At 37.8% G+C, this 288,358-nt stretch overlaps 1 protein-coding gene and 2 long non-coding RNA genes across 3 annotated transcripts in view; 2 read left to right on the top strand and 1 right to left on the bottom strand.

Annotated features, from left to right (window-relative positions):
• Positions 1–209,906: 209,906 nt before the first annotated feature.
• Positions 209,907–211,035, top strand: LOC311069052 (uncharacterized protein). The gene is made up of 2 exons (XM_084091973.1): positions 209,907–210,256; positions 210,332–211,035. Exon 2 carries the CDS (start codon positions 210,361–210,363, stop codon positions 210,961–210,963), a length of 603 nt encoding a protein of 200 aa, XP_083948099.1. The 5' UTR covers positions 209,907–210,256; positions 210,332–210,360; the 3' UTR covers positions 210,964–211,035.
• A 68,678-nt stretch (positions 211,036–279,713) lies between these two features.
• LOC311069187 lies at positions 279,714–280,098 on the bottom strand. The gene is made up of 3 exons (XR_014603493.1): positions 280,035–280,098; positions 279,908–279,954; positions 279,714–279,768 (listed from the first exon to the last, which is right to left on the bottom strand). It is a non-coding gene; the product is annotated as an uncharacterized lncRNA (long non-coding RNA).
• Positions 280,099–287,204: 7,106 nt separating this feature from the next.
• LOC311068445 overlaps positions 287,205–288,358 on the top strand; it is a 1,623-nt gene continuing 469 nt past the window's right edge. Inside the window, exons 1-3 of the long non-coding RNA XR_014603379.1 lie at positions 287,205–287,653; positions 288,155–288,210; positions 288,339–288,358. The exon at positions 288,339–288,358 is cut by the window's right edge and continues 469 nt beyond it. This is a non-coding gene — a long non-coding RNA (uncharacterized lncRNA). The remainder of the gene's footprint in view (positions 287,654–288,154; positions 288,211–288,338) is intronic.

The raw sequence follows: 288,358 nt of genomic DNA, 5'->3' as shown, positions 1-288,358 counted from the left end.
AAGTCCAAGATCGAGGAATCTTTGGCCATAAATATATTCCTTGGTTTTTAAGGCTGATTTGACATCAGGAGGAGTCTGATGTCACTTAATATAGTTTGAAAAATGTTCAGGACACTTTGACCAGAAATAAGTTCAAAAGGTCAGATATGGACATCTATATGGCTTATGAAGCATCAGAAGGAGTCTATGAGTATGTATACAAAGTCCAAGATCGAGGAATCTTTGGCCATAAATATATTCCTTGGTTTTTAAGGCTGATTTGACATCAGAAGGAGTCTGATGTCACTTAATATAGTTTGAAAAATGTTCAGGACACTTTGACCAGAAATAAGTTCAAAAGGTTAGATATGGACATCTATATGGCTTATGAAGCATCATAAGGAGTCTAGGAGTATGTACAGAAAGCCCAAGATCGAGGACTCTTTGGCCAGAAATATGTTTCTTGGGTCCAATATGGACTTCTGTATGGCTGACGTAACATCACAAAGAGTCAACGAGTATTTATGGAAATTTCAAGTTTCAAGTACTCCTTGACCAGAAAAAAATTAATTGTGTCAAATATGGACTTTTGTCAGGATGATATAACATCCGAATATATCAATCTGAATGTAAAGTGTTATTCTTTTAGGACTCTTTGGCCAGAAATACGTTCAGTAGTTCAAAGGGGGACCTCTGAATAGCTGATTTATCATCAGAAAGAGTCTATAACTTTATATCGTTTAAAAACTTTTGAGGACCCTTTGAGCAGAAATAAGTTCAAAAGGTCAGATATGGATATCTACATGGCTTATGTAGCATTAGAATGAGTCTATGAGTATGTATAGAAAGTCCAAGATCGAGGACTCTTTGGCCAGAAATATGTTTCTTGGGTCAAATATGGACTTCTGAATGGCTGACGTAACATCAGAAAGAGCCAATGAGTATATATGAAAAGGTAGTCCTTTCAAGTACTCCTTGGCCAGAAAAAAATTCAGTGTGTCAAATATGGACTTTTGTCAGGATGATATAACATCCGAATATATCAATCTGAATGTAAAGTGTTATTCTTTTAGGACTCTTTGGCCAGAAATACGTTCAGTAGGTCAAAAGGGGACCTCTGAATAGTTGATTTATCATCAGAAAGAGTCTATAACTTTATATTGTTTAAAAACTTTTGAGGACCCTTTGACCAGAAATAAGTTCAAAAGGTCAGATATGGATATCTACATGGCTTATGTAGCATTAGAAGGAGTCTATGAGTATGTATACAAAGTCCATGATCGAGGACTCTTTGGCCATAAATATATTCCTTGGTTTTTAAGGCTGATTTGACATCAGGAGGAGTCTGATGTCACTTAATATAGTTTGAAAAATGTTCAGGACACTTTGACCAGAAATAAGTTCAAAAGGTCAGATATGGACATCTATATGGCTTATGAAGCATCAGGAGGAGTCTATGAGTATGTATACAAAGTCCAAGATCGAGGAATCTTTGGCCATAAATATATTCCTTGGTTTTAAAGGCTGATTTGACATCAGGAGGAGTCTGATGTCACTTAATATAGTTTGAAAAATGTTCAGGACACTTTGACCAGAAATAAGTTCAAAAGGTTAGATATGGACATCTATATGGCTTATGAAGCATCATAAGGAGTCTAGGAGTATGTACAGAAAGCCCAAGATCGAGGACTCTTTGGCCAGAAATATGTGTCTTGGGTCCAATTTGGACTACTGTATGGCTGACGTAACATCAGAAAGAGTCAACGAGTATTTATGGAAAGGTCAAGTTTCAAGTACTCCTTGGCTAGAAAAAAATTCAGTTTGTCAAATATGGACTTTTGTCAGGATGATATAACATCCGAATATATCAATCTGAATGTAAAGTGTTATTCTTTTAGGACTCTTTGGCCAGAAATACGTTCAGTAGGTCAAAAGGGGACCTCTGAATAACTGATTTATCATCAGAAAGAGTCTATAACTTTATATCGTTTAAAAACTTTTGAGGACCCTTTGACCAGAAATAAGTTCAAAAGGTCAGATATGGATATCTACATGGCTTATGTAGCATTAGACGGAGTCTATGAGTATGTATAGAAAGTCCAAGATCGAGGACTCTTTGGCCAGAAATATTTTTTTTGGGGTCAAATATGGACTTCTGAATGGCTGACGTAACATCAGAAAGAGTCAACGAGTATATATGAAAAGGTACTCCTTTCAAGTACTCCTTGGCCAGAAAAAAATTCAGTATGTCAAATATGGACTTTTGCCAGGATGCTATAACATCCAAATATATTAATCTGAATGTATAGTGTTATTCTTTTAGGACTCTTTGGCCAGAAATATATTCAGTAGGTCAAAAGGGGACCTCTGAATAGCTGATTTATCATCAGAAAGAGTCTATAACTTTATATCGTTTAAAAACTTTTGAGGACCCTTTGACCAGAAATAAGTTCAAAAGGTCACATATGGATATCTACATGGCTTATGTAGCATTAGAAGGAGTCTATGAGTATGTATACAAAGTCCAAGATCGAGGACTATATGGCCATAAATATATTCCCTGGGTCAAATAAGGCTGAATTGACATCAGAAGGAGTCGATAACTTTATATTGTTTGAAAAATGTTCAGGACACTTTGACCAGAAATAAGTTCAAAAGGTCAGATATGGATATCTACATGGCTTATGTAGCATTAGAAGGAGTCTATGAGTATGTATAGAAAGTCCAAGATCGAGGACTCTTTGGCCATAAATATATTCCTTGGGTCAAATAAGGCTAATTTGACATCAGAAGGAGTCTGATGTCACTTAATATAGTTTGAAAAATGTTCAGGACACTTTGAGCAGAAATAAGTTCAAAAGGTTAGATATGTACATTTATATGGCTTATGAAGCATCAGAAGGAGTCTATGAGTATGTATAGAAAGCCCAAGATCGAGGACTCTTTGGCCAGAAATATGTTTCTTGGGTCAAATATGGACTTCTGAATGGCTGACGTAACATCAGAAAGAGCCAACGAGTATATATGAAAAGGTACTCCTTTCAAGTACTCCTTGGCCAGAAAAAAATTCAGTATGTCAAATATGGACTTTTGTCAGGATGCTATAACATCCAAATATATTAATCTGAATGTATAGTGTTATTCTTTTAGGACTCTTTGGCCAGAAATATATTCAGTAGGTCAAAAGGGGTCCTCTGAATAGTTGATTTATCTTCAGAAATAGTCTATAACTTTATATCGTTTAAAAACTTTTGAGGACCCTTTGACCAGAAATAAGTTCAAAAGGTCAGATATGGATATCTACATGGCTTATGTAGCATTAGAAGGAGTCTATGAGTATGTATACAAAGTCCAAGATCAAGGACTATATGGCCATAAGTATATTCCTTGGGTCAAATAAGGCTGAATTGACATCAGAAGGAGTCGATAACTTTATATTGTTTGAAAAATGTTCAGGACACTTTGAGCAGAAATAAGTTCAAAAGGTCAGATATGGACATCTATATGGCTTATGAAGCATCAGAAGGAGTCTATGAGTATGTATAGAAAGCCCAAGATCGAGGACTCTTTGGCCAGAAATATGTTTTTTGGGTCCAATTTGGACTTCTGTATGGCTGACGTAACATCAGAAAGAGTCAACGAGTATTTATGGAAAGGTCAAGTTTCAAGTATACCTTGGCCAGAAAAAAATTCAATGTGTCAAATATGGACTTTTGTCAGGATGATATAACATCCGAATATATCAATCTGAATGTAAAGTGTTATTGTTTTAGGACTCTTTGGCCAGAAATGTGTTCAAAAGGTCAGATATGGATATCTACATGGCTTATGTAGCATTAGAAGGAGTCTATGAGTATGTATAGAAAGTCCAAGATCGAGGACTCTTTGGCCAGAAATATTTTTTTTGGGGTCAAATATGGACTTCTGAATGGCTGACGTAACATCAGAAAGAGTCAACGAGTATATATGAAAAGGTACTCCTTTCAAGTACTCCTTGGCCAGAAAAAAATTCAGTATGTCAAATATGGACTTTTGCCAGGATGCTATAACATCCAAATATATTAATCTGAATGTATAGTGTTATTCTTTTAGGACTCTTTGGCCAGAAATATATTCAGTAGGTCAAAAGGGGACGTCTGAATAGTTGATTTATCATCAGAAAGTGTCTATAACTTTATATTGTTTAAAAACTTTTGAGGACCCTTTGACCAGAAATAAGTTCAAAAGGTCAGATATAGATATCTACATGGCTTATGCAGCATTAGAAGGAGTCTATGAGTATGTATACAAAGTCCAAGATCGAGGACTATATGGCCATAAATATATTCCTTGGGTCAAATAAGGCTGAATTGACATCAGAAGGAGTCGATAACTTTATATTGTTTGAAAAATGTTCAGGACACTTTGAGCAGAAATAAGTTCAAAAGGTCAGATATGGACATCTATATGGCTTATGAAGCATCAGAAGGAGTCTATGAGTATGTATACAAAGTCCAAGATCGAGGAATCTTTGGCCATAAATATATTCCTTGGTTTTTAAGGCTGATTTGACATCAGGAGGAGTCTGATGTCACTTAATATAGTTTGAAAAATGTTCAGGACACTTTGACCAGAAATAAGTTCAAAAGGTCAGATATGGACATCTATATGGCTTATGAAGCATCAGAAGGAGTCTATGAGTATGTATACAAAGTCCAAGATCGAGGAATCTTTGGCCATAAATATATTCCTTGGTTTTTAAGGCTGATTTGACATCAGGAGGAGTCTGATGTCACTTAATATAGTTTGAAAAATGTTCAGGACACTTTGACCAGAAATAAGTTCAAAAGGTTAGATATGGACATCTATATGGCTTATGAAGCATCATAAGGAGTCTAGGAGTATGTACAGAAAGCCAAAGATCGAGGACTCTTTGGCCAGAAATATGTTACTTGGGTCCAATATGGACTTCTGTATGGCTGACGTAACATCAGAAAGAGTCAACGAGTATTTATGGAAAGGTCAAGTTTCAAGTACTTCTTGACCAGAAAAAAATTAATTGTGTCAAATATGGACTTTTGTCAGGATGATATAACATCCGAATATATCAATCTGAATGTAAAGTGTTATTCTTTTAGGACTCTTTGGCCAGAAATACGTTCAGTAGTTCAAAAGGGGACCTCTGAATAGCTGATTTATCATCAGAAAGAGTCTATAACTTTATATCGTTTAAAAACTTTTGAGGACCCTTTGAGCAGAAATAAGTTCAAAAGGTCAGATATGGATATCTACATGGCTTATGAAGCATCAGAAGGAGTCTATGAGTATGTATATAAAGCCCAAGATCGAGGACTCTTTGGCCAGAAATATGTTTCTTGGGTCCAATTTGGACTACTGTATGGCTGACGTAACATCACAAAGAGTCAACGAGTATTTATGGAAAGGTCAAGTTTCAAGTACTCCTTGGCAAGAAAAAAATTCAGTGTGTCAAATATGGACTTTTGTCAGGATGATATAACATCCGAATATATCAATCTGAATGTAAAGTGTTATTCTTTTAGGACTCTTTGGCCAGAAATACGTTCAGTAGGTCAAAAGGGGACCTCTGAATAGCTGATTTATCATCAGAAAGAGTCTATAACTTTATATTGTTTAAAAACTTTTGAGGACCCTTTGACCAGAAATAAGTCAGATATGGATATTAGGGATGTCCCGATCAGGTTTTTTTGCCCTCGAGTCCGAGTCCGAGTCATTTGATTTTGAGTATCTACCAATACCGAGTCCCGATCCGATACTTCGATAAAAAAGAATAAAGAAAAGCAAAAAAACAAACAAAAAACAGATCCAGGATGTTCCTTATTTTTTTATTTAATTCACCTTATTTTAACATTCAACAACTCTTACAAACACTGTAGAGCACTTCTGTGAGGTAGCTTAAACAATCATTTATGTAATAAATAACATAAATTCTTCACCTTTGCACTGCAGGGCTTGAATTTTCGGTGCGTGAATGCCGGGGTTGCGCATAATTTAAACCATTCCCGCAAGGTTAGCTTTTATAGTGCGAGAAATTCCCGCACAAATATATTTGCTTCATCTCAGAGCAATTGATTTAAAAAAAAATCACAGATGCGAGAAAAAATGTCAAACTGTCTTTTATTTTCGAATTTAATTCGAATTTAATTCCTCAATCAGCGCTGGACCGGCTTTCTCTGTCTTCCGCTGAGTCCTGGCCGTAGACAGATCATATGTTTCACGCTGTCAATGCAGTGGTCTGCGTTGCGCTGATCTTATTCACACTATCGAGTGTAGGTGCAGCATTCTATAATTTTGAGTCATAATGAGCTGTTTGTGAAGAAATTATCCGCTTCCAAATTATGCCATTTTAATCAAGAAACTGAAACATTAAAAAACATGTTGCTCTTTATGGTGTGCGAGTGATAGAGCGCGGCAGCAACGAACCAACTGATCAGCTTACAGCATAACAACATTGAATGCTCGGCCGAACAGCTGATCATAGCTGTACAGGGCGACTTATTATTTTTCATCTCCATAAATATATCTAGTAGTAAAGCTAATGCAAGGGCTAGAAATCGACTTTGCTGATACTTCCTTGTCATCATGGAGAGCGCAGTTCATGGTTGCATAGCAACGACAGACGCCACAGAGAGCACGAGCTTGAAGGAGACAGCGGTGCGCCCGCGCTTTCACTTGGTTAGTTTACACATCATAAGTCTTTGCAACAAAGTGATGTCATGCCGCACGCGTTGCTGTTTCTGTGTGGATTCTAACTCTGTGCCACCGCATAACTATAGATGTGTTAAAAAATAATGAGAATATATACATATATATCCGAGTCCTGATCGGGAGGTAACGTCCTATTCCGATCGAGTCTGAAACCACGTGATCGGGCCCGATTTCCTATCACGTGATCGGATCTGGACATCCCTAATGGATATCTACATGGCTTATGTAGCATTAGAAGCAGTCTATGAGTATGTATAGAAAGTCCAAGATCGAGGACTCATTGGCCAGAAATATGTTTCTTGGGTCCAATATGGACTTCTGTATGGCTGACGTAACATCAGAAAGAGTCAACGAGTATTTATGGAAAGGTCAAGTTTCAAGTACTCCTTGGCCAGAAAAAAATTCAGTGTGTCAAATATGGACTTTTGTCAGGATGATATAACATCCGAATATATCAATCTGAATGTAAAGTGTTATTCTTTTAGGACTCTTTGGCCAGAAATACGTTCAGTAGGTCAAAAGGGGACCTCTGAATAGCTGATTTATCATCAGAAAGAGTCTATATCTTTATATCGTTTAAAAACTTTTGAGGACCCTTTGACCAGAAATAAGTTCAAAAGGTCAGATATGGATATCTACATGGCTTATGTAGCATTAGAAGGAGTCTATGAGTATGTATAGAAAGTCCAAGATCGAGGACTATTTGGCCATAAATATATTCCTTGGGTCAAATAAGGCTGAATTGACATCAGAAGGAGTCTGATGTCACTTAATATAGTTTGAAAAATGTTCAGGACACTTTGAGCAGAAATAAGTTCAAAAGGTCAGATATGGACATCTATATGGCTTATGAAGCATCAGAAGGAGTCTATGAGTATGTATACAAAGTCCAAGATCGAGGACTCTTTGGCCAGAAATATGTTTCTTGGGTCAAATATGGACTTCTGAATGGCTGACGTAACATCAGAAAGAGCCAACGAGTATATATGAAAAGGTACTCCTTTCAAGTACTCCTTGGTCAGAAAAAAATTCAGTATGTCAAATATGGACTTTTGTCAAGACGCTATAACATCCAAATATATTAATCTGAATGTATAGTGTTATTCTTTTAGGACTCTTTGGCCAGAAATATGTTCAGTAGGTCAAAAGGGACCTCTGAATAGCTGATTTATCATCAGAAAGAGTCTATAACTTTATATCGTTTAAAAACCTTTGAGGACCCTTTGACCAGAAATAAGTTCAAAAGGTCAGATATGGATATCTACATGGCTTATGTAGCATTAGAAGGAGTCTATGAGTATGTATACAAAGTCCAAGATTGAGGACTATATGGCCATAAATATATTCTTATGCACTGAAGAATAAAACTAACTCCTTCCCATGTTCATTAAAGAGATAACATGTTGCATTGCATTGCACAAACGATCTAACGTTGTGCACTGAAGAATAACATTGGTTATGCACTTATTGCATTGCACACCAGAACTAACTCATTCCTATGTTCATTAAAGAGATAACGTGTGTTTGTTGCATTGCATCTAACGTTGTGCATTGAAAAATAACATTGGTTATGCACTTTTTGCATTGCATTGCACAAAACGGTCTAACGTTGTGCACTGAAGAATAACATTGGTTATGCACTTATTGCATTGCACACCAGAACTAACTCATTCCTATGTTCATTAAAGAGATAACGTGTGTTTGTTGCATTGCATCTAACGTTGTGCATTGAAAAATAACATTGGTTATGCACTTCTTGCATTGCATTGCACACCAGAACTAACTCCTTACCATTTTCATTAAAGATATAACATGTTGCATTGCATTGCATAAACGATCTAACGTTGTGCACTGAAGTATAACATTGGTTATGCACTTTTTGTATTGCATTGCAAACCATAACTAACTGCTTCCCATGTTCATTAAAGAGATAACATGTTGCATTTGCATTGCACAAACGAACTAACGTTGTGCATTGAAAAATGAAATATAGGCTATGCACTTCTTGCATTGAATTGCATTGCACACCAGAACTAACTCAATCTCATGTTTTATTATAGAGATAACATGTGTTGTTGCAATGCCGTTACACAAACGATCTAACGTTGTGCATTGAAATATAACATGCACTTCTTGCATTGAATTGCATTGCACACCAGATCTAACTCTTTCCCATGTTCATTAAAGAGATAACATGTCTTGTTGCAATGCATTATACAAACGATCTAACGTTGTGCATTGAAAAATAACATGCAGGTTATGCACTTCTTGCATTGCATTGCATTGCACACCAGAAATAACTCAATCCCATGTTAATTAAAGAGATAAGATGTTGCATTGCATTGCACAAACGATCTAACGCTGTGCATTGAAAAATAACATAGGTTATGCACTTCTTGCATTGCATTTTATTGCACACCAGAACTAACTCCTTCCCATGTTCATTAAAGAGATAACATGTTGCATTGCATTGCACAAACGATCAAACTTTGTGCACTGAAGAATAACACATAGGTTATGCACTTCTTGCATTGCATTGCATTGCACACCAGAAATAACTCAATCCCATGTTCATTAAAGAGATAACATGTTGCATTGCATTGCACCAACGATCTAACGTTGTGCATTGAAAAATAACATAGGTTATGCTCTTCTTGCATTGCATTGCATTGCACACCAGATCTAACTCCTTCCCATGTTCATTAAACAGATAACATGTTGCATTGCATTGCACAAACGATCTAACGTTGTGCACTGTAGAATAACATTGGTTATGCACTTTTTGCATTGCATTGCACACCAGAACTAACTCAATCTCATGTCCATTATAGAGAAAACATGTGTTGCTACAATGCATTGCACAAACGATCTAACGTTGTGCATTGAAATATAACATAGGTTATGCACTTTTTGCATTGCACTGAATTGCACACCGGAACTAACTGCTTCCCATGTTCGTTAAAGAGATAACATGTTGCATTGCATTGCACAAACGATCTAACGTTGTGCATTGAAAAATAATATATAGGCTATGAACTTTTTGCATTGCATTGCATACCAGAACTAACTCCTTCCTATGTTCATTAAAGAGATAACATGTTGCTATGCATTACACAAACGATCTAACGTTGTGCACTGAAGAAGAACATTGGTTATGCACTTTTTGCATTGCATTGCACACCAGAACTAAAACTCAGTCCCATGTTCATTACAGAGATAACATGTGTTTGTTGCATTGCACTGCACAAACGATCTAACGTTGTGCACTGAAGAATAACATTGGTTATGCACTTTTTGCATTGCATTGCACTGCACACCAGAACTAACTCCTTCCCATGTTCATTAAAGAGATAACATGTTGCATTGCATTGCACAAACGATCTAACGTTGTCCATTGAAAAATAACATATAGACTATGCACTTCTTGCATTGCACACCAGAACTAACTCCTTCCCATGTTCATTAAAGAGATAACATATGTTTGTTGCATTGCACTGCACAAACGATCTAACGTTGTGCATTGAAAAATAACATATAGGCTATGCACTTCTTGCATTGAATTGCATTGCACACCACAACCAACTCAATCCGATGTTCATTATACAGATTACATGTGTTATTGCTATGCATTACACAAACGATCTAACGTTGTGCATTGAAATATAACATAGGTTATGCACTTTTTGCATTGCATTGAATTGCGCACCAGAACTAACTCCTTTCCCATGATCATTAAAGAGATAACGTGTTATTGCTATGCATTACACAAACGATCTAACGTTGTGCATTGAAATGTAACATAGGTTATGCACTTTTTGCATTGCATTGAATTGCGCACCAGAACTAACTCATTTCCCATGATCATTAAAGAGATAACATGTTGCATTGCATTGCACAAACGATCTAACGTTGTGCAATGAAATATAACATAGGGTTATGCACTTTTTGCATTGCATTGCATTGCACACCAGAACAACTCCTTCCCATGTTCATTAAAGAGCTAACATGTTGCATTGCATTGCAAAAACGATCTAACGTTGTGCATTGAAATATAACATAGGTTATGCACTTCTTGCATTGAATTGCATTGCACACCAGAACTAACACAATCCCATATTCAATATAGAGATAACGTGTTGTTGCAATGCGTTACACAAATGATCTAACGTTGTGCATTGAAATATAATATAGGGTTATGCACTTTTTGCATTGCATTGCATTGCACACCAGAACTAACTCAATCCCATGTTCATTAAAGAGATAACGTTGCATTGCATTGCAAAAACGATCTAAAGTTGTGCATTGAAAAATAGGCTATGCACTTTTTGCATTGCATTGCATTGCACACCAGAACTAACTCAATCCCATGTTCATTATAGAGATAACATGTATTGTTGCAATGCATTACACAAACGATCTAACTTTGTGCATTGAAGATTAACACTGGTTATGCACTTTTTGCATTGCATTGCATTGCACACCAGAACTAACTCCTTCCCATGTTCATTAAAGAGATAACATATGTTTGTTGCATTGCACTGCACAAACGATCCTAACGTTGTGCAATGAAAAATAACATATAGGCTATGCACTTTTTGCATTGCATTGCATTGCACACCAGAACTAACTCAGTCCCATGTTCATTACAGAGATAACATGTGTTTGTTGCATTGCACTGCACAAACGATCTAACGTTGTGCACTAAAGAATAACATTGGTTATGCAATTTTTGCATTGCATTGAATTGCGCACCAGAACTAACTCCTTTCCCATGATCATTAAAGAGATAACATGTGTTATTGCTATGCATTAAACAAACAATCGAACGTTGTGCATTGAAATGTAACATAGGTTATGCACTTTTTGCATTGCATTGCATTGCACACCAGAACGAACTCCTTCCCATGTTCATTAAAGAGATAACATTGTTGCATTGCATTGCAAAAACGATCTAATGTTGTGCATTGAAATATAACATAGGTTATGCACTTCTTGCATTGAATTGCATTGCACACCAGAACTAACTCAATCCCATATTCAATATAGAGATAACGTGTTGTTGCAATGCATTAAACAAACGATCTAACGTTGTGCATTGAAATATAATATAGGGTTATGCACTTTTTGCATTGCACATCAGAACTAACTCCTTCCCATGTTCATTAAAGAGATAACATGTTGCATTGCATTGCAAAAACGATCTAACGTTGTGCATTGAAAAATAGGCTATGCACTTCTTGCATTGAATTGCATTGCACACCAGAACTAACTCAATCCCATGTTCATTATAGAGATAACATGTATTGTTGCAATGCATTTACACAAACGATCTAACTTTGTGCATTGAAGATTAACATTGGTTATACACTTTTTGCATTGCATTGCATTGCACACCAGAACTAACTCCTTCCCATGTTCATTAAAGAGATAACATATGTTTGTTGCATTGCATTGCACAAACGATCTAACGTTGTGCAATAAAATATAACATAGGGTTATGCACTTCTTGCATTGAATTGCATTGCGCACCAGAACTAACTCAATCCCATGTCCATTATAGAGATAACATGTGTTGTTGCAATGCATTGCACAAACGATCTAACGTTGTGCACTGAAGAAGAACATTGGTTATGCACTTTTTGCATTGCATTGCATTGCACACCAGAACTAAAACTCAGTCCCATGTTCATTACAGAGATAACATGTGTTTGTTGCATTGCACTGCACAAACGATCTAACGTTGTGCACTGAAGAATAACATTGGTTATGCACTTTTTGCATTGCATTGCACACCAGAACTAACTCCTTTCCCATGATCATTAAAGAGATAACATGTTGCATTGCATTGCACAAACGATCTAACGTTGTGCAATGAAAAATATCATATAGGCTATGCACTTCTTGCATTCAATTGCATTGCACACCAGAACTAACTCAATCCGATGTTCATTATACAGATAACGTGTGTTATTGCTATGCATTACACAAACGATCTAACGTTGTGCATTGAAATATAACATAGGTTATGCACTTTTTGCATTGCATTGAATTGCGCACCAGAACTAACTCCTTTCCCATGATCATTAAAGAGATAACATGTTGCATTGCATTGCAAAAACGATCTAACGTTGTGCATTGGAATATAACATAGGGTTATGCACTTTTTGCATTGAATTGCATTGCACACCAGAACTAACTCAATCCCATGTCCATTATAGAGATAACATGTGTTGTTGCAATGCACTGCACAAACGATCTAACGTTGTGCACTGAAGAATAACATTGGTTATGCACTTTTTGCATTGCATTGCATTGCACACCAGAACTAACTCCTTCCCATGTTCATTAAAGAGATAACATATGTTTGTTGCATTGCACTGCACAAACGATCTAACTTTGTGCATTGAAGATTAACACTGGTTATGCACTTTTTGCATTGCATTGCATTGCACACCAGAACTAACTTCTTCCCATGTTCATTAAAGAGCTAACATGTTGCATTGCATTGCAAAAACGATCTAACGTTGTGCATTGAAAAATAGGCTATGCACTTCTTGCATTGAATTGCATTGCGCACCAGAACTAACTCAATCCCATGTCCATTATAGAGATCAGTGTTTTTGCAATGCATTGCACAAACGATCTAACGTTGTGCACTGAAGAAGAACATTGGTTATGCACTTTTTGCATTGCATTGCACACCAGAACTAACTTCAGTCCCATGTTCATTACAGAGATAACATGTGTTTGTTGCATTGCACTGCACAAACGATCTAACGTTGTGCATTGAAAAATAACATATAGGCTATGCACTTCCTTGCATTGAATTGCATTGCACACCAGAACTAACTCCTTCCCATGTTCATTAAAGAGCTAACATGTTGCATTGCATTGCAAAAACGATCTAACGTTGTGCATTGAAATATAACATAGGCTATGCACTTCTTACAATGAATTGCACTGCACACCAGAACTAACTCAACGCAATGCATTGCACAAACGATCTAACGTTGTGCATTGAAATATAACATAGGTTATGCACTTTTTGCATTGCATTGCATTGCACACCAGAACTAACTCAATCCCATGTCCATTATAGAGATAACATGTTGTTGCAATGCATTGCACAAACGATCTAACGTTGTGCACTGAAGAATAACATTGGTTATGCACTTTTTGCATTGCATTGCATTGCACACCAGAACTAACTCCTTCCCATGTTCATTAAAGAGATAACATATGTTTGTTGCATTGCATTGCACAAACGATCTAACGTTGTGCATTGAAAAATAACATATAGGCTATGCACTTCCTTGCATTGAATTGCATTGCACACCAGAACTAACTCCTTCCCATGTTCATTAAAGAGCTAACATGTTGCATTGCATTGCAAAAACGATCTAACGTTGTGCATTGAAATATAACATAGGCTATGCACTTCTTACAATGAATTGCACTGCACACCAGAACTAACTCAAAGCAATGCATTGCACAAACGATCTAACGTTGTGCATTGAAATATAACATAGGTTATGCACTTTTTGCATTGCATTGCATTGCACACCCGAATTAACTCCTTCCCATGTTCATTAAAGAGATAACATATGTGTTGTTTCATTGCATTGCACAAACGACCTAACGTTGTGCATTGAAGAATAACATATAGGCTATGCACTTGCTATACTTGCAACTTTCTATACATTCTAGTAGAATCTTTCTGATACATCAGCCATACAAAAGTCAATTTTTGACCTACTGAACAAATTTCTGGACAGAGTCCTTGAACATTAACTTACTAAATATATAAGATACTTGTGATGTTATATCAGTTAGACAGTAGTCCATATTTGACTGATTGAACATATTTTTGGCAAAAGAGTCCTCAAAAGGTATTTTGTGTACCATTATAAACTTATAGACTTATCTGGTGTTAAATAAGCTATATAGAGGTGCATATTTGAGCTACTGAACATATTCTCGATCTTGAATTTTCCATACATACTCATATACTCCTTCTGATGCTTCATAAGCCTTTTAGAAGTCCATTTCTGACCTATTGAACTTTTTTTGGTCAAAGGATCCTTCTGATGTTACCTCACCCATAAAAAAGAAAATTTTTGACCTAATAAACATATTTCTGCCAAGGAGACCATGAAACTTAACTTAATATACGTACATACTGACTTCTCGTGATGTTAAATCCGGCAAGGAGTAGTCTATATTTGACCGATGTAACACATTTTTGGCCAATGAGTCCTCGAAATGTTTTTTACTATTATAAACTTATAGACTCCTGATGTTAAATCAGCCATACAGAAGTCCATATTTGACCTTCTGAACATATTACTGGCCAGAGACCTCTAACATTTACCTTACTATATATATTTCTCGTACTATACAGACTTCTCGTGATGTTATATCAGCAAGACTGTAGTCCATATTTGACCAATTGAACATATTTTTGTCCAAAGAATCCTTAAAATGTCCAATATAATTTTACTATATCCAATAGTAAAAAATAGTTTTTTATTATTATAAACTTCGACTCCTTCTGATGTCAAATCAGCCTTACAGAAGTCCATATTTGACTTCTAAGAGTCCTCAATCTTGGGCTTTCTATACATACTCATAGACTCCTTCTAATGCTACGTAAGCCATGTAGATATCCATATCTGACGTTTTGAACTTATTTCTGGTCAAAGTGTCCTTACAATTTTTCAAACTATATAAAGTTCTCCTTCTGATCATAAAGCTATACAGAGGTCCCCTTTTGACCTAGTGAACATTATACAGACTTCTCAAAATGGTATATCAGCCAGACTGTAGTCCATATTTGACCAATTGAGCATATATTTGGCCAAAGAATCCTCAAAATGTTTTTTACTATTATAAACTTGTCAACTCCTTCTGATGTCAAATCAACCTTACAGACGTCCATATTTGACCCAAGGAATATATTTATGGCCAAAGAGTCCTCGATCTTGGACTTTCTATACATACTCATAGACTCCTTCTAAATGCTACATAAGCCATATATATATCTAAATCTGACCTTTGGACTTATTTCTGGTCAAAGGGTCCTCAAAAGTTTTGAAACTATATAAAGTTATAGACTCTTTCTGATGATAAATCAGCTATTCAGAGGGTCCGCTTTTGACCTTCTGAACATATTTCTGGCCAAAGAGTCCTAAAAGATTATCACTATACATTCAGATTGATATCTTCGGATGTTATATCATCCTGACAAAAGTACAAATTTGACATACTGAATTTTGTTCTGGCCAAGGAGTACTCGAAACTTGACCTTTCCATATATACTCGTTGACTCTTTCTGATGTTAAAGTCAGCAATACAAAAGTCCATATTTGACCCAAGGAACATATTTCTGGCCTAAAAGTCCTCGATCTTGGGCTTTCTATTACATACTCATAGACTCTTTCTGATGCTTCATAAGCCATATAGATGTCCAATATCTGACCTTTGGAACTTATTTCTGGTCATAGGGTCCTCAAAAGATTTTAAACGATATAAAGTTATAGACTCTTTCTGATGTTACATCACCCATACAGAAGTTCATATTTGACCCAAGGAACATATTTCTGGCAAAAGAGTCCTCGATCTTGGGCTTTCTATACATACTCATAGACTCCTTGTGATGCTTCATAAGCCATATAGATGTCCATATCTGACGTTTTGAACTTATTTCTGGTCAAAGTGTTCTCACAATTTTTCAAACTATATAAAGTTATAGACTCCTTTCTGATCATAAAGCTATACAGAGGTCCCCTTTTGACCTAGTGAACATTATACAGACTTCTCAAAATGGTATATCAGCCAGACTGTAGTCCATATTTGATCAATTGAGCATATTTTTGGCCAAAGAATCCTCAAAATGTTTTTTACGATTATAAACTTATCGACTCCTTCTGATGTCAAATCAGCCTTACAGAAGTCCATATTTGACCCAAGGAATATATTTATGGCCAAATAGTCCTCGATCTTGGACTTTCTATACATACTCATAGACTCCTTCTAATGCTACATAAGCCATGTAGATATCCATATCTGACCTTTTGAACTTATTTCTGGTCAAAGGGTCCTCAAAAGTTTTTAAATGATATAAAGTTATAGACTCTTTCTGATGATAAATCAGCTATTCAGAGGTCCCCTTTTAACCTTCTGAACATATTTCTGGCCAAAGAGTCCTAAAAGATTAACACTATACATTCAGATTGATATCTTCGGATGTTATATCATCCTGACAAAAGTACAAATTTGACATACTGAATTTTTTTCTGGCCAAGGAGTACTTGAAACTTGTCATTTCCATAAATACTCGTTGACTCTTTGTGATGTTACGTTAGCCATACAGAAGTCCATATCTGACCCAAGAAACATATTTCTGGCCACTGAGTCATCGCTTTTGGGCTTTCTATACATACTCATAGCCTCCTTCTGATGTTTCATAAGCCATATAGATGTCCACATCTGACCTTTTGAACTTATTTCTGGTCAAAGGGTCCTCAAAAGATTTTAAACGATATAAAGTTATAGACTCTTTCTGATGATAAATCAGCTATTCAGACGTCCCCTTTTGACCTTCTGAACATATTTCTGGCCAAAGAGTCCTAAAAGATTAACACTATACATTCAGATTGATATCTTCGGATGTTATATCATCCTGACAAAAGTACAAATTTGACATACTGAATTTTTTTCTGGCCAAGGAGTACTCGAAACTTGACCTTTCCATATATACTCGTTGACTCTTTCTGATGTTAAAGTCAGCAATACAAAAGTCCATATTTGACCCAAGGAACATATTTCTGGCCTAAGAGTCCTCGATCTTGGGCTTTCTATACATACTCATAGACTCCTTCTAATGCTTCATAAGCCATATAGATGTCCATATCTGACCTATTGAACTTATTTCTGCTCAAAGTGTCCTGAACATTTTTCAAACAATATAAAGTCATCGACTCCTAATGTCAATTCATCCTTATTTGACCCAAGGAATATATTTATGGCCAAAGAGTCCTCGATCTTGGACTTTCTATACATATTCATAGACTCCTTCTTAATGCTACATAAGCCATGTAGATATCCATATCTGACCTTTTGAACTTATTTCTGGTCAAAGGGTCCTCAAAAGTTTTGAAACGATATAAAGTTATAGACTCTTTCTGATGATAAATCAGCTATTCAGAGGGTCCGCTTTTGACCTTCTGAACATATTTCTGGCAAAAGAGTCCTAAAAGATTAACACTATACATTCAGATTGATATCTTCGGATGTTATATCATCCTGACAAAAGTACAAATTTGACATACTGAATTTTTTTCTGGCCAAGGAGTACTTGAAACCTGTCATTTCCATAAATACTCGACTCTTTGTGATGTTACGTCACCCATACAGAAGTCCATATTTGACCCAAGAAACATATTTCTGGCCACTGAGTCATCGCTTTTGGGCTTTCTATACATACTCATAGACTCCTTCTGATGTTTCATAAGCCATATAGATGTCCACATCTGACCTTTTGAACTTTTTTCTGGTCAAAGGGTCCTCAAAAGATTTTAAACGATATAAAGTTATAGACTCTTTCTGATGATAAATCAGCTATTCAGAGGTCCCCTTTTGACCTTCTGAACATATTTCTGGCCAAAGAGTCCTAAAAGATTAACACTATACATTCAGATTGATATCTTCGGATGTTATATCATCCTGACAAAAGTACAAATTTGACATACTGAATTTTTTTCTGGCCAAGGAGTACTTGAAACTTGACCTTTCCATTAAATAGTCGTTGACTCTTTGTGATGTTACGTCAGTCATACAGAAGTCCATATTTGACCCAAGAAACATATTTCTGGCCACAGAGTCCTCGCTTTTGGGCTTTCTATACATACTCATAGCCTCCTTCTGATGTTTCATAAGCCATATAGATGTCCACATCTGACCTTTTGAACTTTTTTCTGGTCAAAGGGTCCTCAAAAGATTTTAAACGATATAAAGTTATAGACTCTTTCTGATGATAAATCAGCTATTCAGAGGTCCCCTTTTGACCTTCTGAACATATTTCTCGCCAAAGAGTCCTAAAAGATTAACACTATACATTCAGATTGATATCTTCGGATGTTATATCATCCTGACAAAAGTACAAATTTGACATACTGAATTTTTTTCTGGCCAAGGAGTACTCGAAACTTGACCTTTCCATATATACTCGTTGACTCTTTCTGATGTTAAAGTCAGCAATACAAAAGTCCATATTTGACCCAAGGAACATATTTCTGGCCTAAGAGTCCTCGATCTTGGGCTTTCTATACATACTCATAGACTCCTTCTGATGCTTTATAAGCCATATAGATGTCCATATCTGACCTATTGAACTTATTTCTGCTCAAAGTGTCCTGAACATTTTTCAAACAATATAAAGTTATCGACTCCTGATGTCAATTCATCCTTACTTGACCCAAGGAATATATTTATGGCCAAATAGTCCTCGATCTTGGACTTTCTATACATACTCATAGACTCCTTCTAATGCTACATAAGCCATGTAGATATCCATATCTGACCTTTTGAACTTATTTCTGGTCAAAGGGTCCTCAAAAGTTTTGAAACGATATAAAGTTATAGACTCTTTCTGATGATAAATCAGCTATTCAGAGGGTCCGCTTTTGACCTTCTGAACATATTTCTGGCAAAAGAGTCCTAAAAGATTAACACTATACATTCAGATTGATATCTTCGGATGTTATATCATCCTGACAAAAGTACAAATTTGACATACTGAATTTTTTTCTGGCCAAGGAGTACTTGAAACCTGTCATTTCCATAAATACTCGACTCTTTGTGATGTTACGTCACCCATACAGAAGTCCATATTTGACCCAAGAAACATATTTCTGGCCACTGAGTCATCGCTTTTGGGCTTTCTATACATACTCATAGACTCCTTCTGATGTTTCATAAGCCATATAGATGTCCACATCTGACCTTTTGAACTTTTTTCTAGTCAAAGGGTCCTCAAAAGATTTTAAACGATATAAAGTTATAGACTCTTTCTGATGATAAATCAGCTATTCAGAGGTCCCCTTTTGACCTTCTGAACATATTTCTGGCCAAAGAGTCCTAAAAGATTAACACTATACATTCAGATTGATATCTTCGGATGTTATATCATCCTGACAAAAGTACAAATTTGACATACTGAATTTTTTTCTGGCCAAGGAGTACTTGAAACTTGACCTTTCCATTAAATAGTCGTTGACTCTTTGTGATGTTACGTCAGTCATACAGAAGTCCATATTTGACCCAAGAAACATATTTCTGGCCACAGAGTCCTCGCTTTTGGGCTTTCTATACATACTCATAGCCTCCTTCTGATGTTTCATAAGCCATATAGATGTCCACATCTGACCTTTTGAACTTTTTTCTGGTCAAAGGGTCCTCAAAAGATTTTAAACGATATAAAGTTATAGACTCTTTCTGATGATAAATCAGCTATTCAGAGGTCCCCTTTTGACCTTCTGAACATATTTCTCGCCAAAGAGTCCTAAAAGATTAACACTATACATTCAGATTGATATCTTCGGATGTTATATCATCCTGACAAAAGTACAAATTTGACATACTGAATTTTTTTCTGGCCAAGGAGTACTCGAAACTTGACCTTTCCATATATACTCGTTGACTCTTTCTGATGTTAAAGTCAGCAATACAAAAGTCCATATTTGACCCAAGGAACATATTTCTGGCCTAAGAGTCCTCGATCTTGGGCTTTCTATACATACTCATAGACTCCTTCTAATGCTTCATAAGCCATATAGATGTCCATATCTGACCTATTGAACTTATTTCTGCTCAAAGTGTCCTGAACATTTTTCAAACAATATAAAGTCATCGACTCCTAATGTCAATTCATCCTTATTTGACCCAAGGAATATATTTATGGCCAAAGAGTCCTCGATCTTGGACTTTCTATACATATTCATAGACTCCTTCTTAATGCTACATAAGCCATGTAGATATCCATATCTGACCTTTTGAACTTATTTCTGGTCAAAGGGTCCTCAAAAGTTTTGAAACGATATAAAGTTATAGACTCTTTCTGATGATAAATCAGCTATTCAGAGGGTCCGCTTTTGACCTTCTGAACATATTTCTGGCAAAAGAGTCCTAAAAGATTAACACTATACATTCAGATTGATATCTTCGGATGTTATATCATCCTGACAAAAGTACAAATTTGACATACTGAATTTTTTTCTGGCCAAGGAGTACTTGAAACCTGTCATTTCCATAAATACTCGACTCTTTGTGATGTTACGTCACCCATACAGAAGTCCATATTTGACCCAAGAAACATATTTCTGGCCACTGAGTCATCGCTTTTGGGCTTTCTATACATACTCATAGACTCCTTCTGATGTTTCATAAGCCATATAGATGTCCACATCTGACCTTTTGAACTTTTTTCTGGTCAAAGGGTCCTCAAAAGATTTTAAACGATATAAAGTTATAGACTCTTTCTGATGATAAATCAGCTATTCAGAGGTCCCCTTTTGACCTTCTGAACATATTTCTGGCCAAAGAGTCCTAAAAGATTAACACTATACATTCAGATTGATATCTTCGGATGTTATATCATCCTGACAAAAGTACAAATTTGACATACTGAATTTTTTTCTGGCCAAGGAGTACTTGAAACTTGACCTTTCCATTAAATAGTCGTTGACTCTTTGTGATGTTACGTCAGTCATACAGAAGTCCATATTTGACCCAAGAAACATATTTCTGGCCACAGAGTCCTCGCTTTTGGGCTTTCTATACATACTCATAGCCTCCTTCTGATGTTTCATAAGCCATATAGATGTCCACATCTGACCTTTTGAACTTTTTTCTGGTCAAAGGGTCCTCAAAAGATTTTAAACGATATAAAGTTATAGACTCTTTCTGATGATAAATCAGCTATTCAGAGGTCCCCTTTTGACCTTCTGAACATATTTCTCGCCAAAGAGTCCTAAAAGATTAACACTATACATTCAGATTGATATCTTCGGATGTTATATCATCCTGACAAAAGTACAAATTTGACATACTGAATTTTTTTCTGGCCAAGGAGTACTCGAAACTTGACCTTTCCATATATACTCGTTGACTCTTTCTGATGTTAAAGTCAGCAATACAAAAGTCCATATTTGACCCAAGGAACATATTTCTGGCCTAAGAGTCCTCGATCTTGGGCTTTCTATACATACTCATAGACTCCTTCTGATGCTTTATAAGCCATATAGATGTCCATATCTGACCTATTGAACTTATTTCTGCTCAAAGTGTCCTGAACATTTTTCAAACAATATAAAGTTATCGACTCCTGATGTCAATTCATCCTTACTTGACCCAAGGAATATATTTATGGCCAAATAGTCCTCGATCTTGGACTTTCTATACATACTCATAGACTCCTTCTAATGCTACATAAGCCATGTAGATATCCATATCTGACCTTTTGAACTTATTTCTGGTCAAAGGGTCCTCAAAAGTTTTGAAACGATATAAAGTTATAGACTCTTTCTGATGATAAATCAGCTATTCAGAGGGTCCGCTTTTGACCTTCTGAACATATTTCTGGCAAAAGAGTCCTAAAAGATTAACACTATACATTCAGATTGATATCTTCGGATGTTATATCATCCTGACAAAAGTACAAATTTGACATACTGAATTTTTTTCTGGCCAAGGAGTACTTGAAACCTGTCATTTCCATAAATACTCGACTCTTTGTGATGTTACGTCACCCATACAGAAGTCCATATTTGACCCAAGAAACATATTTCTGGCCACTGAGTCATCGCTTTTGGGCTTTCTATACATACTCATAGACTCCTTCTGATGTTTCATAAGCCATATAGATGTCCACATCTGACCTTTTGAACTTTTTTCTGGTCAAAGGGTCCTCAAAAGATTTTAAACGATATAAAGTTATAGACTCTTTCTGATGATAAATCAGCTATTCAGAGGTCCCCTTTTGACCTTCTGAACATATTTCTGGCCAAAGAGTCCTAAAAGATTAACACTATACATTCAGATTGATATCTTCGGATGTTATATCATCCTGACAAAAGTACAAATTTGACATACTGAATTTTTTTCTGGCCAAGGAGTACTTGAAACTTGACCTTTCCATTAAATAGTCGTTGACTCTTTGTGATGTTACGTCAGTCATACAGAAGTCCATATTTGACCCAAGAAACATATTTCTGGCCACAGAGTCCTCGCTTTTGGGCTTTCTATACATACTCATAGCCTCCTTCTGATGTTTCATAAGCCATATAGATGTCCACATCTGACCTTTTGAACTTTTTTCTGGTCAAAGGGTCCTCAAAAGATTTTAAACGATATAAAGTTATAGACTCTTTCTGATGATAAATCAGCTATTCAGAGGTCCCCTTTTGACCTTCTGAACATATTTCTCGCCAAAGAGTCCTAAAAGATTAACACTATACATTCAGATTGATATCTTCGGATGTTATATCATCCTGACAAAAGTACAAATTTGACATACTGAATTTTTTTCTGGCCAAGGAGTACTCGAAACTTGACCTTTCCATATATACTCGTTGACTCTTTCTGATGTTAAAGTCAGCAATACAAAAGTCCATATTTGACCCAAGGAACATATTTCTGGCCTAAGAGTCCTCGATCTTGGGCTTTCTATACATACTCATAGACTCCTTCTGATGCTTTATAAGCCATATAGATGTCCATATCTGACCTATTGAACTTATTTCTGCTCAAAGTGTCCTGAACATTTTTCAAACAATATAAAGTTATCGACTCCTGATGTCAATTCATCCTTACTTGACCCAAGGAATATATTTATGGCCAAATAGTCCTCGATCTTGGACTTTCTATACATACTCATAGACTCCTTCTAATGCTACATAAGCCATGTAGATATCCATATCTGACCTTTTGAACTTATTTCTGGTCAAAGGGTCCTCAAAAGTTTTGAAACGATATAAAGTTATAGACTCTTTCTGATGATAAATCAGCTATTCAGAGGGTCCGCTTTTGACCTTCTGAACATATTTCTGGCAAAAGAGTCCTAAAAGATTAACACTATACATTCAGATTGATATCTTCGGATGTTATATCATCCTGACAAAAGTACAAATTTGACATACTGAATTTTTTTCTGGCCAAGGAGTACTTGAAACCTGTCATTTCCATAAATACTCGACTCTTTGTGATGTTACGTCACCCATACAGAAGTCCATATTTGACCCAAGAAACATATTTCTGGCCACTGAGTCATCGCTTTTGGGCTTTCTATACATACTCATAGACTCCTTCTGATGTTTCATAAGCCATATAGATGTCCACATCTGACCTTTTGAACTTTTTTCTGGTCAAAGGGTCCTCAAAAGATTTTAAACGATATAAAGTTATAGACTCTTTCTGATGATAAATCAGCTATTCAGAGGTCCCCTTTTGACCTTCTGAACATATTTCTGGCCAAAGAGTCCTAAAAGATTAACACTATACATTCAGATTGATATCTTCGGATGTTATATCATCCTGACAAAAGTACAAATTTGACATACTGAATTTTTTTCTGGCCAAGGAGTACTTGAAACTTGACCTTTCCATTAAATAGTCGTTGACTCTTTGTGATGTTACGTCAGTCATACAGAAGTCCATATTTGACCCAAGAAACATATTTCTGGCCACAGAGTCCTCGCTTTTGGGCTTTCTATACATACTCATAGCCTCCTTCTGATGTTTCATAAGCCATATAGATGTCCACATCTGACCTTTTGAACTTTTTTCTGGTCAAAGGGTCCTCAAAAGATTTTAAACGATATAAAGTTATAGACTCTTTCTGATGATAAATCAGCTATTCAGAGGTCCCCTTTTGACCTTCTGAACATATTTCTCGCCAAAGAGTCCTAAAAGATTAACACTATACATTCAGATTGATATCTTCGGATGTTATATCATCCTGACAAAAGTACAAATTTGACATACTGAATTTTTTTCTGGCCAAGGAGTACTCGAAACTTGACCTTTCCATATATACTCGTTGACTCTTTCTGATGTTAAAGTCAGCAATACAAAAGTCCATATTTGACCCAAGGAACATATTTCTGGCCTAAGAGTCCTCGATCTTGGGCTTTCTATACATACTCATAGACTCCTTCTGATGCTTTATAAGCCATATAGATGTCCATATCTGACCTATTGAACTTATTTCTGCTCAAAGTGTCCTGAACATTTTTCAAACAATATAAAGTTATCGACTCCTGATGTCAATTCATCCTTACTTGACCCAAGGAATATATTTATGGCCAAATAGTCCTCGATCTTGGACTTTCTATACATACTCATAGACTCCTTCTAATGCTACATAAGCCATGTAGATATCCATATCTGACCTTTTGAACTTATTTCTGGTCAAAGGGTCCTCAAAAGTTTTGAAACGATATAAAGTTATAGACTCTTTCTGATGATAAATCAGCTATTCAGAGGGTCCGCTTTTGACCTTCTGAACATATTTCTGGCAAAAGAGTCCTAAAAGATTAACACTATACATTCAGATTGATATCTTCGGATGTTATATCATCCTGACAAAAGTACAAATTTGACATACTGAATTTTTTTCTGGCCAAGGAGTACTTGAAACCTGTCATTTCCATAAATACTCGACTCTTTGTGATGTTACGTCACCCATACAGAAGTCCATATTTGACCCAAGAAACATATTTCTGGCCACTGAGTCATCGCTTTTGGGCTTTCTATACATACTCATAGACTCCTTCTGATGTTTCATAAGCCATATAGATGTCCACATCTGACCTTTTGAACTTTTTTCTGGTCAAAGGGTCCTCAAAAGATTTTAAACGATATAAAGTTATAGACTCTTTCTGATGATAAATCAGCTATTCAGAGGTCCCCTTTTGACCTTCTGAACATATTTCTGGCCAAAGAGTCCTAAAAGATTAACACTATACATTCAGATTGATATCTTCGGATGTTATATCATCCTGACAAAAGTACAAATTTGACATACTGAATTTTTTTCTGGCCAAGGAGTACTTGAAACTTGACCTTTCCATTAAATAGTCGTTGACTCTTTGTGATGTTACGTCAGTCATACAGAAGTCCATATTTGACCCAAGAAACATATTTCTGGCCACAGAGTCCTCGCTTTTGGGCTTTCTATACATACTCATAGCCTCCTTCTGATGTTTCATAAGCCATATAGATGTCCACATCTGACCTTTTGAACTTTTTTCTGGTCAAAGGGTCCTCAAAAGATTTTAAACGATATAAAGTTATAGACTCTTTCTGATGATAAATCAGCTATTCAGAGGTCCCCTTTTGACCTTCTGAACATATTTCTCGCCAAAGAGTCCTAAAAGATTAACACTATACATTCAGATTGATATCTTCGGATGTTATATCATCCTGACAAAAGTACAAATTTGACATACTGAATTTTTTTCTGGCCAAGGAGTACTCGAAACTTGACCTTTCCATATATACTCGTTGACTCTTTCTGATGTTAAAGTCAGCAATACAAAAGTCCATATTTGACCCAAGGAACATATTTCTGGCCTAAGAGTCCTCGATCTTGGGCTTTCTATACATACTCATAGACTCCTTCTGATGCTTTATAAGCCATATAGATGTCCATATCTGACCTATTGAACTTATTTCTGCTCAAAGTGTCCTGAACATTTTTCAAACAATATAAAGTTATCGACTCCTGATGTCAATTCATCCTTACTTGACCCAAGGAATATATTTATGGCCAAATAGTCCTCGATCTTGGACTTTCTATACATACTCATAGACTCCTTCTAATGCTACATAAGCCATGTAGATATCCATATCTGACCTTTTGAACTTATTTCTGGTCAAAGGGTCCTCAAAAGTTTTGAAACGATATAAAGTTATAGACTCTTTCTGATGATAAATCAGCTATTCAGAGGGTCCGCTTTTGACCTTCTGAACATATTTCTGGCAAAAGAGTCCTAAAAGATTAACACTATACATTCAGATTGATATCTTCGGATGTTATATCATCCTGACAAAAGTACAAATTTGACATACTGAATTTTTTTCTGGCCAAGGAGTACTTGAAACCTGTCATTTCCATAAATACTCGACTCTTTGTGATGTTACGTCACCCATACAGAAGTCCATATTTGACCCAAGAAACATATTTCTGGCCACTGAGTCATCGCTTTTGGGCTTTCTATACATACTCATAGACTCCTTCTGATGTTTCATAAGCCATATAGATGTCCACATCTGACCTTTTGAACTTTTTTCTAGTCAAAGGGTCCTCAAAAGATTTTAAACGATATAAAGTTATAGACTCTTTCTGATGATAAATCAGCTATTCAGAGGTCCCCTTTTGACCTTCTGAACATATTTCTGGCCAAAGAGTCCTAAAAGATTAACACTATACATTCAGATTGATATCTTCGGATGTTATATCATCCTGACAAAAGTACAAATTTGACATACTGAATTTTTTTCTGGCCAAGGAGTACTTGAAACTTGACCTTTCCATTAAATAGTCGTTGACTCTTTGTGATGTTACGTCAGTCATACAGAAGTCCATATTTGACCCAAGAAACATATTTCTGGCCACAGAGTCCTCGCTTTTGGGCTTTCTATACATACTCATAGCCTCCTTCTGATGTTTCATAAGCCATATAGATGTCCACATCTGACCTTTTGAACTTTTTTCTGGTCAAAGGGTCCTCAAAAGATTTTAAACGATATAAAGTTATAGACTCTTTCTGATGATAAATCAGCTATTCAGAGGTCCCCTTTTGACCTTCTGAACATATTTCTCGCCAAAGAGTCCTAAAAGATTAACACTATACATTAAGATTGATATCTTCGGATGTTATATCATCCTGACAAAAGTACAAATTTGACATACTGAATTTTTTTCTGGCCAAGGAGTACTCGAAACTTGACCTTTCCATATATACTCGTTGACTCTTTCTGATGTTAAAGTCAGCAATACAAAAGTCCATATTTGACCCAAGGAACATATTTCTGGCCTAAGAGTCCTCGATCTTGGGCTTTCTATACATACTCATAGACTCCTTCTGATGCTTTATAAGCCATATAGATGTCCATATCTGACCTATTGAACTTATTTCTGCTCAAAGTGTCCTGAACATTTTTCAAACAATATAAAGTTATCGACTCCTGATGTCAATTCATCCTTACTTGACCCAAGGAATATATTTATGGCCAAATAGTCCTCGATCTTGGACTTTCTATACATACTCATAGACTCCTTCTAATGCTACATAAGCCATGTAGATATCCATATCTGACCTTTTGAACTTATTTCTGGTCAAAGGGTCCTCAAAAGTTTTGAAACGATATAAAGTTATAGACTCTTTCTGATGATAAATCAGCTATTCAGAGGGTCCGCTTTTGACCTTCTGAACATATTTCTGGCAAAAGAGTCCTAAAAGATTAACACTATACATTCAGATTGATATCTTCGGATGTTATATCATCCTGACAAAAGTACAAATTTGACATACTGAATTTTTTTCTGGCCAAGGAGTACTTGAAACCTGTCATTTCCATAAATACTCGACTCTTTGTGATGTTACGTCACCCATACAGAAGTCCATATTTGACCCAAGAAACATATTTCTGGCCACTGAGTCATCGCTTTTGGGCTTTCTATACATACTCATAGACTCCTTCTGATGTTTCATAAGCCATATAGATGTCCACATCTGACCTTTTGAACTTTTTTCTAGTCAAAGGGTCCTCAAAAGATTTTAAACGATATAAAGTTATAGACTCTTTCTGATGATAAATCAGCTATTCAGAGGTCCCCTTTTGACCTTCTGAACATATTTCTGGCCAAAGAGTCCTAAAAGATTAACACTATACATTCAGATTGATATCTTCGGATGTTATATCATCCTGACAAAAGTACAAATTTGACATACTGAATTTTTTTCTGGCCAAGGAGTACTTGAAACTTGACCTTTCCATTAAATAGTCGTTGACTCTTTGTGATGTTACGTCAGTCATACAGAAGTCCATATTTGACCCAAGAAACATATTTCTGGCCACAGAGTCCTCGCTTTTGGGCTTTCTATACATACTCATAGCCTCCTTCTGATGTTTCATAAGCCATATAGATGTCCACATCTGACCTTTTGAACTTTTTTCTGGTCAAAGGGTCCTCAAAAGATTTTAAACGATATAAAGTTATAGACTCTTTCTGATGATAAATCAGCTATTCAGAGGTCCCCTTTTGACCTTCTGAACATATTTCTCGCCAAAGAGTCCTAAAAGATTAACACTATACATTAAGATTGATATCTTCGGATGTTATATCATCCTGACAAAAGTACAAATTTGACATACTGAATTTTTTTCTGGCCAAGGAGTACTCGAAACTTGACCTTTCCATATATACTCGTTGACTCTTTCTGATGTTAAAGTCAGCAATACAAAAGTCCATATTTGACCCAAGGAACATATTTCTGGCCTAAGAGTCCTCGATCTTGGGCTTTCTATACATACTCATAGACTCCTTCTGATGCTTTATAAGCCATATAGATGTCCATATCTGACCTATTGAACTTATTTCTGCTCAAAGTGTCCTGAACATTTTTCAAACAATATAAAGTTATCGACTCCTGATGTCAATTCATCCTTACTTGACCCAAGGAATATATTTATGGCCAAATAGTCCTCGATCTTGGACTTTCTATACATACTCATAGACTCCTTCTAATGCTACATAAGCCATGTAGATATCCATATCTGACCTTTTGAACTTATTTCTGGTCAAAGGGTCCTCAAAAGTTTTGAAACGATATAAAGTTATAGACTCTTTCTGATGATAAATCAGCTATTCAGAGGGTCCGCTTTTGACCTTCTGAACATATTTCTGGCAAAAGAGTCCTAAAAGATTAACACTATACATTCAGATTGATATCTTCGGATGTTATATCATCCTGACAAAAGTACAAATTTGACATACTGAATTTTTTTCTGGCCAAGGAGTACTTGAAACCTGTCATTTCCATAAATACTCGACTCTTTGTGATGTTACGTCACCCAAACAGAAGTCCATATTTGACCCAAGAAACATATTTCTGGCCACTGAGTCATCGCTTTTGGGCTTTCTATACATACTCATAGACTCCTTCTGATGTTTCATAAGCCATATAGATGTCCACATCTGACCTTTTGAACTTTTTTCTAGTCAAAGGGTCCTCAAAAGATTTTAAACGATATAAAGTTATAGACTCTTTCTGATGATAAATCAGCTATTCAGAGGTCCCCTTTTGACCTTCTGAACATATTTCTGGCCAAAGAGTCCTAAAAGATTAACACTATACATTCAGATTGATATCTTCGGATGTTATATCATCCTGACAAAAGTACAAATTTGACATACTGAATTTTTTTCTGGCCAAGGAGTACTTGAAACTTGACCTTTCCATTAAATAGTCGTTGACTCTTTGTGATGTTACGTCAGTCATACAGAAGTCCATATTTGACCCAAGAAACATATTTCTGGCCACAGAGTCCTCGCTTTTGGGCTTTCTATACATACTCATAGCCTCCTTCTGATGTTTCATAAGCCATATAGATGTCCACATCTGACCTTTTGAACTTTTTTCTGGTCAAAGGGTCCTCAAAAGATTTTAAACGATATAAAGTTATAGACTCTTTCTGATGATAAATCAGCTATTCAGAGGTCCCCTTTTGACCTTCTGAACATATTTCTCGCCAAAGAGTCCTAAAAGATTAACACTATACATTCAGATTGATATCTTCGGATGTTATATCATCCTGACAAAAGTACAAATTTGACATACTGAATTTTTTTCTGGCCAAGGAGTACTCGAAACTTTACCTTTCCATATATACTCGTTGACTCTTTCTGATGTTAAAGTCAGCAATACAAAAGTCCATATTTGACCCAAGGAACATATTTCTGGCCTAAGAGTCCTCGATCTTGGGCTTTCTATACATACTCATAGACTCCTTCTGATGCTTTATAAGCCATATAGATGTCCATATCTGACCTATTGAACTTATTTCTGCTCAAAGTGTCCTGAACATTTTTCAAACAATATAAAGTTATCGACTCCTGATGTCAATTCATCCTTACTTGACCCAAGGAATATATTTATGGCCAAATAGTCCTCGATCTTGGACTTTCTATACATACTCATAGACTCCTTCTAATGCTACATAAGCCATGTAGATATCCATATCTGACCTTTTGAACTTATTTCTGGTCAAAGGGTCCTCAAAAGTTTTGAAACGATATAAAGTTATAGACTCTTTCTGATGATAAATCAGCTATTCAGAGGGTCCGCTTTTGACCTTCTGAACATATTTCTGGCAAAAGAGTCCTAAAAGATTAACACTATACATTCAGATTGATATCTTCGGATGTTATATCATCCTGACAAAAGTACAAATTTGACATACTGAATTTTTTTCTGGCCAAGGAGTACTTGAAACCTGTCATTTCCATAAATACTCGACTCTTTGTGATGTTACGTCACCCATACAGAAGTCCATATTTGACCCAAGAAACATATTTCTGGCCACTGAGTCATCGCTTTTGGGCTTTCTATACATACTCATAGACTCCTTCTGATGTTTCATAAGCCATATAGATGTCCACATCTGACCTTTTGAACTTTTTTCTGGTCAAAGGGTCCTCAAAAGATTTTAAACGATATAAAGTTATAGACTCTTTCTGATGATAAATCAGCTATTCAGAGGTCCCCTTTTGACCTTCTGAACATATTTCTGGCCAAAGAGTCCTAAAAGATTAACACTATACATTCAGATTGATATCTTCGGATGTTATATCATCCTGACAAAAGTACAAATTTGACATACTGAATTTTTTTCTGGCCAAGGAGTACTTGAAACTTGACCTTTCCATTAAATAGTCGTTGACTCTTTGTGATGTTACGTCAGTCATACAGAAGTCCATATTTGACCCAAGAAACATATTTCTGGCCACAGAGTCCTCGCTTTTGGGCTTTCTATACATACTCATAGCCTCCTTCTGATGTTTCATAAGCCATATAGATGTCCACATCTGACCTTTTGAACTTTTTTCTGGTCAAAGGGTCCTCAAAAGATTTTAAACGATATAAAGTTATAGACTCTTTTTGATGATAAATCAGCTATTCAGAGGTCCCCTTTTGACCTTCTGAACATATTTCTCGCCAAAGAGTCCTAAAAGATTAACACTATACATTCAGATTGATATCTTCGGATGTTATATCATCCTGACAAAAGTACAAATTTGACATACTGAATTTTTTTCTGGCCAAGGAGTACTCGAAACTTGACCTTTCCATATATACTCGTTGACTCTTTCTGATGTTAAAGTCAGCAATACAAAAGTCCATATTTGACCCAAGGAACATATTTCTGGCCTAAGAGTCCTCGATCTTGGGCTTTCTATACATACTCATAGACTCCTTCTGATGCTTTATAAGCCATATAGATGTCCATATCTGACCTATTGAACTTATTTCTGCTCAAAGTGTCCTGAACATTTTTCAAACAATATAAAGTTATCGACTCCTGATGTCAATTCATCCTTACTTGACCCAAGGAATATATTTATGGCCAAATAGTCCTCGATCTTGGACTTTCTATACATACTCATAGACTCCTTCTAATGCTACATAAGCCATGTAGATATCCATATCTGACCTTTTGAACTTATTTCTGGTCAAAGGGTCCTCAAAAGTTTTTAAATGATATAAAGTTATAGACTCTTTCTAATGATAAATCAGCTATTCAGAGGGTCCGCTTTTGACCTTCTGAACATATTTCTGGCAAAAGAGTCCTAAAAGATTAACACTATACATTCAGATTGATATCTTCGGATGTTATATCATCCTGACAAAAGTACAAATTTGACATACTGAATTTTTTTCTGGCCAAGGAGTACTTGAAACCTGTCATTTCCATAAATACTCGACTCTTTGTGATGTTACGTCACCCATACAGAAGTCCATATCTGACCCAAGAAACATATTTCTGGCCACTGAGTCATCGCTTTTGGGCTTTCTATACATACTCATAGACTCCTTCTGATGTTTCATAAGCCATATAGATGTCCACATCTGACCTTTTGAACTTATTTCTGGTCAAAGGGTCCTCAAAAGATTTTAAACGATATAAAGTTATAGACTCTTTCTGATGATAAATCAGCTATTCAGACGTCCCCTTTTGACCTTCTGAACATATTTCTGGCCAAAGAGTCCTAAAAGATTAACACTATACATTCAGATTGATATCTTCGGATGTTATATCATCCTGACAAAAGTACAAATTTGACATACTGAATTTTTTTCTGGCCAAGGAGTACTCGAAACTTGACCTTTCCATATATACTCGTTGACTCTTTCTGATGTTAAAGTCAGCAATACAAAAGTCCATATTTGACCCAAGGAACATATTTCTGGCCTAAGAGTCCTCGATCTTGGGCTTTCTATACATACTCATAGACTCCTTCTAATGCTTCATAAGCCATATAGATGTCCACATCTGACCTTTTGAACTTATTTCTGGTCAAAGGGTCCTCAAAAGATTTTAAACGATATAAAGTTATAGACTCTTTCTGATGATAAATCAGCTATTCAGAGGTCCCCTTTTGACCTTCTGAACATATTTCTGGCCAAAGAGTCCTAAAAGATTAACACTATACATTCAGATTGATATCTTCGGATGTTATATCATCCTGACAAAAGTACAAATTTGACATACTGAATTTTTTTCTGGCCAAGGAGTACTTGAAACTTGACCTTTCCATTAAATAGTCGTTGACTCTTTGTGATGTTACGTCAGTCATACAGAAGTCCATATTTGACCCAAGAAACATATTTCTGGCCACAGAGTCCTCGCTTTTGGGCTTTCTATACATACTCATAGCCTCCTTCTGATGTTTCATAAGCCATATAGATGTCCACATCTGACCTTTTGAACTTTTTTCTGGTCAAAGGGTCCTCAAAAGATTTTAAACGATATAAAGTTATAGACTCTTTCTGATGATAAATCAGCTATTCAGAGGTCCCCTTTTGACCTTCTGAACATATTTCTCGCCAAAGAGTCCTAAAAGATTAACACTATACATTCAGATTGATATCTTCGGATGTTATATCATCCTGACAAAAGTACAAATTTGACATACTGAATTTTTTTCTGGCCAAGGAGTACTCGAAACTTGACCTTTCCATATATACTCGTTGACTCTTTCTGATGTTAAAGTCAGCAATACAAAAGTCCATATTTGACCCAAGGAACATATTTCTGGCCTAAGAGTCCTCGATCTTGGGCTTTCTATACATACTCATAGACTCCTTCTGATGCTTTATAAGCCATATAGATGTCCATATCTGACCTATTGAACTTATTTCTGCTCAAAGTGTCCTGAACATTTTTCAAACAATATAAAGTTATCGACTCCTGATGTCAATTCATCCTTACTTGACCCAAGGAATATATTTATGGCCAAATAGTCCTCGATCTTGGACTTTCTATACATACTCATAGACTCCTTCTAATGCTACATAAGCCATGTAGATATCCATATCTGACCTTTTGAACTTATTTCTGGTCAAAGGGTCCTCAAAAGTTTTGAAACGATATAAAGTTATAGACTCTTTCTGATGATAAATCAGCTATTCAGAGGGTCCGCTTTTGACCTTCTGAACATATTTCTGGCAAAAGAGTCCTAAAAGATTAACACTATACATTCAGATTGATATCTTCGGATGTTATATCATCCTGACAAAAGTACAAATTTGACATACTGAATTTTTTTCTGGCCAAGGAGTACTTGAAACCTGTCATTTCCATAAATACTCGACTCTTTGTGATGTTACGTCACCCATACAGAAGTCCATATTTGACCCAAGAAACATATTTCTGGCCACTGAGTCATCGCTTTTGGGCTTTCTATACATACTCATAGACTCCTTCTGATGTTTCATAAGCCATATAGATGTCCACATCTGACCTTTTGAACTTTTTTCTGGTCAAAGGGTCCTCAAAAGATTTTAAACGATATAAAGTTATAGACTCTTTCTGATGATAAATCAGCTATTCAGAGGTCCCCTTTTGACCTTCTGAACATATTTCTGGCCAAAGAGTCCTAAAAGATTAACACTATACATTCAGATTGATATCTTCGGATGTTATATCATCCTGACAAAAGTACAAATTTGACATACTGAATTTTTTTCTGGCCAAGGAGTACTTGAAACTTGACCTTTCCATTAAATAGTCGTTGACTCTTTGTGATGTTACGTCAGTCATACAGAAGTCCATATTTGACCCAAGAAACATATTTCTGGCCACAGAGTCCTCGCTTTTGGGCTTTCTATACATACTCATAGCCTCCTTCTGATGTTTCATAAGCCATATAGATGTCCACATCTGACCTTTTGAACTTTTTTCTGGTCAAAGGGTCCTCAAAAGATTTTAAACGATATAAAGTTATAGACTCTTTTTGATGATAAATCAGCTATTCAGAGGTCCCCTTTTGACCTTCTGAACATATTTCTCGCCAAAGAGTCCTAAAAGATTAACACTATACATTCAGATTGATATCTTCGGATGTTATATCATCCTGACAAAAGTACAAATTTGACATACTGAATTTTTTTCTGGCCAAGGAGTACTCGAAACTTGACCTTTCCATATATACTCGTTGACTCTTTCTGATGTTAAAGTCAGCAATACAAAAGTCCATATTTGACCCAAGGAACATATTTCTGGCCTAAGAGTCCTCGATCTTGGGCTTTCTATACATACTCATAGACTCCTTCTGATGCTTTATAAGCCATATAGATGTCCATATCTGACCTATTGAACTTATTTCTGCTCAAAGTGTCCTGAACATTTTTCAAACAATATAAAGTTATCGACTCCTGATGTCAATTCATCCTTACTTGACCCAAGGAATATATTTATGGCCAAATAGTCCTCGATCTTGGACTTTCTATACATACTCATAGACTCCTTCTAATGCTACATAAGCCATGTAGATATCCATATCTGACCTTTTGAACTTATTTCTGGTCAAAGGGTCCTCAAAAGTTTTTAAATGATATAAAGTTATAGACTCTTTCTGATGATAAATCAGCTATTCAGAGGGTCCGCTTTTGACCTTCTGAACATATTTCTGGCAAAAGAGTCCTAAAAGATTAACACTATACATTCAGATTGATATCTTCGGATGTTATATCATCCTGACAAAAGTACAAATTTGACATACTGAATTTTTTTCTGGCCAAGGAGTACTTGAAACCTGTCATTTCCATAAATACTCGACTCTTTGTGATGTTACGTCACCCATACAGAAGTCCATATCTGACCCAAGAAACATATTTCTGGCCACTGAGTCATCGCTTTTGGGCTTTCTATACATACTCATAGACTCCTTCTGATGTTTCATAAGCCATATAGATGTCCACATCTGACCTTTTGAACTTATTTCTGGTCAAAGGGTCCTCAAAAGATTTTAAACGATATAAAGTTATAGACTCTTTCTGATGATAAATCAGCTATTCAGACGTCCCCTTTTGACCTTCTGAACATATTTCTGGCCAAAGAGTCCTAAAAGATTAACACTATACATTCAGATTGATATCTTCGGATGTTATATCATCCTGACAAAAGTACAAATTTGACATACTGAATTTTTTTCTGGCCAAGGAGTACTCGAAACTTGACCTTTCCATATATACTCGTTGACTCTTTCTGATGTTAAAGTCAGCAATACAAAAGTCCATATTTGACCCAAGGAACATATTTCTGGCCTAAGAGTCCTCGATCTTGGGCTTTCTATACATACTCATAGACTCCTTCTAATGCTTCATAAGCCATATAGATGTCCACATCTGACCTTTTGAACTTATTTCTGGTCAAAGGGTCCTCAAAAGATTTTAAACGATATAAAGTTATAGACTCTTTCTGATGATAAATCAGCTATTCAGAGGTCCCCTTTTGACCTTCTGAACATATTTCTGGCCAAAGAGTCCTAAAAGATTAACACTATACATTCAGATTGATATCTTCGGATGTTATATCATCCTGACAAAAGTACAAATTTGACATACTGAATTTTTTTCTGGCCAAGGAGTACTTGAAACTTGACCTTTCCATTAAATAGTCGTTGACTCTTTGTGATGTTACGTCAGTCATACAGAAGTCCATATTTGACCCAAGAAACATATTTCTGGCCACAGAGTCCTCGCTTTTGGGCTTTCTATACATACTCATAGCCTCCTTCTGATGTTTCATAAGCCATATAGATGTCCACATCTGACCTTTTGAACTTTTTTCTGGTCAAAGGGTCCTCAAAAGATTTTAAACGATATAAAGTTATAGACTCTTTCTGATGATAAATCAGCTATTCAGAGGTCCCCTTTTGACCTTCTGAACATATTTCTCGCCAAAGAGTCCTAAAAGATTAACACTATACATTCAGATTGATATCTTCGGATGTTATATCATCCTGACAAAAGTACAAATTTGACATACTGAATTTTTTTCTGGCCAAGGAGTACTCGAAACTTGACCTTTCCATATATACTCGTTGACTCTTTCTGATGTTAAAGTCAGCAATACAAAAGTCCATATTTGACCCAAGGAACATATTTCTGGCCTAAGAGTCCTCGATCTTGGGCTTTCTATACATACTCATAGACTCCTTCTGATGCTTTATAAGCCATATAGATGTCCATATCTGACCTATTGAACTTATTTCTGCTCAAAGTGTCCTGAACATTTTTCAAACAATATAAAGTTATCGACTCCTGATGTCAATTCATCCTTACTTGACCCAAGGAATATATTTATGGCCAAATAGTCCTCGATCTTGGACTTTCTATACATACTCATAGACTCCTTCTAATGCTACATAAGCCATGTAGATATCCATATCTGACCTTTTGAACTTATTTCTGGTCAAAGGGTCCTCAAAAGTTTTGAAACGATATAAAGTTATAGACTCTTTCTGATGATAAATCAGCTATTCAGAGGGTCCGCTTTTGACCTTCTGAACATATTTCTGGCAAAAGAGTCCTAAAAGATTAACACTATACATTCAGATTGATATCTTCGGATGTTATATCATCCTGACAAAAGTACAAATTTGACATACTGAATTTTTTTCTGGCCAAGGAGTACTTGAAACCTGTCATTTCCATAAATACTCGACTCTTTGTGATGTTACGTCACCCATACAGAAGTCCATATTTGACCCAAGAAACATATTTCTGGCCACTGAGTCATCGCTTTTGGGCTTTCTATACATACTCATAGACTCCTTCTGATGTTTCATAAGCCATATAGATGTCCACATCTGACCTTTTGAACTTTTTTCTGGTCAAAGGGTCCTCAAAAGATTTTAAACGATATAAAGTTATAGACTCTTTCTGATGATAAATCAGCTATTCAGAGGTCCCCTTTTGACCTTCTGAACATATTTCTGGCCAAAGAGTCCTAAAAGATTAACACTATACATTCAGATTGATATCTTCGGATGTTATATCATCCTGACAAAAGTACAAATTTGACATACTGAATTTTTTTCTGGCCAAGGAGTACTTGAAACTTGACCTTTCCATTAAATAGTCGTTGACTCTTTGTGATGTTACGTCAGTCATACAGAAGTCCATATTTGACCCAAGAAACATATTTCTGGCCACAGAGTCCTCGCTTTTGGGCTTTCTATACATACTCATAGCCTCCTTCTGATGTTTCATAAGCCATATAGATGTCCACATCTGACCTTTTGAACTTTTTTCTGGTCAAAGGGTCCTCAAAAGATTTTAAACGATATAAAGTTATAGACTCTTTCTGATGATAAATCAGCTATTCAGAGGTCCCCTTTTGACCTTCTGAACATATTTCTCGCCAAAGAGTCCTAAAAGATTAACACTATACATTCAGATTGATATCTTCGGATGTTATATCATCCTGACAAAAGTACAAATTTGACATACTGAATTTTTTTCTGGCCAAGGAGTACTCGAAACTTGACCTTTCCATATATACTCGTTGACTCTTTCTGATGTTAAAGTCAGCAATACAAAAGTCCATATTTGACCCAAGGAACATATTTCTGGCCTAAGAGTCCTCGATCTTGGGCTTTCTATACATACTCATAGACTCCTTCTGATGCTTTATAAGCCATATAGATGTCCATATCTGACCTATTGAACTTATTTCTGCTCAAAGTGTCCTGAACATTTTTCAAACAATATAAAGTTATCGACTCCTGATGTCAATTCATCCTTACTTGACCCAAGGAATATATTTATGGCCAAATAGTCCTCGATCTTGGACTTTCTATACATACTCATAGACTCCTTCTAATGCTACATAAGCCATGTAGATATCCATATCTGACCTTTTGAACTTATTTCTGGTCAAAGGGTCCTCAAAAGTTTTTAAATGATATAAAGTTATAGACTCTTTCTGATGATAAATCAGCTATTCAGAGGGTCCGCTTTTGACCTTCTGAACATATTTCTGGCAAAAGAGTCCTAAAAGATTAACACTATACATTCAGATTGATATCTTCGGATGTTATATCATCCTGACAAAAGTACAAATTTGACATACTGAATTTTTTTCTGGCCAAGGAGTACTTGAAACTTGACCTTTCCATTAAATAGTCGTTGACTCTTTGTGATGTTACGTCAGTCATACAGAAGTCCATATTTGACCCAAGAAACATATTTCTGGCCACAGAGTCCTCGCTTTTGGGCTTTCTATACATACTCATAGCCTCCTTCTGATGTTTCATAAGCCATATAGATGTCCACATCTGACCTTTTGAACTTTTTTCTGGTCAAAGGGTCCTCAAAAGTTTTTAAACGATATAAAGTTATAGACTCTTTCTGATGATAAATCAGCTATTCAGAGGTCCCCTTTTGACCTTCTGAACATATTTCTGGCCAAAGAGTCCTAAAAGATTAACACTATACATTCAGATTGATATCTTCGGATGTTATATCATCCTGACAAAAGTACAAATTTGACATACTGAATTTTTTTCTGGCCAAGGAGTACTCGAAACTTGACCTTTCCATATATACTCGTTGACTCTTTGTGATGTTACGTCAGCCATACAGAAGTCCATATCTGACCCAAGAAACATATTTCTGGCCACTGAGTCATCGCTTTTGGGCTTTCTATACATACTCATAGACTCCTTCTGATGTTTCATAAGCCATATAGATGTCCACATCTGACCTTTTGAACTTATTTCTGGTCAAAGGGTCCTCAAAAGATTTTAAACGATATAAAGTTATAGACTCTTTCTGATGATAAATCAGCTATTCAGACGTCCCCTTTTGACCTTCTGAACATATTTCTGGCCAAAGAGTCCTAAAAGATTAACACTATACATTCAGATTGATATCTTCGGATGTTATATCATCCTGACAAAAGTACAAATTTGACATACTGAATTTTTTTCTGGCCAAGGAGTACTCGAAACTTGACCTTTCCATATATACTCGTTGACTCTTTCTGATGTTAAAGTCAGCAATACAAAAGTCCATATTTGACCCAAGGAACATATTTCTGGCCTAAGAGTCCTCGATCTTGGGCTTTCTATACATACTCATAGACTCCTTCTAATGCTTCATAAGCCATATAGATGTCCATATCTGACCCATTGAACTTATTTCTGCTCAAAGTGTCCTGAACATTTTTCAAACAATATAAAGTCATCGACTCCTGATGTCAATTCATCCTTATTTGACCCAAGGAAAATATTTATGGCCAAAGAGTCCTCGATCTTGGACTTTCTATACATATTCATAGACTCCTTCTAATGCTACATAAGCCATGTAGATATCCATATCTGACGTTTTGAACTTATTTCTGGTCAAAGGGTCCTCAAAAGTTTTGAAACGATATAAAGTTATAGACTCTTTCTGATGATAAATCAGCTATTCAGAGGGTCCGCTTTTGACCTTCTGAACATATTTCTGGCAAAAGAGTCCTAAAAGATTAACACTATACATTCAGATTGATATCTTCGGATGTTATATCATCCTGACAAAAGTACAAATTTGACATACTGAATTTTTTTCTGGCCAAGGAGTACTTGAAACCTGTCATTTCCATAAATACTCGACTCTTTGTGATGTTACGTCAGCCATACAGAAGTCCATATTTGACCCAAGAAACATATTTCTGGCCACTGAGTCATCGCTTTTGGGCTTTCTATACATACTCATAGACTCCTTCTGATGTTTCATAAGCCATATAGATGTCCACATCTGACCTTTTGAACTTTTTTCTGGTCAAAGGGTCCTCAAAAGATTTTAAACGATATAAAGTTATAGACTCTTTCTGATGATAAATCAGCTATTCAGAGGTCCCCTTTTGACCTTCTGAACATATTTCTGGCCAAAGAGTCCTAAAAGATTAACACTATACATTCAGATTGATATCTTCGGATGTTATATCATCCTGACAAAAGTCCATATTTGACATACTGAATTTTTTTCTGGCCAAGGAGTACTCGAAACTTGACCTTTCCATATATACTCGTTGACTCTTTCTGATGTTAAAGTCAGCAATACAAAAGTCCATATTTGACCCAAGGAACATATTTCTGGCCTAAGAGTCCTCGATCTTGGGCTTTCTATACATACTCATAGACTCCTTCTGATGCTTTATAAGCCATATAGATGTCCATATCTGACCTATTGAACTTATTTCTGCTCAAAGTGTCCTGAACATTTTTCAAACAATATAAAGTTATCGACTCCTGATGTCAATTCATCCTTATTTGACCCAAGGAATATATTTATGGCCAAATAGTCCTCGATCTTGGACTTTCTATACATACTCATAGACTCCTTCTAATGCTACATAAGCCATGTAGATATCCATATCTGACCTTTTGAACTTATTTCTGGTCAAAGGGTCCTCAAAAGTTTTTAAATGATATAAAGTTATAGACTCTTTCTGATGATAAATCAGCTATTCAGAGGTCCTCTTTTGACCTTCTGAACATATTTCTGGCCAAAGAGTCCTAAAAGAATAACACTATACATACAGATAATATTCGGATGTTATATCATCCTGACAAAAGTCCATATTTGACACACTGAATTTTTTTCTGGCCAAGGAGTACTTGAAACTTGACCTTTACATAAATACTTGTTGGCTCTTTCTGATTTGACCCAAGGAATATATTTATGGCCAAAGAGTCCTCGATCTTGGACTTACTATACATACTCATAGACTCCTTCTAATGCTACATAAGCCATGTAGATATTAATATCTGACCTTTTGTACTTATTTCTAGTAACTATACTGAACTTATAACTCACTGTACATATAGACTGACTTCTCGTAATCTTAAATCAGGCAGAAAGTAGTCCATATTTGACCGACTGAAAAAATATTTGACCAAAGAGTTCTCAAAAGTATTTTGTCTATCATAAACGTATAGACTTCTTCTGATGTTAAATCAGCCATAGAGAAGTCCATTTTTGACCTACCGAAAATATGACTGGCCAAAGAGTCCTTAAAGATTAACACTATACATTCAGATTGATATCTTCGGATGTTATATCATCCTGACAAAAGTCCATATTTGACAAACTGAATTTTTTTCTGGTCAAAGAGTCTAAACTTGACCTTTCTACATATACTCGTTGACTCTTTCTAATGTCACGTCAGCCATACAGAAGTCCATTATTGACCCAAGGAACATATTTCTGGCCAAAGAGTTCTCAATCTTGAACTTTCTATACATACTCATAGACTCTTTCTGGTTCTTAATAAGCTATATGCAGTCATATCTGTCCATATCTGGCGAATTGAAAATATTTTTGGCAAAAAAGGTCCTCACAAGTTAACTTACTAAATACTCATAGACATCTTCTGATGATACATCACTTTAACAGGTGTCCATATGTGACCCTCTGAATATATTTTTGGCCAAAGAATCATTGAACATTAACGCTCTATACATATTGACTCTTGAGTCAAAATTGGACCACTTTTGGTCTGATTTATCATCAGAAGGAGTCTATAATTTTACATAGTTTAAAAACTTTTGAGGACCCATTGACAAGAAATAAGTTCAATAGGTCAGATTTGGACTTTTATATGGCTTATGAAGCATCAGAAGGAATCTATAAATATGTATAAAAAGTTCAAGATTGAGGACTCTTTGGCCATTAATATGTTCAGTAGGTCAATTCTGGCTCTCTGGCTAATGAAACATCAGGAGTCAATGAGCATGAATAGAAAGTTCAAGATCAATTACTCTTCGGTCAGAAATATGTTCAATCTGAAATACTGTATGGCTGAAGAAACATCAGAAAGAGTCTGAGTGTGTTTAGAAAGTTCACGATTGAGGACTCTTCTGCCAGAAAAATGTTCAGTAGGTCATTTGGACAATTGTCTGGCTGATGAATCATCATAAGGAGTCAATAAGCATGTATAGAAAGTTCAAGATCGAGTACTCTTTTAACAGAAATATTTTCAGCGGGTCAATTATGGACTACTGTCTGGCTGATGAAACTCTAGAAAAAGTCAATGCGCATGTATAGAAAGTTCAAAGACACGTTGGCCAGAAATGTTCAACAGTCAGTATGGACAATTGTATGGCCGATGTATTATCTGAAAGAGTCTATAAGTATGAATAGAAAGTTCAAGATCAAAGACTCTTCAGTCAGAAATATGTTCAACATGTTAAATCTGAACTACTTTATGGCTGAAGAAACAAAATAAGGCATCACTGAGAATGTATAGAAAGTTCAAGATCGAGGACTCTTTTATATGTTCAGGAGGTCAATTATTGACTATTGTCTGCTTGATGAAACATCGGAAGGAGTCAATGAGCATGTATAGATAGTTCAAGTTCAGAGACTCGTTGGCCAGAAATGTGTTCAATAGTCAATATCTACAATTGTCTGGCCGATGTACTATCTGAAAGAGTCTATAAGTATGAATAGAAAGTACAAGATCGAGGACTCTTTGGTCAGAAATATGTTCATGATGTCAAATCAGAACTACTGCATGGCTGATGAAACACCAGAAAGAGTCTATATGAGTATGTTTAAAAAGTTCAAGATCGAGGATTCTTTTGCCAAAAATATGTTCAGTAGGTCAAATATGGACTGCTGTCTGGCTGATAAAACATCAGAAGTCAACAATTATGAATAGAAAGTTCAGGTTCATAGACTCTTCGGGCAGCAATATGTTCAGAAGGTCAGTTATGGACAATTGTCTGGCTGATGAATCATCATAAGGAGTCAATGAACATGTATAGAAAGTTCAAAATCGAGGACTTTTTTTACCAGAAATATTTTCAGTAGGTCAATTATGGACTACTCTCTGGCTGATGAAACACTAAAAGGAGTCAATGAGCATGTACAGAATGTTCAAGTTCATGGACTTGTTGGCCAGAATAACTTAGACTTGGACATGGACTTGTTGTTCAATAATTAATATGGACAATTGTCTGTCCGATGTACTGTCTGAAAGAGTTTATAATTATGAACAGAAAGTTCAAGATCAAGGACTCTTCGGTCAGAAATATGTTCACCATGTCAAATCTGGACTTCTGTATGGCTGAAGAAACATCAGAATAAGTAAATGATTATGTATAGAAAGTTCAGGTTCATGGACTCTTCAGGCAGAAAATTGTTCAGTAGGTCAATTGTGGACAATCATCTGGCTGATGAAACATCAGAAGGAGTCAATGAGAAAGAATAAGATCAAGGTCTCTTTGGCCAGAAATATGTTCTCTTGGTCAAATATGGACTACTGTATGGTGGATGTAAAATCAAAAACAGTCTAGAAGAAGGAACAGTAAGTTAAACTTTGATGATTCTTTTGCCAGATATAAGTTCAATAGGTCAAATATTGAATTATATGTGGTTTATGAACCATCAGAAGGAGTCTAGGAGTGAGAATATTCAAGATTGTTGAATAAGTTCAAGATTGAGGACTCTTTTCCAGAAATATGTTCCTTGGGTCATAAATGGACTACTTCATGGCTGACGTAACATCAGAAGGAGTCAACAATGGTGCCATAGCATATTTTACTGAGGAAGACTCAGCAAAACATAGAAGCTTAACTGCTGGGGTTGGATGTCACCGATGGTGGTGATGGGGGGGGCCAGGTGGATCGGTGAATCTGAGGGAGGTGTCTTTGTTGGGGGGGTCTGTTGGTTGTGCTCACTGGCAGTAGTAGAGTGGCCCCCAGGCCTAGAGAATAATGTCCTAAAATATGGTATTAGTATTATTATTATAAATACAGTACTGCCACTACTACTACCGTTACTATTATTATCATGAATATTAGTGTTACCACTACTACCACTACTATTTCTACTACTATTATTATTTTTGTTCTAATTATTATTATTAATAGTAGTATGAATACTACTTTTACTACAACACTATCACAATTCCTATGATTTTCTTAAATTGCCTTATATTAAATCTATATCACTAAAATTTCTTATTGCTTAAACTTACCAATGTACCTGCATACATCACTATATTGATATTTATATTTAGTTGTTTTCTTTTCTTTTCTTTTTTTTTGTGGGTGTTCTGTATGTTCCTCTCTCTTCTGTATGTGTATATGACATTGATCTTTTACCTTGTATAAGCTACAATGTTTTAACTTGCAATAAAAAAAAATAAATAAAAAAAAAGGAGTCGTCAACAAGTATGTATAGAAAGTTCAAGTTTGAGTACTCTTTGGCCCGAAATATGTTTAGTAGGTAAAAAAAGGGACCTCTGTATGGCTGATTTAACATCAGAATTAGTCTATAAGATTATATAGCTTAAGTATTATATATTATATAAGATTATATATATTTAAAACCTTTTAAGGACCCATTGACCAGAAATAAGTTTAACAGGTCAGATATAGACTTCTAAATGGCTTATGAAGCATCAGAAGGAGTCTAGAGTATGTATAGAAAGTTCAAGATCGAGTACTCTTTTTCCAGTAGTTGAAATATGGACTTCTATATGGCTGATTTAACATCAGAAGGAGTCTATAGTTTATAATAGTAAAAAACATTTCGAGGACTCTTTGGCCAAAAATGTGTTCAATCGGTCAAATATCGACTACTCCTTGCCTGATTTAACATCACGAGAAGTCAGAATGTACGTATAGTAAGTTAGGCTTCATGGTCTCTTGGCAGAAATATGTTTAGTAGGTCAAAACTTTACTATTTTATGGGTGATGTAACATCAGAAGGAGTCTATAAGTTTACTTAGTTTAAAAACCTTTGAGGATCATTTGACCAAAAATAAGTTCAATAGGTCAGAAATGGACTTCTAAATGGCTTATGAAGCATCAGAAGGAGTCTATGAGTATGTATAGAAAGCCCAAGATCAAGGACTCTTTGGCCAGAAATATGTTTCTTGGGTCAAATATGGACTTCTGTATGGCTGACGTAACATCAGAAAGAGTCAACAAGTATTTATGGAAAGGTCAAGTTTCAAGTACTCCTTGGCCAGAAAAAAATTCAGTGTGTCAAATATGGACTTTTGTCAGGATGATATAACATCCGAATATATCGATCTGCATGTATGGTGTTATTCGTTTAGGACTATTTGGCCAGAAATATATTCAGTAGGTCAAAAGGGGACCTCTGAATAGTTGATTTATCATCAGAAAGAGTCTATAACTTTATATCGTTTAAATTTTTTGAGGACCCTTTGACCAGAAATAAGTTCAAAAGGTCAGATATGGATATCTACATGGCTTATGTAGCATTAGAAGGAGTCTATGAGTATGTATACAAAGTCCAAGATTGAGGACTATATGGCCATAAATATATTCCTTGGGTCAAATAAGGCTGAATTGACATCAAAAGGAGTCGATAACTTTATATTGTTTGAAAAATGTTCAGGACACTTTGACCAGAAATAAGTGCAAATGGTCAGATATGGATATCTACGTGGCTTATGTAGCATTAGAAGGAGTCTAAGAGTATGTATAGAAAGTCCAAGATCGAGGACTCTTTGGCCATAAATATATTCCTTGGGTCAAATAAGGCTAATTTGACATCAGAAGGATTCTAATGTCACTTTAATATAGTTTGAAAAATGTTCAGGACACTTTGAGCAGAAGTTCAAAAGGTCAGATGTGGACATCTATATGGCTTATGAAGCATCAGAAGGAGTCTATGAGTATGTATAGAAAGCCCAAGATCGAGGACTCTTTGGCCAGAAATATGTTTCTTGGGTCCAATTTGGACTTCTGTATGGCTGACGTAACATCAGAAAGAGTCAACGAGTATTTATTGGAAAGGTCAAGTTTCAAGTATTCCTTGTCCAGAAAAAAATTCAATGTGTCAAAAATGGACTTTTGTCAGGATGATATAACATCCGAATATATCAATCTGAATGTAAAGTGTTATTCTTTTAGGACTCTTTGGACAGAAATATGTTCAGTAGGTCAAAAGGGGACCTCTGAATAGCTGATTTATCATCAGAAAGAGTCTATAACTTTATATCGTTTAAAAACTTTTGAGGACCCTTTGACCAGAAATAAGTTCAAAAGGTCACATATGGATATCTACATGGCTTATGTAGCATTAGAAGGAGTCTATGAGTATGTATACAAAGTCCAAGATCGAGGACTATATGGCCATAAATATATTCCTTGGGTCAAATAAGGCTGAATTGACATCAGAAGGAGTCGATAACTTTATATTGTTTGAAAAATGTTCAGGACACTTTGACCAGAAATAAGTTCAAAAGGTCAGATATGGATATCTACATGGCTTATGTAGCATTAGAAGGAGTCTATGAGTATGTATAGAAAGTCCAAGATCGAGGACTCTTTGGCCATAAATATATTCCTTGGGTCAAATAAGGCTAATTTGACATCAGAAGGAGTCTGATGTCACTTAATATAGTTTGAAAAATGTTCAGGACACTTTGAGCAGAAATAAGTTCAAAAGGTTAGATATGTACATTTATATGGCTTATGAAGCATCAGAAGGAGTCTATGAGTATGTATAGAAAGCCCAAGATCGAGGACTCTTTGGCCAGAAATATGTTTCTTGGGTCAAATATGGACTTCTGAATGGCTGACGTAACATCAGAAAGAGCCAACGAGTATATATGAAAAGGTACTCCTTTCAAGTACTCCTTGGCCAGAAAAAAATTCAGTATGTCAAATATGGACTTTTGTCAGGATGCTATAACATCCAAATATATTAATCTGAATGTATAGTGTTATTCTTTTAGGACTCTTTGGCCAGAAATATATTCAGTAGGTCAAAAGGGGTCCTCTGAATAGTTGATTTATCTTCAGAAAGAGTCTATAACTTTATATCGTTTAAAAACTTTTGAGGACCCTTTGACCAGAAATAAGTTCAAAAGGTCAGATATGGATATCTACATGGCTTATGTAGCATTAGAAGGAGTCTATGAGTATGTATACAAAGTCCAAGATCAAGGACTATATGGCCATAAGTATATTCCTTGGGTCAAATAAGGCTGAATTGACATCAGAAGGAGTCGATAACTTTATATTGTTTGAAAAATGTTCAGGACACTTTGAGCAGAAATAAGTTCAAAAGGTCAGATATGGACATCTATATGGCTTATGAAGCATCAGAAGGAGTCTATGAGTATGTATAGAAAGCCCAAGATCGAGGACTCTTTGGCCAGAAATATGTTTTTTGGGTCCAATTTGGACTTCTGTATGGCTGACGTAACATCAGAAAGAGTCAACGAGTATTTATGGAAAGGTCAAGTTTCAAGTACTCCTTGGCCAGAAAAAAATTCAATGTGTCAAATATGGACTTTTGTCAGGATGATATAACATCCGAATATATCAATCTGAATGTAAAGTGTTATTGTTTTAGGACTCTTTGGCCAGAAATATGTTCAAAAGGTCAGATATGGATATCTACATGGCTTATGTAGCATTAGAAGGAGTCTATGAGTATGTATAGAAAGTCCAAGATCGAGGACTCTTTGGCCAGAATTTTTTTTTTGGGGTCAAATATGGACTTCTGAATGGCTGACGTAACATCAGAAAGAGTCAACGAGTATATATGAAAAGGTACTCCTTTCAAGTACTCCTTGGCCAGAAAAAAATTCAGTATGTCAAATATGGACTTTTGTCAGGATGCTATAACATCCAAATATATTAATCTGAATGTATAGGTGTTATTCTTTTAGGACTCTTTGGCCAGAAAAATATTCAGTAGGTCAAAAGGGGACGTCTGAATAGTTGATTTATCATCAGAAAGAGTCTATAACTTTATATTGTTTAAAAACTTTTGAGGACCCTTTGACCAGAAATAAGTTCCAAAGGTCAGATAAGGATATCTACATGGCTTATGTAGCATTAGAAGGAGTCTATGAGTATGTATACAAAGTCCAAGATCGAGGACTATATGGCCATAAATATATTCCTTGGGTCAAATAAGGCTGAATTGACATCAGAAGGAGTCGATAACTTTATATTGTTTGAAAAATGTTCAGGACACTTTGACCAGAAATAAGTTCAAAAGGTCAGATATGGATATCTACATGGCTTATGTAGCATTAGAAGGAGTCTATGAGTATGTATAGAAAGTCCAAGATCGAGGACTCTTTGGCCATAAATATATTCCTTGGGTCAAATAAGGCTAATTTGACATCAGAAGGAGTCTGATGTCACTTAATATAGTTTGAAAAATGTTCAGGACACTTTGAGCAGAAATAAGTTCAAAAGGTTAGATATGTACATTTATATGGCTTATGAAGCATCAGAAGGAGTCTATGAGTATGTATAGAAAGCCCAAGATCGAGGACTCTTTGGCCAGAAATATGTTTCTTGGGTCAAATATGGACTTCTGAATGGCTGACGTAACATCAGAAAGAGCCAACGAGTATATATGAAAAGGTACTCCTTTCAAGTACTCCTTGGCCAGAAAAAAATTCAGTATGTCAAATATGGACTTTTGTCAGGATGCTATAACATCCAAATATATTAATCTGAATGTATAGTGTTATTCTTTTAGGACTCTTTGGCCAGAAATATATTCAGTAGGTCAAAAGGGGTCCTCTGAATAGTTGATTTATCTTCAGAAAGAGTCTATAACTTTATATCGTTTAAAAACTTTTGAGGACCCTTTGACCAGAAATAAGTTCAAAAGGTCAGATATGGATATCTACATGGCTTATGTAGCATTAGAAGGAGTCTATGAGTATGTATACAAAGTCCAAGATCAAGGACTATATGGCCATAAGTATATTCCTTGGGTCAAATAAGGCTGAATTGACATCAGAAGGAGTCGATAACTTTATATTGTTTGAAAAATGTTCAGGACACTTTGAGCAGAAATAAGTTCAAAAGGTCAGATATGGACATCTATATGGCTTATGAAGCATCAGAAGGAGTCTATGAGTATGTATAGAAAGCCCAAGATCGAGGACTCTTTGGCCAGAAATATGTTTTTTGGGTCCAATTTGGACTTCTGTATGGCTGACGTAACATCAGAAAGAGTCAACGAGTATTTATGGAAAGGTCAAGTTTCAAGTACTCCTTGGCCAGAAAAAAATTCAATGTGTCAAATATGGACTTTTGTCAGGATGATATAACATCCGAATATATCAATCTGAATGTAAAGTGTTATTGTTTTAGGACTCTTTGGCCAGAAATATGTTCAAAAGGTCAGATATGGATATCTACATGGCTTATGTAGCATTAGAAGGAGTCTATGAGTATGTATAGAAAGTCCAAGATCGAGGACTCTTTGGCCAGAATTTTTTTTTTGGGGTCAAATATGGACTTCTGAATGGCTGACGTAACATCAGAAAGAGTCAACGAGTATATATGAAAAGGTACTCCTTTCAAGTACTCCTTGGCCAGAAAAAAATTCAGTATGTCAAATATGGACTTTTGTCAGGATGCTATAACATCCAAATATATTAATCTGAATGTATAGGTGTTATTCTTTTAGGACTCTTTGGCCAGAAAAATATTCAGTAGGTCAAAAGGGGACGTCTGAATAGTTGATTTATCATCAGAAAGAGTCTATAACTTTATATTGTTTAAAAACTTTTGAGGACCCTTTGACCAGAAATAAGTTCCAAAGGTCAGATAAGGATATCTACATGGCTTATGTAGCATTAGAAGGAGTCTATGAGTATGTATACAAAGTCCAAGATCGAGGACTATATGGCCATAAATATATTCCTTGGGTCAAATAAGGCTGAATTGACATCAGAAGGAGTCGATAACTTTATATTGTTTGAAAAATGTTCAGGACACTTTGAGCAGAAATAAGTTCAAAAGGTCAGATATGGACATCTATATGGCTTATGAAGCATCAGAAGGAGTCTATGAGTATTTATACAAAGTCCAAGATCGAGGAATCTTTGGCCATAAATATATTCCTTGGTTTTTAAGGCTGATTTGACATCAGGAGGAGTCTGATGTCACTTAATATAGTTTGAAAAATGTTCAGGACACTTTGACCAGAAATAAGTTCAAAAGGTCAGATATGGACATCTATATGGCTTATGAAGCATCAGAAGGAGTCTATGAGTATGTATACAAAGTCCAAGATCGAGGAATCTTTGGCCATAAATATATTCCTTGGTTTTTAAGGCTGATTTGACATCAGAAGGAGTCTGATGTCACTTAATATAGTTTGAAAAATGTTCAGGACACTTTGACCAGAAATAAGTTCAAAAGGTTAGATATGGACATCTATATGGCTTATGAAGCATCATAAGGAGTCTAGGAGTATGTACAGAAAGCCCAAGATCGAGGACTCTTTGGCCAGAAATATGTTTCTTGGGTCCAATATGGACTTCTGTATGGCTGACGTAACATCACAAAGAGTCAACGAGTATTTATGGAAATTTCAAGTTTCAAGTACTCCTTGACCAGAAAAAAATTAATTGTGTCAAATATGGACTTTTGTCAGGATGATATAACATCCGAATATATCAATCTGAATGTAAAGTGTTATTCTTTTAGGACTCTTTGGCCAGAAATACGTTCAGTAGTTCAAAAGGGGACCTCTGAATAGCTGATTTATCATCAGAAAGAGTCTATAACTTTATATCGTTTAAAAACTTTTGAGGACCCTTTGAGCAGAAATAAGTTCAAAAGGTCAGATATGGATATCTACATGGCTTATGTAGCATTAGAATGAGTCTATGAGTATGTATAGAAAGTCCAAGATCGAGGACTCTTTGGCCAGAAATATGTTTCTTGGGTCAAATATGGACTTCTGAATGGCTGACGTAACATCAGAAAGAGCCAATGAGTATATATGAAAAGGTAGTCCTTTCAAGTACTCCTTGGCCAGAAAAAAATTCAGTGTGTCAAATATGGACTTTTGTCAGGATGATATAACATCCGAATATATCAATCTGAATGTAAAGTGTTATTCTTTTAGGACTCTTTGGCCAGAAATACGTTCAGTAGGTCAAAAGGGGACCTCTGAATAGTTGATTTATCATCAGAAAGAGTCTATAACTTTATATTGTTTAAAAACTTTTGAGGACCCTTTGACCAGAAATAAGTTCAAAAGGTCAGATATGGATATCTACATGGCTTATGTAGCATTAGAAGGAGTCTATGAGTATGTATACAAAGTCCATGATCGAGGACTCTTTGGCCATAAATATATTCCTTGGTTTTTAAGGCTGATTTGACATCAGGAGGAGTCTGATGTCACTTAATATAGTTTGAAAAATGTTCAGGACACTTTGACCAGAAATAAGTTCAAAAGGTCAGATATGGACATCTATATGGCTTATGAAGCATCAGGAGGAGTCTATGAGTATGTATACAAAGTCCAAGATCGAGGAATCTTTGGCCATAAATATATTCCTTGGTTTTAAAGGCTGATTTGACATCAGGAGGAGTCTGATGTCACTTAATATAGTTTGAAAAATGTTCAGGACACTTTGACCAGAAATAAGTTCAAAAGGTTAGATATGGACATCTATATGGCTTATGAAGCATCATAAGGAGTCTAGGAGTATGTACAGAAAGCCCAAGATCGAGGACTCTTTGGCCAGAAATATGTGTCTTGGGTCCAATTTGGACTACTGTATGGCTGACGTAACATCAGAAAGAGTCAACGAGTATTTATGGAAAGGTCAAGTTTCAAGTACTCCTTGGCTAGAAAAAAATTCAGTTTGTCAAATATGGACTTTTGTCAGGATGATATAACATCCGAATATATCAATCTGAATGTAAAGTGTTATTCTTTTAGGACTCTTTGGCCAGAAATACGTTCAGTAGGTCAAAAGGGGACCTCTGAATAACTGATTTATCATCAGAAAGAGTCTATAACTTTATATCGTTTAAAAACTTTTGAGGACCCTTTGACCAGAAATAAGTTCAAAAGGTCAGATATGGATATCTACATGGCTTATGTAGCATTAGACGGAGTCTATGAGTATGTATAGAAAGTCCAAGATCGAGGACTCTTTGGCCAGAAATATTTTTTTTGGGGTCAAATATGGACTTCTGAATGGCTGACGTAACATCAGAAAGAGTCAACGAGTATATATGAAAAGGTACTCCTTTCAAGTACTCCTTGGCCAGAAAAAAATTCAGTATGTCAAATATGGACTTTTGCCAGGATGCTATAACATCCAAATATATTAATCTGAATGTATAGTGTTATTCTTTTAGGACTCTTTGGCCAGAAATATATTCAGTAGGTCAAAAGGGGACCTCTGAATAGCTGATTTATCATCAGAAAGAGTCTATAACTTTATATCGTTTAAAAACTTTTGAGGACCCTTTGACCAGAAATAAGTTCAAAAGGTCACATATGGATATCTACATGGCTTATGTAGCATTAGAAGGAGTCTATGAGTATGTATACAAAGTCCAAGATCGAGGACTATATGGCCATAAATATATTCCCTGGGTCAAATAAGGCTGAATTGACATCAGAAGGAGTCGATAACTTTATATTGTTTGAAAAATGTTCAGGACACTTTGACCAGAAATAAGTTCAAAAGGTCAGATATGGATATCTACATGGCTTATGTAGCATTAGAAGGAGTCTATGAGTATGTATAGAAAGTCCAAGATCGAGGACTCTTTGGCCATAAATATATTCCTTGGGTCAAATAAGGCTAATTTGACATCAGAAGGAGTCTGATGTCACTTAATATAGTTTGAAAAATGTTCAGGACACTTTGAGCAGAAATAAGTTCAAAAGGTTAGATATGTACATTTATATGGCTTATGAAGCATCAGAAGGAGTCTATGAGTATGTATAGAAAGCCCAAGATCGAGGACTCTTTGGCCAGAAATATGTTTCTTGGGTCAAATATGGACTTCTGAATGGCTGACGTAACATCAGAAAGAGCCAACGAGTATATATGAAAAGGTACTCCTTTCAAGTACTCCTTGGCCAGAAAAAAATTCAGTATGTCAAATATGGACTTTTGTCAGGATGCTATAACATCCAAATATATTAATCTGAATGTATAGTGTTATTCTTTTAGGACTCTTTGGCCAGAAATATATTCAGTAGGTCAAAAGGGGTCCTCTGAATAGTTGATTTATCTTCAGAAAGAGTCTATAACTTTATATCGTTTAAAAACTTTTGAGGACCCTTTGACCAGAAATAAGTTCAAAAGGTCAGATATGGATATCTACATGGCTTATGTAGCATTAGAAGGAGTCTATGAGTATGTATACAAAGTCCAAGATCAAGGACTATATGGCCATAAGTATATTCCTTGGGTCAAATAAGGCTGAATTGACATCAGAAGGAGTCGATAACTTTATATTGTTTGAAAAATGTTCAGGACACTTTGAGCAGAAATAAGTTCAAAAGGTCAGATATGGACATCTATATGGCTTATGAAGCATCAGAAGGAGTCTATGAGTATGTATAGAAAGCCCAAGATCGAGGACTCTTTGGCCAGAAATATGTTTTTTGGGTCCAATTTGGACTTCTGTATGGCTGACGTAACATCAGAAAGAGTCAACGAGTATTTATGGAAAGGTCAAGTTTCAAGTACTCCTTGGCCAGAAAAAAATTCAATGTGTCAAATATGGACTTTTGTCAGGATGATATAACATCCGAATATATCAATCTGAATGTAAAGTGTTATTGTTTTAGGACTCTTTGGCCAGAAATATGTTCAAAAGGTCAGATATGGATATCTACATGGCTTATGTAGCATTAGAAGGAGTCTATGAGTATGTATAGAAAGTCCAAGATCGAGGACTCTTTGGCCAGAATTTTTTTTTTGGGGTCAAATATGGACTTCTGAATGGCTGACGTAACATCAGAAAGAGTCAACGAGTATATATGAAAAGGTACTCCTTTCAAGTACTCCTTGGCCAGAAAAAAATTCAGTATGTCAAATATGGACTTTTGTCAGGATGCTATAACATCCAAATATATTAATCTGAATGTATAGGTGTTATTCTTTTAGGACTCTTTGGCCAGAAAAATATTCAGTAGGTCAAAAGGGGACGTCTGAATAGTTGATTTATCATCAGAAAGAGTCTATAACTTTATATTGTTTAAAAACTTTTGAGGACCCTTTGACCAGAAATAAGTTCCAAAGGTCAGATAAGGATATCTACATGGCTTATGTAGCATTAGAAGGAGTCTATGAGTATGTATACAAAGTCCAAGATCGAGGACTATATGGCCATAAATATATTCCTTGGGTCAAATAAGGCTGAATTGACATCAGAAGGAGTCGATAACTTTATATTGTTTGAAAAATGTTCAGGACACTTTGAGCAGAAATAAGTTCAAAAGGTCAGATATGGACATCTATATGGCTTATGAAGCATCAGAAGGAGTCTATGAGTATTTATACAAAGTCCAAGATCGAGGAATCTTTGGCCATAAATATATTCCTTGGTTTTTAAGGCTGATTTGACATCAGGAGGAGTCTGATGTCACTTAATATAGTTTGAAAAATGTTCAGGACACTTTGACCAGAAATAAGTTCAAAAGGTCAGATATGGACATCTATATGGCTTATGAAGCATCAGAAGGAGTCTATGAGTATGTATACAAAGTCCAAGATCGAGGAATCTTTGGCCATAAATATATTCCTTGGTTTTTAAGGCTGATTTGACATCAGAAGGAGTCTGATGTCACTTAATATAGTTTGAAAAATGTTCAGGACACTTTGACCAGAAATAAGTTCAAAAGGTTAGATATGGACATCTATATGGCTTATGAAGCATCATAAGGAGTCTAGGAGTATGTACAGAAAGCCCAAGATCGAGGACTCTTTGGCCAGAAATATGTTTCTTGGGTCCAATATGGACTTCTGTATGGCTGACGTAACATCACAAAGAGTCAACGAGTATTTATGGAAATTTCAAGTTTCAAGTACTCCTTGACCAGAAAAAAATTAATTGTGTCAAATATGGACTTTTGTCAGGATGATATAACATCCGAATATATCAATCTGAATGTAAAGTGTTATTCTTTTAGGACTCTTTGGCCAGAAATACGTTCAGTAGTTCAAAAGGGGACCTCTGAATAGCTGATTTATCATCAGAAAGAGTCTATAACTTTATATCGTTTAAAAACTTTTGAGGACCCTTTGAGCAGAAATAAGTTCAAAAGGTCAGATATGGATATCTACATGGCTTATGTAGCATTAGAATGAGTCTATGAGTATGTATAGAAAGTCCAAGATCGAGGACTCTTTGGCCAGAAATATGTTTCTTGGGTCAAATATGGACTTCTGAATGGCTGACGTAACATCAGAAAGAGCCAATGAGTATATATGAAAAGGTAGTCCTTTCAAGTACTCCTTGGCCAGAAAAAAATTCAGTGTGTCAAATATGGACTTTTGTCAGGATGATATAACATCCGAATATATCAATCTGAATGTAAAGTGTTATTCTTTTAGGACTCTTTGGCCAGAAATACGTTCAGTAGGTCAAAAGGGGACCTCTGAATAGTTGATTTATCATCAGAAAGAGTCTATAACTTTATATTGTTTAAAAACTTTTGAGGACCCTTTGACCAGAAATAAGTTCAAAAGGTCAGATATGGATATCTACATGGCTTATGTAGCATTAGAAGGAGTCTATGAGTATGTATACAAAGTCCATGATCGAGGACTCTTTGGCCATAAATATATTCCTTGGTTTTTAAGGCTGATTTGACATCAGGAGGAGTCTGATGTCACTTAATATAGTTTGAAAAATGTTCAGGACACTTTGACCAGAAATAAGTTCAAAAGGTCAGATATGGACATCTATATGGCTTATGAAGCATCAGGAGGAGTCTATGAGTATGTATACAAAGTCCAAGATCGAGGAATCTTTGGCCATAAATATATTCCTTGGTTTTAAAGGCTGATTTGACATCAGGAGGAGTCTGATGTCACTTAATATAGTTTGAAAAATGTTCAGGACACTTTGACCAGAAATAAGTTCAAAAGGTTAGATATGGACATCTATATGGCTTATGAAGCATCATAAGGAGTCTAGGAGTATGTACAGAAAGCCCAAGATCGAGGACTCTTTGGCCAGAAATATGTGTCTTGGGTCCAATTTGGACTACTGTATGGCTGACGTAACATCAGAAAGAGTCAACGAGTATTTATGGAAAGGTCAAGTTTCAAGTACTCCTTGGCTAGAAAAAAATTCAGTTTGTCAAATATGGACTTTTGTCAGGATGATATAACATCCGAATATATCAATCTGAATGTAAAGTGTTATTCTTTTAGGACTCTTTGGCCAGAAATACGTTCAGTAGGTCAAAAGGGGACCTCTGAATAACTGATTTATCATCAGAAAGAGTCTATAACTTTATATCGTTTAAAAACTTTTGAGGACCCTTTGACCAGAAATAAGTTCAAAAGGTCAGATATGGATATCTACATGGCTTATGTAGCATTAGACGGAGTCTATGAGTATGTATAGAAAGTCCAAGATCGAGGACTCTTTGGCCAGAAATATTTTTTTTGGGGTCAAATATGGACTTCTGAATGGCTGACGTAACATCAGAAAGAGTCAACGAGTATATATGAAAAGGTACTCCTTTCAAGTACTCCTTGGCCAGAAAAAAATTCAGTATGTCAAATATGGACTTTTGCCAGGATGCTATAACATCCAAATATATTAATCTGAATGTATAGTGTTATTCTTTTAGGACTCTTTGGCCAGAAATATATTCAGTAGGTCAAAAGGGGACCTCTGAATAGCTGATTTATCATCAGAAAGAGTCTATAACTTTATATCGTTTAAAAACTTTTGAGGACCCTTTGACCAGAAATAAGTTCAAAAGGTCACATATGGATATCTACATGGCTTATGTAGCATTAGAAGGAGTCTATGAGTATGTATACAAAGTCCAAGATCGAGGACTATATGGCCATAAATATATTCCCTGGGTCAAATAAGGCTGAATTGACATCAGAAGGAGTCGATAACTTTATATTGTTTGAAAAATGTTCAGGACACTTTGACCAGAAATAAGTTCAAAAGGTCAGATATGGATATCTACATGGCTTATGTAGCATTAGAAGGAGTCTATGAGTATGTATAGAAAGTCCAAGATCGAGGACTCTTTGGCCATAAATATATTCCTTGGGTCAAATAAGGCTAATTTGACATCAGAAGGAGTCTGATGTCACTTAATATAGTTTGAAAAATGTTCAGGACACTTTGAGCAGAAATAAGTTCAAAAGGTTAGATATGTACATTTATATGGCTTATGAAGCATCAGAAGGAGTCTATGAGTATGTATAGAAAGCCCAAGATCGAGGACTCTTTGGCCAGAAATATGTTTCTTGGGTCAAATATGGACTTCTGAATGGCTGACGTAACATCAGAAAGAGCCAACGAGTATATATGAAAAGGTACTCCTTTCAAGTACTCCTTGGCCAGAAAAAAATTCAGTATGTCAAATATGGACTTTTGTCAGGATGCTATAACATCCAAATATATTAATCTGAATGTATAGTGTTATTCTTTTAGGACTCTTTGGCCAGAAATATATTCAGTAGGTCAAAAGGGGTCCTCTGAATAGTTGATTTATCTTCAGAAAGAGTCTATAACTTTATATCGTTTAAAAACTTTTGAGGACCCTTTGACCAGAAATAAGTTCAAAAGGTCAGATATGGATATCTACATGGCTTATGTAGCATTAGAAGGAGTCTATGAGTATGTATACAAAGTCCAAGATCAAGGACTATATGGCCATAAGTATATTCCTTGGGTCAAATAAGGCTGAATTGACATCAGAAGGAGTCGATAACTTTATATTGTTTGAAAAATGTTCAGGACACTTTGAGCAGAAATAAGTTCAAAAGGTCAGATATGGACATCTATATGGCTTATGAAGCATCAGAAGGAGTCTATGAGTATGTATAGAAAGCCCAAGATCGAGGACTCTTTGGCCAGAAATATGTTTTTTGGGTCCAATTTGGACTTCTGTATGGCTGACGTAACATCAGAAAGAGTCAACGAGTATTTATGGAAAGGTCAAGTTTCAAGTACTCCTTGGCCAGAAAAAAATTCAATGTGTCAAATATGGACTTTTGTCAGGATGATATAACATCCGAATATATCAATCTGAATGTAAAGTGTTATTGTTTTAGGACTCTTTGGCCAGAAATATGTTCAAAAGGTCAGATATGGATATCTACATGGCTTATGTAGCATTAGAAGGAGTCTATGAGTATGTATAGAAAGTCCAAGATCGAGGACTCTTTGGCCAGAATTTTTTTTTTGGGGTCAAATATGGACTTCTGAATGGCTGACGTAACATCAGAAAGAGTCAACGAGTATATATGAAAAGGTACTCCTTTCAAGTACTCCTTGGCCAGAAAAAAATTCAGTATGTCAAATATGGACTTTTGTCAGGATGCTATAACATCCAAATATATTAATCTGAATGTATAGGTGTTATTCTTTTAGGACTCTTTGGCCAGAAAAATATTCAGTAGGTCAAAAGGGGACGTCTGAATAGTTGATTTATCATCAGAAAGAGTCTATAACTTTATATTGTTTAAAAACTTTTGAGGACCCTTTGACCAGAAATAAGTTCCAAAGGTCAGATAAGGATATCTACATGGCTTATGTAGCATTAGAAGGAGTCTATGAGTATGTATACAAAGTCCAAGATCGAGGACTATATGGCCATAAATATATTCCTTGGGTCAAATAAGGCTGAATTGACATCAGAAGGAGTCGATAACTTTATATTGTTTGAAAAATGTTCAGGACACTTTGAGCAGAAATAAGTTCAAAAGGTCAGATATGGACATCTATATGGCTTATGAAGCATCAGAAGGAGTCTATGAGTATTTATACAAAGTCCAAGATCGAGGAATCTTTGGCCATAAATATATTCCTTGGTTTTTAAGGCTGATTTGACATCAGGAGGAGTCTGATGTCACTTAATATAGTTTGAAAAATGTTCAGGACACTTTGACCAGAAATAAGTTCAAAAGGTCAGATATGGACATCTATATGGCTTATGAAGCATCAGAAGGAGTCTATGAGTATGTATACAAAGTCCAAGATCGAGGAATCTTTGGCCATAAATATATTCCTTGGTTTTTAAGGCTGATTTGACATCAGAAGGAGTCTGATGTCACTTAATATAGTTTGAAAAATGTTCAGGACACTTTGACCAGAAATAAGTTCAAAAGGTTAGATATGGACATCTATATGGCTTATGAAGCATCATAAGGAGTCTAGGAGTATGTACAGAAAGCCCAAGATCGAGGACTCTTTGGCCAGAAATATGTTTCTTGGGTCCAATATGGACTTCTGTATGGCTGACGTAACATCACAAAGAGTCAACGAGTATTTATGGAAATTTCAAGTTTCAAGTACTCCTTGACCAGAAAAAAATTAATTGTGTCAAATATGGACTTTTGTCAGGATGATATAACATCCGAATATATCAATCTGAATGTAAAGTGTTATTCTTTTAGGACTCTTTGGCCAGAAATACGTTCAGTAGTTCAAAAGGGGACCTCTGAATAGCTGATTTATCATCAGAAAGAGTCTATAACTTTATATCGTTTAAAAACTTTTGAGGACCCTTTGAGCAGAAATAAGTTCAAAAGGTCAGATATGGATATCTACATGGCTTATGTAGCATTAGAATGAGTCTATGAGTATGTATAGAAAGTCCAAGATCGAGGACTCTTTGGCCAGAAATATGTTTCTTGGGTCAAATATGGACTTCTGAATGGCTGACGTAACATCAGAAAGAGCCAATGAGTATATATGAAAAGGTAGTCCTTTCAAGTACTCCTTGGCCAGAAAAAAATTCAGTGTGTCAAATATGGACTTTTGTCAGGATGATATAACATCCGAATATATCAATCTGAATGTAAAGTGTTATTCTTTTAGGACTCTTTGGCCAGAAATACGTTCAGTAGGTCAAAAGGGGACCTCTGAATAGTTGATTTATCATCAGAAAGAGTCTATAACTTTATATTGTTTAAAAACTTTTGAGGACCCTTTGACCAGAAATAAGTTCAAAAGGTCAGATATGGATATCTACATGGCTTATGTAGCATTAGAAGGAGTCTATGAGTATGTATACAAAGTCCATGATCGAGGACTCTTTGGCCATAAATATATTCCTTGGTTTTTAAGGCTGATTTGACATCAGGAGGAGTCTGATGTCACTTAATATAGTTTGAAAAATGTTCAGGACACTTTGACCAGAAATAAGTTCAAAAGGTCAGATATGGACATCTATATGGCTTATGAAGCATCAGGAGGAGTCTATGAGTATGTATACAAAGTCCAAGATCGAGGAATCTTTGGCCATAAATATATTCCTTGGTTTTAAAGGCTGATTTGACATCAGGAGGAGTCTGATGTCACTTAATATAGTTTGAAAAATGTTCAGGACACTTTGACCAGAAATAAGTTCAAAAGGTTAGATATGGACATCTATATGGCTTATGAAGCATCATAAGGAGTCTAGGAGTATGTACAGAAAGCCCAAGATCGAGGACTCTTTGGCCAGAAATATGTGTCTTGGGTCCAATTTGGACTACTGTATGGCTGACGTAACATCAGAAAGAGTCAACGAGTATTTATGGAAAGGTCAAGTTTCAAGTACTCCTTGGCTAGAAAAAAATTCAGTTTGTCAAATATGGACTTTTGTCAGGATGATATAACATCCGAATATATCAATCTGAATGTAAAGTGTTATTCTTTTAGGACTCTTTGGCCAGAAATACGTTCAGTAGGTCAAAAGGGGACCTCTGAATAACTGATTTATCATCAGAAAGAGTCTATAACTTTATATCGTTTAAAAACTTTTGAGGACCCTTTGACCAGAAATAAGTTCAAAAGGTCAGATATGGATATCTACATGGCTTATGTAGCATTAGACGGAGTCTATGAGTATGTATAGAAAGTCCAAGATCGAGGACTCTTTGGCCAGAAATATTTTTTTTGGGGTCAAATATGGACTTCTGAATGGCTGACGTAACATCAGAAAGAGTCAACGAGTATATATGAAAAGGTACTCCTTTCAAGTACTCCTTGGCCAGAAAAAAATTCAGTATGTCAAATATGGACTTTTGCCAGGATGCTATAACATCCAAATATATTAATCTGAATGTATAGTGTTATTCTTTTAGGACTCTTTGGCCAGAAATATATTCAGTAGGTCAAAAGGGGACCTCTGAATAGCTGATTTATCATCAGAAAGAGTCTATAACTTTATATCGTTTAAAAACTTTTGAGGACCCTTTGACCAGAAATAAGTTCAAAAGGTCACATATGGATATCTACATGGCTTATGTAGCATTAGAAGGAGTCTATGAGTATGTATACAAAGTCCAAGATCGAGGACTATATGGCCATAAATATATTCCCTGGGTCAAATAAGGCTGAATTGACATCAGAAGGAGTCGATAACTTTATATTGTTTGAAAAATGTTCAGGACACTTTGACCAGAAATAAGTTCAAAAGGTCAGATATGGATATCTACATGGCTTATGTAGCATTAGAAGGAGTCTATGAGTATGTATAGAAAGTCCAAGATCGAGGACTCTTTGGCCATAAATATATTCCTTGGGTCAAATAAGGCTAATTTGACATCAGAAGGAGTCTGATGTCACTTAATATAGTTTGAAAAATGTTCAGGACACTTTGAGCAGAAATAAGTTCAAAAGGTTAGATATGTACATTTATATGGCTTATGAAGCATCAGAAGGAGTCTATGAGTATGTATAGAAAGCCCAAGATCGAGGACTCTTTGGCCAGAAATATGTTTCTTGGGTCAAATATGGACTTCTGAATGGCTGACGTAACATCAGAAAGAGCCAACGAGTATATATGAAAAGGTACTCCTTTCAAGTACTCCTTGGCCAGAAAAAAATTCAGTATGTCAAATATGGACTTTTGTCAGGATGCTATAACATCCAAATATATTAATCTGAATGTATAGTGTTATTCTTTTAGGACTCTTTGGCCAGAAATATATTCAGTAGGTCAAAAGGGGTCCTCTGAATAGTTGATTTATCTTCAGAAATAGTCTATAACTTTATATCGTTTAAAAACTTTTGAGGACCCTTTGACCAGAAATAAGTTCAAAAGGTCAGATATGGATATCTACATGGCTTATGTAGCATTAGAAGGAGTCTATGAGTATGTATACAAAGTCCAAGATCAAGGACTATATGGCCATAAGTATATTCCTTGGGTCAAATAAGGCTGAATTGACATCAGAAGGAGTCGATAACTTTATATTGTTTGAAAAATGTTCAGGACACTTTGAGCAGAAATAAGTTCAAAAGGTCAGATATGGACATCTATATGGCTTATGAAGCATCAGAAGGAGTCTATGAGTATGTATAGAAAGCCCAAGATCGAGGACTCTTTGGCCAGAAATATGTTTTTTGGGTCCAATTTGGACTTCTGTATGGCTGACGTAACATCAGAAAGAGTCAACGAGTATTTATGGAAAGGTCAAGTTTCAAGTATACCTTGGCCAGAAAAAAATTCAATGTGTCAAATATGGACTTTTGTCAGGATGATATAACATCCGAATATATCAATCTGAATGTAAAGTGTTATTGTTTTAGGACTCTTTGGCCAGAAATGTGTTCAAAAGGTCAGATATGGATATCTACATGGCTTATGTAGCATTAGAAGGAGTCTATGAGTATGTATAGAAAGTCCAAGATCGAGGACTCTTTGGCCAGAAATATTTTTTTTGGGGTCAAATATGGACTTCTGAATGGCTGACGTAACATCAGAAAGAGTCAACGAGTATATATGAAAAGGTACTCCTTTCAAGTACTCCTTGGCCAGAAAAAAATTCAGTATGTCAAATATGGACTTTTGCCAGGATGCTATAACATCCAAATATATTAATCTGAATGTATAGTGTTATTCTTTTAGGACTCTTTGGCCAGAAATATATTCAGTAGGTCAAAAGGGGACGTCTGAATAGTTGATTTATCATCAGAAAGTGTCTATAACTTTATATTGTTTAAAAACTTTTGAGGACCCTTTGACCAGAAATAAGTTCAAAAGGTCAGATATAGATATCTACATGGCTTATGCAGCATTAGAAGGAGTCTATGAGTATGTATACAAAGTCCAAGATCGAGGACTATATGGCCATAAATATATTCCTTGGGTCAAATAAGGCTGAATTGACATCAGAAGGAGTCGATAACTTTATATTGTTTGAAAAATGTTCAGGACACTTTGAGCAGAAATAAGTTCAAAAGGTCAGATATGGACATCTATATGGCTTATGAAGCATCAGAAGGAGTCTATGAGTATGTATACAAAGTCCAAGATCGAGGAATCTTTGGCCATAAATATATTCCTTGGTTTTTAAGGCTGATTTGACATCAGGAGGAGTCTGATGTCACTTAATATAGTTTGAAAAATGTTCAGGACACTTTGACCAGAAATAAGTTCAAAAGGTCAGATATGGACATCTATATGGCTTATGAAGCATCAGAAGGAGTCTATGAGTATGTATACAAAGTCCAAGATCGAGGAATCTTTGGCCATAAATATATTCCTTGGTTTTTAAGGCTGATTTGACATCAGGAGGAGTCTGATGTCACTTAATATAGTTTGAAAAATGTTCAGGACACTTTGACCAGAAATAAGTTCAAAAGGTTAGATATGGACATCTATATGGCTTATGAAGCATCATAAGGAGTCTAGGAGTATGTACAGAAAGCCAAAGATCGAGGACTCTTTGGCCAGAAATATGTTACTTGGGTCCAATATGGACTTCTGTATGGCTGACGTAACATCAGAAAGAGTCAACGAGTATTTATGGAAAGGTCAAGTTTCAAGTACTTCTTGACCAGAAAAAAATTAATTGTGTCAAATATGGACTTTTGTCAGGATGATATAACATCCGAATATATCAATCTGAATGTAAAGTGTTATTCTTTTAGGACTCTTTGGCCAGAAATACGTTCAGTAGTTCAAAAGGGGACCTCTGAATAGCTGATTTATCATCAGAAAGAGTCTATAACTTTATATCGTTTAAAAACTTTTGAGGACCCTTTGAGCAGAAATAAGTTCAAAAGGTCAGATATGGATATCTACATGGCTTATGAAGCATCAGAAGGAGTCTATGAGTATGTATATAAAGCCCAAGATCGAGGACTCTTTGGCCAGAAATATGTTTCTTGGGTCCAATTTGGACTACTGTATGGCTGACGTAACATCACAAAGAGTCAACGAGTATTTATGGAAAGGTCAAGTTTCAAGTACTCCTTGGCAAGAAAAAAATTCAGTGTGTCAAATATGGACTTTTGTCAGGATGATATAACATCCGAATATATCAATCTGAATGTAAAGTGTTATTCTTTTAGGACTCTTTGGCCAGAAATACGTTCAGTAGGTCAAAAGGGGACCTCTGAATAGCTGATTTATCATCAGAAAGAGTCTATAACTTTATATTGTTTAAAAACTTTTGAGGACCCTTTGACCAGAAATAAGTCAGATATGGATATTAGGGATGTCCCGATCAGGTTTTTTTGCCCTCGAGTCCGAGTCCGAGTCATTTGATTTTGAGTATCTACCAATACCGAGTCCCGATCCGATACTTCGATAAAAAAGAATAAAGAAAAGCAAAAAAACAAACAAAAAACAGATCCAGGATGTTCCTTATTTTTTTATTTAATTCACCTTATTTTAACATTCAACAACTCTTACAAACACTGTAGAGCACTTCTGTGAGGTAGCTTAAACAATCATTTATGTAATAAATAACATAAATTCTTCACCTTTGCACTGCAGGGCTTGAATTTTCGGTGCGTGAATGCCGGGGTTGCGCATAATTTAAACCATTCCCGCAAGGTTAGCTTTTATAGTGCGAGAAATTCCCGCACAAATATATTTGCTTCATCTCAGAGCAATTGATTTAAAAAAAAATCACAGATGCGAGAAAAAATGTCAAACTGTCTTTTATTTTCGAATTTAATTCGAATTTAATTCCTCAATCAGCGCTGGACCGGCTTTCTCTGTCTTCCGCTGAGTCCTGGCCGTAGACAGATCATATGTTTCACGCTGTCAATGCAGTGGTCTGCGTTGCGCTGATCTTATTCACACTATCGAGTGTAGGTGCAGCATTCTATAATTTTGAGTCATAATGAGCTGTTTGTGAAGAAATTATCCGCTTCCAAATTATGCCATTTTAATCAAGAAACTGAAACATTAAAAAACATGTTGCTCTTTATGGTGTGCGAGTGATAGAGCGCGGCAGCAACGAACCAACTGATCAGCTTACAGCATAACAACATTGAATGCTCGGCCGAACAGCTGATCATAGCTGTACAGGGCGACTTATTATTTTTCATCTCCATAAATATATCTAGTAGTAAAGCTAATGCAAGGGCTAGAAATCGACTTTGCTGATACTTCCTTGTCATCATGGAGAGCGCAGTTCATGGTTGCATAGCAACGACAGACGCCACAGAGAGCACGAGCTTGAAGGAGACAGCGGTGCGCCCGCGCTTTCACTTGGTTAGTTTACACATCATAAGTCTTTGCAACAAAGTGATGTCATGCCGCACGCGTTGCTGTTTCTGTGTGGATTCTAACTCTGTGCCACCGCATAACTATAGATGTGTTAAAAAATAATGAGAATATATACATATATATCCGAGTCCTGATCGGGAGGTAACGTCCTATTCCGATCGAGTCTGAAACCACGTGATCGGGCCCGATTTCCTATCACGTGATCGGATCTGGACATCCCTAATGGATATCTACATGGCTTATGTAGCATTAGAAGCAGTCTATGAGTATGTATAGAAAGTCCAAGATCGAGGACTCATTGGCCAGAAATATGTTTCTTGGGTCCAATATGGACTTCTGTATGGCTGACGTAACATCAGAAAGAGTCAACGAGTATTTATGGAAAGGTCAAGTTTCAAGTACTCCTTGGCCAGAAAAAAATTCAGTGTGTCAAATATGGACTTTTGTCAGGATGATATAACATCCGAATATATCAATCTGAATGTAAAGTGTTATTCTTTTAGGACTCTTTGGCCAGAAATACGTTCAGTAGGTCAAAAGGGGACCTCTGAATAGCTGATTTATCATCAGAAAGAGTCTATATCTTTATATCGTTTAAAAACTTTTGAGGACCCTTTGACCAGAAATAAGTTCAAAAGGTCAGATATGGATATCTACATGGCTTATGTAGCATTAGAAGGAGTCTATGAGTATGTATAGAAAGTCCAAGATCGAGGACTATTTGGCCATAAATATATTCCTTGGGTCAAATAAGGCTGAATTGACATCAGAAGGAGTCTGATGTCACTTAATATAGTTTGAAAAATGTTCAGGACACTTTGAGCAGAAATAAGTTCAAAAGGTCAGATATGGACATCTATATGGCTTATGAAGCATCAGAAGGAGTCTATGAGTATGTATACAAAGTCCAAGATCGAGGACTCTTTGGCCAGAAATATGTTTCTTGGGTCAAATATGGACTTCTGAATGGCTGACGTAACATCAGAAAGAGCCAACGAGTATATATGAAAAGGTACTCCTTTCAAGTACTCCTTGGTCAGAAAAAAATTCAGTATGTCAAATATGGACTTTTGTCAAGACGCTATAACATCCAAATATATTAATCTGAATGTATAGTGTTATTCTTTTAGGACTCTTTGGCCAGAAATATGTTCAGTAGGTCAAAAGGGACCTCTGAATAGCTGATTTATCATCAGAAAGAGTCTATAACTTTATATCGTTTAAAAACCTTTGAGGACCCTTTGACCAGAAATAAGTTCAAAAGGTCAGATATGGATATCTACATGGCTTATGTAGCATTAGAAGGAGTCTATGAGTATGTATACAAAGTCCAAGATTGAGGACTATATGGCCATAAATATATTCTTATGCACTGAAGAATAAAACTAACTCCTTCCCATGTTCATTAAAGAGATAACATGTTGCATTGCATTGCACAAACGATCTAACGTTGTGCACTGAAGAATAACATTGGTTATGCACTTATTGCATTGCACACCAGAACTAACTCATTCCTATGTTCATTAAAGAGATAACGTGTGTTTGTTGCATTGCATCTAACGTTGTGCATTGAAAAATAACATTGGTTATGCACTTTTTGCATTGCATTGCACAAAACGGTCTAACGTTGTGCACTGAAGAATAACATTGGTTATGCACTTATTGCATTGCACACCAGAACTAACTCATTCCTATGTTCATTAAAGAGATAACGTGTGTTTGTTGCATTGCATCTAACGTTGTGCATTGAAAAATAACATTGGTTATGCACTTCTTGCATTGCATTGCACACCAGAACTAACTCCTTACCATTTTCATTAAAGATATAACATGTTGCATTGCATTGCATAAACGATCTAACGTTGTGCACTGAAGTATAACATTGGTTATGCACTTTTTGTATTGCATTGCAAACCATAACTAACTGCTTCCCATGTTCATTAAAGAGATAACATGTTGCATTTGCATTGCACAAACGAACTAACGTTGTGCATTGAAAAATGAAATATAGGCTATGCACTTCTTGCATTGAATTGCATTGCACACCAGAACTAACTCAATCTCATGTTTTATTATAGAGATAACATGTGTTGTTGCAATGCCGTTACACAAACGATCTAACGTTGTGCATTGAAATATAACATGCACTTCTTGCATTGAATTGCATTGCACACCAGATCTAACTCTTTCCCATGTTCATTAAAGAGATAACATGTCTTGTTGCAATGCATTATACAAACGATCTAACGTTGTGCATTGAAAAATAACATGCAGGTTATGCACTTCTTGCATTGCATTGCATTGCACACCAGAAATAACTCAATCCCATGTTAATTAAAGAGATAAGATGTTGCATTGCATTGCACAAACGATCTAACGCTGTGCATTGAAAAATAACATAGGTTATGCACTTCTTGCATTGCATTTTATTGCACACCAGAACTAACTCCTTCCCATGTTCATTAAAGAGATAACATGTTGCATTGCATTGCACAAACGATCAAACTTTGTGCACTGAAGAATAACACATAGGTTATGCACTTCTTGCATTGCATTGCATTGCACACCAGAAATAACTCAATCCCATGTTCATTAAAGAGATAACATGTTGCATTGCATTGCACCAACGATCTAACGTTGTGCATTGAAAAATAACATAGGTTATGCTCTTCTTGCATTGCATTGCATTGCACACCAGATCTAACTCCTTCCCATGTTCATTAAACAGATAACATGTTGCATTGCATTGCACAAACGATCTAACGTTGTGCACTGTAGAATAACATTGGTTATGCACTTTTTGCATTGCATTGCACACCAGAACTAACTCAATCTCATGTCCATTATAGAGAAAACATGTGTTGCTACAATGCATTGCACAAACGATCTAACGTTGTGCATTGAAATATAACATAGGTTATGCACTTTTTGCATTGCACTGAATTGCACACCGGAACTAACTGCTTCCCATGTTCGTTAAAGAGATAACATGTTGCATTGCATTGCACAAACGATCTAACGTTGTGCATTGAAAAATAATATATAGGCTATGAACTTTTTGCATTGCATTGCATACCAGAACTAACTCCTTCCTATGTTCATTAAAGAGATAACATGTTGCTATGCATTACACAAACGATCTAACGTTGTGCACTGAAGAAGAACATTGGTTATGCACTTTTTGCATTGCATTGCACACCAGAACTAAAACTCAGTCCCATGTTCATTACAGAGATAACATGTGTTTGTTGCATTGCACTGCACAAACGATCTAACGTTGTGCACTGAAGAATAACATTGGTTATGCACTTTTTGCATTGCATTGCACTGCACACCAGAACTAACTCCTTCCCATGTTCATTAAAGAGATAACATGTTGCATTGCATTGCACAAACGATCTAACGTTGTCCATTGAAAAATAACATATAGACTATGCACTTCTTGCATTGCACACCAGAACTAACTCCTTCCCATGTTCATTAAAGAGATAACATATGTTTGTTGCATTGCACTGCACAAACGATCTAACGTTGTGCATTGAAAAATAACATATAGGCTATGCACTTCTTGCATTGAATTGCATTGCACACCACAACCAACTCAATCCGATGTTCATTATACAGATTACATGTGTTATTGCTATGCATTACACAAACGATCTAACGTTGTGCATTGAAATATAACATAGGTTATGCACTTTTTGCATTGCATTGAATTGCGCACCAGAACTAACTCCTTTCCCATGATCATTAAAGAGATAACGTGTTATTGCTATGCATTACACAAACGATCTAACGTTGTGCATTGAAATGTAACATAGGTTATGCACTTTTTGCATTGCATTGAATTGCGCACCAGAACTAACTCATTTCCCATGATCATTAAAGAGATAACATGTTGCATTGCATTGCACAAACGATCTAACGTTGTGCAATGAAATATAACATAGGGTTATGCACTTTTTGCATTGCATTGCATTGCACACCAGAACAACTCCTTCCCATGTTCATTAAAGAGCTAACATGTTGCATTGCATTGCAAAAACGATCTAACGTTGTGCATTGAAATATAACATAGGTTATGCACTTCTTGCATTGAATTGCATTGCACACCAGAACTAACACAATCCCATATTCAATATAGAGATAACGTGTTGTTGCAATGCGTTACACAAATGATCTAACGTTGTGCATTGAAATATAATATAGGGTTATGCACTTTTTGCATTGCATTGCATTGCACACCAGAACTAACTCAATCCCATGTTCATTAAAGAGATAACGTTGCATTGCATTGCAAAAACGATCTAAAGTTGTGCATTGAAAAATAGGCTATGCACTTTTTGCATTGCATTGCATTGCACACCAGAACTAACTCAATCCCATGTTCATTATAGAGATAACATGTATTGTTGCAATGCATTACACAAACGATCTAACTTTGTGCATTGAAGATTAACACTGGTTATGCACTTTTTGCATTGCATTGCATTGCACACCAGAACTAACTCCTTCCCATGTTCATTAAAGAGATAACATATGTTTGTTGCATTGCACTGCACAAACGATCCTAACGTTGTGCAATGAAAAATAACATATAGGCTATGCACTTTTTGCATTGCATTGCATTGCACACCAGAACTAACTCAGTCCCATGTTCATTACAGAGATAACATGTGTTTGTTGCATTGCACTGCACAAACGATCTAACGTTGTGCACTAAAGAATAACATTGGTTATGCAATTTTTGCATTGCATTGAATTGCGCACCAGAACTAACTCCTTTCCCATGATCATTAAAGAGATAACATGTGTTATTGCTATGCATTAAACAAACAATCGAACGTTGTGCATTGAAATGTAACATAGGTTATGCACTTTTTGCATTGCATTGCATTGCACACCAGAACGAACTCCTTCCCATGTTCATTAAAGAGATAACATTGTTGCATTGCATTGCAAAAACGATCTAATGTTGTGCATTGAAATATAACATAGGTTATGCACTTCTTGCATTGAATTGCATTGCACACCAGAACTAACTCAATCCCATATTCAATATAGAGATAACGTGTTGTTGCAATGCATTAAACAAACGATCTAACGTTGTGCATTGAAATATAATATAGGGTTATGCACTTTTTGCATTGCACATCAGAACTAACTCCTTCCCATGTTCATTAAAGAGATAACATGTTGCATTGCATTGCAAAAACGATCTAACGTTGTGCATTGAAAAATAGGCTATGCACTTCTTGCATTGAATTGCATTGCACACCAGAACTAACTCAATCCCATGTTCATTATAGAGATAACATGTATTGTTGCAATGCATTTACACAAACGATCTAACTTTGTGCATTGAAGATTAACATTGGTTATACACTTTTTGCATTGCATTGCATTGCACACCAGAACTAACTCCTTCCCATGTTCATTAAAGAGATAACATATGTTTGTTGCATTGCATTGCACAAACGATCTAACGTTGTGCAATAAAATATAACATAGGGTTATGCACTTCTTGCATTGAATTGCATTGCGCACCAGAACTAACTCAATCCCATGTCCATTATAGAGATAACATGTGTTGTTGCAATGCATTGCACAAACGATCTAACGTTGTGCACTGAAGAAGAACATTGGTTATGCACTTTTTGCATTGCATTGCATTGCACACCAGAACTAAAACTCAGTCCCATGTTCATTACAGAGATAACATGTGTTTGTTGCATTGCACTGCACAAACGATCTAACGTTGTGCACTGAAGAATAACATTGGTTATGCACTTTTTGCATTGCATTGCACACCAGAACTAACTCCTTTCCCATGATCATTAAAGAGATAACATGTTGCATTGCATTGCACAAACGATCTAACGTTGTGCAATGAAAAATATCATATAGGCTATGCACTTCTTGCATTCAATTGCATTGCACACCAGAACTAACTCAATCCGATGTTCATTATACAGATAACGTGTGTTATTGCTATGCATTACACAAACGATCTAACGTTGTGCATTGAAATATAACATAGGTTATGCACTTTTTGCATTGCATTGAATTGCGCACCAGAACTAACTCCTTTCCCATGATCATTAAAGAGATAACATGTTGCATTGCATTGCAAAAACGATCTAACGTTGTGCATTGGAATATAACATAGGGTTATGCACTTTTTGCATTGAATTGCATTGCACACCAGAACTAACTCAATCCCATGTCCATTATAGAGATAACATGTGTTGTTGCAATGCACTGCACAAACGATCTAACGTTGTGCACTGAAGAATAACATTGGTTATGCACTTTTTGCATTGCATTGCATTGCACACCAGAACTAACTCCTTCCCATGTTCATTAAAGAGATAACATATGTTTGTTGCATTGCACTGCACAAACGATCTAACTTTGTGCATTGAAGATTAACACTGGTTATGCACTTTTTGCATTGCATTGCATTGCACACCAGAACTAACTTCTTCCCATGTTCATTAAAGAGCTAACATGTTGCATTGCATTGCAAAAACGATCTAACGTTGTGCATTGAAAAATAGGCTATGCACTTCTTGCATTGAATTGCATTGCGCACCAGAACTAACTCAATCCCATGTCCATTATAGAGATCAGTGTTTTTGCAATGCATTGCACAAACGATCTAACGTTGTGCACTGAAGAAGAACATTGGTTATGCACTTTTTGCATTGCATTGCACACCAGAACTAACTTCAGTCCCATGTTCATTACAGAGATAACATGTGTTTGTTGCATTGCACTGCACAAACGATCTAACGTTGTGCATTGAAAAATAACATATAGGCTATGCACTTCCTTGCATTGAATTGCATTGCACACCAGAACTAACTCCTTCCCATGTTCATTAAAGAGCTAACATGTTGCATTGCATTGCAAAAACGATCTAACGTTGTGCATTGAAATATAACATAGGCTATGCACTTCTTACAATGAATTGCACTGCACACCAGAACTAACTCAACGCAATGCATTGCACAAACGATCTAACGTTGTGCATTGAAATATAACATAGGTTATGCACTTTTTGCATTGCATTGCATTGCACACCAGAACTAACTCAATCCCATGTCCATTATAGAGATAACATGTTGTTGCAATGCATTGCACAAACGATCTAACGTTGTGCACTGAAGAATAACATTGGTTATGCACTTTTTGCATTGCATTGCATTGCACACCAGAACTAACTCCTTCCCATGTTCATTAAAGAGATAACATATGTTTGTTGCATTGCATTGCACAAACGATCTAACGTTGTGCAATGAAATATAACATAGGGTTATGCACTTCTTGCATTGAATTGCATTGCGCACCAGAACTAACTCAATCCCATGTCCATTATAGAGATCAGTGTTTTTGCAATGCATTGCACAAACGATCTAACGTTGTGCACTGAAGAAGAACATTGGTTATGCACTTTTTGCATTGCATTGCACACCAGAACTAACTTCAGTCCCATGTTCATTACAGAGATAACATGTGTTTGTTGCATTGCACTGCACAAACGATCTAACGTTGTGCATTGAAAAATAACATATAGGCTATGCACTTCCTTGCATTGAATTGCATTGCACACCAGAACTAACTCCTTCCCATGTTCATTAAAGAGCTAACATGTTGCATTGCATTGCAAAAACGATCTAACGTTGTGCATTGAAATATAACATAGGCTATGCACTTCTTACAATGAATTGCACTGCACACCAGAACTAACTCAAAGCAATGCATTGCACAAACGATCTAACGTTGTGCATTGAAATATAACATAGGTTATGCACTTTTTGCATTGCATTGCATTGCACACCCGAATTAACTCCTTCCCATGTTCATTAAAGAGATAACATATGTGTTGTTTCATTGCATTGCACAAACGACCTAACGTTGTGCATTGAAGAATAACATATAGGCTATGCACTTGCTATACTTGCAACTTTCTATACATTCTAGTAGAATCTTTCTGATACATCAGCCATACAAAAGTCAATTTTTGACCTACTGAACAAATTTCTGGACAGAGTCCTTGAACATTAACTTACTAAATATATAAGATACTTGTGATGTTATATCAGTTAGACAGTAGTCCATATTTGACTGATTGAACATATTTTTGGCAAAAGAGTCCTCAAAAGGTATTTTGTGTACCATTATAAACTTATAGACTTATCTGGTGTTAAATAAGCTATATAGAGGTGCATATTTGAGCTACTGAACATATTCTCGATCTTGAATTTTCCATACATACTCATATACTCCTTCTGATGCTTCATAAGCCTTTTAGAAGTCCATTTCTGACCTATTGAACTTTTTTTGGTCAAAGGATCCTTCTGATGTTACCTCACCCATAAAAAAGAAAATTTTTGACCTAATAAACATATTTCTGCCAAGGAGACCATGAAACTTAACTTAATATACGTACATACTGACTTCTCGTGATGTTAAATCCGGCAAGGAGTAGTCTATATTTGACCGATGTAACACATTTTTGGCCAATGAGTCCTCGAAATGTTTTTTACTATTATAAACTTATAGACTCCTGATGTTAAATCAGCCATACAGAAGTCCATATTTGACCTTCTGAACATATTACTGGCCAGAGACCTCTAACATTTACCTTACTATATATATTTCTCGTACTATACAGACTTCTCGTGATGTTATATCAGCAAGACTGTAGTCCATATTTGACCAATTGAACATATTTTTGTCCAAAGAATCCTTAAAATGTCCAATATAATTTTACTATATCCAATAGTAAAAAATAGTTTTTTATTATTATAAACTTCGACTCCTTCTGATGTCAAATCAGCCTTACAGAAGTCCATATTTGACTTCTAAGAGTCCTCAATCTTGGGCTTTCTATACATACTCATAGACTCCTTCTAATGCTACGTAAGCCATGTAGATATCCATATCTGACGTTTTGAACTTATTTCTGGTCAAAGTGTCCTTACAATTTTTCAAACTATATAAAGTTCTCCTTCTGATCATAAAGCTATACAGAGGTCCCCTTTTGACCTAGTGAACATTATACAGACTTCTCAAAATGGTATATCAGCCAGACTGTAGTCCATATTTGACCAATTGAGCATATATTTGGCCAAAGAATCCTCAAAATGTTTTTTACTATTATAAACTTGTCAACTCCTTCTGATGTCAAATCAACCTTACAGACGTCCATATTTGACCCAAGGAATATATTTATGGCCAAAGAGTCCTCGATCTTGGACTTTCTATACATACTCATAGACTCCTTCTAAATGCTACATAAGCCATATATATATCTAAATCTGACCTTTGGACTTATTTCTGGTCAAAGGGTCCTCAAAAGTTTTGAAACTATATAAAGTTATAGACTCTTTCTGATGATAAATCAGCTATTCAGAGGGTCCGCTTTTGACCTTCTGAACATATTTCTGGCCAAAGAGTCCTAAAAGATTATCACTATACATTCAGATTGATATCTTCGGATGTTATATCATCCTGACAAAAGTACAAATTTGACATACTGAATTTTGTTCTGGCCAAGGAGTACTCGAAACTTGACCTTTCCATATATACTCGTTGACTCTTTCTGATGTTAAAGTCAGCAATACAAAAGTCCATATTTGACCCAAGGAACATATTTCTGGCCTAAAAGTCCTCGATCTTGGGCTTTCTATTACATACTCATAGACTCTTTCTGATGCTTCATAAGCCATATAGATGTCCAATATCTGACCTTTGGAACTTATTTCTGGTCATAGGGTCCTCAAAAGATTTTAAACGATATAAAGTTATAGACTCTTTCTGATGTTACATCACCCATACAGAAGTTCATATTTGACCCAAGGAACATATTTCTGGCAAAAGAGTCCTCGATCTTGGGCTTTCTATACATACTCATAGACTCCTTGTGATGCTTCATAAGCCATATAGATGTCCATATCTGACGTTTTGAACTTATTTCTGGTCAAAGTGTTCTCACAATTTTTCAAACTATATAAAGTTATAGACTCCTTTCTGATCATAAAGCTATACAGAGGTCCCCTTTTGACCTAGTGAACATTATACAGACTTCTCAAAATGGTATATCAGCCAGACTGTAGTCCATATTTGATCAATTGAGCATATTTTTGGCCAAAGAATCCTCAAAATGTTTTTTACGATTATAAACTTATCGACTCCTTCTGATGTCAAATCAGCCTTACAGAAGTCCATATTTGACCCAAGGAATATATTTATGGCCAAATAGTCCTCGATCTTGGACTTTCTATACATACTCATAGACTCCTTCTAATGCTACATAAGCCATGTAGATATCCATATCTGACCTTTTGAACTTATTTCTGGTCAAAGGGTCCTCAAAAGTTTTTAAATGATATAAAGTTATAGACTCTTTCTGATGATAAATCAGCTATTCAGAGGTCCCCTTTTAACCTTCTGAACATATTTCTGGCCAAAGAGTCCTAAAAGATTAACACTATACATTCAGATTGATATCTTCGGATGTTATATCATCCTGACAAAAGTACAAATTTGACATACTGAATTTTTTTCTGGCCAAGGAGTACTTGAAACTTGTCATTTCCATAAATACTCGTTGACTCTTTGTGATGTTACGTTAGCCATACAGAAGTCCATATCTGACCCAAGAAACATATTTCTGGCCACTGAGTCATCGCTTTTGGGCTTTCTATACATACTCATAGCCTCCTTCTGATGTTTCATAAGCCATATAGATGTCCACATCTGACCTTTTGAACTTATTTCTGGTCAAAGGGTCCTCAAAAGATTTTAAACGATATAAAGTTATAGACTCTTTCTGATGATAAATCAGCTATTCAGACGTCCCCTTTTGACCTTCTGAACATATTTCTGGCCAAAGAGTCCTAAAAGATTAACACTATACATTCAGATTGATATCTTCGGATGTTATATCATCCTGACAAAAGTACAAATTTGACATACTGAATTTTTTTCTGGCCAAGGAGTACTCGAAACTTGACCTTTCCATATATACTCGTTGACTCTTTCTGATGTTAAAGTCAGCAATACAAAAGTCCATATTTGACCCAAGGAACATATTTCTGGCCTAAGAGTCCTCGATCTTGGGCTTTCTATACATACTCATAGACTCCTTCTAATGCTTCATAAGCCATATAGATGTCCATATCTGACCTATTGAACTTATTTCTGCTCAAAGTGTCCTGAACATTTTTCAAACAATATAAAGTCATCGACTCCTAATGTCAATTCATCCTTATTTGACCCAAGGAATATATTTATGGCCAAAGAGTCCTCGATCTTGGACTTTCTATACATATTCATAGACTCCTTCTTAATGCTACATAAGCCATGTAGATATCCATATCTGACCTTTTGAACTTATTTCTGGTCAAAGGGTCCTCAAAAGTTTTGAAACGATATAAAGTTATAGACTCTTTCTGATGATAAATCAGCTATTCAGAGGGTCCGCTTTTGACCTTCTGAACATATTTCTGGCAAAAGAGTCCTAAAAGATTAACACTATACATTCAGATTGATATCTTCGGATGTTATATCATCCTGACAAAAGTACAAATTTGACATACTGAATTTTTTTCTGGCCAAGGAGTACTTGAAACCTGTCATTTCCATAAATACTCGACTCTTTGTGATGTTACGTCACCCATACAGAAGTCCATATTTGACCCAAGAAACATATTTCTGGCCACTGAGTCATCGCTTTTGGGCTTTCTATACATACTCATAGACTCCTTCTGATGTTTCATAAGCCATATAGATGTCCACATCTGACCTTTTGAACTTTTTTCTGGTCAAAGGGTCCTCAAAAGATTTTAAACGATATAAAGTTATAGACTCTTTCTGATGATAAATCAGCTATTCAGAGGTCCCCTTTTGACCTTCTGAACATATTTCTGGCCAAAGAGTCCTAAAAGATTAACACTATACATTCAGATTGATATCTTCGGATGTTATATCATCCTGACAAAAGTACAAATTTGACATACTGAATTTTTTTCTGGCCAAGGAGTACTTGAAACTTGACCTTTCCATTAAATAGTCGTTGACTCTTTGTGATGTTACGTCAGTCATACAGAAGTCCATATTTGACCCAAGAAACATATTTCTGGCCACAGAGTCCTCGCTTTTGGGCTTTCTATACATACTCATAGCCTCCTTCTGATGTTTCATAAGCCATATAGATGTCCACATCTGACCTTTTGAACTTTTTTCTGGTCAAAGGGTCCTCAAAAGATTTTAAACGATATAAAGTTATAGACTCTTTCTGATGATAAATCAGCTATTCAGAGGTCCCCTTTTGACCTTCTGAACATATTTCTCGCCAAAGAGTCCTAAAAGATTAACACTATACATTCAGATTGATATCTTCGGATGTTATATCATCCTGACAAAAGTACAAATTTGACATACTGAATTTTTTTCTGGCCAAGGAGTACTCGAAACTTGACCTTTCCATATATACTCGTTGACTCTTTCTGATGTTAAAGTCAGCAATACAAAAGTCCATATTTGACCCAAGGAACATATTTCTGGCCTAAGAGTCCTCGATCTTGGGCTTTCTATACATACTCATAGACTCCTTCTGATGCTTTATAAGCCATATAGATGTCCATATCTGACCTATTGAACTTATTTCTGCTCAAAGTGTCCTGAACATTTTTCAAACAATATAAAGTTATCGACTCCTGATGTCAATTCATCCTTACTTGACCCAAGGAATATATTTATGGCCAAATAGTCCTCGATCTTGGACTTTCTATACATACTCATAGACTCCTTCTAATGCTACATAAGCCATGTAGATATCCATATCTGACCTTTTGAACTTATTTCTGGTCAAAGGGTCCTCAAAAGTTTTGAAACGATATAAAGTTATAGACTCTTTCTGATGATAAATCAGCTATTCAGAGGGTCCGCTTTTGACCTTCTGAACATATTTCTGGCAAAAGAGTCCTAAAAGATTAACACTATACATTCAGATTGATATCTTCGGATGTTATATCATCCTGACAAAAGTACAAATTTGACATACTGAATTTTTTTCTGGCCAAGGAGTACTTGAAACCTGTCATTTCCATAAATACTCGACTCTTTGTGATGTTACGTCACCCATACAGAAGTCCATATTTGACCCAAGAAACATATTTCTGGCCACTGAGTCATCGCTTTTGGGCTTTCTATACATACTCATAGACTCCTTCTGATGTTTCATAAGCCATATAGATGTCCACATCTGACCTTTTGAACTTTTTTCTAGTCAAAGGGTCCTCAAAAGATTTTAAACGATATAAAGTTATAGACTCTTTCTGATGATAAATCAGCTATTCAGAGGTCCCCTTTTGACCTTCTGAACATATTTCTGGCCAAAGAGTCCTAAAAGATTAACACTATACATTCAGATTGATATCTTCGGATGTTATATCATCCTGACAAAAGTACAAATTTGACATACTGAATTTTTTTCTGGCCAAGGAGTACTTGAAACTTGACCTTTCCATTAAATAGTCGTTGACTCTTTGTGATGTTACGTCAGTCATACAGAAGTCCATATTTGACCCAAGAAACATATTTCTGGCCACAGAGTCCTCGCTTTTGGGCTTTCTATACATACTCATAGCCTCCTTCTGATGTTTCATAAGCCATATAGATGTCCACATCTGACCTTTTGAACTTTTTTCTGGTCAAAGGGTCCTCAAAAGATTTTAAACGATATAAAGTTATAGACTCTTTCTGATGATAAATCAGCTATTCAGAGGTCCCCTTTTGACCTTCTGAACATATTTCTCGCCAAAGAGTCCTAAAAGATTAACACTATACATTCAGATTGATATCTTCGGATGTTATATCATCCTGACAAAAGTACAAATTTGACATACTGAATTTTTTTCTGGCCAAGGAGTACTCGAAACTTGACCTTTCCATATATACTCGTTGACTCTTTCTGATGTTAAAGTCAGCAATACAAAAGTCCATATTTGACCCAAGGAACATATTTCTGGCCTAAGAGTCCTCGATCTTGGGCTTTCTATACATACTCATAGACTCCTTCTAATGCTTCATAAGCCATATAGATGTCCATATCTGACCTATTGAACTTATTTCTGCTCAAAGTGTCCTGAACATTTTTCAAACAATATAAAGTCATCGACTCCTAATGTCAATTCATCCTTATTTGACCCAAGGAATATATTTATGGCCAAAGAGTCCTCGATCTTGGACTTTCTATACATATTCATAGACTCCTTCTTAATGCTACATAAGCCATGTAGATATCCATATCTGACCTTTTGAACTTATTTCTGGTCAAAGGGTCCTCAAAAGTTTTGAAACGATATAAAGTTATAGACTCTTTCTGATGATAAATCAGCTATTCAGAGGGTCCGCTTTTGACCTTCTGAACATATTTCTGGCAAAAGAGTCCTAAAAGATTAACACTATACATTCAGATTGATATCTTCGGATGTTATATCATCCTGACAAAAGTACAAATTTGACATACTGAATTTTTTTCTGGCCAAGGAGTACTTGAAACCTGTCATTTCCATAAATACTCGACTCTTTGTGATGTTACGTCACCCATACAGAAGTCCATATTTGACCCAAGAAACATATTTCTGGCCACTGAGTCATCGCTTTTGGGCTTTCTATACATACTCATAGACTCCTTCTGATGTTTCATAAGCCATATAGATGTCCACATCTGACCTTTTGAACTTTTTTCTGGTCAAAGGGTCCTCAAAAGATTTTAAACGATATAAAGTTATAGACTCTTTCTGATGATAAATCAGCTATTCAGAGGTCCCCTTTTGACCTTCTGAACATATTTCTGGCCAAAGAGTCCTAAAAGATTAACACTATACATTCAGATTGATATCTTCGGATGTTATATCATCCTGACAAAAGTACAAATTTGACATACTGAATTTTTTTCTGGCCAAGGAGTACTTGAAACTTGACCTTTCCATTAAATAGTCGTTGACTCTTTGTGATGTTACGTCAGTCATACAGAAGTCCATATTTGACCCAAGAAACATATTTCTGGCCACAGAGTCCTCGCTTTTGGGCTTTCTATACATACTCATAGCCTCCTTCTGATGTTTCATAAGCCATATAGATGTCCACATCTGACCTTTTGAACTTTTTTCTGGTCAAAGGGTCCTCAAAAGATTTTAAACGATATAAAGTTATAGACTCTTTCTGATGATAAATCAGCTATTCAGAGGTCCCCTTTTGACCTTCTGAACATATTTCTCGCCAAAGAGTCCTAAAAGATTAACACTATACATTCAGATTGATATCTTCGGATGTTATATCATCCTGACAAAAGTACAAATTTGACATACTGAATTTTTTTCTGGCCAAGGAGTACTCGAAACTTGACCTTTCCATATATACTCGTTGACTCTTTCTGATGTTAAAGTCAGCAATACAAAAGTCCATATTTGACCCAAGGAACATATTTCTGGCCTAAGAGTCCTCGATCTTGGGCTTTCTATACATACTCATAGACTCCTTCTGATGCTTTATAAGCCATATAGATGTCCATATCTGACCTATTGAACTTATTTCTGCTCAAAGTGTCCTGAACATTTTTCAAACAATATAAAGTTATCGACTCCTGATGTCAATTCATCCTTACTTGACCCAAGGAATATATTTATGGCCAAATAGTCCTCGATCTTGGACTTTCTATACATACTCATAGACTCCTTCTAATGCTACATAAGCCATGTAGATATCCATATCTGACCTTTTGAACTTATTTCTGGTCAAAGGGTCCTCAAAAGTTTTGAAACGATATAAAGTTATAGACTCTTTCTGATGATAAATCAGCTATTCAGAGGGTCCGCTTTTGACCTTCTGAACATATTTCTGGCAAAAGAGTCCTAAAAGATTAACACTATACATTCAGATTGATATCTTCGGATGTTATATCATCCTGACAAAAGTACAAATTTGACATACTGAATTTTTTTCTGGCCAAGGAGTACTTGAAACCTGTCATTTCCATAAATACTCGACTCTTTGTGATGTTACGTCACCCATACAGAAGTCCATATTTGACCCAAGAAACATATTTCTGGCCACTGAGTCATCGCTTTTGGGCTTTCTATACATACTCATAGACTCCTTCTGATGTTTCATAAGCCATATAGATGTCCACATCTGACCTTTTGAACTTTTTTCTGGTCAAAGGGTCCTCAAAAGATTTTAAACGATATAAAGTTATAGACTCTTTCTGATGATAAATCAGCTATTCAGAGGTCCCCTTTTGACCTTCTGAACATATTTCTGGCCAAAGAGTCCTAAAAGATTAACACTATACATTCAGATTGATATCTTCGGATGTTATATCATCCTGACAAAAGTACAAATTTGACATACTGAATTTTTTTCTGGCCAAGGAGTACTTGAAACTTGACCTTTCCATTAAATAGTCGTTGACTCTTTGTGATGTTACGTCAGTCATACAGAAGTCCATATTTGACCCAAGAAACATATTTCTGGCCACAGAGTCCTCGCTTTTGGGCTTTCTATACATACTCATAGCCTCCTTCTGATGTTTCATAAGCCATATAGATGTCCACATCTGACCTTTTGAACTTTTTTCTGGTCAAAGGGTCCTCAAAAGATTTTAAACGATATAAAGTTATAGACTCTTTCTGATGATAAATCAGCTATTCAGAGGTCCCCTTTTGACCTTCTGAACATATTTCTCGCCAAAGAGTCCTAAAAGATTAACACTATACATTCAGATTGATATCTTCGGATGTTATATCATCCTGACAAAAGTACAAATTTGACATACTGAATTTTTTTCTGGCCAAGGAGTACTCGAAACTTGACCTTTCCATATATACTCGTTGACTCTTTCTGATGTTAAAGTCAGCAATACAAAAGTCCATATTTGACCCAAGGAACATATTTCTGGCCTAAGAGTCCTCGATCTTGGGCTTTCTATACATACTCATAGACTCCTTCTGATGCTTTATAAGCCATATAGATGTCCATATCTGACCTATTGAACTTATTTCTGCTCAAAGTGTCCTGAACATTTTTCAAACAATATAAAGTTATCGACTCCTGATGTCAATTCATCCTTACTTGACCCAAGGAATATATTTATGGCCAAATAGTCCTCGATCTTGGACTTTCTATACATACTCATAGACTCCTTCTAATGCTACATAAGCCATGTAGATATCCATATCTGACCTTTTGAACTTATTTCTGGTCAAAGGGTCCTCAAAAGTTTTGAAACGATATAAAGTTATAGACTCTTTCTGATGATAAATCAGCTATTCAGAGGGTCCGCTTTTGACCTTCTGAACATATTTCTGGCAAAAGAGTCCTAAAAGATTAACACTATACATTCAGATTGATATCTTCGGATGTTATATCATCCTGACAAAAGTACAAATTTGACATACTGAATTTTTTTCTGGCCAAGGAGTACTTGAAACCTGTCATTTCCATAAATACTCGACTCTTTGTGATGTTACGTCACCCATACAGAAGTCCATATTTGACCCAAGAAACATATTTCTGGCCACTGAGTCATCGCTTTTGGGCTTTCTATACATACTCATAGACTCCTTCTGATGTTTCATAAGCCATATAGATGTCCACATCTGACCTTTTGAACTTTTTTCTGGTCAAAGGGTCCTCAAAAGATTTTAAACGATATAAAGTTATAGACTCTTTCTGATGATAAATCAGCTATTCAGAGGTCCCCTTTTGACCTTCTGAACATATTTCTGGCCAAAGAGTCCTAAAAGATTAACACTATACATTCAGATTGATATCTTCGGATGTTATATCATCCTGACAAAAGTACAAATTTGACATACTGAATTTTTTTCTGGCCAAGGAGTACTTGAAACTTGACCTTTCCATTAAATAGTCGTTGACTCTTTGTGATGTTACGTCAGTCATACAGAAGTCCATATTTGACCCAAGAAACATATTTCTGGCCACAGAGTCCTCGCTTTTGGGCTTTCTATACATACTCATAGCCTCCTTCTGATGTTTCATAAGCCATATAGATGTCCACATCTGACCTTTTGAACTTTTTTCTGGTCAAAGGGTCCTCAAAAGATTTTAAACGATATAAAGTTATAGACTCTTTCTGATGATAAATCAGCTATTCAGAGGTCCCCTTTTGACCTTCTGAACATATTTCTCGCCAAAGAGTCCTAAAAGATTAACACTATACATTCAGATTGATATCTTCGGATGTTATATCATCCTGACAAAAGTACAAATTTGACATACTGAATTTTTTTCTGGCCAAGGAGTACTCGAAACTTGACCTTTCCATATATACTCGTTGACTCTTTCTGATGTTAAAGTCAGCAATACAAAAGTCCATATTTGACCCAAGGAACATATTTCTGGCCTAAGAGTCCTCGATCTTGGGCTTTCTATACATACTCATAGACTCCTTCTGATGCTTTATAAGCCATATAGATGTCCATATCTGACCTATTGAACTTATTTCTGCTCAAAGTGTCCTGAACATTTTTCAAACAATATAAAGTTATCGACTCCTGATGTCAATTCATCCTTACTTGACCCAAGGAATATATTTATGGCCAAATAGTCCTCGATCTTGGACTTTCTATACATACTCATAGACTCCTTCTAATGCTACATAAGCCATGTAGATATCCATATCTGACCTTTTGAACTTATTTCTGGTCAAAGGGTCCTCAAAAGTTTTGAAACGATATAAAGTTATAGACTCTTTCTGATGATAAATCAGCTATTCAGAGGGTCCGCTTTTGACCTTCTGAACATATTTCTGGCAAAAGAGTCCTAAAAGATTAACACTATACATTCAGATTGATATCTTCGGATGTTATATCATCCTGACAAAAGTACAAATTTGACATACTGAATTTTTTTCTGGCCAAGGAGTACTTGAAACTTGACCTTTCCATTAAATAGTCGTTGACTCTTTGTGATGTTACGTCACCCATACAGAAGTCCATATTTGACCCAAGAAACATATTTCTGGCCACTGAGTCATCGCTTTTGGGCTTTCTATACATACTCATAGACTCCTTCTGATGTTTCATAAGCCATATAGATGTCCACATCTGACCTTTTGAACTTTTTTCTAGTCAAAGGGTCCTCAAAAGATTTTAAACGATATAAAGTTATAGACTCTTTCTGATGATAAATCAGCTATTCAGAGGTCCCCTTTTGACCTTCTGAACATATTTCTGGCCAAAGAGTCCTAAAAGATTAACACTATACATTCAGATTGATATCTTCGGATGTTATATCATCCTGACAAAAGTACAAATTTGACATACTGAATTTTTTTCTGGCCAAGGAGTACTTGAAACTTGACCTTTCCATTAAATAGTCGTTGACTCTTTGTGATGTTACGTCAGTCATACAGAAGTCCATATTTGACCCAAGAAACATATTTCTGGCCACAGAGTCCTCGCTTTTGGGCTTTCTATACATACTCATAGCCTCCTTCTGATGTTTCATAAGCCATATAGATGTCCACATCTGACCTTTTGAACTTTTTTCTGGTCAAAGGGTCCTCAAAAGATTTTAAACGATATAAAGTTATAGACTCTTTCTGATGATAAATCAGCTATTCAGAGGTCCCCTTTTGACCTTCTGAACATATTTCTCGCCAAAGAGTCCTAAAAGATTAACACTATACATTAAGATTGATATCTTCGGATGTTATATCATCCTGACAAAAGTACAAATTTGACATACTGAATTTTTTTCTGGCCAAGGAGTACTCGAAACTTGACCTTTCCATATATACTCGTTGACTCTTTCTGATGTTAAAGTCAGCAATACAAAAGTCCATATTTGACCCAAGGAACATATTTCTGGCCTAAGAGTCCTCGATCTTGGGCTTTCTATACATACTCATAGACTCCTTCTGATGCTTTATAAGCCATATAGATGTCCATATCTGACCTATTGAACTTATTTCTGCTCAAAGTGTCCTGAACATTTTTCAAACAATATAAAGTTATCGACTCCTGATGTCAATTCATCCTTACTTGACCCAAGGAATATATTTATGGCCAAATAGTCCTCGATCTTGGACTTTCTATACATACTCATAGACTCCTTCTAATGCTACATAAGCCATGTAGATATCCATATCTGACCTTTTGAACTTATTTCTGGTCAAAGGGTCCTCAAAAGTTTTGAAACGATATAAAGTTATAGACTCTTTCTGATGATAAATCAGCTATTCAGAGGGTCCGCTTTTGACCTTCTGAACATATTTCTGGCAAAAGAGTCCTAAAAGATTAACACTATACATTCAGATTGATATCTTCGGATGTTATATCATCCTGACAAAAGTACAAATTTGACATACTGAATTTTTTTCTGGCCAAGGAGTACTTGAAACCTGTCATTTCCATAAATACTCGACTCTTTGTGATGTTACGTCACCCATACAGAAGTCCATATTTGACCCAAGAAACATATTTCTGGCCACTGAGTCATCGCTTTTGGGCTTTCTATACATACTCATAGACTCCTTCTGATGTTTCATAAGCCATATAGATGTCCACATCTGACCTTTTGAACTTTTTTCTAGTCAAAGGGTCCTCAAAAGATTTTAAACGATATAAAGTTATAGACTCTTTCTGATGATAAATCAGCTATTCAGAGGTCCCCTTTTGACCTTCTGAACATATTTCTGGCCAAAGAGTCCTAAAAGATTAACACTATACATTCAGATTGATATCTTCGGATGTTATATCATCCTGACAAAAGTACAAATTTGACATACTGAATTTTTTTCTGGCCAAGGAGTACTTGAAACTTGACCTTTCCATTAAATAGTCGTTGACTCTTTGTGATGTTACGTCAGTCATACAGAAGTCCATATTTGACCCAAGAAACATATTTCTGGCCACAGAGTCCTCGCTTTTGGGCTTTCTATACATACTCATAGCCTCCTTCTGATGTTTCATAAGCCATATAGATGTCCACATCTGACCTTTTGAACTTTTTTCTGGTCAAAGGGTCCTCAAAAGATTTTAAACGATATAAAGTTATAGACTCTTTCTGATGATAAATCAGCTATTCAGAGGTCCCCTTTTGACCTTCTGAACATATTTCTCGCCAAAGAGTCCTAAAAGATTAACACTATACATTAAGATTGATATCTTCGGATGTTATATCATCCTGACAAAAGTACAAATTTGACATACTGAATTTTTTTCTGGCCAAGGAGTACTCGAAACTTGACCTTTCCATATATACTCGTTGACTCTTTCTGATGTTAAAGTCAGCAATACAAAAGTCCATATTTGACCCAAGGAACATATTTCTGGCCTAAGAGTCCTCGATCTTGGGCTTTCTATACATACTCATAGACTCCTTCTGATGCTTTATAAGCCATATAGATGTCCATATCTGACCTATTGAACTTATTTCTGCTCAAAGTGTCCTGAACATTTTTCAAACAATATAAAGTTATCGACTCCTGATGTCAATTCATCCTTACTTGACCCAAGGAATATATTTATGGCCAAATAGTCCTCGATCTTGGACTTTCTATACATACTCATAGACTCCTTCTAATGCTACATAAGCCATGTAGATATCCATATCTGACCTTTTGAACTTATTTCTGGTCAAAGGGTCCTCAAAAGTTTTGAAACGATATAAAGTTATAGACTCTTTCTGATGATAAATCAGCTATTCAGAGGGTCCGCTTTTGACCTTCTGAACATATTTCTGGCAAAAGAGTCCTAAAAGATTAACACTATACATTCAGATTGATATCTTCGGATGTTATATCATCCTGACAAAAGTACAAATTTGACATACTGAATTTTTTTCTGGCCAAGGAGTACTTGAAACCTGTCATTTCCATAAATACTCGACTCTTTGTGATGTTACGTCACCCATACAGAAGTCCATATTTGACCCAAGAAACATATTTCTGGCCACTGAGTCATCGCTTTTGGGCTTTCTATACATACTCATAGACTCCTTCTGATGTTTCATAAGCCATATAGATGTCCACATCTGACCTTTTGAACTTTTTTCTAGTCAAAGGGTCCTCAAAAGATTTTAAACGATATAAAGTTATAGACTCTTTCTGATGATAAATCAGCTATTCAGAGGTCCCCTTTTGACCTTCTGAACATATTTCTGGCCAAAGAGTCCTAAAAGATTAACACTATACATTCAGATTGATATCTTCGGATGTTATATCATCCTGACAAAAGTACAAATTTGACATACTGAATTTTTTTCTGGCCAAGGAGTACTTGAAACTTGACCTTTCCATTAAATAGTCGTTGACTCTTTGTGATGTTACGTCAGTCATACAGAAGTCCATATTTGACCCAAGAAACATATTTCTGGCCACAGAGTCCTCGCTTTTGGGCTTTCTATACATACTCATAGCCTCCTTCTGATGTTTCATAAGCCATATAGATGTCCACATCTGACCTTTTGAACTTTTTTCTGGTCAAAGGGTCCTCAAAAGATTTTAAACGATATAAAGTTATAGACTCTTTCTGATGATAAATCAGCTATTCAGAGGTCCCCTTTTGACCTTCTGAACATATTTCTCGCCAAAGAGTCCTAAAAGATTAACACTATACATTCAGATTGATATCTTCGGATGTTATATCATCCTGACAAAAGTACAAATTTGACATACTGAATTTTTTTCTGGCCAAGGAGTACTCGAAACTTTACCTTTCCATATATACTCGTTGACTCTTTCTGATGTTAAAGTCAGCAATACAAAAGTCCATATTTGACCCAAGGAACATATTTCTGGCCTAAGAGTCCTCGATCTTGGGCTTTCTATACATACTCATAGACTCCTTCTGATGCTTTATAAGCCATATAGATGTCCATATCTGACCTATTGAACTTATTTCTGCTCAAAGTGTCCTGAACATTTTTCAAACAATATAAAGTTATCGACTCCTGATGTCAATTCATCCTTACTTGACCCAAGGAATATATTTATGGCCAAATAGTCCTCGATCTTGGACTTTCTATACATACTCATAGACTCCTTCTAATGCTACATAAGCCATGTAGATATCCATATCTGACCTTTTGAACTTATTTCTGGTCAAAGGGTCCTCAAAAGTTTTGAAACGATATAAAGTTATAGACTCTTTCTGATGATAAATCAGCTATTCAGAGGGTCCGCTTTTGACCTTCTGAACATATTTCTGGCAAAAGAGTCCTAAAAGATTAACACTATACATTCAGATTGATATCTTCGGATGTTATATCATCCTGACAAAAGTACAAATTTGACATACTGAATTTTTTTCTGGCCAAGGAGTACTTGAAACCTGTCATTTCCATAAATACTCGACTCTTTGTGATGTTACGTCACCCATACAGAAGTCCATATTTGACCCAAGAAACATATTTCTGGCCACTGAGTCATCGCTTTTGGGCTTTCTATACATACTCATAGACTCCTTCTGATGTTTCATAAGCCATATAGATGTCCACATCTGACCTTTTGAACTTTTTTCTGGTCAAAGGGTCCTCAAAAGATTTTAAACGATATAAAGTTATAGACTCTTTCTGATGATAAATCAGCTATTCAGAGGTCCCCTTTTGACCTTCTGAACATATTTCTGGCCAAAGAGTCCTAAAAGATTAACACTATACATTCAGATTGATATCTTCGGATGTTATATCATCCTGACAAAAGTACAAATTTGACATACTGAATTTTTTTCTGGCCAAGGAGTACTTGAAACTTGACCTTTCCATTAAATAGTCGTTGACTCTTTGTGATGTTACGTCAGTCATACAGAAGTCCATATTTGACCCAAGAAACATATTTCTGGCCACAGAGTCCTCGCTTTTGGGCTTTCTATACATACTCATAGCCTCCTTCTGATGTTTCATAAGCCATATAGATGTCCACATCTGACCTTTTGAACTTTTTTCTGGTCAAAGGGTCCTCAAAAGATTTTAAACGATATAAAGTTATAGACTCTTTTTGATGATAAATCAGCTATTCAGAGGTCCCCTTTTGACCTTCTGAACATATTTCTCGCCAAAGAGTCCTAAAAGATTAACACTATACATTCAGATTGATATCTTCGGATGTTATATCATCCTGACAAAAGTACAAATTTGACATACTGAATTTTTTTCTGGCCAAGGAGTACTCGAAACTTGACCTTTCCATATATACTCGTTGACTCTTTCTGATGTTAAAGTCAGCAATACAAAAGTCCATATTTGACCCAAGGAACATATTTCTGGCCTAAGAGTCCTCGATCTTGGGCTTTCTATACATACTCATAGACTCCTTCTGATGCTTTATAAGCCATATAGATGTCCATATCTGACCTATTGAACTTATTTCTGCTCAAAGTGTCCTGAACATTTTTCAAACAATATAAAGTTATCGACTCCTGATGTCAATTCATCCTTACTTGACCCAAGGAATATATTTATGGCCAAATAGTCCTCGATCTTGGACTTTCTATACATACTCATAGACTCCTTCTAATGCTACATAAGCCATGTAGATATCCATATCTGACCTTTTGAACTTATTTCTGGTCAAAGGGTCCTCAAAAGTTTTTAAATGATATAAAGTTATAGACTCTTTCTGATGATAAATCAGCTATTCAGAGGGTCCGCTTTTGACCTTCTGAACATATTTCTGGCAAAAGAGTCCTAAAAGATTAACACTATACATTCAGATTGATATCTTCGGATGTTATATCATCCTGACAAAAGTACAAATTTGACATACTGAATTTTTTTCTGGCCAAGGAGTACTTGAAACCTGTCATTTCCATAAATACTCGACTCTTTGTGATGTTACGTCACCCATACAGAAGTCCATATCTGACCCAAGAAACATATTTCTGGCCACTGAGTCATCGCTTTTGGGCTTTCTATACATACTCATAGACTCCTTCTGATGTTTCATAAGCCATATAGATGTCCACATCTGACCTTTTGAACTTATTTCTGGTCAAAGGGTCCTCAAAAGATTTTAAACGATATAAAGTTATAGACTCTTTCTGATGATAAATCAGCTATTCAGACGTCCCCTTTTGACCTTCTGAACATATTTCTGGCCAAAGAGTCCTAAAAGATTAACACTATACATTCAGATTGATATCTTCGGATGTTATATCATCCTGACAAAAGTACAAATTTGACATACTGAATTTTTTTCTGGCCAAGGAGTACTCGAAACTTGACCTTTCCATATATACTCGTTGACTCTTTCTGATGTTAAAGTCAGCAATACAAAAGTCCATATTTGACCCAAGGAACATATTTCTGGCCTAAGAGTCCTCGATCTTGGGCTTTCTATACATACTCATAGACTCCTTCTAATGCTTCATAAGCCATATAGATGTCCACATCTGACCTTTTGAACTTATTTCTGGTCAAAGGGTCCTCAAAAGATTTTAAACGATATAAAGTTATAGACTCTTTCTGATGATAAATCAGCTATTCAGAGGTCCCCTTTTGACCTTCTGAACATATTTCTGGCCAAAGAGTCCTAAAAGATTAACACTATACATTCAGATTGATATCTTCGGATGTTATATCATCCTGACAAAAGTACAAATTTGACATACTGAATTTTTTTCTGGCCAAGGAGTACTTGAAACTTGACCTTTCCATTAAATAGTCGTTGACTCTTTGTGATGTTACGTCAGTCATACAGAAGTCCATATTTGACCCAAGAAACATATTTCTGGCCACAGAGTCCTCGCTTTTGGGCTTTCTATACATACTCATAGCCTCCTTCTGATGTTTCATAAGCCATATAGATGTCCACATCTGACCTTTTGAACTTTTTTCTGGTCAAAGGGTCCTCAAAAGATTTTAAACGATATAAAGTTATAGACTCTTTCTGATGATAAATCAGCTATTCAGAGGTCCCCTTTTGACCTTCTGAACATATTTCTCGCCAAAGAGTCCTAAAAGATTAACACTATACATTCAGATTGATATCTTCGGATGTTATATCATCCTGACAAAAGTACAAATTTGACATACTGAATTTTTTTCTGGCCAAGGAGTACTCGAAACTTGACCTTTCCATATATACTCGTTGACTCTTTCTGATGTTAAAGTCAGCAATACAAAAGTCCATATTTGACCCAAGGAACATATTTCTGGCCTAAGAGTCCTCGATCTTGGGCTTTCTATACATACTCATAGACTCCTTCTGATGCTTTATAAGCCATATAGATGTCCATATCTGACCTATTGAACTTATTTCTGCTCAAAGTGTCCTGAACATTTTTCAAACAATATAAAGTTATCGACTCCTGATGTCAATTCATCCTTACTTGACCCAAGGAATATATTTATGGCCAAATAGTCCTCGATCTTGGACTTTCTATACATACTCATAGACTCCTTCTAATGCTACATAAGCCATGTAGATATCCATATCTGACCTTTTGAACTTATTTCTGGTCAAAGGGTCCTCAAAAGTTTTGAAACGATATAAAGTTATAGACTCTTTCTGATGATAAATCAGCTATTCAGAGGGTCCGCTTTTGACCTTCTGAACATATTTCTGGCAAAAGAGTCCTAAAAGATTAACACTATACATTCAGATTGATATCTTCGGATGTTATATCATCCTGACAAAAGTACAAATTTGACATACTGAATTTTTTTCTGGCCAAGGAGTACTTGAAACCTGTCATTTCCATAAATACTCGACTCTTTGTGATGTTACGTCACCCATACAGAAGTCCATATTTGACCCAAGAAACATATTTCTGGCCACTGAGTCATCGCTTTTGGGCTTTCTATACATACTCATAGACTCCTTCTGATGTTTCATAAGCCATATAGATGTCCACATCTGACCTTTTGAACTTTTTTCTGGTCAAAGGGTCCTCAAAAGATTTTAAACGATATAAAGTTATAGACTCTTTCTGATGATAAATCAGCTATTCAGAGGTCCCCTTTTGACCTTCTGAACATATTTCTGGCCAAAGAGTCCTAAAAGATTAACACTATACATTCAGATTGATATCTTCGGATGTTATATCATCCTGACAAAAGTACAAATTTGACATACTGAATTTTTTTCTGGCCAAGGAGTACTTGAAACTTGACCTTTCCATTAAATAGTCGTTGACTCTTTGTGATGTTACGTCAGTCATACAGAAGTCCATATTTGACCCAAGAAACATATTTCTGGCCACAGAGTCCTCGCTTTTGGGCTTTCTATACATACTCATAGCCTCCTTCTGATGTTTCATAAGCCATATAGATGTCCACATCTGACCTTTTGAACTTTTTTCTGGTCAAAGGGTCCTCAAAAGATTTTAAACGATATAAAGTTATAGACTCTTTTTGATGATAAATCAGCTATTCAGAGGTCCCCTTTTGACCTTCTGAACATATTTCTCGCCAAAGAGTCCTAAAAGATTAACACTATACATTCAGATTGATATCTTCGGATGTTATATCATCCTGACAAAAGTACAAATTTGACATACTGAATTTTTTTCTGGCCAAGGAGTACTCGAAACTTGACCTTTCCATATATACTCGTTGACTCTTTCTGATGTTAAAGTCAGCAATACAAAAGTCCATATTTGACCCAAGGAACATATTTCTGGCCTAAGAGTCCTCGATCTTGGGCTTTCTATACATACTCATAGACTCCTTCTGATGCTTTATAAGCCATATAGATGTCCATATCTGACCTATTGAACTTATTTCTGCTCAAAGTGTCCTGAACATTTTTCAAACAATATAAAGTTATCGACTCCTGATGTCAATTCATCCTTACTTGACCCAAGGAATATATTTATGGCCAAATAGTCCTCGATCTTGGACTTTCTATACATACTCATAGACTCCTTCTAATGCTACATAAGCCATGTAGATATCCATATCTGACCTTTTGAACTTATTTCTGGTCAAAGGGTCCTCAAAAGTTTTTAAATGATATAAAGTTATAGACTCTTTCTGATGATAAATCAGCTATTCAGAGGGTCCGCTTTTGACCTTCTGAACATATTTCTGGCAAAAGAGTCCTAAAAGATTAACACTATACATTCAGATTGATATCTTCGGATGTTATATCATCCTGACAAAAGTACAAATTTGACATACTGAATTTTTTTCTGGCCAAGGAGTACTTGAAACCTGTCATTTCCATAAATACTCGACTCTTTGTGATGTTACGTCACCCATACAGAAGTCCATATCTGACCCAAGAAACATATTTCTGGCCACTGAGTCATCGCTTTTGGGCTTTCTATACATACTCATAGACTCCTTCTGATGTTTCATAAGCCATATAGATGTCCACATCTGACCTTTTGAACTTATTTCTGGTCAAAGGGTCCTCAAAAGATTTTAAACGATATAAAGTTATAGACTCTTTCTGATGATAAATCAGCTATTCAGACGTCCCCTTTTGACCTTCTGAACATATTTCTGGCCAAAGAGTCCTAAAAGATTAACACTATACATTCAGATTGATATCTTCGGATGTTATATCATCCTGACAAAAGTACAAATTTGACATACTGAATTTTTTTCTGGCCAAGGAGTACTCGAAACTTGACCTTTCCATATATACTCGTTGACTCTTTCTGATGTTAAAGTCAGCAATACAAAAGTCCATATTTGACCCAAGGAACATATTTCTGGCCTAAGAGTCCTCGATCTTGGGCTTTCTATACATACTCATAGACTCCTTCTAATGCTTCATAAGCCATATAGATGTCCACATCTGACCTTTTGAACTTATTTCTGGTCAAAGGGTCCTCAAAAGATTTTAAACGATATAAAGTTATAGACTCTTTCTGATGATAAATCAGCTATTCAGAGGTCCCCTTTTGACCTTCTGAACATATTTCTGGCCAAAGAGTCCTAAAAGATTAACACTATACATTCAGATTGATATCTTCGGATGTTATATCATCCTGACAAAAGTACAAATTTGACATACTGAATTTTTTTCTGGCCAAGGAGTACTTGAAACTTGACCTTTCCATTAAATAGTCGTTGACTCTTTGTGATGTTACGTCAGTCATACAGAAGTCCATATTTGACCCAAGAAACATATTTCTGGCCACAGAGTCCTCGCTTTTGGGCTTTCTATACATACTCATAGCCTCCTTCTGATGTTTCATAAGCCATATAGATGTCCACATCTGACCTTTTGAACTTTTTTCTGGTCAAAGGGTCCTCAAAAGATTTTAAACGATATAAAGTTATAGACTCTTTCTGATGATAAATCAGCTATTCAGAGGTCCCCTTTTGACCTTCTGAACATATTTCTCGCCAAAGAGTCCTAAAAGATTAACACTATACATTCAGATTGATATCTTCGGATGTTATATCATCCTGACAAAAGTACAAATTTGACATACTGAATTTTTTTCTGGCCAAGGAGTACTCGAAACTTGACCTTTCCATATATACTCGTTGACTCTTTCTGATGTTAAAGTCAGCAATACAAAAGTCCATATTTGACCCAAGGAACATATTTCTGGCCTAAGAGTCCTCGATCTTGGGCTTTCTATACATACTCATAGACTCCTTCTGATGCTTTATAAGCCATATAGATGTCCATATCTGACCTATTGAACTTATTTCTGCTCAAAGTGTCCTGAACATTTTTCAAACAATATAAAGTTATCGACTCCTGATGTCAATTCATCCTTACTTGACCCAAGGAATATATTTATGGCCAAATAGTCCTCGATCTTGGACTTTCTATACATACTCATAGACTCCTTCTAATGCTACATAAGCCATGTAGATATCCATATCTGACCTTTTGAACTTATTTCTGGTCAAAGGGTCCTCAAAAGTTTTGAAACGATATAAAGTTATAGACTCTTTCTGATGATAAATCAGCTATTCAGAGGGTCCGCTTTTGACCTTCTGAACATATTTCTGGCAAAAGAGTCCTAAAAGATTAACACTATACATTCAGATTGATATCTTCGGATGTTATATCATCCTGACAAAAGTACAAATTTGACATACTGAATTTTTTTCTGGCCAAGGAGTACTTGAAACCTGTCATTTCCATAAATACTCGACTCTTTGTGATGTTACGTCACCCATACAGAAGTCCATATTTGACCCAAGAAACATATTTCTGGCCACTGAGTCATCGCTTTTGGGCTTTCTATACATACTCATAGACTCCTTCTGATGTTTCATAAGCCATATAGATGTCCACATCTGACCTTTTGAACTTTTTTCTGGTCAAAGGGTCCTCAAAAGATTTTAAACGATATAAAGTTATAGACTCTTTCTGATGATAAATCAGCTATTCAGAGGTCCCCTTTTGACCTTCTGAACATATTTCTGGCCAAAGAGTCCTAAAAGATTAACACTATACATTCAGATTGATATCTTCGGATGTTATATCATCCTGACAAAAGTACAAATTTGACATACTGAATTTTTTTCTGGCCAAGGAGTACTTGAAACTTGACCTTTCCATTAAATAGTCGTTGACTCTTTGTGATGTTACGTCAGTCATACAGAAGTCCATATTTGACCCAAGAAACATATTTCTGGCCACAGAGTCCTCGCTTTTGGGCTTTCTATACATACTCATAGCCTCCTTCTGATGTTTCATAAGCCATATAGATGTCCACATCTGACCTTTTGAACTTTTTTCTGGTCAAAGGGTCCTCAAAAGATTTTAAACGATATAAAGTTATAGACTCTTTCTGATGATAAATCAGCTATTCAGAGGTCCCCTTTTGACCTTCTGAACATATTTCTCGCCAAAGAGTCCTAAAAGATTAACACTATACATTCAGATTGATATCTTCGGATGTTATATCATCCTGACAAAAGTACAAATTTGACATACTGAATTTTTTTCTGGCCAAGGAGTACTCGAAACTTGACCTTTCCATATATACTCGTTGACTCTTTCTGATGTTAAAGTCAGCAATACAAAAGTCCATATTTGACCCAAGGAACATATTTCTGGCCTAAGAGTCCTCGATCTTGGGCTTTCTATACATACTCATAGACTCCTTCTGATGCTTTATAAGCCATATAGATGTCCATATCTGACCTATTGAACTTATTTCTGCTCAAAGTGTCCTGAACATTTTTCAAACAATATAAAGTTATCGACTCCTGATGTCAATTCATCCTTACTTGACCCAAGGAATATATTTATGGCCAAATAGTCCTCGATCTTGGACTTTCTATACATACTCATAGACTCCTTCTAATGCTACATAAGCCATGTAGATATCCATATCTGACCTTTTGAACTTATTTCTGGTCAAAGGGTCCTCAAAAGTTTTTAAATGATATAAAGTTATAGACTCTTTCTGATGATAAATCAGCTATTCAGAGGGTCCGCTTTTGACCTTCTGAACATATTTCTGGCAAAAGAGTCCTAAAAGATTAACACTATACATTCAGATTGATATCTTCGGATGTTATATCATCCTGACAAAAGTACAAATTTGACATACTGAATTTTTTTCTGGCCAAGGAGTACTTGAAACCTGTCATTTCCATAAATACTCGACTCTTTGTGATGTTACGTCACCCATACAGAAGTCCATATCTGACCCAAGAAACATATTTCTGGCCACTGAGTCATCGCTTTTGGGCTTTCTATACATACTCATAGACTCCTTCTGATGTTTCATAAGCCATATAGATGTCCACATCTGACCTTTTGAACTTATTTCTGGTCAAAGGGTCCTCAAAAGATTTTAAACGATATAAAGTTATAGACTCTTTCTGATGATAAATCAGCTATTCAGACGTCCCCTTTTGACCTTCTGAACATATTTCTGGCCAAAGAGTCCTAAAAGATTAACACTATACATTCAGATTGATATCTTCGGATGTTATATCATCCTGACAAAAGTACAAATTTGACATACTGAATTTTTTTCTGGCCAAGGAGTACTCGAAACTTGACCTTTCCATATATACTCGTTGACTCTTTCTGATGTTAAAGTCAGCAATACAAAAGTCCATATTTGGCCCAAGGAACATATTTCTGGCCTAAGAGTCCTCGATCTTGGGCTTTCTATACATACTCATAGACTCCTTCTAATGCTTCATAAGCCATATAGATGTCCATATCTGACCTATTGAACTTATTTCTGCTCAAAGTGTCCTGAACATTTTTCAAACAATATAAAGTCATCGACTCCTAATGTCAATTCATCCTTATTTGACCCAAGGAATATATTTATGGCCAAAGAGTCCTCGATCTTGGACTTTCTATACATATTCATAGACTCCTTCTAATGCTACATAAGCCATGTAGATATCCATATCTGACCTTTTGAACTTATTTCTGGTCAAAGGGTCCTCAAAAGTTTTGAAACGATATAAAGTTATAGACTCTTTCTGATGATAAATCAGCTATTCAGAGGGTCCGCTTTTGACCTTCTGAACATATTTCTGGCAAAAGAGTCCTAAAAGATTAACACTATACATTCAGATTGATATCTTCGTATATTATATCATCCTGACAAAAGTACAAATTTGACATACTGAATTTTTTTCTGGCCAAGGAGTACTTGAAACCTGTCATTTCCATAAATACTCGACTCTTTGTGATGTTACGTCACCCATACAGAAGTCCATATTTGACCCAAGAAACATATTTCTGGCCACTGAGTCATCGCTTTTGGGCTTTCTATACATACTCATAGACTCCTTCTGATGTTTCATAAGCCATATAGATGTCCACATCTGACCTTTTGAACTTTTTTCTGGTCAAAGGGTCCTCAAAAGATTTTAAACGATATAAAGTTATAGACTCTTTCTTTTTTTGTGACTTATTTTTTATTAACAATTATTTTTTGTGTACAACATTCCCAAGAACCGCCCAAGATAACAAATATACATATATTTTAAAAGATAAAGGTATGTTCATGTAAGAAAAAAAAAAAAAAAAAAAAAAAACACTCTGGAAAACAATAAATCAAAATCCTTAATATAGCTGTATTAGTTGTCTGATAGATTAGCAATGAAGTCCATCCAAAACTGTATCGTTTTCCCAGGGGCACCAAGAATCCTTGCAGTAGTACATTCCAGACGAGTAATGTCCAACAGATAAGATCTCCATATGCACCTAACCGGTATGGATGGTTCCATCCATAACTTTAGGATTACTTTTTTAGCCGCAGTAAGGGCAGCGGTCAAAATCCTCCTTTGACTGAGAGACAATGACAACCTCGAATCGTCCAGCAACAGGAAAAGCAATGGTTCCTTCTGAATCTCAGTGTTCATTAAGACCGACAGCTCTGTCTGCACCAGTGACCAAAACGATGTAACCCGAGGACAAAACCAAAACATATGTATATACGTGCCATGATTAGAACTCTCACATAGGTGGCAAAATGGATTTTGCCTTCTTTTCATTTTAAACAATAGGCATGGAGTCGTATATGCCTTATGAATGAGTTTGAAATGAATCATTTGGTGAGCTGGATTTTTAGAGCAGGCAAAACAATTTTTCCAAACAGTGTCCCAATCAATTGTCATGTTGAGTTCCTTTTCCCAGAAGTTCTCAATCGGCATTTTTGAATATTGGTGTACCACAATCTGTTCAATAATCCTACTAACACTTCCTTTAGAGCCCATACTGGAGTCTATCCATTTTAACATAGGATGAGGAGTCAATTTAGCCGACCAAGGCACACCAAAGGTTTTCAATGCAGATCTTAAACCTAAGTATAATGAGAATGAGGATCTTGGAACAGAAAACTCATCTTGTAGGACCTGAAAGGACTTAAGCCCATCAGCATTGTATAAATCCTTAAGGGTGAATATGCCGGAATCCGTCCAGGGCTTAAAGATAAATGTCTTTTTTGCCATACAAAGATTAGTATTATGCCAAATAGGGGTGGATTTGCAATATTTAACTGAAGCTCCCATACTCTTTTCTGCTGCTTTCCAAATTTTGATAGATTGCCTAATAATTGGGCCAAATCGTGACATCATTGACCTAGATAATCCTGTAAAGGGTAAATCCTGTAGGCGCAGTGGATATATGATATTATTTTCTATTGCTCGCCAAGGTACATGTGATTCTGTATCCACCCATGTCCTAAGTGGTCTCATCTGATATGCTAAATAATAGGATTGAAAATCTGGTAAAGATAGTCCACCATGTGGTTTTAATCGGTGCATAAATTTCAGTCGAATTCTAGGACGTTTGTTATTCCATATAAATTTTGTCACTATCGAATTAAGTACTTTAAAATAGTCAGTAGGAGGCGCCAGAGGCAAGGTTGAAAATAAAAAGCCTAGTCTTGGGAGTATATTCATTTTAACTGTAGCAATACGGCCATGGACAGCCAAACAGAGAGGGGTCCAACATTGAAGATCCTTTTTTATGTTATCCAGAAGGGACTGATAATTCCATTTAGCAATGCGAGGTAACGATGGAAAGATTTTAATTCCAAGATATGTAAACTGGTCAGCAATTGGAATTAAGGTATCAAGAGTCTGAATCTCTAATTTAGCTGTTGTATTAAGGGGCATAAAGACAGACTTATTCCAATTAATTTTATAGACGGATAAATTATAGACTCTTTCTGATGATAAATCAGCTATTCAGAGGTCCCCTTTTGACCTTCTGAACATATTTCTCGCCAAAGAGTCCTAAAAGATTAACACTATACATTCAGATTGATATCTTCAGATGTTATATCATCCTGACAAAAGTACAAATTTGACATACTGAATTTTTTTCTGGCCAAGGAGTACTCGAAACTTGACCTTTCCATATATACTCGTTGACTCTTTCTGATGTTAAAGTCAGCAATACAAAAGTCCATATTTGACCCAAGGAACATATTTCTGGCCTAAGAGTCCTCGATCTTGGGCTTTCTATACATACTCATAGACTCCTTCTGATGCTTTATAAGCCATATAGATGTCCATATCTGACCTATTGAACTTATTTCTGCTCAAAGTGTCCTGAACATTTTTCAAACAATATAAAGTTATCGACTCCTGATGTCAATTCATCCTTACTTGACCCAAGGAATATATTTATGGCCAAATAGTCCTCGATCTTGGACTTTCTATACATACTCATAGACTCCTTCTAATGCTACATAAGCCATGTAGATATCCATATCTGACCTTTTGAACTTATTTCTGGTCAAAGGGTCCTCAAAAGTTTTTAAATGATATAAAGTTATAGACTCTTTCTGATGATAAATCAGCTATTCAGAGGGTCCGCTTTTGACCTTCTGAACATATTTCTGGCAAAAGAGTCCTAAAAGATTAACACTATACATTCAGATTGATATCTTCGGATGTTATATCATCCTGACAAAAGTACAAATTTGACATACTGAATTTTTTTCTGGCCAAGGAGTACTTGAAACCTGTCATTTCCATAAATACTCGACTCTTTGTGATGTTACGTCACCCATACAGAAGTCCATATTTGACCCAAGAAACATATTTCTGGCCACTGAGTCATCGCTTTTGGGCTTTCTATACATACTCATAGACTCCTTCTGATGTTTCATAAGCCATATAGATGTCCACATCTGACCTTTTGAACTTTTTTCTGGTCAAAGGGTCCTCAAAAGATTTTAAACGATATAAAGTTATAGACTCTTTCTGATGATAAATCAGCTATTCAGAGGTCCCCTTTTGACCTTCTGAACATATTTCTGGCCAAAGAGTCCTAAAAGATTAACACTATACATTCAGATTGATATCTTCGGATGTTATATCATCCTGACAAAAGTACAAATTTGACATACTGAATTTTTTTCTGGCCAAGGAGTACTTGAAACTTGACCTTTCCATTAAATAGTCGTTGACTCTTTGTGATGTTACGTCAGTCATACAGAAGTCCATATTTGACCCAAGAAACATATTTCTGGCCACAGAGTCCTCGCTTTTGGGCTTTCTATACATACTCATAGCCTCCTTCTGATGTTTCATAAGCCATATAGATGTCCACATCTGACCTTTTGAACTTTTTTCTGGTCAAAGGGTCCTCAAAAGATTTTAAACGATATAAAGTTATAGACTCTTTCTGATGATAAATCAGCTATTCAGAGGTCCCCTTTTGACCTTCTGAACATATTTCTCGCCAAAGAGTCCTAAAAGATTAACACTATACATTCAGATTGATATCTTCGGATGTTATATCATCCTGACAAAAGTACAAATTTGACATACTGAATTTTTTTCTGGCCAAGGAGTACTCGAAACTTGACCTTTCCATATATACTCGTTGACTCTTTCTGATGTTAAAGTCAGCAATACAAAAGTCCATATTTGACCCAAGGAACATATTTCTGGCCTAAGAGTCCTCGATCTTGGGCTTTCTATACATACTCATAGACTCCTTCTGATGCTTTATAAGCCATATAGATGTCCATATCTGACCTATTGAACTTATTTCTGCTCAAAGTGTCCTGAACATTTTTCAAACAATATAAAGTTATCGACTCCTGATGTCAATTCATCCTTACTTGACCCAAGGAATATATTTATGGCCAAATAGTCCTCGATCTTGGACTTTCTATACATACTCATAGACTCCTTCTAATGCTACATAAGCCATGTAGATATCCATATCTGACCTTTTGAACTTATTTCTGGTCAAAGGGTCCTCAAAAGTTTTTAAATGATATAAAGTTATAGACTCTTTCTGATGATAAATCAGCTATTCAGAGGGTCCGCTTTTGACCTTCTGAACATATTTCTGGCAAAAGAGTCCTAAAAGATTAACACTATACATTCAGATTGATATCTTCGGATGTTATATCATCCTGACAAAAGTACAAATTTGACATACTGAATTTTTTTCTGGCCAAGGAGTACTTGAAACCTGTCATTTCCATAAATACTCGACTCTTTGTGATGTTACGTCACCCATACAGAAGTCCATATCTGACCCAAGAAACATATTTCTGGCCACTGAGTCATCGCTTTTGGGCTTTCTATACATACTCATAGACTCCTTCTGATGTTTCATAAGCCATATAGATGTCCACATCTGACCTTTTGAACTTATTTCTGGTCAAAGGGTCCTCAAAAGATTTTAAACGATATAAAGTTATAGACTCTTTCTGATGATAAATCAGCTATTCAGACGTCCCCTTTTGACCTTCTGAACATATTTCTGGCCAAAGAGTCCTAAAAGATTAACACTATACATTCAGATTGATATCTTCGGATGTTATATCATCCTGACAAAAGTACAAATTTGACATACTGAATTTTTTTCTGGCCAAGGAGTACTCGAAACTTGACCTTTCCATATATACTCGTTGACTCTTTCTGATGTTAAAGTCAGCAATACAAAAGTCCATATTTGACCCAAGGAACATATTTCTGGCCTAAGAGTCCTCGATCTTGGGCTTTCTATACATACTCATAGACTCCTTCTAATGCTTCATAAGCCATATAGATGTCCACATCTGACCTTTTGAACTTATTTCTGGTCAAAGGGTCCTCAAAAGATTTTAAACGATATAAAGTTATAGACTCTTTCTGATGATAAATCAGCTATTCAGAGGTCCCCTTTTGACCTTCTGAACATATTTCTGGCCAAAGAGTCCTAAAAGATTAACACTATACATTCAGATTGATATCTTCGGATGTTATATCATCCTGACAAAAGTACAAATTTGACATACTGAATTTTTTTCTGGCCAAGGAGTACTTGAAACTTGACCTTTCCATTAAATAGTCGTTGACTCTTTGTGATGTTACGTCAGTCATACAGAAGTCCATATTTGACCCAAGAAACATATTTCTGGCCACAGAGTCCTCGCTTTTGGGCTTTCTATACATACTCATAGCCTCCTTCTGATGTTTCATAAGCCATATAGATGTCCACATCTGACCTTTTGAACTTTTTTCTGGTCAAAGGGTCCTCAAAAGATTTTAAACGATATAAAGTTATAGACTCTTTCTGATGATAAATCAGCTATTCAGAGGTCCCCTTTTGACCTTCTGAACATATTTCTCGCCAAAGAGTCCTAAAAGATTAACACTATACATTCAGATTGATATCTTCGGATGTTATATCATCCTGACAAAAGTACAAATTTGACATACTGAATTTTTTTCTGGCCAAGGAGTACTCGAAACTTGACCTTTCCATATATACTCGTTGACTCTTTCTGATGTTAAAGTCAGCAATACAAAAGTCCATATTTGACCCAAGGAACATATTTCTGGCCTAAGAGTCCTCGATCTTGGGCTTTCTATACATACTCATAGACTCCTTCTGATGCTTTATAAGCCATATAGATGTCCATATCTGACCTATTGAACTTATTTCTGCTCAAAGTGTCCTGAACATTTTTCAAACAATATAAAGTTATCGACTCCTGATGTCAATTCATCCTTACTTGACCCAAGGAATATATTTATGGCCAAATAGTCCTCGATCTTGGACTTTCTATACATACTCATAGACTCCTTCTAATGCTACATAAGCCATGTAGATATCCATATCTGACCTTTTGAACTTATTTCTGGTCAAAGGGTCCTCAAAAGTTTTGAAACGATATAAAGTTATAGACTCTTTCTGATGATAAATCAGCTATTCAGAGGGTCCGCTTTTGACCTTCTGAACATATTTCTGGCAAAAGAGTCCTAAAAGATTAACACTATACATTCAGATTGATATCTTCGGATGTTATATCATCCTGACAAAAGTACAAATTTGACATACTGAATTTTTTTCTGGCCAAGGAGTACTTGAAACCTGTCATTTCCATAAATACTCGACTCTTTGTGATGTTACGTCACCCATACAGAAGTCCATATTTGACCCAAGAAACATATTTCTGGCCACTGAGTCATCGCTTTTGGGCTTTCTATACATACTCATAGACTCCTTCTGATGTTTCATAAGCCATATAGATGTCCACATCTGACCTTTTGAACTTTTTTCTGGTCAAAGGGTCCTCAAAAGATTTTAAACGATATAAAGTTATAGACTCTTTCTGATGATAAATCAGCTATTCAGAGGTCCCCTTTTGACCTTCTGAACATATTTCTGGCCAAAGAGTCCTAAAAGATTAACACTATACATTCAGATTGATATCTTCGGATGTTATATCATCCTGACAAAAGTACAAATTTGACATACTGAATTTTTTTCTGGCCAAGGAGTACTTGAAACTTGACCTTTCCATTAAATAGTCGTTGACTCTTTGTGATGTTACGTCAGTCATACAGAAGTCCATATTTGACCCAAGAAACATATTTCTGGCCACAGAGTCCTCGCTTTTGGGCTTTCTATACATACTCATAGCCTCCTTCTGATGTTTCATAAGCCATATAGATGTCCACATCTGACCTTTTGAACTTTTTTCTGGTCAAAGGGTCCTCAAAAGATTTTAAACGATATAAAGTTATAGACTCTTTCTGATGATAAATCAGCTATTCAGAGGTCCCCTTTTGACCTTCTGAACATATTTCTCGCCAAAGAGTCCTAAAAGATTAACACTATACATTCAGATTGATATCTTCGGATGTTATATCATCCTGACAAAAGTACAAATTTGACATACTGAATTTTTTTCTGGCCAAGGAGTACTCGAAACTTGACCTTTCCATATATACTCGTTGACTCTTTCTGATGTTAAAGTCAGCAATACAAAAGTCCATATTTGACCCAAGGAACATATTTCTGGCCTAAGAGTCCTCGATCTTGGGCTTTCTATACATACTCATAGACTCCTTCTGATGCTTTATAAGCCATATAGATGTCCATATCTGACCTATTGAACTTATTTCTGCTCAAAGTGTCCTGAACATTTTTCAAACAATATAAAGTTATCGACTCCTGATGTCAATTCATCCTTACTTGACCCAAGGAATATATTTATGGCCAAATAGTCCTCGATCTTGGACTTTCTATACATACTCATAGACTCCTTCTAATGCTACATAAGCCATGTAGATATCCATATCTGACCTTTTGAACTTATTTCTGGTCAAAGGGTCCTCAAAAGTTTTTAAATGATATAAAGTTATAGACTCTTTCTGATGATAAATCAGCTATTCAGAGGGTCCGCTTTTGACCTTCTGAACATATTTCTGGCAAAAGAGTCCTAAAAGATTAACACTATACATTCAGATTGATATCTTCGGATGTTATATCATCCTGACAAAAGTACAAATTTGACATACTGAATTTTTTTCTGGCCAAGGAGTACTTGAAACCTGTCATTTCCATAAATACTCGACTCTTTGTGATGTTACGTCACCCATACAGAAGTCCATATCTGACCCAAGAAACATATTTCTGGCCACTGAGTCATCGCTTTTGGGCTTTCTATACATACTCATAGACTCCTTCTGATGTTTCATAAGCCATATAGATGTCCACATCTGACCTTTTGAACTTATTTCTGGTCAAAGGGTCCTCAAAAGATTTTAAACGATATAAAGTTATAGACTCTTTCTGATGATAAATCAGCTATTCAGACGTCCCCTTTTGACCTTCTGAACATATTTCTGGCCAAAGAGTCCTAAAAGATTAACACTATACATTCAGATTGATATCTTCGGATGTTATATCATCCTGACAAAAGTACAAATTTGACATACTGAATTTTTTTCTGGCCAAGGAGTACTCGAAACTTGACCTTTCCATATATACTCGTTGACTCTTTCTGATGTTAAAGTCAGCAATACAAAAGTCCATATTTGACCCAAGGAACATATTTCTGGCCTAAGAGTCCTCGATCTTGGGCTTTCTATACATACTCATAGACTCCTTCTAAGGCTTCATAAGCCATATAGATGTCCATATCTGACCTATTGAACTTATTTCTGCTCAAAGTGTCCTGAACATTTTTCAAACAATATAAAGTCATCGACTCCTAATGTCAATTCATCCTTATTTGACCCAAGGAATATATTTATGGCCAAAGAGTCCTCGATCTTGGACTTTCTATACATATTCATAGACTCCTTCTAATGCTACATAAGCCATGTAGATATCCATATCTGACCTTTTGAACTTATTTCTGGTCAAAGGGTCCTCAAAAGTTTTGAAACGATATAAAGTTATAGACTCTTTCTGATGATAAATCAGCTATTCAGAGGGTCCGCTTTTGACCTTCTGAACATATTTCTGGCAAAAGAGTCCTAAAAGATTAACACTATACATTCAGATTGATATCTTCGTATATTATATCATCCTGACAAAAGTACAAATTTGACATACTGAATTTTTTTCTGGCCAAGGAGTACTTGAAACCTGTCATTTCCATAAATACTCGACTCTTTGTGATGTTACGTCACCCATACAGAAGTCCATATTTGACCCAAGAAACATATTTCTGGCCACTGAGTCATCGCTTTTGGGCTTTCTATACATACTCATAGACTCCTTCTGATGTTTCATAAGCCATATAGATGTCCACATCTGACCTTTTGAACTTTTTTCTGGTCAAAGGGTCCTCAAAAGATTTTAAACGATATAAAGTTATAGACTCTTTCTGATGATAAATCAGCTATTCAGAGGTCCCCTTTTGACCTTCTGAACATATTTCTCGCCAAAGAGTCCTAAAAGATTAACACTATACATTCAGATTGATATCTTCGGATGTTATATCATCCTGACAAAAGTACAAATTTGACATACTGAATTTTTTTCTGGCCAAGGAGTACTCGAAACTTGACCTTTCCATATATACTCGTTGACTCTTTCTGATGTTAAAGTCAGCAATACAAAAGTCCATATTTGACCCAAGGAACATATTTCTGGCCTAAGAGTCCTCGATCTTGGGCTTTCTATACATACTCATAGACTCCTTCTGATGCTTTATAAGCCATATAGATGTCCATATCTGACCTATTGAACTTATTTCTGCTCAAAGTGTCCTGAACATTTTTCAAACAATATAAAGTTATCGACTCCTGATGTCAATTCATCCTTACTTGACCCAAGGAATATATTTATGGCCAAATAGTCCTCGATCTTGGACTTTCTATACATACTCATAGACTCCTTCTAATGCTACATAAGCCATGTAGATATCCATATCTGACCTTTTGAACTTATTTCTGGTCAAAGGGTCCTCAAAAGTTTTTAAATGATATAAAGTTATAGACTCTTTCTGATGATAAATCAGCTATTCAGAGGGTCCGCTTTTGACCTTCTGAACATATTTCTGGCAAAAGAGTCCTAAAAGATTAACACTATACATTCAGATTGATATCTTCGGATGTTATATCATCCTGACAAAAGTACAAATTTGACATACTGAATTTTTTTCTGGCCAAGGAGTACTTGAAACCTGTCATTTCCATAAATACTCGACTCTTTGTGATGTTACGTCACCCATACAGAAGTCCATATTTGACCCAAGAAACATATTTCTGGCCACTGAGTCATCGCTTTTGGGCTTTCTATACATACTCATAGACTCCTTCTGATGTTTCATAAGCCATATAGATGTCCACATCTGACCTTTTGAACTTTTTTCTGGTCAAAGGGTCCTCAAAAGATCTTAAACGATATAAAGTTATAGACTCTTTCTGATGATAAATCAGCTATTCAGAGGTCCCCTTTTGACCTTCTGAACATATTTCTGGCCAAAGAGTCCTAAAAGATTAACACTATACATTCAGATTGATATCTTCGGATGTTATATCATCCTGACAAAAGTACAAATTTGACATACTGAATTTTTTTCTGGCCAAGGAGTACTTGAAACTTGACCTTTCCATTAAATAGTCGTTGACTCTTTGTGATGTTACGTCAGTCATACAGAAGTCCATATTTGACCCAAGAAACATATTTCTGGCCACAGAGTCCTCGCTTTTGGGCTTTCTATACATACTCATAGCCTCCTTCTGATGTTTCATAAGCCATATAGATGTCCACATCTGACCTTTTGAACTTTTTTCTGGTCAAAGGGTCCTCAAAAGATTTTAAACGATATAAAGTTATAGACTCTTTCTGATGATAAATCAGCTATTCAGAGGTCCCCTTTTGACCTTCTGAACATATTTCTCGCCAAAGAGTCCTAAAAGATTAACACTATACATTCAGATTGATATCTTCGGATGTTATATCATCCTGACAAAAGTACAAATTTGACATACTGAATTTTTTTCTGGCCAAGGAGTACTCGAAACTTGACCTTTCCATATATACTCGTTGACTCTTTCTGATGTTAAAGTCAGCAATACAAAAGTCCATATTTGACCCAAGGAACATATTTCTGGCCTAAGAGTCCTCGATCTTGGGCTTTCTATACATACTCATAGACTCCTTCTGATGCTTTATAAGCCATATAGATGTCCATATCTGACCTATTGAACTTATTTCTGCTCAAAGTGTCCTGAACATTTTTCAAACAATATAAAGTTATCGACTCCTGATGTCAATTCATCCTTACTTGACCCAAGGAATATATTTATGGCCAAATAGTCCTCGATCTTGGACTTTCTATACATACTCATAGACTCCTTCTAATGCTACATAAGCCATGTAGATATCCATATCTGACCTTTTGAACTTATTTCTGGTCAAAGGGTCCTCAAAAGTTTTTAAATGATATAAAGTTATAGACTCTTTCTGATGATAAATCAGCTATTCAGAGGGTCCGCTTTTGACCTTCTGAACATATTTCTGGCAAAAGAGTCCTAAAAGATTAACACTATACATTCAGATTGATATCTTCGGATGTTATATCATCCTGACAAAAGTACAAATTTGACATACTGAATTTTTTTCTGGCCAAGGAGTACTTGAAACCTGTCATTTCCATAAATACTCGACTCTTTGTGATGTTACGTCACCCATACAGAAGTCCATATCTGACCCAAGAAACATATTTCTGGCCACTGAGTCATCGCTTTTGGGCTTTCTATACATACTCATAGACTCCTTCTGATGTTTCATAAGCCATATAGATATCCATATCTGACCTTTTGAACTTATTTCTGGTCAAAGGGTCCTCAAAAGTTTTTAAATGATATAAAGTTATAGACTCTTTCTGATGATAAATCAGCTATTCAGAGGGTCCGCTTTTGACCTTCTGAACATATTTCTGGCAAAAGAGTCCTAAAAGATTAACACTATACATTCAGATTGATATCTTCGGATGTTATATCATCCTGACAAAAGTACAAATTTGACATACTGAATTTTTTTCTGGCCAAGGAGTACTTGAAACCTGTCATTTCCATAAATACTCGACTCTTTGTGATGTTACGTCACCCATACAGAAGTCCATATCTGACCCAAGAAACATATTTCTGGCCACTGAGTCATCGCTTTTGGGCTTTCTATACATACTCATAGACTCCTTCTGATGTTTCATAAGCCATATAGATGTCCACATCTGACCTTTTGAACTTATTTCTGGTCAAAGGGTCCTCAAAAGATTTTAAACGATATAAAGTTATAGACTCTTTCTGATGATAAATCAGCTATTCAGACGTCCCCTTTTGACCTTCTGAACATATTTCTGGCCAAAGAGTCCTAAAAGATTAACACTATACATTCAGATTGATATCTTCGGATGTTATATCATCCTGACAAAAGTACAAATTTGACATACTGAATTTTTTTCTGGCCAAGGAGTACTCGAAACTTGACCTTTCCATATATACTCGTTGACTCTTTCTGATGTTAAAGTCAGCAATACAAAAGTCCATATTTGACCCAAGGAACATATTTCTGGCCTAAGAGTCCTCGATCTTGGGCTTTCTATACATACTCATAGACTCCTTCTAATGCTTCATAAGCCATATAGATGTCCATATCTGACCTATTGAACTTATTTCTGCTCAAAGTGTCCTGAACATTTTTCAAACAATATAAAGTCATCGACTCCTAATGTCAATTCATCCTTATTTGACCCAAGGAATATATTTATGGCCAAAGAGTCCTCGATCTTGGACTTTCTATACATATTCATAGACTCCTTCTAATGCTACATAAGCCATGTAGATATCCATATCTGACCTTTTGAACTTATTTCTGGTCAAAGGGTCCTCAAAAGTTTTGAAACGATATAAAGTTATAGACTCTTTCTGATGATAAATCAGCTATTCAGAGGGTCCGCTTTTGACCTTCTGAACATATTTCTGGCAAAAGAGTCCTAAAAGATTAACACTATACATTCAGATTGATATCTTCGTATATTATATCATCCTGACAAAAGTACAAATTTGACATACTGAATTTTTTTCTGGCCAAGGAGTACTTGAAACCTGTCATTTCCATAAATACTCGACTCTTTGTGATGTTACGTCACCCATACAGAAGTCCATATTTGACCCAAGAAACATATTTCTGGCCACTGAGTCATCGCTTTTGGGCTTTCTATACATACTCATAGACTCCTTCTGATGTTTCATAAGCCATATAGATGTCCACATCTGACCTTTTGAACTTTTTTCTGGTCAAAGGGTCCTCAAAAGATTTTAAACGATATAAAGTTATAGACTTTCTCTGATGATAAATCAGCTATTCAGAGGTCCCCTTTTGACCTTCTGAACATATTTCTCGCCAAAGAGTCCTAAAAGATTAACACTATACATTCAGATTGATATCTTCGGATGTTATATCATCCTGACAAAAGTACAAATTTGACATACTGAATTTTTTTCTGGCCAAGGAGTACTCGAAACTTGACCTTTCCATATATACTCGTTGACTCTTTCTGATGTTAAAGTCAGCAATACAAAAGTCCATATTTGACCCAAGGAACATATTTCTGGCCTAAGAGTCCTCGATCTTGGGCTTTCTATACATACTCATAGACTCCTTCTGATGCTTTATAAGCCATATAGATGTCCATATCTGACCTATTGAACTTATTTCTGCTCAAAGTGTCCTGAACATTTTTCAAACAATATAAAGTTATCGACTCCTGATGTCAATTCATCCTTACTTGACCCAAGGAATATATTTATGGCCAAATAGTCCTCGATCTTGGACTTTCTATACATACTCATAGACTCCTTCTAATGCTACATAAGCCATGTAGATATCCATATCTGACCTTTTGAACTTATTTCTGGTCAAAGGGTCCTCAAAAGTTTTTAAATGATATAAAGTTATAGACTCTTTCTGATGATAAATCAGCTATTCAGAGGGTCCGCTTTTGACCTTCTGAACATATTTCTGGCAAAAGAGTCCTAAAAGATTAACACTATACATTCAGATTGATATCTTCGGATGTTATATCATCCTGACAAAAGTACAAATTTGACATACAGAATTTTTTTCTGGCCAAGGAGTACTTGAAACTTGACCTTTCCATTAAATAGTCGTTGACTCTTTGTGATGTTACGTCAGTCATACAGAAGTCCATATTTGACCCAAGAAACATATTTCTGGCCACAGAGTCCTCGCTTTTGGGCTTTCTATACATACTCATAGCCTCCTTCTGATGTTTCATAAGCCATATAGATGTCCACATCTGACCTTTTGAACTTTTTTCTGGTCAAAGGGTCCTCAAAAGATTTTAAACGATATAAAGTTATAGACTCTTTCTGATGATAAATCAGCTATTCAGAGGTCCCCTTTTGACCTTCTGAACATATTTCTCGCCAAAGAGTCCTAAAAGATTAACACTATACATTCAGATTGATATCTTCGGATGTTATATCATCCTGACAAAAGTACAAATTTGACATACTGAATTTTTTTCTGGCCAAGGAGTACTCGAAACTTGACCTTTCCATATATACTCGTTGACTCTTTCTGATGTTAAAGTCAGCAATACAAAAGTCCATATTTGACCCAAGGAACATATTTCTGGCCTAAGAGTCCTCGATCTTGGGCTTTCTATACATACTCATAGACTCCTTCTGATGCTTTATAAGCCATATAGATGTCCATATCTGACCTATTGAACTTATTTCTGCTCAAAGTGTCCTGAACATTTTTCAAACAATATAAAGTTATCGACTCCTGATGTCAATTCATCCTTACTTGACCCAAGGAATATATTTATGGCCAAATAGTCCTCGATCTTGGACTTTCTATACATACTCATAGACTCCTTCTAATGCTACATAAGCCATGTAGATATCCATATCTGACCTTTTGAACTTATTTCTGGTCAAAGGGTCCTCAAAAGTTTTTAAATGATATAAAGTTATAGACTCTTTCTGATGATAAATCAGCTATTCAGAGGGTCCGCTTTTGACCTTCTGAACATATTTCTGGCAAAAGAGTCCTAAAAGATTAACACTATACATTCAGATTGATATCTTCGGATGTTATATCATCCTGACAAAAGTACAAATTTGACATACAGAATTTTTTTCTGGCCAAGGAGTACTTGAAACTTGACCTTTCCATTAAATAGTCGTTGACTCTTTGTGATGTTACGTCAGTCATACAGAAGTCCATATTTGACCCAAGAAACATATTTCTGGCCACAGAGTCCTCGCTTTTGGGCTTTCTATACATACTCATAGCCTCCTTCTGATGTTTCATAAGCCATATAGATGTCCACATCTGACCTTTTGAACTTTTTTCTGGTCAAAGGGTCCTCAAAAGATTTTAAACGATATAAAGTTATAGACTCTTTCTGATGATAAATCAGCTATTCAGAGGTCCCCTTTTGACCTTCTGAACATATTTCTCGCCAAAGAGTCCTAAAAGATTAACACTATACATTCAGATTGATATCTTCGGATGTTATATCATCCTGACAAAAGTACAAATTTGACATACTGAATTTTTTTCTGGCCAAGGAGTACTCGAAACTTGACCTTTCCATATATACTCGTTGACTCTTTCTGATGTTAAAGTCAGCAATACAAAAGTCCATATTTGACCCAAGGAACATATTTCTGGCCTAAGAGTCCTCGATCTTGGGCTTTCTATACATACTCATAGACTCCTTCTGATGCTTTATAAGCCATATAGATGTCCATATCTGACCTATTGAACTTATTTCTGCTCAAAGTGTCCTGAACATTTTTCAAACAATATAAAGTTATCGACTCCTGATGTCAATTCATCCTTACTTGACCCAAGGAATATATTTATGGCCAAATAGTCCTCGATCTTGGACTTTCTATACATACTCATAGACTCCTTCTAATGCTACATAAGCCATGTAGATATCCATATCTGACCTTTTGAACTTATTTCTGGTCAAAGGGTCCTCAAAAGTTTTTAAATGATATAAAGTTATAGACTCTTTCTGATGATAAATCAGCTATTCAGAGGGTCCGCTTTTGACCTTCTGAACATATTTCTGGCAAAAGAGTCCTAAAAGATTAAACACTATACATTCAGATTGATATCTTCGGATGTTATATCATCCTGACAAAAGTACAAATTTGACATACTGAATTTTTTTCTGGCCAAGGAGTACTTGAAACCTGTCATTTCCATAAATACTCGACTCTTTGTGATGTTACGTCACCCATACAGAAGTCCATATTTGACCCAAGAAACATATTTCTGGCCACTGAGTCATCGCTTTTGGGCTTTCTATACATACTCATAGACTCCTTCTGATGTTTCATAAGCCATATAGATGTCCACATCTGACCTTTTGAACTTTTTTCTGGTCAAAGGGTCCTCAAAAGATTTTAAACGATATAAAGTTATAGACTCTTTCTGATGATAAATCAGCTATTCAGAGGTCCCCTTTTGACCTTCTGAACATATTTCTGGCCAAAGAGTCCTAAAAGATTAACACTATACATTCAGATTGATACCTTCGGATGTTATATCATCCTGACAAAAGTACAAATTTGACATACTGAATTTTTTTCTGGCCAAGGAGTACTTGAAACTTGACCTTTCCATTAAATAGTCGTTGACTCTTTGTGATGTTACGTCAGTCATACAGAAGTCCATATTTGACCCAAGAAACATATTTCTGGCCACAGAGTCCTCGCTTTTGGGCTTTCTATACATACTCATAGCCTCCTTCTGATGTTTCATAAGCCATATAGATGTCCACATCTGACCTTTTGAACTTTTTTCTGGTCAAAGGGTCCTCAAAAGATTTTAAACGATATAAAGTTATAGACTCTTTCTGATGATAAATCAGCTATTCAGAGGTCCCCTTTTGACCTTCTGAACATATTTCTCGCCAAAGAGTCCTAAAAGATTAACACTATACATTCAGATTGATATCTTCGGATGTTATATCATCCTGACAAAAGTACAAATTTGACATACTGAATTTTTTTCTGGCCAAGGAGTACTCGAAACTTGACCTTTCCATATATACTCGTTGACTCTTTCTGATGTTAAAGTCAGCAATACAAAAGTCCATATTTGACCCAAGGAACATATTTCTGGCCTAAGAGTCCTCGATCTTGGGCTTTCTATACATACTCATAGACTCCTTCTGATGCTTTATAAGCCATATAGATGTCCATATCTGACCTATTGAACTTATTTCTGCTCAAAGTGTCCTGAACATTTTTCAAACAATATAAAGTTATCGACTCCTGATGTCAATTCATCCTTACTTGACCCAAGGAATATATTTATGGCCAAATAGTCCTCGATCTTGGACTTTCTATACATACTCATAGACTCCTTCTAATGCTACATAAGCCATGTAGATATCCATATCTGACCTTTTGAACTTATTTCTGGTCAAAGGGTCCTCAAAAGTTTTTAAATGATATAAAGTTATAGACTCTTTCTGATGATAAATCAGCTATTCAGAGGTCCCCTTTTAACCTTCTGAACATATTTCTGGCCAAAGAGTCCTAAAAGATTAACACTATACATTCAGATTGATATCTTCGGATGTTATATCATCCTGACAAAAGTACAAATTTGACATACTGATTTTTTTTCTGGCCAAGGAGTTCTTGAAACCTGTCATTTCCATAAATACTCGTTTGACTCTTTGTGATGTTACGTCAGCCATACAGAAGTCCATATCTGACCCAAGAAACATATTTCTGGCCACTGAGTCATCGCTTTTGGGCTTTCTATACATACTTATAGACTCCTTCTGATGTTTCATAAGCCATATAGATGTCCACATCTGACCTTTTGAACTTATTTCTGGTCAAAGGGTCCTCAAAAGATTTTAAACGATATAAAGTTATAGACTCTTTCTGATGATAAATCAGCTATTCAGACGTCCCCTTTTGACCTTCTGAACATATTTCTGGCCAAAGAGTCCTAAAAGATTAACACTATACATTCAGATTGAGATCTTCGGATGTTATATCATCCTGACAAAAGTACAAATTTGACATACTGAATTTTTTTCTGGCCAAGGAGTACTCGAAACTTGACCTTTCCATATATACTCGTTGACTCTTTCTGATGTTAAAGTCAGCAATACAAAAGTCCATATTTGACCCAAGGAACATATTTCTGGCCTAAGAGTCCTCGATCTTGGGCTTTCTATACATACTCATAGACTCCTTCTAATGCTTCATAAACCATATAGATGTCCATATCTGACCTATTGAACTTATTTCTGCTCAAAGTGTCCTGAACATTTTTCAAACAATATAAAGTCATCGACTCCTGATGTCAATTCATCCTTATTTGACCCAAGGAATATATTTATGGCCAAAGAGTCCTCGATCTTGGACTTTCTATACATATTCATAGACTCCTTCTAATGCTACATAAGCCATGTAGATATCCATATCTGACTTTTTGAACTTATTTCTGGTCAAAGGGTCCTCAAAAGTTTTGAAACGATATAAAGTTATAGACTCTTTCTGATGATAAATCAGCTATTCAGAGGGTCCGCTTTTGACCTTCTGAACATATTTCTGGCAAAAGAGTCCAAAAAGATTAACACTATACATTCAGATTGATATCTTCGGATGTTATATCATCCTGACAAAAGTACAAATTTGACATACTGAATTTTTTTCTTGCCAAGGAGTACTTGAAACCTGTCATTTCCATAAATACTCGACTCTTTGTGATGTTACGTCAGCCATACAGAAGTCCATATTTGACCCAAGAAACATATTTCTGGCCACTGAGTCATCGCTTTTGGGCTTTCTATACATACTCATAGACTCCTTCTGATGTTTCATAAGCCATATAGATGTCCACATCTGACCTTTTGAACTTTTTTCTGGTCAAAGGGTCCTCAAAAGATTTTAAACGATATAAAGTTATAGACTCTTTCTGATGATAAATCAGCTATTCAGAGGTCCCCTTTTGACCTTCTGAACATATTTCTCGCCAAAGAGTCCTAAAAGATTAACACTATACATTCAGATTGATATCTTCGGATGTTATATCATCCTGACAAAAGTACAAATTTGACATACTGAATTTTTTTCTGGCCAAGGAGTACTCGAAACTTGACCTTTCCATATATACTCGTTGACTCTTTCTGATGTTAAAGTCAGCAATACAAAAGTCCATATTTGACCCAAGGAACATATTTCTGGCCTAAGAGTCCTCGATCTTGGGCTTTCTATACATACTCATAGACTCCTTCTGATGCTTTATAAGCCATATAGATGTCCATGTCTGACCTATTGAACTTATTTCTGCTCAAAGTGTCCTGAACATTTTTCAAACAATATAAAGTTATCGACTCCTGATGTCAATTCATCCTTATTTGACCCAAGGAATATATTTATGGCCAAATAGTCCTCGATCTTGGACTTTCTATACATACTCATAGACTCCTTCTAATGCTACATAAGCCATGTAGATATCCATATCTGACCTTTTGAACTTATTTCTGGTCAAAGGGTCCTCAAAAGTTTTTAAATGATATAAAGTTATAGACTCTTTCTGATGATAAATCAGCTATCCAGAGGTCCCCTTTTGACCTTCTGCACATATTTCTGGCCAACGAGTCCTAAAAGAATAACACTATACATACAGATAATATTCGGATGTTATATCATCCTGACAAAAGTCCATATTTGACACACTGAATTTTTTTCTGGCCAAGGAGTACTTGAAACTTGACCTTTACATAAATACTTGTTGGCTCTTTCTGATTTGACCCAAGGAATATATTTATGGCCAAAGAGTCCTCGATCTTGGACTTACTATACATACTCATAGACTCCTTCTAATGCTACATAAGCCATGTAGATATTAATATCTGACCTTTTGTACTTATTTCTAGTAACTATACTGAACTTATAACTCACTGTACATATAGACTGACTTCTCGTAATCTTAAATCAGGCAGAAAGTAGTCCATATTTGACCGACTGAAAAAATATTTGACCAAAGAGTTCTCAAAAGTATTTTGTCTATCATAAACGTATAGACTTCTTCTGATGTTAAATCAGCCATAGAGAAGTCCATATTTGACCTACCGAAAATATGACTGGCCAAAGAGTCCTTAAAGATTAACACTATACATTCAGATTGATATCTTCGGATGTTATATCATCCTGACAAAAGTCCATATTTGACAAACTGAATTTTTTTCTGGTCAAAGAGTCTAAACTTGACCTTTCTACATATACTCGTTGACTCTTTCTAATGAGTCAGCCATACAGAAGTCCATTATTGACCCAAGGAACATATTTCTGGCCAAAGAGTTCTCAATCTTGAACTTTCTATACATACTCATAGACTCTTTCTGGTTCTTAATAAGCTATATGCAGTCATATCTGTCCATATCTGGCGAATTGAAAATATTTTTGGCAAAAAAGGTCCTCACAAGTTAACTTACTAAATACTCATAGACATCTTCTGATGATACATCACTTTAACAGGTGTCCATATGTGACCCTCTGAATATATTTTTGGCCAAAGAATCATTGAACATTAACGCTCTATACATATTGACTCTTGAGTCAAAATTGGACCACTTTTGGTCTGATTTATCATCAGAAGGAGTCTATAATTTTACATAGTTTAAAATCTTTTGAGGACCCATTGACAAGAAATAAGTTCAATAGGTCAGATTTGGACTTTTATATGGCTTATGAAGCATCAGAAGGAATCTATAAATATGTATAAAAAGTTCAAGATTGAGGACTCTTTGGCCATTAATATGTTCAGTAGGTCAATTCTGGCTCTCTGGCTAATGAAACATCAGGAGTCAATGAGCATGAATAGAAAGTTCAAGATCAATTACTCTTCGGTCAGAAATATGTTCAATCTGAAATACTGTATGGCTGAAGAAACATCAGAAAGAGTCTGAGTGTGTTTAGAAAGTTCACGATTGAGGACTCTTCTGCCAGAAAAATGTTCAGTAGGTCATTTGGACAATTGTCTGGCTGATGAATCATCATAAGGAGTCAATAAGCATGTATAGAAAGTTCAAGATCGAGTACTCTTTTAACAGAAATATTTTCAGCGGGTCAATTATGGACTACTGTCTGGCTGATGAAACTCTAGAAAAAGTCAATGCGCATGTATAGAAAGTTCAAAGACACGTTGGCCAGAAATGTTCAACAGTCAGTATGGACAATTGTATGGCCGATGTATTATCTGAAAGAGTCTATAAGTATGAATAGAAAGTTCAAGATCAAAGACTCTTCAGTCAGAAATATGTTCAACATGTTAAATCTGAACTACTTTATGGCTGAAGAAACAAAATAAGGCATCACTGAGAATGTATAGAAAGTTCAAGATCGAGGACTCTTTTATATGTTCAGGAGGTCAATTATTGACTATTGTCTGCTTGATGAAACATCGGAAGGAGTCAATGAGCATGTATAGATAGTTCAAGTTCAGAGACTCGTTGGCCAGAAATGTGTTCAATAGTCAATATCTACAATTGTCTGGCCGATGTACTATCTGAAAGAGTCTATAAGTATGAATAGAAAGTACAAGATCGAGGACTCTTTGGTCAGAAATATGTTCATGATGTCAAATCAGAACTACTGCATGGCTGATGAAACACCAGAAAGAGTCTATATGAGTATGTTTAAAAAGTTCAAGATCGAGGATTCTTTTGCCAAAAATATGTTCAGTAGGTCAAATATGGACTGCTGTCTGGCTGATAAAACATCAGAAGTCAACAATTATGAATAGAAAGTTCAGGTTCATAGACTCTTCGGGCAGCAATATGTTCAGAAGGTCAGTTATGGACAATTGTCTGGCTGATGAATCATCATAAGGAGTCAATGAACATGTATAGAAAGTTCAAAATCGAGGACTTTTTTTACCAGAAATATTTTCAGTAGGTCAATTATGGACTACTCTCTGGCTGATGAAACACTAAAAGGAGTCAATGAGCATGTACAGAATGTTCAAGTTCATGGACTTGTTGGCCAGAATAACTTAGACTTGGACATGGACTTGTTGTTCAATAATTAATATGGACAATTGTCTGTCCGATGTACTGTCTGAAAGAGTCTATAATTATGAACAGAAAGTTCAAGATCAAGGACTCTTCGGTCAGAAATATGTTCACCATGTCAAATCTGGACTTCTGTATGGCTGAAGAAACATCAGAATAAGTAAATAATTATGTATAGAAAGTTCAGGTTCATGGACTCTTCAGGCAGAAAATTGTTCAGTAGGTCAATTGTGGACAATCATCTGGCTGATGAAACATCAGAAGGAGTCAATGAGAAAGAATAAGATCAAGGTCTCTTTGGCCAGAAATATGTTCTCTTGGTCAAATATGGACTACTGTATGGTGGATGTAAAATCAAAAACAGTCTAGGAGAAGGAACAGTAAGTTAAACTTTGATGATTCTTTTGCCAGAAATAAGTTCAATAGGTCAAATATTGAATTATATGTGGTTTATGAACCATCAGAAGGAGTCTAGGAGTGAGAATATTCAAGATTGTTGAATAAGTTCAAGATTGAGGACTCTTTTCCAGAAATATGTTCCTTGGGTCATATATGGACTACTTCATGGCTGACGTAACATCAGAAGGAGTCAACAATGGTGCCATATCATATTTTACTGAGGAAGACTCAGCAAAACATAGAAGCTTAACTGCTGGGGTTGGATGTCACCGATGGTGGTGATGGGGGGGGCCAGGTGGATCGGTGAATCTGAGGGAGGTGTCTTTGTTGGGGGGGTCTGTTGGTTGTGCTCACTGGCAGTAGTAGAGTGGCCCCCAGGCCTAGAGAATAATGTCCTAAAATATGGTATTAGTATTATTATTATAAATACAGTACTGCCACTACTACTACCGTTACTATTATTATCATGAATATTAGTGTTACCACTACTACCACTACTATTTCTACTACTATTATTATTTTTGTTCTAATTATTATTATTAATAGTTGTATGAATACTACTTTTACTACAACACTATCACAATTCCTATGATTTTCTTAAATTGCCTTATATTAAATCTATATCACTAAAATTTCTTATTGCTTAAACTTACCAATGTACCTGTAACGGTCACCAGCTGGAGTGCCCTTGAGAGCCACCAGAGGGCACTCCACATAAGACTATTATCACTCACAAACTACATTTCCCAATACTCACTGCCCGGACTCATCACTTATCACTGATCACATTCACCTGTACCTCATTCACTGATTGCATTCACCTGTCTCATCCTGTTAGTCTGTCTATTTATACCATGTTCATTCATTCACTCACTGCGAAGACTTGTTTGTGTCACACTGCATTTCTGAGCATTCTCCTAGTTTTCGTGTTTCTTGGTTCTATATATCTTGCCCTGTTCCCTGGATTACTCTCTTGCCTCTGGTCCCTGCCTGTTTGTTTGTTTTGTTTGTTTCTTTGTTTTGACTGCCTGCCTGTGTATGACCCTAGCCTGTACTTTGGATTACACCTCTGGATTGCCCCAGCCAATAAAGCTGCATTTGGATCTCCTACTTCGTGTCTCTGAGCAGTTCGTGACAGAAGACTTCGCCATACCCAGATCCAGCAGCAATGACAACATGGACCCAGTAACTAGACTCTGCTCCATCTTCCAGGATGGTCGCCCCATAGAAGACTATGTGGGTGAGTTTGTGGCTTGTTGCCACCTGGCCCCGCTGGATGACGGGGAACTCAAGGATTGCTTTTGGATGGGACTGGATCAGGACGTGAGTTTTTATTTGCCTGAGACTGACCCCAGATGGACTCTGGTTCAATATATAGATTTTGTTTTGCTATTTTGTGGGTCTCCCTTCATAGTGGGCGAGGTTGAGCCCGCACTTCACGTCGCTTCTGCTGATCCAGAGACCGTTCACGTCACTTCTGCTGATCCAGAGACCGTTCACGTCACTTCTGCTGATCCAGAGACTGTTCACGTCACTTCTGCCGATCCAGAGCTTCACACCAGTCCAGCCGAGCCTGCACTTCATGCCAGCCCAGAGTCTCCTTCGCCACTGGTCCCGTCCAGTCCAGAGTCTCCTTCGCCGCTGGTCCCGCCCAGCTCAAAGCCCTCTTCACCGCTGGTCCCGTCCAGCTCAGAGTCCTCTTCACCGCTGGTCCCGTCCAGCCCAGAGCCTTCACTGCTGGTCCCGCCCAGCTCAGAGTCCTCTTCACCGCTGGTCCCGTCCAGCACAGAGCCTTCACCGCTGGTCCCGCCCAGCTCAGAGTCTTCTTCGCCGCTGGTTCCGTCCAGTTCAGAGCTCTCATTGCTGCCCAGCACAGAGCCCTCATCGCTGCCCAGCACAGAGCCCTCATCGCTGCCCAGCTCCAAGCCCTCTTTGCCGCTGGTCCTGCCCAGCTCAAAGCCCTCTTTGCCGCTGGTCCTGCCCAGCTCAAAGCCCTCTTCGCCGCTGGTCCTGCCCAGCTCAAAGCCCTCGCCGCCGCTGGTCCCGTCAAGCTCAGAGCGCGCTGATTCCGATCCAGAGACTGAGCTTCACGTCAGTCCTGCCGAGCCAGAGCCAGAGCTTCACGTCAGTCCTGCCGAGCCAGAGCCAGAGCTTCACGTCAGTCCTGCCGAGCCAGAGCCAGAGCCAGAGCTTCACGTCAGTCCTGCCGAGCCAGAGCCAGAGTTTCAGGTCACGTCTGCCCGTCCAGAGTCTCGTCCCGCCGAGACTGAAATTGTTCCTGAGCCTGAATCTGATCCTGATACTGATCCTGACCCTGAATCTGTTCCTCTTCCTCTTTCTGCGCCTGTGTCCTCGGACAAGAGGGCCGACTCTGCGCCTGTGTCCTCGGACAAGAGGGCCGACTCCACGCCTGTGTCTTCGGACAAGATGGCCGACTCCACGCCTGTGTCTTCGGACAAGATGGCCGACTCCACGCCTGTGTCTACGGACAAGATGGCCGACTCCACGCCTGTGTCTTCGGACAAGATGGCCGAATCCACGCCAGTGTCTCCGGACAAGATGGCCGCCGCCGAGCCAGTGTCTCTGGACAAGATGGCCTCCACCGATCCAGTGTCTGTTCAAGTCACGTCTGCCGAGCCAGTGTCTCCGGACAAGATGGCCGCCGCCAAACCAGTGTCTCCAGACAAGATGGCCGCCACCGAGCCAGTGTCTCTGGACAAAATGGCCGCTGCCACGTCGACTGAGCCCTCAGCAGAGATAGCCGCCGACATGCCTGAACCTGAGCCCTCAACAGAGATCTGTCACGCTGTCACGCTGTCTGTTCCTGTCCTTGAGCCGGTCCCTGTGTCTGTTCCTGTCCCTGTGTCTGTTCCTGAGCCGGTGTCTGTTCCTGTGCCCTGGCCGCCTGAAGGGTCGTCTCCGCCCTGGCCGCCTGAGGGGTCGTCTCCGCCCTGGCCGCCTGAGGGGTCGTCTCCGCCCTGGCCGCCTGAGGGGTCGTCTCCGCCCTGGCCGCCTGAGGGGTCGTCTCCGCCCTGGCCGCCTGAGGGGTCGTCTCCGCCCTGGCCGCCTGAGGGGTCGTCTCCGCCCTGGCCGCCTGAGGGGTCGTCTCCGCCCTGGCCGCCTGAGGGGTCGTCTCCGCCCTGGCCGCCTGAGGGGTCGTCTCCGCCCTGGCCGCCTGAAGGGTCGTCTCCGCCCTGGCCGCCTGAAGGGTCGTCTCCGCCCTGGCCGCCTGAAGGGTCGTCTCCGCCCTGGCCGCCTGAAGGGTCGTCTCCTCCCTGGCCGCCTGCACAGCCTGCTCCGCCCTGGCCGCCTGCACAGCCTGCTCCGCCCTGGCCGCCTGCACAGCCTGCTCCGCCCTGGCCTTCCGCCCTGCCGGAGTCTTCAGGTCCTCTTCCGCTGCACGGGCCTGGCCCTCCATCCCGCCCCCGGGTCCGCCTCCGCTCCACCTCCCTCCTGGACAGTTTTAGGAGCGTCTGGAATCCGCTCCTTAAAGGGGGGGCTATGTAACGGTCACCAGCTGGAGTGCCCTTGAGAGCCACCAGAGGGCACTCCACATAAGACTATTATCACTCACAAACTACATTTCCCAATACTCACTGCCCGGACTCATCACTTATCACTGATCACATTCACCTGTACCTCATTCACTGATTGCATTCACCTGTCTCATCCTGTTAGTCTGTCTATTTATACCATGTTCATTCATTCACTCACCGCGAAGTCTTGTTTGTGTCACACTGCATTTCTGAGCATTCTCCTAGTTTTCGTGTTTCTTGGTTCTATATATCTTGCCCTGTTCCCTGGATTACTCTCTTGCCTCTGGTCCCTGCCTGTTTGTTTGTTTTGTTTGTTTCTTTGTTTTGACTGCCTGCCTGTGTATGACCCTAGCCTGTACTTTGGATTACGCCTCTGGATTGCCCCAGCCAATAAAGCTGCATTTGGATCTCCTACTTCGTGTCTCTGAGCAGTTCGTGACAGTACCTGCATACATCACTATATTGATATTTATATTTAGTTGTTTTCTTTTCTTTTCTTTTTTTTTGTGGGTGTTCTGTATGTTCCTCTCTCTTCTGTATGTGTATATGACATTGATCTTTTACCTTGTATAAGCTACAATGTTTTAACTTGCAATAAAAAAATAAAAAATAAAAAAAAGGAGTCGTCAACAAGTATGTATAGAAAGTTCAAGTTTGAGTACTCTTTGGCCCGAAATATGTTTAGTAGGTAAAAAAAGGGACCTCTGTATGGCTGATTTAACATCAGAATTAGTCTATAAGATTATATAGCTTAAGTATTATATATTATATATATTTAAAACCTTTTAAGGACCCATTGACCAGAAATAAGTTTAACAGGTCAGATATAGACTTCTAAATGGCTTATGAAGCATCAGAAGGAGTCTAGAGTATGTATAGAAAGTTCAAGATCGAGTACTCTTTTTCCAGTAGTTGAAATTTGGACTTCTATATGGCTGATTTAACATCAGAAGGAGTCTATAGTTTATAATAGTAAAAAACATTTCGAGGACTCTTTGGCCAAAAATGTGTTCAATCGGTCAAATATCGACTACTCCTTGCCTGATTTAACATCACGAGAAGTCAGAATGTACGTATAGTAAGTTAGGCTTCATGGTCTCTTGGCAGAAATATGTTTAGTAGGTCAAAACTTTACTATTTTATGGGTGATGTAACATCAGAAGGAGTCTATAAGTTTACTTAGTTTAAAAACCTATGAGGATCATTTGACCAAAAATAAGTTCAATAGGTCAGAAATGGACTTCTAAATGGCTTATGAAGCATCAGAAGGAGTCTATGAGTATGTATAGAAAGCCCAAGATCAAGGACTCTTTGGCCAGAAATATGTTTCTTGGGTCAAATATGGACTTCTGTATGGCTGACTTAACATCAGAAAGAGTCAACAAGTATTTATGGAAAGGTCAAGTTTCAAGTACTCCTTGGCCAGAAAAAAATTCAGTGTGTCAAATATGGACTTTTGTCAGGATGATATAACATCCGAATATATCGATCTGCATGTATGGTGTTATTCGTTTAGGACAATTTGGCCAGAAATATATTCAGTAGGTCAAAAGGGGACCTCTGAATAGTTGATTTATCATCAGAAAGAGTCTATAACTTTATATCGTTTAAATTTTTTGAGGACCCTTTGACCAGAAATAAGTTCAAAAGGTCAGATATGGATATCTACATGGCTTATGTAGCATTAGAAGGAGTCTATGAGTATGTATACAAAGTCCAAGATTGAGGACTATATGGCCATAAATATATTCCTTGGGTCAAATAAGGCTGAATTGACATCAGAAGGAGTCGATAACTTTATATTGTTTGAAAAATGTTCAGGACACTTTGACCAGAAATAAGTTCAAATGGTCAGATATGGATATCTACGTGGCTTATGTAGCATTAGAAGGAGTCTAAGAGTATGTATAGAAAGTCCAAGATCGAGGACTCTTTGGCCATAAATATATTCCTTGGGTCAAATAAGGCTAATTTGACATCAGAAGGATTCTAATGTCACTTTAATATAGTTTGAAAAATGTTCAGGACACTTTGAGCAGAAGTTCAAAAGGTCAGATGTGGACATCTATATGGCTTATGAAGCATCAGAAGGAGTCTATGAGTATGTATAGAAAGCCCAAGATCGAGGACTCTTTGGCCAGAAATATGTTTCTTGGGTCCAATTTGGACTTCTGTATGGCTGACGTAACATCAGAAAGAGTCAACGAGTATTTATTGGAAAGGTCAAGTTTCAAGTATTCCTTGTCCAGAAAAAAATTCAATGTGTCAAAAATGGACTTTTGTCAGGATGATATAACATCCGAATATATCAATCTGAATGTAAAGTGTTATTCTTTTAGGACTCTTTGGACAGAAATATGTTCAGTAGGTCAAAAGGGGACCTCTGAATAGCTGATTTATCATCAGAAAGAGTCTATAACTTTATATCGTTTAAAAACTTTTGAGGACCCTTTGACCAGAAATAAGTTCAAAAGGTCACATATGGATATCTACATGGCTTATGTAGCATTAGAAGGAGTCTATGAGTATGTATACAAAGTCCAAGATCGAGGACTATATGGCCATAAATATATTCCTTGGGTCAAATAAGGCTGAATTGACATCAGAAGGAGTCGATAACTTTATATTGTTTGAAAAATGTTCAGGACACTTTGACCAGAAATAAGTTCAAAAGGTCAGATATGGATATCTACATGGCTTATGTAGCATTAGAAGGAGTCTATGAGTATGTATAGAAAGTCCAAGATCGAGGACTCTTTGGCCATAAATATATTCCTTGGGTCAAATAAGGCTAATTTGACATCAGAAGGAGTCTGATGTCACTTAATATAGTTTGAAAAATGTTCAGGACACTTTGACCAGAAATAAGTTCAAAAGGTTAGATATGTACATTTATATGGCTTATGAAGCATCAGAAGGAGTCTATGAGTATGTATAGAAAGCCCAAGATCGAGGACTCTTTGGCCAGAAATATGTTTCTTGGGTCAAATATGGACTTCTGAATGGCTGACGTAACATCAGAAAGAGCCAACGAGTATATATGAAAAGGTACTCCTTTTAAGTACTCCTTGGCCAGAAAAAAATTCAGTATGTCAAATATGGACTTTTGTCAGGATGCTATAACATCCAAATATATTAATCTGAATGTATAGTGTTATTCTTTTAGGACTCTTTGGCCAGAAATATATTCCTTGGGTCAAATAAGGCTGAATTGACATCAGAAGGAGTCGATAACTTTATATTGTTTGAAAAATGTTCAGGACACTTTGACCAGAAATAAGTTCAAAAGGTCAGATATGGATATCTACATGGCTTATGTAGCATTAGAAGGAGTCTATGAGTATGTATAGAAAGCCCAAGATCGAGGACTCTTTGGCCAGAAATATGTTTTTTGGGTCCAATTTGGACTTCTGTATGGCTGACGTAACATCAGAAAGAGTCAACGAGTATTTATGGAAAGGTCAAGTTTCAAGTACTCCTTGGCCAGAAAAAAATTCAATGTGTCAAATATGGACTTTTGTCAGGATGATATAACATCCGAATATATCAATCTGAATGTAAAGTGTTATTGTTTTAGGACTCTTTGGCCAGAAATGTGTTCAAAAGGTCAGATATGGATATCTACATGGCTTATGTAGCATTAGAAGGAGTCTATGAGTATGTATAGAAAGTCCAAGATCGAGGACTCTTTGGCCAGAATTTTTTTTTTTGGGGTCAAATATGGACTTCTGAATGGCTGACGTAACATCAGAAAGAGTCAACGAGTATATATGAAAAGGTACTCCTTTCAAGTACTCCTTGGCCAGAAAAAAATTCAGTATGTCAAATATGGACTTTTGTCAGGATGCTATGACATCCATATATATTAATCTGAATGTATAGTGTTATTCTTTTAGGACTCTTTGGCCAGAAATATATTCAGTAGGTCAAAAGGGGACGTCTGAATAGTTGATTTATCATCAGAAAGAGTCTATAACTTTATATTGTTTAAAAACTTTTGAGGACCCTTTGACCAGAAATAAGTTCCAAAGGTCAGATATGGATATCTACATGGCTTATGTAGCATTAGAAGGAGTCTATGAGTATGTATACAAAGTCCAAGATCGAGGACTATATGGCCATAAATATATTCCTTGGGTCAAATAAGGCTGAATTGACATCAGAAGGAGTCGATAACTTTATATTGTTTGAAAAATGTTCAGGACACTTTGAGCAGAAATAAGTTCAAAAGGTCAGATATGGACATCTATATGGCTTATGAAGCATCAGAAGGAGTCTATGAGTATGTATACAAAGTCCAAGATCGAGGAATCTTTGGCCATAAATATATTCCTTGGTTTTTAAGGCTGATTTGACATCAGGAGGAGTCTGATGTCACTTAATATAGTTTGAAAAATGTTCAGGACACTTTGACCAGAAATAAGTTCAAAAGGTCAGATATGGACATCTATATGGCTTATGAAGCATCAGAAGGAGTCTATGAGTATGTATACAAAGTCCAAGATCGAGGAATCTTTGGCCATAAATATATTCCTTGGTTTTTAAGGCTGATTTGACATCAGAAGGAGTCTGATGTCACTTAATATAGTTTGAAAAATGTTCAGGACACTTTGACCAGAAATAAGTTCAAAAGGTTAGATATGGACATCTATATGGCTTATGAAGCATCATAAGGAGTCTAGGAGTATGTACAGAAAGCCCAAGATCGAGGACTCTTTGGCCAGAAATATGTTTCTTGGGTCCAATATGGACTTCTGTATGGCTGACGTAACATCACAAAGAGTCAACGAGTATTTATGGAAATTTCAAGTTTCAAGTACTCCTTGACCAGAAAAAAATTCATTGTGTCAAATATGGACTTTTGTCAGGATGATATAACATCTGAATATATCAATCTGAATGTAAAGTGTTATTCTTTTAGGACTCTTTGGCCAGAAATACGTTCAGTAGTTCAAAAGGGGACCTCTGAATAGCTGATTTATCATCAGAAAGAGTCTATAACTTTATATCGTTTAAAAACTTTTGAGGACCCTTTGAGCAGAAATAAGTTCAAAAGGTCAGATATGGATATCTACATGGCTTATGTAGCATTAGAATGAGTCTATGAGTATGTATAGAAAGTCCAAGATCGAGGACTCTTTGGCCAGAAATATGTTTCTTGGGTCAAATATGGACTTCTGAATGGCTGACGTAACATCAGAAAGAGCCAATGAGTATATATGAAAAGGTAGTCCTTTCAAGTACTCCTTGGCCAGAAAAAAATTCAGTGTGTCAAATATGGACTTTTGTCAGGATGATATAACATCCGAATATATCAATCTGAATGTAAAGTGTTATTCTTTTAGGACTCTTTGGCCAGAAATACGTTCAGTAGGTCAAAAGGGGACCTCTGAATAGTTGATTTATCATCAGAAAGAGTCTATAACTTTATATTGTTTAAAAACTTTTGAGGACCCTTTGACCAGAAATAAGTTCAAAAGGTCAGATATTGGATATCTACATGGCTTATGTAGCATTAGAAGGAGTCTATGAGTATGTATAGAAAGTCCAAGATCGAGGACTATATGGCCATAAATATATTCCTTGGGTCAAATAAGGCTGAATTGACATCAGAAGGAGTCGATAACTTTATATTGTTTGAAAAATGTTCAGGACACTTTGAGCAGAAATAAGTTCAAAAGGTCAGATATGGACATCTATATGGCTTATGAAGCATCAGAAGGAGTCTATGAGTATGTATAGAAAGTCCAAGATTGAGGACTATATGGCCATAAATATATTCTTTGGGCACTGAAGAATAAAACTAACTCCTTCCCATGTTCATTAAAGAGATAACATGTTGCATTGCATTGCACAAACGATCTAACGTTGTGCACTGAAGAATAACATTGGTTATGCACTTATTGCATTGCACACCAGAACTAACTCATTCCTATGTTCATTAAAGAGATAACGTGTGTTTGTTGCATTGCATCTAACGTTGTGCATTGAAAAATAACTTTGGTTATGCACTTTTTGCATTGCATTGCACAAACGGTCTAACGTTGTGCACTGAAGAATAACATTGGTTATGCACTTTCTGCATTGCATTGCACACCAGAACTAACTCCTTACCATTTTCATTAAAGATATAACATGTTGCATTGCATTGCACAAACGGCCTAACGTTGTGCACTGAAGAATAACATTGGTTATGCACTTTTTGCATTGCATTGCAAACCATAACTAACTGCTTCCCATGTTCATTAAAGAGATAACATGTTGCATTTGCATTGCACAAACGAACTAACGTTGTGCATTGAAAAATGAAATATAGGCTATGCACTTCTTGCATTGAATTGCATTGCACACCAGAACTAACTCAATCTCATGTTTTATTATAGAGATAACATGTGTTGTTGCAATGCCGTTACACAAACGATCTAACGTTGTGCATTGAAATATAACATGCACTTCTTGCATTGAATTGCATTGCACACCAGATCTAACTCTTTCCCATGTTCATTAAAGAGATAACATGTCTTGTTGCAATGCATTATACAAACGATCTAACGTTGTGCATTGAAAAATAACATGCAGGTTATGCACTTCTTGCATTGCATTGCATTGCACACCAGAAATAACTCAATCCCATGTTCATTAAAGAGATAACATGTTGCATTGCATTGCACAAACGATCTAACGCTGTGCATTGAAAAATAACATAGGTTATGCACTTCTTGCATTGCATTTTATTGCACACCAGAACTAACTCCTTCCCATGTTCATTAAAGAGATAACATTTTGCATTGCATTGCACAATCGACCTAACGTTGTGCATTGAAAAATAACATATAGGCTATGCACTTCTTGCATTGCATTGCATTTGCACACCAGAACTAACTAAATCCCATGTTCATTATAGAGATAACGTGTTGTTGCAATGCATTACACAAACGATATAACCTTGTGCATTGAAAAATAACATATAGTCTATGCACTTCTTGCATTGAATTGCATTGCACACCATAACTAACTCCTTCCCATGTACATTAAAGAGATAACATGTCTTGTTGCATTGCATTGCACAAACGATCTAACGTTGTGCATTGAAATATAACATAGGTTATGCACTTTTTGCTTTGCATTGCATTGCACACCAGAACTAACTCCTTCCCAAGTTCATTAAAGAGATAACATGTTGCATTGCATTGCACAAACGATCAAACTTTGTGCACTGAAGAATAACACATAGGTTATGCACTTCTTGCATTGCATTGCACACCAGAAATAACTCAATCCCATGTTCATTAAAGAGATAACATGTGTTTGTTGCATTGCATTGCACCAACGATCTAACGTTGTGCATTGAAAAATAACATAGGTTATGCTCTTCTTGCATTGCATTGCATTGCACACCAGATCTAACTCCTTCCCATGTTCATTAAACAGATAACATGTTGCATTGCATTGCACAAACGATCTAACGTTGTGCACTGTAGAATAACATTGGTTATGCACTTTTTGCATTGCATTGCACACCAGAACTAACTCAATCTCATGTCCATTATAGAGAAAACATGTGTTGCTACAATGCATTGCACAAACGATCTAACGTTGTGCATTGAAATATAACATAGGTTATGCACTTTTTGCATTGCACTGAATTGCACACCGGAACTAACTGCTTCCCATGTTCGTTAAAGAGATAACATGTTGCATTGCATTGCACAAACGATCTAACGTTGTGCATTGAAAAATAATATATAGGCTATGAACTTTTTGCATTGCATTTGCAGACCAGAACTAACTCCTTCCCATGTTCATTAAAGAGATAACATGTTGCATTGCATTGCACAAACGATCTAACGTTGTGCACTGAAGAATAACATTGGTTATGCACTCATTGCATTGCACACCAGAACTAACTCCTTCCCATTTTTATTAAAGAGATAACATGTTGCATTGCATTGCACAAACGATCTAACGTTGTGCACTGAAGAATAACATTGGTTATGCACTTATTGCATTGCACACCAGAACTAACTCCTTCCCATTTTTATTAAAGAGATAACATGTTGCATTGAATGCACAAACGAACTAACGTTGTGCATTTAAAAATGAAATATAGGCGATGCACTTCTTGCATTGAATTGCATTGCACACCAGAACTCAATCTCATGTTTTATTATAGAGATAACGTGTTGTTGCAATGCATTACACAAACGATCTAACGTTGTGCATTGAAATATAACATAGGGTTATGCACTTTTTGCTTTGCATTGCATTGCACACCAGAACTAACTCCTTCCCAAGTTCATTAAAGACATAACATGTTGCATTGCATTGCACAAACGATCAAACTTTGTGCACTGAAGAATAATATAAAGGCTAAGCACTTCTTGCATTGAATTGCATTGCACACCAGAACTAAATCAATTCCATGTTCATTATAGAGATAACGTGTTGTTGCAATGCATTACACAAACGATCTAACGTTGTGCATTGAAATATAACATAGGGTTATGCACTTTTTGCTTTGCATTGCATTGCACACCAGAACTAACTCCTTCCTATGTTCATTAAAGAGATAACTTGTGTTTATAACACCAGAGATAACGCATTGCACAAACGATCTGACGTTGTGCACTGAATAATAAAATTGGTTATGCACTTTTTGCATTGCATTGCACACCAGAACAAACTCCTTCCCATTTTCATTATAGAGATAACGTGTTGTTGCAATGCATTACACAAACGATATAACCTTGTGCATTGAAAAATAACACATAGGCTATGCACTTCTTGCACTGAATTGCATTACACTGCATTGCACACCAGAACTAACTAAATCCCATCTTTATTATAGAGATAACGTGTTGTTGCAATGCATTACACAAACGATCTAACGTTGTGCATTGAAAAATAACACATAGGCTATGCAATGAATTACATTGCACTGCATTGCACACCAGAACAAACTCAAACTTATTTTCATTATAGAGATAACATGTGTTGTGCATTGCATTGCACGAACGATCTAACGTTGTGCACTGAAGAATAACATAGGTTATGCAATTTTTGCATTGCATTGCATTGCACACCAGAACTTACTCCTTCCCATGTTCATTAAAGAGATAACATGTTGCATTGCATTGCATAAACGATCTAACGTTGTGCACTGAAGTATAACATTGGTTATGCACTTTTTGCATTGCATTGCAAACCATAACTAACTGCTTCCCATGTTCATCAAAGAGATAACATGTTGCATTGCATTGCACAAACGAACTAACGTTGTGCATTGAAGAATAATATCTTTATATTATTCTTCAATGCACAACGTTAGTTCGTTTGTGCAATGCAATGCAACATGTTATCTCTCTATGCACTTCTTGCATTGCATTGCATTGCATTGCACACCAGAAATAACTCAATCCCATGTTCATTAAAGAGATAACATGTGTTTGTTGTATTGCATTGCACAAACGATCTAACGTTGTGCATTGAAGAATAATATAAAGGCTATGCATTTCTTGCATTGAATTGCATTGCACACCAGAACTAACTCAATCTCATGTTTTATTATAGAGATAACATGTGTTGTTGCAATGCCGTTACACAAACGATCTAACGTTGTGCATTGAAAAATAACATGCAGGTTATGCACTTCTTGCATTGCATTGCATTGCACACCAGAAATAACTAAATCCCATGTTCATTAAAGAGATAACTTGCTGCATTGCATTGCATTGCACAAACGATCTAACGTTGTGCATTGAAAAATAACATAATAGTCTATGCACTTCTTGCATTGCATTGCATTGCACACCAGAAATCAATCAATCTCATGTCCATTATAGAGATAACATGTGTTGTTGCAATGCATTACACAAACGATCTAACGTTGTGTATTGAAGAATAACATTGGTTATGCACTTTTTGAATTGCATTGCACACCAGAACTAACTCCTTCCCATGTTCATTAAAGAGATAACATGTTGCATTGCATTGCACAAACGATCAAACTTTGTGCACTGAAGAATAACACATAGGTTATGCACTTCTTGCATTGCATTGCATTGCACACCAGAAATAACTCAATCCCATGTTCATTAAAGAGATAACATGTGTTTGTTGCATTGCATTGCACCAACGATCTAACGTTGTGCATTGAAAAATAACATAGGTTATGCTCTTCTTGCATTGCATTGCATTGCACACCAGATCTAACTCAATCCCATGTTCATTAAACAGATAACATGTTGCATTGCATTGCACAAACGATCTAACGTTGTGCACTGTAGAATAACATTGGTTATGCACTTTTTGCATTGCATTGCACACCAGAACTAACTCAATCTCATGTCCATTATAGAGAAAACATGTGTTGCTACAATGCATTGCACAAACGATCTAACGTTGTGCATTGAAATATAACATAGGTTATGCACTTTTTGCATTGCACTGAATTGCACACCGGAACTAACTGCTTCCCATGTTCGTTAAAGAGATAACATGTTGCATTGCATTGCACAAACGATCTAACGTTGTGCATTGAAAAATAATATATAGGCTATGAACTTTTTGCATTGCATTTGCAGACCAGAACTAACTCCTTCCCATGTTCATTAAAGAGATAACATGTTGCATTGCATTGCACAAACGATCTAACGTTGTGCACTGAAGAATAACATTGGTTATGCACTCATTGCATTGCACACCAGAACTAACTCCTTCCCATTTTTATTAAAGAGATAACATGTTGCATTGCATTGCACAAACGAACTAACGTTGTGCATTTAAAAATGAAATATAGGCGATGCACTTCTTGCATTGAATTGCATTGCACACCAGAACTCAATCTCATGTTTTATTATAGAGATAACGTGTTGTTGCAATGCATTACACAAACGATCTAACGTTGTGCATTGAAATATAACATAGGGTTATGCACTTTTTGCTTTGCATTGCATTGCACACCAGAACTAACTCCTTCCCAAGTTCATTAAAGACATAACATGTTGCATTGCATTGCACAAACGATCAAACTTTGTGCACTGAAGAATAATACAAAGGCTAAGCACTTCTTGCATTGAATTGCATTGCACACCAGAACTAAATCAATTCCATGTTCATTATAGAGATAACGTGGTGTTGCAATGCATTATACAAACGATCTAACGTTGTGCATTGAAAAATAACATACAGGTTATGCACTTCTTGCATTGCAGAAATAACTAAATCCCATGTTCATTAAAGAGATAACTTGTGTTTATAACACAAGAGATAACGCATTGCACAAACGATCTAACGTTGTGCACTGAAGAATAACATTGGTTATGCACTTTTTGCATTGCACACCAGAACTAACTCCTTCCCATTTTCATTAAAGATATAATATGTTGCATTTCATTGCACAAATGATCTAACGTTGTGCATTGAAAAATAACATATAGGTTATGCACTTCTTTCATTACATTGCATTGCACACCAGAACTAACTAAATCCCATGTTCATTATAGAGATAACGTGTTGTTGCAATGCATTACACAAACGATCTAACGTTGTGCATTGAAATATAACATAGGGTTATGCACTTTTTGCTTTGCATTGCATTGCACACCAGAACTAACTCCTTCCTATGTTCATTAAAGAGATAACTTGTGTTTATAACACCAGAGATAACGCATTGCACAAACGATCTGACGTTGTGCACTGAATAATAACATTGGTTATGCACTTTTTGCATTGCATTGCACACCAGAACAAACTCCTTCCCATTTTCATTATAGAGATAACGTGTTGTTGCAATGCATTACACAAACGATATAACCTTGTGCATTGAAAAATAACACATAGGCTATGCACTTCTTGCACTGAATTGCATTACACTGCATTGCACACCAGAACTAACTAAATCCCATCTTTATTATAGAGATAACGTGTTGTTGCAATGCATTACACAAACGATCTAACGTTGTGCATTGAAAAATAACACATAGGCTATGCAATGAATTACATTGCACTGCATTGCACACCAGAACAAACTCAAACTTATTTTCATTATAGAGATTATTGCATTATTGCATTATTGTGTTGTGCATTGCATTGCACGAACGATCTAACGTTGTGCACTGAAGAATAACATAGGTTATGCAATTTTTGCATTGCATTGCATTGCACACCAGAACTTACTCCTTCCCATGTTCATTAAAGAGATAACATGTTGCATTGCATTGCATAAACGATCTAACGTTGTGCACTGAAGTATAACATTGGTTATGCACTTTTTGCATTGCATTGCAAACCATAACTAACTGCTTCCCATGTTCATCAAAGAGATAACATGTTGCATTGCATTGCACAAACGAACTAACGTTGTGCATTGAAGAATAATATCTTTATATTATTCTTCAATGCACAACGTTAGTTCGTTTGTGCAATGCAATGCAACATGTTATCTCTCTATGCACTTCTTGCATTGCATTGCATTGCATTGCATTGCACACCAGAAATAACTCAATCCCATGTTCATTAAAGAGATAACATGTGTTTGTTGTATTGCATTGCACAAACGATCTAACGTTGTGCATTGAAGAATAATATAAAGGCTATGCATTTCTTGCATTGAATTGCATTGCACACCAGAACTAACTCAATCTCATGTTTTATTATAGAGATAACATGTGTTGTTGCAATGCCGTTACACAAACGATCTAACGTTGTGCATTGAAATATAACATAGGTTATGCACTTTTTGCTTTGCATTGAATTGCACGACAGAACTAACTAAATCCCATGTTCATTATAGAGATAACGTGTTGTTGCAATGCATTACGCAAACGATATAACCTTGTGCATTGAAGAATAATATAAAGGCTATGCACCTTCTTGCAATGAATTGCATTGCACACCAGAACTAAATAAATTCCATGTTCATTATAGAGATAACGTGTTGTTGCAATGCATTATACAAATGATCTAACGTTGTGCATTGAAAAATAACATACAGGTTATGCACTTCTTTGCATTGCATTGCATTGCACACCAGAAATAACTAAATCCCATGTTCATTAAAGAGATAACTTGCTGCATTGCATTGCATTGCACAAACGATCTAACGTTGTGTATTGAAGAATAACATTGGTTATGCACTTTTTGCATTGCATTGCACACCAGAACTAACTCCTTCCCATGTTCATTAAAGAGATAACATGTTGCATTGCATTGCACAAACGACCTAACGTTGTGCATTGAAAAATAACATATAGGCTATGCACTTCTTGCATTGCATTGCATTTGCACACCAGAACTAACTCCTTCCCATGTTCATTAAAGAGATAACATGTTGCATTGCATTGCACAAACGATTTAACGTTGTGCACTGAAGAATAACATTGGTTATGCACTTTTTGCATTGCATTGCTCACCAGAACTAACTCCTTACCATTTTCATTAAAGAGATAACATGTTGCATTGCATTGCACAAATGATCTAACGTTGTGCATTGAAAAATAACATATAGGTTATGCACTTCTTGCATTGCACTGCATTACACACCAGAACTAAATCAATCTCATTTTCATTATAGAGATAACGTGTTGTTGCAATACATTGCACAATCGATCTAACGTTGTGCATTGAAGAATAACATAGGTTTGCAATTTTTGCATTACATTGCATTGCACACCAGAACTTACTCCTTCCTATGTTCATTAAAGAGTTATGTTGCATTGCATTGCACAAACGATCTAACATTGTGCACTGAAGAATAACATAGGTTATGCAATTTTTGCATTGCATTGCATTGCACACCAGAACTTACTCCTTCCCATGTTCATTAAAGAGATAACGTTGCATTGCATTGCATAAACGATCTAACGCTGTGCACTGAAGTATAACATTGGTTATGCACTTCTTGCATTGCATTTTATTGCACACCAGAACTAACTCCTTCCCATGTTCATTAAAGAGATAACATGTTGCATTGCATTGCACAAACGACCTAACATTGTGCATTGAAAAATAACATATAGGTTTATGCACTTCTTGCATTGAATTGCATTGCACACCAGAACTAACTCCTTCCCATGTTCATTAAAGAGATAACATGTCATGTTGCATTGCATTGCACAAACGATCTAACGTTGTGCATTGAAGAATAATATAAAGGCTATGCACTTCTTGCATTGAATTGCTTTGCACACCAGAACTAACTCAATCTCATGTTTCATTATAGAGATAACATGTGTTGTTGCAATGCCGTTACACAAACGATCTAACGTTGTGCATTGAAATATAACATAGGTTATGCACTTTTTGCTTTGCATTGAATTGCACACCAGAACTAACTCCTTCCCATGTTCATTAAAGAGATAACATGTCTTGTTGCATTGCATTGCACAAACGATCTAACGTTGTGCATTTAAGAATAATATAAAGGCTATGTACTTCTTGCATTGAATTGCATTGCACACCAGAACTAAATCAATTCCATGTTCATTATAGCGATAACTTGTGTTTATAACACAAGAGATAACGCATTGCACAAACGATCTAACGTTGTGCACTGAAGAATAACATTGGTTATGCACTTTTTGCATTGCATTGCACACCAGAACTAACTCCTTCCCATGTTCATTAAAGAGATAACATGTTGCATTGCATTTGCACAAACGACCTAACGTTGTGCATTGAAAAATAACATATAGGCTATGCACTTCTTGCATTGCATTGCATTTGCACACCAGAACTAACTCCTTCCCATGTTCATTAAAGAGATAACATGTTGCATTGCATTGCACAAACGATTTAACGTTGTGCACTGAAGAATAACATTGGTTATGCACTTTTTGCATTGCATTGCTCACCAGAACTAACTCCTTACCATTTTCATTAAAGAGATAACATGTTGCATTGCATTGCACAAATGATCTAACGTTGTGCATTGAAAAATAACATATAGGTTATGCACTTCTTGCATTGCACTGCATTACACACCAGAACTAAATCAATCTCATTTTCATTATAGAGATAACGTGTTGTTGCAATACATTGCACAATCGATCTAACGTTGTGCATTGAAGAATAACATAGGTTTGCAATTTTTGCATTACATTGCATTGCACACCAGAACTTACTCCTTCCTATGTTCATTAAAGAGTTATGTTGCATTGCATTGCACAAACGATCTAACATTGTGCACTGAAGAATAACATAGGTTATGCAATTTTTGCATTGCATTGCATTGCACACCAGAACTTACTCCTTCCCATGTTCATTAAAGAGATAACGTTGCATTGCATTGCATAAACGATCTAACGCTGTGCACTGAAGTATAACATTGGTTATGCACTTCTTGCATTGCATTTTATTGCACACCAGAACTAACTCCTTCCCATGTTCATTAAAGAGATAACATGTTGCATTGCATTGCACAAACGACCTAACATTGTGCATTGAAAAATAACATATAGGTTTATGCACTTCTTGCATTGAATTGCATTGCACACCAGAACTAACTCCTTCCCATGTTCATTAAAGAGATAACATGTCATGTTGCATTGCATTGCACAAACGATCTAACGTTGTGCATTGAAGAATAATATAAAGGCTATGCACTTCTTGCATTGAATTGCTTTGCACACCAGAACTAACTCAATCTCATGTTTCATTATAGAGATAACATGTGTTGTTGCAATGCCGTTACACAAACGATCTAACGTTGTGCATTGAAATATAACATAGGTTATGCACTTTTTGCTTTGCATTGAATTGCACACCAGAACTAACTCCTTCCCATGTTCATTAAAGAGATAACATGTCTTGTTGCATTGCATTGCACAAACGATCTAACGTTGTGCATTTAAGAATAATATAAAGGCTATGTACTTCTTGCATTGAATTGCATTGCACACCAGAACTAAATCAATTCCATGTTCATTATAGAGATAACTTGTGTTTATAACACAAGAGATAACGCATTGCACAAACGATCTAACGTTGTGCACTGAAGAATAACATTGGTTATGCACTTTTTGCATTGCATTGCACACCAGAATTAACTCCTTCCCATTTTCATTAAAGATATAACATGTTGCATTGCATTGCACAAATGATCTAATGTTGTGCATTGAAAAATAACATATAGGTTATGCACTTCTTGCATTACATTGCATTGCACGCCAGAACTAACTAAATCCCATGTTCATTATAGAGATAACGTGTTGTTGCAATGCATTACACAAACGATATAACATTGTGCATTGAAAAATAACACATAGGCTATGCGCTTCTTGCTCTGAATTGCATTACACTGCATTGCACACCAGAACTAACTCAATCTCATTTTCATTTTAGAGATAACGTGTTGTTGCAATACATTGCCAAACGATCTAACGTTGTGCTTTGAAGAATAACATAGGTTATGCTCTTCTTGCATTGCATTGCACACCAGAACTAACTCCTTCCTATGTTTATTAAAGAGAAATGTTGCATTGCATTGCACAAACGATCTAAAGTTGTGCATTGAAGAATAACATAGGTTATGCAATTTTTGCATTGCATTGCATTGCACACCAGAATACATGCAACTCCTTCCCATGTTCATTAAAGAGATAACATGTTGCATTGCATTGCATAAACGAACTAACGTTGTGCATTGAAAAATGAAATATAGGCTATGCACTTCTTGCATTGAATTGCATTGCACACCAGAACTAACTCAATCTCATGTTTTATTATAGAGATTGAAATATAACATAGTCTATGCACTTCTTGCATTGAATTGCATTGCACACCAGAACTAAATCAATCTCATGTCCATTATAGAGATAACATGTGTTGTTGCAATGCATTGCACAAACGATCTAACGTTGTGTATTGAAGAATAACATAGGTTATGCACTTTTTGCATTGCATTGCACACCAGAACTAACTCCTTCCCATTTTCGTTAAAGATATATCATGTTGCATTGCATTGCACAAACGATCAAACGTTGTGCACTGAAGAATAACATATAGGTTAACATATATGCACTTGCTATACTTGCAACTTTCTATACATTTTCGTAGAATCTTTCTGATACATCAGCCATACAAAAGTCAATTTTTGACCTACTGAACAAATTTCTGGACAAAGAGTCCTTGAACATTAACTTACTAAATATATAAGATTCTTGTGATGTTATATCAGTTAGACAGTAGTCCATATTTGACTGATTGAACATATTTTTGGCAAAAGAGTCCTCAAATGGTATTTTGTGTACTATTATAAACTTATAGACTTATCTGGTGTTAAATAAGCTATATAGAGGTGCATATTTGAGCTACTGAACATATTCTCGATCTTGAATTTTCCATACATACTCATATACTCCTTCTGATGCTTCATAAGCCTTTTAGAAGTCCATTTCTGACCTATTGAACTTTTTTTGGTCAAAGGATCCTTCTGATGTTACCTCACCCATAAAAAAGAAAAAAATTGACCTACTAAACATATTTCTGCCAAGGAGACCATGAAACAACTTAATATACGTACATACTGACTTCTCGTGATGTTAAATCAGGCAAGGAGTAGTCTATATTTGACCGATGTAACACATTTTTGGCCAATGAGTCCTCGAAATGTTTTTTACTATTATAAACTTATAGACTCCTGATGTTAAATCAGCCATACAGAAGTCCATATTTGACCTTCTGAACATATTACTGGCCAGAGACCTCTAACATTTACCTTACTATACATATTTCTCCTACTATTACAGACTTCTCGTGATGTTATATCAGCCAGACTGTAGTCCATATTTGACCGATTTAACATATGTTTTGGCCACAGAATCCTCAAAATGTTTTATAATATTAGAAACTCATAGACTCCTTCTGATGTTAAATCAGCCGTACATAAGTCCATATTTGACCCAAGGAACATATTTCTGGCCAAAGAGTCCTCGATATTTGGCTTTCTATACATATTCATAGATTCCTTCTGACGTACTGAACATATTTCTGGCCAAAGAGCATTACCTTGCTATACTACAGATTGACTTCTTGTCATGTTATATTAACCAGCCAGTAGTAAATTTTTCACCCACTGAACATATTTCTGGTCAGAGTCCGAGAAAATTAACTCACTATACATATAGACTGACTTCTCGTAATGTTAAATCAGGCAGACAGAGTAGTCAATATTTGACCGATTGAAAAAAAAATTTGACTAAAGAGTTCTCAAAAGGTTATTGTCTATCATAAATGTATAGACTCCTTCTGATGTTAAATCAGCCATAGAGAAGTCCATATTTGACCTTCTGAACACCTTCTGGCCAGAGACCTTGAACATTTACCTTACTATACATATATCTCCTACTATACAGACTTCTCGTGATGTTATATCAGCCAGCCTGTAGTCCATATTTGACCGATTTAACATATTTTTGGCCAAAGAATCCTCAACATGTTTTTTACTCTTAAAAAACTCATAGACTCCTTCTGATGTTAGATCAGCCATACAGAAGTCCATATTTGACCTTCTGAACATATTTCTGGACAGTGACCTTGAACTTTAACCTTACTATATATATTTCTCGTACTATACAGACTTCTCGTGATGTTATATCAGCAAGACTGTAGTCCAAATTTGACCAATTGAACATATTTTTGTCCAAAGAATCCTTAAAATGTCCAATATAATTTTACTATATCTAATAGTAAAAAATATTTTTTTATTATTATAAACTTATCGACTCCTTCTGATGTCAAATCAGCCTTACAGAAGTCCATATTTGACTTCTAAGAGTCCTCGATCTTGGACTTTCTATACATATTCAAAGACTCCTTGTGATGCTTCATAAGCCATATAGATGTCCATATCTGAATATTTGACCCAAGGAACATATTTCTGGCAAAAGAGTCCTCGATCTTGGGCTTTCTATACATACTCATAGACTCCTTGTGATGCTTCATAAGCCATATAGATGTCCATATCTGACTTTTGAACTTATTTCTGGTCAAAGTGTCCTCACAATTTTTCAAACTATACAAACTTATAGACTCCTTCTGATCATAAAGCTATACAGAGGTCCTCTTTTGACTTAGTGAACATTATACAGACTTCTCTCAATGTTATATCAGCCAGACTGTAGTCCATATTTGACCAATTGAGCATATTTTTGGCCAAAGTATCCTCAAAATGTTTTTTACTATTATAAACTTATCGACTCCTTCTGATGTTAAATCAGCCGTACATAAGTCCATATTGGCTGACACCGCCGTCGGTTTATGAATGAGTGAGTGAATGGGTGAATGTGAGGCTATATGTACAGCGCTTTGGTGGCCATAGGACTGTGAAAGCGCTATATAAATGCAGTCCATTTAACATTTTACCATTTTACTCATAGACTCCTTCTAATGCTACATAAGCCATATATATTTCTAAATCTGACCTTTGGACCTTTTTTCTGGCCAAGGAGTACTCGAAACTTGACCTTTCCATATATACTCGTTGACTCTTTCTGATGTTAAAGTCAGCAATACAAAAGTCCATATTTGACCCAAGGAACATATTTCTGGCCTAAGAGTCCTCGATCTTGGGCTTTATATACATACTCATAGACTCCTTCTGATGCTTCATAAGCCATATAGATGTCCATATCTGACCTTTTGAACTTATTTCTGGTCATAGGGTCCTCAAAAGATTTTAAACGATATAAAGTTATAGACTCTTTCTGATGTTACATCACCCATACAGAAGTTCATATTTGACCCAAGGAATATATTTATGGCCAAAGACTCCTCGATCTTGGACTTTCTATAGATACTCATAGACTCCTTCTAATGCTACATAAGCCATATAGATATCTATATCTGACCTTTTCAACTTATTTCTGGTCAAAGGGTACTCAAACGTTTTTAAACTATATAAAGTTAAAGACTCTTTCTGATGATAAATCAGCTATTCAGAGGTCCCCTTTTAACCTTCTGAACATATTTCTGGCCAAAGAGTCCTAAAAGATTAACACTATACATTCAGATTGATATCTTCGGATGTTATATCATCCTGACAAAAGTACAAATTTGACACACTGAATTTTTTTCTGGCCAAGGAGTACTTGAAACTTGACCTTTCCATAAATACTCATTGACTCTTTGTGATTTTACGTCAGCCATACAGAAGTCCATATTTGACCCAAGAAACATATTTCTGGCCACAGAGTCCTCGCTTTTGGGCTTTCTATACATACTCATAGACTCCTTCTGATGCTTCATAAGCCATATAGATGTCCATATCTGACCTTTTGAACTTATTTCTGGTCATAGGGTCCTCAAAAGATTTTAAACGATATAAAGTTATAGACTCTTTCTGATGTTACATCACCCATACAGAAGTTCATATTTGACCCAAGGAACATATTTCTGGCAAAAGAGTCCTCGATCTTGGGCTTTCTATACATACTCATAGACACCTTGTGATGCTTCATAAGCCATATAGATGTCCATATCTGCCTTTTTGAACTTATTTCTGGTCAAAGTGTCCTCACAATTTTTCAAACTATATAAAGTTATAGACTCCTTCTGATCATAAAGCTATACAGAGGTCCCCTTTTGACCTAGTGAACATTATTATCAGCCAGACTGTAGTCCATATTTGACCAATTGAGCATATTTTTGGCCAAAGTATCCTCAAAATGTTTTTTACTATTATAAACTTATCGACTCCTTCTGATGTCAAATCAGCCTTACAGAAGTCCATATTTGACCCAAGGAATATATTTATGGCCACAGAGTCCTCGCTTTTGGGCTTTCTATACATACTCATAGACTCCTTCTGATGCTTCATAAGCCATATAGATGTCCACATCTGACCTTTTGAACTTATTTCTGGTCAAAGGGTCCTCAAAAGATTTTAAACGATATAAAGTTATAGACTCTTTCTGATGATAAATCAGCTATTCAGAGGTCCCCTTTTGACCTTCTGAACATATTTCTGGCCAAAGAGTCCTAAAAGATTAACACTATACATTCAGATTGATATCTTCGGATGTTATATCATCCTGACAAAAGTACAAATTTGACATACTGAATTTTTTTCTGGCCAAGGAGTACTTGAAACTTGACCTTTCCATAAATACTCGTTGACTCTTTGTGATGTTACGTCAGCCATACAGAAGTCCATATTTGACCCAAGAAACATATTTCTGGCCACAGAGTCCTCGCTTTTGGGCTTTCTATACATACTCATAGACTCCTTCTGATATGCTTCATAAGCCATATAGATGTCCACATCTGACCTATTGAACTTATTTCTGGTCAAAGGGTCCTCAAAAGATTTTAAACGATATAAAGTTATAGACTCTTTCTGATGATAAATCAGCTATTCAGAGGTCCCCTTTTGACCTTCTGAACATATTTCTGGCCAAAGAGTCCTAAAAGATTAACACTATACATTCAGATTGATATCTTCGGATGTTATATCATCCTGACAAAAGTACAAATTTGACATACTGAATTTTTTTCTGGCCAAGTACTCGAAACTTGACCTTTCCATATATACTCGTTGACACTTTCTGATGTTAAAGTCAGCAATACAAAAGTCCATATTTGACCCAAGGAACATATTTCTGGCCTAAGAGTCCTCGATCTTGGGCTTTCTATACATACTCATAGACTCCTTCTGATGCTTCATAAGCCATATAGATGTCCATATCTGACCTTTTGAACTTATTTCTGCTCAAAGTGTCCTGAACATTTTTCAAACAATATAAAGTTATCGACTCCTGATGTCAGATCATCCTTATTTGACCCAAGGAATATATTTATGGCCAAATAGTCCTCGATCTGGGACTTTCTATACATACTCATAGACTCCTAATGCTACATAAGCCATGTAGATATCCATATCTGACCTTTTGAACTTATTTCTGGTCAAAGGGTCCTCAAAAGTTTTTAAACGATATAAAGTTATAGACTCTTTCTGATGATAAATCAGCTATTCAGAGGTCCCCTTTTGACCTACTGAACATATTTCTGGCCAAAGAGTTCTTGAACATTAACTTGCTATACTACAGATTGACTTCTTGTGATGTTATATTAACCAGCCAGTAGTCTATTTTTGACCTACTGAACATATTTCTGGCCAGAGTCCGTGAACATTAACTCACTATACATACAGACTGACTTCTCGTAATCTTAAATCAGGCAGAAAGTAGTCCATATTTGACCGACTGAAAAAATATTTGACCAAAGAGTTCTCAAAAGTATTTTGTCTATCATAAACATATAGACTTCTTCTGATGTTAAATCAGCCATAGAGAAGTCCATATTTGACCTACCGAAAATATTACTGGCCAAAGAGTCCTTAAAGATTAACACTATACATACAGATTGATATCTTCGGATGTTATATCATCCTGACAAAAGTCCATATTTGACAAACTGAAATTTTTTCTGGTCAAAGAGTCTAAACTTGACCTTTCTACATATACTCGTTGACTCTTTCTAATGTCACGTCAGCCATACAGAAGTCCATTATTGACCCAAGGAACATATTTCTGGCCAAAGAGTTCTCAATCTTGAACTTTCTATACATACTCATAGACTCTTTCTGGTTCTTAATAAGCTATATGAAGTCCATATCTGTCCATATCTGGCGAATTGAAAATATTTTTGGCAAGAAAGGTCCTCACAAGTTAACTTACTAAATACTCATAGACATCTTCTGATGATACATCACTTTAACAGGTGACCCTCTGATTATATTTTTGGCCAAAGAATCATTGAACATTAACGCTCTATACATATTGACTCAAGAGTCAAAATTGGACCACTTTTGGTCTGATTTATCATCAAAAGGAGTCTATAATTTTACTTAGTTTAAAATCTTTTGAGGAACCTTTGACCAGAAATAATAATAGGTCATATATGGACATATATATGGCTTATGAAGAATCAGGAGACAATGAGTATGTATAGAAAGTTCAAGATTGAGGACTCTTTGGCCAGAAATATGTTCCTTAGGTCAATTATGGACTTCTGTATGGCTGATGTAACATCAGATGGAGTCAACGAGTATGTATAGAAAGGTCAAGTTTCGAGTACTCTTAGGCATGAAATATGTTCAGTAGTTCAAAAAGGGGCCTCTGTCTGGCTGATTTAACATCAGAAGGAGTCTATAAGTTTATATAGTTTAAAATCTTTTGAGGACCCATTGACAAGAAATAAGTTCAATAGGTCAGATTTGGACTTTTATATGGCTTATGAAGCATCAGAAGGAATCTATAAATATGTATAAAAAGTTCAAGATTGAGGACTCTTTGGCCATTAATATGTTCAGTAGGTCAATTCTGGCTCTCTGGCTAATGAAACATCAGGAGTCAATAAGCATGAATAGAAAGTTCAAGATCAATTACTCTTCGGTCAGAAATATGTTCAATCTGAAATACTGTATGGCTAAAGAAACATCAGAAAGAGTCTGAGTGTGTTTAGAAAGTTCACGATCGAGGACTCTTCTGCCAGAAAAATATTATCATCATAAGGAGTCAATAAGCATGTATAGAAAGTTCAAGATCGAGGACTCTTTTAACAGAAATATTTTCAGCGGGTCAATTATGGACTACTGTCTGGCTGATGAAACTCTAGAAAAAGTCAATGAGCATGTATAGAAAGTTCAAAGACTCGTTGGCCAGAAATGTTCAACAGTCAGTATGGACAATTGTATGGCCGATGTATTATCTGAAAGAGTCTATAAGTATGAATAGAAAGTTCAAGATCAAAGACTCTTCAGTCAGAAATATGTTCAACATGTTAAATCTGAACTACTTTATGGCTGAAGAAACAAAATAAGGCATCACTGAGAATGTATAGAAAGTTCAAGATCGAAGACTCTTTTATATGTTCAGGAGGTCAATTATTGACTATTGTCTGCTTGATGAAACATCGGAAGGAGTCAATGAGCATGTATAGATAGTTCAAGTTTCTCGTTGGCCAGAAATGTGTTACATAGTCAATATCTACAATTGTCTGGCCGATGTACTATCTGAAAGAGTCTATAAGTATGAATAGAAAGTTCAAGATCGAGGACTCTTCGGTCAGAAATATGTTCATTATGTCAAATCAGAACCACTGCATGGCTGATGAAACACCAGAAAGAGTCTATATGAGTATGTTTAAAAAGTTCAAGATCGAGAACTCTTTTGCCAAAAATATGTTCAGTAGGTCAAATATGGACTGCTGTCTGGCTGATAAAACATCAGAAGTCAACAATTATGAATAGAAAGTTCAGGTTCATAGACTTTTCGGGCAGCAATATGTTCAGAAGGTCAGTTATGGACAATTGTCTGGCTGATGAATCATCATCATGAGTCAATGAACATGTATAGAAAGTTCAAAATCGAGGACTTTTTTTACCAGAAATATTTTCAGTAGGTCAATTATGGACTACTCTCTGGCTGATGAAACACTAAAAGGAGTCAATGAGCATGTACAGAATGTTCAAGTTCATGGACTTGTTGGCCAGAATAACTTAGACTTGGACATGGACTTGTTGTTCAATAATTAATATGGACAATTGTCTGTCCGATGTACTGTCTGAAAGAGTCTATAATTATGAACAGAAAGTTCAAGATCAAGGACTCTTCGGTCAGAAATATGTTCACCATGTCAAATCTGGACTTCTGTATGGCTGAAGAAACATCAGAATAAGTAAATGATTATGTATAGAAAGTTCAGGTTCATGGACTCTTCAGGCAGAAAAATGTTCAGTAGGTCAATTGTGGACAATCATCTGGCTGATGAAACATCAGAAGGAGTCAATGAGAAAGAATAAGATCAAGGTCTCTTTGGCCAGAAATATGTTCTCTTGGTCAAATATGGACTACTGTATGGTGGATGTAAAATCAAAAACAGTCTAGGAGAAGGAACAGTAAGTTAAACTTTGATGATTCTTTTGCCAGAAATAAGTTCAATAGGTCAAATATTGAATTATATGTGGTTTATGAACCATCAGAAGGAGTCTAGGAGTGAGAATACAAAGTTCAAGATTGAGGACTCTTTTCCAGAAATATGTTCCTTGGTTCATATATGGACTACTTCATGGCTGACGTAACATCAGAAGGAGTCAACAAGTATGTATAGAAAGTTCATGTTTGAGTACTCTTTGGCCCGAAATATATTTAGTAGGTAAAAAAGGGACCTCTGTATGGCTGATTTAACATCAGAATTAGTCTATAAGATTATATAGCTTAAGTATTATATATTATATAAGATTATATATATTTAAAACCTTTTAAGGACCCATTGACAAGAAATAAGTTTAACAGGTCAGATATAGACTTCTAAATGGCTTATGAAGCATCAGAAGGAGTCTAGAGTATGTATAGAAAGTTCAAGATCGAGAACTCTTTTTCCAGTAGTTGAAATATGGACTTCTATATGGCTGATTTAACATCAGAAGGAGTCTATAGTTTATAATAGTAAAAAACATTTCGAGGACTCTTTGGCCAAAAATGTGTTCAATCGGTCAAATATCGACTACTCCTTGCCTGATTTAACATCACGAGAAGTCAGAATGTACGTATAGTAAGTTAGGCTTCATGGTCTCTTGGCAGAAATATGTTTAGTAGGTCAAAACTTTACTATTTTATGGGTGATGTAACATCAGAAGGAGTCTATAAGTTTACTTAGTTTAAAAACCTTTGAGGATCCTTTGACCAAAAATAAGTTCAATAGGTCAGAAATGGACTGTATGGTTTCATAAATGGCTTATGAAACATCAGAAGGAGTCTATGAGTATGTATAGAAAGCCCAAGATCAAGGACTCTTTGGCCAGAAATACGAGAAGTCTGTATAGTACGAGAAATATGTATAGTATGGTTAAAGTTCAAGGTCTCTGGCCAGAAAGATGTTCAGAAGGTCAAATATGGACTTCTGTATGGCTGATTTAACATCAGAAGGAGTCTATAAGTTTATGATAGACAAAATCCTTTTGAGAACTCTTTGGTCAATTTTTTTTTCAATAGGTCAAATATGGACTACTGTCTGCCTGATTTAACATTATGAGAAGTCAGTCTATATGTTTAGTGAGTTAATGTTCAAGGACTCTGGCCAGAAATACGTTCAGTAGGTCAAAAATAGACTACTGGCTGGTTAATATAACATCACAAGAAGTCAATGTGTAGTATAGCAAGATAATGTTCAAGAACTCTTTGGCCAGAAATATGTTCAGTAGGTCAAAAGGGGACCTTTGTATAGCTGATTTATCATCAGAAGGAGTCGATAACTTAATATAGTTTGAAAAATGTTCAGGACACTTTGACCAGAAATAAGTTCAAAAGGTCATATATGGACATCTATATGGCTTATGAAGCATCAGGAGGAGTCTATGAGTATGTATAGAAAGCCCAAGATCGAGGACTCTTTGGCCAGAAATATGTTTCTTGGGTCAAATATGGACTTCTGTATGGCTGACGTAACATCAGAAAGAGTCAACAAGTATTTATGGAAAGGTCAAATTTCAAGAACTCCTTGGCCAGAAAAAAAATCAGTGTGTCAAATATGGACTTTTGTCAGGATGATATAACATCCGAAGATATCAATCTGCATGTATGGTGTTATTCTTTTAGGACTATTTGGCCAGAAATATATTCAGCAGGTCAAAAGGGGACCTCTGAATAGTTGATTTATCATCAGAAAGAGTCTATAACTTTATATCGTTTACATTTTGTGAGGACCCTTTGACCAGAAATAAGTTCAAAAGGTCAGATATGGATATCTACATGGCTTATGTAGCATTAGAAGGAGTCTATGAGTCTATAGAAAGTCCAAGATCGAGAACTCTTTGGCCATAAATATATTTCTTGGGTCAAATGAGGCTGATTTGACATCAGAAGGCGTCTGATGTCACTTATAGTTTGAAAAATGTTCAGGACACTTTGACCAGAAATGAGTTCAAAAGGTTAGATATGGACATCTATATGGCTTATAAAGCATCATAAGGAGTCTAGGAGTATGTATAGAAAGCCCAAGATCGAGGACTCTTTGGCCAGAAATATGTTTCTTGGGTCCAATTTGGACTTCTGAATGGCTGACGTAACATCAGAAAGAGTCAACGAGTATTTATGGAAAGGTCAAATTTCAAGAACTCCTTGGCCAGAAAAAAAATCAGTGTGTCAAATATGGACTTTTGTCAGGATGATATAACATCCGAATATATCAATCTGAATGTAAAGTGTTATTCTTTTAGGACTCTTTGGCCAGAAATATATTCAGTAGGTCAAAAGGGGACCTCTGAATAGTTGATTTATCATCAGAAAGAGTCTATAACTTTATATCGTTTAATAACTTTTGAGGACCCTTTGACCAGCAATAAGTTCAAAAGGTCAGATATGGATATCTACATGGCTTATGTAGCATTAGAAGGAGTCTATGAGTATGTATACAAAGTCCAAGATCGAGGAATCTTTGGCCATAAATATATTCCTTGGGTCAAATAAGGCTGATTTGACATCAGAAGGAGTCTGACGTCACTTAATATAGTTTGAAAAATGTTCAGGACACTTTGACCAGAAATAAGTTCAAAAGGTTAGATATGGACATCTATATGGCTTATGAAGCATCATAAGGAGTCTAGGAGTATGTACAGAAAGCCAAAGATCGAGGACTCTATGGCCAGAAATATGTTTCTTGGGTCCAATATGGACTTCTGTGTGGCTGACGTAACATCAGAAAGAGTCAACGAGTATTTATGGAAAGGTCAAGTTTCAAGTACTCCTTGGCCAGAAAAAAATTCAGTGTGTCAAATATGGACTTTTGTCAGGATGCATCATGCTATAACATCCAAATATATTAATCTGAATGTATAGTGTTATTCTTTTAGGACACTTTGGCCAGAAATATATTCAGTAGGTCAAAAGGGGACGTCTGAATAGTTGATTTATCATCAGAAAGAGTCTATAACTTTATATCGTTTAAAAAGTTTTGAGAACCCTTTGACCAGAAATAAGTTCAAAAGGTCAGATATGGATATCTACATGGCTTATGTAGCATTAGAAGGAGTCTATGAGTATGTATACAAAGTCCAAGATCGAGGAATCTTTGGCCATAAATATATTCCTTGTGTCAAATAAGGCTGATTTGACATCAGAAGGAGTCTGATGTCACTTAATATAGTTTGAAAAATGTTCAGGACACTTTGACCAGAAATAAGTTCAAAAGGTTAGATATGGACATCTATATGGATTATGAAGCATCATAAGGAGTCTATGAGTATGTACAGAAAGCCCAAGATCGAGGACTCTTTGGCCAGAAATATGTTTCTTGGGTCCAATATGGACTTCTGTGTGGCTGACGTAACATCAGAAAGAGTCAACGAGTATTTATGGAAAGGTCAAGTTTCAAGTACTCCTTGGCCAGAAAAAAATTCAGTGTGTCAAATATGGACTTTTGTCAGGATGATATAACATCCGAATATATCAATCTGAATGTAAAGTGTTATTCTTTTAGGACTCTTTGGCCAGAAATGTATTCAGTAGGTCAAAAGGGGACGTCTGAATAGTTGATTTATCATCAGAAAGAGTATAACTTTATATTGTTTAAAAACTTTTGAGGACCCTATGACCAGAAATAAGTTCAAAAGGTTAGATATGGATATCTACATGGCTTATGTAGCATTAGAAGGAGTCTATGAGTATGTATAGAAAGTCTAAGATCGAGGACTCTTTGGCCAGAAATATGTTTCTTGGGTCAAATATGGACTTCTGAATGGCTGACTTAACATCAGAAAGAGCCAACGAGTATATATGAAAAGGTCAAGTTTCAAGTACTCCTTGGCCAGAAAAAAAAACAGTATGTCAAATATGGACTTTTGTCAGGATGATATAACATCCAAATATATTAATCTGAATGTATAGTGTTATTTTTTTAGGACTCTTTGGCCAGAAATATATTCAGTAGGTCAAAAGGGGACGTCTGAATAGTTGATTTATCATCAGAAAGAGTCTATAACTTTATATTGTTTAAAAACTTTTGAGGACCCTTTGACCAGAAATAAGTTCAAAAGGTCAGATATGGATATCTACATGGCTTATGTAGCATTAGAAGGAGTCTATGAGTATGTATACAAAGTCCAAGATCGAGGAATCTTTGGCCATAAATATATTCCTTGTGTCAAATAAGGCTGATTTGACATCAGAAGGAGTCTGATGTCACTTAATATAGTTTGAAAAATGTTCAGGACACTTTGACCAGAAATAAGTTCAAAACGTTAGATATGGACATATATATGGCTTATGAAGCATCATAAGGAGTCTAGGAGTATGTACAGAAAGCCCAAGATCGAGGACTCTTCGGCCAGAAATATGTTTCTTGGGTCCAATATGGACTTCTGTATGGCTGACGTAACATCAGAAAGAGTCAACGAGTATTTATGGAAAGGTCAAGTTTCAAGAACTCCTTGGCCAGAAAAAAATTCAGTGTGTCAAATATGGACTTTTGTCAGGATGATATAACATCCGAATATATCAATCTGAATGTAAAGTGTTATTCTTTTAGGACTCTTTGGCCAGAAATACGTTCAGTAGGTCAAAAGGGGACCTCTGAATAGCTGATTTATCATCAGAAAGAGTCTAAAACTTTATATTGTTTAAAAACTTTTGAGGACCCTTTGACCAGAAATAAGTTCAAAAGGTCAGATATGGATATCTACATGGCTTATGTAGCATTAGAAGGAGTCTATGAGTATGTATAGAAAGTCCAAGATCGAGGACTCGTTGGCCATAAATATATTCCTTGGGTCAATTATGGACCCAAGGCTGATTTCACATCAGAAGGATAAGTTTATAATAGTAAAAAACATTTTGAAGATTCTTTGGCCAAAAGTATGTTCAACTGGTCAAACATGGACTACAGTGTAGCTGATATAACATCATGAGGAGTCTGTAGTACGAGAAATATGTATAGTAAGATTAAAGTTCAAGGTCACATATAGGTTATGCAATTTTCGCATTGCATTGCATTGCACACCAGAACTAACTCATTCCCAGGTTCATTTACAAAAGAGATAACATGTTGCATTGCATTGCACAAACGATCAAACGTTGTGCATTGAAGAATAACATAGGTTATGCACTTCTTGAATTGCATTGCATTGCACACCAGAACTAACTCCTTCCCATGTTCATTAAAGAGATATGTTGCATTGCATTGCACAAACGATCTAACGTTGTGCATTGAAAAATAACATAGGTTATGCACTTCTTGCATTGCATTTTATTGCACACCAGAACTAACTCCTTCCCATGTTCATTAAAGAGATAACATGTTGCATTGCATTGCACAAACGATCTAACGTTGTGCATTGAAGAATAATATAAAGGCTAAGCACTTCTTGCATTGAATTGCATTTGCACACCTGAACTAACTCCTTTCCATGTTCATTATAGAGATAACGTGTTGTTGCAATGCATTATACAAACGATCTAACGTTGTGCATTGAAAAATAACATACAGGTTATGCACTTTTTGCATTGCATTGCACACCAGAACTAACTCCTTCCCATGTTCATTAAAGAGATAACATGTTGCATTGCATTGCACAAACGATCTAACGCTGTGGACTGAAGAATAACTTCGGTTATGCACTTTTTGCATTGCATTGCATTGCACACCAGAACTAACTCCTTCCCATGTTCGTTAAAGAGATAACATGTTGCATTGCATTGCACACCAGAACTAACTCAATGCCATGTTCATTATAGAGATAACGTGTTGTTGCAATGCATCACACAAAAGATCTAACGTTGTGCATTGAAATATAACATAGGTTTGTGCAATGCAATGCAACATGTTATATCTTTAATGAAAATGGGAAGGGATTTGTTCTGGTGTGCAATGCAATGCAAAAAGTGCATAACCGAAGTTATTCTTCAGTCCACAGCGTTAGATCGTTTGTGCAATGCAATGCAACATGTTATCTCTTTAATGAACATGGGAAGGAGTTAGTTCTGGTGTGCAATGCAATGCAATGCAAAAAGTGCATAACCTATGTTATATTTCAATGCACAACGTCGTTTGTGCAATGTAATGCAACATGTTATCTCTTTAATGAACATGGGAAGGAGTTAGTTCTGGTGTGCAATGCAATGCAATGCAAAAAGTGCATAACGATCTAACCTTGTGCTTTGAAAAATAACATATAGGCTATCTTACATTGAATTGCACTGCACTGCATTGCACACCAGAACTAACTCAATCTCATGTCCATTATAGAGATAACATGTGTTGTTGCAATGCATTGCACAAACGATCTAACGTTGTGCATTGAAATGTAACATATAGGTTATGCACTTCTTGCATTGCATTGCACACCAGAACTAACTCCTTCCCATTTTCATTAAAGATATAACATGTTGGCATTGAATTGCACAAATGATCTAACGTTGTGCAGTGAAATATAACATAGGTTACGCACTTTTTGCATTGCATTGCATTGCACACCAGAACTAACTCCTTCCTATGTTCATTAAAGAGATATGTTGCATTGATTGCACAAACGATCTAAAGTTGTGCACTGAAGAATAACTAACTCCTTACCGTTCATTAAAGAGATAACATGTTGCATTGCATTGCACAAACGATCTAACGTTGTGCACTGAAGAATAACATTGGTTATGCACTTTTTGCATTGCATTGCACACCAGAACAAACTCCTTCCCATTTTCATTAAAGATATAATATGTTGCATTGAATTGCACAAATGATCTAACGTTGTGCATTGAAAAATAACATATAGGTTATGCACTTCTTGCATTACATTGCATTGCAAACCAGAACTAACTCAATCCCATGTTCATTATAGAGATAACGTGTTGTTGCAATGCATTACACAAACGATATAACCTTGTGCATTGAAAAATAACACATAGGCTATGCACTTCTTGCATTGAATTGCATTGCACTGCATTGCACACCAGAACTAACTCAATCTCATGTCCATTATAGAGATAACATGTGTTGTTGCAATGCATTGCACAAACGATCTAACGTTGTGCATTGACGAATAACATTGGTTTGTGCAATGCAATGCAAGAAGTGCATAACCTATATGTTATATTTCAATGCACAACGTTAGATCGTTTGTGTAATGTATTGCAATGCAACATGTTATATCTTTAATGCAAATGGGAAGGACTTTGTTCTGGTGTGCAATGCAATGCAAAAAGTGCATAACCAATGTTATTCTTCAGTGCACAACGTTTGATCGTTTGTGCAATGCAATGCAACATGTTATCTCTTTAATGATCATGGGAAGGAGTTAGATCTGGCGTGCAATGCAATGCAAAAAGTGCATATCCTAAGTTATTCTTCAGTGCACAACATTAGATCGTTTGTGCAATGCAACATGTTATCTCTTTAATGAACATGGGAAGGAGTTAGTTCTGGTGTGCAATTCAGTGCAATGCATAAAGTGCATAACCAATGTTATTCTTCAATGCACAACGTTAGATCGTTTGTGTAATGCATTGCAACAACACATGTTATCTCTATAATGAACATGGGATTGAGTTAGTTCTGGTGTGCAATGCAATGCAAAAAGTGCATAACGATCTAACCTTGTGCATTGAAAAATAACATATAGGCTATGCACTTCTTGCATTGAATTGCATTGCACTGCATTGCACACCAGAACTAACTCAATCTCATGTCCATTATAGAGATAACATGTGTTGTTGCAATGCATTGCACAAACGATCTAACGTTGTGCATTGAAGAATAACATTGGTTTGTGCAATGCAATGCAACATGTTATCCCTTTATGAACATGTGATTGAGTTATTTCTGGTGTTCAATGCAATGCAATGCAAGAAGTGCATAACCTATATGTTATATTTCAATGCTCAACGTTAGATCGTTTGTGTAATGCATTGCAATGCAACATGTTATATCTTTAATGAAAATGGGAAGGACTTTGTTCTGGTGTGCAATGCAATGCAAAAAGTGCATAACCTAAGTTATTCTTCAGTGCACAACGTTAGATCGTTTGTGCAATGCAATGCAACATGTTATCTCTTTAATGAACGGGAAGGAGTTAGTTCTGGTGTGCAATACAATGCAATAAGTGCATAACCTAAGTTACTCTTCAGTGCACAACGTTAGATCGTTTGTGTAATGCAATGCAACATGTTATCTCTTTAATGATCATGGGAACGAGTTAGTTCTGGTGTGCAATGCAATGCAATGTAAAAATTGCATAATCTATGTTATTCTTCAATGCACAACGTTAGATCGTTTGTGCAATGCAATGCAACATGTTATCTCTTTAATGAACATGGGAAGGAGTTAGTTCTGGTGTGCAATGCAATGCAATGCAAAAAGTGCATAACCTATGTTATATTTCAATGAACAACGTTAGATCGTTTGTGTAATGCAATGCACCAACACATGTTATCTCTATAATGAACATGGGATTGAGTTAGTTCTGGTGTGCAATGCAATGCAAAAAGTGCATAACGATCTAACCTTGTGCATTAAAAAAACCCCATATAGGCTATGCACTTCTTGCATTGAATTGCACACCAGAACTAACTCAATCTCATGTCCATTATAGAGATAACGTGTTGTTGCAATGCATTGCACAAATGATCTAACGTTGTGCATTGAAATATAACATAGGTTATGCTCTTCTTGCAATTGCATTGCATTGCACACAGAACTAACTCCTTCCTATGTTCGTTAAAGAGATATGTTGCATTGCATTGCACAAACGATCTAACCTTGTGCATTGAAGAATAACATTGGTTTGTGCAATGCAATGCAACATTTTATATCTTTAATGAACATGGGAAGGAGTTAGTTCTGGTGTGCAATGCAATGCAATGCAAAAAGTGCATAACCAATGTTATTCTTCAGTGCACAACGTTAGATCGTTTGTGCACTGCAACATATCTCTTTAATGAACATGGGAAGGAGTTAGTTTTGGTGTGCAATGCAATGCAATGCAAAAAGTGCATAACCTATGTTATATTTCAATGCACAACGTTAGATCGTTTGTGCAATGCAATGCAACATATCTTTTTAATGAACATGGGAAGGAGTTAGTTCTGGTTTGCAATGCAATGCAAAAAGTGCATAACCAATGTTATTCTTCAGTGCACAACGTTAGATCGTTTGTGCAATGCAATGCAACATGTTATCTCTTTAATGAACATGGGAAGGAATTAGTTCTAGTGTGTAATGCAATGCAATGCAATAAGTGCATAACCTAAGTTATTCTTCAGTGCACAACGTCGTTTGTGCAATGCAATGCAACATGTTATCTCTTTAATGAACGGGAAGGAGTTAGTTCTGGTATGCAATACAATGCAATAAGTGCATAACCTAAGTTACTCTTCAGTGCACAACGTTAGATCGTTTGTGCAAATCACTGCAACATGTTATCTCTTTAATGAACATGGGAAGGAGTTAGTTCTGGTGTGCAATTCAGTGCAATGCATAAAGTGCATAACCAATGTTATTCTTCAATGCACAACGTTAGATCGTTTGTGTAATGCATTGCAACAACACATGTTATCTCTATAATGAACATGGGATTGAGTTAGTTCTGGTGTGCAATGCAATGCAAAAAGTGCATAACCTTGTGCATTGAAAAATAACATATAGGCTATGCACTTCTTGCATTGAATTGCATTGCACTGCATTGCACACCAGAACTAACTCAATCTCATGTCCATTATAGAGATAACATGTGTTGTTGCAATGCATTGCACAAACGATCTAACGTTGTGCATTGAAGAATAACATTGGTTTGTGCAATGCAATGCAACATGTTATCCCTTTATGAACATGTGATTGAGTTATTTCTGGTGTTCAATGCAATGCAATGCAAGAAGTGCATAACCTATATGTTATATTTCAATGCTCAACGTTAGATCGTTTGTGTAATGCATTGCAATGCAACATGTTATATCTTTAATGAAAATGGGAAGGACTTTGTTCTGGTGTGCAATGCAATGCAAAAAGTGCATAACCTAAGTTATTCTTCAGTGCACAACGTTAGATCGTTTGTGCAATGCAATGCAACATGTTATCTCTTTAATGAACGGGAAGGAGTTAGTTCTGGTGTGCAATACAATGCAATAAGTGCATAACCTAAGTTACTCTTCAGTGCACAACGTTAGATCGTTTGTGTAATGCAATGCAACATGTTATCTCTTTAATGATCATGGGAACGAGTTAGTTCTGGTGTGCAATGCAATGCAATGTAAAAATTGCATAATCTATGTTATTCTTCAATGCACAACGTTAGATCGTTTGTGCAATGCAATGCAACATGTTATCTCTTTAATGAACATGGGAAGGAGTTAGTTCTGGTGTGCAATGCAATGCAATGCAAAAAGTGCATAACCTATGTTATATTTCAATGAACAACGTTAGATCGTTTGTGTAATGCAATGCACCAACACATGTTATCTCTATAATGAACATGGGATTGAGTTAGTTCTGGTGTGCAATGCAATGCAAAAAGTGCATAACGATCTAACCTTGTGCATTAAAAAAAACCCATATAGGCTATGCACTTCTTGCATTGAATTGCACACCAGAACTAACTCAATCTCATGTCCATTATAGAGATAACGTGTTGTTGCAATGCATTGCACAAATGATCTAACGTTGTGCATTGAAATATAACATAGGTTATGCTCTTCTTGCAATTGCATTGCATTGCACACAGAACTAACTCCTTCCTATGTTCGTTAAAGAGATATGTTGCATTGCATTGCACAAACGATCTAACCTTGTGCATTGAAGAATAACATTGGTTTGTGCAATGCAATGCAACATTTTATATCTTTAATGAACATGGGAAGGAGTTAGTTCTGGTGTGCAATGCAATGCAATGCAAAAAGTGCATAACCAATGTTATTCTTCAGTGCACAACGTTAGATCGTTTGTGCACTGCAACATATCTCTTTAATGAACATGGGAAGGAGTTAGTTTTGGTGTGCAATGCAATGCAATGCAAAAAGTGCATAACCTATGTTATATTTCAATGCACAACGTTAGATCGTTTGTGCAATGCAATGCAACATATCTTTTTAATGAACATGGGAAGGAGTTAGTTCTGGTTTGCAATGCAATGCAATGCAAAAAGTGCATAACCAATGTTATTCTTCAGTGCACAACGTTAGATCGTTTGTGCAATGCAATGCAACATGTTATCTCTTTAATGAACATGGGAAGGAATTAGTTCTAGTGTGTAATGCAATGCAATGCAATAAGTGCATAACCTAAGTTATTCTTCAGTGCACAACGTCGTTTGTGCAATGCAATGCAACATGTTATCTCTTTAATGAACGGGAAGGAGTTAGTTCTGGTATGCAATACAATGCAATAAGTGCATAACCTAAGTTACTCTTCAGTGCACAACGTTAGATCGTTTGTGCAAATCACTGCAACATGTTATCTCTTTAATGAACATGGGAAGGAGTTAGTTCTGGTGTGCAATTCAGTGCAATGCATAAAGTGCATAACCAATGTTATTCTTCAATGCACAACGTTAGATCGTTTGTGTAATGCATTGCAACAACACATGTTATCTCTATAATGAACATGGGATTGAGTTAGTTCTGGTGTGCAATGCAATGCAAAAAGTGCATAACGATCTAACCTTGTGCATTGAAAAATAACATATAGGCTATGCACTTCTTGCATTGAATTGCATTGCACTGCATTGCACACCAGAACTAACTCAATCTCATGTCCATTATAGAGATAACATGTGTTGTTGCAATGCATTGCACAAACGATCTAACGTTGTGCATTGAAGAATAACATTGGTTTGTGCAATGCAATGCAACATGTTATCCCTTTATGAACATGTGATTGAGTTATTTCTGGTGTTCAATGCAATGCAATGCAAGAAGTGCATAACCTATATGTTATATTTCAATGCTCAACGTTAGATCGTTTGTGTAATGCATTGCAATGCAACATGTTATATCTTTAATGAAAATGGGAAGGACTTTGTTCTGGTGTGCAATGCAATGCAAAAAGTGCATAACCTAAGTTATTCTTCAGTGCACAACGTTAGATCGTTTGTGCAATGCAATGCAACATGTTATCTCTTTAATGAACGGGAAGGAGTTAGTTCTGGTGTGCAATACAATGCAATAAGTGCATAACCTAAGTTACTCTTCAGTGCACAACGTTAGATCGTTTGTGTAATGCAATGCAACATGTTATCTCTTTAATGATCATGGGAACGAGTTAGTTCTGGTGTGCAATGCAATGCAATGTAAAAATTGCATAATCTATGTTATTCTTCAATGCACAACGTTAGATCGTTTGTGCAATGCAATGCAACATGTTATCTCTTTAATGAACATGGGAAGGAGTTAGTTCTGGTGTGCAATGCAATGCAATGCAAAAAGTGCATAACCTATGTTATATTTCAATGAACAACGTTAGATCGTTTGTGTAATGCAATGCACCAACACATGTTATCTCTATAATGAACATGGGATTGAGTTAGTTCTGGTGTGCAATGCAATGCAAAAAGTGCATAACGATCTAACCTTGTGCATTAAAAAAAACCCATATAGGCTATGCACTTCTTGCATTGAATTGCACACCAGAACTAACTCAATCTCATGTCCATTATAGAGATAACGTGTTGTTGCAATGCATTGCACAAATGATCTAACGTTGTGCATTGAAATATAACATAGGTTATGCTCTTCTTGCAATTGCATTGCATTGCACACAGAACTAACTCCTTCCTATGTTCGTTAAAGAGATATGTTGCATTGCATTGCACAAACGATCTAACCTTGTGCATTGAAGAATAACATTGGTTTGTGCAATGCAATGCAACATTTTATATCTTTAATGAACATGGGAAGGAGTTAGTTCTGGTGTGCAATGCAATGCAATGCAAAAAGTGCATAACCAATGTTATTCTTCAGTGCACAACGTTAGATCGTTTGTGCACTGCAACATATCTCTTTAATGAACATGGGAAGGAGTTAGTTTTGGTGTGCAATGCAATGCAATGCAAAAAGTGCATAACCTATGTTATATTTCAATGCACAACGTTAGATCGTTTGTGCAATGCAATGCAACATATCTTTTTAATGAACATGGGAAGGAGTTAGTTCTGGTTTGCAATGCAATGCAATGCAAAAAGTGCATAACCAATGTTATTCTTCAGTGCACAACGTTAGATCGTTTGTGCAATGCAATGCAACATGTTATCTCTTTAATGAACATGGGAAGGAATTAGTTCTAGTGTGTAATGCAATGCAATGCAATAAGTGCATAACCTAAGTTATTCTTCAGTGCACAACGTCGTTTGTGCAATGCAATGCAACATGTTATCTCTTTAATGAACGGGAAGGAGTTAGTTCTGGTATGCAATACAATGCAATAAGTGCATAACCTAAGTTACTCTTCAGTGCACAACGTTAGATCGTTTGTGCAAATCACTGCAACATGTTATCTCTTTAATGAACATGGGAAGGAGTTAGTTCTGGTGTGCAATTCAGTGCAATGCATAAAGTGCATAACCAATGTTATTCTTCAATGCACAACGTTAGATCGTTTGTGTAATGCATTGCAACAACACATGTTATCTCTATAATGAACATGGGATTGAGTTAGTTCTGGTGTGCAATGCAATGCAAAAAGTGCATAACGATCTAACCTTGTGCATTGAAAAATAACATATAGGCTATGCACTTCTTGCATTGAATTGCATTGCACTGCATTGCACACCAGAACTAACTCAATCTCATGTCCATTATAGAGATAACATGTGTTGTTGCAATGCATTGCACAAACGATCTAACGTTGTGCATTGAAGAATAACATTGGTTTGTGCAATGCAATGCAACATGTTATCCCTTTATGAACATGTGATTGAGTTATTTCTGGTGTTCAATGCAATGCAATGCAAGAAGTGCATAACCTATATGTTATATTTCAATGCTCAACGTTAGATCGTTTGTGTAATACATTGCAATGCAACATGTTATATCTTTAATGAAAATGGGAAGGACTTTGTTCTGGTGTGCAATGCAATGCAAAAAGTGCATAACCTAAGTTATTCTTCAGTGCACAACGTTAGATCGTTTGTGCAATGCAATGCAACATGTTATCTCTTTAATGAACGGGAAGGAGTTAGTTCTGGTGTGCAATACAATGCAATAAGTGCATAACCTAAGTTACTCTTCAGTGCACAACGTTAGATCGTTTGTGTAATGCAATGCAACATGTTATCTCTTTAATGATCATGGGAACGAGTTAGTTCTGGTGTGCAATGCAATGCAATGTAAAAATTGCATAATCTATGTTATTCTTCAATGCACAACGTTAGATCGTTTGTGCAATGCAATGCAACATGTTATCTCTTTAATGAACATGGGAAGGAGTTAGTTCTGGTGTGCAATGCAATGCAATGCAAAAAGTGCATAACCTATGTTATATTTCAATGAACAACGTTAGATCGTTTGTGTAATGCAATGCACCAACACATGTTATCTCTATAATGAACATGGGATTGAGTTAGTTCTGGTGTGCAATGCAATGCAAAAAGTGCATAACGATCTAACCTTGTGCATTAAAAAAATGCAATGCAAAAAGTGCATAACCTATGTTATATTTCAATGCACAACGTTAGATCGTTTGTGCAATGCAATGCAACATATCTTTTTAATGAACATGGGAAGGAGTTAGTTCTGGTTTGCAATGCAATGCAATGCAAAAAGTGCATAACCAATGTTATTCTTCAGTGCACAACGTTAGATCGTTTGTGCAATGCAATGCAACATGTTATCTCTTTAATGAACATGGGAAGGAATTAGTTCTAGTGTGTAATGCAATGCAATGCAATAAGTGCATAACCTAAGTTATTCTTCAGTGCACAACGTCGTTTGTGCAATGCAATGCAACATGTTATCTCTTTAATGAACGGGAAGGAGTTAGTTCTGGTATGCAATACAATGCAATAAGTGCATAACCTAAGTTACTCTTCAGTGCACAACGTTAGATCGTTTGTGCAAATCACTGCAACATGTTATCTCTTTAATGAACATGGGAAGGAGTTAGTTCTGGTGTGCAATTCAGTGCAATGCATAAAGTGCATAACCAATGTTATTCTTCAATGCACAACGTTAGATCGTTTGTGTAATGCATTGCAACAACACATGTTATCTCTATAATGAACATGGGATTGAGTTAGTTCTGGTGTGCAATGCAATGCAAAAAGTGCATAACGATCTAACCTTGTGCATTGAAAAATAACATATAGGCTATGCACTTCTTGCATTGAATTGCATTGCACTGCATTGCACACCAGAACTAACTCAATCTCATGTCCATTATAGAGATAACATGTGTTGTTGCAATGCATTGCACAAACGATCTAACGTTGTGCATTGAAGAATAACATTGGTTTGTGCAATGCAATGCAACATGTTATCCCTTTATGAACATGTGATTGAGTTATTTCTGGTGTTCAATGCAATGCAATGCAAGAAGTGCATAACCTATATGTTATATTTCAATGCTCAACGTTAGATCGTTTGTGTAATACATTGCAATGCAACATGTTATATCTTTAATGAAAATGGGAAGGACTTTGTTCTGGTGTGCAATGCAATGCAAAAAGTGCATAACCTAAGTTATTCTTCAGTGCACAACGTTAGATCGTTTGTGCAATGCAATGCAACATGTTATCTCTTTAATGAACGGGAAGGAGTTAGTTCTGGTGTGCAATACAATGCAATAAGTGCATAACCTAAGTTACTCTTCAGTGCACAACGTTAGATCGTTTGTGTAATGCAATGCAACATGTTATCTCTTTAATGATCATGGGAACGAGTTAGTTCTGGTGTGCAATGCAATGCAATGTAAAAATTGCATAATCTATGTTATTCTTCAATGCACAACGTTAGATCGTTTGTGCAATGCAATGCAACATGTTATCTCTTTAATGAACATGGGAAGGAGTTAGTTCTGGTGTGCAATGCAATGCAATGCAAAAAGTGCATAACCTATGTTATATTTCAATGAACAACGTTAGATCGTTTGTGTAATGCAATGCACCAACACATGTTATCTCTATAATGAACATGGGATTGAGTTAGTTCTGGTGTGCAATGCAATGCAAAAAGTGCATAACGATCTAACCTTGTGCATTAAAAAAAACCCATATAGGCTATGCACTTCTTGCATTGAATTGCACACCAGAACTAACTCAATCTCATGTCCATTATAGAGATAACGTGTTGTTGCAATGCATTGCACAAATGATCTAACGTTGTGCATTGAAATATAACATAGGTTATGCTCTTCTTGCAATTGCATTGCATTGCACACAGAACTAACTCCTTCCTATGTTCGTTAAAGAGATATGTTGCATTGCATTGCACAAACGATCTAACCTTGTGCATTGAAGAATAACATTGGTTTGTGCAATGCAATGCAACATTTTATATCTTTAATGAACATGGGAAGGAGTTAGTTCTGGTGTGCAATGCAATGCAATGCAAAAAGTGCATAACCAATGTTATTCTTCAGTGCACAACGTTAGATCGTTTGTGCACTGCAACATATCTCTTTAATGAACATGGGAAGGAGTTAGTTTTGGTGTGCAATGCAATGCAATGCAAAAAGTGCATAACCTATGTTATATTTCAATGCACAACGTTAGATCGTTTGTGCAATGCAATGCAACATATCTTTTTAATGAACATGGGAAGGAGTTAGTTCTGGTTTGCAATGCAATGCAATGCAAAAAGTGCATAACCAATGTTATTCTTCAGTGCACAACGTTAGATCGTTTGTGCAATGCAATGCAACATGTTATCTCTTTAATGAACATGGGAAGGAATTAGTTCTAGTGTGTAATGCAATGCAATGCAATAAGTGCATAACCTAAGTTATTCTTCAGTGCACAACGTCGTTTGTGCAATGCAATGCAACATGTTATCTCTTTAATGAACGGGAAGGAGTTAGTTCTGGTATGCAATACAATGCAATAAGTGCATAACCTAAGTTACTCTTCAGTGCACAACGTTAGATCGTTTGTGCAAATCACTGCAACATGTTATCTCTTTAATGAACATGGGAAGGAGTTAGTTCTGGTGTGCAATTCAGTGCAATGCATAAAGTGCATAACCAATGTTATTCTTCAATGCACAACGTTAGATCGTTTGTGTAATGCATTGCAACAACACATGTTATCTCTATAATGAACATGGGATTGAGTTAGTTCTGGTGTGCAATGCAATGCAAAAAGTGCATAACGATCTAACATTGTGCATTGAAAAATAACATATAGGCTATGCACATCTTACATTGAATTGCATTGCACTGCATTGCACACCAGAACTAACTCAATCTCATGTCCATTATAGAGATAACATGTGTTGTTGCAATGCATTGCACAAACGATCTAACATTGTGCATTGAAGAATAACATTGGTTTGTGCAATGCAATGCAACATGTTATCCCTTTATGAACATGTGATTGAGTTATTTCTGGTGTGCAATGCAATACAATGCAATGCAATAAGTGCATAACCTATATGTTATATTTCAATGCACAATGTTAGATCGTTTGTGTAATGCATTGCAATGCAACATGTTATATCTTTAATGAAAATGGGAAAGACTTTGTTCTGGTGTGCAATGCAATGCAATAAGTGCATAACCTAAGTTATTCTTCAGTGCACAACGTTAGATCGTTTGTGCAATGCAATGCAACATGTTATCTCTTTAATGAACATGGGAAGGAGTTAGTTCTGGTGTGCAATGCAATGCAATGCAAAAATTGCATAACCTATGTTATTCTTCAATGCACAACGTTAAGATCGTTTGTGCAATGCAACATATCTATTTAATGAACATGGGAAGGAGTTAGTTCTGGTGTGCAATGCAATGCAAAAAGTGCATAACCTATATTATATTTCAATGCACAACGTTAGATCGTTTGTGTAATGCATTGCAACAACACATGTTACAATGTGTTGCAACAATGAACATGGGCTTGAGTTAGTTCTGGTGTGCAATGCAATGCAAAAAATGAATAACGATCTAACCTTGTGCATTGAAAAATAACATATAGGCTATGCACTTCTTGCATTGAATTGCACACCATAACTAACTCAATCCCATGTTCATTATAGAGATAACGTGTTGTTGCAATGCATTACACAAACGATCTAACGTTGTGCATTGAAATATAACATATAGGCTATGCACTTCTTGCATTGCATTGCACACCAGAACAAACTCAATCCCATGTTCATTATAGAAATACCATGTGTTGTTGCAATGCATTACACAAACGATCCAACGTTGTGCATTGAAATATAACATAGGTTATGCACTTTTTGCATTGCATTGCATTGCACACCAGAACTGACTCCTTCCCATGTTCATTAAAGAGATATGTTGCATTGCATTACACAAACGATCTAACGTTGTGCATTGAAAAATAACATACAGGCTATGCACTTCTTGCATTGAATTGCACACCAGAACTAACTCAATCCCATGTTCATTATAGAAATAACATGTGTTGTTGCAATGCATTACACAAACGATCTAACGTTGTGCATTGAAATGTAACATATAGGTTATGCACTTCTTGCATTGCATTGCATTGCACACCCGAACTAACTCAATCCCATGTTCATTAAAGAGATAATATGTGTGTTGTTTCATTGCATTGTACAAACGATCTAACTTTGTATATTGAAGAATAATATATAGGCTATGCACTTGCTATACTTGCAACTTTCTATACATTCTCGTAGAATCTTTCTGATGTTACATCAGCCATACAAAAGTCAATTTTTTACCTACTGAACAAAGAGTCCTTGAACATTAACTTTCTAAATATATAAGATTCTTGTGATGTTATATCAGTCAGACAGTAGTCCACATTTGACTTATTTGACATTGAAAAGATTAACACTATACATTCAGATTGATATCTTCGGATGTTATATCATCCTGACAAAAGTCCATATTTGACATACTGAATTTTTTTCTGGCCAAGGAGTACTCGAAACTTGACTTTTCCATATATACTCATTGACTCTTTCTGATGTTACGTCAGCCATACAGAAGTCCATATTTGACCTACCGAAAATATTACTGGCCAAAGAGTCCTTAAAGATTAACACTGTACATTCAGATTGATATCTTCGGATGTTATATCATCCTGACAAAAGTCCATATTTGACAAATTTTTTCTGGTCAAAGAGTCTAAACCTGACCTTTCTATATATACTCGTTGACTCTTTCTAATGTCATGTCATCCATACAGAAGTCCATATTTGACCCAAGGAACATATATCTGGCCAAAGAGTTCTCAATCTTGAACTTTCTATACATACTCATAGACTCTTTCTGATTCTTCATAAGCTATATGGATGTCTATATCTGGCTAACTGAAAATATTTTTGGCAAAACGGTCCTCACAAGTTAACTTACTAAATACTCATAGACTTTTTCTGATGATACATCACTTTAACAGGTGTCCATATGTGACCCTCTGAATATATTTTTGGCCAAAGAATCATTGAACATTAACTCTCTATACATATTGACTCAAGAGTCAAAATTTGACCTTTTGGTCTGATTTATCATCAGAAGGAGTCTATAATTTTACATACTTTAAAAACTTTTGAGGAACCTTTGACCAGAAATAATAATAGGTCATATATGGACATATATATGGCTTATGAAGAATCAGGAGACTATGAGTATGTATAGAAAGTTCAAGATTGAGGACTCTTTGGCCAGAAATATGTTCCTTGGGTCAATTATGGACTTCTGTTTGGCTGATGTAACATCAGATAGAGCCAACGAGTATGTATAGAAAGGTCAAGTTTCGAGTACTCTTAGGCATGAAATATGTTCAGTAGTTCAAAAAGGGGCCTCTGTCTGGCTGATTTAATATCAGAAGAAGTCTATAAGTTTATATACTTTAAAACCTTTTGAGGACCCATTGACAATAAATAAGTTCAATAGGTCAGATTTGGACTTTTATATGGCTTATGAAGCACCAGAAGGAATCTATAAATATGTATAGAAAGTTCAAGATTGAGGACTCTTTGGCCATTAATATGTTCAGTAGGTCAATTCTGTCTCTCTGGCTGATGAAACATCAGGAGTCAATAAGCATGAATAGAAAGTTCAAGATCAATTACTCTTTGATCAGAAATATGTTCAATATTTCAAATCTGAAATACTGAAGAAATATCAAAAAGAGTCTGAGTGTGTTTAGAAAGTTCACGATCGAGGACTCTTTTGCCAGAAAAATGTTCAGTAGGTCATTTATGGACTGCTGTCTAGCTGATTAAACATCAGAAGAAGTTATTTTATATAAAAAGTTCAAGTTTATAGACTCTAGAATATGTTCAGTAGGTCAATTATGGACAATTGTCTGGCTGATGAATCATCATAAGGAGTCAATAAGCATGTATAGAAAGTTCAAGATCGAGGACTCTTTTAACAGAAATATTTTCAGCGGGTCAATTATGGACTACTGTCTGGCTGATGAAAGTCTAGAAAAAGTCAATGAGCATGTATAGAAAGTTTGTCTGGCCAAAATATGTTCAAGTATGTCAAATATGGACTTTTGTCTGGCTGATGAAACATCAGAAGGAGTCAATGAGCTTGTATAGAAAGTTCAAGTTCACAGACTCGGCCAGGAATGTGTTCAATAGTCAATATCTACAATTGTCTGGCCTATGAGTATGTTTAAAAAGTTCAAGATCGCGGACTCTTTTGCCAGAAATATGTTCAGTAGGTCAAAAATGGACTGCTGTCTGGCTGATGAAACATCAGAAGTCAACAATTATGAATAGAAAGTTCAAGTTCAAAGACTCTTCGGGTAGAAATATGTTCAGTGGATCAATTATGGACAATTGTCTGTCTGATGAATCATCATAAGGAGTCAATAAGCATGTATAGAAAGTTCAAGATCAAGGATTCTTCGATCAGAAATATGTTCAATATGTCAAACCTGAAGTAATGTACGGCTGAAGAAACAACATAAGGAATCACTGAGAATCTATAGAAAGTTCAAGACAGGGGACTCTTTTACTAGAAATATGTTCAGAGGGTCAATTATGGACTATTGTCTGCTTGTGAAACATCAGAAGGAGTCAATGAGCATGTATAGAAAGTTCAAGATCGAGGACTCTTTTGCCAGAAATATATTCAGTAGGTCAAATATGGACTGCAGTCTGGCTGATGAAACATCAGAAGTCAATGATTATGAACAGAAAGTTCAAGTTCATGGACTTGTTGGCCAGAAATATGTTCAATAATTAATATGGTCTGTCCGATGTACTGTCTGAAAGAGTCTATAATTATGTATAGAAAGTTCAAGTTCATAGACTCTTTGGGCAGAAAAATGTTCAGTAGGTCAATTGTGGACAATTATCTGGCTGATGAAACATCAGAAGGAGTCAATGAGAAAGATGTATATGTATAGAAAGAATAAGATCAAGGTCTCTTTGGCCAGAAATATGTTCAGTTGGTCAAATTTTTAAATACTATATTGTTACTCTTGTAAAATCAGGAGTCAATGAGTATGTATAGAAAAATGTTCCTAGACTCTTTGGTCATAAATAGGTTTAATTGGTCATATTGATACAATACAATACTGTATTGCTCTTGTAACATCAGAAGGAGTCAATTAATATGTATAGAGAAATCAAGTTCATAAACCCATCGCCCAGAAATGAGTTTAGTGGTATTTTTGGCTGAAAGTACTATCTAAAAGCGTCTATGAGTATGTATAGAAAGATCAAGGACTATTCCAGCCAGAAATATGTTCAATTGTCAAATATGGACGATAGCCTGGCTGATGAAAAATCAGAAGGATATAGTAATTGATAGATAATAATAATAGATAATTAAAGTTCCAGGTCTCTTTGGCCAGATATATGATCAATGGGTCAAATTTGGACTAACAATATGGTTGATGTAACATCAAAAGTAGTCCATGAGAACGCATATAAACATACCCTTTGAATATGTTCAGAAATATGTTCTCTTGGTCAAATATGGATTACTGTATGGTGGATGTAAAATCGAAAATAGTCTAGGAGAAGGAACAGTAAGTTAAAATTTGATCATTCTTTTGCCAGAAATATGTTCAGTAGGTCAATAATGGACTTCTGTCTCAATGATGAAACATCAGAACAAGCCTATGAATATGTATAGAACGATCAAGATCGAGGACACTTTGGTTATAGAAATGTTCAAAAGGTCAAATTTTAACTACTGTATGGCTGATGAAACATCAGAAGGATTGTAAGATAAATTAGTCAAGAAATTTAAAGTTCAAGGTCTCATGTCTAGAAATATGTTGAAAATATAAAATTTGAACTACTGTTCAAATACATCGGATAGCAGATCGGATAGAAGATACATTGGAAGGTGAGTATGTTTAGAAAGTTCAAGATCGAGGACTCTATGGTCAGAAATATATTCAATGGGTCAAGTATGGACCCATCTTTCAGGCTGATGAAACATCGGAAGCTGTCAATGAGCATGTACAGAAAGGTCAAGATCAGGGACTCTTTAACCAGAAATATGTTCAGTAGGTCAAATATGGACTACTGTCTAGCTGATTAAACATCAGAAAATATGGCTGATGACGTTGTATGGCTAATGTATTATTAAGAGAAGTCAATAAGCAGAGAAAGTTAATGTTCAAAGACTCTTTGGCCAAAAATGTGTTCAGTAGTTCAAATAGGAACCTCTGTATGGCTGAATTAGCATAATAAGAAACCCTTTGACCAGAAATAAGTTCAATAGGTCAAATATGGAATTCTATGTGGCTTATGAACCATCAGAAGGAGTCTAGGAGTGAGAATACAAAGTTCAAGATTGAGGACTCTTTTCCAGAAATATGTTCCTTGGGTCATATATGGACTACTTCATGGCTGACGTAACATCAGAAGGAGTCAACAAGTATGTATAGAAAGTTCAAGTTTGAGTACTCTTTGGCCATATACATAAAATATGTTTAGTAGGTAAAAAAGGGACCTCTGTATGGCTGATTTAACATCAGAATTAGTCTATAAGATTATATAGCTTAAGTAGCTCTTTGGCCAAAAATGTCTACTCCTTGCCTGATTTAACATCACGAGAAGTCAGTATGTACGTATAGTAAGTTAAGTTTCATGTTCTCTTGGCAGAAATATGTTTAGTAGGTTCAAAATTAACTTTTTTATGGGTGATGTAACATCAGAAGGAGTCTATAAGTTTATATAGTTTAAAAACCTTTGAGGACCCTTTGACCAGAAATAAGTTCAAACTGTCAGAAATGGACTTCTAAATGGCTTATGAAGCATCAGAAGGAGTCTATGAGTATGTATGGAAAATTTGTTCGAGTATATGTTCACTAGGTCAAATATGCACCTCTATATGGCTGATTTAAAATCACCTTTTGAGGACTCTTTTGCCAAAAATATGTTCAATCAGTCAAATATGGACTACTGTCTGGCTGATATAACATCACAAGAAGTCAGTCTTTTATGTTTAGTAACTTAATGTTCAAGGACTCTTTGTCCAGAAATTTGTTCAGTAGGTCAACAATTGACTTTTGTATGGCTGATGTAACATCAGAAAGATTCTACAAGAATAGTTCTATAGATAGTTCAAGATCGATTACTCTTGGGTCAGAAATATGTGCAGCAGGTAAAAAATGGACTACTGTCTGGCTAATACAACATCATAAGAAGTCAGTCTGTATGTATAGTACAGTTCCTACTTTGAAGGGAAATTATTGATTTACCTCTTGCGTTACAATGCATAGAATAAACTACTTCACACCTTATGTGTAATGAAAAGATAACATGAGTGTTGCATTGCACAAACGATCTAAGAATTAGCGTTGAATAATAATGTATTATATCAGTTAGATCTTTTATGCAGTGGAATGTAAATCCAAAAATGGTATCTCTTCAATGCACATCGGAATGAGATAGTTACTGTATGTTTGCAATGCATTCATAGCTTATATGTTATTCTTCAATGCACAAAGTTTGATCGTGTGTGAAATGCAATGCAACAGCACAAATTGAATTTCCTCAAAGCACAACACAATGAGTTTGGGAATGAGTTAGTTCTGGTGTGCAATGCAGTGCAATGCAATGCAATGCAATGCAATAAGTGCATAGCCTATGTTATTCTTCATTGCACAACGTTAGATCGTTTGTGCAATGCAATGCAACAACACACATGTTATCTCTTTAATGAACATGGGAATGAGTTAGTTCTGGTGTGCAATACAATGGAATGCGAAAAGTGCATAACCTATATGTTATTCTTCAGTGCACAACGTTAGATCGTTTGTGCAATGCAATGCAATAACACGTATGTTATCGCTTTCATGAACATCGGATTTAGTTAGTTCTGGTGTGCAATGAAATGCAATGCAAGAAGTACATAGCCTACATGTTATTCTTCAATGCACAACGTTAGATCGTTTGTGCAATGCAATGCAATGCAACAACACATATGTTATCTCTTTAATAAACATGGGAATGAGTTAGTTCTGGTGTTTAATGCAATGCAAGAAGTGCATAGTCTAAATGTTATTCCAATGCACAACGTTAGATCGTTTGTGCAATGCAATGCAAGAAAATCACGTTATCTCTTTAATGAATATGGGATTGAGTTAGTTCCGGTGTGCAATGCTATGCAATGCAATACAAGACGTGCACAGCCTCTATGTTATTCTTCAATGCACAACGTTAGATCGTTTGTGCAATGCAATGCAACAACACGTATGTTATCTCTTTAATGAACATGGGAATGAGTTAGTTCTGGTGTGCAATGCAATGCGAAAAGTGCATAACCTATATGTTATTCTTCAGTGCACAACGTTAGACCGTTTGTGCAATGCATTGCAACAACACATATGTTATCTCTTTAATGAACGTGGCAAGGAGTTAGTTCTGGTGTGCAATGCAATTCAAGAAGTGCATAGCCTATATGTTTTTCTTCAATGATGCACAACGTTAGAATGTTTTTGCAACGCAGTGCAACAACACATATGTTTATCTCGTTAATGAACATGGGAAGGAGTTAGTTCTGGTGTGAAATGCAATGCAATGCAGGAAGTGCATAGCCTAAGTCTTTCCTCAATGCACAACGTTATGTTTGTGCAATGCAATGCAACAACACATATGTTATGTCTTTAATAAACATGGGAATGAATTATATCTGGTATGCATTGCAATGCAAGAAGTGCATAGCCTATATGTTATTCTTCAATGCACAACGTTAGATCGTTTGTGCAATGCAATGCAATGCAACAACATGTTATATCTTTAATGAACATGGGAAGGAGTTAGTTCTGGTGTGCAATGTAATGCAAGAAGTGCATAACCTATATATGTTTTTCTTCAATGCACAACGTTAGATCGTTTGTGCAATGCAATGCAACACATATGTAATATATTTAATGAACATGGGAATGAGTTAGTTCTGGTGTGCAATGCAATGCAAAGCAATGCAAGAAGTGTATAGTCTATATGTTATTCTTCAATGCACAACGTTAGATAATTTGTGCAATGCAATGCAACAACACATATGTTATCTCTTTAATGAACATGGGAAGGAGTTCTGGTGTGCAATGCAATGCAATAAGTGCATAGCCTATAAGTAATTCTTCAATGCACAACGTTAGATCGTTTGTGCAATGCAACAACACATCTGTTTTCTCTTTAATGAACATGGGAATGAGTTAGTTCTGGTGTGCAATGCAATGCAAGAAGTGCCGCTGACTCAGAGACAGAAGTCATGAAACAGCAGATTTTTCCAGTATCATTATTTTTGCGGTACAATAGTTCAAATTATCATAGAAGTACTGGGATAAAAGTTTAAAGTTCAAATATCTGGTACACTGATGTCTACGAAAGCGATAGAGTAAATCAGCTTTTGATAAAAACTTGGTGCTTAAAATAACGCATTTATCGATTACATTGTTTCGCCACAAGGTGGCGACAAGTGACTGTTAAAAAATGAATTTGTTATTGAATCATTTATTAAAGAGAATGTAGAACTGTATGGTGCTTCTAAAATAAGTTTTGGATATATATATGCCATTATTCTACTTTAAACACCTATAAAAACCTCACTTCTAATAAGTAGAAACAAGTAATGGTCAGTTTCTATAGGGGACGTCACATACAGTACACACACCTCATATCTAACCATTTCACTGCAGTATTTTGGAGATATGTCACTTTAATTGCCTTCAGAGGCCTATAACGAACTCATTTCTAATAAGTAGAAAGAAGTTATGGTCAGTTTCTATAGGGGACGTCCCATACAGCATACAAACCTCATATCAAACCAATTTACTGTAGCATTTTGGAGATATGTCACATTAAGTGACTTCAGAGGCCTATATAGATCTCTTTTGTAATAAGTAGAAAAAAACAATGGTCAAGTTTAACACAGGACGTCCCATACAGTATACACACCTCATATCAAACCAGTTTACTGTAGCGTTTTGGAGATATGTCACATTATTCTACTTTAAACACCTATAAAGACCTCATTTCTAATAAGTAGAAAAAAACAATGGTCAGGTTTAACACAGGACGTCCCATACAGTATACACACCTCATATCAAACCAGTTTACTGCAGCATTTTGGTGATATGTCACATTATTCTACTTTAAACACCTATAAAGACCTCATTTCTAATAAGTAGAAAAAAATAATGGTCAGGTTTAACACAGGACGTCCCACACACTATACACACCTCATATCAAACCAGTTTACTGTAGCATTTTGGAGATATGTCACATTATTCTACTTTAAACACCTATAAAGACCTCATTTCTAATAAGTAGAAAAAAACAATGGTCAGGTTTAACACAGGACGTCCCATACAGTATACACACCTCATATCAAACCAGTTTACTGCAGCATTTTGGAGATATGTCACATTATTCTACTTTAAACACCTATAAAGACCTCATTTCTAATAAGTAGAAAAAAACAATGGTCAGGTTTATCACAGGACGTCCCATACAGTATACACACCTCATATCAAACCAGTTTACTGCAGCATTTTGGAGATATGTCACATTATTCTACTTTAAACACCTATAAAGACCTCATTTCTAATAAGTATAAAAAAATAGTGGTCAGGTTTAATACAGGACGTCCCATACAGTATACACACCTCATATCAAACCATTTTACTGCAGCATTTTGGAGATATGTCACATTATTCTACTTTAAACACCTATAAAGACCTCATTTCTAATAAGTAGAAAAAAATAATGGTCAGGTTTAACACAGGACGTCCCATACAGTATACACACCTCATATCAAACCATTTTACTGCAGCATTTTGCAGATATGTCACATTATTCTACTTTAAACACCTATAAAGACCTCATTTCTAATAAGTAGAAAAAAATAATGGTCAGGTTTAACACAGGACGTCCCATACAGTATACACACCTCATATCAAACCATTTTACTGCAGCATTTTGGAGATATGTCACATTACTAGACTTCGGAGGCCTATAACAACCTAATTTCTAATAAGCAGAAAAAAGTAATGATCAGTTTCTGTAGGGGACGTCCTATACAGTATACACACCTCATATCTAACCATTTTACTGTAGTATTTTGGAGATATGTCACTTTAATTAACTTTAGAGGTGTATAAATACCTAATTTCAAAGTACAAAAAAACAATGGTCAGGTTTAACACAGGATGTCCCATACAGTATACATACCTCATATCAAACCAGTTTACTGCAGCATTTTGTAGATATATCACATTTTACTACTTTAGATGCCTATGAAGTCCCCATTTCTAATAAGTAGAAAAAAAATAAATGCCAGTTCTCATAAGGGACGTCCCATACAGTATGCACACCTCATATCAAACCATTTTACTGCAGCACTTTGGAGATATGTCACATTATTCTACTTTAAACACCTATAAAGACCTCATTTCTAATAAGTAAAAAAAAACAATGGTCAGGTTTAACACAGGACGTCCCATACAGTATACACACCTCATATCAAACCAGATTACTCTAGCGTTTTGGAGATATGTCACATTAATCCACTTCAGATGCCTATAAAAACCTCATTTCTAATAAGTAGAAAAAACGAATGGTCAGGTTTAACACAGGACGTCCCATACAGTATACACACCTCATTTGAAACCATTTTACTGTAGCATTTTGGAGATATGTCACATTAAGTGACTTTGGAGGCCTATAACGACCTAATTTCTAATAAGTTGAAAAAAACAATGGTCAGGTTTAACACAGGACGTCCCATACAGTATACACACCTCATATCAAACCAGATTACTCTAGCGTTTTGGAGATATGTCACATTAATCCACTTCAGAGGCCTATAAAAACCTAATTTCTAATAAGTAGAAAAAACGAATGGTCAGGTTTAACACAGGACGTCCCATACAGTATACACACCTCATTTGAAACCATTTTACTGTAGCGTTTTGGAGATATGTCACATTAAGTGACTTCAGAGGCCTTTAACGACCTAATTTCTAATAAGTAGAAAAAAACAATGGTCAGGTTTAACACAGGACGTCCCATACAGTATACACACCTCATATCAAACCAGTTTACTCTAGCGTTTTGGAGATATGTCACATTAATCCACTTCAGAGGCCTATAAAAACCTCATTTCTAATAAGTAGAAAAAAACAATGGTCAAGTTTAACACAGGACGTCCCATACAGTATACACACCTCATATCTAACCAGTTTACTGTAGCGTTTTGGAGCAGTGGGGATTTCTTTAAGACTGCAAGGGAAGCTCGGCTTCCCCTATAATGTCAAAAAAAATAATGGTCAAATATGTACTATTGTGTTAACATTTTATTAACTAAAAATGCGTTAGAACACGTTCTCAAAGACGAGTTCATTCAGAATCAGCTACATAATAGCAGGTCGGCTGACTCGATTTCCTTCTCATACATTCCCGTAGCGTCACAGTGCATTTCCCTGTTGAAGCCCAGCGTCCATTGACTTCAATGGGGCTGCTTTGAACAGTTTTTTTCAGTGCTTCGAAACTAGACGGTCATTGGATAAATGCTGCAATTATGTCCCGCCCACGGACGCTCAGCGTCTCTGGGGGTGAATGGAGGAGTGGGCAGGCCTGGACTCCGGGCTTCTGCGTGATGATTGGAGGGTCTGTCGAAAGGCTGCATCTCCTTTTGATTGACAGCGATTTCATACAATAAAAAGTCGCTGACGCTGAAGCTATTCGAGCTCAGTCCCATCGCGGATTTCTCAACTGTAGTCGAAAGACAAACTGCTGCAACCTATTTCTTGGTATTTGCTTGTCAAAATTGCTTGCCAATTTTCATAATACATTTCACACAATTATACATTTATATCTTTATTATATTATTACTTATTATATTTTTTATATTATTATTAGTAATAATTAAAAAATAATTATTAAAATAATTAAAAAAATATTATTATTATTAGTTTTATTATACTTTATTATATTATTATTTATACCTTTATTATATTATTACATTTATACAATTATACCTAACTCTGCTGGCCATTGAGAGGACACTGGTCAAGTCACTGGAAAAGACGCCTAGTTGGTACGACAAGGGTCACAGAGCATTTTCTTGAAAAGGAACGTAGGGCAGAATTTACGTATAAATAAATGGACAATTTTTATGATCTGGCCGAAAATGAGCTTCCCCTCTTTTAAAGACCAGCAGCCGCCACTGTTTTGGAGATATGTCACATTATTCTACTTTAAACACCTATAAAGACCTCATAAGTAGAAAAAAGTAATGGTCAGGTTTAACACAGGACGTCCCATACAGTATACACACTTCATATCAAACCAGTTTACTGTAGCGTTTTGGAGATATGTCACATTAATAAACTTCAGAGGTGTATAAATAACTAATTTCTAATAAGTAGAAAAAAAATAATGGACAGGTTTAATACAGGACGGTATACACATCTCATATGAATCCATTTTACTGTAGCATTTTGGAAATATAGGACATTTTCGACTTCGGAGGCCTATAAAGACCTAATTTCTAATAAGTAGAAAAAAACAATGGTCAGGTTTAATTCAGGACGTCCCACACAGTATACACACCTCATATGAAACTATTTTACAGCAGCATTTTGAAGATATGTCACATTAATTGACTTCATGTATTAATTAGATACACATACATCTATCTAATTGTACATACATGTGTGTCTCTATACAAAGTTTGGTTAAAATCCTAAAACCTAAAAATTGATTGGTGAATGATTTTTTATTTTATTTATTTATTTATTTTGATTTGATTTTGATTTGATTTTACTGAGTCCTGGTGTCTATACAGAGGACATTCTCTAGAGTCTAGACAATGTAATGACATGACAAATTAATAAATTCAAAAATATTTTTTTCTGGTTATAAGGAGGATATTTTTTAATAATTATATATTTTAGTTTACATGCTAACAGTGTTTTCACTGTAGCATTTTCACTTTGTTTTCATTTACGTATTTTTTTCTGAGAGTACTTGTGTTATTTTTTGTCTTGTTTTTTTATAGTTTAAAACACAAATCTTGAAAGTATTGTAAAGTAATAGAGAAAAACACTAATACAGTTATTTTGCGTTGCACTCAAACAGAAAACAAGTTTAGAAAGTTTTATGACAGCATCATCTCACCTTGCATTCTCTTTGGCTCTTCTGATGCATGATCAACTCATGTGCGCACCTGCAAGGCTGTTCAGTCTATCCTCTAAATGCGCACAGTGTCCTGATTGGCCGAATCACTGCATGATCAGCGCATGAAAACGAAACGGGTGCTTTTACAAAATAATTTTAATAATAATAATAGTAACCATAACATTTATTAGTAATACTTACTTTAAAGTTACAGATTTTTTTAAACGTCAATTTAAAACGTTTAATAGCTTGAAAAAATATTTTTTGAAAAACATGTAGGTGAATTTAGGTGAGGGTGGGTGCATTGCATTAGATTCCCATCTTTCAGTCTTTAAAACAGCATCATGAGGCGATAGAAAGACCGGTAAGTTGGTAACCTTTTTATATAATTAATTGATGCTTTAACTGTAGCTACTTTGATAGATATTTCTTCATTAACTATTGTTTTAATGTTGCCATGTTGTTTACAAAAAATATTTCATTATTGTACATTTCAGAAGATACTGTTTTAAACATTTTGGGAAGGTACGTAACATTTTCATCATAGGCTATTCGGTAGTTGTATTACTATTTGACATTTGAATTGCCAATAAATAATTTTTCTTTATAAAAAAAAAAGGAATTAAAACATTTTTTTGTTTACTTTTCTTTACACAGAGTCGTAAAATTACGCTCACTTTGCAAGACATACAGAACGTTATACACGGCCGTGCTACGGATGAAAGTGCGTATCATTCACCTGGGCAACAATTTGCATGTCTTTGCAGGTTCCAATTTCATTATCAAACAGGATACAACTAAGGAACATTTTTTTTGCACACTTGAAGGTAATATTGTGACCAAAATATAAATGATAAAGTAATCTATGAACAATAACAAAATTGTTGTAAATAAAAATAGTTACAAATAAAAAATTAAATAATTGTTTGTCTTTGGTTGAACTTGTCACGATTGCCCAATGTATAAGGAGCCTCCTGAAGGCAGTGCAGAGGAGAGAGATGTGTTGGAGGCAGAGTCTCTGACCCCCAAGGTTGTTGTTGTAATGCAGTGTTATATTATATTATATTATATTATATTATATTATATTATATTATACTACTTAAATTCTACTTAAAAGTTTTCTGTGCATGTCGGGAAAATATACAAAGGAAACACAAAAAACAACAAAAGTTATAGGGCTCAACAGCCCTAATAACTTTTGTTGTTTTTTTGTGTTTCCACTGTATATCTAAGCCTTCTACCCTGGGCAGTCCTTTCATAACTCTGGAAAGCAACAGAGAGTCTGAGAGCAGAGATGTGTTGGAGGCAGAGTCTCTGTCACCCAAGGTTGTTGCTTTGTTAAATGCACCTAAAATTGTAGATTCAGTCCATTTTCAGCAAATAATTGTCCCTATGTTGTTCCTTATTGTTTCTTTTTTGGTTTGTATATTTTTTATAATTTTAGGTTTCTTTTTTTCAAAATAACAATGTTAATTTGAACAATGTTAAAGGAATTTGGCAATGGAAATATGGCAATGTCATATTGTGTTCTTCAGTCTCAGACATCAAAATGCTAAAATTTTGATGTCTGAGACTGAAGAACACAATATGACATTGCAATTCCTTTAACATTGTTCGATCGCACACTGTTGTGGTCCAACAACGTTTACTCATTTTTTTCCCCACTGTACATCTAAGTGTTCTCCTCTGGGAAGTCCTGATGCTGCACTTGACACCAACATTGAGTATGAGGCCAATGATCTTGTGGAGGTTGAGTCTTCTTCATCCAAGGTAAAGCCTTTGTTCAACATAGCATTTTGATGTCTGAGACTGAAGAACACAATATGACATTGCAATTCGTTTAACATTGTTCGATCGTACACTGTTGTGGTCCAACAACAATGTTTACTCATTTTTTTCCACTGTACATCTAAGTGTTCTCCTCTGGGAAGTCCTGATGCTGCACTTGACACCAACATTGAGTATGAGGCCAAGGATCTTGTGGAGGATGAGTCTACTTCATCCAAGGTAAAGCCTTTGTTCAACGTAGCATTTTGATGTTTGAGACTGAAGAACACAATATGACATTGCAATTCCTTTAACATTGTTTGATCGCACACTGTTGTGGTCCAACAACAATGATTACTAATTTTTTTCCCCCACTGTGCATCTAAGTGTTCTTCTCTTGGAAGTCCTGATGCTGCACTTGACACCAACATTGAGTATGAGGCCAAGGATCTTGTGGAGGTTGAGTCTTCTTCATCCAAGGTAAAGCCTTTTTTAAGAAACTGATCAACTTTGATATGCAGGGAGCATTCACCTGTTGTATAAGAATGTTGTAATTTGTGTGATCATTTAAAACTTAACCTTTTAACCATCCAGAAGTATACTCTGGCCAGCCAAGTACCATCTAAAAGCAACACAAATAGTAAAATCATAGAACATGTTAGAAGCTACACATCACAGAATAAGCCTTGTAACAATGGACCATTTAATTTACTGTGATGATGCTTTTCTACAGTTATGAACATCAGAAATCTTATAAAATAAAGTTTTTTATATTTTCATTTTTTAAATTTGTAATACACATTTAAAACGCTATACTTTGTATTATATTACCTTGGCTATAAATTACCTGAAAAAGATAAGAAATTAATGCTGTAGTAAGGGTGTTTGTAATATAGGGCTTAAGGGTGTGATGGCAAATTTTACATCTTTCTTTCTTCTGACCAAGGTAATCAATCTCTCAATCTCAAAAACATTAATTATATTTGCTATGTTTTTGGCAAACTGTAGAATTCAAGCCTGAACTTGTCCTGATAACGAAAACAATTCTGAAAGAAACAAACACAGAATCAATTGTTCTTTAAACAACATAAAACACTATAAAAAGTGTTTTATCTCTCATAAAGACACTTAATTCCATGTAATAACAGTAAAACCACAAAACAAAAAGCATTACTAAATATATTTATTGAAAGTATGAAGTGTTTTTTGTAATTGTAAACACCCAAAAATGTGGTTCATGTACTAACATACAACTAAATCAACATGATTTAATGATATTTACCAACAAAAGTTACAATTTTAACCATGTTCTACATCAATATGAAGTTCCTTCATTCGTAGGACTTGCAGGAAAACAGTATTTACACTGAACTACAGTTCATATATTTAACAGCTTTTTTCTTTCATTTATAGCTCACTGAGAGACAGGATTCTAGCCAAGCATCAGAAACATCTTCTGAAAATAGTGGTCCAGATAGCCTCTTTTTTCGGCATAAGCTGCCGACAGGCCCATGTTTTTTTTATTTTATGGACACTATGGAGTGGAGCGACCTGAGAAAACGACAGGTTGGACACCAGTTTAAAGATCTGCAGTGGACAAATATAATCTCAAAAGGAGTACAATCTGTCCATCCATACTGCAGCATTGCTTTTGTTGGAGATTTTCCTTTGCCTCATGTAAAAGTCTGCATTTCTGTGTCTCAGTCAGAACCCAGGTTAAATCAGGATACATCAGGTCAAATTAGGTCAAGTGGTCTGTGAGGATGAAAGAGTACCTAACAAGCTCAGAGAGAAGATGTGTATAGGTAGCTGATAAGATGGTACTAAAAACGTTAATTAAAAATGATGGATGGTATGACAACACTGCAGGTGCATTGAATCATGTGACCAAAGATATTCTTTAAAAATGGGTATGACCAAAGATTTTTCCACCAATAGAATAATGTCTCCGGGAAAGATGATGCTAACGGTAGCGAGATCTTGATAGCTGATTGGCTACCTAGTGATAAGAAAAGGTATAAGACCTGAGGTTCTGACCATTGCAGATCAGATGAACAGCTGCATCTCACTTTGTTGCTTGTCAATAAAGTTACTTCTTCTGAAACCTGGAACTTCGACTCTTGAGAGATTTCTTCGAGACCCGATTTGAGGACTTAGAATTTGCTACAACATAATTGGCAGGAGGGTTAAAAGGAGGGTAATTTCCAGGTCTCAAGAAGGAGCGCATGCGTAAGTAGGCCTAAAGCAAGAAGTGCGAAACGCAGGAAGTGCGAAATAAAGCAAGAAGTGCTTAAACGCAGGAAGTGCGAAACGCAGGAAGTGCGAAATAAAGCAAGAAGTGCTTAAAGCAGGAAGTGCGAAACGCAAGAAGTGCGAAATAAAGCAGGAAGTGCTTAAAAACGAAGTGCGTCAGTTAGATAAGATAAAGCGCTTAATAAATTCCGGAGCATAAAATTGGCTTTAAGGAAAATTTATAAAAGGCCAGGATCCAGAGATAAAGTTTCTTTTGGTTGTGCTGTGATCACAGATTGCGCTGCTGTAAACTGCTCTGCTTTAACACTAATTGCGCTGTGTTAAACTGTTTTGCTTTGTCACTAACTGCGCTACATTAAACTGCCCTGCTGTAACACTAATCGCGCTGTGTTAAACTATTTTGCTTTTCCACTAACTACGCTACTTTAAACTGCTCTGTCTGATAATTAACCGTGTTGCTTTGAGCTGTTTTGTGTTGGCACTGACCACGCTGCTTTGAACTGCCCTAATTAAGAGAAGAGAAGGCACTCCTGAGATAAGACTGAGATAAGTGACTGAGAGAAGCTGAGACAGTGAAAGTGTATGAGAATATTATGTGAGATCTATAAAGATGGAAAGACGAGACTGATGAAATTCTATGGACAATGAAAAGCAAATTAATATAAAGAATATAAGAAAATATAGAATTCATAAAAACACTCCCAGATACTGGGTTTGTAGACTGTTTGGTCACGTTCCAGATTGCAGATTATGTGATCCAGATGGAGAAACACAGCCCATACTGAACAGAAATTGAATGAATTAACTTTGTCTCTCCATTTGTTATAAGGAAAAATAACTGTGTGTGTGTGTGTATGTATGCATGTATGTGTGTGAATGAAATCCCGGGTGTATGAATGAATATACTAACAAACTAAGTATATTTGGATTGAGATAAAGAAGTAGGGAGGGAGAAAGGTGATAGCAATAAAACAACTGATTATATTTTTTGAAGCTTGAAGAAGAAAACACATGTTGACCAGGGCACAAGATCATTATGAGGAAGAAGATAGGAGGGAATCGAGAGAAAGAAAAGAAGAAAATGACTTTAAACAGGCATTAAGACAAACCAAAGGCATCAAAAATCATTTTTGGTTAGAAAAAGAATTCATAGATGATGAAGGACAGAGACAAGAATTGACGATTCAAAAGAAAAATGAATTCTTACAAAAATTGACAAAAATCACAAATCTGAGTCAACTTGAGTTTGAGTGGACCTTAGTGGATTGGGTTAAAGCGATCAAAAGACAGATAACCTTTGAAGTCTTAAGACCACACTTGAACAGATTTGACCTTCCCAAAACTACCCTTTTGGAATCATTGCTGATTAAATCAAAAATAAATCTGAATCCATTGTATATCCCATACCTGAAAAGAGATGTGTGGTACACTTGGCCTCGGGGTTTGGGAGGAGCCACAATTCTGAGGAACATGCATATGGTAGTGAGCTCATGTCTAAGACCAGTACAGTGGGAAAGTGACATAGTCGTTGAAGTCAGAAATGGAGGGGAAATCAGGCCAGCACTGGTAGATAATTGGACACTGGAAAGAAATCGAAATCTCATAGAAATCTATGAAAACGAAGAAGAGACAGAAGAGCAGTCAGCTGTCAAAGAAGAGCAGTCAGTAACAACTGAGAATGTCGCAACAATGGACAACTAGGAGGGGCAGGAGAGGAAACGGGGAGAAAAAATAAAACAAAAACAAAACAAAAACGAAAGAAAAAATTTGATTGATTTATTTGAGCCATTACAATTAGAAACCTGCACTAGAGAGGAATTAAACATTTCAATCACCATGTGGGGAGGCCATGAAGTGAAATTGACCCCATCTCTCACTTATCTATATAGGGCAGGAAGTGTAACTGCACGAGGCCGGTGGGTGGAGGAGAACATAATCTGGAGTTTCGAACTGATGTGCCTGGGGGAAGACATAATTTGGAAACGCAATATACACGATTGGCTAGGAGACGTGACGCCGAAGCCATTGACTGAGGTACAAATACGAGTCATTTTGAAGTATCTCAAAAAAACTAAACAGGTACCTGAATTTCTCAACATAAAAGAAAAGTGAAAAATAAAATAATAATAATAATAAATAATAATAATTTTTAAGCTAATTGAGTGGGGATATAGACAATTGGAATTAGGGCAATGGCTTCAACGTCACCTCAACAAGAGACCCCTGTAGAGCAGCTCATATCACAGTATCCGATATGCAAAGATACTATTAAAAACCTGTCTAGAAAATGGGAAAAGAGGACCAAAAAATTAAATACTAAGTGGCCAGCAGAGGGAACATTTGATTTGGCTATGTGCAGGGAAATGGGAGCGATAATAAAAAACCACAAAGCACACGATAAAAGTAAGAAAAGAGATGAGAAAAGGGAAAAAGAGCAGGAGGTGTTGAATTTATTTAGAAGTCAGGGAGCAAAATTGTTAAAGGAAAAACAAGCTAATGGAAAGATAGAGAAGAAAAATGAAACAATAGAAATCCCACCCCCTTATGCACCACCCTATGATTTAACTGGTAAACAACTGCCACTTATAAATGCCAAAGTAACAGTACAGGGCAAGGTGGACTTTGAAGACGACCCAGATGAAGAAGGAGATGGAGGAGAAAGAGGGGGTCCTGGCCACAGGGAGATAACTGGCTCAATCTTTGACACTCCGACTCTAATGAATCAAGACATCCCAAGCTTTGAAAGACACCAAGACAGTAGACCAAGTATGGGACATCTGGCCAGGGCAAACACAGACCCCACCCTAAACAATCCCTATCACCATGCAGACCAAGCCCTCCGAGAACTTAAAGAACACCTGGAAAAGGAGAAGGAAGAAGACAGCCTACGGATCACAGCTGAACGAGAACAGCTAGAAAGAGACATTCACATAACTGAAGAAGCGATTCGACAAGAAGCTGACTCCATGCGACGAGCCTTGAAAGAAGCCTCACAGAGAGATCGTCAGAGACTTCAAAGTCACTCAAGGAGCAGATCCCGCTCAGTTAGCCCTTACTACAAGAATGTATCAGGAACTCTCCTTCTGGAGGACCCCTCCCACAACCAGCCACATTGGAGAAGAGGGCACAATTTGAGGAACAGGTCAGTGAGCGGATTATGCCTGCACAAAGAAGAAGGGAATCAACAAAAAGAAGAACAGAAACAATGCCCCATCCTGATAAAGGGACAACAAGGACAATATGTGCCATGGGCGGGACAGGATCTGGACGGACTGATAGCCCGCCTCCCTGACATACATGAGGGGGCTGGCAAATGGATTCGACTGTTAGAGGAGGAGACGATGGGTAAGATCCTGGCCATCGGAGATATCAAAGCCCTGCTGGCGAAATGCGTGGGAGGTGCAAAAACGAATGAAATCCTTGCCGATGCAGGACTTAACCGAGCAATTGACTCCATAACAATGGACGCCATACCACTCGACCATAACAGAACCACAATGTGGCAGGCCCTAAGGGAACATTATCCAACTCAAATGGATCTAAAACTGTTAAGAGGTGAACCAATGGGAGAAGCAGAAAACCCAACTACTTATGTCCAAAGACAATCAAGAAGATGGAAACAAGACCTGGAAAGAGATCCTGAGCGGGATCCGGTGATAGCAACACTGTTCAGGACTGCCATACTGGAAGCCATGCCTTCTGCCGTGAAAACCAAACTGGAAGATGTGGTGGGACTGAACTCAAAGACAACAAAGGAATTCTGTGACCATGTGACTCATGCAGTAGAACAATACAGAAAGAACGAACAAAAGTTGAAGAATCAAGAAAGAGAACTTCAAAGAAGACTGACTCAGCTGCAGCTGGATGAATTAATCAACAAAAAGAAAAAAGTCCAAGCTGCAGTAAAGGAAGTTGAAGATCAATCTGCAGTCATGGCAGCTGTAAATATACCACACCCAGCCACACAGGCCGCACAGCCGGTACCAGCACCTGTGGGCCAGACTGCACTTAACACTGCAGGACCACCGCAGCAGCAAAACGCACCAATTGTGATATACCTTCCTGAACAACAGGACAACAGAAGTGGAACAATGCCAGGAAGAGGAAGAGTAGGAGAAAGACAATACAACAATCAACAAAGGATTACTTATCAACAAGGCGTATGCTGGGGATGCAACCAGCCTGGACATACCAAGAGAATCTGCCCCACAAACCCATGGCCACAAAATGGGCCCCCACAGGGTCAGATGCATCTGATCAAGGCTTCTAGGGATGCCCAGAGAATCCTACAGGGAGGGGTCAGCTTCCAATGCTATCATCTAATGCTGATCAAGAACCTATGCTGCGGGTCAAAATAGAGGACAAAATAATACCCATAATGCTGGACACGGGGGCAACGTTCACGTGCTTGAGCCCAAATTATGCCTCTCACCTCCCTAGGTCTGGAAAATATGTCAAGACAGCAGGATTCTCGGGACTAACGCAGCTAATTCCAATGACGACCCCAGTCAGCATAAAAATCAAAGACTCAGAAATAAAAATTCCTGTACTGATTTCCGAACAAACCCCAGTTAATCTTTTGGGTAGGGACGCCTTATGCAAGCTGAATTTACAAATATGGTGCTCCCCAGATGGAATATATATACACAACACTGGCATAAAACAAATGGCAGTAGTGGGAAATAGCTCTCTACAGGAACCACAAGCCAGTATATTTTGGATAGGAAATCTAGATAGTGGAGTGGAGGAAATACTTGAGAAGTGGGGAAAGTACATAAAAGAACAGCTTAGAAAACTACGCCTACCAGAAACTGAGTTTCATTGTACTATGAGGTATGATCCCCTTAGAAGCCCAGAACTGGAAAAAGACTGGTTAGAAAAGACACAGGGACAAACTGTACAATTGACCTCAGATTATTTAATTGTAGGATCAGCAGGAGCAGCATTGCACATCGAAGAGTGTGATTTCACCAAGACATGGTTTAAAATAGAAGGCTCAACCCCACATGTTACTCTGTACCTAAATGAGGGATATCAAGCAAAAGACTTAGGACCAATGATGCTAAGAGTCAAAGGAAAACAATGGGAAGCTACTGAAAACCCTTTCATTTTTCAAACAGCAGATAGGACACACCTTAAAATCCCGCAGAGGTCCCAAATCCACATACGCTGTTGACAAATGTTCCACCTGCTGCAAACTATTTCACTGTGATTGATCTTACCTCTGCTTTTTTCTCAGTCCCTCTAGCGGAAGAAAGCAGACACCTTTTTTCATTCACATACCAAGGTAAACAATATACATACACGAGAATTCCCCAAGGGTTAAAACACTCACCCCATATATTTAATCAAATCCTGAAGCAGGATTTGGAGGATCTGAGAATGGATAGGACATTGATTCAGTATGTAGATGACTTATTAATATGCTCACCAACGCTTGAACAGTACCATCAGGATTCAATCAAAGTGCTCACTAAATTAGCAGAAGGCGGTCACAAGGCTTCAAAAGAAAAATTACAATATTGCTTGTCTCAGGTAGAATACCTGGGTCGAATTATTGCACATCAAACAAGGGCAATATCACCCAATCAATTGGAGGGAATCAGCAAAGCACCACAACCGCAAACTGTGGGACAGATGATGACGTTTCTGGGAATGACAGGGTTTAGTGCTGATTGGATAGAGGACTATACTGTTAAAACAGCCCCACTGCGAGCTTTAATGAAACAAGCAGGACAGCAGAATCTTAGAGCGCACCTGACATGGGATTCTGGGGCACTGTTGGCGTTTGAGTCTTTAAAAAAGGAATTAAGCATTAGCCACACCTAATTATGATAAGGATTTTTATCTATACGTGGCAAATAGAAAAGATGGATTTGCTTCTGCTGTACTTATGCAGGAAACATGTAGCGGTAGGAAAAAACAACCTATCGCATACTATAGTACAAAGTTGGATAATGTTGCTCAAGGCTACCCACCATGTTATCAACAAGGCTTAGCTGCTGTTTATTTCGCTTATGATAAAGCTTCTGCCATTACAATGGGCTATCCAGTCATAATTTACACCCATCATAAGATTGTTGAATTACTCGAGCAAGGAAGATTTGTTTTAACTCAAGCTAGATGCTTAGAATACTCCACCCTACTAACTTATCCTGACATCACAATCAAAAGATGCACCACAACAAACCCAGCAAATTTTGTCTTGTTAGAAGGGGAGGGAACACCTCATGAATGTGTTTCTGCCTCTCTGGCTTTTACTCGTCTGAGACCAGATTTGGAATCAACACCAATTGTTGATGCAGACGTAGTCTACTTTGTAGATGGCTCTTGCTTTAGAGACCACTTAGGCAATCATGCTGGCTTTGCTGTTGTACAAAAGGATGGGGAAAATTTCAATCCTGTTGTGACGCAGCATTGTGAACAACCTTGCTCGGCACAATTGGCCGAACTAAAGGCACTTACTGAAGCTTGTATACTGGCCAAAAACAGAGTCGCCAACATTTATACAGACTCTGCTTATGCCCATGGTGTATGTCACCTCTTTGGTGCAGTATGGAAACAAAGAGGATTTAAAAAAAGTGATGGAACCCCAATCCAACATGGGGACCAAATTGCTAAATTGATCACGGCTATGATGTTTCCTACTAAGTTAGCCATCATCAAATGTCAGGCTCATAAAAAAGGTAATGACTTTGTGATTAAAGGAAATAATGAAGCTGACATCCTAGCTAAAAAGGCTTCAGGGTGTAAATTGGCAGTCATGGCCCCGTCTGTCCTCATCCAGCCCCTCCCCACTGTAGATAGCATTGCCCAAATGCAATCCAGAGCCTCTCCAGCTGAACTACACCTATGGCAGCAACGAGGGGCAACGAGAGATGCTAATAATATCTGGAGATCCCACGAAGGCTATATGATAGCCCCAACCCCTTTGCTTAATATTCTAATTCCAGATGCTCATGGTTTTGACCATTGCGCAAGGGGGGAGATTCTGAAAAAGATTAAAAGACAAGGATTCTGGTCACCATATTTGCAAGCAAGAGTAGATGAATTTCTAAGTGAATGTGAAATCTGTGCACAAAACAATGTCAGAAAAGGAACGGCGACCCCAATAGGCTCTATCCCAGTCCCTGAAGGACCGTTCAAACACTTGGTGATGGACTATGTGGACATGATAAAATCAGTAAGGGGAAAAAGATATATGTTAGTTATCATAGACAGATTTAGTAGATGGGTCGAAGCAGAACCCTCAGCAGAACAAGGAGCGCAAACAGTGATCAAGTTCTTAACCAGAGAAGTTATTCCAAGATTTGGTATCCCATCCCAGATTAGTTCTGACAATGGATCTGCATTTATCCAAAAGACAGTGAAAGCAGTAATACAACAGTTAAGAATAAAACAAAGACTCGGCTGCATTTACAGGCCGCAAGCACAAGGGATGGTTGAGAGGGTTAATGGGACGCTTAAGGCTAAAATCAACAAAATCTGTGCAGACACTAAACTCAACTGGGTAGATGCGTTACCTCTTGCCCTGATGAGCTACCGTATGCAAACTAATAGAATCACCAACTTGACTCCACATGAAATGTTAACAGGCAGACCCATGCCTGTGCCCCACCTGAGAGGTCCGTATGAAGGGCCGCCGTTAGAACAATTGCAGATGGAATTAAGGACATATATGAGACAATTGACTGCTATACATGAAGCTATTCATTCACAGGAACAAAACAGGGGGCCCAGAGAAGAAGAGGAAACTCCATGTCCAGTAGTCCCTGGGGACCAAGTATATTTAAGGGTCTTTAGGAGGAAGTGGAATGAGCCCAGGAGAGAAGGACTGTATACTGTAGTAAGAGCAACACCAACAGCAGTGCAGGTAGAGGGTAGCACAACATGGTACCACTTGAACCACTGCACCAGGGTCCCAAGACTGAGGCCTAGAAAGCAGGGGGAGGAACTAGATAGCTCAGAGGGAAGCAGTGAGGAAACAGAGCAGAATGCCCAAGAAGATCAAAGAGCTGAAGGAGAAGGTAATAATGCTGCTGAACCTCATTCTAGGGAAACTGAGCACACTGGACCAAGAGATGAAATGCCAATACAGAATGATGCACTCCTTCCAGAGGATCCAGAGCATGAAGGTGAGAGAGCTCTTAACACTGATCCTAGTATTGATACATCTGCTGCAGCAGTTGCCTCAAGCTCAAGGCCTCCAGAGGAACAGTCACCTGAATCCGGGCCCTCCACCAGAGAATCACACCAGCAGCAAGAGCTTGCTAACCTCAACCTTCAGGACATTGATCTCCCCAACATTGATATCCCCGACATCAATCTCCCCGACATCGACTTCTCCAATGTTGAATGGGATGAGTTACCATAACATGACTGAACCAACTCAAGGTAATAAGAGAAGCAGACACAATGTAAAAAGAGATTTGAAATGGACTTGGGCCACTGATGAGAACTATACCAAAATTGAATATGACTTTGAATTAGAACTAAGAAAGGAGAAACTATTGGATACAGCTTATCACAATGAATGGTACAGGTGGGCAGAATACACGGTAAAACAGACGACAAAGAGTACTTGTGTGTTGTGCTCACCCTCGCCTTTGAAAAAGTTAACAATCGTGCCAAACCAGTATGACAACGTAGACTGTGCCAGATTCTATTCGCAGTATTGTGACAACCAAACTGGTCAAATAACTCCATATTGCCCAGCGGAATGTCTAGCCATGTTGGGCAGCCAATATTACCATAAATTTTATAATCAGAAAGGGTGGGGAAGTGAATGCAAAAAACTTGATGTAAGAATAGACCCAGCCAAACGTGAAACTCCAAAGAACTATGTACTAGATACATCATTTGAATATGAATGTTTTAATAAGACTAAGGGGCGGCACGATATGGGGAAATTCCAAGGCAAGTGTTCAATAATATGGCATCTAGATCGAGAAATGTATTATGACCCAGATGTGTATAAATCTTTCAGCATAATATATGCCACAGCAACAGTAAACAACAACATGACGATAACGACTGTTAAAGACAATTGTAAGAACGCTTCATTGACTTTTCCTTTAATAGAACCCTTTGAAAGTCAAAATGAAGCAATAGCTGATTACTTTTGGTTGTGTGGAGGTGGAAGACTGAGAGCCACCTTAGTCGATTGGAAAGGACTCTGTGTCAGAGTAAGACTGGCTCAGGAAGTTGGAATTATAGACTGGGATCTCAATGAAACAAAAGACCTGGAGAGCATCAACAAACAAAAACGCAGAGTTAAAAGAGCATATACCCCAGACCCTAAAGTAACAATAGATTCCATAGGACAACCAAGAGGGATACCCCATGAATTTAAAGCCAGAGATGAGGTAGCAGCAGGCTGGGAATCCATATTTGTGTGGATATTACCAAATAAGAATCAAGAATGGATTAATTACATTTATTATAACCAACAGAGATTCATTAATTACACAGACGACGCACTTGATGCCTTAGGCCATCAATTAAGGTATACTAGCAAAATGACATGGCAAAACAGGCAAGCTCTGGATTGGCTACTGGCAGAAAAAGGAGGAGTATGTGTGATGTTTGGAACTGATTGTTGTACCTTTATTCCAAATAATACAGCCCCTGATGGAGCTTTTACTAGAGCCATGAAGAAACTGAAGAAACTAAGACAAGAGGTTACTGAAAATGCGGGAAGAGACAGAAACATTGGATACTGGTTAGACTCTTTGTTTGGTTCCTGGAAGGAATGGTTCATTAAGGTGGGAATGATAATAGTTGTGGTTGTTGTTGTTTTCCTTTTGCTGTTCTGTTGTGTTGTGCCTTTCCATAGCCAACGCAGCTGCCAAACAGATGATTAATGTGTCAGTCAAACGTTCGGGAATTGACATCGGGTGCACAAACTCAGGAGTGTACCCTATTGGGCCAGGTCTGGACGAGTTGGATGACTTCCTGTGAACAGTACTGATGAAGGAGTAAAGAAGAGAGTGCCTTGTTACTTTTATTTTCTGATTATTGATTTTCACAATTTGACACTGTTTTTGATAGAGAGGGAGGTAGCCCCACTGTGTATTTTATTTTTTGGGTAAAATTAGGTAGATCATTAGAAAATGGGTAGAGTAGGGAGTTAGTTAGAGGGGTTATTTTTTGTTTTGTTTTGAAACAAGGGCTCCTTCCAGAGTATATTCTTACATATATTCCTACATATATTCTTACATATAATCCTACATATATTTTTACATATAATCCTACTGAGTATATTTTATATAATCACACTAATTGTTCACAAAATATGAATATGTGAATGAGAGGGGACGATACAAGGTTTAAAGCAGGTCATTGCCCGTGGTACGAGGTAATGCAACCAGATATAAAGGGAAAAGATAAGAATGTTTTTATTACTTTTTAATCACTTTTTTCACTTTTTAATCACTTTATAAAAGAGTTATTTTTAATATTTTAAGTTTTCTTTATGAAATAAATGTGAAGTAAATGCCTTAGGCAACTGGAAAATGTTTTTACGGGGCAAAAGAGGAATTAATTACAAGCGCGGTCACCGATTGCCGTACCAGCAAGGGCAGACTCAACTGGTGGTTTAAAAACCCGTTGTCTGCTCCAACACCAGATAGCGCCCTAGGCAGGACCAGGGCACCTCTGGCAACGATGGAGCAACCCAGATAGCACTCCAGGCCACCGGAAGCGCCTGTGCAGTTCCTCTGGCACCGTGGGACAACTCTACCCTCAAGTCTGTACACTAAGAAATGTTGATTAAAACTGGATAACAGATGCTCATCTCTTCCTCAAGAATGATAATAGAAAAGGAAGGTGAGATCTTTTACTCCGCTCTAGTCAAAGGGGGGCGGAGATGTTTGGTCTCACTATTCCTCCAGAGTGTACCTTTGTGACAAAAGCCTATTGATAAGAAAGACGGATGGTCTATTTTTGGCCATGATTGATAGATAACGGAAGGAGGCTTGCGCATGAAGATACATTCTGGGACAAACATGAAGGTGGGACTAGAATAAGTCCCAAAGGGGGGATGTGTTGGAGATTTTCCTTTGCCTCATGTAAAAGTCTGCATTTCTGTGTCTCAGTCAGAACCCAGGTTGAACCCAGGTTAAATCAGGATACATCAGGTCAAATTAGGTCAAGTGGTCTGTGAGGATGAAAGAGTACCTAACAAGCTCAGAGAGAAGATGTGTATAGGTAGCTGATAAGATGGTACTAAAAACGTTAATTAAAAATGATGGATGGTATGACAACACTGCAGGTGCATTGGATCATGTGACCAAAGATGTTCTTTAAAAATGGGTATGACCAAAGATTTTTCCACCAATAGAATAATGTCTCCGGGAAAGATGATGCTAACGGTAGCGAGATCTTGATAGCTGATTGGCTACCTAGTGATAAGAAAAGGTATAAGACCTGAGGTTCTGACCATTGCAGATCAGATGAACAGCTGCATCTCACTTTGTTGCTTGTCAATAAAGTTACTTCTTCTGAAACCTGGAACTTCGACTCTTGAGAGATTTCTTCGAGACCCGATTTGAGGACTTAGAATTTGCTACAACACTTTTAAAAGGCACACCGTGGAAAATAAAATGTCCAAAAGAAAAGGGCCTTTATTTAATTGCCTGGGATACCGCACATTTTCAGATTGCCCAGTTTGTGTAGAGGTGACTGTAAGGGATGAGAGTACCCTCAAGGCCTGGGTGACCTTCCAGGGAGAGGAGGTCTGTCACAGTATGGAAGAATTAAAAAGAAGATATGTACGGGCTGATAACAAAGACATTTTTGGAAAACAACTTGAATCAGTGGTTCCAAAGGCCTTACATTTGCAGTGTCTGGACAAAATCCAGCCTAAAGTAAATGAATCAGGATGCAGAGACCAGGCATCTACAGCTGCAGTCCTCAAAAACATTGCTTACATGACACGAAAGAAATGCAGAAGGCATGACAACGAAATACTAAGTCTTCTCAAAATGGTGGAGGACAAAATGGATGAAGACAATGAAGTTCTCCAAAAGGTGCTCTTGCACCCCAAAGGAGTCATGTTGTGGTCCAAAAACACAATCAGACTGTTCCATCAACGATGCAGGGATGATATTGTGTATATTGACGCCACAGGAAGCATTGTGCAAAAAGCGTGAGGGAAATCAGCACCTTTTTATGTGTATGAGTTGGTGGTGAGGCATCCTATTAAAGAATCCTCCCCTATCCCTATTGCAATGTATGTCACCTGCCAACACACCACTGCATCAGTGTTATTATGACCGCCGCTAGCGTAGCTAGCGAAAGCGGTCATATAGGGATTGTCAAAGTTTTTTTTCTTTTTTTTTCCGTCATCTACTGAATTTTTCGTCAACGATACCAGGGACCCCCCAAACCCAAAAAATGCAGTTTTTCCTAAATAACTACCTGAACCGTGGCACCGAGGATGAAGAAATTTTTATGGTATGTTGGTCAACCTAGCCCATAATCGATTGTCAAAGATTTATTTATTTTTTTTCCCGTCATCTACTGAATTTTTTCGTCAACGATACCAGGGACACCGAAACACCGGGGAACATGAAATTTGGTGGGCATGTAGCCCCACTAGACTTTTACGGAAAAATTTCGTTTGGTCCCCGGGGGCCACTCCCCCCCCGCGCTGGGCCCCCCCAAACCCAAAAAATGCAGTTTTTCCTAAATAACTACCTGAACCGTGGCACCGAGGATGAAGAAATTTGTATGGTATGTTGCTCTTAAGGGCCCACATCAACCTAGCCCATAATCACTCATTTGTGATTTGCGCCCCTCCCATAAAAAATGAAAATGCAATATTATTCTGCTTTAATCGCCCCTATCTTCAGTTGAGATGTTCAGAACTGCACCATATTTCATGTGTATGATTAACTTGACATACTCTGGGGGTATGCTAAGTTTCGTAGAATTTCATCCATGGGGGGGTATAAAATAAATTCATTTATGTGCACATTTAGTGACTGTACACTCATCGGCCTGTAGATGGTGGTGTTGAGCGAAGGGTTGCTGGTTTAGGATGATACTGTCACTAAGGTTGCCAACTGTCCCGAATTAGGCGGGACGTCCCGCATTTTGGGCCTAATTTATTTGTCCCTTGCGTGACCTCCCGTGTCCCGTTTTTTGACAAGCTGATAAACCACTGACTGATACAACAGCAACAGCAGCAGTGCTGACCACGACACTTGAGAATGATCACCGACACCTGTCATCATCCAATCACAGCTTTTTTTAATCACTGTTTTGAGACAAATCATTGTTTGATTTGCGAACATCCTCTGTCGTCTGGTCGCTTCCGCTTCAAGCCGGACTCGTCTCGCGCTAACGGTAATTTCCTTTCACTGTCCACGTTTTGATTTCGGCTAATCAATTTTGGCGAATGCAAACAACGTGATTATTGTTCATGAGTCTAACATCCAGCCACGCAAGAAAACATGTAATCTACCTGAGGGAATAATATGCTCAAAAAACATTTCTGATTATTATTAATGTTTTAAAGCTTTTAGAAAGTACATAGAAAGCTTTTGTAACATTATCTTAACTGTCACTTTTGATTAATGTAATGCATCCTTGCTGAATAAAAGTAGGCAATTACTTTCTTTATTTTTTTCCCCCAAAAATAATCTTACTAACCCCAAACTTTTGAACTGTAAGCCTAGTGTATAATGTTAAAAAAGCTTTCTATTTTAGATAAATGCTGTTATTTTGAACTATGGTTTGTTTGTAATGTGACTTTTTTCATGTATGACATTAAAATTATTTTTAGAATTAAATACATAAATAGGTTAAGCAATACAAATGTGTTTATGTCTGATAACCTTTTAAACACAAACTTAACTGCAGACACTGAAATGACGTACACTGTGTGATACAGTACAAATATTTTGAGTGTCCCTCATTTTCCTATAAATAACCACGATTGTCCCGTATTTTCCTTTTCTGAAGTTGGCAACCCTAACTGTCACACACACACATGCAGGAATACAAACAAACGCAAGCATGCACACACACTGACATCCACACGCACAGACACACACCCATACACACACACATACAAATCCACATGCACAGACACACACACAAACACACACGCGCACACACATGTACGCACGCATACATACACGCACAGACACACACACACACAGACACACACATACACACACACATACACACACACACAGACAGACATGCACATACTACTACTTTTTTTAGGTATATACATAAACACGCAATACAGCCAAATTGCTCCACGTCATTTCTTTTTGTGGAAAGCCAGTGCAGGCCTGAGCGGCGGTCATATTTTGTACCGCCATGCGGTACATCTAGTTTTTTATGGAGTCATTTCAAACAGATTACTACAAGTTGTTTGGAAGGAAATCTGTGAGGAGACCTGTGATGATTATGTGTGATGGGTCCCTTGTTCTGATGCAAGCTGTTGCCTACACTTTTTGTAAACTTTCTTTGGAGAGCTTGCTCAGTGTGTACTATGACATTGTCAATGGACAGTTGAAAGAGGTCATGAATATGCCAATTCTTCATCGCTGCCTAAGCCACATCATGAAGAATGCAAAAGTGTTCTGCAGGAAACAGTTAGTTGATTGAGCACATTATATATATTGTGTTGTCATACATGGTTTGTCACATAAAATAATTAATTAACTTTGGAATAAACAATTGAACGGACATGGTCATGGTTTACAGTGGAACTATTCTTTAATAGGTGAACCATAGAACCACAAACTCACAAAAGTAGTTACAATCAAAATAGTTTAAAGTAGTGAATGGAGTTCATTAATTGTCTTTAAATAAAAATTAGGTTACACTTTATTTTAAGGTGTCTTTGTTACACTGTAATTATACATTTGAGTACTGAATCATATTAAGTAATTATGTACTTACTGTTGTGTCTACATAGACTGCTGTTACAAGAACTGAACACTAGAGGGGAATAGAGATTAAGGGAATGAAAAAGGAGAGACAGATACACATGGAGTCCATTGATCTGGATTAAAGAGTGAGCATCCAATAATTCTTGTGCCATCGTATTCTTTTATTGTTTTGTAAAGTTAACTGACAGTATAACAAATTGGCGACGAGGTGGTCTGCATCTATATTGCGTGACAATGGCTGCACTGAACGCTCCATTTCCAGACTTATGCCTTGCCCGGGTGAGCCCAGCATTCCATTCACAACGTGGACCAGGATGTTCCGCAACTATCTCCTTGTCGTGGGAGCTACAGGTGATGCTTGGCCAGAGGGAAGGAAAAGAGCCTTGCTGCTTCATTGCTTAGGAACCGAAGGGCAAAGGATTTTTTATACTTTACCAGAGACTGGAGATACACTGGATCTGCTATCACTGCATTGAGCACACATTTCACCCCTGCCATAAATGTCGTGGTAGAACGTCATAATTTCCGGAAACGAGTGCAAGGGGCTCACGAGTCCATAGTGAATTTTATTGCTGCACTGAGACAGTTAGCTGCAACTTGTGATTTTCCTAATACAAATGACATGATTCGAGACCAACTCATTGAGCATGTGTCAGATCCCCGAATCCGCGAGAGACTGCTCTTAAGATCTGACCTTACACTGGCAGAAGCTATTGCAACTGCGACCCAAATTGAGTCTGCATCAGAACAAGCAAAGGCCATCGGAGAACGGAGTTTTCCTGTGCAAGCTGTCCAAGTTCAACAAAATGCCATTCAGCGCAAACAGCAAAGAACCACATTCAGCGCAAATACTTTTTCAAAAACCAATACACGCTCATGTTTTCGTTGTGGTTCTAGTGGTCACTTGGCTAATGCAAGGGAGTGCCATGCTACAAGAGCAATATGTAAAAACTGTAAAAAAGAAGGACACTTTGCACGCTGTGTCGTTCGGCTCCTACACACACAGTTAGAGAAGTTGAATTACCTGAGTACACGTTACTGTTAATTCAAGGATCCAGCATGCAGAATAAAATCCAGTGTGCTGTGGGCATCCAGACGCCCTTTGCAAATGTGGAACTGATCGTGGATACTGGCGCTTCAGTATCAGTTCTGCCTCGATCTGTGTATGAAAAAAATTTCAAAGGTACACATTTGCAGCCATCGACCGCGCGACTAGTTACGTACTCGCGCTCGCCTATTAATGTGCTCGGCTGTATGCCAGCTACTGTTATTAAAGACAATGCCGAATGCTCTGCCACCTTCTTTATTGTGGAATCAGGAACTGCTCTAATGGGGATGGACTTGATATCTGCTCTACACCTCTGCATAGAAGGGAATACAATCACTCCTGCACGAGTCTCCGACTTACCTGCTTCACTTCCCCTGACACCGGTGATGCAGCTTTCCTCGTCTGCACCTGCGACAGGCTGTGTGAAAGGGTTCATGCATAAAGTGAAGGTGTTACCCTCCGCTGTACCGGTGCGACAAAAACTGCGATGTCTTCCTTTCTCAGTACGTGCTGCTGTGTCTGATGAACTGAACCGCCTTCTCAGCGCAGGTGTAATAGAGAAAATTGATGCTTCACCGTGGATCTCACCGATTGTTGTAGTACAAAAGAAGACGGGAGGAATTAGAATGTGTGTTGATTTGCGGGAGCCTAATAAGGCTATTATAGTCGATGCTTACCCTCTGCCACACATGGATGAGACTTTAGCTGCCTTGTCAGGTGCAACTGTTTTTTCTACCATTGATCTGGAAAATGCTTACCATCAGGTTCCGCTTCATCCAGATAGCTGTGACCTCACAGCGTTTATAACGTATGACGGGCTGTTTTGTTTTTGCCGTGTTCCGTATGGTCTCGCATCGGCTCCGGCCGCATTCCAGAAAATGATGTCAATAATACTCAAAGGTGTTCCCAATATACAGAATTACTTAGATGACATCATCTGTTTCGGACGTACACAGCAAGAACATGACGTTGCTTTGGAGGGTGTGCTCAAATGTCTAAGCGAGGCTGGTCTACGAATGAATCAGTGGGGATTTCTTTAAGACTGCAAGGGAAGCTCGGCTTCCCCTATAATGTCAAAAAAAATAATGGTCAAATATGTACTATTGTGTTAACATTTTATTAACTAAAAATGCGTTAGAACACGTTCTCAAAGACGAGTTCATTCAGAATCAGCTACATAATAGCAGGTCGGCTGACTCGATTTCCTTCTCATACATTCCCGTAGCGTCACAGTGCATTTCCCTGTTGAAGCCCAGCGTCCATTGACTTCAATGGGGCTGCTTTGAACAGTTTTTTTCAGTGCTTCGAAACTAGACGGTCATTGGATAAATGCTGCAATTATGTCCCGCCCACGGACGCTCAGCGTCTCTGGGGGTGAATGGAGGAGTGGGCTGGCCTGGACTCCGGGCTTCTGCGTGATGATTGGAGGGTCTGTCGAAAGGCTGCATCTCCTTTTGATTGACAGCGATTTCATACAATAAAAAGTCGCTGACGCTGAAGCTATTCGAGCTCAGTCCCATCGCGGATTTCTCAACTGTAGTCGAAAGACAAACTGCTGCAACCTATTTCTTGGTATTTGCTTGTCAAAATTGCTTGCCAATTTTCATAATACATTTCACACAATTATACATTTATATCTTTATTATATTATTACTTATTATATTTTTTATATTATTATTAGTAATAATTAAAAAATAATTATTAAAATAATTAAAAAAATATTATTATTATTAGTTTTATTATACTTTATTATATTATTATTTATACCTTTATTATATTATTACATTTATACAATTATACCTAACTCTGCTGGCCATTGAGAGGACACTGGTCAAGTCACTGGAAAAGACGCCTAGTTGGTACGACAAGGGTCACAGAGCATTTTCTTGAAAAGGAACGTAGGGCAGAATTTACGTATAAATAAATGGACAATTTTTATGATCTGGCCGAAAATGAGCTTCCCCTCTTTTAAAGACCAGCAGCCGCCACTGGAATGAATGAAAAAAAAATGTAATTTCCGCCAGTCCTGTTTGCGCTTTCTCGGACACATGGTGAATGGAGATGGTATCCAACCTGATGGAGAACATTTGCAAGCAATAATGCAGGCCCCAGCCCCAACTGATGTCACCAGTTTGCGCTCCTTTCTGGGTATGTTGTCCTGGTATAATACGTTTATACCTAATTTTGCCACTCTCGTTGAGCCGTTGCGTGCATGCCTGCGCCAGGATTCTGAATTTGAATGGACTGATGATGCCCAACAGTAGTTCTTATACTGGACCTTGTGTCAAAATGATTAATGGCTTTGACCTTTGACCTTTTGACAGGTTGAACTTCCGGTGACCTTTATGATTGATGGGTTGAACTTCCCGAATGAGGTCATGGGATTAACCTTTGCCCTATCGATCATGTGGTATGACAGTTAGTTTTGCCCTATGACCTAGCTAGCCCTAAATCATAGTTTTGACGGATAGTTTTTGTCCTATTTTAACAGAACAGATGTTTTTGACGGATAGTTTGACGGATAGTTTTGACGGATTCAAACAGCCGGTGTCTGGTTATATGGTGTCAAGAAGGGATATATGGTGTGTCACAGGCGCTCCCTCCCTCCGCAGTGAAAGTGAGAAGTGTATGTCACACAAACACATTCTATCCTTTATATAATTTATATAATATAAATTATATAATCTAAAACAATTAAACTAAAGTTGAAAAACATACCTTTAAAAGTGTTTGATATAAAATAATGATCGTGCTAAAGTTGAAAAACATTCTGTTCTTTTTAAAAGTATAAGTGAAATGGTTATAAAATAATTTACTAAAGTTGAAAAAATATTCTGTTCTTTTTAAAAGTATAAATGAAATGCTTACTGACACCAATTATTTTAGCTGAATAAATAAAATTGTCTTACCTTATTTTAGAGAGAGTTGAAATATATCCTACCATTCATGTCCACAAAAATGCAATGTATGAAACGAAGTCACAGCTCCATCTGTGCAATATATGAAACGGGCTCACAGCTCCATCTGTTGGACTCTCTCTGAATCAGCGATCACAATGAGACATGGTCAATGTTTTGTTAGGGCTAAAATGATTTCAAAGTTTAAATGATATCTTGTTTTAAATTTAATACATTATTAAAAGTTGTAATAATGTTTTTAAAATCAATGAATTATTAAAAGTGGTAAAAAAAAAAACTCCTTTCCTGAATGAGCTCACCAGAGCACTCAGAGTGGTGCGCGCGCGTGTCTCTGTGTCTATGCGCGCGTCCTCTGACCCCCTCCTGAATGTCTCAACCAGCGCACTCAAGAGCGGGGCGCGCGTCTGTCTCTGTGTGTGTGTGTGTGTGTCAGTGGCGGCTGCTGGTCTTTAAAAGAGGGGAAGCTCATTTTCGGCCAGATCATAAAAATTGTCCATTTATTTATACGTAAATTCTGCCCTACGTTCCTTTTCAAGAAAATGCTCTGTGACCCTTGTCGTACCAACTAGGCGTCTTTTCCAGTGACTTGACCAGTGTCCTCTCAATGGCCAGCAGAGTTAGGTATAATTGTATAAATGTAATAATATAATAAAGGTATAAATAATAATATAATAAAGTATAATAAAACTAATAATAATAATATTTTTTTAATTATTTTAATAATATTTTTTTAATTATTTTAATAATTATTTTTTAATTATTACTAATAATAATATAAAAAATATAATAAGTAATAATATAATAAAGATATAAATGTATAATTGTGTGAAATGTATTATGAAAATTGGCAAGCAATTTTGACAAGCAAATACCAAGAAATAGGTTGCAGCAGTTTGTCTTTCGACTACAGTTGAGAAATCCGCGATGGGACTGAGCTCGAATAGCTTCAGCGTCAGCGACTTTTTATTGTATGAAATCGCTGTCAATCAAAAGGAGATGCAGCCTTTCGACAGACCCTCCAATCATCACGCAGAAGCCCGGAGTCCAGGCCTGCCCACTCCTCCATTCACCCCCAGAGACGCTGAGCGTCCGTGGGCGGGACATAATTGCAGCATTTATCCAATGACCGTCTAGTTTCGAAGCACTGAAAAAAACTGTTCAAAGCAGCCCCATTGAAGTCAATGGACGCTGGGCTTCAACAGGGAAATGCACTGTGACGCTACGGGAATGTATGAGAAGGAAATCGAGTCAGCCGACCTGCTATTATGTAGCTGATTCTGAATGAACTCGTCTTTGAGAACGTGTTCTAACGCATTTTTAGTTAATAAAATGTTAACACAATAGTACATATTTGACCATTATTTTTTTTGACATTATAGGGGAAGCCGAGCTTCCCTTGCAGTCTTAAAGAAATCCCCACTGGTGTGTGTGTGTGTGTCTATGCGCGCGTTCTCTCTGTCTGACATCCCTCAGTACAGTGAAAGTGATAATGTTGTATATCTCACACAAATAATATAAATGAAATGGTTATAAAAAAATATACTGAAACCAATTGTTTCAGATAAAGAAAAAGAACCAAATCCATCGGTATGTTTATAGAGCTGAAGCGCCTATTTTCACACAAGCTTTTTGACCTGCTCCAAGAAATAGTTCGTGTCTGTATGCGTGTTTCTGTGTGTGTATGTGTGTGTGTGCGCGACAGCTGCCAGTAAATTGTGTACCACCGTCAAACATAATCTCTTTAAAATATACTGCTAATGAAACCATCGGTATCTCATGGCCAGACCCGTCAAAAACATGCTACTCCTGCTTTGACATACGACGGTCGAATGTGTGGAAGACCGGCACCAACTTTGATGGATTGCGACAAGTTCATGACCTGTTCTAATTCCATGAATTTTACCGTTCCATGAATGGAACTTTGGCTCCATCTAGTGGTCATTTTTTACATTTTTTTCATATAGTCACCTGTATAAATGCAATTTGATGGGGTGTGTGTGGCATCATTTGCTCCAAAACTTTTTCGGACGACTCTCCAAGACAATCACTTGCCCAAAAACTTTTCGGACGACTCTCCAAGACAATGGACAAAAGTGAGTATTTTCTCATTTCATGCTAAGCTGTTTTAAATCCTATTACAATTATAATTTATTAGTGTTTTAAACATGGATCATCTGCCGTAACGGAATTTATATTTTTTCATATAAATTATGCTATGGTGTTTTATCGGTTGTAACTGATGCTGTTTTAAACCGTATTACAATTCACCATTGTTTTAAAATTTCTGTGATTAAATTCAGTATATATACGTCTGCCATATTTTGCCACCCCTCAAAAATTCCTGCCCCCCTCTCGCCACCCCATAAATATTTTTCTAGATCCGCCCCTGCTGCGGCGCGAAGGCGGCCCGACACATTAACTGTAATTATGAGCCCGAGCCCGATTTAAACCCGACCATTTTTTAATATGTGGGTCGTTATAACCAGGGGTGGCGCCAGGGAAGGAGAGATGAAGCAAAGATGAAGTTGACGATCGCCATCTCCGTAGTGAATGCGCATATATGGAGAAATGCATTTTGAATTTGAGTTTCGTTTAAAGACAGGGTGCCGAAACTCAGCTTGTGCCTCACAGATTTGAGAAATATAGGCTATCTATTACAGAAAGCTTGAAATGTCTACTTTTAAACGAAAATATTCAAACCAAAATAAATAGGCTACTCTCTGATTATCCATATGAAATGTGCATTTCTCTCTACAGCGACACAGAAAACACCAGTTTATTACTAAACAAATAAATGTCTCCTTGCTAATTTAGACACATTCATAATCATTACTTTAACCGGTTCTTTGTGGCAAGCTTTATGCGTGCGGTCATAACGCTTATTATCCTGTACCAGCCTATTTAAGTAATTAAATTAATATAAAGGGGCGATTTGTCCACAAATGGCTTAAATGAACAACTACTAGTCGACTAGAAAAAAAAAATTAGTCGGAGGCAGCCCTCCACATATTTTCGATCCAGCAGGCCATTCTGGGTTGAGCGAGCGACCCTGCGGAATGAGTGAGCGGAGCGGAATATTCAGAAATGCGCTCTCCGCTCACGAGCTCTGATCGGAACAAACCCGATCCTCACTGTCTGCTGAACTTGCGCAGAAACATCAAAATAGACATAGCCATCTTTTTTAAAACTAAACATTTAGACTATTTTAGTACAAATTATGAGCTTATTGACGATTTTTTTTATAATTCTTGACAAAATTAGAATATATTAAGATTTTTAGTTTTTTTAGTTTTGGGTGCGCCGAAAACTAACGCCGTGCCTGGCCCCCACGGAAGAAAATTTTGAAAAATAACCCCTGAAATGATGACTTCTGGTGAATATTGTGGAAACTAATTGATACATTTAAATATATTTCATACATTATAGCATATTATAATACAACTTATTAGGCCTATATATTTATAGAATAGCAAAGTAGGCCTAATCAATATACAAGACTGAACCACATAGATGTGAAATATAAAGGCTATCATTTTTACATTTCCCACTGTTGTCACTTGTCGTCATCGTTGCTACGATACGTGACTCACCATGACTGAAACGACCAATTAAAAGGGGATTCTCTGATGATGTTCCAAGATGTTAAAAACGCTACGCTGATCATAGACAAACAGGGGGAGAAATTAGTATATGTTACCGCACCGTAGGTTTTTTTTTTTTTCTTAGCATACAAATGTCTTCGTTCATATAGTCTGTCTGACATAGGCTATATTAGAAGCTATAATGTGTCTGTCATGGATTTGCACTGAATTTATTCTCAAAAATACGGAACAAAGTGCGTTCCGTATCAGTTCAATACGGAACAAGACTTTTATGTGTCAAATACGGAACGATTCCGTATTATACGGAACGGTTGGCAACCCTAGAAGCTCCGTCTCTCCAGTCGGGCTGCAAGACACTGCGTACTGCAGACAGATGCACTGTGCTGCCTGCCCTGCTGCCACTGGTGAAATTTCATTTTCGCGGGGTCGCTGCCGTGCTAGTGATGGGTGAAACCATTGTGAGGGGGAGGGGATTCTAATTGGCGATTTCTGTTTGAGAGGAGTTTGTTGCGGGTCTCCTTGGCCTTCAACGTGTAGGCTATGAACATAAAATATACTTAAAAAATATTATCTGATTTATAAATGGGGTGGCAACAGGGGTGGCAAGACTGTATCCCAGGGGTGGCAGCTGCCACCCTAGATCCGCCACTGCGCCGCAGGACCTCTAGACGCGCGTAAACGCGTCTTTACATTGACTTAACATTGAAATCACTCGCGCCAGACACTCAAGAGTGAGTGAGTAATCAAAAAACCTTTGCTTTAGCCTCAATTGAGTAAAACACCGTATGTGTAACTTCGGCCATTCTCAGTGGTGTGACTGGGACACTAACTCTGCTTGTCATCATAGAAACAGATAATCAGACTGTGATGTTTATTCCCGCTTCAGTAATATGCTGAATATGCGGCGTAAAAAAAGACCTGCAACCATCTCGCAAGTGTTGATAGGCTATTACTCGTGAGGTGTAAGTTAACCAATCATATAGCGCCGTGGGCGGGACATTGAGCAAGTCTGCAGAGTGGCTGCGGAGCCAGTCAAAGTAGCGCATTTTAAAATAAAATGGACTTTAATCAAACCACGGATCCGTGATAAGTTTTGTGATCCGCCTCGCCACCAGTGTAGTAGCACTGATCACCTTGAGGGGGGGATAAATTTATCCCCACCGGGGATAAAAATAATTAAGCAGAGGCAGGGATACATTGACCAGAAAGGGGGAAATCCCACGCATCCCCCCGGCAAATCGCACCCTGAATATTCATAAAGTATGCTATGCTGTTTTATTTTATCTGCTGATAGAGATTTTTTAACTACTATATTCATAAAGTATGTTATGCTGTTTTATTTTATCTGCTGATAGAGATATTTTAACTACTATATTCATTTATCACAAATTATGATTATGCCACGATGTTTTATTTGTCTTAATATCAGCGCATCTATTGCGCAATCAGCGCTAGACTGTTTTGTATGAAAAAATACTTTTATTTTGAAAACACGTGGCTTCCCTCGGCTTTTATTTTGAAAAGACGCTGGCATCCTGTTGTTACATGTGGCTTAGCTTTTAGCTGCTAATAATGCTACAATTCAGTTTGCTATGTATATGCTTTCAGAAAAACAATTCTGCCTACATTAAATCGACGTTTTGCCGCGCGTTATCCGTTTATCATGTATTAACACGGCATCTCGGACCTGTTAGCGCTCCCAGTTAGGAATGCATGGGTTCTAGCTTAGCACGATGTGCTAGTTGCTAACTGCTCTTAAATCGGATCGATGTCTTGTATCAAACTAGTTTCCCCAACGCATCTGATTCACAAGACAGATCGATTTGTTTTGATATAATTTGGTAGAATATTTTAAAACATAAAAGTTTGTTTTAGTCACTTTCTTAAACACACCATGTTATGGATACACGAGCCAACTAGCTCTCCGGCACCACCTGATGCCCCGGAGTGTAAACTACATCATGTTTTGGTGAAATTGTGGCCCCTAGAGGTTCGGAGTAGATATGACAGGCTGTTATAGTGAAATTGCGCCCTCTGCTGAGTCTGGCTGATATGACAGTCTGTCAAGATGAAATTGCCCCTAGCGTATCGGAGTGGTATGACAGTCTGTCAAGATGAAATTGCCCCTAGCGTATCGGAGTGGTATAACAGTCTGTCAAGATGAAATTGCCTCTAGTGCATCGGAGTGGTATAACAGTCTGATTTTTTGCCACAGTCTGTCTGTGTTTTTGCCACAGTCTGTGTCTGTGTGTCTGTGTGTGTGTCAGTGTCTGTGTATGTGTGTGTGTGTGTGTGTGTTCCATTAAGTATATAAAACAGTTCACCATCTGTTTTCAAGCATAACAGGTTTTTTTATATTTTTTATCCCAGGTTCAAATATTGAGCAGAATGCCTTTGACGCCATTAATACATGTAAGTACGTATTAACTATTCTTTTTATAAATTAAAATGAACGTATTTTAATTTTGTCTTTTTATAAATTAAATTGAAATCATTTTAATTTTGTATTTTTTAATTCACAGTGGCCGCTCGGGCGATTGATCCAGACAGCGCAGCCGATGGTAAAACAAGATCCATCTCCAACGTTTTTTGTGCTTATGAGAAATCTAATGTTTAGATTTCTTTTATGTTTGAGAAATCTAATTTTATTTTTAGATTTTATACAATTTATCACCCAACCCGGCTTCGAGACGGTCATCGATCTCACGCAAGATGGCAATGAAGATCCCACCGTCAACGTAACAGAATAGACCCCACGCCCTACCTGATCCCGCTCCGACGCATGTCGAGAGTCAATTAGTCTCTGGATCCAGCGACGAACCACTTCCTGGACCCAGCGGTGAACCAGCAAGAAAGAAGACTAGAAAAACGGATCGTCCTACCTCACCGGTCAGTCCTGGACCAAGCGGCGAACCACCAAGAAAGACTTATCGTTTTACAGCGGTGGTCCGACCTGAACCGAGCGGCGAACTACCAAGAAAGACTTATCGTTTTACCCCGGCGATCAGTCCTGAGAGCCCTCCAGACAGCAAAACTGTTTGTCTGACGCCACCAAGCAGTCCCCCGACCAGTCCTGAGACCGCGCTGTTTTATGGTAAGACTATCTACATTATTTGCATTTAAACTCCGAGGAGTCATGCCATTAAGATTTTTTCTTTTTTACACGCAGCAGACTCGAGTAGTAGCCATGAGGATGACATGACTACCTGGGATACGCCTCAACTCAATGCTTGGGAACAGAGTTCTTGGACGAGCGAGCGTGGCGAGGTGTCAACCACCAACGCGGGTCAAACACCGTATCCTTCTCACTCACCGTCGTCAGAAGAAGTAGAAGTGGAAGAAGTGCCGGCGCCTCAGTCGGTTGATGAACCATGCGATGATGTTCCTCTGACGCATAGGCTCATTAATTCAATAGAGGCATTAGGCCAAGAGTTTCGTGACGCGCAGGTTGACATAAACAACAAATACATTGAGCTGAGAGACGTACAAGATGATATTAACAACAGATTGACTGCACTGCACAGTGAGTCTCGTGACAGACAAATCGAAACCCATAGCAGATTAGACGCATTGCGCGGTGAGCTCCGTGCCTATCACCTCGAGACACGCAGCCGATTCGATTTGCAGGATCGCTTTATTCAGGATCTGGCCAATGAAATATTCCGTCGCGTCAATGCTATGAGATCAACGATTGAACAGCAGTTTGATAGAAATGATCGCATGGTGAGCGAATACCATCAGGAATTGGTGCTCATTATTCATCACCTTATTCTCACCATCATAGATGAGATGACAGAGTAAAATTGAATATAGATGTATTCCGAGTAATTCTTATATTGCACGTTTGCTATGATTTTTTACACTCTATGATTTTGTAATATTTCATGTATACTTTGTTTATCCTTTTTTATACTCTGATTTTGTAATATTTCATGTATGCTTTTTTATACTCTGATTTTGTAATATTTCATGTATCCTTTTTTATACTCTGATTTTGTAATATGTCATGTATCCTTTTTTATACTCTGATTTTGTAATAGTTCATGTATGCTTTTTATTCTCTGATATTGTAATAGTTCATGTATGCTTGTTTTAACCTATAGCCTGTGATTTTGTAATAGTGTGTGTTTTGGTCTGAAATCTAAAAATGGACGGGTCAGACGACACAGACTTCTGCCAATCAGACCAATCCTCCACAGAACTGTCGCCGGACAAGATTGAAATGTTAAGTATACTGCCGGCAGGGTTCTCAAGTTTTATCAAAAGCTTGGAGTGAGATCACATGCGGTTAGGGGAGGAGCCCTAATGGAGCCCCGCCCCCGCCTGTCCCCGCCCCCAATTTTACCCATTGTTCATAATTAACCAGCACAAATTGAAATGATAACAATTGGTAAATCTGATAAATGACAGAGCAATTCATCACATCAAATATAATATTTAATGTTATATTTCAAATTACAAATATACAAAAATATAACAAATTGCTCCAAACAGTTTGGAAAAACAAATCTTTTTGCATTTTGAATGTGTCTAGTCGAAATGGTATAATGATTTATTGTGTGCTCGGACATTGTGAACAAATTACATATTAGAGTATTAAGGTGTGTGTTTGTGTGTGTGTACACAAGAGCAGGGCTGGACTGGGACATTCTCACTGTGTCATTTTGACACAGTTTATAGTGTCTGCTTTAAGGGCCTGTTTCACGCTATTTCTCTGCACATTCCTTGCGTTTCTTCTCCATCTCGCTGACTATTTTGACAGATACACACGGACACTGCTGCACGCTCGCTCACTCGTTTAAAGTTGTGATTGGGCCAGCCCAGTGTCAATCAAGAAAAGAACCAATGGGCCGCTGATCTACGTGTTTCATGGGCTGGTCTGTCAGAAAAAAAAACTACTTTTTTTGACCAATGCATTACCAGCACAAACCCAGCGCGTTCGCGCAATGTTGTTGGTTACCTAGTAACGAACGTACTTTGTGTGCGTGCGCCTCGTACACAACGTTATATAAAGCTTGCAGGACAACTTGGTTGGTATTGCTTTTTCAGCGTGAGAAATACATGGTGTGGCGTGTGAGCGTGTGAACTGGTTGAATTGCGTGTGTCTCACGGCCAATGCGTGAGACTTGAGAACCCTGCTGCCGGATTCTTTAGAACAGTATTTGTTTAATCTAGAATCTTCACAATCCCCTGCTATTTTGGATCTTTTTGAATTAGCTGTAAATCCAAATATGAATTTGTTTGATCCTCTGCTAAGCCTAGACAACGATCCCGTGTTACAATATGGCGGTGTTTTAACCAGCCCACCACACAGCATGTACCGACCCTGACGGTAATGATACTTCACAACCACCCGCATCAGGTAATGTCGACCCTACTACACAGACCCTACTACACAGACCCTTAAGCCGCACGACCATTGACAGGTTGATTCGCGAGGGTGGGGACGTTAACGGATATCATGTTTTACCACGACCTCGTTTCAATAGCGTGACGTTGAGAAGGACTACGAATCTGAGAGAGATTAACTCTACAGATTTGGCCTCTTATCACACCCGCTTACACAACATGCTCAGTGGAATTTTGCTAGAGAATTCGACCACAATGCTCCCTTGATCAATATTACATTGACGGCTCCCAGTTTACAGACGCCCGTTAGCGGGATTTTAACCCCCGGTAATAATTACAACGTGGATGGGTTTATGGATCAAATCGAAAAAGTTTTACAGAGCAACGACCGGTTTTATTATTATTATTTAGCCACGGTAATATTGTAAATAATAAACAATAATAAACAATTTTCTGGGAAAAGGGGAGGGCTGGACGGACCAAAACAAAGAAATAAACAAAAAGGACCCCACCCCTAACCTATACTAATCCCCAATAAAATAAGAAAATAAATAAAATAAATACAATCCCTATCTGGCACACGATCAAGGTGCCCTAACCAAACTTACAGCTGGTGGTCCGCCCAGGTCTAGCTGGTGTTTCTAGACAGAGGAAGTATACCTATGGGTGATGTATGTATGTATACCCCGGGGTAGCTCTAAATCTACTCCCCAACTCCCTATAAACAACAGAGAAAAAAAAATAGTTAGTACAAATTATAAGAATGCACAAACACACAAGTGCTCCGTCCTGCTACTACAAGTTCCAAAAATGGAACACAAGTTAGGTTTACTAACACACAAAAACAGTTTAAAACTATTCTCAAATGTTTTAATCAAAAATGTCAGAAAACCAAACACACACACACACAGGGTACAAACCAAACCAAAAGCAGGAACAGAGAGAAAGAACTGATCTAAAACTGAGCTTTTTAAAGAGCCCAGCCAGCTGCAGCCACTGATGAGTGGGCGGAGTTCCAAGTCCCAATCAGCCGTTGAACCACCAATCAGCTGCCGGAACAGTCACAGAAGCCATCTTACCTGGTAGAAAAACACAAACACACAAACCACAAGCAATACCAGAACAAAATGACTATAAAACGAACCCAGAACTCTGGGGACGTAACAACCGCCATTCAAAACAGCGTCGGCTTCTCAATCCAAGACCGAATCGGTCTCAGCGACATAGCCTCGTTTGAACGAGCGCTAGACATTAAAATCGTCGTATTTCACAGATCTAACGCCATGGTCTTAGAAACGTACAAAAATTCTGACGAACCCCATCCAAAAACGGTCTTCCTGTATCTCCACAACGACCATTACTACATGATAACGAATTTGATGGCATTCATCGGTTCGGATTACGTGTGTCCATTTTGCTACAAATCTTACAGCAACCGCAGAAACCATCGATGTAAGCACGTCTGCAACATCTGTTTTGACGCCGAATGTTACATGTTCCCTGTAAGAATCATACATTGCCCCGATTGTTTGCGTTACTGTAAATCGGCTTATTGTTTCGAAATGCATAAAAAAACCCCGCCTCCCGGTCAGGAATACCCCGCCTGTGATATGATCAAATACTGCAAACTATGTAACAGACGTTATGACGTTAAACCGGGCAACAAGAAAACCAAACACATATGTGCCCCGGACAAATGCGTGCATTGTCGAGATCGTCTGACGGACGATGGGGAACATCAATGCTTCATACAGCCTCTAGAGCCTAAGAACCGTGTGAGAAATACATCTTCTACGATTTTGAAACGCGTTACGAAAATGGTAGGCACGTGGCTAATTTTGCGCCATCACATTCAAAGGGAAGAAATTTACTGCTCACGGTACGGACTGCATCGCTAAGCTAATCAAGCGCTTCAGACAACCCCGATATAAAGGCTACTGCTTCATCGCTCATTACGCCTCCAGATTCGACGCCTTTCTAATCCTCGAGTATTTTTGCAAATCAGGGATCGCGATTGAGATCATAATGCAAGGGTGCAAATTACTCTTGATGTACGATGATGCAATTGCCCAGCGATATATCGATAGCTACTCATTTTTCCCATTCGCTCTCGCCAAAATGCCCGCGGCGTTAGACTTAACGACGACTGAAAAAGGCTACTTTCCCCATCTTTTCAACAAGATGGAAAATGAGAACTATGTCGGACCATACCCCGACAAAAAGTTCTACAACTACGATAACATGTCGGATAAAGACCGAGAAAAGTTTGATGCGTGGTACAGCACAGTGAAGGGCAAGTTCTTTAACTTCAAGAAAGAACTGTACGCCTACGGCGTTAACGACGTCGTCTTATTACGCGAAGGGTGTATGAAATACAGAGAGTCTTTCTTACACTGCACCCAACTCGACCCTTTTGGATTCACGACGCTCGCCAGCTGCGCGATGGGGGTCTTCAAAACACATTATCTCGCCAGAAACACGCGCGCCCTGACGCATAACAGAGCGTACGTCCATCAGAATAAGTCCTACTCAAGCGGTTCGATCGAATGGCTCGAGTATGTAAAAAAGACTCGAAACGTGGACGTTCACCACGCCGTAAACCACGGCGAAGTATCGATCGGTAAGTACTTTTTAGACGGCTACTACGATCAGGACGGTGTCAGGCACGGCTTAGAAACCGTGGGTGCATCTTCCACGGACACTGCTGTCGCTTTGAACCCCATCAGACGCACCCCCTGTCCGGAGTACCCTATGGGGTTCTCAGGAACCAGTTTGACGATAAGGTTGAAATTCTCCGGAACGCGTACGGTTTGCAAATCGAGGTTCTTTGGGAATGCGAATGGAACCGGATGAAAAAGACCAATCCCTCCGTGATAGAATTAATGGCCAATTATTCTGCCCCAGAGAGATTGAATCCTCGAGACGCGCTGTACGGAGGCCGAACGAATGCCTATAAACTTTATCACAAAGTGACCGGTGAAAGTTTGTACCCGTTTTGTCAGGCGAGGAAAAGCTACCCGATTGAACACCCCCAAATCATTTTCACAGATTTCGAACCGATTGAAAATTATTACGGACTTATCAAAGCCACCGTGTACCCTCCCCGCAACTTACTGCACCCGGTTCTCCCTTACAGATGCCAAGGAAAACTCATGTTTCCGCTATGTAGAACCTGCGCTCACGACCAAAACCAGACCGCGAGCTGCACCCACACGGACCAGGAAAGATCGCTCTCGGGCTGTTGGGTCAGTATCGAGCTTTTAAAAGCCATCGAGAAGGGCTATGTGGTAGCCAAGATAGACGAGGTTTGGCATTTTCCACAGTGGTCAGACACGTTGTTTGCCGAATACGTAAAAACGTTCTTGTGTTTGAAACAACAAGCGTCTGGGTACCCTTCGAATGTCGTCACGGATGCAGAGAAAGAGGCTTACATTCGTGACTATTTTGAAAAAGAGGGCATTCAACTCGACCCGGAAAAAATCAAGTACAATGCCGCCCAAAGGGCAATCACTAAATTAATTCTGAATAGTTTGTGGGGACACTTACCTCAAATGATTCTGGTGAGCGACCCCGAAGATTTCACCAGAATTGTTTTTGGCAATACCGACACGTTGACGTATTTCTCATTCATCTCAGATGATGTAGCTCTCGTCCAGCATAAACCCGACAAAGAGGATGTTTGCAAGGCGCGCGATGTCAATGTTTTTCTAGGCGCTTTCACTACCGCGCACGCCCGACTGGAATTGTACGAATTGATGGACAGACTAGGCGACCGTCTGCTATACTCTGACACAGACAGCGTCGTATTTGTGTCTAGGGACGGCGACTGGGAGCCTCCTCTGGGTGATCATTTAGGGGAGCTGACGAGCGAGTTAGACCACGATGACCATATAACAGTTTTTTGCTCGAGTGGTCCCAAATCGTATGGTTTTGAGATGGCCAAAGGTAAAGTTTCCATGAAAGCTAAGGGTATAACTCTGAATGCTAAAAATTCCCAAGCTATCTGTCTCGAATCCCTGATTGGTCTGGTTGACAGCTATGTGACGTCTCATGATAGACCCAAATACATCCTAGCTCAGACGGAAAACATTGTGAGGAATAAAAAGTCTCTCACATTGCACAACAAATCAGTCATTAAAAGGTTTAAGGTGGTCTACAATAAACGTAGGCTTCTAACAGATTACAGTACACTTCCTTATGGCTACTGATCAGATGATGATGCACAGAGGGTCTCAGGATGTGTCCAATTTTGATTTCAGACTTCAACACCCTTTCAGCTGCGTTGTATCTGGGCCGTCAAATTCCGGAAAGTCTTATTTTGTAAAACTTTTGTTTTAATGGTTTGTTTTAAGGTTTGAATATCATTTCCAAGAAAATTGAAAACATTGTTTGGTTGTATGATTGCTGGCAAACTTTGTATGATGATTTACTTCAATTGTATGACATTAAATTTATACAAGGAATACTCCAGAGTCTGAATGATGATGATTTACTGCCTGTTACCACCGCTAATCTTCTCGTGGTCGACGATCTCATGGAGCAAGCTAGCGCTAACGTTGAACTCCAACGTGTTTTCACGCAATATTGCCTTGGATTGCTTTCCGACCGACAAGTGGTTTATATCCCGAAAAAAAGAAGAACGTGATACATCGTCATGTCCGCCAGACTTTGTAAGCATCTGCCGGTGTTAAAACTGCTACATAAAGCCACTCCTAAACAACGACGCCTTATTTTACAATCGGCGTCCGACGAATTCATTTTAACGCTCTGCGAAGTGGCTCTAAACATCCTATATGGTACCATTCCGGTCAACAGGCAGCAGTGCCAAAAACTGAAAAAGAGAAAAGCGCATATTACATTTGTAGCCAATAAAAAAATTGGCCTTCAACCAGAAGGGCGGGTTCCTGTTACCACTCCTAAGCGTGGCTGTACCCTTTCTCTCGAGCTTGATAGCAAATCGATAAGATGGAGTATGCCGAGAAGATGTATTTAGTCCCTCACCATCAACTGGATAAGATCAAGAGTGAAAATGTGCGCGAGAACATTCAACAGACCGTGGAGACCGATTTGGATGACGCCATAAGAAATATTTTACGCCGCACCGATTTGAATCCTTGCGAAAAAGCCAAACTTTACACCCATACACTGAGCAGGTTTTTGGCCATCGTTAAACAAGGGGATCGTGAGAGCAGTGTTTTAACGCTTTCGCTACCCAATACTGATCCCGGTCATAAAGATGAACCACCGACTGCTGCTAATGCTGAAGACGATAAAGCTGAGGGGGCTGTTGTCGACGAAGTTCTGAAGAACGTACCTTCGAGAAGTGTGAAAAACAGCAGATACATATTAGACAAGATGTCTAAAGTTAAAGGACTAAGCGCGTGGAACGAATCGGGGGAGTTTGTGTTCAGAGGTAAAGTCGTACAAGGTTCACACATGGTCGATTTGTTAAAAAATGTTACGGCCCAGCAAAACGTTAGGGATGACCGGAGACCTCCAGGATGGTCAGAGTTTCTACGCGCCTTTGCCGAATTAAACATCCCTTTTTCTACGGTGCCGAATCAACAGGTCAGACGCGCGATTAACTCTCTAAAGAGTAAACCTGTAGAGCCCCCATCACCTCCTGATAGACCTTATAAAAAAAAGACCCAGAGATATTCACCTCGCTTGGCTCCGCAGTTCGGAGACTCAGCTCTAAAGAGTAAACCTGTAGAACCCCCATCACCACCTGTTAGACCTTATAAAAAAAAGGCACGGAGATATTCACCTCGCTTGGCTCCAGATTTTGAAGACTCGCCGTTTAAATCATCGGCTATCGGCCGAGGGCAATGGCTGGAAATGTAACGACTCCTTAGATTTTGTGTGAGCATTAATATGTATCTTATGATTAAATAAATAAAAGACGATAAGAAATATAATGGTTTAAGCTTTTTTATTTATACGTCAAACATGTCTGCACGCACTGAATACAGGATAACATTTTATCATTACAAACATTCGGTCTTAATCTCTTCACAAAGAGGGACACCATTTTATCATTTTTAATATAATCATCGGTGTATAGTTTCATCACGTGGTTATGTCGTGACCTCTGGCTAAATGATATGGAAAAAACACACAGTGCTGTCCACAGGTGTCCGATGAATAATCCTGGACGCGTCTGTCGGAATATAATACGTCAACGTCGTTGACGGCTAGAAAGTTACTGATGCTGATTGGAAAGCGGGGGCTGTTGGGAGGATTGCCGAAGCTGTCGAAAAAACAAGCGCTCCCCTCTTGGGCTAAATAAACGGCGATCCAATGCTCTCCCAGCAATCGAGCCAGCTGGGTATTAATGACGCAGAACGACGGTAAGATCCTCAACGTTTTTTTGGGTAGTTGATCGCTCGGTAGAACGCTGAGAAAATGAGTCCTGCACGTCATTTTATCCAAGATAGCTATGAGTTGTAGCGTGTTCATCTCTCAATAGTGATCGATCAGTACGGTTAGACACTTCAATGAGGCTGTCGAATACGGCGTAAATGATTAAATGAATGGTATTCGGCAGCGCTTGTCTGAAACGAGCTTCGACTCTGATATTCCGGGACTTGATGAGGGAAATGTGCTGTCCGCAGTCTTCATCCGGCGTCAGGATAAATGCGTAAAGCGTGTATCCGTTCAGGTAATCATTCCTGTCGATAGGGAGCGGTCGATCTTTAAGGTGTCTCCCGGTCGGTGAAAATAGATTCCAGCGTATCTTTACCGTAGTTGAGCAGACTTTCGATGATGCAGCGACACGGATAAGTTCCGGAGCTTTGCGAAATCAGGCGGTCACCAAGGGTTACGTCGACTTGTGAAAACATAGTAGCTGCCAGGTAGTTTATTGGACCCACCGTTGCCGGGTGGGGAATGTCGTCTTCGTCAGGCTCTTTGATTTTCACCCGTAGATAGATCATCGTGTTATTGAGATCCACATAATCATCGCCGTTGCCGGTGATAAAAAACTCCAATGGTGCAGAGTCCGATATGGCCGATAATGGGGCTACTTCTAAATAGCCGTTTTTCTCAATAGCGGTCTGCGTCAGTGGGACCGTAAATAGGTCCAACTCGGACTTGATGCATTCTCCCGACATGCGGTGCAATAACGCCATGTTAGAAAATGGTTTTTCCGACTCTCTTGATCGACGCGTTTCGACTAACAGACTTCTTACGCTTTCTACGTACGACTGAGCGTTTCTTTGGTCCAAGTGTTGTTTTCTTTTTTCCCCACTGACCACGCCTCCTCACACCCGGTGGTTTAGACATCCTCTTACGGGCCATGACCATCAGACCTGATCCGTCTTGAGCTTTATCGTTATGCGAACGCGTCAATACGTTTGAGACGACGTCGGATACTATATTTTTAGCGGCCGATTTTAGGTGGGGTTTCGCAATGCTAAATCCTCTTTTTAACAGAGGTATAGCCATCCTGAACAGGCCTCTGAAAAGACCCCCTAAGCCTGCTCCATACATAACCCCTCCCCCGGCATAGCCCGGCAAACCCCCGCCGGCCTGATTTCGGTAGTAGCTGACATAGTCCGCGGTCTCTCCGGGTCTATAATAAACCATTTTTTGGTTTAAAGTGTAGTTTTACGATGACTTTCCCGTAAGAAAATGGTACTTTGTGGTTTTGATCATCCTTCAACTCTATGGTGATGTCGGTGATGTGATCCTTGCTGATCGATGCGTAGTGGGGGGTGTCGTATCTAGCAATGACCGCGTCGTTGCTTTTACCAGTTATATGTACGCATCTCAAAAGGGGAACGTAAGAATCACCGACCGCTTGATATTGGATAATGCCTGTGTAAACGTACATTGTGTAGAACCCCGCGTTGATATCGCATTGATGAGGGGCGTACATGATGACGTTTGCGGTAAAATCGGGTTTTTTATGATAGTTTAAACCTCCGAGAGGTTTTAGCGTCATTCCTAAAATAGTGGCGAGTCTCCCCCGAAAACTCACTGAAATGTTGGGTTTCGCGGTCAGAAAAACAGTTTTGTAATTCGTCGTGATTCAATACGGCCACTGGTGCCATAAGTTGATTTATAGCACGGAGGATCGCACAAATGTTTGCGTAGTAACCCCCGCTTATGTATAATTTCGCAATATTAGAAAAACCAATATCTGAGTCTTTGGAGGACTTGCTATCCGGGGGTTCCGGGGCCGTATGTAGGATGAAATGACCATCTTCGTCATTAAAGTTGTACCAACTTCTGGGATATTCGATTTCGGCGAGTCCGACTTCCCATTGTCTTTTCAAGTCTATAGCTTTTGCCAGTCTGGTTGTATAGGAGGATATGCGATTTTCAGGATAAACCGACCTAGATGCATTGCACGGTAACGTGACGTAGAACCCGTGGTTGTCCATGGCGGTCCTTCGCTCTTATGATCTCATCCGTTAAACGTCGGGGTGTTTTAAGTCCACCAGAGTTTTTTTTATCTATGTAACTATTAAATTTTGAAGGCCATCCTAGCCATTTCACTAAAACAAGCGTGGATTTCCCTTGTCTTTTCTGACCTAAAATCTTTTCCACCTTAAAAGATTTGTTTTTACTCACAATTATTTTTTGCAACTCTTTTTCATAAAAAAAAATCCTCGATGACATCACCATCATAATCGGTGATACTGTAGACTGGGGGTTGTCGCGGAATACACGCGGATATGGTGAAAAATTCCTCCGTGTAGTTCTGCTCATAACCTTTGGCAAACGGACCTCTCACTTTAGAAATCCTGACGACGTCGCCGACTTTGAAATTAAATACGGGTCTCTCGGTCTTCTTTATATCACCGTACAAGTTTTGAAACACTTGACCCTCGTTTACTTTGTCGACGTCCACGGGTCTCATTCAGATACTTCGGTGATGGCTGGTGTTGTACCCCTGCATAATGTCTTGTAAGACATCTATGTATCGTCGGGAATTTGTAGCCGTTAAAAATCTCCACATACGACTTTTTAACGTTCTATTAAATCGTTCCACGACGCTGGCTTTCAAATCGGTAGCGGTAGCGAAATGATTAATGTCGTGCTTTTTCATTACATCTTGAAATTGTTTGTTAAAAAATTCCTTTCCCTGATCCGTCTGCAATTTCTGCGGCACACGACCCTCTTCGAGTATAGACTCGAACGCTCTAGTAACTCCGCTCTAGGCGCCGCTCTTATTCTTCAACACACGAGCCCAGGCGTACTTGCTAAATACGTCTATGCACGTCAGCAGATATTTATTACCGTCATTATCCTTGGCGTAAGCGATCATGTCGACGAGATCGGCCTGGAACTGCGTATCGACCCCGTACACGACCACTCTATTTCGTTTGTATTTTATAGGCGCTGTTTTGTGTAATGTGTAAGCATCCTCACCAGCCAGCCATTCTGAAACCTGTTTATCACTTAGACGGACCCCGCTGTCTTTTAATCGGTTTTTACCCCCTAAAGAGCCGGGGTTGTAGGGCGTATAATAAGCCTCTTTCATGAGCTCCGTCATGCTGCCGTTTCAACCGCTGCAAAAGAATAACTCGTACAAGTGGTTTGAATCAATCTTTTATTAAAAAAACGTTACAAGATACATGCGCAGTAAGTAAACAAAGTAAACATGGATATGATGTTACATACACATACCAAGTAAAATGAATATAAGATGAATATAAAAAAATACATACTATAAGTAAAAATGGATAAATGATGTTAATAAAACACTAAGTAAAAATAGATATAATAGAAGATAGTAAACATGGATATAAAACAACACTCTAAGTAAAATGGATATAATAAATTGAATATAATAATTTTAGTACAACAAAATCTAAGTAAAATTGAATATAACGATGTTAGTACAAAATATAGTACAATTGGATATAATGACGTTACATGCAGAGTCTAAGTAAAATGGATATAATAGAATATATAACTGCGATGTTACAGGATACAAAATCTAAGTAAAAAAATGGATAGTAAAAAGTAATAATGACGTCAGTGGTAATCTAACCAGAAAAGAAAATCGCGGCAGGACATCATGTTTTTGTCTAGGATGTAATCAACGTACATTTCGACAATTTTGTCGACGTTTTTAATCACTTCGACAATTTTGACAGCGTCGTCCTCATCATCAGAGTCATATTCTTTTGATTTCTTTGCCAGCTCGGTACAGACATCCACCACATACGTACAAGTACAGAGCAGATCGGTGATCCCGAGCGGACGTTGTGATTCACACAGCATATCTAGAACCTCTTTTATCATTACATCGGGTGGATCGTTACCGTCAACACATTTGTCCGTCATATAGTCCCATGAACTAGCCAGTCCTCTTATATACACCATATTTTTCTTGAGATTTGCCTCGCGCACAGTGTCATGACACGAAGTATCGGGGTGGGATGCGTCCGAAATAATCTTGTTCATGAGATCAGTCATCTGGTCTCTGTAATGCTCTTTAAACAATAATTCCATACACCACTTTAGGCTACAGGCTGCACCCATGTCGGAGGTGGTTTGGTCACTGGCCATTCACTATTGGAAGATTTTCCCAGAGATCAACGACGTCGTAGACTATTTCCTTGCAGGGTCTGTCCAGAAGTCTCGCCCTGATTTCTTCTACCTTAGCGGCGATGAATGGTTCGTCTTTTAATTCATGCAGAATAGTCCCGACTGTTCCTTGAATACGATGGGGTTGAGATTTTAACCCACACCGCTCCAGGAGGGTAGTGATGATGGAATGAAAAGAGGGTTTAAACAGCTTGCCTGAAAGTTCGTCAAAGTGTGTGTCGAAGTAGTAGTTGGGAGGGTCAAACAGACAGGAATGTTGCAGCTGGCTAGGATGGTTAATCGCACAGCCCTCGCATTCGTCCTTCTGCTTGTCGTTGATGAGATGTTGCAGCAAAACCACAGTCGCGGCTTTTATGATTTTGAATCCGACGTCACTGAAACATCCGTCTGTGACGTCGAAGACATGATTGGAATGAGGCAGTGTCCGGTCGATTGTAGATGCGTTGTGCGATTCCCGATCGTTATGGAGCCTGAAACTTTTGTCTGCCCCGTGGGGACAGTCGCGCTCGATGCCCAAATCCAAGTCTTTGTCGGGCTTAATATTGTTACACGGACTAGTGGTCTTTTGCGATTCCAGGTCTTTGCGAGGGTTGATGAGGTAAGTCAGGTTGCGAGATCCATGTTTTTTGTCGGATGGTGACGGTGGTGGTGAAGGTTTAGTGCAACCGCAGTCGCACTCGATCTCCGGATCCCAGTCTAAGCTACGTTTGATAGTTTTAGTCAGACCCCAGTCGTTTTGGAGGTCCGAGGGTTCAGGGCTGATAATGTTGCCAGGAGCCCAATCGTTTTCAAAGCACGATTCCAAGTATATGCGACGTTTGATCGTTTTAGCCGAGGCCCAGTCGTTGTGGAGGCCCGATGGTCCGCAGGCGTCAGTCAGAGTATGGAGGGTTGTGTCGTCGTTGGGAGGGTCGAGAATGCTGCCGAAAGAGATACCGCAGCTGCACACATGATCGGGTTCTGAAGTGCCGTCTTCAGCCATGGTTTATAAATGCTGCTTGGGAGGGTCTGGTCGCTGTAATTTATGATCGCTGTAGAAAAGGGGGTGGGGACGTTGGAGCGCTTCAGCCTTGATTTATATACGGCGCTTGACAAGGTCCGACCGCCGAGCTTTATGATGGCTGTAGTGAATGGGCGGGGACGGCAGAGCGTATGTGCTGCTCCGCGCACATCTCTCAGGGTGGAACAGCTGCACTTTAATTTTGTTGTATCCGTCATGCATGTCGCACCATTTGAACATTTTGTTGATGATTGAAAAAACCCTATTCAGTAGATCCAGATCGCACCACTTGAACAAAAATTGCATTTCATACAGATCGTGATGCTCGTTAGGCAGGATGTGCCCCAACCGAGTGTTGTTGAGCTTTGTCTTGTCTTTACAGCAGAATATGTAAACAGAATCATTCGGCCTCTTTTGAGTATGGTCACCTACCACACGGTACCGGACATTCAGGGTCGCCCCGTCCCACTCCCCCATGTACAAAGGCTCCTCGCCACCGTCATTCAGATCCTTCCAGACACGTTTGTAAAATAGAGACCAGTCTTTTTCAGGAAATACCAGACACGCGTCTTCCCCAGCCTGAAACTCGCCGACGCCGTCAGTGGTGTAGAGCGTAACAACTCGAGTTGGTTTGTGAAATTTGTATCCGAATACACGGTTACTACACATCATAAATTCACCTTTAGTCCATTCCGAAATTTCATGGAGAAAACTTGTCAAACGGATGTGTCCGAAAGGTTTTCTCGGTGCCATAGTCAGACTTTCCATCATTCGGTTGCTCAGCCCCGACTCTGGGGATTGAGGAGAGGATAAACCATCCATGCTCATGTAGCTCATGTTTCTGGTGGTGGTTTTAGAACACACTGACCCCATTTATATACGATGCTCTGGAATGCGAGGGTGGGAGGGGGAGCGAAGGCGCCTGTGACACATGTCCTATATAACCCTTCTTGACACCATATAACCAGACACCGGCTGTTTGAATCCGTCAAAACTATCCGTCAAACTATCCGTCAAAAACACCCGTCAAAAACATCTGTTCTGTTAAAATAGGACAAAAACTATCCGTCAAAACTATGATTTATGGCTAGCTAGGTCATAGGGCAAAACTAACTGTCATACCACATGATCGATAGGGCAAAGGTTAATCCCATGACCTCATTCGGGAAGTTCAACCCATCAATCATAAAGGTCACCGGAAGTTCAACCTGTCAAAAGGTCAAAGGTCAAAGCCATTAATCATTTTGACACAAGGTCCAGTATAAGAACTACTCCCAACAGAGCTTCATGGATGTTAAGAAATGCTTGTTGGACAGTTCAGCACTTGCTCTATTTAACCCAGAACTACCAGTCATTATGTCCACTGATGCATCAGATTATGGTCTGGGAGCGATATTATCGCAGAAGCACTCAGATCACAGTGAACGCACAGTAGTATTTGCATCACGAACCTTAACCTCAGCCGAAAGGCGTTATTCAACTGTGGAGAAAGAGGCTTTAGCGTGTGTTTGGGCCGTCGAGAAGTGCCGCACATACCTCTGGGGCAGACGTTTTACGCTGCGCACTGATCATCAGGCGCTGACAACACTGCTGTCTACGCGGGGAGCTGGACGTGCCAGGATGCGCATTGCTCGGTGGTCACCTCGCCTTCTGTGCTTCACTTATGACGTTGTGTATCGGGCTGGCTCATCAAATCATGTTGCTGACTGCCTGTCTCGGTTACCTCTTCCTCTCACTTCTGCTTCTAACTCTGATGATGAGTCAGAGCTTGTCGCTTTACTGTCTACTGCCCTGACTGTGATTTCACCATCCGAGTTCAAAACTGCTGCAGCCTCGTGTCCTGAACTGACCGCTGTGTGCACTCAAATCGAAAAAGGATGGCCTGTTTCTGTAAAAGCTGTGCATACCGACCTTCAACCCTACTATAATGTGAGGAATGAACTGAGTGTCAAGGGCAATGTGGTATTCAGGGACACCCGTCTAGTAGTTCCAGTGACATTGCGACATACAGTAATAGCTCTCGCGCACAAAAGTCACCAGGGAATCGTGCGGACAAAGCAGCGCTTACGCAAACTGTACTGGTTCCCTGGAATGGATAAGATGATCCAGACTCAGGTCTCCTCGTGCGAGTTGTGTCAAAGGCTGGATAAATCTGCTCGCACTGTTACCGCCCCCCTCCAACCGGTACCTTTTCCAGATGCACCGTGGAGTAAACTGGGCATGGACATTGTTGGCCCGTTTGACACTGCTGTTTGGGACTGTAAGTACGCTATCACCTTAACTGATTACTATTCCAAATGGCCAGAAGTTGCCTTTACATCGTCTGTGACAACGGGGGTTGTGATTGACTTTCTCAATGGCGTTTTCAGTCGCCATGGTTACCCGGCAGAGTTGGTTACGGACAATGGGCCACAATTCACGTCGGATGCGTTCACAACCTTTCTGCGAGAAAGAGGCATTGCAGCAGTTTGCACGGCTGTGTATCACCCAGCGGCGAATGGTGCCATAGAACGTTTTAACAGAGTTCTTAAGGACTGTGTACAGTCGGCTATAGTACAATCTAAGCCGTGGAAGCGTACTGTTACAGACTTTCTTCAAGTTACCGCTCTACTCCACATGCCACCACGGGAGCTTCACCATTTGAATTGCTCCATGGCCGGAAGATGAGAACAAAACTGAACGTTGCCCTTCATTCCCCTGCCAGCACTTTCCAGCCAGCGGCTGTTCGCAAGCGAGTTGTTCTTAAGCAATCCCAGATGAAGCGCTACACTGACGCAAAACGTGGCACACAACTGGTTATCCTCAAAAAGGGGGAGGGTCAAACAGACAGGAATGTTGCAGCTGGCTAGGATGGTTAATCGCACAGCCCTCGCATTCGTCCTTCTGCTTGTCGTTGATGAGATGTTGCAGCAAAACCACAGTCGCGGCTTTTATGATTTTGAATCCGACGTCACTGAAACATCCGTCTGTGACGTCGAAGACATGATTGGAATGAGGCAGTGTCCGGTCGATTGTAGATGCGTTGTGCGATTCCCGATCGTTATGGAGCCTGAAACTTTTGTCTGCCCCGTGGGGACAGTCGCGCTCGATGCCCAAATCCAAGTCTTTGTCGGGCTTAATATTGTTACACGGACTAGTGGTCTTTTGCGATTCCAGGTCTTTGCGAGGGTTGATGAGGTAAGTCAGGTTGCGAGATCCATGTTTTTTGTCGGATGGTGACGGTGGTGGTGAAGGTTTAGTGCAACCGCAGTCGCACTCGATCTCCGGATCCCAGTCTAAGCTACGTTTGATAGTTTTAGTCAGACCCCAGTCGTTTTGGAGGTCCGAGGGTTCAGGGCTGATAATGTTGCCAGGAGCCCAATCGTTTTCAAAGCACGATTCCAAGTATATGCGACGTTTGATCGTTTTAGCCGAGGCCCAGTCGTTGTGGAGGCCCGATGGTCCGCAGGCGTCAGTCAGAGTATGGAGGGTTGTGTCGTCGTTGGGAGGGTCGAGAATGCTGCCGAAAGAGATACCGCAGCTGCACACATGATCGGGTTCTGAAGTGCCGTCTTCAGCCATGGTTTATAAATGCTGCTTGGGAGGGTCTGGTCGCTGTAATTTATGATCGCTGTAGAAAAGGGGGTGGGGACGTTGGAGCGCTTCAGCCTTGATTTATATACGGCGCTTGACAAGGTCCGACCGCCGAGCTTTATGATGGCTGTAGTGAATGGGCGGGGACGGCAGAGCGTATGTGCTGCTCCGCGCACATCTCTCAGGGTGGAACAGCTGCACTTTAATTTTGTTGTATCCGTCATGCATGTCGCACCATTTGAACATTTTGTTGATGATTGAAAAAACCCTATTCAGTAGATCCAGATCGCACCACTTGAACAAAAATTGCATTTCATACAGATCGTGATGCTCGTTAGGCAGGATGTGCCCCAACCGAGTGTTGTTGAGCTTTGTCTTGTCTTTACAGCAGAATATGTAAACAGAATCATTCGGCCTCTTTTGAGTATGGTCACCTACCACACGGTACCGGACATTCAGGGTCGCCCCGTCCCACTCCCCCATGTACAAAGGCTCCTCGCCACCGTCATTCAGATCCTTCCAGACACGTTTGTAAAATAGAGACCAGTCTTTTTCAGGAAATACCAGACACGCGTCTTCCCCAGCCTGAAACTCGCCGACGCCGTCAGTGGTGTAGAGCGTAACAACTCGAGTTGGTTTGTGAAATTTGTATCCGAATACACGGTTACTACACATCATAAATTCACCTTTAGTCCATTCCGAAATTTCATGGAGAAAACTTGTCAAACGGATGTGTCCGAAAGGTTTTCTCGGTGCCATAGTCAGACTTTCCATCATTCGGTTGCTCAGCCCCGACTCTGGGGATTGAGGAGAGGATAAACCATCCATGCTCATGTAGCTCATGTTTCTGGTGGTGGTTTTAGAACACACTGACCCCATTTATATACGATGCTCTGGAATGCGAGGGTGGGAGGGGGAGCGAAGGCGCCTGTGACACATGTCCTATATAACCCTTCTTGACACCATATAACCAGACACCGGCTGTTTGAATCCGTCAAAACTATCCGTCAAACTATCCGTCAAAAACACCCATCAAAAACATCTGTTCTGTTAAAATAGGACAAAAACTATCCGTCAAAACTATGATTTAGGGCTAGCTAGGTCATAGGGCAAAACTAACTGTCATACCACATGATCGATAGGGCAAAGGTTAATCCCATGACCTCATTCGGGAAGTTCAACCCATCAATCATAAAGGTCACCGGAAGTTCAACCTGTCAAAAGGTCAAAGGTCAAAGCCATTAATCATTTTGACACAAGGTCCAGTATAAGAACTACTCCCAACAGAGCTTCATGGATGTTAAGAAATGCTTGTTGGACAGTTCAGCACTTGCTCTATTTAACCCAGAACTACCAGTCATTATGTCCACTGATGCATCAGATTATGGTCTGGGAGCGATATTATCGCAGAAGCACTCAGATCACAGTGAACGCACAGTAGTATTTGCATCACGAACCTTAACCTCAGCCGAAAGGCGTTATTCAACTGTGGAGAAAGAGGCTTTAGCGTGTGTTTGGGCCGTCGAGAAGTGCCGCACATACCTCTGGGGCAGACGTTTTACGCTGCGCACTGATCATCAGGCGCTGACAACACTGCTGTCTACGCGGGGAGCTGGACGTGCCAGGATGCGCATTGCTCGGTGGTCAGCTCGCCTTCTGTGCTTCACTTATGAGGTTGTGTATCGGGCTGGCTCATCAAATCATGTTGCTGACTGCCTGTCTCGGTTACCTCTTCCTCTCACTTCTGCTTCTAACTCTGATGATGAGTCAGAGCTTGTCGCTTTACTGTCTACTGCCCTGACTGTGATTTCACCATCCGAGTTCAAAACTGCTGCAGCCTCGTGTCCTGAACTGACCGCTGTGTGCACTCAAATCGAAAAAGGATGGCCTGTTTCTGTAAAAGCTGTGCATACCGACCTTCAACCCTACTATAATGTGAGGAATGAACTGAGTGTCAAGGGCAATGTGGTATTCAGGGACACCCGTCTAGTAGTTCCAGTGACATTGCGACATACAGTAATAGCTCTCGCGCACAAAAGTCACCAGGGAATCGTGCGGACAAAGCAGCGCTTACGCAAACTGTACTGGTTCCCTGGAATGGATAAGATGATCCAGACTCAGGTCTCCTCGTGTGAGTTGTGTCAAAGGCTGGATAAATCTGCTCGCACTGTTACCGCCCCCCTCCAACCGGTACCTTTTCCAGATGCACCGTGGAGTAAACTGGGCATGGACATTGTTGGCCCGTTTGACACTGCTGTTTGGGACTGTAAGTACGCTATCACCTTAACTGATTACTATTCCAAATGGCCAGAAGTTGCCTTTACATCGTCTGTGACAACGGGGGTTGTGATTGACTTTCTCAATGGCGTTTTCAGTCGCCATGGTTACCCGGCAGAGTTGGTTACGGACAATGGGCCACAATTCACGTCGGATGCGTTCACAACCTTTCTGCGAGAAAGAGGCATTGCAGCAGTTTGCACGGCTGTGTATCACCCAGCGGCGAATGGTGCCATAGAACGTTTTAACAGAGTTCTTAAGGACTGTGTACAGTCGGCTATAGTACAATCTAAGCCGTGGAAGCGTACTGTTACAGACTTTCTTCAAGTTACCGCTCTACTCCACATGCCACCACGGGAGCTTCACCATTTGAATTGCTCCATGGCCGGAAGATGAGAACAAAACTGAACGTTGCCCTTCATTCCCCTGCCAGCACTTTCCAGCCAGCGGCTGTTCGCAAGCGAGTTGTTCTTAAGCAATCCCAGATGAAGCGCTACACTGACGCAAAACGTGGCACACAACTGGTTATCCTCAAAAAGGGGGACAGGGTGCGAGTGCGCAAGCCTTTTCATGTGCCGAAGGGACACTGCAAATTTTCTGATCCTGTTGAAATTGAGAAACAAGTGGGTCCGAATACCTACTTACTAGAGGATGGAAGGAAATGGCATTCTTCACAATTGGCACGAGCTGTTCAGATGCCTGATCCTGCACCTGATCTTGCGGAGGAAACCTCCTTCTGTAATAAAGCTGATAACTTTCCGCAGGCTGAGGAACGTCCGTCAAGAATGCGCAACCCTCCCTCATGGCTCAAAGATTTCGAGACATAAATGTATAGTTATACATTGCATAGCCTATACGTTCTGTTCCTGTTATAATTAAGATACGTTTTTTTTCTTTTGTGCTCAAGCAATATTCTGTAAAGGAAAAAAAAAGAAAAAAAAGAAAGTAGGCTACTGTTCAAATAATTGTACTTCCTTGGGTTCATTGTTTAATGTTGGTATGAAACATTTAGTTTTTCATGGTAATTACTGGTAGTTTAAGTGGGGGGGGAAATATCTTACGTATTGGGGGGATGTTGTGTCTACATAGACTGCTGTTACAAGAACTGAACACTAGAGGGGAATAGAGATTAAGGGAATGAAAAAGGAGAGACAGTTAGATACACATGGAGTCCATTGATCTGGATTAAAGAGTAAGCCTCCAAGAATTCTTGTGCCATCGTATTCTTTTATTGTTTTGTAAAGTTAACTGACAGTATAACATATAGGGTTAGGCTTTGGTTTGGTTTAGTGTTAATTGCATGTTATTATAGTATAATTAATAGGTATCAGTGATGCGCGGGTTGATCCAAAATGAGCGGGTGCCTGCGGTCACCCGCGGTTACCCGCGGTTACGAGTCATCCAAAAATATTTGTAATGATATTCGGGTCGCGGTCGGTCGGGTCGTTTGAAATAAAGATGCCAATTAAACCTTTGTAATTTATATAGTACTAGACACAATTTTCTATGAAATACATAGGCCTACACTTTATTGGCTGAATAACTGACAAGCTCAGTCTACAGGTAGAGATGGAGGCGGCAAGAGAAAAGGAGAAGACGGGGGTGTGGAAGCTCCACAAATACACAAATAGAAAGAGCAAAGTGTAGGAGACATTTGCCGAAATAATGAAAGATAATGACCAAAGTGCTGGCTTTGTCATGTGTACTTCTTGCGATGCTATTTACACATTTGATGGCCACAAAACTGGCACGACCAACCAGGCACGGCGCCAGGATTCCAGTTTTGTATGGGCCAGACCAATTTTAAAAATATTTTGTTGCATTGTTAAAAGTTTCGGTGCATAGGACAGACCTATCCGCGATCGCTCTCCGTGGTTCTGACCAAAGAAGAGCGCTTTGGAATCCCCATTACGCATCATACGCATCATACCTGGGCTGCATTTTCCGATAACATTGTCTCTTAGCGCGCTACGAAGACTCTTAAGGTATAACTTAACTAAAGGTATACTACCACTAAAGGTATATCATTGCTAGGCGTCTTCAGGGCTATCATCCACTCGCGAGGCAGAGGCGCTGGCGCCCTCCTAGCAATGGCGCTGTTTTTGGTAAAACATGATTTTGACAACTTCATTAAGTTTTGTTTTATAGAAAACTCTTTTTAAAAGATTTTCATTTTGTATAAATTGTATCTTAATTTTGATCAATGTTTTATCAATCAATTGCCCGTATTTAATGAATAAGAAGCAAATATATAGCAGACAATGTTATAAGGCGCCGGCACGATCACTTGCATTGCTTGTGCCTCACAGATTTGAAAAATATAGGCTATATATTACAGAAAGCTTGAAATGTCTACTTTTAAACGAAAAAATTCAAACCAAAATAAATAGGATACTCTCTGATTATGTAATCCATATGAAATGTGCATTTCTCTCTGTCGTTCATGGCGAGTCCGCATCGTCAAATTCATCTTTGCAGCGACACAGAAAACACCAGTTTATTACTAAACAATTAAACGTCTCCTTGCCGTCTCATGCCTTAGACCGGCCCACTTTAGTTCCCGACTGACTATTAAAATAATGTAATTAAACCCTCAGTATATAAGGCCCAATCTTTCAAGGACTATCCGGCCCTTCCCCCTACCCCTACCCCTCCAACCAAAAAAGAATCGAGACAACCCTACCCCTTCACGGGAATGCGCAAAACGGAGGGGTAGGGGCAAAGGGTGAATTGGGATTGAGCCTAAGTCTGCAATAGTGCACTGTTCTGTACAGCCTTGTAATTCATTGTATTTTTCAAAAATATAATTTTCTATTCATTGCAATATCAGTACACAGGGTTTTATAAATACAGAGGTCCCAAAAGTGATCTAGGGGGTTCGGGGCCATATTATTTTTTTACTGTCATTGGCAAAGGACATCTGACTGTTAAATAGGAATCCATTGTAATAAAGTTATTCTCATTATTATGCAATAGGCTATTGCTCTACCTGCTCTCCTCTCTCATCTCCATCTCCTTCTCTCGTTCTTCTTCTCACAGTCTCTTTATCTTTACCTGTAAATCTCCCCTTCCTGAAGATGAGCTTAGATTGATACAGTCTTTGCAAAGTGATTATTTATGTCGGTCGTTTAAAATTTCTATTGTAAAACAGCTGTTTAATTTAGCCACTTGCACCTTATCTCGTGAAGCGTCGCGTTGGGATTCGCGCGCGGCCGCGGCTCGCGCTTCTGTGAACATAAATCCCGCTTGCTTTGATCGGTCATCTCAAACATTTTGCCATTGCCGACGAGCGGTGTTTGAGTGCTGAAGCAGCTCAGATGATGAGGTCAGTTATCATCGGGATATGCGAATCATTGCAGCAGTTAATATTAGGCAATTATTTCACAACGTTCATTATACACTCAGGAAAAATTACAGAGGTCCGGACCTCGGAGACCTCAATGGCCGGTACGGCCCTGACTCGTAGGCTATTTGGCCGCTTGAGTTTCTAGAGATATTTTATTATTCTGGCCTTTTCAGCGCCGCCTTTGCGCCTATAGGCTATTATCCATGTTTTGTATCTCTTATTTTTTGTTCGCACATCTCTAACAAAGTGACTTTTTTTTTTTTTTGGGGGGCTGCGATAAAATAATAATAAAAAAAATAGTGGGGCTGCGCTATGACTGGAGCCTTTAAGGAAAGCATTCAACCCAGTGCCATGACAACACCGGCCCTCCTGGCCAATAAAACAGACCGGCCCACCGGGAATTCTCCCGGTGCTCCCGATTAGCCAATCCGGGCCTGCTCCTTGCTAATTTAGACACATTCATAATCATTACTTGAAACCGGTTCTTTGTGGCAAGCTTTATGCGTGCGGTCATAACGCTTATTATCCTGTAGGCTATAGCCTATTTAAGTAATTAAATTAATATAAAGGGGCGATTTGTCCACGAATGGCTTAAATGAACAACTACTAGTCGACCAGAAAAAAAAATTAGTCGGAGGCAGCCCTTATTCCACATATTTTCGAACCAGCAGGCCATTCTGAGTTGAGCGAACAACCCTACGGAATGAGTGAGCGGAGCGGAATATTCAGAAATGCGCTCTCCGCTCACGAGCTCTGATCGGAACAAACCCGAACCTCACTGTCTGCTGAACTTGCGCAGAAACATCAAAATAGACATAGCCAGCTTTTTAAAATTGTTTTTAAAACTAAACATTTAGACTATTTTAGTACAAATGAGCTTATTGACGATGTTTTATAATTCTTGACAAAATTAGAATAGCCTATATTACATTTTTTTCCCCCAATGACGCTACGATGAGCATTTACTACTTTTAAAAAATGCGGGTCAGGAAGCGGGTCGGGTACAATATTTTCTTTTTCTTTTTTTGCGGTCCGAGTTGCGGGCGGGTTAGTTGAAAACGTCGGTCGGGTGCGGGTTGTTTATACATTGACCCGCGCATCACTGGTATGCATTGTAATGACCTATGTTCTTATCTCTTCAGTACAGAATGGAATCAGTTATACAGTAGTTGTTGTATGCAATGCAATGCAATGAAAGTCCTCGATTATGTACTTTCTATACATTCTCATAATCTTATTCTGATGATACATAAGCTATACAGTAGTCCATATGTGACCTGTTTTGGCCAAAGATTCCTTAAATATTAACTTACTATACATTCAGAATGATTACTTATGATGTTATATCAGCCAGACAGCAGTTAAAATTTGAACTACTAAACATATTTTTGGCCAAAGAGTACTTGAAACTTGAACTTTCTATACTTACTCGTTGACTCCTTCTGATGTTACATCAGCCACACAGAAGTCCATAATTGACCCAGGTAACCTATTTCTGGACAAAGACAAAAAATCCTCAATATTGAACTTCATAATCTATTTAGAAGTCCATATCTGACCTATTGAACTTATTTCTGGTCAAAGGGTCCTCAAAAGGATTTAAACTATATAAACTTATAGGCTCCTTCTGATGTTAAATCAGCAATACAGAGGTTCCTTTTTGACCCACTGAACATACATTTGGCCAAAGAGTCCCTGAACATTAACTTTCTATTGATATTGACTCCTTTTGATGTTACATTAGCCATACAAAGTCCACATTTGACCTACTAAACATATTTCTGGCCAAAGAGTACTCGAAACTTGAACTTTCTATATGTTGACTCTGTTGGAAAGTTTTCTTTCATCGACGCAAGACCAGGAGACGTTGGGATAAGCAGAAGTGATTTATTGGGATCTTCGCTGTGTGTCGTCTGTAGTGTTCTTCCAAGTCTGACTAAGTGGACGTTCTCATACAGTTTATATACATTTAGGGGCAGATACCAAAACTTTGTGATGAGACAGGTTTAGGAACCTGTTTTAGACTGAGAGTGCTGCCCATCCTAATCCACTCAGCATATCTATTCAAATGCTGAGACCCGAGTACAGGACTGGCAGGACTCTCTTGCTAAAACACAAGCTCCAAGAGCCATTAAGAGTTTCAGTAAAACAGGACTGACCGGAGTCTTTTGCTAGAAAACTCTGATAATAATAATTTATACCTAACCTTAACATGCTAAATTCAATGTAAACCTAAATTAAACATTTTAATAAATTTGTAATACAACAACTCCTTCTGATGTTACATCAGCCAGAGAGTAGTCCATATCTGACCTACTGAACATATTTTTGGTGAAAGTGTCATCAAAGGGTAACTTACAATGTTTTCTCATAGACTTATTTTAATGTTACATTAACCATAGTCCATATTTGACTTATTGAACACATTTCTGGCCAAAGAGTGCTTGATATTGAACTTTCTATACATACTCATAGACTTGTTCTGATGTTTCATCAGCCAGATTGTAGTCCATATTTGACCTATTGAACATATTTCTGGAAGTGGAGTCTTTGAACTTGAACTTTCTAAACATACTCATTGACTCCTGATGTTTCTTCAGCCATGCAGTAATTCAAATTTGACCTTTTGAACATATTTCGGGCCAAAGAGTCCTTGATTTTGTAATTGATCTTTCCATAGATACTCATAGATTCCTTCTGATGTTTCATCAGCCAGACAGTAGTTAAAACTTGACCTACTGAACATATTTCTAACAAAAGAGCCATTAAAGGCTAACTTATGTGTTCTATAGACGTCTCTTGATGTTACTTCAACCATGTAATAGTCCATATTTGACAGTTTGAACAAATTTCTGGCCAAAGAGTCCTCGATCTTTAACTTTCTATCCTTAGTCATAGACTCCTTCTGCTGTTTCATCAGTAGTTCAAATAACCTTTTAAACACATTTCTGGCCAGAGAGTCCTTGAACTTGCAATTTGAACTTTCTATACATACTCATAGACTCCTTCTTATGTTTTATCAGCCAGACTGTAGTCCATATTTGACCTACTGAACATATTTCTGGCGAAAGAGTCATCAACGGGTAACTGTGTTTTCATAGACTTCTTTTGATGTTACATCAACCATATATTAGTCCATATTTGACTTATTGAACACATTTCTGGCCAAAGAGTGCTTTATATTGAACTTTCTATTAGGGGTGTGCCGGTTTCATAATTGGTGATGACGGTTATGACGTGAGTCAAATGTGTCGTCGGGGGGGGGGTTGCGACGTTCGTCTGTTATAGGACAACTTAGTTTGAATAAAATTAATATTTGTGTAGTGTTCAATCAATGTTGTTATCAATAGTAGAGATACGCGGATGGGGTATTAGTTCATCCGCAACCGCATCACAAAACTCATCATCCGCACCAACGTTTTTTGACCAGATTTCAAAGCCGCACCCGCCCGCCATCCGCTGATTGTTTTGCGGTCTATGGACGATGCGATGCTCTGCTGATGCGAGCCGCAAGAAAGCCCTTGTCTGTTCTAGAAAGGATGCAGCAAAGATATTTAATGCTAATGTATGAGGCATAGGCCTACGCTGAGTTTCATTCATTTACGATGAGATGCGCTCTAGTTCAACTTCACAATGCAATGCAAGTGAACGCGGCGCATCGGAGCCTCGATGTCACGGTTATTATATTGTCTCCTATATTTGCTTTTTTATTTATTAAATACATGCAATTGGTTGATGAAACATTTATTAAAATTAAGATACAATTTGTACAAAACGAAATTCGCTTTAAAGAAAGGCTTTCTACAAAGCAAAACTTAATGAAGTGGTAAAAATCATGTCTGACGATTTACAAAACAAAACTTCATTAAGTGGTAAAAACCATTTCTCCCGATTGCAAATGTTCATTGCTAATGTTTATTATTGCAAATGTTTTTCATTTGTTTAATAAATCTCATAATGATGGCACATCACTATATCATAGCTTTTATATATTTCAAATGATTGGCGGTCGGTCAAGGGGTACTTGGCAAAGAATCAAATACAGTTGGAAACGACGTAGACCATTAATAACACAGACTGTTAACAATTGCTTTTAATTAGTTTTTAAACATTCTCTATGATAAAAAATGTTTGTAAAAAATATTTTAATAACACGGTTTTGGCGGTTATAGAGTTCTAATGACGGTGTTCAACTATAACCGTCGGTCTCACGGTTATATACTAACCGTCACACCCCTACTTTCTATACATACTCATAGATTCCTTCTGATGCTTTATCAGCCAGAGTGTAGTCCAAACTTGACCAACTGAAATTTTTTTTTGGCCAAAGAGACATCAAAGGCTGACTTTCTTTTTTTGCAGTCCGAGTTGAAAACGTTGATTTCAGAACGATGAAATCAACTGAAGACAAAAGAAGACATCTCTGAAGATCTCAACAGAGGAGGATTAAACAACATAAACAGCATTACCAGCTTCACTTATTATTAACTAGATTGAGTTCATTTCTGTTAGACGTCTATAGAAGTTGTTATCAAGAATTAACAGAGGTTTAACTCTAATGTGTTTCATTTGAAGTCACCATAACAGTGATTAGTGTTTCCATTAGGTGGTCTCTTAACTCTTATAAAATATTTAGATTTTTTTGGCTGCTGTGACAGTGAGTTTGTCAAACACGTTTGCAGTAGCAAAGGAAGCTAAAATGAACTGAGATCAGGTGATGGGGGTTATGGTTAATGGTTTTAAAATCATCATGAAATAACCTAATAAGGAAATCTGAATCTAACAAACTCTAACAGTTTTGTTGTGCCATAAATATTTTTACATTACAAACACTGCGTTACTGCAGCATGAGATTCAGCAGAATTATGACAATCAGTATGTAGATTTTAACAAACAGGAGCACAACAAATGAATACACGATGAAACACACAGATATCAACAGTACGCACATGAATCTCAACAATGGTGACAATCAAAAGTGCCATGCTGCAATGCATGCTGGGTACCAGCATAGTACAAAACTCCCAGCATGCATTGCAGCATAGATACATTATGCAGCTGAATTGTCTTATTATTTTGTTTAATTCTAAATAATTGCTTTTATTTTACGCTGTTGTTTTTGTTGTGACAATTAGTAGTTTTTTTGTGATGTTCAGATTTTATCTGAACATTTTAAAACCATCATCAAGTAACCAGCGTCAATTTTACTGGGTTCAAGGGTTCAATTTTAGCTCCTTCTCTTTTTTCATTATATATGCTGCCATTGGGTTCTATTTTTAGGAAGCATGGTCTGTCGTTCCATTGCTATGCAGATTGTCACTTCGTCAATAAACACCCGCAAACGCATACACGAGAGCGGTGTCCTAATTCAGGGGCTGCATCCTTTGAAGGCCGCGTCCTTCAAAGGAACGCACCGAGACTCGTTTGAAGCCATATTCACATTACAGCCCTTAAAGGTTGTATCAGCGATTTCAGGCCCAAAAAAGGCCCAAACATAAATTATCACATTCATCTAATCTTTCCTAACGATCTGCTAGCTGCCCGCCCCATAAGCAAAATAAATGTTGTTCCAACCAATCACCGACAGGGGGTGGGTGTTGTGAGGTTTTGCGCTCGTGCACGGCTGCTTGCGAATTCGGAGAACACGAGCGCAAAACCTCACAACACCCACCCCGTCGGTGATTGGTTGGAACACTATTTATTTTGGTTTTGAGTGGTTGGTGAAACCAGAGGGTTGTTCCATAAAACAAGATTAGAATACAAGCCAGGCTTATTTTGGTTAGTCAGACTTATTGTCGGTGGATTCTGTTTCATAAAGCAAACTTAAAACAGTTCAAACTCAGTTACCCTGGCAACTTATGCTGGGAAACTAGCCTGGTCCAGGGCAGGCTAACTGTCAGGCTAAGCCTCAGCTGTTACACAGATCCTCTAACACTGACCGACAAGAACACAATGATATTACCACTGACACTCTCTCATACCATTATTGGACTTTATTAACCACTATTAGTCCAAAAATAAATAGACAGTATACAGAAAATATGTAAAAACTTAAATAAGGCTACAATGATAAATTAGACTAGACAGACAGACAGACAGAATATATATACTACAGGTTTTCTTTTTTTACTGGCTGAATGTTTTGTGCCCAAGATTTAATTAGATTGTTTTAAAGATTTATGAATACATTTCTCTCTGGTTTTGTTTGGCAGCTGTAGTACATGTTTATGATTATTAGAAGAACATTAGAACACAATCTAAAAAAAAGCTTTTTAAAGCAGAAGTTAAAATTAAAAATAAATAATTACAAAAGCACAGTATAAATTTTAACTGGTAAGATGAATCTGAGCTTAGTAATTGACAGTATATTAGCCTACATTTGATTTACCCCATTACAATAGTCCCTTTACAGTTATTGCTGTCATAAAAATACACTTGTAGGTTTAAACTTCTAAATAAGGCACATCTAATGTCCAAATAACAAATATTTTAGCATATATATATATTATGTACTTTATTGTGGCTTTCAATTCAAACACATTTAACACAATTATACAAATGGACAGTTCCTTTAAAGACATCATATTTTCCCCCAATAAATATTCATTTATTATTTATTTTTCCTTCTACTTTTTTTTTCTTTTGTGATAATACCCACCAACACATAGCCTAAAAAACACATGATTAGAACAATAACCAAAAAGTACATAGTTAGACACTTTTACATATGATTTAAGGGGGAAAAGACAAAAAACAATAAATAAATATTAATAAAAATGTAACATTCACATATTTATATCAAACTCTTATAATGACACAATTCCTAATAGTTATTCAAGTAATATTATTTGAATATCAAATATTCAATAATAAAGTCAATAAATAAAAATGTAGTTAATGTAGGCTAATATATATTCCTTTATTTTATGGAATATTCTTTGATTTTAGAGTTGCACATATCTTTTCAAAATGTATACATTTGCTCTTAATTTCATGTTATCCTCTCCATAATGTACTTTAGAAACTAAATCTACTCATTTAAAACTGGGGATTCTTGCTTTCTCCAAAAAAGTATTGCATTAAAAGCTGTAATTCTCAGCATTCTAAATAAGTATACATCATCTTTATTAAGTAGCATAGGTCCTATACCCAAAACTATATTTTGTATCTTTATATATTTAGTTTCGGTAACACTTTATATTACGACCCGCAAACAACTGCGTAAGTAAACCGAAATTACAGTGTACGTTTCTGTAATTATAGTGTACTTCCGTGTAGGTATAAGGGAACAATATGTTAAGTTTTGGGTAGGGTTGGGAATCGTAAGAAATTTTCCGGTTCCGATTCCGGTTCCGCCAAACGATTCTGGTTCCGGTTCCCATTCAATAAAAAAATATTAAAACAACTAATAAAAAATAGTAGTAAGGGAAAAATCCACAATCCTTTTTGTGTTTATTTCTTATACTTGTCAAATGAGTTTAACAGACTGGTAATGTCAACAAATTCAACATATTATTTAAGCAATTTTTGCACAAAAAAAAAAAAAAAATTTTCTGAAGGAAAATAAAAATGTCTGCATTCTCTAGAATAATTTGGGACCTCTCCTAGCTTATTGTATCTCCAGCAGTGGAGAATACTCTCAGAAGGGGTAGAATATGCTTGAACATCCATGTAAGATGTGTGTACAACAGATTATTTTTAAAATCGTTTTGAATGATTGATTCATAAAGACTTTACTTGTTTCATTAGTGGATAAATCAGCGCTCTAGCAGTTAATAAACAGAACTGCACGCGTCTTGCGGAAGTACATTGTAGCCGGAGCTACTTCTCTCTATTTATGTCTATGGCGAGTCACGTACTGGGCTACTCCGCAGCGGCTGCGATCCGCCAGTCTAAAGTATAGTCCGAGTATAAACGCTTATTGCAGGCTTAACGTAGTAATTCAGGATAAGACAAAAACACGGTTTGAAAAAAAAGGCATTCATGATGCACTCGCTCATTGTATACATTTTGTAAATTCTGAACACAAAGAAGTTATGGACTGCGTCTTTATGAATGTTTTGAAGCATCAGATGTAATCGATACACTCGTTATCTGAAGGCAGCGACTTTCAAAAGGTGATTTACAATATTTTGGTTGCTACCGTAGACATCAGTGTTTATACTCGAATTATAAACTTTTATCTCAGTACTTCTGTGATCATTTGAATATTTGTAACAGAAATATCTGTGTGATTGTAAAGCTGTTTCATACTGACAACTAATGTCTCTCGGTAAACGAAAGCGCAAACAGATTAGAATGTTCAGGGGTGAGATTTTAGCGCAAACAGATTAGAATGTTCAGGGGTGAGATTTTTGTAATTTAGGAATAAGATCGCGTGGGTGTTTGAATCGAGATCTTTTAAAGATTAATCGTGCAGCTCTACTGTCTTTAATTCTCTCTCGCTCTCTCTCTATGCGTTGATATCTGACGCAAAACGTATTTGAGTAGCGCGAGGGCTTTTCAGTGCATTCATTACTATTTTAATATGAGGTGAGACGTCGCTATTAAAGGATAAGCTTCCAGCACTTCGCCCAACAGAACCGTTTTCGGAACCGAAACTTAGGAATTTCACCGGTTCTCGGTTCCCAACCCTAGTTTTGGGTAATAAAGGGGTAACAAGCAGATACAACCTGCAAAGAACTTCGTAGTAAACCGAAATTACGGTGTACGTTTCTGTAATTATAGTGTACCTCCGTGTAGGTATAAGGGAACAATATGTTAAGTTTTTGTAATTCTGACTGCAGTAGATGTGAAAGATATGAATAAAAGTGATGTTAATTCAGCCACACAGTAAAAAACGCAGTGTAAAATTAACACTTAAAAGTGTTAATTTTAACACTACTCCGGATCATATATGGTCCAAAAAAAATTACACTATTATATAATCAAGAATCTTCAGATAAGATGTATAAATCCAAATTTATTAACAAATGGGCAAAATGGCTCTTTTAAAACATATGCCAGATGTGTAAAGGTCAAATTATAACATTCACGAGGTGTTGCACAGAAGGAAAAAAGTCAATAAAACGCAAAAAATAATCAAATTTGCCTAAACATGAACAAATATGACAGGTAGATTTGCATAAAACTACTTGTCGACAGTTGTGTAGCATCCATGAATGCAATTCCTTTTTGTCCCATCAGCGAGCAGGTAGTAGTAGTCTTTGAGTTTACTGCCATATCAGCATCACCGGCAGCGAGCAGGTACGCTGTGTGGTCTCTTCAATGCAATCAAGTTGTTCTTGTATGCTGGTCCCTGCCAAAGACAAAAATAACACTCAAAGTCAGCTCTCCAATTGGCCGTCTTTATATTAGTTTTCCACAATACAATCAACCCAAATGGCAATATTTTTTGGCAGACAATAGGTCCAAATTTACCTTGTGTGTTGTTCAGCTTGATATGAGGACATCTTTCCAGGGGCCCGTTCTTCGTACGTCGCTAACTCAGTTAACTGGATTTGATTGTTGACGATTTGGCATGATCTTGGATTGTTTGGTTCTTCGAAGCTCATCCGGGACTTGCTGTCATAGCAACAGGTGCGCAAGCTTAAACCTGCTCGGGAGCAGGCTTATTTCATGTAAACAGGATTAGATTGCGGCTTCATAAGCGGAGCTGATACGGGAAGTCCAGCGCAGCGCGATAGTGCACTTTCTGAGATGTATAGTTTTTCTCGTGACTCGTGAGATTGTCGTTTACATTATTAAATTGTTGGAAACGCACATTTATTTTCGACTTGTCGGAGTTGGGCTTTAACTACAGCACAAACTGTAGGCTACCCTAAGATTATTTGCGAGTGGCTCTTTCCTTTACACTATTGGAGATGCGGAGAACTTGATGGAAAGTGCTGTCTGTCATGTCATTCGGAGTTTACCTGGCGCTTTTAGGTTTAAAAAACAGTTTTAGGTTTTTTTGAGGCATTTCCAAGCCACTTAAGACCCGATGTTGTAAAGCAGTTTTTTTAAGCAGTTTTTTATTTATTTTATTTATTAGGCTATCATATTTTTTTATTAAGATCATGCAATCATGACCATGCTGATTACAGTATGTCACTCAGGCTTATAGGCTAGACCATAGACTGCCATCAAGGCCTCAATGAAGGGGATTATGTGAACAGAAAGGGGGTTCACAATGTAAATGTGCAGCCCAGTTACTATTGGGATTCTTAATATTCCAGATTAATAATATTATATCATATAAAAAAAAGGCAGTTGACAAATCTTCCATATCACAAATGTGAAAGCAAAATGGCCAGGATCTGTGCATGACTTAAGAATTTTCAGAGATTCACATTTATGCACATTATTTGAAAGTGGTAAGAAAAGTTCCACAATTAAATATCAAGCTCACTGTATTACATACACTTATGCTGATCCTAACAGAACTGCATTTTTTCATAGGTGATTATGACATGTTCCTGCTTGCAGACAGGTGTTTTATGACCCCATTCCCTGACCCAAACCAGTTACAATGCAGCTCTGCCAGGACAAGGGCACACAATGAAATGAACTTTGGCTAACTAAAGGGAAGATTTCAGTGTCAGTGTTCAAGTCTGAGGGGTTGCACACCTGACAGGGCCTGTGACATTGTTGCATGTGCCATATTACACAACATTGCAAAAAAAAAAAAAAAAAACACTTTTCATTAAATGTTTAATAAAAAACAAATATTAGTTCCTTGAGTTTTATTTCAATTGTTCTTTGTAAAGAAAAGCCAGTGGTCAAGTGCCTGCAACAAGAGATATTAGACACATGCCTCATGCAACAAATAAAAAGGAAAAGTTGGCTATACACTGCCCACCTGTAGGCCTATGTCTCCTCTGTCTGTGCAGACTCTTCTGTAGGCCTTTCTGTAGATGTGGAATCCTGCAACTTATATTGCAGCCATAAAGCATACAAGTATAAATTAAGTAAAGTTATTTATGCACTTGCAGGTAGGCTAGTTCCTCCATATGACAGTTATCTGAGAGGGTTTATTCACTGTCCAGTGCAATGGAAACAAATGGACATTACAAAGTCTTATACTTTCTTTCTTTTGGAAAGTCAGAAAATGTCCACTTACTACACATATTTCAGCCACCACTTTCTTGGGAACAGATACAAGTGTGTATTATGTAAAAGTGCACAAAAGAGGAAAACACAATGACATTACAATGAACTACACTCGGGAAACATGTGATCAATAACTCATGGCAAAATATTTTTACATTAACATAAGTTTATCAGTTTTCACTTTCACAAGTCAAAGCAATTCATCATTACTCAAGATTTAACATGAAATGACTATACGGCCTTAATTTAATGCAGCAAAAATTATTTTACAGTGTAGGCTACTAAGATCTTTTCTTTTTTTTCAGGCTTTTTCTTGGTTGCTTTTATAAACAGACAACCATTTATTTAACAGTGCCTTTTATAGAAGAGAAGAGACTATAATATTAAATAACTAAAATAACTTTAGTTATTAAATAACTAAAAATTACCATTATGTAGAATATTTTTGTACTTCACTTTTATTTGTTCCCATGTTCTAGTGTGGTGACTCTGACAATGAACAAAGTAATTATGCAATTATTAAAATACAAATAAGGCTAATAAGTGATAAAAACATCTAACATGGCCACTTCTAACGGATTTAAATTGTCTGCTACTTTTTGCCAGCCCTCTCTCCTGGCTTTTGCAGACTTTGAGGTGTTCCCTGGCGTTTTGATTAATCATTAAAATTCCGAATAAACTTCGACTATCTTGCTCTGCTGAGGAGAAAAACTGTGCGCGCTCTTTGGCCACGCTGAACAGCCAATAGCAGCGTTGCTGATCAATGTTTCTACTATCGATACATATCCCCTTTTAAACCAGCGCATGAACGCGCAGTTATCTCAGATAACTCAATCCAGCGATACTAATCATAAACAACAGGTGTGTTCGAAGAACCCAATTAGCCGGATCATGATTAGCACGATGATATCATCTTGGATGTGTCATTTGATCTCGGATGTAATAAGCAACGTACGAAGAACGAGCCCCAGGTCTCTTGCAGCCTTGTGGTGATGGTGGAATCAAATCAAGGAGACGACGAATTGATGCAAGATCGCTGCCCCATTCTAAATAACAGATGTGACAACTTCAGCAAAAAATGCATGAACGCATATAGATAATCTTATTCTGAACTATAGTCTAACCTGAATCATCAGTTTCATCACCTTTTACAGCAGATTCTGCAGTCAATCAGGTCCTTGAAGGTCTTGGGAGAAGCATTTCCAGGAACTTAGCTGAGGTCTTCTAACCAAAAAATCAAAAAACAAACAAAACAAAAACATCATCAAACAGTTACATAGCATAATGACAACCATATCTCTCTCAGGAACCATTCTGTTCAGATGATCGTGTAGTCACAGAGTAGTGCCGTTCACACCTGGCATTAAAGGAGAACTCTGGTCAATTTTAACATTGAGCTCATTTTTTTGTAAATTTGGAGTGCTGTCAATACAGAGAACAACGGCAAAAATCGGTGTTGCCTACACCGTGTTATCCTCTTTTTAAAATTTGCACCCTGTTGACTTCAATGGGGCAAGTTTTAAACCTGCTTTTAGCCTCTTAACATCCTTGATGTGTCATTATAAGTGCACAGCCAATGTGAGTGATTCCTTCAGAGTGAACGCGGGTGAATCTGACTGCAGTAGATGTGAAAGATATGAATAAAAATGAAGTTATTTCAGCCAGCGCTCATACCTGTATTTACATCCTGTTTTCGGTCGAAGTCCATAGTAATCGATTGTCGAGTTCACGCGCGTGATGTCAACAGGGTGCAAATTTTAAAAAGAGGATAACACGGTGTAGGCAACACCGATTTTTGTCGTTGTTCTCTGTATTGACAGCACTCCAAATTTACAAAAAAATGAGCTCAATGTTAAAATTGACCGGAGTTCTCCTTTAACATTCATCTTGGGTGAGCAACTCGAAGTACAGGTGTAAATGCACTCAAGACGCATTGAGATTCGATTGTTCTGATGAGGTCTAGGCCACGTTCTTTTATTAAAGGGTTAGTTTCACTCAAAAAAATTTATTCTGTAATTTACTCACCCTCATGTCGTTCCAAAACCTGCAAGACTTTCTTTCGTCTTTGAAACACAAATGAAGATATTTGATGAAATCTGAGCGCTTTCTACGCAACTACCACTTTGATGCTTCAAAAAGTTAATCTTAAAATTAATCCATATGAACCAAGCAGTTTAGTCGACATTTTATTTCTCTTCTGTTTATGTTTGTTGATTAATGTTTATATGCGAATAAAAGTCTAAATTCAATCTCATCACAAAGCGATCGGGTCTCTTCCGAAATTTGGACTAAACCGCTCAATTCATATGGGTTAGTTTTATGATCTCTTTATGAACTTTTTGAAGCGTCAAAATGGTAATTGTGTGGACTGTCAATAGAGGGACAGGAATCGCTAAGATTTAAAATATATTCATTTGAGTTTCGAAGATAAACGAAAGTCTTTTCATGACATGAGGGTGAGAAATGACAACAACTTTACACTTTTGGGTCAACTAACCCTTTAACTTTTTGTTATAGTGTTTGATGTGTCATCATGAATTATGGCAATCAAGACACATCAATCACCCCAGACACATGTAAATTCCAGGTCTGAACAAAGGCAGACTGTGGTTGCCCAGTTAGGTTTAAATTTGTAAATTAAAATTTTACATTCGTCATGTAATAAAATTTGTACTGCACAAAGAATAAAATATAATGACACTCACAATTCTGGATTCATCTTCAGCATTCTGTTGCTTTCGTCTTCATGTCTGTTGGTTGCTTTCTGTTGCAATCTCATGAGAGGAGCTTTTTTCACTTGACTAGTCTAGGCAAAATCTATTGAAAAAGGATTTGAAAAAAATATGTCAGTTGAGGCTAATATTTCCAAAATTCAGTAATGCAATACATTTTAAATTAGGGCTGTAAATATGGTAAAATAATTGTGATTACCCTTTCTATAAAGCATGGGTGTCAAATTCTAAAATTATTTAAATTTATATTCACACATCTACACTTGAATATTCACATATTCAAGTTAATAGCCACAAAACCTTTTGCATTGTTCACATGGAGGCCTGAAACGAGTGATAAGGCATCTTAAATTAAACTTGGTGTACTACGTTAGATTGTAAAACGATTAGAATTTTTTTTACCCATAATTTATTAATGATATTTATAATGTGAACAGAAAATACAGATTTATAATAATAAAATACAGACAGATAAATAGTTAGGACAAAATTTATCCCAAAATAACATGCAGTATGAATTGATAAAGAATGATTTCAAGCTAAAGTACCTGTTTGCTCTTCAAGTGCTTTCGCAAATATCTGTAAACTGAATTGGAAGACAGACGGATTTACAGATTAGCTTTAACTCACTTTCACAATGTTTGAATTTAACAGTCATAAAAAAAAACTTGATGGTAGTAAGTTTGTCTTGACTCGACGCAGATATGACGACATGATATTCAGTGCTAAGAACAAAATAGAGATTATGTAATTCACACTTAAACAAAGGGCGAATAAAAAGTTTTTAAACGCTTCCCCACCTCAGTCTACAAAAAGTAAACGTTCACTTAACGTAAACAAGCTGTTAATAATGTGCATGCGTCACAAAAACGGAATTCTTAACGCGTTCATGTATAACACACAACCACTTTTATACACACAAAATAATTATAAAATTACCATTTGAAGAATTCTCTCATCTGCGCAGAAAAATAGCCCAAAGGGTGCTGCTTCCCCATGAACTTCAGTGCCAAGCTCGTCGTAAGTTAAACCCAGGCCTCGGCGCGACTGGAGGCGGGAATGCATAACGTTAATTTCATGAAGGCTGTCAACAAACCAAAATCAAAGAGTATAGAAGTTACAAGAGGCGAAACTCCGTTGCAGTTTTGACAACAGCCACTAGGTGGCGCTTCGGTAGCGCGGCCGCCATTTTGGACTGAACCAACGGCTTTACCGTTAGCACAACTACTGTACAGCATTAACATTATGTCTGGAAATAATTGGAAACAAAGAAAACAGTGTTCTGCCATCAACTGCAACAACTACCAGTGTACAACCAATCAACTACCATTTCATAGATTCCCCAAAGATCCAGAGAGGTAAAGTAGAAAAGGTTTTTATTAACTTTAAAGTGAGCTAACGTCAATAACAGGTGCTGTAACGTTAATGTAAGCTATCCCATAACCGCAGTAACAGTTTGCTAATGTTATGTATTTGGTCGAAATTGTCAAGACTCGAAATGGGCTTTTTAAATCGCATACTTTCAGAGATATATGAACACCTAACCTGGCAAATGACCGCTTTATTAATTCATTGTTATCACTAAATTAACCCTTTAACTAGTGTCACCTTTTTTCCGCATAAACATGAAAATCACTATCCAAACTTAAATGGTTGTAATTCAAGAATGCTTTGGAATTTAGACCTATGGTTGGTCTTGTTTTAATTTGTCAGATTATTGTTGAAGTGAAATAAATTATGAAAGTGAAACAGAAAAAAGTTATATAAGTTTGAGTTTATTAAAATGTACAAATTTAAAATATAATTATTTATATTTTATATAAAATATATATATTACAAAATATATTTTACTCTAGAACTGCAAGAAAATGAAAGCAAAAATTCTGAACAAGTTGTGTTCCACATTTTAGGTTGATATGTTGATATTTCGCTTCCTCACCCTTTCTGCCGTGTGCTCTAACGTTACACGGTTTGGAGCTGCGCGCTCTTGCTCGCTCACTCTAGATTCCGGGTGATTTTAGCTAATTTGTGGGCATCAGGGATCCGCTATCAATATGCGGGAGACTCCCGGATCTTCCGGGAGACATGGGATGTCTGCTCTAGAGATATTAAAAACTAGAAACTACTTTTTAGTTCATTTAACCGCTTTTGAATTTGAACCGGTATCGTTCAATTCTATGACAGCTGTGTTGCGTTCAGTCCAAGATGGCGGAGCTGCAGCTCTGCGCATGGGTGAGTTTGTTGCAATGGAACGTTCTATTGAGTTTCGCCTCTTGGTACTTCTATACTCTTTGACCAAAATGAAAGAAGCTAAAATATATATAACAAATTATAAGCACATTCCAACACATTTATTTTAAACGTAAAAGTATTTTTTACACTGCCGATTTTACTGTGCAGCGCACGTACTGTATTTACTTCCTGTTTTCGGTCGAAGTCCACAGTAGTCGATTGTCGAGTTCAGTCTGAGTCTCCACTGTTGCTTAGTTGCCTATGATCACGCGCCGCGCGTCCACTTTGGACTTCGACCGAAAACAGGATGTAAATACAGGTATGAGCGCTGGCTGAATTAACATCACTTTTATTCATATCTTTCATATCTACTGCAGTCAGATTCACCGTGTTTTCTCTTTGAAGGAGTCACTCACATGGCTGCTTTTTTGTTGCTGTCAGAACAACTATGCCTTTTAAAAAAACATTTTCTGCTGCACTACAGTCATTATCACTATAAAATATCACAACCCCCCCATGATCTGCCTCAAACTTCACCGAAATGTGTTTTCTTCAAATTTACAGTTACTACAGTAAAATAAGGTGGCACAAAATGTTTTAGAGTGGAGGATTGTTCGACAACTTAAAATTGAAGGTGTAGCTTACGGAGCCCCTAAAGGGACGTGGTGGTGGAAATTTTTTTAGGATGGGAGAGTTTTTTTTTTTTTTTCCAAATCTTTTGCGTTCCCTCGCAAAACTTTTGCGTTCCCCCGAGAAACTTTGCGTTCACACGCAAAACTTTTGCGTTCCCTCGCAAAGTTATTTGCGTTCCCTCGCAAAGTTATTTGCGTTCCCACGCAAAGATTTGCGTTCCCACGCAAAGATATTTGCGTTCCCTCGCAAAGATATTTGCGTTCCCACGCAAAACCTGTTTTGAGCTCGGACAGACACTTCCTGTTGTAATGTCCCGCTGGCGGTGTTTCAGAGCTCCGTACGTTAATGGAGCGTTAAGTAGTGTTTGAACTTGGACTCAAATATAAAGAAATGTGGTCAGTGCTTAACTAAAGGAGTTCAGTGAAGTTGGCAGTATTCACATAGGCTATTCGAACTTCCCTATTCTTGACCTAAACGTTGTTAAAACACAAACGACAACTATTTACAATCACAGTAACCTAGACAACGAGCTACAACCCAATTCCAAAGTTCAAATAAGGGGCCGTCTATAAAGTGCAAATCTCAAAACCCTTCTGCACATTTTATATCATTAAACATATTCAATAGCTTCCTGTCAGTACAGTGTGTCACAGTGAAGCTATTGAATATGTTTAATAATATAAAATGTGCAGAATTGTCACCAAATTCAGTTCACACATCACTGCTCTCCTGCTGGTTATACTACATTACTTAGTTTGATAAAAAATGCAGAATTTTTATGATTATTTATTATGAAATAAAAGCAATAACTTCACCCTTTTTAGAAATAAATATTAAATAACTTCACACTGTGTGAAGTGTATGCTTACATACAGTGTACAGTGTAATGCCATCAAATTCAGTAAGCAAATATAATGCAAGCTGCGTATAGCCTACCAATATAATTTGTGTAAAGAATAGGCCTACTTATTTTTTATGTGCAATTACTTCCCAAACTAATTGTTGTAGGCCTATAACCAACATTAGAGCAGTGATGTGTCATGTGTGAACTAAATTTGGTGTGTTACAGTGAAGTTATTGAATATTTTTCATAATTTAAAATGTGCAAAAGCAGTGTAGTATGACCAGTGGGTCACCATTGATGTGTAAACTGAATAGGGTGGCACTACAGTTTGTAACATTGAAGTTAATGACTATTTGACTGTGAGTTGATGCTGTAGTCGTTTTTGGGTTATATTGCACTTTGCAGACGGTCCCTTCTAACTTGTCTCTCAGCCGCCTGCTCATAGAGATCAATATTATAAAGCTTGTTTTGATGACAATCGGGTTGTAGCTCGTTGTCTAGGTTACTGTGATTATAAATAGGTGTTGTTTGTGTTTCAACAACGTTTAGCTCAAGAATAGGGAAATTTGAATAGCCTATGTGAATATTGCCAAATGCCAACTTCACTGAACTAGTTAAGCACTGACCGCATTTATTTATATTTGAGTCCAAGTTCAAACACTATGAAACGCTCCATTAACGTACGGAGCTCTGAAACACCGCCAGCGGGACATTAAACAGGAAGTGTCTGTCCGAGCTCAAAACAGGTTTTGCGTGGGAACACAAATATCTTTGCGAGGGAACGCAAAACTTTTGCGTGGGAACGCAAATAACTCTGCGAGGGAATGCAAAAGTTTTGTGTGGGAACTCAAAATTTCTCGGGGGAACGCAAAAGATTTAAAAAAAAAAAAATCTCCCAACATAAAAAAATTTCCACCACCACGTCCCTTTAGGGGCTCCGTAGTAGCTTGCTAAGAACATGTATATTCATATTTTTGCAGTGCAGCAAGACCAATGGGACTCCATCAACTCATCAACTTCAGAGTCCCCAGTGGAAGTTAAGAAAAAGAAGAGCAAGAAAAGAAAGAAGAAGAAAAGCAAGAGAAGCAAATAAAAGGGGGGGATATAATGTGTTACTTTGTTGTTTGAGTATACTGTAGAAAAGACAATGTTTTATTAAGATGAAAAGGTGTTTTGAATTTTTTTTGTAAAATAAAAGTCAGAAATTAAATGGGATCCTTTATTGTATATTTACTGCACTTACCCTGTAACTACACAGAACAAGGGGGTAACAAGCACCACTTTAATTTACAGCCCGCAGGAGTTACACTTACCCCGTAATTACACAGAACAAGGGGGTAACAAGCGCCACTTTAATTTACAGCCCGCAGGAGTTACACTTACCCTGTAACTACACAGAACAAGGGGGTAACAAGCGCTACTTTAATTTACAGCCCGCAAGAGTTACACTTACCCTGTAACTACACAGAACAAGGGGGTAACAAGCGACACTTTAATTTACAGCCCGCAGGAGTTACACTTACCCTGTAACTACACAGAACAAGGGGGTAACAAGCGCCACTTTAATTTACAGCCCGCAGGAGTTGCACTTACCCTTTAAATACACAGTTGAAACGGGTAACAAACACTACTTACTATGTAACAATACGAAACAACACTATTTGCACAGTAATTACAGAGAAAGGTACTCTTATTAAGAAAACATAAAAAAAACAAAAAACGTTTTAATTACACAGTATATTTGCCCTGACATTTAAGTGTCATTGCAATACAATGTGATAAGGTAAGAAAGTACTACATGGTACGTTCTAAATTAAAATCATAGCAGAAACTATTTTTTTTTTTGGCTTAACGTTAAGTAGTTTAGTAAGAAAAGCCAATAAATTCAATTTTTATCATACTGTGCTTACATACAGCCACTTTTATATACAACAGACGTACAATTTTTGCCTGGAATATATTAACAGAATAGGTACCTGTTAGTTTTAAAATAATTACAATATAAATAATTTGCTTGTATATCTGGTTGTACCCCTTTATTACAAAAACTTAACATATTGTTCCCTTATACCTACACGGAGGTACACTATAATTACAGAAACGTACACCGTAATTTCGGTTTACTACAAAGTTCTTTGCAGGTTGTATATCTGCTTGTTACCCCTTTATTACCCAAAACTTAACATATTGTTCCCTTATACCTACACGGAAGTACACTATAATTACAGAAACGTACACCGTAATTTCGGTTTACTACGAAGTTCTTTGCAGGTTGTATATCTGCTTGTTACCCCTTTTTTTACCCAAAACTTAACATATTGTTCCCTTATACCTACACGGAAGTACACTATAATTACAGAAACGTACACCGTAATTTCGGTTTACTTACGCAGTTGTTTGCGGGTCGTAATATAAAGTGCTACCCTGCAACTTATCCAACATCCTAAAGATAAATTATTATAATTAGAAGATATTTCTAGTGTTATAAAATATCGCGTATTAATTTTCCAAGCAAAATGTATTTTAGTCAGAATTATTGAGCTCCTATTTGGCGCGCATGCGCGCAGCAGCGCTCATTCAATATGAAGATTAGCAGCAAAATGGATACATTTGCATGACTTTCTAACATTTACAGATGGAGGATATAACTGTAAAATGTAAGTTTTGCACTGAGGGAAAAAAAAACACATCACAAACGCATAAAACAGCACAAAATATATGCTGTTTGATGGTGGATCGATTTGATCCACGATCGACCTCTAGGGCTGCTTCAAAAACGCGTGCACACGCAATTATCTAGACTTGATAAACCTGGATCAAATTAGTGAGATTGCGTGAACTTCAATTACCTTTTATGGAACCACTTTAGCCCCAACTCATTTGTTAGGCTCATTCAAGTCCGGTTTTGGAGTTTAATCCCCGCTTTTCTAAGCGTCTTTTATGGAACAACCCTCAGGGGTCCGTTCTTCGTACGTCGCTAACTCAGTTAGCTGGATTTGATTGTTGGTGATTTGGCATGATCTTGGATTGTTTGGTTCTTCGAAGCTCATCCGGGACTTGCTGTCATAGCAACAGGTGCGCAAACTTAAACCTGCTCGGGAGCAGGCTTATTTCATGTTAACAGGATTAGATCCCGGCTTCATAAACGGAGCTGATACGGGAAGTCCAGCGCAGCGCGATAGTGCACTTTCTGAGATATATATATTTTCTCGTGATTCGTGAGATTGTCGTTTTTTGTCGCTTTTAGGTTTAAAAAACAGTTTTTTTTGTGGTATTTCCAAGCCACTTAAGACCCAATGTTGTAAAGCAGTTTTTATTTTATTTTATTTTTAGGCTATTGTAGAAATGAGTGAGGAGTCCATGAATCCAAGCCAGATATGTTTATTATATAAACCTCTGTTGCATATAATCAACTTATACGGCCACAGGCCACAGGCAACATGCTAAACTAGCAACTTCAACTCTGCGGGGGAATGCCACGAGCGCGGGCAGAACTAATGCGCATGCGCGCTTCCTCCAGTACGGTGACTCATAGTGTCCATACAGTATGCAAACACGATCATTCACCAGAATGATCTACATCCCCTTTCTTTAGTTTGTGCTTTCTACGGCAAACTGAATAAAAGGCTAGGCATTAACTTACAACACTATGACAGTTAAATTTTGTATGTTATGAAATTGTACTTTTAACATTCAAAACATTTCAACATTCAAATGTGAATTCAGTGCATTGATTTTTTTTTTTTTTTTTTTTTTTACATAGCTATGGCCAGAACTATAGAGTCCCATAGAGCCTACTGCAGAATTATATATATTTTTCTTCTTTAAATGTCTTTGGTTTGCAGTCCATAACAGCAAAATATTCATTGTTCATACTTTGGATTAGGCCTACAGACGCGACCCGAGCGTGTCACGTACAGTGTGTTACCTGGTGTTACCTTCGTTGGAGACTGAACAGCAGGCCTCTGCTGCACACTGGTGGGCCTAGGTGCTACCTGGGTCCCTCGAGGTGTGTGTGGTGTGTATGGGGGACTGACTGGTGCAGCTGGATCGGCATACTGACAATCAAGGTCTGCAGGGTCGACCCGTCGTGGTGGTGGCTCAGCGACGGGGAGGATGTGGCGGCGATTTCTCCTGTAGGTCCCTCCGTAGGACTCGATGATGTAGGAGCGTGGTTCCTTGCACACTTCCTTCACGGTGCCCAAGTGGTCGTGTCCCTTGATGGTCTGCATCCTAACGACTTGTCCCTCTGCAAGCGGCTGTAGTGGGCGGCTTGATTCATCATAGTAGCGCTTTTGAATGAGTCTTTTATTTTTGAGTTGGGCATTGACCCGCTTTGTGTTCTTTGGGGCTGGCTCCAGCAGTCTGATGCTGACAGGAAGAGTAGAGCGTGTCTGTCGTGACATAAGACGTAAGACATAAGACATAAGCCCAATGCTTGGTCACGGGGAATGTTCCTTATGTTAAGCAGGTTGAGATACACATCAGTCCCATCTCTGTGAGATTTTTCCATCAGTAGTTTGGCACTGCGGACTGCTCTCTCTGCCAGTCCGTTTGACTGTGGATACCCCAGGCTGCTGGTAATGTGGGTGAAGTCCCACTGCTCGGCGAAATCCTTGAAACGTTGGCTTGTGTATTGCCTCGCATTATCACTGATGAGGGTGTGAGGTGTTCCATGGACAGAAAAGTGCCTTTTCAGCTTTGTGATCACCGCTGCTGAAGTTGTGTCACGGAGAAGGTCGATTTCATACCACCCTGAGTACGAGTCTACCAGCACGTGGTACTGTTGTCCGTGCCACTCAAACATATCAGTAGCCACTGTAGACCATGGCAGCGCCGGAACTGGATATGGCTGTAAAGGTTCCTTTTGCTGATGTGGTCTGGTGCTATTACAGACGGAGCATGATATCAGTTCTTCTGCAATGTCTTTGTTCATTGACGGCCAAAAAACAGTGCTCCTGGCCCTGCGTCTGGTTGACTCTAAGCCTGGGTGACCTCTATGTACAATATTGATGTATTCTCGGTGCAGAGAGTGCGGAATTACTGCTTTATGGCCCTTGATAACTATTCCATCTTCCACCACCAGCTCGTCTCTGTAAGGGAAGAACGAACGAATGGATGGGTGGACACTGCGTTCTTTGTCAGGCCATCCTCGTTGAATGATTGTGCTGAGAGTCTGTAGCACCTGATCCTGTGCTGTGTGGGTCCGGAGCTCCTCTAGTCTGTTAGTTGAAATGTAGCTGATGGACATCACCTCAAATGTATTGTTTGCCGCTGGGCTTTGTGAGACAGTTTTGTTTGGAGCTCGTGATAGGGTGTCAGCTAGGTACATGTGTTTACCCTTCTTGTAGACGAGCGTGATGTCATAGGCTTGTAACTGTAGTAACATCCTTTGCAGTCGGGCAGGAGCAGTGTGGATGGGCTTTTTTAGGATTGTGACCAGAGGTTGGTGGTCGGTTTCAATGACAGTGGGCTTTCCATATACGTAATCCTTAAATTTGGTGCATGCAAACACGACCGCCAACAGCTCCTTTTCAATTTGAGCGTACCGTGTTTCTGTGTCAGTGAGCGTGCGAGATGCGTAAGCGACTGGTCTCTCCTCCTGTAAACATGCAGCACCAAGTCCGTAACATGACGCATCACAGGTCAGTGTAACTGGTTTTCTCACATCGTAGTAGGATAAGACTGGTGCGCTGGATAAGCATGACTTGAGACGGTCGAACGCCTGCTGATGTTGTGGAAACCAGCACCACGCAGTGTCTTTGTGTGTGAGCTGTCTCAGAGGCGCTGCAATCTCGCTTAGGTTTGGGATGAACTTCCCAAGATAGTTCACCATGCCAAGGAATCGCTGCATAGCTGGGACGTCCTGAGGGACTGGCATGTTTGTGATCGCCACGGTCTTGGCAGGGTCGGCTTTGAGGCCCTCCTTTATAAATATGTGGCCTACATAACAGACCTGATCCAGGCGAAACTTGCATTTGAGACGGTTCAGCCTGAGGTTTATCTCTCGGGCCCGGTCGAGCACTTGTTTTAGGTTGGCGGCGTGTTCAGTGGCATCACAACCTCCTATGATGATATCGTCTACTATAATAGCACACTGATATCCTGCAAACTAGTGGTCGACCGATATGGGATTTTTAATGGCCGATGCCGATATTGAGAAAGCAATCTGGCCGATTGGCCGATATGAGGCCGATACAATACATGTGAATACAGTAAATGAGAGACATAAAGAATATTGGTGAAACTAAATGAACATTTATTGTACATACTATTCATGCAAAATTCTTTTTGCAATAAATATATTTACTAAGAAATTAAAATGTAAACAAAAAGGTAAGGTAACACTTCAATAAATAAAGTTTTAGTGCAGCTTCTTGTCTGCTTTAATATTTACAGTCATTTTTTCAGTCACATAAATAATTACTGCTGCTTACTGCAGGTTACAAATAACATTTATCATTAATGAACCAATCTGAACAATATTCATAAATTAATGACAAAATAGTATGTGAAATTACATACATTTTATGTACAATACATAGTTAAATATTAATCTCACATAGTTTATTTACACTGTTAACCCTTGCTGTAAAATTCTGACAATATTATACCATTTTCCATTAAAACAGTAATATACCGTAGAAAATAAAAGTAGCCTACAGGAATATACTGTGAATTAACAGTGCTCAAAGTCGACACTCAGAGGCTGTTTTCCCAATCACACCCTATACCCTCATTCACTATTCCCTACATTAGTTCACTAATATAGTCCACTTGAATGAAAAGAAGTGAGTGAATTGAGACACTGATGAACACCTGATAAGCAGAATCACTGAAGGACAGAGAAACAAGAACAGAAAAAAGAGAAACACAAAAACTACAACTGACTTCCAGCCACACTGAGTGTGAAACCAGTTTACAAACCAGTTTACGATTATTTCTTTCATACATGTACAAAAGTTCTTGTTGAGAATTAACAGAGATTTAGTTATTAATAAAGTTTGTTGTCACCATGATGGAGATCAGTATTTGCTTTAGTTGGTCTCTTGTCCCTGGACTTCTTACCATTCATCTCTCTCTGGCTGCTGTAACAGTGAGTTTATAAAACACATTTGTTATGGCAAGAAAAAGTCAAGAGGAAGATGATTTTTATTTTTTTGCGATGATGTCACAATCATCCTGGACATGCCTGATTTTCAGATTTTTCCTGTATATAATCATTGAAATTATAGTTATCTCATATTTAGCATATATCTGTGAATCTACAAAATGAAATCAATATTTCTGTAATCAAGTCTTCTGAAAAATATTGTAATCATATAGTGCATTCAATTTTATTTTACTCCTGCTTGGCTCAGACACACACAGACATCAACAATCAGCATATGAATCTCAACAATGGTGAAAAGTTTCATGTCGCAATGCATGCTGGGTTCCAGGATAATATAAAACTCCCAGCATGCACTGCTGCATGAATAATAATAATAATAAAAAAGAAATATTGCCACCATTGTTGAGATTCATGTGCTAAATTGTGATATCTCGGTGTTTCTAAAACACAGTGTAGCTCTGTTTCTCTGGTTATGCATCATGTGTTTAAAAAAAAAGAGTCATTGTATCTTATTGCTGCGTTTTCACAGTGGTGGTAATGTAACACTTTCGATTGAGGATTAAACTCTGAATAAGTGAGAATGAATTCCTTAGTGAATGAACAGGCAATATGATGATTTTGTCATCATAATCATTATAACCGCAATCATTCATAAACTGTGTGTGTGCACAAGTGTGACTTGCACAAAAACACAGCTCAAGCAGCAAAGGAAAAAACTAATGTTTTAGCATCAGCATCCCAACTAAAGCAAGCACTGATCTCTATAATGGTAACTACAAACCAAACATTCAATTAAACATCTCAATAACAACTTCTGTATGACTGAATGAAATAAAGTCATACTGGTTAATAATAAGTGTAATAATGTGTAATGGCTGGAAGTCAGTCGTAGTAATTGTGTTTCTCTATTTTCTGTTCTTGTGTTTCTCTTTTCTTCAGTGATTCTGCTTGCAATCACTTACATATTCCCTTAATTATCTCACTGCATCGTTACTTTTTACTCGTAGTGTGGATTTTCCTGTGGGGTTGAAAGGGTTAACTGTGTAAGATAAAAAAGACACACCCACAAAATGTATTTTAACAGTAATAAACTGTAAGTTATAAAACAGGTTTATACTGGCAACACTGTTGCCAGTAGTTTACTGTAAAATTAATTTTTTGGGTCACCGTTGTGCAGAAGAGTAGAGCCTGTGCTTCAGTCCAGGAGAAGATCTACAAACATTGATGATTTGCTGCATGTTGCTTTATTTAACAGGCGGTGACTGTGTAGTTGCTGATCCAGTGGAAATCTCTTTATGTGCAATAGTTTTTTAGTGGTCTCAAATGAAAGAAGTTCACAGTAATACTTTGCTCACATTATTAATGCATTATAAATGTAAGTTAATACATTTAAATGACAGTTGGTCAATTTAAGGCAGTCGGTTTCTGCAAGTGTAATTAGTTAACTATAAATTTAGTGCATTTTTACAGAAACAAACTAGATTACAGTAAAGAACTGTACAATTAACAGTATTTTACTGGCAACAGTGTTGCCAGTATTTTACTGTAAAAAAACCTGGTAAGGTCTAACAGTGTACACTATTTACTTTAAACAGGTTGTTTTACTTAAAGTATATTTAAGTAATAATGATTTATGTGTTTAGTTTTGCTTGTTTGTTTCTTTAAAACTTTAAGCCGTCACATGTATTTGCATGACATACATGAACATATGAAAATGTATACTACACACGATATTACGCCAATCATGGATAAATAAATACAGTAGATAGTGAATAACATTTTCAAGGATTTATTTTCAAACGTAATATTATTACATAGTGTTCTCCTCTCATCCACCTCACGCGACCACTGATCTGTAGTGCACGCGACCCAGCTTTTCCGTGCACGCGAGTCCGTTGGAAAACAGCGTCTATGGCGTTATTATCCAGTCAAATGTCGAGAGCGCATTATTGTAGCGCGAAAGTACATTAATATAATGCGCGAGCGCGAATCTCTCTGCTCGCGCGCGGAATATAAATGCGCGAGCGCGAATCTCTCTGCTCGCGCACGGAATATAATGTGCCGAGTGCGAATCTCTCTGCTTGCGCGCGAGAACTGGGCACGCGCTCTCAGATACACATTGCTCTTGTAAGAATTTTCTCTGGGCTCGCTCAGAGAATATGCCTGCACTTAAAACGTGTTCAGTGCAATCGCGAATCTCTCCTCTTTGCTTAAAGTAAGCATGTATGTGCTTAGACTGTGTCCCGTGCGTTCGCGCATGCCTAAGTACTCTTCTCTTCAATTTCTTTCTTTTTTTAAATTTTTTATTAATGCCAAGGTATCAAAAATATAACTTGCATAGCAAAAATGTACAAATTACATACAACGGAATAAAGAAAGCAAAGCAGCATATATATATATATATATATATATATATATATATATATATATATATATATATATATATATATATATATATATACATACATTCATATAGCCTGTACATATGCCCATAAAAAAAAAAAAAAAAAAAAAAAACACAGAACAGACCAGAAAGCTTTAATGAAATAAATTAAAAAGTTGAAACAAGTTTATTGTCTTAAGAGCTTTAAGATTCTTAGATAACAAAATGCTTTGGATGTATTGTTGGACCTCTCTTCTAAAAACAATGAATAAGGGATTCTGCTGAGTGAATTTACTACGGTGAATGTGAAATTTTGCAAGGAACTATAATAGATTAATAATAAAATACTCATTAAATGTAGCTTTTGAAAAGGTTTAAATCATAAACACAAGTTGTTCTTTTTGTGGGGCCCCTGATGAAACTGCTCTTCATATCTTCTGGGATTGTCCTCACACACAGTTATTTTGGGTTGAATTTTCTGCTTCCAGATTTCTCTTTGCTTTAATGCTTTTTAAGGATGTACTGTTTGGTTTCTTTAATATACAAAAAGCTAAATTTAATGAGTATTTTATTATTAATCTATTATTGTTCCTTGCAAAATTTCACATACACCGTAGTAAATTCACTCAGCAGAATCCCTTATTCATTGTTTTTAGAAGAGAGGCCCAACAATACATCCAAAGCATTTCGTTATCTAAGAATCTTAAAGCTCTTAAGACAATAAACTTGTTTCAAACTTTTTTATTTATTTCATTACAGCTTTCTGTTCTGTTTTTTTTATTTTTTATGAGCATATACAGGCTATATGTATGTATGTAGGCCTATATATATATATATATATATATATATATATATATATATATATATGCTGCTTTGCTTTCTTTATTCAGTTGTATGTAATTTGTACATTTTTGCTATGTAAGTTATATTTTTGATACCTTGGCATTTATAAAAAAAAAAAAAAAAAAAAAGAAATTGAAGAGAAGAGTACTTAGGCATGCGCGAAAGCACGGGACACAGTCTAAGCACATACATGCTTACTTTAAGCGAAGACACGTTTTAAGTGCAGGCATATTCTCTGAGCGAGCCCAGGGAAAATTCTTACAAGAGCAACGTGTATCTGAGAGCGCGTGCCCAGTTCTCGCGCGCGAGCAGAGAGATTCGCACTCGGCACATTATATTTCGTGCGCGAGCAGAGAGATTCGCGCTCGCGCATTTATATTCCGCGCGCGAGCAGAGAGATTCGCGCTCGCGCATTATATTAATGTACTTTCGCGCTACAATAATGCGCTCTCGACATTTGACAGGAAAATAACGCCATAAGCGTCTAGTTTAAATGTAACCCGAGAACAACGCGCGTATCTGAGGAACAGCCACAGGATTTTTGACTGTTTATGAGGTAAAATGTTTTCAGTTTTGTTTGAATTCGTTTACATCACATCTGTGACCCCCACTGGAGCTACCGCTGGGCTGCGGATCTGACATATCACGGTACTGTTTGAATAGACTCTGCTGCACGCCGGAGTGTTTTTGTGTGACAATGTAGCTTCAGGTTAGAAAGCGAATGTGAATGGTCATTTACTGTGTCTGTCAGATGTCTGCTTCACTTCTGAGTGGCTTGTCTTACGGTGCTGGGCGGAGCAGAGCGAGTGTATTCAGTTCATTCAGCTCGCTCTGTTCGCGTCAGTGGAAAAAAGCGCTAATGCACAGTCACAAACTGTTTTGAAATATATCGGCCAAACGGAAAGATTTATCGGCCGATGCCGATATCTAAAAAATTCCAAATATCGGCCGATATATCGGCCTCGGCGATATATCGGTCGACCACTACTGCAAACAGCTGTTCCATTGAGCGCTGGAAAACTTCGCTTGCTGAGCTTATGCCGAATGGCATGCGAAGGAATCTGTAGCGCCCGAAAGGTGTGCTAAAGGTGGTCAGCATTGATGACTTGTCATCGAGACATATTTGCCAGAATGAGCTCTTTGCATCTAACACAGAGAACACTGTAGCACCTGACATCTGGGTGGCAACTTCCTCAACGCTGCGCTGGATAATGGGGTCTCTTCAGAGCAGTGTTGAGGTCTTTTGGATTGATACACAGTCTGATTTCCTGTTTGTCTTTTTTGTGCGTTGCTACCATGGACGAAACCCAGTCTGTAGGTTCAGAAACTGTGGTTATGACACCTTTATTCTGCATGCTGTCAAGCTCAGCTTTGACTCGTGTCTGCATTGCCACTGGAATGCGGTGTGCTGGACGAACCACCGGTTGTACAGTTGGATCTAGTGTCATAGAGTATGTGATAGGGAGTTTTCCGAGCTCATCACTGAACACATCTTTGTATTGTGCGAATATCTGTTTAGTGAAATCGGCATCGCTCTCAGTGCTGACCTGATGAACGTGGGGGCTCATTGTGACAATTCCTAAGCGCACACATGCACGAAATCCCAGTAGTGGCACTACATCTCGGTCCACAAGGAAAAAAGGTAGTGTGTGTTGCTGTCCATCTAAACAGCAAGGCAGTGTGACAATACCGTTAGTCTCTATTTTGCTGCCTCCATAAGCCACTAAGTTAGTGTCTTTGCTGCATTTCACTGGTCGCTCACCGTCAGCAAGCTGTTGAAAGGCATCTTTTGACATCACGTACACTTAGCACCTGTATCTACTTTCATTTCAAAGGGCTTGTTATGTATGTGCAGTGTAACAAATCCTTCATCCTTTCCTTCTGTTTGAGGAGTAATGGAATTCACACACTTGTCGTCAAGTTCGACACCATCCACATAAAAAGTGTCATCACAGGTGCTGTTGTCTGACTTTTCCAGTTCTAACTGGTGTACAGATTTTCTGTAGTCGTTGTGCTTTGCATAGCTTTTCCTTTCATAGCCTTGGCGGTGTGACATGGACTTACAGCATTTTTTGTAATGATTGAATTTTTTACAGTTGTGGCATTGCTGGCCAAAAGCAGGACACTTGTCTCTCTGCGCCGTATGGCTACTTCCACAATTGCTGCAATTTGTAATGGATTTTGTCTCGTATTTGCCTGCTTGAGATTTATATTTTGACCTCTGGTGCCACCCGCCGGAATTTGGCTGAATTGCGTCGACAGTGGTGGCTGTTTGGGGCATGGCAAGCGTCCTATTACTTTCCTCAGTCATCTCATATATGCGGCAGATTGTGATAGCTTTTGTTAGAGTTAATTCGCTGTCACGTAGCAAAGCCTTTCTTATACTGTCATTTCTGATGCCACATACTATTCTGTCACATATAAGTTCATCTGTCAGGTTTCCAAAGTGACAACTGTTAGCTTTGATCCTCAAGTCACTGATGTAGGATTCAATATTTTCACCTTGCTTTTGATTTCGTGAATGAAACTTGTGTCTCTCCATAGTTTTGTTATGTTGAGGGTTACATACCTCCCGAAATTTTCGTTTCAGGCACTCGGGGTCTTCTCTAGACTCAGCGACTGAGGAACGACAACGACTCCCTCTTCACCTGGCGCCCTCACCTCTGCTGCGTAAACAAATGAACGCTCCCGTTCGATGGCCTCCGCTCCTGCGAGATTGAGGAGGATATATGCCTTTGTTTTGGCAGGCTTGTCAGAGTGCGCCGCTGCTATGAAGATATCATATTCTTGTTCAAAAATCTGCCAATTCTCGCCGAGGTTCCCGTCGAAAACGAGGGGGTCTGGTCTACGAAATCCATCCGCCATCACGTCTTTAGTCGTAACTTTAACGACGTCAGTAGTTTTCTCCGCTCGAGACAGAAAACAAAGCACGTGAAACTCACAGGCAATAGATCCGTTTCATCTTCTGACACCATGTAGAAATGAGTGAGGAGTCCATGAATCCAAGCCAGATATGTTTATTATATAAACCTCTGTTGCATATAATCAACTTATACGGCCACAGGCAACATGCTAAACTAGCAACTTCAACTCCGCGGGGGAATGCCACGAGCGCGGGCAGAACTAATGCGCATGCGCGCTTCCTCCAGTACGGTGACTCATAGTGTCCATACAGTATGCAAACACAATCATTCACCAGAATGATCTACAGCTATCATAATTTTTTATGAAGATCATGCAATCATGACCATGCCGATTACAGATATGTCACTCAGGCTTCACTAACGTGATTGGTACCATAGACTATAGGCTACCATAGACTGCCATCAAGGCCTCAATGAAGGGGATTATGTGAACAGAAAGGGGGTTCACAATGTAAATGTGCAGCCCAGTTACTATTGTGATTCTTAATATTCCAGATTAGTAATATTATATCAAATAAAAAAGGCAGTTGACTAAAATCTTCCATATCACAAATGTGAAAGCAAAATGGCCAGGATCTGTGCATGACTTAAGAATTTTCAGAGATTCACATTTATGCACATTATTTGAAAGTGGTAAGAAAAGTTCCACAATTAAATATCAAGCTCACTGTATTACATACACTTATGCTGATCCTAACAGAACTGCATTTATTTCATAGGTGATTAGGTTCCTGCCTGCAGACAGGTGTTTTATGACCCCATTCCCTGACCCAAACCAGTTACAATGCAGCTCTAGCCAGGACAAGGGCACACAATGAAATGATCTTTGGCTAACTAAAGGGAAGATTTCAGTGTCTGAAAAGTCTGAGGGTTGCACACTTGACAGGGCCTGTGACATTGTTGCATGTGCCATATTACACAACATTGCCAAAAAAAAAAAAAACACTTTTCATTAAATGTTTAATAAAAGACAAATATGCTTAGTTCCTTGAGTTTTATTTCAATTGTTCTTTGTAAAGAAAAGCCAGTGGTCAAGTGCCTGCAACAAGAGATATTAGACACATGCCTCATGCAACAAATAAAAAGGAAAAGTTGGCTATACACTCCCCACCAGTAGGCCTATGTCTCCTCTGTCTGTGCAGACTCTTCTGTAGGCCTTTCTGTAGATGTGGAATCCTGCAACTTATATTGCAGCCATTAAGCATACAAGTATAAATTAAGTAAAGTTATTTATGCACTTGCAGTTATCTGAGAGGGTTTATTCACTGTCCAGTGCAATGGAAACAAATGGACATTACAAAGTCTTATACTTTGTTTCCTTTGGAAAGTTAGAAAATGTCCACTTACTGCACATATTTCAGCCACCACTTTCTTGTGAACAGATACAAGTGTTGGTGTATTATGCAAAAGTGCACAAAAGAGGAAAACACAATGTCATTACAATGAACTACACTGGGGAAAAATGTGATCAATAACTCATGGCAAAATATTAAGTTTATCAATAAGTTATCTTAAAATATAATAAGTTTATCAGTTTTCACTTTCACAAGTCAAAGCAATTCATCATTACTCAAGATTTAACAGTTGAAATGACTATACGGCCTTAATTTAATGCAGCAAAAATTATTTTACAGTGTAGGCTACTAAGATCTTTTTTTTTTTCAGCCTTTTTCTTGGTTGCTTTTATAATCAGACAACCATTTATTTAACAGTGCCTTTTATAAAAGAGACTATAATATAACTAAAAATTACCATTATGTAGAATATTTTTGTACTTCACTTTTATTTGTTTCCATGTTCTAGTGTGATGACTGACATTACAATGCACAAAGTAATTATGCAATTATTAAAATACAAAAATATAGGCTAATAAGTGATAAAAACATCTAACATGGCCACTTCCAACGGATTTAAATTGTCTGCTACTTTTTGCCAGCCCTCTCTCCTGGCTTTTGCAGACTTGGCGTTTTGATTAAACATTAAAATTCCGAATAAACTTCAACTATTAGTTCTTGCTCTGCTGAGGAGAAAAACTGAGCGCGCTCTTTGGCCACGCTGAGCAGCCAATAGCAGCGTTGCTGATCAATGTTTCTACTATCGATACATATCCCCTTTTAACCAGCGCATGAACGCGCAATTATCTCAGATAACTCAATCCAGCGATACTAATCATATCCAGCAAGTGTGTTCGAAGAACCGAGTTAGCCAGATCATGATTTGCACGATGATATCATCTTGGATGTGTCATTTGATCTCGGATGTAATAAGCAACGTACGAAGAACGTGCCCCAGTTGTTTTTGTGTGTAGATCTAAGAGTCTAGGCTGCCTACCAGGCGGGAAGGAAGTCGACCGGAAGTTGAAGCCGGCCGCGTGCCACCATCTTGTAGCAGAACTTCACCTGCAGTTAGCATCCCATTGACTCCCATTCATTTTGGCGTCACTTTGACAGCGAATAACTTTACATCTGAGGCGTTTGAAGACTCCATTTGTCCATTATTTATTTCTAAAGAAACACGACAATGTATAAAATGCTCCATTACCTTGTAGCTTATGTTATGGCCCCGTAGAAGCAGTTTTTGTAAAAGTAGGCTAACGATTGCAACATAACCACGCGACTCTCTGTCGCACAGTAGAGAGATTACCGTTTGGACGGGAGGAGAAGCTCGCGGGCAATCGGGGGACGTGGAGGCAAAATGACAATATAATTAATCAGAATACCTAGCAAAAGTTGCTCCTGCTTCAAGCTCATGGACAGCTCCTACTCACACTCTCCGTCTCTGCAAGATTCGGAAGGGAATGATTCAGATTTCTCTTGGCACAGCTACTAGAAGACAGACGGGTTGCTCACGTGGTCCGTGTAACGCTTTGCTCGGTTTGAGTCTGCGCGTCAGGAAAGGAAGTGCTAAGAAATCGCTAAAAATGGGCTTCACTTGTTTCAATTGAGATCCAATGAGATGGCTCTGTCCACTTCTTATACTGTCTATGCTGCCTACAGAGACGCGTATTTTGACGTCCTGCTTGGGAGGGCAACTAGCGGATCGTTACGAAAGATTAGATGAATGTGATAATTTATGTGTGGGCCTTTTTTAGGCCTGAAATCGCTGATACAACCTTTAATCCCATGTTCGGGGACAAATTTGGGCACAGAGGTCTAAGGTGTGATCCAATCTTTTTTTTTTTTAAATAAATGTTATATCACTATCTTCGATAAAATAAAAACTATCTCTTTGTAGTGTTTTTTATTATTTCTGGGGTATTTTTGAATTTATTTACCTATAAAAGTACCATATTTTCTATGTAAATTATGCTTATTTTTATGTTATATTTAATATTTCTTTAACTTCAGTAAAAAAAAAAATCATTCCAGTAAGTTCAGATAGCTAAAACCTAAAAATGTGGTCACTTTGGTGACATCTGGTGTCTTATGTTGGTATAAAATTAACAAAAAAAGCAATAATATCAATAATATCAATAGCCACTAGATGGCTGTAGCATACTCAATGGCTGCATATAGGCTGAACTCTATAAACCACTGTTATAACGAATTTAACCTCGTACATTTTTGACTTTATCACAAGTTAAAATTGTAATTTAAAAAGAAAAAAAATATCTGTGTTAGGTGAGACTATACAAAGATGCCAAAATATGCTTAGACAAATATGACCATGCTATAAGGAAAAGGCAAAGTAGTAGATCATTTATCATTTATTTCAAACAAAAAACATCAAATTTCAATAACTCAAAAACCTAATTGGTACCAAACAGGTAAGAATAAACATAACAATAACTCAAAAAAGTTAGTGTTAGGTAAGAATAAACAGGTAAGAACAAACAATTATCATAGTTATAATGTTTACCTGCACTTGTGCGCATGTGTGTGTTTGTGTGTGCGCGTGCACAGGTGGTTGATTGGAACATTTTCAATTCTTTGTTTTTGTATGTGTGAGTGACTTTTTATTTGAAAAACAAAAACAAAACAACAACAACAACAACAACAGCTGAATGCTTTGTGTGTGTGTGTTCAGGTGGCAAACTTAGGAAAAGTAGCCAAGTCTTGTACCGCTCAGATTAAGGAAAGTATTTAAAAAAATTAAATACAAATGATTTTGCCCACATTTGTCCCGAGCATAGCCGATTGCGTCACCGCGGCGCGACGAAGGCTGTCCCAATTCGAAGGTCCTTAAGGCCTTATTATACTTCTGCGTCTGACCTACGCCGGAGCCTATACGCCGTAGGCAACGTGTTGGTTTTAATTTAAGGCCTCATTATGTACATAAATCTACCATGGTGAACATTTTTAGATAGGTTTTCAACCCCGTTTTGTTTTTAGGCAGAAAAAAAAAACTATATATTTATAAATATATAACTTAAATAAAGTTTTATATATAAAGTCCAGTACAAATGTTACTGCCGCTCCTCTCAACGGCTGTCACCAGTTGCTAGGTGACAAAAACCAGACTGTCCCATTGAACAACTCCCGGGACACAGCTAGCAACAATTTGTTAGTGACAATACATTAAGTTAGTTTCATTTTACAAATAACCAATGGTGGAATGTAACAACATACATTTACTCTGGATTAAAGTATACTTTTTTAAGTACTTTAGATTGTTATTCAACTCCACTTCATCTCAGAGGCTAATATTGTACTTTTTATGAAAAATTTACTTTTTACACATGGATATTATGATATTAGATATTGTTTAAAAAAATATGAACAGTATATAACAGAAACACTAAAAATATGTCTTATAGATCAAGGACTGGCAACGTTTGGTCCTGGAGGGCCACTGTCATCCAGAGTTTAGCTCGTAGGACAGTTTTGCATGTTAAAATATTTTATGGTTTGATTTTTGAGTATGTGAGTTAATTTCTTTTATTCTTCCCTCTTTCTGAGAACATCTCAGTGACATGGCAGCCCACGACTGAGACAGCCCTGCAAACCTGTTAGTGGACAGTGGAAATATGCACTCATCCCAGATGATGTCCCGCTGGCAGAGGCCTTCCAGGATCTCCTGCTCATCTCAATAAAAGTCTACAGAATTTTTTTTTCTTCCAATCTGTTTTATGTATACTGTTAATTTAAACTTTTATTTTGTTTTTCTTATCTCAAACGTAACTTATCTTGTAAATAGTTGTAAAAAGTAGGCTACTGTAAGTAAAAATGTACAGAACAATTTATTTTGTATCAAATGTACAAATTAATTGACATGCCAAATATAAATGTACAGAATAATTTCTTTATTACATTTACAAGTTATAACTTGCATTACAAACATAAACAATGCACAGACATTATTTTTTGTTTCATTTACAAATTATAACTTACATAAAAATAATGTAGGCCTATACGATTTGTGCAATGTGTGATATTTCTGAGGATCTATTGACAGAAATGCAATATAAGATCCATAACTATGTTTTCAGTGGTGTATAAAGACCTTACTTAATGAACCGTTATGTTTTTATTACCTTAGAATGAGTCATTTATATCTACATAACCGCGGGCACCCCCCTTCTATGAAGGTCGACATATCGTGACGTCATGTTTCTACTGTAGCCGACAGCGAACAAACAGCGCTACAATCCTAACTTTGAATTAACATATAGAAATGTCATTTTTGGTTTTCATGAAGGTGAAAAGAAAAGTGATATTTATTTTATAAACCTTATTTTTCTGTTAGCTAAATTTCACATTCACAAATGTAAATTTTCTAAATGCAAACCTCTTTTTTTGAGATTTAAACATGAAATGAAGATGTACTTTGAGTCTATTGAGTTCTCTAAAAACTTAAAAGCTATGAGAACAGTGGCTGTGTTTAAGGACTTGGCACTTAATCTGGACTGAAAGACTGAAGGAACTTAGTCTGGACTGAGGGTCTCTGGAGTATGGTTGTAATGTAATGACAATGACTGTTGTTAATGTTAATGTTTTTTGTTTTTTTTGTTTTGTTTTGCTGTTATCTTCTACAAGCATTTAATAAAAAAAATAAAATAAAAAAAACCTCTTATCCATAGCTCTTATCTTATACTAACTAGCATGGAAACAGGCTATGGTAAAGTCAGTGAATAAAAGACTAACACAATGATGAACAAGTAAAAAAAAAATAAAAAAATCGCAATAACATGTTGTTTTACTGAATAATTAAGTAAATATAATTTAATATAAAATATAATATAAAGAAACCTCATTGATTGACTTGCTACTCTCTGCTGACTCAGACGACGACATCTTCCGATCCTACGTCGGCCACCGTAGCTTCTCCTTCGAGTTTGCAATTTGAGGGATGGGCCATGAGTGACTGACTGTTTGCAATTCACAAATCTCACCACTAGATGCCGCTAAAAATCACACACTGCACCTTTAATTTACAAATTGTAATTCACATAACCAAAAGTATATTTCTCTACCAATCTGTCAAGAAGAGAAAACAATCTGTCCATTCTCTCCATGCTCTATCTCTCTGAAACTTCATGTCCTCCCTAAATATCTCGATCAGCTCATGCTTGGCTGTGGATCTTGGCTGGTGCTGGTTCCTCTTTCTATCCTTCACTGTCCTGGGAAAGAAGGACGGTAGGCAGGGTTGCCAGGTCTGTAGCCCAAAAACCCCATTAGCTTTTCTCCATCGGGCGGCCGAATTCTCCACTGGATTTGTGAGTATGAGAGATGTTTTGGGGTGTTGGAGCATCAAAATCGTACTTACAGGGGTGGAAATCAACCCGCGGAAAAATGTTTACCCACGGCAACAACTTAAAAGTAGTCCAATTCCGGGGTAAAACCTCGGACTTGGCAACACTGGCGGTACTCAGCATTAGAAGGAGCCTTCGACTTGGGACAGCCTTCTTCGCACCGCTGTGACGCAATCAGCCCTCAAATGCGGCCTTCGGAGGATGCAGCCCCTGAATTGGGACACAGCCATTGTCACCGTTTTCACAAATTCACGTTTTTGTTGTTTACATGGAGACGGTAAAGGCATTGTTTTCAAAGCCTTACACTTTAAAACCCTTTTCAAAAGCTTGCATTTTCAGGCCCCCAAAACGTTCTGTAAAAATCCTAATGCAGTTCAACCTAGCTCAAAAAGCAGCAAAGAAGAGCCTGTTGCTTCTGCATGTTGATTCCACCTGTGTTGCACTTGATTGAACTGCTTGCTGTTGAACTCACTCAGTAAATGATCAATCTTTAATTCTTAGACCTATCTCTCTCAAGTTATTACAGGAACAGATCCAAATTCAAACTTTTATTCAGGCATATTTATCTTCCTCACTACTGATCATAAAAAAACACTCAATGACTGTCAGCAGTGGCTGCCAAACAAAAACCGTAAAATTAAAGGTGCAGTGTGTGATTTTTGTGAGATTTGCGAATTGCAAACAGTCAGTCACTCATGGCCCATCCCTCAAATTGCAAACTCGAAGGAGAAGCTACGGTGGCCGACGTAAGATCGGAAGATGTCGTCGTCTGAGTCAGCAGAGAGTAGCAAGTCAATCAATGAGGTTTCTTTATATTATATTTTATATTAAATTATATTTACTTAATTATTCAGTAAAACCACGTTATTGCGATTTTTTTTAACTTGTTCATCATTGTGTTAGTCTTTTATTCACTGACTTTACCATAGCCTGTTTCCATGCTAGTTAGTATAAGATAAGAGCTATGGATAAGAGCATCAAAGCAGCTAGGTAAGGGGAAATAGCTAACGTTACGATGTTCGAGGCGTCGTTCAGACAGCATGTTTTTCTCCACATTTGCAGAGTCAGGGACAACCTGAGTATTCTGCTGCGTCTTTTTCTGCTGCTTCTCATTCAAGTTAGTGACGAAACGTGCTCTGTAGCGCTGTTTGTTCGCTGTCGGCTACGGTAGAAACATGACGTAACGATATGTCGACCTTCATTGAAGGGGGGTGCCCGCGGTTATGTAGCAGGGTGGGAATTATGTAATTTTAGGGGCAAGGCCATTTGGCCTCCACCTTTTTTTTTTTTTTAGGGGCACCAAGGCCATATGACAGGGCACAAAGGCCATCATACAATTCGATGGTTTTCCCATTCAGATTGATAGCATAACATCCTAATTTGGAATAAGACATGGATTATGACTTTTTTAATAAAAAAAACATTTTTTAATGAGAGAGAGAGCGCCATTACATCCAGAAGGTATACACCCTCACACAACAATAGAAACAACATAAATGCCAATAAAAGCATTCAGAAACACCACAAATGCCAATAAAAGCATTCAGAAACAACACAAATGCCAATAAAAGCATTCAGAAACAACACAAATGCCAATAAATTAATAATTTCCTGCATTGTCGAACGCTCTTCTTCATGTGTTTCAAATATGGACTATAATGTTCAGTAGAGCGCCCTCAGGCTGCTGGTATGAATTGAAAACACAGCACATCAGTATACAGCGCTCATAATGATAACATCGACGCATTTGGCTATAAATTCAATAAAATATTATTCCTGTCAATAGAAATCTGATGTAAACTGAGAATATATCAATATTTCTCCAAATCTGCACACTTTTGAGCTAAAAGCCGTGAGGGACGTTGTTTTGTGAATTGCTTTCATGACGACAGCACAGGAGTTTTTTATGAATGGGAGCGTCTGACGCTCATAATTCATATTAAAGGTATCGATTCATTTTTGCATTTCATAACTCCTGACACAAATTAAGACATAACTGTCAATATAAATTTCTCAGAATACAATAGTAGTCAAATACTGAAACGTGAGTCTTATATCTTTTTAATGATGTTTGTCAAGGTAATAACATTAAATCTTATAGTAACTTTGAACTATTAAAAAAAAAAACGCTTCAGTGCGCCGACGCCGTTACCTCTGGAACGTTGCATAGGGCCCTTTTCTGAAAAGGGCACTTATCTACTAGCAAATAGATTTTGATATTTTTAGGTCAAACCGTTCTTGTCTGTCAGTCATATAATGCAGGTTTATTATGGTCACGGTCTCAAAGAGCATGCACAGAGTCCAAATTAAAACAATTCCCCATTGTCCAAATTAAACAATTGGCCATCGTAAGTACACATTGATGGCCTAAGACACGAAACGAGCGGTTTGTGTGAGAAAACGAACAGTATTTTTATCGTTTTTACCTCTAATAACACAGCGACGTCCAAGTGATCTGAGGGCGCGCGCGCTTCCTGCTGTGTGACGTGTGCGCAGACTGGTGCATAGATAGACATAATAGATTTCGCCTTGGCTACGGCAGTTCATGAACGAATGCCGTAGCCAAGGCGAAATCTAGTGTATATATCTATGCACCAGTGTCGACAACAGAGTGTCTTTCTTCTGTTGGTGCTGACGTTACATGCTTCTTGCACTGCTGTTTTGATGCGTGAGATCATCGATGTGATTATGACACTGCACCTGCGCGAATCCACAAACTAATTGAAGTTCAGAGACTACTTGGGTGGAACTTGGACAGGGCCAGGGCCAGGGCACACAGGCCACTGTGGCCGTACAATGATTTTTTTTTCACGGGGCATGAAGGCCAAAGTGTAGGGCAACGGCGGCCATGGCCGCGTGGCCGCGGTATAATTCCCACCCTGTTATGTAGATATAAATGACTCATTCTAAGGTAATAAAAACATAACGGTTCATTAAGTAAGGTCTTTATACACCACTGAAAACATAGTTATGGATCTTATATTGCATTTCTGTCAATAGATCCTCAGAAATATCACACATTGCACCTTTAAAGTAAAATATCCTAATTTAAATAAATCAACAGAGGTTTAGAATTTCTGCTGTTGTATTGGCATAAGAAATTAACTATTTATTTTGACAGTTGAACCAGTGAACCAGGCCACTACATGAGGGCTATACCTTCATTAAAAAGTGACCAACATCATCTGATCAGAGATTCTTTTGCATTTTTTTCAATAACAAACGTGTATCAGAGACACACAGTTACAGCAGCCAGAGATGTTTCAAATAATGTTAAAAAGTCAAGAGCCCAAATAAAGCAAACACAGATCACCATTGTTGAAAAGGAAAGTGCAAGCCAGTCCAGCAGAAGGCGCTAAAAGACTGTATTATCAAATGACTGCCTGAAATTCTATTGCGTTCTTACGCGGAAGACTTTTAATTTGTATTGATGCGACAGGCAAGAAGGAAACCAGGGGCCTGTTTCAGAAAGGAGGTTAAGTGAAAACGTACTCGGTTACTAACGTAACCTCGGTTCTCTCTAGAAGAGGGAACGAGTATTGCGTAAGTTGCTTACGCTACGGGTAAAGTAATCTTTTCTCGAGATATTGAAGCCAAAAATTATCCTTAATTTTGTATTTATTGTCAACGCGTTGCAGCAGCTAGCAGACCTAAAGCGGGCTTACTAGCGTGCTCATTGGCTGCTCTGCGGCAACTGCAGCAGCCTACCACTGAGCCTTGCGTGACGTCGCACCCTCACGCGTCATAGCCCGCCAGAATGGGTGTGGCTTAGCGTATATAAGGATGGGCTCGAGGGCTGCTTACCTGGTTTTCATCGACTGGAGCGGAGCGGCACAGCCGGATCATACTGAGAAGAGGATATCAATCCTTATAGTGCAGCTCAACCAGGGGAGCTGGGATTAATGTGAGAGTAGCCTGCGAATGAACAAATCTGAACAGCACATACTCATAAGTTAGACTGACAAAAGTCTAGCCTGCAGGGCAGGGACTTCAAGGTTATAAAACCTAACAAATGTAGAGGGGGAGGCCCAGCCTGCCGCCATACAAATGTCATGAATAGAAATCCCGCTGGACCAAGCCCACATAGAGGCCATGCCTCTAGTGGAATGAGCCCTAACGCCCAAAGGGCACTGCAGGTCTTTAGACGCATATGCTGCCGCGATAGCGTCCACTATCCATCTGGACAGACTCTGTTTCGAGGTGGCGAGGCCCTTGGCGCGCCCACCGAACGAAACGAAGAGCTGCTCCGAGCGCCTGAAGGCGGCGGAGCGCGTGACGTAAACCCTTAACGCCCTAACAGGGCAAAGGAGGTTAACATCGACTTCGCTACCGGATCCCGGTAGGGCCGATAATGTAATAACCTGCGCTCTGAAGGGAGTGCCAAGCACTTTGGGGACATAACCATGTCTCGGCTTGAGGATGACTTTAGAATCATTAGGTCCAAACTCGAGACACGCGGCGTTAACAGATAACGCATGTAAGTCACCCACACGCTTGACTGATGACAGGGCTATCAGAAAACGGTTTTGAGCAAAAGGTATTTCAGATCCACGGTTTGTAATGGTTCAAAGGGATGTGCTTTCATGGCCTCCAGGACCACAGAAAGATCCCAAATAGGAACCGACGGAGGTCGTGGCGGATTCATCCTCCTGGCTCCTCTAAGGAAGCGGATGACGAATTAGTTCCTTCCTATTGCCTGGCCGTGCGTCGACTCTGCGAACGCCGCAATGGCCGCAACGTAAACTTTGAGCGTGGAAGGGGACCTGCCCTTTTCCAGCAGCTCTTGAAGGAAAACAAGTACCTCAGAGACCCCACAGGTTCGCGGGTCCAGGCCTTTTCCAGCGCACCAGCTAGTAAACACAGACCATTTTGACGCGTAGAGCCTTCTCGTGGAGGGAGCTCTAAACTGCGTGATCGTGTTCACCACCCCTTCTGGCAGGACAACGGGTACCCGTTGATTATCCAAGCATGCAGAGACCAGCGCTCTGGATGAGGATGCCAAATCTAACCGCCGGCTTGAGAGAGGAGATCCCTTCTCACCGGAATCGGCCATGGGGCTAGATCCGTCAGCTGCATCAGCTCTGGGAACCAGGCTTGGTTCTCCCATCACGGGGCCACGAGGAGCACCGAATGGCCCGCCTCCCTGATTCTCCTGATTACCTGTGGTAACAGCGAGATCGGGGGAAAAGCGTACAGCGGGCAACTGGGCCACGCTTGGGCCAGCGCGTCCTCGTTCTTTGAAAAAAACCGTGGGCAACGAGCGTTGTCTTTCGACGCAAACAGGTCGACTTTCGCTCTGCCGAAACGGTGCCACAGCAGCTGGACTGTCTGAGGATGCAGGGACCATTCTCCCGGGGGAACATTGTCCCCGGACAGCCTGTCTAGACCGTCGTTTAGGCGTCCAGGCACATGCGCGGCTCTCAGTGAGAGCAGGGAGTGCTGAGCCCAAACGAGGAGGCGTTCCGCCAGAGCACTGAGATTTCTGGATCTGACACCACCCTGGCGGTTCACGTAGGCTACCACTGACATATTGTCCGTGCGGACCAGCACGTGGTGGCCCCGTAGGTGTGGGAGGAAGTGCCTCAGCGCATTCTCGACCGCCACCATCTCCAGACAGTTTATGTGAATGCACTTTTCCTGGTCTGACCACTGGCCAAAGACCGGCCTGCCCTCGAAAAGGGCGCCCCAACCTAGGTTGGATGCGTCTGTCGAGATAACCTTCTGGTGCGAGATAGCTCCCATCGTCACCCCCGACTGGTACCACTTGGCCGCTATCCAGGGCTCCAGAGCTGAGACGCAGCTCTGAGTCACTCTGATACGCAGACCACCAAAAGCCCAAGCTTGGTGTGGTACTCGTGCATTCAGCCAGCACTGTAGCAAACCCAGCTGAAGCACCATTGCGGCTGAGGCCATGCAGCCTAGCATTCTCTGAAAAGTTTTCAGGGGAACAAGGCTGCCCGTCCGGAATGAAGCGGCCAAGTGTTGAACGCGGCGCGCGCGCTGCGTCGACAGGCGAGCCGTCACAGACACAGAATCCAGATCTATCCCCAGAAAAGAGATCGTCTGGCTGGGCAGTAATGAGCTCTTGGTCCAGTTGACCGTGAGACCCAAAGTTTCCAGGTGGCTGAGAAGCAGCGATCTGTGAGATATTAATTCTATCTCTGACTGCGCTAGAATCAGCCAATCGTCCAAGTAATTCAAAATTCTGAGGGGAGCGAGAGCTGCGTCCATGCACTTCGTAAATGTACGGGGTGCTAGGGACAGGCCAAACGGGAGGACGGTGTATTGATATACCTGACCGTCGAAGGCAAATCTCAAGAATGGCCTGTGACGGGGTATTATCTGGATCTGAAAGTATGCGCCTTTCAGATCGAGAGATATAAACCAGTCCCTCGGGTGAATCTGCGCAAGGATTTGTCTTGTAGCTTTTGTGCTATCAAAAATACACGGAGGCAGGATTGCAGTGTCAGAACAACAACAGTTGTGTTTTTTTATTGAACTGATGCGTCAGAAAGACGCGCATTAACCCACCCCCAAACTCTCATGAACGTCTTCTTAAAGAGGAAATGTCCAATAACATGCGAGTCGGTGATGAGTGAATTATGTCAGCAGATCAGTGATGTGTGAGCTTGTATCTGCCCCTACAGTCTGATCATTTTGAACGGTCGCCTCATGAGGGCTTTGTTCAGGTGTCTCAGATCTAAGATGGGTCTGAGAGCCCCATCCTTCTTTGGAACGAGGAAATAGCGGCTGTAGAAGCCTGACTCGCTCTGAGAAGGTGGTACTGGTTCTATAGCCCCTTTGCATAGCAGCTTTGCTATTTCTGCGCGAAGTAGGTGTGCTACTTCTTGATTCACTTTCGTCTCGGTCCGGGCTCGAAAGCGCGGAGGGCGGCGAGCGAATTGCAGAGAATAGCCCTGCTTCACTGTATTTAGCACCCACTCTGACACTCCCGGAATAGCTTCCCACGCTTCCGCGTGGATAGCTAGGGGAAGAATGGTCTCTCGGTCCCGATCGCCGCACAGTGTGGGCTCGTGGACCTGAGTCTGAGGTATTGGCGCTGTGAGCGCGCTCTCGGTGCTTGTATACAGCTGCGCGCTGAGAGCGGCGGCTGGCCAGTTTACATGTAACGTCCCGGTCAGCTTGGACGGGGAACGCTTCATGGGAAAAACGTGTGTGTAGCGCTGCCCGTGGTGTGTTTATCAGTAAGCGTGAGTGCTCGCGGGCAGCCACAGGTCTTATGACATAGCCGGTGTGTGTCGGCTTTATATTTTTTGTTCCCTGTGATAGAGGTGTAACAGAGCTCAGAGAGTGAGTAGGAGTGGGCACTGTTTTCTGGGCACATTTCCTACATTTAACACTCAAGCGGCATATGCCAGCTTCATGAGAGTGGGCTCTGCATGAGTGAAAGACACCTGGGGAACCGTGCTTATGTGTAGGGGTGAACACTGGGAAGCGGGCACATTTTCTACACTTAAAACACCATTGGCATGAGCCGGATAACCAGAAATTGTACTCTTTATGAGATTTCTCTGGGTCGCCGTGAAAACGGCATTTGTGTGCAGATGAGAAGGTTGTGCGACGCGCTCGTTGGCTGCAAAATACACATCTGCAGTCGCCTTTTCTAAGGGAACTGACAGAGTGAGATGTTTTGATGGCGGTCCGGCCGCAGCGGGACTCAACCATGTTTTCCTCCTCGATGCTAGGAGGACTTCGCTGGCTCAGGTGTCAGCGCAATCCTAGGCGGAGGAGATCGGCCTGAAGGATCTGGAGCAGGGCCATTGAGTGTAGGGCGGAGGCTTGTCCCGCGGCCAATGAAAGCTGAAGTCGCCCGGCAGGCTTTGGACGGGAGGGCAGCCTTAGCGCGCCATCCAGCGGAGGGCGGACTCAGGTGCACTGCTACCGCCTCTTCCACGGGGGGAATGGACTTGTATCCCTTCTCACTAGCGCCGTCCACTTGGGAGAGTGTCGTGGAGATAGAGGAGTGAAGTCTCGCGGAGAATGGAGTGTTCCACGATTTAGTGAGCTCATTGTGTAGCTCTGGCAGGAAGGGAGCCGATCTGGACGCGGGCGCTTGGCGGCGGCCAGGTAGAAAGCACCCATCGAGCCTGTTGGGCGCGGGCTCTTGAGGCGGGGACCACTCGAGGCCGAGTTGACTGTCTGCCCTGGTGAGGAGGCGAATAAGCTCAGCCTCCACGCTGGCCCGAGACCCACCGGACTCCTGGAGTGAAGGGGCGGGGTCTGGGTTGGAGCCAGACCAATCCTTGCTTCCTGAAGCCAAGAGGGAGCAGCTGTCGTGAATGGCGTCCTCGTCCGCTTCATCTCCTGAGGTGTCGACAGTGCGGGCGGCAGCCGGCATCTGTGCATCCGGGAGGGAGCGCGGAGAAGGGGAAGGCGAGGCTCGCGGGGAAGGCTCCGGTAGCCTCTGGGAGCGACGCTTCTTGCAGCGTGGTCCAGCGGAGGCGGGCGGAGGTGCAGCTTCAGTGTCGAACATCTCAAGTCGAGCCCGCAGGGAATGCAGTGGACGCAGTGGATGCAGCCGCCCGCGGAAAGGGCGAGGGCTGCGTGTTCACGGCCCAGGCAGAGAGCGCAGATGACATGGCGGTAAAATGCCTCACGCTCTTTCAGAGAAAGTGTGTGTCGCGGCGGCGAGCACACACAGGCAGAAAGGATATGACGCCGGATAGCGTAGCAGGCACGGATGGCTGAAGGCGGCGAGGATCGTCCGGCTTCTTCAGGCACTGTCCTGGGCGTGTTTTGTCGCTTGAGTCGACGGCGACGGCTTCTCTCAGGAGATCTCTCAGCTGTTTTTTCCTTTTTTTTTTTTTTTTAATAAGATGAAGTCTATATAACTCCTTAACTGGCAACTGAAAATACAGTAGTAGATTAGAGTTACATAATGTAGTTCTAAACAAATTCTACAGAATTAAACTGTGGCATTTAAATCACTGAACTGTGTTCATCTGTGCAACAGAAGTTGATGGACCGTCCTCCTGCTGTTCTTCCACACTCTGGGGGCGGGGAGAGAGATAAGAATACCCGTTTATACTTAGATTTAAACTTAGATTCTATAGGGTACTCCACATAAAAATGTGAAAAAATCTGAATGTGTAGATTGTTTGATGTGTAGACACGTAATATTAACATTACCTCTGTAGGCCTCTCTGTGGCAGCAGAAACTCTTTATCCCCATCGTCCTGTGAAGATGAGCATTTGGTTGAATACACTTTATAACACTATTTGTCATCATTTCTGGTGTATTGAGTAGGCTACTTACAACTGCCTGGGGTTCTGTTGGGACAGGAGGCTCCAAAAGACAGATATTACCATAAGAATATGTTGGGACCAACAAAAAACCCAACCCAAAGTAAAATAAATGGACATTTACATTTTATGAAGGCCCTTGGATCTTCGGGAGTGACTGGCTCTGAAGTCCCTCCAGGAATTCCCTCAGCCGAAAATCCTGCTGCACTGCTAGACAATGGATGCTATTTAGTCATTTAATATGTCAAATGTAAAGTCAGGTAGCCTACACCCATGATATGCTCAAGCCTTACCTGATTGAATTATGTTTTTATATTTAATTTTCAGCTGCTGCCACGTTCTTTTAATACCTGCAGGATTGCGCCTACATGAAAATTAAATTTAGGTAACATACTGTTCTTCCAGTTTCACCTCAGATATTATAACAGTTGGGTAAGTTACTCTAAAATAGTTATTAATTACTAACTATAATAACATCTTCAACAGTGTAATTAGATTAATGTAATAATGACTATCTTTAGAAAGTATTGGTCTACTTATTACTAATTACTAAATCCCATATCAACCTCAACCACTTGAACAATACAAGGAGTCTCTGCATTTTTAATGCTTTCAAATAAACAATATACAATTGCATGAATTATTCTTGAATTGACCAAAGTGTGTAGAGGGAGAAGGTTACATTAAAAATATACCTTTTAAAAATGTATGTTAAATATACAGAATTGTTCTATAGTCTAATGCAATTACATCAGATTTTACTTTAAATTACAGAATAATTAATCCCTTTAATTAAATTACAGTATTTAGATTACTTGGTAATTAATTACACCCAACACTGTATAACAGTAATTAAAATGTAAACTTACGTATTGACTTGAGCAACTATTTTCTCCCTAGCTAACTCTCAGTCTTTCGCTGCTGGAGCTGATATTTAAAAAATAATAATAATAATGTTCGTACTCTCCATGTGCTTGCAGAAGCTCATCCAGTTCTGCTGGTGAGAAATATGAAGAATATGCCATGCTGACTCATAATATCTGCGCTCCATTGATAATGGCTTTTTATAGTTGTGGTGCACGCGCTTAACTCAGAGTAGGTCAACTCAGAGTTGTTTGAACTAACTAATTTCAGCTGTTCTGTAACCGAAAACTCAAAGTTTCCCATCTCAGGGTAAGTCAACTCAGAGTTTTAACAAGAGTTGGTTGAACCTCCTTTCTAAAACAGGCCCCAGGACTTTGAATGTTGTTTGCAAAGTTAATCTTGCTTTGATGGATTTGTGCGTGCAGAAATTTGTGAGTATTATCATATTTTCGCACATATGTATATTAGTGATGCGGGGATCGCAGTTATATCCGCGGGCGCTGCGAAAAATCCGCGGATCGGGCGGGTCAAGTAGGCCTAATAAAATTGTGTTTAAATGTTTTTTTATTTGGTATTTCATCAGAAGATCATTTGTAACTACACTATTTTATGCTAACAAATAAAACTTACATTCTAACAAATATGCATGAAAAAAAAAAAACATCCAACCCCACCCAAAAACTCAACCCAAAAGTGCTATCCAGTGGTAAAAGCAGGTGATGAAGGCATAAACATTAATCACTAGCTTGCAGAAAAGAAATAAAAGGGGACCAATTTTTTTCAAATAACAAAATCTTATTTTTTAGAGCACACCCAATTCTTTCTAAATTTACTGTATCCAGTCAATTCTGTCAGCCATTAAGTGTTGGAACTTCCTTTTTCTTCCAAAACAAAATAATACGTTTTTTTTTAGCAGAAATTAAACCATACGAAACAAAATGTTGTTGTACCAGTGTAAGTCTCAAAACTCTTCAGAAACTCCAAATATAATTAATATAGGATCTGGTTCAAAATGTATGTCCAATGTATCTGAAAAAACCTGGAAAATCTTATTCCAGAAACTTTGTAATTTTGGACACATAACATAGCAATGAGACAGGCTGGCATCTAAAATTTGACTTTTGTCACATAATGGACACACTTCTGGAAATGTTTTGTTCAGTTTACATTTGGAATAATGAAGCCTAAAGCACTTTAAACTGAATAAGACAATGTCTTGCATTAATGGAACACCTGTGGACAAGTTCAAGACTGCGTTCCAACATTTCACTAGGAATTTCTACCGCAAGTTCCTCTTCCCTGGCAGATTTAATTTTCTCCATCGAAGGACATTTCACCTGTTCTAAAGCCTTGTACAGAAAGAAGATGGTATTACCATCTCTATGACGTCTTTCCAACACTGTAAAAAATAAAAAGTTGAGTAAACTTAAAAAAGTGAAGCAACCAGCTGCAAAGCATTTTTGAGTTTACTCAACTTCAGTGGTCGAAGTTCATCCAACTACCAGTCCAACTCAAAGAAACGAGTAAGCACAACTACAGAGGTCCTGAAGTTCAGTAAACTCAAAAAAGCTTTGCAGCTGGTTGCTTCACTTTTTTAAGTTGATTCAATTTTTTACTTTTTTAAGTTGATTCAACTTTTTTACTTTTTTAAGTTGATTCAACTTTTTCAAATATCTCACCCAGATACTTGTATAGCCTTCACATTAAGAATCCAAATGCAGGGAGTAAACCATACTGTAAATACAACACAATACAAAAGACATTGCTATCATTACAGAACTTATTTATTGACAAATATTCTGCAAAACAACACATTTTCTATTTGCATTAGGTACACATATTTAAAAAAAGACAATGCACAAAATTAGAGTACAAACTGGAATAAATAAATGCTCAACCTTACAATTATCCATATGGATTGCAGCTACTTGGACAATCTTTTGAAGGACTATGCAAAAAAAAAAAAATCAGCCTTGCGGAGCACTTTAGGTCAAGATAAATAAATGTTTTTTTTCTAAACAAACTAAACAATTTTTTTCTTAACCAGTTACTACTGGTGTATTTTAATGCTTTAGAATAGTTAACATTGGGGCCATAAATCAAGCCAAAGAGGAGAGTAACAACTGTGGCAAAGGTCTTGCACATTATCTGGCCCAAACTGCTCTTATAGTACTACAGAGAGGCACCTTATATTTGGGTTTGAGTGGATAGTGGCAACATCATCTTCAACGATAGTTAAGGTCCTCATCTTCTCCCCTTGTGAATGTCTTCTGGCTCTGTGTCCTGCAGTAGAAAATAAATCAGCATAAAATTAGGGTCAATTAGGGTCATTTTTTTCAATTAGGGTATTAAGGCACACATTCTGTTCATCACCCAAAACTGGTCATATTGCATCAGTGAAGATTGGTTTAAATCACTAGAGTCACATGAGGAAGCACATTGGAGTTTCTGTGTCTGAAAGACAGAAAAACAAATACGGAACAAGTTATATACAAAGTGAAGCATGGGAATTACCTTGAAAAAGAGATGGCACCATTCAGCCTTTAACCAGAGAGATATGATCACATGCAAAATAATTACTTGATGATCAAGTGAGGATCTTCATCTCCACCACTTGCTCTGTACAACTAGATGTGTATTCATTTAACTAAGATAAAAAGGTGCTCTTCGGATCAGTTTGTGTGATACTGTAATACTCAGCAGAGAGCAGAGACCCTGAAAAAAGGAAAAAAAAAACATTGTTGAAACAGTAAGAAACATTAAGTAAATTCAGTTCAACTCACCTGATCTTTTAAAAAATAAAGGCCACTGTTTTAGCACATCCAAGGATCTTGTCACTGTACTGATGTTCTTTAGTCTAAAAAGGACAAATACAACAGAACAAAGATACATAATTTTATTAAACAAAATCAGTTACAGTAGGTTAATTTAACATGTAGCAAAAATAATACAGAAAATGAATAATCAAATGTGAAAAATAATCAATGCATAGTTTTCACTGTATTTAATAAATATTACAGATATTAAAGATACAAAAGTTATTATAAGAGCAGTGAGTGATTTTGTCTTTTGTTAATTGATTAACATTAAGGATACACAATATTTTTATCCTATTCACTTTAAAACATACCGCACACATACTACCCATTCTATTATTTGATATGCAAAGCTAACATTATTTTTAACATAACATTAGTTTTGCATAGGCTTCTATTATTAAATTTTTCCTCTAAATTGTATTGTATTTAATTATATTGCACTACTGTAGAATGACTGAGCCTCAACCTAAGCATGTACAAATTGTAACTGAAATTTGTATACGTGACAAATAAACTTGAAATTAAATTGAACGGACTGCGGTCACTTTAAGAGCTCATGGATCTAATACTAAAACATCTAACGTTAGGTTTCACCAAATTGGTTATGTTCACTTAAGACATTGCCGACTGTGTTTACTTGAATACTTTTTTTGTTTTGTTTTTTGTTATTGACATAATTGTATGTGTATGTCATTATTAAATCGCAATACGCCACGAAAGATAGCTGAATTCGCACTCAGATTCTGTCCGAGTCCGAGAGAAGCGGCTTTCTGTCTCTCAATCAGTGCAAGCACCGCATTTAAGTCTTTATTCACGACTTACTGAGCTTAACATTTTTAACATCTTTTAAACACCATGCACGTCCTTGTCCTTTTTCAAGCATGTTTCCTCACTCTAACGTTAGTCTGGGTAACGTTAGCACGTTAAGTAGCAATGTGCTACGTGGATAATCTCTAACAATAGAAACTTATCGTCACCACGAAATATATCTTTTAACATAATACTATATTTTATCAACATATGTGTGCAATTTATAGCCTTTTTTCATTCATAAAGCTTAAAGAAAACTTACCGCAATCAGATGAAATCCAGTCCCTTCGATAGTGTGGTTGGAGGAGGAAACCCCAAGTAACGTACAGCGAGACAGACTGCGCATGCGCGATGACGGGAAGTTAAACGTTCGAACTATGAAATCAAAATATTAAGTTTTCTCAACTTAATTGTTTGTGTTCATTGGACAAAATAGTAGTGCACTTGCAGTTAAATAGTTTTTATAAGTAAACTCAACATTGCAGTAAAAAATTTGCCCACTCAACTTAAAATTTTAAACTGAGTTAACAATTTGCAAGTTGGATTTTTTACAGTGAAGAATGCATCCAGATACATAGGTGTAGCAGTGACATAATTAGGAATGTAGACTTCACAAAGTCTCTAATTTGAAGGTAGGCCTCCCTAAAGAAATTATTTGAAGGAATATTATATTTCTTACACAGCTGTTGAAAGGAAGCAAATTTTCCATTCATATATAAATCCCCAATATTTCGTAACCCTAAATTTTTCTAAATCTCAAATGCACTGTCTAACATCGAGGGGCAAAAGGAGGGGTTAGCTGAGATAGAGAGCAAAAACGACATCTGGATGAATTTAAAATGCGTCTTTAACTGTTTCCAAATACGAATAGAATTATGAATTACAGGGTTGTGATTATAAAGTGAACTAGCTTTACCTGTGGGTGATAGAAGTATTGTGTTAATGGAATATGGGAGGCACTCCTCCTGTTCCAGCATCAGCCAGCTCTCCCCTATCATAGTGGAATCTATCCATTATAACTGTCCCAGCTATTTCAAATCAGGCCTGCTACAGAAGAATGAGGGGGGAATCAATCTTGCACTCTACCCTACCGGATACTGTGTTTAGGGTATGCATGAATCAACAAAAGAAAAAAAAGAAAAGAAAAAAAAGAAAATCTTTTCTCAGCATATATTGAATTTTTACATAAAACAATTCACCATAAACACCAAACAAACAAACTCTAACATTAAATAAATCACACAAAAAGTTGTGAGTGGATGAGTGTGAAACGTCCCATAAAGATGTTGACGAATAATGGGGGTTGATAAATTGAGCAGTCTTTAGAATGAACAGTCTTATCTGCAAATGGTAGGAATTGATGAAAGGAAGTATTTGTCCTTCTGGTTGTAGCCCGGGAGTCTTTGAATAAAATCCTTGGGCAGTTTCACCCATGCACCCAAGTTAACTCCCAATCCAGCACTCAAGGGCAATGTAAGTCACGTGTAATACAAAAATCCTCTACAAAAGAAAACAACTCATTAACATTTTTACAAATTCTTCACCAAAGCATACACAAAAGATGAAATATAAGAACTACAAACTCACGGCTGAGCAGCAAACTAAACGTTTCTCAAGCCAGGATTATTATTTTTTTTCAACATTGTATTTATTGATTTTTGAAACATTTACATTAAAACAAACACAGGAAAATATATAAATAAAATACATAATTACAAAAAAATTATAAAAAAAATAATAATAATAATAAAAGACAATAATAAAATAAACAACAACATCTATACTATACAAGTGTCAAGACAATGGTACATTAATCATAACATGGTGAATGTTAAATCTGGTTACACAGAAAATAAACTATTTGGTTCAGCTTCCTTCAAAATTTCTATAAAGGGGTTCCATACTTTGAACATTTTTTCAGGTTTTCCCTTAACAATATATGTGAGTTTCTCCAGAGCCAAACAACCAGACAATTCCTGTAACCATTGTTTAAAATGAGGGATTTCTGTGTTTTTCCAATGACGAGCAACTACAAAGTTTTGCTTGTAATAAACAGAAGATCAACATTTTCTTACTAGAGTTAAAGTGCAAGTTACAGGGAAAATATTAAATATACAAAGTTTAGGACATTTGGGGACATTCTGTTTCACCACCAGTGACAAAAAGTCTAAAACCTTTTCCCAAAAAAGTTGAACTTGAGGGCACTTCCATAAGCAATGGTATAAAGTTCCTATATCTAGGTTGCATTTTATACATTGATTGGGAATGTTGGGATTAAATTTATGAAGCAGTTCTGGAGTTATGTATACTCTCATTATCCACTTGTACTGCAGAAGTTTAAACCTGATATTAATTGTCTGGGTTTGGGCCTTTAAGCAGATACTCTGCCATTCATCTTCAGTTATATTCTCACTTATATCTTGACACCAAGCCAAACGCTTTTTCTCCGTATTTTCTTTACAGTTAGTGCAAATCAGTTTAGAAAACAAGGAAACTTGCCTAGCACCATTAAGGTGATTTAAAGTCATTTTTTCTAAAGGGGACAACTCTGGTAATAGAAGAGAATGATGCTGTGTTTTATTGATAAAATTCCTAATTTGAAGATATTTAAAAAAAATGGGTTTTAGGCAAATCAAACTTTTGTCTTAATTCCTGAAAACTGAGCATAGTTTCATTGCAAAATAAATCTGCCACCTTGTTCAAGCCTTTTGATGCCCAGATTTTAAAACCACCATCATGTGTCCCTGGTGTAAACATATGCTGCGTTCCAAACCGCATACTTCCCTACTATTTAGTATGGGAAAAAGAGTAGGCGAGCGAAAAAGTATGTACGAATCCAAAAGAGTAGGCGAGAATTACCTGGGTGACGTACTAATTATCGCGAGATTCGGACTTAAGTGCGTTCGAATATGCCTACTTTCCTACTATATAGTAGGCGAAAACAGTACGTGAAGGAAGCAGTACGTTCGAAACATCAGTATTCATAAAAGAGTAGGCGAGAAGTTCCCGGATGGCTTACTGCTTCCGGCCAGATTTTCGAGTGCTCAACCGATGGATACTCTTCTATCCCAGGAGGCCACGCGAGAGGATACGTCATTATCAAATATCGCAGAGATCAGCGACGCGGGTGCTTTCAAATGTGAGTAAACACGGTTCCTTTTGTTAAAATTGCATGTGTTGAACTACTGTAGAGTAAACTGTTGAATTGTTGAAGGTGTAAAGACGTTACACAGTATAGTATAGTTGTGATTTTGCTGTAAAAACACGTTTTATTATGTATAACGTTAGCTAACAGGGGAGCTCCAGTAAAGACACGTAAGTTACGTCTCTAAAGTGGATTTACATAAGCCATATACATCTTAAAGACGCTTATTTTAAATGTCTATTTACATCTGACAGGAAAATCTTGAAATATCACAACATGAAATAGACATCTGAGTGATGAATGTGTGCTATTATGTAGAACAAATCTATAAAGTAACTAACGTTACACATAAGTTATCTATTTTATTTGTCCATTAGTAGTTGATAAATTGAGGAACATTTATGTTGGATAAAATTTAAAACAACCTCAACATGTAAATGTAGTGTTGAGTTCATAAATCACAGAGGTAACGTGGATCTTGTCTGGATGTTACAGGGTCAGATGAACAGATGTGTGTTTATCTGGTGGAGAGTGGCTCATGAAGGCTTTGAGTGAGTATACTACAGAAATGAATAACAACTATTTAAATCTTAAGTTGTAGTTTATTTTAATTATTGTAATTTCAAACAGAGCTATTACAGCACCTTTCTGATTCTTGATTTCTGTGCATTTGCTGCAGATCTTTTGTGGTGGAGCAGA

The sequence above is a fragment of the Abramis brama genome, assembly GCF_963993115.1.
Source record: "Abramis brama genome assembly, chromosome: 18".
In the NCBI taxonomy this organism is placed as follows: domain Eukaryota; kingdom Metazoa; phylum Chordata; class Actinopteri; order Cypriniformes; family Leuciscidae; genus Abramis; species Abramis brama.
This window is presented reverse-complemented; position numbering and strand designations above follow the sequence as displayed.

Excerpts from the sequence above, each read along its gene's own strand:
- LOC311069052 (XM_084091973.1), top strand. The coding sequence starts at position 210,361 with ATGACTACCTGGGATACGCCTCAACTCAATGCTTGGGAACAGAGTTCT.